At 39.1% G+C, this 288,358-nt stretch overlaps 20 protein-coding genes and 2 long non-coding RNA genes across 51 annotated transcripts; 10 read left to right on the top strand and 12 right to left on the bottom strand.

The window, feature by feature from the left end:
• Window positions 1-19,882: 19,882 nt before the first annotated feature.
• Window positions 19,883-26,264, bottom strand: LOC132797764 (uncharacterized). Its single transcript, XM_060809543.1, has 2 exons — window positions 26,157-26,264; window positions 19,883-20,921 (listed from the first exon to the last, which is right to left on the bottom strand). Exon 2 carries the CDS (start codon window positions 20,901-20,903, stop codon window positions 20,184-20,186), a length of 720 nt encoding a protein of 239 aa, XP_060665526.1. The 5' UTR covers window positions 20,904-20,921; window positions 26,157-26,264; the 3' UTR covers window positions 19,883-20,183.
• Window positions 26,265-29,251: 2,987 nt separating this feature from the next.
• LOC132797737 (zinc finger BED domain-containing protein 4-like) lies at window positions 29,252-31,652 on the bottom strand. Of its 3 annotated transcripts, none has more exons than XM_060809488.1 (6): window positions 31,445-31,652; window positions 31,280-31,346; window positions 31,033-31,180; window positions 30,771-30,971; window positions 29,809-30,633; window positions 29,252-29,653 (listed from the first exon to the last, which is right to left on the bottom strand). In XM_060809488.1, exons 3-6 carry the CDS (start codon window positions 31,048-31,050, stop codon window positions 29,285-29,287), a joined length of 1,413 nt encoding a protein of 470 aa, XP_060665471.1. In that variant the 5' UTR covers window positions 31,051-31,180; window positions 31,280-31,346; window positions 31,445-31,652; the 3' UTR covers window positions 29,252-29,284. The 3 variants fall into 3 exon arrangements, with proteins under 3 accessions (XP_060665471.1, XP_060665472.1, XP_060665473.1); XM_060809489.1 differs by having other exon boundaries at window positions 30,073-30,633; XM_060809490.1 differs by lacking the exon at window positions 29,809-30,633.
• Window positions 31,653-51,857: 20,205 nt separating this feature from the next.
• LOC132797763 (uncharacterized) lies at window positions 51,858-52,685 on the bottom strand. Its single transcript, XR_009633776.1, has 3 exons — window positions 52,565-52,685; window positions 52,351-52,489; window positions 51,858-52,289 (listed from the first exon to the last, which is right to left on the bottom strand). It is a non-coding gene; the product is annotated as an uncharacterized LOC132797763 (long non-coding RNA).
• A 4,965-nt stretch (window positions 52,686-57,650) lies between these two features.
• LOC132797766 (AT-rich binding protein) lies at window positions 57,651-59,805 on the bottom strand. Its single transcript, XM_060809546.1, has 2 exons — window positions 59,527-59,805; window positions 57,651-59,375 (listed from the first exon to the last, which is right to left on the bottom strand). The coding sequence occupies exons 1-2, from the start codon at window positions 59,704-59,706 to the stop codon at window positions 58,320-58,322; spliced, it is 1,236 nt and encodes a 411-aa protein (XP_060665529.1). The 5' UTR covers window positions 59,707-59,805; the 3' UTR covers window positions 57,651-58,319.
• Window positions 59,806-62,767: 2,962 nt separating this feature from the next.
• LOC132797765 (uncharacterized) lies at window positions 62,768-74,542 on the bottom strand. The gene is given in 6 exon segments (XM_060809544.1): window positions 62,768-63,368; window positions 63,859-64,209; window positions 64,211-65,974; window positions 69,356-69,555; window positions 71,888-73,633; window positions 74,150-74,542. Coding segments are annotated over 5 exon segments (4,071 nt in total). The 5' UTR covers window positions 73,490-73,633; window positions 74,150-74,542; the 3' UTR covers window positions 62,768-63,214.
• A 22,276-nt stretch (window positions 74,543-96,818) lies between these two features.
• Window positions 96,819-98,083, bottom strand: LOC132797760 (uncharacterized). The gene is made up of 3 exons (XR_009633775.1): window positions 97,626-98,083; window positions 97,121-97,264; window positions 96,819-97,053 (listed from the first exon to the last, which is right to left on the bottom strand). It is a non-coding gene; the product is annotated as an uncharacterized LOC132797760 (long non-coding RNA).
• An 806-nt stretch (window positions 98,084-98,889) lies between these two features.
• Window positions 98,890-99,757, top strand: LOC132797758 (uncharacterized). Of its 2 annotated transcripts, none has more exons than XM_060809537.1 (2): window positions 98,890-99,038; window positions 99,101-99,757. In XM_060809537.1, exon 2 carries the CDS (start codon window positions 99,110-99,112, stop codon window positions 99,668-99,670), a length of 561 nt encoding a protein of 186 aa, XP_060665520.1. In that variant the 5' UTR covers window positions 98,890-99,038; window positions 99,101-99,109; the 3' UTR covers window positions 99,671-99,757. The 2 variants fall into 2 exon arrangements, with proteins under 2 accessions (XP_060665520.1, XP_060665521.1); XM_060809538.1 differs by having other exon boundaries at window positions 98,937-99,038; window positions 99,097-99,757.
• Window positions 99,758-99,849: 92 nt separating this feature from the next.
• On the bottom strand, window positions 99,850-101,925 carry LOC132797752 (uncharacterized). Its single transcript, XM_060809532.1, has 2 exons — window positions 100,482-101,925; window positions 99,850-100,418 (listed from the first exon to the last, which is right to left on the bottom strand). The coding sequence occupies exons 1-2, from the start codon at window positions 101,629-101,631 to the stop codon at window positions 100,327-100,329; spliced, it is 1,242 nt and encodes a 413-aa protein (XP_060665515.1). The 5' UTR covers window positions 101,632-101,925; the 3' UTR covers window positions 99,850-100,326.
• A 238-nt stretch (window positions 101,926-102,163) lies between these two features.
• On the top strand, window positions 102,164-113,907 carry LOC132797750 (integrin beta-PS). 3 transcript variants are annotated; one of them, XM_060809529.1, is made up of 8 exons: window positions 102,164-102,254; window positions 105,261-106,056; window positions 106,114-106,342; window positions 107,943-108,027; window positions 108,691-109,125; window positions 109,201-109,395; window positions 111,397-112,428; window positions 112,503-113,907. In XM_060809529.1, exons 2-8 carry the CDS (start codon window positions 105,444-105,446, stop codon window positions 112,566-112,568), a joined length of 2,655 nt encoding a protein of 884 aa, XP_060665512.1. In that variant the 5' UTR covers window positions 102,164-102,254; window positions 105,261-105,443; the 3' UTR covers window positions 112,569-113,907. The 3 variants fall into 3 exon arrangements, with proteins under 3 accessions (XP_060665512.1, XP_060665511.1, XP_060665513.1); XM_060809528.1 differs by lacking the exon at window positions 107,943-108,027 and adding an exon at window positions 107,021-107,105 and having other exon boundaries at window positions 102,165-102,254; window positions 112,503-113,905; XM_060809530.1 differs by lacking the exons at window positions 102,164-102,254; window positions 107,943-108,027 and adding exons at window positions 102,345-102,392; window positions 107,021-107,105 and having other exon boundaries at window positions 112,503-113,905.
• On the bottom strand, window positions 113,775-120,428 carry LOC132797747 (regulator of nonsense transcripts 2). The gene is given in 5 exon segments (XM_060809524.1): window positions 113,775-116,025; window positions 116,102-116,350; window positions 116,352-116,394; window positions 117,372-118,534; window positions 118,751-120,428. Coding segments are annotated over 5 exon segments (3,729 nt in total). The 5' UTR covers window positions 120,260-120,428; the 3' UTR covers window positions 113,775-115,260.
• A 3,836-nt stretch (window positions 120,429-124,264) lies between these two features.
• LOC132797751 (tektin-3) lies at window positions 124,265-126,269 on the top strand. The gene is made up of 3 exons (XM_060809531.1): window positions 124,265-124,843; window positions 124,904-125,800; window positions 125,859-126,269. Exons 1-3 carry the CDS (start codon window positions 124,422-124,424, stop codon window positions 126,085-126,087), a joined length of 1,548 nt encoding a protein of 515 aa, XP_060665514.1. The 5' UTR covers window positions 124,265-124,421; the 3' UTR covers window positions 126,088-126,269.
• Window positions 126,270-127,202: 933 nt separating this feature from the next.
• LOC132797757 (tetraspanin-33-like) lies at window positions 127,203-132,883 on the bottom strand. The gene is made up of 2 exons (XM_060809536.1): window positions 132,208-132,883; window positions 127,203-131,925 (listed from the first exon to the last, which is right to left on the bottom strand). The coding sequence occupies exons 1-2, from the start codon at window positions 132,620-132,622 to the stop codon at window positions 131,450-131,452; spliced, it is 891 nt and encodes a 296-aa protein (XP_060665519.1). The 5' UTR covers window positions 132,623-132,883; the 3' UTR covers window positions 127,203-131,449.
• Window positions 127,233-130,756, top strand: LOC132797749 (neutral alpha-glucosidase AB). The gene is made up of 4 exons (XM_060809526.1): window positions 127,233-127,367; window positions 127,447-128,169; window positions 128,698-130,183; window positions 130,247-130,756. Exons 1-4 carry the CDS (start codon window positions 127,261-127,263, stop codon window positions 130,673-130,675), a joined length of 2,745 nt encoding a protein of 914 aa, XP_060665509.1. The 5' UTR covers window positions 127,233-127,260; the 3' UTR covers window positions 130,676-130,756.
• Window positions 132,884-134,572: 1,689 nt separating the features above from the next.
• Window positions 134,573-139,672, bottom strand: LOC132797756 (uncharacterized). The gene is made up of 4 exons (XM_060809535.1): window positions 139,144-139,672; window positions 138,434-138,627; window positions 137,338-137,789; window positions 134,573-137,275 (listed from the first exon to the last, which is right to left on the bottom strand). The coding sequence occupies exons 1-3, from the start codon at window positions 139,543-139,545 to the stop codon at window positions 137,486-137,488; spliced, it is 900 nt and encodes a 299-aa protein (XP_060665518.1). The 5' UTR covers window positions 139,546-139,672; the 3' UTR covers window positions 134,573-137,275; window positions 137,338-137,485.
• LOC132797753 (seipin-like) lies at window positions 135,012-136,587 on the top strand. The gene is made up of 3 exons (XM_060809533.1): window positions 135,012-135,295; window positions 135,363-135,850; window positions 136,013-136,587. Exons 1-3 carry the CDS (start codon window positions 135,012-135,014, stop codon window positions 136,360-136,362), a joined length of 1,122 nt encoding a protein of 373 aa, XP_060665516.1. The 3' UTR covers window positions 136,363-136,587.
• Window positions 139,673-140,621: 949 nt separating the features above from the next.
• Window positions 140,622-142,641, top strand: LOC132797754 (seipin-like). The gene is given in 4 exon segments (XM_060809534.1): window positions 140,622-141,335; window positions 141,403-141,788; window positions 141,791-141,889; window positions 142,052-142,641. Coding segments are annotated over 4 exon segments (1,119 nt in total). The 5' UTR covers window positions 140,622-141,051; the 3' UTR covers window positions 142,402-142,641.
• LOC132797748 (uncharacterized) lies at window positions 142,099-148,304 on the bottom strand. The gene is made up of 7 exons (XM_060809525.1): window positions 147,105-148,304; window positions 146,292-146,530; window positions 145,997-146,220; window positions 145,200-145,929; window positions 144,492-144,685; window positions 143,384-143,846; window positions 142,099-143,321 (listed from the first exon to the last, which is right to left on the bottom strand). The coding sequence occupies exons 1-7, from the start codon at window positions 148,192-148,194 to the stop codon at window positions 143,058-143,060; spliced, it is 3,204 nt and encodes a 1,067-aa protein (XP_060665508.1). The 5' UTR covers window positions 148,195-148,304; the 3' UTR covers window positions 142,099-143,057.
• Window positions 148,305-148,528: 224 nt separating this feature from the next.
• Window positions 148,529-210,696, top strand: LOC132797745 (zinc metalloproteinase-disintegrin-like protein F1). 22 transcript variants are annotated; one of them, XM_060809502.1, is made up of 24 exons: window positions 148,529-148,681; window positions 167,968-169,117; window positions 179,104-179,154; window positions 179,489-179,691; window positions 180,028-180,084; window positions 180,238-180,311; window positions 180,391-180,463; window positions 182,199-182,345; window positions 182,897-183,187; window positions 183,318-183,487; window positions 183,583-183,752; window positions 183,890-184,053; window positions 184,413-184,577; window positions 184,714-184,858; window positions 184,959-185,130; window positions 185,406-185,525; window positions 185,656-185,833; window positions 186,632-186,782; window positions 191,048-191,186; window positions 196,985-197,143; window positions 197,209-197,270; window positions 198,957-199,788; window positions 201,208-201,564; window positions 202,625-204,491. In XM_060809502.1, the coding sequence occupies exons 2-24, from the start codon at window positions 169,048-169,050 to the stop codon at window positions 203,229-203,231; spliced, it is 4,557 nt and encodes a 1,518-aa protein (XP_060665485.1). In that variant the 5' UTR covers window positions 148,529-148,681; window positions 167,968-169,047; the 3' UTR covers window positions 203,232-204,491. The 22 variants fall into 22 exon arrangements, with proteins under 22 accessions (XP_060665485.1, XP_060665488.1, XP_060665490.1 ...); XM_060809505.1 differs by lacking the exon at window positions 148,529-148,681 and adding an exon at window positions 160,278-161,575 and having other exon boundaries at window positions 191,048-191,147; XM_060809507.1 differs by lacking the exon at window positions 148,529-148,681 and adding an exon at window positions 160,278-161,575 and having other exon boundaries at window positions 201,265-201,564.
• On the top strand, window positions 180,585-182,124 carry LOC132797759 (ubiquitin-conjugating enzyme E2-22 kDa-like). The gene has a single exon (XM_060809540.1). The coding sequence runs from the start codon at window positions 180,808-180,810 to the stop codon at window positions 181,402-181,404; it is 597 nt and encodes a 198-aa protein (XP_060665523.1). The 5' UTR covers window positions 180,585-180,807; the 3' UTR covers window positions 181,405-182,124.
• Window positions 210,697-214,164: 3,468 nt separating the features above from the next.
• LOC132797738 (gamma-aminobutyric acid receptor subunit alpha-6) lies at window positions 214,165-222,425 on the top strand. Of its 3 annotated transcripts, none has more exons than XM_060809492.1 (6): window positions 214,165-214,418; window positions 219,544-220,269; window positions 220,620-220,702; window positions 220,787-220,989; window positions 221,049-221,585; window positions 221,643-222,425. In XM_060809492.1, exons 1-6 carry the CDS (start codon window positions 214,381-214,383, stop codon window positions 221,982-221,984), a joined length of 1,929 nt encoding a protein of 642 aa, XP_060665475.1. In that variant the 5' UTR covers window positions 214,165-214,380; the 3' UTR covers window positions 221,985-222,425. The 3 variants fall into 3 exon arrangements, with proteins under 3 accessions (XP_060665475.1, XP_060665476.1, XP_060665474.1); XM_060809493.1 differs by lacking the exon at window positions 214,165-214,418 and adding an exon at window positions 218,055-218,070; XM_060809491.1 differs by lacking the exon at window positions 214,165-214,418 and having other exon boundaries at window positions 219,407-220,269.
• A 150-nt stretch (window positions 222,426-222,575) lies between these two features.
• Window positions 222,576-227,542, bottom strand: LOC132797739 (gamma-aminobutyric acid receptor subunit beta-like). The gene is made up of 8 exons (XM_060809494.1): window positions 227,240-227,542; window positions 226,385-226,663; window positions 225,332-225,503; window positions 225,078-225,262; window positions 224,852-225,009; window positions 223,984-224,487; window positions 223,666-223,887; window positions 222,576-223,583 (listed from the first exon to the last, which is right to left on the bottom strand). Exons 2-8 carry the CDS (start codon window positions 226,459-226,461, stop codon window positions 223,408-223,410), a joined length of 1,494 nt encoding a protein of 497 aa, XP_060665477.1. The 5' UTR covers window positions 226,462-226,663; window positions 227,240-227,542; the 3' UTR covers window positions 222,576-223,407.
• Window positions 227,543-228,930: 1,388 nt separating this feature from the next.
• On the top strand, window positions 228,931-248,833 carry LOC132797736 (low-density lipoprotein receptor-related protein 4). 2 transcript variants are annotated; one of them, XM_060809487.1, is made up of 14 exons: window positions 228,931-229,027; window positions 230,137-230,835; window positions 231,562-233,072; window positions 234,017-234,138; window positions 234,199-234,390; window positions 234,450-235,915; window positions 235,979-236,194; window positions 241,619-242,844; window positions 242,905-243,296; window positions 243,412-243,537; window positions 243,822-243,939; window positions 244,003-244,501; window positions 244,592-244,749; window positions 244,835-248,833. In XM_060809487.1, exons 2-14 carry the CDS (start codon window positions 230,784-230,786, stop codon window positions 244,970-244,972), a joined length of 6,216 nt encoding a protein of 2,071 aa, XP_060665470.1. In that variant the 5' UTR covers window positions 228,931-229,027; window positions 230,137-230,783; the 3' UTR covers window positions 244,973-248,833. The 2 variants fall into 2 exon arrangements, with proteins under 2 accessions (XP_060665470.1, XP_060665469.1); XM_060809486.1 differs by having other exon boundaries at window positions 229,957-230,835.
• Window positions 248,834-288,358: the final 39,525 nt, after the last annotated feature.

The following is a 288,358-nucleotide window of genomic DNA, read 5'->3' as shown; positions in this document are numbered from 1 at the left end:
AACCAAATTTTCAGGAATCATAACTACTATAGTAATTATTGTATATACCAAAAATTCCATAAATTACGCTTGTTATTCGATTTTTTTGATTTGCGGGGGCAGAAGTGGGCGTGGCAAAAATTTGAAACAAACTTGATCTGCGTGCAAACATAACAAATGCTGTCGAAAAAAAATTATAGCTCTATCTTTTATAGTCTCTGAGATCTATGTGTTCAAACGGACGGACGGACAGACACACAGACGGACATGGCTGTTGACGCTGATCAAGAATATATATACTTTATAGGGTCGGAGATGCCTCCTTCTACCTGTTACGTACATTTCTTGTCGGCACAAAGTTATAATACCCTTCTACCCTATGGGTAGCGGGTATAAAAATCCAATTAGTCACGGGCATGAATGGATTAGCGAGATTCCTACTGTCCCTATCTATCACTCAGTCTGGTTTCAACTGTTGAGCTGAACAGACGTGTTGACGGGTGCCCGCATTTTGTTGTGTTTTTACGATAACAGTTATTTGTTATTTTTAGAGTAGCGGTAAAAGTTTCGCGTGTGCGCTTTGTGCTTCTCGTTCGCTATGTGCGTGTGAGTAGCGTGGGAAAAACGTCGCGCGTCGTTGCGAGTGTGTGCGTGTGCTTGTTTTAAGCGCTCTTAAAGCAGCTTTATTTCGTGTGACCTACTTTCTGGTGAGTACAGCTGAGTATTTTTAAGACTTGCACAAAAGTCTTGGATGTCAGCGTGCAAGCCGGCCGTCGGAGCTGGGGGAAGTGGTGCGTCGATGGACGACCTCCCTTCGGTGGCTGACGGAAAGGTTAAGCGGAAGGGGGGATCGGCGTCAGAGAAGAAGCAGAAGAGGGCAGCTTCTTTTGGTGATACTGGGTTAGGGACAGAATGTCTGGGAGCCACTAATGGTGGTGTCAGTACCGCTACTAGCGTGCTTAGCGTGGCTGAGGAGAATCTGGTGTCGGCAGATTCGACCCCGATGTGCTCATTGTGGAGTATGCTTGAGGAATTTAGGGCTGCTGAAAAGGCAGCAGAGGCGTTGGTTGCTCCATTGAGAAATCCAGGGCCAATGATGCGCAAGGGAAGCCCGGTAGATAAGATGAAGGCGATCACCAAGGACGTGCTCACGCTCGTGGTTGCTGATTGCGGAATGCAAGGCAAGGCGCTGGTTAGTGTAGTTGACTACTTAGCGGAAATGGAGACGCTGCTGTTTTCGCAGATGGCGGAAAATGAGCGTCTCCGAGGACGGTTGGAGGAGGCTCACGCTCATTCGAGTAGCGGCCACTCTAATGACCCTTTCCGAGTGCCAGCGACGGTTAGCGGGGGTGCTCCGCTGCGTGCACCAGTTGCCAAAGGTGGTCCAAAGTCGTACCCCGGAGACGCCGAAACCCAAGCCAGTAGAGACATGGTCCCTCGTGGTCCGCAGCAAGACTGCGAAGACCTCAAAGGAAGTGGTTGATCAGGTGGTGAAGGAGGTAGGGCCATCCCTGGGTGTACGGGTGCACGAGGTACATCCTCTTCGGGATGGCGGTGCTATTATTCGGACTCCATCCGTTGCAGAGCGGAAAGTGATCGCAGGAAACGCTAAATTCAAAGAGGTGGGGCTTGAAATGAGTGTGAATGTTAAACTGGGGCCTAGAATTGTGGTGACGGGCGTTCACTTGCAGATTACTCCTGACGAGTTCATGAGTGATCTTTACGAGATGAACCTCAAGGATAGTATGTCTCTTGAGGCCTTAAAGAAGGGCGTCCGTATGGTGAGCAAGCCATGGCCTGTGACTGGTGGGTCAGCATCGGTCAATGTTGTGTTAGAGGGCGATGGCATGGCCATGCAAACTCTGCTCGATGTTGGCCACTGCTATATCAAGTGGTTTTCTTTCCGCTTGAGGAACTTTCACCCGGTTCTGAGCTGCTTCCGTTGCCTGGGCTTTGACCATAAGGTAGCGGACTGCAGGGCCAAGCACGATGTCTGTCGGCGCTGTGATCCAATGGGCCATCGGGTGGCTAAGTTCAGCAATGCACTAAGCTGCCGGAATTGCGCATTTAAAGGGCAGCCTTCGGAGCATCTTATGATGTCTCTGGCTTTCCTGATATAAAGGGGGATTGCGAGGGCCAATGCTAGACATTAATATGGCTACCAAAGTCCTTCATTTGAGCTGCCAGCGTCATATGCAGTTATGTGCGATGTGGGCAATTTAATGTGTTAGAGAGGCAGGGCCAAGGCTGTGATGGTGGTGAATGATGTTGGTATTGATTGCACTCTGATGTGTTCTACCGACTGGGGGGTGTGTGTGTGCCTTAATGGCAATATTGGCAGGGTCTTAGTTGTGAGTGTGTATTGCGCGTTCGGGGAATTCCTCGATCCGTATATCGCGTACATGGATGAGGTGCTACTACTGGCGAGTAGCAATCCAATCATCCTTGGTATTGATGCGAATGCGTCGACCCCCGTATGGTTCAGTAAGATTCCCAGACACTCATCTGGGTATCAGAACCACAGTCGGGGTGAAACGCTAGCCGAGTGGGCCGTGTCCCAAGATGTTCGGGTCGTTAATCAACCCAGCGTGTGGTATACGAGGTGTGTTCAAAAAGTAAGGTGACTTTTCAAATTTCGCGGGCAACATATTTTCGATTATCGATTTTGTTGTTGTCTTATGTTGGTACACTCTTCCCTAACATCTGTACAAAGTTTCAATTGAATCCCCTTTTTTGTTTGGTTGTGAGAGACGTAAAGGTGGCGTGCTCGCGATTTTTTGCTATCGAAAAATATGAATCGAAGGATTTGCATCAAATTTTGTGTAATAAATAAAATTAAGTGCTCCGTAACACTTGAAATCTTGACAGTGACATACGGTGACACTGTTCTGAGTAAAAGAAATGTTTACAAGTGGTAAAAAACTCTTCCAAGATGGCCGGGAAGATGCCAATGACGAGCCTCGATCTGGACGCCCAAGCACGTCAACAACTGATGAAAACGTTCAGCCAAAATTGTTTCGGAAAATCGTCGAATCAATATCAGAGAAGATGCTGAAGATGTCGGTATATCGCTTGGCTTGTGCCATGAAATTTTTTCAAACGTTTTGGGCATGAGTCGTGTGTCAGCGAAGTTTGTTTCGAAAATGTTGAATTTTGACCAAAAGAACCGTCGATTTTTTGGCCAGAAACAACATCACAATATTGCCTCAGCCATCATATTCACCGGAAAGTGCTTTAAGGATTGGAAAAACTGTTGGCATAAGTGTATTGTGTCTGAGGGGATTACTTTGAAGGGGACAATATAACAGGTTGGCTGATAAGTCCCCGGTCTGACACATAGATGGCGTCGTTAGTATTGAATTCAAATTATTTTTATATAGTACTAACTTTCAAATGATTCGTGTCAAAATTTGACGTCTGTCAGTCAATTAGTTTGTGAGATAGAGCGTCTTTTGTGAAGCAACTTTTGTTATTGTGAAAAAAATGAAAAAAAAGGAATTTCGTGTTTAGATAAAATACTGTTTTCTGAAGGGAAAAAATACAGTGGAAGCGAAAACTTGGCTTGATAATAAGTTTCCGTAGTCTCCCTTAGGGAAATCAACAATAATTGATTGGTATGCAAAATTCAAGCGTGGTGAAATGAGCACGGAGGACGGTGAACGCAGTGGACGCGCGAAAGAGGTGGTTACCGTCGAAAACATCAAAAAAAATCCACAAAATGATTTTGAATGACCGTAAAATAAAGTTGATCGAGATAGCAGAGACCTTAAAGATATCAAAGGAACGTGTTGGTCATATCATTCATCAACATTTGGATATGCGGAAGCTCTGTGCAAAATGGGTGCCGCGCGAGCTCACATTTGACCAAAAACCACCGTGCCACAAGTCATTGAGAACGATGGCAAAAATTCATGAATTGGACTTCGAAGTGCTTCCCCACCCACCGTATTCTCCAGATCTGGCCCCCAGCGACTTTTTCTTGTTCTCAGACCTCAAAAGAATGCTCGCAGGGAAAAAATTTGGCTGCAATGAAGAGAGAATGGTATCAAAAAATTAGAAGGTCGTTATAATCGTTGTATCGCTCTTGAAGGGAACTATGTTGAATAATAAAAACGAATTTTGACAAAAAAAGTGTGTTTTTCTTTGTTAGACCGGGGACTTATCAGCCGACCTGTTAAATATTGATAAAAACAAGTAAGAAAGCTACAGTCGAGTGTACTCGACTGTGAGATACCCGCTACCAATTTTAAATAAAAGCAATATACTTTGCGGTATTATTCTCAAAATATACCAAATATACTGCAAAAATACTAAAAATATGCCAAATGGTATATGTGGTATATCGATATAGTACCGCATTCAAAATATACCTTAGACAATATACCAGATTGTCACCCAAAGCAACTCAGACCCCTAGTTAGTAGGCGGTTTGCCCAAGTATTTCTTTAATAACTGCCAAAATTTTTATCTGATCGCAACCAAATTCTCAGGAATCATAACTACTATAGTTATTATTGTATATACCAAAATTCGCAACTCTAGCTTTTAAATAACGCTTGTTATTCGATTTTTTTGATTTGCGGGGGCGGAAGTGGCCGTGGCAAAAATTTGAAACAAACTTGATCTGCGTGCAAACATAACAAATGCTGTCGAAAAAAAATTATAGCTCTATCTTTTATAGTCTCTGAGATCTAGGTGTTCATACGGACGGACGGACGGACAGACACACAGACGGACAGACGGACATGGCTAGATCGTCTCGGCTGTTGACGCTGACCAAGAATATATATACTTTATAGGGTCGGAGATGCCTCCTTCTACCTGTTACATACATTTCATGCCGGCACAAAGTTATAATACCCTTCTACCCTATGGGTAGCGGGTATCAAAATTAATAGTTATTCTTGAAAATACAAAGTCACCTTACTTTTTGAACACCACCTTTGATGGTCCGCACGGGAAAAGTGACATTGACGTCATCCTTGTGAATGAAGCGGCGATGCGTGTGTGTTAGGTTGAGTATTTATAAGTGATCACAATCCAATCGAGATTGTGTTTGCACATACTCCCACAACGAATGAAAGTGTTGGGGGTAATTCGTGGGCCCAATATGGGCTGTTTATATGTGAGGCGGCAACGCAAGTTCCGCTTAGCACCTTCAATGCTATGACTGCGGACGAGCAGATCATGTGTGTGAATAGATAGATGACGAGTGTGAATGATAGCATGCTTCGGAGACACCGCAAGGTGAATCTTAAGCGTGTTAAGTGGTGAACGAGTGAGTTGAGTGCTAAGCGTAGGATACTTCGAACTCTGCTGAAACGTTTCCAAAGAGCGAGAATATCCAATGCCGATAGCCGATAGTGCTGCTCAGCTAATGCGAGAGTATGGTAGGTGTATGAATGAGTACAAGGAAATGCTTGTACGTGTGAAAGGGGCGGAATGGCGTGAGTTTGTAGATCGCAATAAGCATGCTCCCTGGGGTCGTGTTTATCAAATAGCAAGAGGGAAAGGCAGGGAACTTAGTTTAGGCAACTTGCATGTCGGAGGCCCTCAGCTAACGGCATTGAACAATTGTATGAATGCTTTGTGACTCGCGAATTTATTCATGATGTCAACTTTACTGCAGACCGTCCAGACTTCAGATTTAATCTGAGTCTCGGATTCCTGTTGAGTGGCCATGGTTCCCTCAATGCATTCTTGCATTTGAAAAGCATGTGCGATAGTCCGGAATGCCGCTGCGGTTTGGCAGCGGAGACTGCCATGCATGTGCTGTGTGAATGTCCACTGTATAGCGATATACGTGTGATGGATGAGCTAGGGATTAGGCAGACTGGTGGTGGGTTTGACGTATATCAATCACTCGTATATCAACCACTAGTATTAGTGTAGGTAAATTAAATGAGTTTGCCCGCATTGTATTTGCGAGACCGCGGATGAGCGTTCCTGGAGGCATGAATGAATGATTGTGTGAATAGTGTATGCGTGCGTGTGTATATGTGAGGGGAATGGGAATGCTAGGTAGGCAGGCGTGAATCGGAATGTATGAATGTTGGGTTGCAATGAATCGGAGCGTATGTATGTTGTATGCTTGATGTTTCCACCTGGGCCACCAACCCGTAACTGTTTGGAGTTAAAATTGGTAGTACATTTGTGGTACGAAACCTGACCGGAGGTTTTTCCGGTACCACGGGAACCAGGTGCCCACGGACATATGTCCGTCCTGGTATTTGGTTGCGGCCCTTCGGGGAGTATCGTGGTGGCTGTGGTTTACCATCCAAATGCGGATAGAGTAGAGTGCTCGACGTGGAGTTGCGTAATACACACAGGAGGTTGAGCTGATCCAAACAGTTGGCTCTTCAATGTGGCTGGGAAGTGGCGGGGTTAGAAGGAATACCAACCACAGTGGACCCCCACTTATCGTAAAAGGCGATTAAGCAGGTGCGGCACCAACGCTAACTGTTTGGAGTTTAATTGGTAGTACCATTGGCAAGTACGACACCTGATAAGTCCAAAGCGGACAATGAGGTTTATACTCAGCGTGGAGTTGCGGACGAGGTTTTAGATGGGCCTCGCTCCCCACAAAGGAGGAAGTGTCTAGTCCAAACAACTGGCTCTTCAAATGTGTACCTGCGGTGAATTCCAAGGAGGCGCTGATCAACGCTTATTTTGTATCCCTAAGTTCGGGCTTCGTGAGATTAAGCCAACATGTCAGGTGCTCACGTTAAACTCGACTATATAAGTGTCCTTATCAACTGCGAACGAACTTTCGAATTGAAAAAAAAACAGTGCCGACAAAGCAGGAATTTAGTGTCCCCTGTGCGATAACCAAAACGCAATAAGCTGCATAGAAAATAGTGACAATGACACTTATATTTTCCGAGAAATTTAGTTTCTTCTGTGCAAAATTAAAACCACGTGCGTGAAAACTTCCAGAAACTTCTAGAGAAAAGAAAAGAAAAGAAAGAAGAAGAAGAATTGAGAAAAGCTTATAGTTTTTGTCACGGATAAAAGCTTGTTAATTTGGACTTACTTACCCTTACACCGAGTACACTGCTTGTCTTGAGTGTACTGCTTACACTGCTTGGGTTTCGACTGATTAACTGCTTGCAGTGTTTCTATTGCGGTTGTTGTGGTGGACAACATAATGCACGCGATGTCGAGGTCGAGTGCTAGCGTGTGTAGCGAGTCCAAAATGTCCGTTTCGGAGGATCGCCCAAAAGGGTCAAAAAGGCAAAGGAGCAGACGGGCGCGGAGCAGGGCTGTATCGTCGCCCATCTTTGTTGGGAGCGACGATGCAACCTCTGCTAAGCGGTTGGCTTTCTCCTTCCTTGGAGCCAACGCCGATGGAGCAGCTGCGGATGGAGTCGCCGTTGGAGCCGCCGCTGGAGCAGCAGTTGGAGCCGCCGATGGAGTCGCTGACGTTGCTGCTGCTACTGCCGCCCTTGCACCCGCTATGGTGGCCGCTGTCGCCCGACTAAGTGCGCCTGCCCATCCAGCTTCTGCTGGTTGCTTTGTGGCTGCCAGTGTGGTTAAGGATGGGACTGATGCCGTATTGGCTCAGCTTGCGGGTGTGGACCAGACGGTGAGGTCCGCTGTGCTGCGCGCCGGACTGGCGCCGGAAGCGGCCATCGCCGTTTTGGAGGCCCGGTTTAGTGAGGTGGTGACCGCGCTGGCTGTGCGAAATGCCGTTTTGGAGACGAAAGTTGCGTTGTGCCAACTAGCTGCTGCGCCCTTCACGGCCCCCCAGTGCGATTGATGCCGCCACCAGAGCTGTCTCCGGCATTGGCCCGATGGGCGCGCGAGAAAGTGATCCTGCAGCCAAGAAGCCCGTGGACACGTGGTCGGCTGTGGTGACGAGCAAGGACCCGACAGTGTCGGGCAAGGAGATTGCCGAGAAGGTGATGAGCCAAGTTGCTCCAGCTCTGGGCGTTAGAGTTCACGAGGTCCGTGAACTGAAGCGCGCTGGTGCCCTTATTCGTACGCCGTCAAGGAGTGAAATTAAACAAGTAAGAAAGCTACAGTCGAGTGTACTCGACTGTGAGATACCCGCTACCCATTTGGAATAAAAGAAATATATTTTGCGGTATTTTCTCAAAATATACCGAAAATACTGCAAAAATACTAAAAATATACCGAATGGTATATTTGGTATATCGACATAGTACCGCATTCAAAATATACCATAGACGGCACAATATACCAGATTGTCAGCCAAAGCAACTCAGACCCCTAGTAAGTAGGCGCTTTTGCCCATACATAAGTATTTCTTTAATAACTTCGACAATTTTTATCTGATTGCAACCAAATTTTCAGGAATCATAACTACTATAGTTATTATTGTATATACCAAAATTCGGAACTCTAGCTTTAAAATTACGCTTGTCATTCGATTTTTTTGATTTGCGGGGGCGGAAATGGGCGTGGCAAAAATTTGAAACAAACTTGATCTGCGTGCAAACATAACAAATGCTGTCGAAAAAAAAAATTATAGCTCTATCTCTTATAGTCTCTGAGATCCAGTGTTTCATACGGACAGACGGACAGACACACAGACGGACAGACGGACATGGCTATATCGTCTCGGCTGTTGACGCTGATCAAGAATATATATACTTTATAGGGTCGGAGATGCCTCCTTCTACCTGTTACATACATTTCCTGCCGGCACAAAGTTATAATACCCTTCTACCCTATGGGTAGCGGGTATAAAAAGTGGTGGCCAACGCGAAGTTTAACGAGGTCGCGCTGGAAATTGAGCGCAACCCCGGAGTGAGGTCGATGATTACTGTGTTCGACGTGGACACAGGGATTCTCCCGGAAGTTTTCATGGACGAACTCTATGAAAACCACTTTAAGGAGGAGTTCTCGCCGTCGGCGTCGAAGCCGTGGTCGGTCACTGACGGTGTCAGAGTCAATCTGACACTCGAATGTGACGAAAAGGCGCAAGCGGTCGCTCGTCCGTACGTATGAGTGTCATCGCTGTGTGGGACTCGACCACAAGGTTTCGCAATGCCGATTCAAAAGTGAAGTATGCCGCCAATGCGGGCAGACCGGCCATGTTGCGTCGAAATGCGCTAGCCCGGTGGACTGCCGAAACTGCCGTTTCAAGGGGCTTCCCTCCGGGCATTATATGCTGTCGGAGATGTGTCCAATATATGGTGCGGTCTTAGCGAGGGTGCAAGCTCGACATTAAAATGTTTAGCTTCATCCAAGCTAATTGTGGTCGAGGTCGAGCCGCTACTATCGAGTTTGCAACTTTTTTTATTACTGTATGTTTTATATTTTGAATCTTCTCTTACGAGACTAACAAAATGTGTTTAAATCTTAAAAATACTACATTATTCTAACAGTTTCTTAAACTGTATTTATGGTAAGCGGTCCTAGTAATTGTCGCTGGATGGGACGGTCGTTACAACGAAGGCGGGAACGGCTGCATACTAATGTTAGTGCTCTAGCAAGGTGATTTGGATGGTTCGACAGCTTGATGTAGTAATTTTCCATGTGTTGTGCTATTTCATCTCGGACGGGAAGTATATTCAAGTCTCTCTGAATGTTTTCACTCCGAACGTACCACGGTGCCCCGGTGATAGTTCTAAGGATCTTTGCTTGGGCTCTCTGCACGATCTCTACGTTGCTGTTGCTGGCGCTCCCCCACAACTGAGAGCCATAAGTCCAGATTGGTTTCAGAACGGAGTTATAGAGCAGTACCTTGTAATTCAGACTAAGGGGGGAGCGGGAGTTTATAAGCCAATGCAGACTATTTGCCTTCAGCCTTAGGTGAGTTCGTTTAGCTTCAATGTGCGTGCGCCAGGTGAGCCGTCTGTCGAGATGTACGCCAAGATACGTTACTTCATCTGATTGGGGAAGCACGGTGTTGTTTAGTGTAAGGTTGGGGCAATTTCGTCTATTTAAAGTAAAAGTTACGTGTTTACATTTTTGCTTATTTACTTTTATACGCCAGTCTGAGAGCCATTTCTCTACAGCGTCTAGATGGGTCGCAAGTTGCGCTGAAGCTTGTTGTGGAAATTTAGATCGGCTAAGGATCGCGGTGTCGTCGGCAAACGTAGACATAGTCAGTTGTCTACTCGTAGGGATATCAGAAGTGTAGAGTAGATACAAAGTCGGCCCGAGAACGCTGCCTTGAGGAAAACCAGCTTCGATATAATGTTCAGCTGACATGACGGTATTGCATCTCTCTACAAATATCCTGTTGTAAAGATATGACTTCAAGAGTTTATGCGTACTATTAGGGAGCATTATTTTGATTTCGTGCATTAGGCCGTCAAGCCATACTCTGTCGAATGCTTGAGAGACGTATAAAAATACCGCAGTGCAGTACTCCCTATTCTCGAATGCTGTTCGAGTTGCTCTGCTCTATTCTGCATTCGTGTGCTTGGTGTTATGTGTTATATTTTGCCTACGTGGTGTTGCGATTCGAGCCGCTGAAGCCAAAACTGTCTCGATATTGTTTACGGTTCTGTTGATGTCATCTTCGTCGGTTAGCCGTGGTGTAAGTTCAATGTGTGAACTTATGTATTTTTTGAATTTGAGCCAGTTTGTGCTGTTAGAGGTTAGCATGACGGGGTTGTCATTACTAACTGGCTGTTGGTTTAGGCCAAAGAGTACAGGCGAGTGGTCTGATGATAGATCCGGTAGAGAACAGGCGCTAATCAGATTACGTGGGATGTTTTTGTAACTGCGAAGTCAATCAAGTCTGGCAATTTTCTTGGATCACTAGGCCAGTGAGATGGTGAACCAGGGGAAACGCAGTCAAGCTTGTTGCTAGGTTTTATAATTGCTTGATACAGCTGTCTTCCTTTTGGGGACACGAGGCGAGATCCCCAGTGCGTGTACTTAGCGTTATAGTCTCCTGCTGCTATAAAGTAGTTGCCTAGCGAGTTGAAGTAATCAATAAATTGGGCTTCGGATATCGTAAAGCGAGGAGGACAGTATACCGCGGCTAGTGTTATATTGTGACAATCCAACTGTATAATGATAGATGTGGCTTGCAGATAGCTAGTTGCAAACGCATTGTGGAAGTGGTGTTTAATGCGGTTTTTAATCAGTATTCCAGTGCCTCCATGGGCCTTTCCATCAGGATGATTTGTACTGTAGAACAAATACCCTCGGATTTGGAAATTGTATTTGTTGGTAAGGTGGGTTTCTGCTAGTAGCATTACGTCGATTTCATTGTCATTCATGAATTGTGCTAACTCAATTTTGTGCCGTGGAGTTTGCTCGGGTGCGAGACTCCCGCCACATGTTCGCTTTGGTGCAGGAACCGTTCGTCGACAGTTCTCACGTGTAGTATGCGTACATATGTACATATATACATACATATAAATAAGGCTGCAACACTTTGTTATTATGCCAACAATGTTTACATTAGCAGCGACTTTGTCGCTAACACTAAGTGCCCTCTGCTCATAATTAAGTGCATTCGATATATGATCCGCACTTGATAACAGCGACCGCCCAAATGGCTAAGTCAGCGTTCTCACGCTTGACCGTCGCTATGTATACATATGCGCATAGCTCTCTCTCTCTACACACTTACATATTGTTACGTTATATTGCACATAGCGACCGTGACTTCGGTCATTATGCCAGACATTAAGCTTCAAGTGAAAATTAAGCCAACATAACTCACCTGAAGGCGAACGTCAGAGAAGAACAGCAACAACGAAACGCAACCAGCGATGCGCTGACAACAAAAACAATGAACAACAATTTCGTATGAATTCTAAATCATCAGCAACAATAATACAACGGAGAAAACATAATAAAGCTAAAAGACGGGACAACAGCAGCTGAGAAACATTTTCAACACAACTGGCGAGCATCTCACAGAAGCTGGAGGCAAGAATGGGCGGAGCACCAGGAGACAACATTGTAGAAGCTTAACGCAGTGAGTAGAGTGGTATGTGTGGCAGAAGAGGCGGTGTAGCAAAACGCCTAAGAGCCCGAAAGGCTCAACTGCCGTGGAGCACATCTGCAAAGTTACACGCAGAGCTCGAGCATATAAAAGTCTTGCTAGCAGAGAAGAAAAATCAAGAGCCGATGCCCACAACTACCTACACTGCAATTCAAAACTTAAGCAAATCAATAACAAAATCTCAACCACCGCCAGCAAAAAAAGATACTAGCCCTGAGGAAGACATGCCCAAACGACTGCGAGGGACCACTAGGCTCACCGCATTGTGAGTACATCTGTGCAGCCAGTACCGGTGCCCCTACGGAGAAGAACTAGCAGCCTGTGCAGCCAGCACCGGCCACGCTTCTAAGAGCGCCCACCGATAGTTGCGATTTTTTTTTCATTCTTGTACTGCGATGCATAAAATTTAATTATAAAATATAAAATTGTAAAATTGAGCGTAAGAAGATCTGCCCAATTAGAGTGCAGCCTGTAAAGCTACACAAACACTAGGCAGGATATATGTAAAAATAAAAAGAAACAAAAAAAAATATAAGGAATATAAGAAAATGAGGATGTAATGCGGAGTAATTCTATAAGTAAATTTAGTGAGGAAATAGGTGACAATTATAACTATAATTTAATTATACAAGGTGCGTTCCAAAGTAAACAGGACTTTTAACAAAAAGACAGAACAAATAGGTTTTTCGGCAAAATCAATTTATATTATTCAAAATAGTTTCCTTCTGCTTTAATACAGCTTTTTTGCACGGTCCAAAAGCATGTCGAACGAGTGTTTTAGCTCGTTGCCCGGTATGGCCTCCAGTATGCCGGTGCAAGTCGTTTGAATGGCCTCGACGTCTGCATAACGCCTTCCTTTCATCGGCAAATGCATTATTCCGAAAAGGTAGAAGTCGCACGGTGCCATATCAGGTCAATACGGGGAGTGGTTGATGGTTAAAATGTGATTTTTGGTCAAATAGTCGGTCCTTCGAATGTTGAATTCAGAACAATTTTTGGACGTCAGTCAATTTGTGCGGAACAAACCGTGCACACAAATTTTGAAAGCCCAAATGTTCGGTCAAAATGCGATAAATCGATGTTTCGGAGATGTTTCCATAAATTTCAATGATGATTTCGGCTGATTTTTTATGAATTCACGCACAGTTTCGATGGAATTTTCGGTTATCGCGGATTTTGGTTGGCCCACATGTTCATCGTCATTTATGTCCTCACGATCACTTTGAAAACGTTGAAACCACTCGTCCACTCTGCTACGGGATAGGCAACCATCGCCATTCGTTGTTTCGTCAATTGAAACGTTTCGGTAAAAGTTTTAAAACAAAATTTAATGTTGGCTCTTTGTTCGAAGCTCATTTTCGCACCGATGACAAAAACATACTGACACTTAAAACGCAATAACTTCACTTCCAATAGATGAAATGTCATGAAATTTTTACTGGAAGTCGATAAAGGATAGCAGATTCTAACGCACTAGTTGATATATAGATGGCGCCACTAGATGGCGCTAGATTCAAAAAGTCCTGTTTACTTTGGAACGCACCATGTAACACTAACAAAGCAATAATGGGTTTAGTAGACGTTAAGTCAGTGGATTCCACTGCTAACGTAATAAATAAAGTCGAACCAAATAATATTGATCTGGAATTCGTAAATTTAATGCTATTAATAATTGTTGTCATAATGTGTGCCAATTGCTTCTATAAATTGTACAAGCTCCATAATAAATGTTTGAGAAAAAGATACATGAGCCAAGAAAACAACTCAGACAAAATTTAAAAAAAAAAGAGAACTAAGCACACAAACAACAACTATTAATGAGGCAAAACATAATAAAATGTCATTAAATAAGTAACGATAAGAAAATGAAGAAAAATAAAGAAAAATTGGAACAAAATATATATATGTATGTATGTATATTTAAATATGAATACAGAAAGAGCCATAAGAAAAACACATGAAAGGGACCCAGATTTCAGTAGAAGAACTCAGCAGTTAGTATCTGCAACCCCTGTTAGTTTGTACGAGTTAGAAACCCTTTACGTAGACACATTTAACTGTCATGTCTCACCATTATTTCACTGCACCGCAACCCAAAAGGGAATAGTACTAACAACCATTCCGGGTGTGCAAGTGAGATCAAGAATAGATGAACATCCAATTCTAGGTAGAGCTATTGTTATGATGGTATCTAAGAAATAATCAGCATCCATAACATATAATGGAATGGAATGAATTATTAAAAGAACTATTAAACATTAAAGCTGAATTTGACAAATCACATAAGTCACTAACACAAAATAGACCGATACAGAAAACAACGGTCAAGAAACACGTACAAATATTAGTTAAAAGCTTTAATGAAGCTCGAGTACTAATATATGAACACAGAGACAAGTTAAATCAAGATCATTGGTCTCAAGTATCAAAGTTCTTGATCAGACTAAGATCCAATCTAACATCTATTAGAGAAAGGTTCAAGCTTGATATTTCAATACCAAATATTCTTAACAATTAAAGCTAGTGACGAACCAGAGTCAAAAGAAGTTATTGACCAACACGATTTGGAAAAGGAAGAAATAAATAATCTCACTATCCCAGCTATGCTAATGTCTGAATTGGACAATTTTGCAGATTCAGATAATAGCTCGAGCATAGTTATAGAAAAATTTATTACAATAGCACAATCAAATACTGATTTTATCAACACTGCATCAAAGCTTATACCAGTATTTGATGGTAAAGCAGAAGATTTAGCAAGTTTTCTCGATGCATTGGAGATTATAGAATCAATAAAAGACGGACACGAACAATTAGCTATTTCAATATATTAGCTATATAAAAACAAAGCTAAAAGGTGTCGCCACAAATTTAGTCGGGATTGAAACAACTATATCAGAAGTCATTTCCGGACTAAAGAGCAATGTCAAAGGGGAAACTGTAGAAGTATTATCAGCTAAACTGATGAATTTACAGTAACGCAACAAAACTGCTAACCAATATACATCAGAGGTTGAGCAAATGACAAAAGCTTTAGAAAGTGCGTACATAACGGACGCACAGTGGTTGGGCTTGTATGGAGCCACGGCCATAAATACTTTCCGTTGAGATATCAATGTTAAATTTTATCCAAAATTCTAAAAAAATATTTGAAATGCATAGTAAAAACAATTGGCCATATCGTACGTCTATTTCATACAGCTGCCATAGCAAAAATTGTAAACACAAATAAGTAATTGAGCTGTTTCTTTTTCAAATTGGAACCTCATTGGTCTGCAGAAGCCTGTAGATGACGGTCGGGGATTTTTCCAAATTATTTTTTGACCTTTGGGATTACGTATGAGGTATCAAAAAGAGTAGAGTCGTCAAAATTATTGTTAAGCGCTTTCTGTTTATATTCAGACTGTCCAGTGCTACCATCGAATCCCCATTTTCCTATCAAAATTAAGTTTTTAGCGGAATCATCCTTAATGTTCTCAATAACTTCGTGTTGAAGTTTTAAAATCCGTGAGGCTGTATGGTTTAACAAACATTGCAAATGAACTTCAGCTTTTGCTTCAGTAACGCTGATATCTTCTGGGTAGCTGTTTTTTTTTGCTTTCAAAACCTGCTCGTAAATCGGCAATATATCAAATGAAACAAGCGTATTAATAAACTTACGAATAGGTAAATATTAATGTTTCGTTAAATTCGTCGCCACAAAAAGTGATAAAACTTCGTCAATATCGGCTTGGCAACGTTTTGGGCCTGAAGACAAGCTGCACGATCGAAGCAAGGAAGCAGCAGAGTTATCCATTTTCGCTATTTCAGCAATCCTTCGACGTTTTGCTCTATTCGAACAATCTGTAAAATCAATTTTCTGCCGTCCAAGATTGGCACTTTCTTGTTTTGGTTGATACAACTCATGAACACAGGTCAACACAATTGTTTCTATTTCATTAAGCCAACTTGATTGATATTGCATAATTGCAGTTTTCTTCCGCTTGTAGCTATCCCGAAAAGTAGCAATTATTTTGCATATGCAATCAATTCGTTTTGGTAGTTGGCTCAGCTCGGGAATGTAACCGTTGTTTTCAATTTGTTCTTGCATAACTTCAATAATTTTTTTTAATCTTTCAGCGTTGGTGCCACCTTCTGCACACCAAAGATTACAAATATAAAGTCGTGTAAATGTACACTAAAAAGTGAATTTCAATGAAATAAATAAATAAAAATATTTCAAAAAACATTACAAACACGAGCGACGAGAACAAAACAAAAGCACAACAAGGATAAACTTTCCCTTGGCAATCGCTAGATGGCATCAGTATTTTTCCGATTATATTAACCTCTTCAAATTTGTGCAGCTGATTTTAGGCATACCGTACCCTAAAAGTCAGACAAACACATTAACATACATACTATTTGTGGGATTTCGTGGCATCACAACTAAAACTTTAACTAAACATGAAAAAGACGTTGACAAAATAAACAAAAAAGGGTTAATCGATCTAAAATACACAAATAAAATTTAATTAGTCAGATAAATTTCATAAAACCAATTTATTAAAGTTAATACCTTCAACTTTAAAATGCATTTTAAATAATTACATTTGGAGAATTGTTGCGAACGTCCGACCACTTTGAACTTCACTTTTGTTTTGACGAAAAGCTCACTAAACGCAGCTGCAGCAGCAAAATTGAATACGTGTTCACACTTTGCATTCCATTTTTAGAATGTCCCGTTAGAATTCCGGAAAAAACTAGCTTGCAATGACAAAATATGGACAATTTAGAGACAAATTCTTTACATTTTGATGAATTATTTTCAAGTCGATTTTTCGATTTATGGCCTACGGGCGCAACCACTGTGGGACAATCTACCACTTGCGTTAGCTAGAAGTTATTCTACACAGTCTGCAGTTATTACGGGCAGCATTATGGGCATTCCGTTCGGGATGTGTGTGTTTGCTGATCAGCGTTCGAAGGCTGACATCTTTTTGGACGACCCGGATGCCATCTGCATGCCGATTGAGTCGCTCATCACGGACTTTGGCGTATGCGTGAGTGTCACTGGAAGATTTGGCTCAATCTTTCTGAGCTCCGTATTAGACTTCTGCATGAATGCATCCAAAAGGTCAAATGAATCATTTATTCTAAATGTGGGCACACTCTTATTTCTGCACAGCATATTTGGGTGTGAGTGAGTAGGGTAGTATTGTTTGTTTTGATTAACAGTGTTCTCACTCATTCCATAGTTGTACAGCTGTTAATGAGTAGAGTAAAATTGGCAGTCAGCAGTCAACACACTGTACAGTGTTTTGGTGTGCAGTTTACTTACTGTACAGTGAGTGAAACTTCATGACTGGTACATACGCACATATATAGTTCTCGTGTGTATGTATGTTCGTTTAAAAAATAAATTTGTATTTTCGTTTTAAATGTATTTTTTATTAGAAATTTAGAAATTATTAATGTTTAAATGAAAACTAATTCTAATAATTATAATAATAGTTATTATATTAATCATTATTTCTTCTACGTCTTTAAATGTTTGTTCATTTTTTAATTCTGAGAATTTAGCTAATTTATTGGTGGATGGAAACAAAAACAGGGCAATGTTGTGATATTTTTTTTTAAATTCTCTATAACTATTGATTCTATGTACTCTAAAAGCGTTAGTTTGCATTTTTTAACTATTTCAATATCATTTTCATTTGAGCGTCGTTCTTCTTATAATTCATGTTTATGCACTTATTAAAAAATACTTCACTCATCTGCAAAGTTGTACACAGTCAACACACAAGCTGTACAGCGTGTTTAAAAAAGAACAAATGTAGTACTCACTCACTAATGCATGCTGTTCACAAATTTATTTTGTTTTGTCCGTGCGTCAACACTTCACTACTGTACAGATCTGTTATGCCACAAATGAGTATGTTACATTCACGCAAAAGTCTACTCCGTATATTGCCAATACAACACTGCGTTGGAGGCGTACATTGCGTTTTTAGATTCCGTGCTACTTGCCGGTAACAATTCGGTTATCTTTGGCTTGGATGCGAACGCAGTGTCCCCCATGTGGTTCAGCAAAGCGCTCGAGCATGCTAGTGGCGACTTGAACCACCAACGGGGTGAGCTGCTGACTTTTTGGATTCAAGAATCCCGAGCCGGCGTGTTTAATGAGGTCAGCAGTTTGTATACATTCGATAATCACCGCGGACGGAGTGATAAATAAGTTTAGCCGTCTGACGGCTGACGGATCAGTTCCTTATCAACAAACTAGAACCACTTAAGAATTGCAACAGGCAAATAAGTAAAATTTACTGTTTACTATACAATACAAATTTGTAATTGGAGAACAGAATATTGCATACTTTTAAGCTGATCATGCAAAAAACATAAAAAAAAGAAAGAAAGCTACAGTCGAGCTTACTCGACTGTGAGATACCCGCTACCCATTTTGAATAAAACCAAAAAATATACCAACATAATATAATGTAAAAATACTTAAAATATGCCAAATTGTATATTTTGTACATCGATATAGTACCCCAATCAAAATATTGCACAGACGGCACAATATACCAGATTCTCAGCCAAAGTAACTAAGGCGTTTTTGCCCATACAAAAGAATTGTTTATTTTTTTTATTTATTTGGACGTTGACGTACTAACGGCAGTACCATCAAGTGGCCCAGCGATACCAAGCACGGGCTAGTTGACGCGCGCACAAAACAAAATAAATTTGTGAACAACATGCATTAATAGAAAACCGCGAATAAATATTAAAAGAACCTGGACAGCTAATTACGTTAACTTAAAATATGTTAGGATATTTGTATAAGAAGATGAAAAACATTTAAATACTTGATAAATATGCTAATAATAAGGTTTTGAGCAGAGGAATAGATTTACTAGAGCAAACTGCGTTATTAAGATTATTATAATTCACACATCGAATACGGAAGGGATTATGGCAAGCAAAGTTAGTAGTTCTACGAGAAATGAAAAGAGGAAACAAATTCCTAGTGATTCTCATTTGACTTAACAGCTTCAAGGAGTCTATTTCACCATTAATTAGTCTCTGTATGAAGACAGCACCTTGCATAGTTCTACGATCAGAAAGAGAAGAAAGGTTTAGTAATAAAAGTCTACTGCGATAAGGTGGTAATCTAATATTAGGATTCCAATTTAAACTACGAAGAGCAAATAACAAGAATTGTTTCTGCACCGACTCAATCCTATCTTGATAAACCCTATACTGGGGATTCCAGACAAGAGATCCGTACTCAATAATAGGACGAACCAGTGAGACGTACAAAGTTTTGGTAATGAAGCGATCGTTAAACTCATTCGACCAGCGTTTTATAAATCCCAGAACACCCATGGCCCTATTTACAGCAGACAGAATGTGATTATCAAATTTTAGTTTAGCATCAAGCAGAACCCCCCAAGTCATTCACAACTTCAATTCGCACAAGAGAAGTGTTATATAAAACATAGTTATTTACATGGGAAGAACCCCTACAAAAGGTCATAAACTTACATTTATTGCTATTGAGATGTAACATATTTACTCTGCACCATGATTCAAGACGATTAAGGTCACATTGCAACAGTGACATTGCAAGACTATCATTAAATGTCAGGCAAAGCTTGACGTCATCAGCGTACATAAGTACACGGGAATGCTCAATAACAGAAGGAAGATCATTTATAAACAAAGTGAACAATAGAGGACCGAAATGACTACCCTGGGCAGGGTTGCCAATGAAAATTTATACATTTCCCCAAAAATCGGGATAAAATTCCCCAATTTGGGGACAAAAATCCGCTGATTCCCCACAAATTCCCCACATAGGTTTTTTTAAATGAAAGTAGCTGAGTATAACTCATATTAGTATTTTTAATTAATTAAAATAAAAACTCAAACAGTTAACATTCATTGAAAAATTACAAGAGTTTTTGCAATTATTATATTTTCCGCTTTATTCGCGAACAAAGAGACTGGACCTAATTGTTGTTGTTAGACGACGAAAACGAAAACGGAGTAAATGACGCGCTGTAGAGTGTTCGATTTCAACTGTGTTTATAATTCTATGCTAAGTTACATTAAGCCTAACTTAACTAGAGTGGCGAAGCGAGGCGAATTCGCTCAGAGAGCAAAACGAAAGCTTTATTGCGCTCGCTTCGCCCTAATTCTAATAACTTCATTTGACAACTTCATTATCTTAACTAATGTACATCAAATGCGCCAGCACCGGCCCCGATGAACGGCTGTGCCTTCATGCTAATGGCAGAGGCGCCAATTTGTGAATTGGCCGTTTAAACAGCCCTCCTGTGCTGGTTCGCACGTCTGCGACGCGCACCGCCCCGTCCGCTCCCGGGTATACCGCCACGACTCGCCCCACCATCCACTGCATCGGCGGCTGATTGTCCTCTGCGACGACGACGAGCTCTCCGATTCGCAGATTTGGCTGCAACCGGTCCCACTTGGCCCGTGCCTGCAGGCCCAGCACATACTCCCGGGACCATCGCTGCCAGAACGCTCGCTTGAGCGACGAGACAGCTCGCCATCGCCTTAAGCAACTCAGACCCTCCTGGTCCGGGGTCCGCGATGCTGCCGGTGCCACCAGTGGTCCGCCCACCAGTAGATGCCCGGGGTTAGCGCCTCGCCGTCGTTGGGGTCTTGGCTTACGGCTCCTAGCGGGCGGGAGTTGAGCACCGCCTCGACCGCCACGACCACTGTCTGCAGCTCCTCGAGCGTGAGCAGGGCGTTGCCCACCGTCCGTAGGAGTAGGTGCTTTGCAGACTTCACACCTGCCTCCCATAGTCCTCCGAAGTGAGGAGCCCTCGGCGGTATGAACGCAAATTCGCATCCGCTTCTTGATGCGAAGTCGCGAACTGCGTTCTCCTCGGCCTCGACTCGCCTCCTTAGCTCCTCCAGATGGCGACTTGCTCCGACGAAGTTCGTCGCGTTGTCGCAATGGACTCGGCTCGGACATCCTCTTCGACCAACAAACCTTTGGAAAGCCATTAGAAATGCATTAGTTGACAGATCGGATATAATTTCTAAGTGAACCGCTTTTGACGCAAAACAGACGAACAAAGCTATGTACGACTTGTACGGCGGCTTTCCGCGAATCCTATAGGTTGTCTCAACCGGGCCACAAAATCTACGCCACAAATTGAAAATGGGCGGAGCGCTCGGAGTCGATCAGCAGGCAAATTTCCCATTATTTGCTTAAGCAACCGAGGTTTGCATTTAAAGCAACGGATGCATGATCGTACTGTCTGACGACAAAGCTCTTGAGCATTAACTAACCAAAGTCGTTCTCTAAGAATGCTCACGAGCGCTCTTGGGCCAGCGTGACAGTTGGTCAAGTGAAGGTACCTCACATAGCTGCGAGCAAATTGTGAGCGCTTCGACAAGAGGAGTGGAAACTTAGCATCATACGAAATAGGAGCATTTACCAGTCGCCCCCCGACTCGCAACAACGAAAACGAACACCAAGATCCTTCATACTCATGTATGAAAGGATTGAGTCGTTGTAGACTCGAGCTCACACGTGTACTCTTACGAACCCTTTCTATATCGTCTCTGAATTCGAAATCCTGCATTACTTCTATTATTTTACTGAATGCTTCTTTCAGTTCTGATGCCGTTGGAACCAGTTCAAATTGAACTGTTTTCTCTTTGCATCTTCGAATGAAGCGGAACACATAAGCGAACACTCTCAACAGACTTGTGTGCGACGAAAAACTTTCGATCGAGTCCACTAGATCTGACTTTACAACTATAGCTGTCAGTCCAACAGCTGTTTTGCGCACTTCAAATTGCGCGTCTCTTCAGAGACGAAATGGTGGTTAACTGGCCATGCGTCGTGTGGTTCCATCAAGAATGACGGACCACTAAACCACATTGACGCGCACAGTTCAGTCACATCGCAACCTCTCGATACAATGTCTGCGGGGTTCTGCTTAGTTGGAACATGACGCCATTCCACGCTCTCTGACCACTCTTGAATCTCGGCCACTCGATTCGACACGAATGTCGCGAGAGTGGAAGGATGTGACCGGATCAATGAAGAGTGACTTCCGAATCTGACCAAAGAACCGTCCGTTCAATTGGTGATCGGATTAGTCTTCGTATGCGGTGGCAGAGTTCTGCAAGAAGGTGAGCTGCACACAACTCAAGTCTAGGAAGAGTCTTAGTCTTGAGGGGAGCTACTTTTGATTTTGAGGTAATGATACTTTACAACCTTCTGCAGTTTGCGTACGAACGTAAATACACGCCCCATACGCTCTTATTGAGGCGTCGGCGAAGCCATGTATCTCTATCGGTGACGTAGGCTCTGTGAACAAATATCGTGGCACTTTTATGTTTTGCAATTGTGTCAAATTTGACTTCAATTGCTGCCACGATGTATCCAAACTCAATGGTATGGATTCGTCCCACTCCAACTTTTGAAGCCAGAGCTCTTGAAGCAGTATCTTTGCTTTTATAATTAAGGGACTCAATAGGCCAAGCGGATCGAATAACCGCGATGTCACCGAGAGAATGTTCCGTTTTGTCGCTTTAAGACCCATGAATGAATCGTCGATCCGGAATTGGAACACGTCTTCATTTGGCAACCAAATCACACCTAGAGTCTTGGTTGCGTCAGTCTCGGAGATCGTTATCGGCTTTGGTGTACTGTTTGATGCGGAGAACCCAGGAGCATTCGAGAACCACTTCGCAAGTTCAAAACCTGCTCCTAGCAGTATCTGCGACACTTCAGACTTAATTGTCTTCAGGTCCTCGACGCATGCGGCACCAGTCAACATATCGTCAACGTAGAAGTCTTGCCTGATAACTTCAGCTGCCATGGGGTGCGAGGATTTCGCAATCTCGCTCAGCTGGATCAAACACCGTATGGCCAAGAATGGCGCTGGCGCAGTGCCATATGTTACAGTATTTAATCTGAATAATCTCAACGAGTCTGATGGATCTTTCCTCCACACTATGAGCTGATAGTTTCGATCTGCCTCGTGCACCATAACTTGGCGGTACATCTTTTGATGTCGGCCGTTAATGCATATTTATGCAATCGAAAACGAAGCAGAGTCGAAAACAGCTCTTCTTGAATGGTCGGCCCGACCATAAGAATGTCATTCAACGCCTTATGTGTCGAAGTGCGACACGAAGCATCAAATACGACCCTCAGCTTTGTCGAAGTGCTTTGGGGCCGTAGTACACATTGGTGCGGAATAACATAGTGTGGTGTACTTGGAAGGATGTGACTCACTTCGGACATGTGGCCCATCTCTACATATTCTTCCATAAATTCCAAGTACATTCGCTTTAACTCGGGATCTCGAGTTAAACGTTTTTCAAGCGACAAAAACCGCCGTTTAGCAACTTCAAATGAGCACCCAAGCTGGTGCGAATCTGATTTGAACGGCAGTCTTACTTCGAAACGACCAGACGGCAATCTTCTCACATTATTTGTGAAATGATCTTCACAACTTTGTTGTTCAGCGGAAAGGACTTTGGAGGGAGAGCGCACATCTTCGACAGTCCAAAACTTCAGCAAGGTCTTGTCAATCGAGCTCAAACTTTCTTCCTGATAGCTCAGATTGACAGTCATCTTCTGATGAGATTTTTCACCAGGAGTGTACCGCCCCGAGACAATCCACCCAAGGCTTGTCTTTTGGAGGATTGGACACTCTGGACCTTGCTTGATTTGGCCAACGGACAATAGATCAAAGAATGTTTCAGCGCCGATAAGAAGATCAATTTTCTGCGGTTTGTAGAAATAGGGATCCGCTAGCTGAATATTGTCAGGTATCTTCCAGCCACTGACATTTACAGTGTGATCTGGCTGATAACCTGAGATCGATTTGAGGATCCATAAATCGATCGCGTATTCATTGCAGCCAACTCGCGACTTCACCACAGTGTGTATCTTTTCTTAACTTGAGAATTGATTCACCAATGCCAAGCAAGCTGATGCACGAGTCTTCTCTACGCAAATGCAGCCGCTGAGCTAGTTCCTCAGTCACAAAATTAATTTGTGACCCAGAGTCCAGCAAAGCTCGGGCTAAGACGAAATCGCCTGAATTCGTCTTTATTTTGATGACTGCTGTGGCCAGGATCACTTTATCTGACACGGTCGCATGCATCGCATGTGAAGTGGATGGACGATCAGGCTCAACAGCGGAGAGACTCGGGGTGGTAACGCTCTACTATTTGTAGTCGCAGAATATATGTGCAGCAACGTATGATGTGAACGGCTGCACACACGACACTTTTTTGCCTTACATTTGGCGACAGTGTGACCCTTCCGAAGACAATTTATGCATAATGCAGTTGATTTCGCGTAGTCGAATCTCTGTTTAACTGCCAAGGCAGCAAACATCGAGCAACTCACGATGGAATGATCTTCGGAACTGCAATATTCGCATATTTGGGTCTTTTGATCAATCTTATCTTTGAGCGTCGTACACGAAAACGAGCTTTTATTAAGCTGTTTAGTGGAAACGGCTTGACTATAGGACTTTGTCGAATTCTCAGCTGACAAGTGCTGATATCGACGATTAAGCACAGTTTCACACTCACTCCATAATGGAATTTTCGTGTAATCTAGCTGCTCATCCCACTTCTTCTTTGTCATTGCATCAACTTTGTGCATGACCAGGTGAATAAGGATTGCATTTGCAATCTTCTTATCATCACCTATCGACAACAAAGATCCGTATATCGCAGAGACAGTGTCAATCAAGTTTCGCAACGCTGAAGCGGAGGGCTGCGAAATCTTTGGCAAATTGAAAAGAGCAGTGATATTTTCATTAAATATCAGACAATCATTGTCATATACTCTTTTCAAACTTGCCATTGCTTTCTCATAGTTGTCCTCGGTGACTTGAAACGCTCTCACCGTTCCAAGAGCCTCACCAGAGAGACAAGAAATGAGATGATTGAATTTCTCAATGCGCGGAATTGAATGGTCATTGTCAACAAGAGTCTCAAACAAACTTATGAAATTTTTAAATTCGGAATACTTTCCGCTGAACTTTGGCAATGAGAGTTTAGGCAGACGGGTACGAGGAGCGGCAATCGGCTGAATCGATATATTGGCGGATGAAGTATCGGTCAACGATTTCACCATCGCCTTCAGCCTTGCCTTTGCAGTAATGCAAATCTCTTCTAACTCGCACCGGTAATCGTCATATTCGTCAAATGTCTCAATTCTGCTTTGATATTTGAGAGCATTTTCAATATGCGACGACAACATCTCAAGCCTGCACTCTAGCTCTGTCAAATCTCGACCGATCGTGTCATCGAGAATTTGATTATTAACTCTGCAAATGCTCTTCACGCAAATAGCAAGTTTCTTTTTAGAGCCTTCAAGAGTTTCTTTCGAATTCATTTTTTATGTAGGTTATTAGAGGAGACGACAAAAAAATATAAAAATAAAATACAAAATAAATCTTGTTGCTTCCAACAACAACAACGAAAAAGAAAATTAAAAACAAAAAAAAAATTTATTATTTTTTTGAATTATTATTTTGAACTATTTTTTTTATTTTTACTTAATTTTTTTTTTTATTATTATTATTTTTAAATTGTCCTAAGCTAACCACTAAGCTTTCTCGGACAATAATAGGGGAGTACACAATTCGAGGGAGCAAACAAGATATCGCACTGATATGCTCAACCAACGAATGTAGGGGAGCGAGTTCTAAGCGCTGCAAAGCGCGCGACAACGAAAAGTGCAAGCAACAACACAGACTACAGAGCGCAATGCACTGTGCAGATGCTGGCTTGCTAACGTATGTATGTGTGTATGTGCGCTGTTTCTAAGCGCGCGAAACGAAACGAAAATGCAAGCAACAACAACACGGAGCCGAAATGCACCGGTGCAGTGTTGGCTTGCGGGTATATACATATGTATGTATATACGTATGTGCGCTTAGCAACAGCACACAACTTACAGCGGCTACGAATCTGGTGACAAAGAGGGCGACGAAAGCGAAAATTGCAACGAACTAAGAGAAGAAGTTCGATGCAATGGAAATAAGAATTTCCCCTAGTCACTTTCACTTAGAAAACAAAAACAATATTCTGCCTAAGCGGTTCACTTTTTTAAATTAAAATATAAAATTTAAAAACAAATGCTCTACTATTACGTATGTGCCAAGAATTGAAAGCGTCACTAGAATTTTGCAACTTGGCAACCAATTCAGTTTTTCGCTTCCAATTTTTCGCACAGTACCTGGAATTGGCGATCTTTAATGATCCCAGCCACTTTCCTCTGTGTGTTCTGCTTGGTGCAGGGTATCCTCCAGCGATGATGCCGAAAAATCCACCGGTGACAAACACAAGGAGATCACAGCACTGGCACAAGACAATTGTTTGTTTATGTTTTATTTTATTTAGCGACCGGCGCGAATTTGTTTTGTTTTCTGTTTTAGATCAATCACTCGCGTTCAACAACAATTAACGTCCACCCGGGGGCGCCTTGAAAAATTACAAGAGTTTTTGCAATTATTATATTTTCCGCTTTATTCGCGAACAAAGAGACTGGACCTAATTGTTGTTGTTAGACGACGAAAACGAAAACGGAGTAAATGACGCGCTGTAGAGTGTTCGATTTCAACTGTGTTTATAATTCTATGCTAAGTTACATTAAGCCTAACTTAACTAGAGTGGCGAAGCGAGGCGAATTCGCTCAGAGAGCAAAACGAAAGCTTTATTGCGCTCTCGCTTCGCCCTAATTCTAATAACTTCATTTGACAACTTCATTATCTTAACTAATGTACATCAAATGCGCCAACATTCATATTGTTTTCCATATTTTTGTGGATAGAATTTTGTTTGACGGGTTGAACTTGACGCTGCCGCCTAGTTTTTTAATGCCTTCTCTTGCAGCCATAAATGATACAACAGTATCTGTATTCATTCGATTCCGGTTTTCCGGTTTTAAAATTCTTAAGAACACTAAATTTGCGCTCGACCGATGCTGTTGAAAAAGGCAGTATCAGCAACGACGAAATAACAATTTTCATATTTGGAAACAAGTATTCTCCCGCAGCGTTTTTCAGACGAAACACTTTACTCTAGTAACATTCAGCATCAATGTTATTTTGAAGTTCAAGCCCATGTTGACAAAAATCCAGCATTGCGTGAGCTCGCCATTCATCGTCCAATTTTTGTGCTGTCACAAATTTATAAAGGACAGGAAATCAAAAAATGTAAAAATCCCCGCATTTTCCCCACATAATGCCAATCCCCAATAAATCCCCAATCAACTTAAAATTCCCCGGGGAATTCCCCACAAATTGGCAAACCCTGACCCTGGGGCACACATGAAGTGACTTGGACACATTTAGATACAAAGCCATTATAATAAACATTCTGAATTCTGCTGGAAAGGTATGAGTATCCACTGAATTAGGCTATGAGGAAACCCTAAAAGATTAAGTTTATATAATAAGAGGTGATGACTTACTGAGTCAAAAGCCTTACTAAAATCGGTGTAAATGACATCTGTTTGCATTTTATTCTCGAATCCTTTAATTACGATAGAAGAGAACTCCAATAAGTTAGTAGAAGTGGACCTAGATTTCACAAACTCATGTTGGTAAGGTGAAATTATAGATTTACACAGATGTTGCAGTTGAGAAGTTATGATTTTTTAAAATGCTTTCGGAATCGCAGACAATTTACATATTCCGCGATAATTTTGAACTTTAGATTTGTTCCCTTTTTTAGGATAGGTGTAATGCAAGACTTTTTCCAGATTTTTGGAAAAGATCATGAGTTTACGGACAATTCAAACAATTTAAAAAGCGGTTTACAGATACTACTAGCACAGTACCTTAGCACACAACTAGGCACTCCATCAGGACCTGCCGAAAAAACAGGTTTTATAGCCAATAGTTCCGTTAAAATAGAGCTTTCAGTAATTAAAGGACCAAAAATACAATAAGATGAATTTAACTGATAACGATAAGAAGAGAAATTTTGAAAACTTGGAACTGAATATGTCGTTTGGAAAAAGTCCGTAAATAAATCGGCAATACCAGGTTCATTAGATACTGTCATATTCTCCAAAGACATAAATGATGGCGATGACGCGGATCTACGCTTCGAGTTAACGAAGTCGTAAAATCGTTTTGGATCACGCTGAAATCTTTTTCTGTACCTACTCAAATAATTATTTTAACACTCATTGTTATGATTGCGAAAAGCAGCTTGACCAACAGAATAGCGGAGAAAATCAAGAGAAGAACCAGTAAAGTCTCGACTTTCGATTTTTTAAATTCGATAATTTCTTAGTAAACCATAAGGGTTTATCGGATAAATGTGGAATTCTTGATGGAACACAAGGATCAAGTAGCGAGTTCAAAGCAGAATAAAAAAATTCAACCGCTATATCCAAGTTCGTAGACAAAGAAAGTTGGGACCAGTCAATTTGTGATATAAGCAGGGCAAGTTTCTCAAAATCGGTTTTCCGAAAACAACGAGAACGCTCACCACAACGTACACTAGACTCTGACGCAATATATGGGAGCTTCAACGAAATTTCTAAAGTGGGATAGTAATGGTCTTCGGGCGAAGATATGGGAGATGTTCTCGATAGAGAACACGAATCTGCGTCTAAAACAAAAATAAGGTCTAGAGACAATTTAAACAATTTGGAATACTATTGATCTGAGACAATGATACTCCGAAAAGACTATCAATAAAAACATGGGATATAGAGGGGCAAAGTCCATTAAAATTCTTGGCGGAATACCATGATATACCAGCAATATTGAAATCACCAAGGGCTATAAAGTGATCACGATCAGAAAGCATGTTGGAAATATTATTAATTATAGAAAAATGAGCTAAATACAAAGCTTCATCTGAAGCAGGGGGGATATACGAGCAAGAAATAACAAGTAAGAAAGTTACAGTCGAGTGTGCTCGACTGTGAGATACCCGCTACCCACTTTTAATAAAGGCAAAATATTGCGGTATCATTTTCAAAATATACCGAAAATACTAAAAAAAATACTACAAATAAACCAAATGGTATGTTTGGTATATCGATATAGTACACCATTCAAAATATACCATATATGTGCCAGATTGTCGGCCAAAGCAACTAAGACCCCTAGTAAGTAGGGTTGTCGAAAATTTTAAAAAATATCGTATCGATGATATTTTTTTTATCAAATAAGATGATGATAATATTTCTAAATATCACCGAAAAATATCGATATATTTGATATTTTTGATTTTTTTTAATAAAAATGTTTTTTCCTGGATAATATAAAGAAAACAAGTTTTATAAACTTAATTTTTTAATTATATATTTAATCAACATGTCTTATGTCTTATATTTATTTAAATTTAACATAAATCCCAATTATCAGAATTTAAAGATTTTAAGAAAACTCGTTGCTTTATGTGTATGTCCGTCATTCGGCTCCTAGCATCGCAAACAACACATTTTATTGCGGATGCCAACCGCTCTGAAGGCACCGAGCTGCCTGGAGTTATAAGATGTCGCATGGCCATCTTGTAAAGGCCCGGCATGGTCGCCCTATGGGATTTCCAGACCTCCAGCGGGTTACATTCCCACGAAGCTTGGGGCAAGCTAAAGTAAAGTTTGAGCTCCTTATTTTGCTCCGACACACCGCTCAATTCTTTTGTGATTGAGTTATTGTGTGCGCTCATAAAATCGTCAAAAACGTCTTCCGGTTTTGGGACATCGGAAATCTGTACAAAATTTAAATAATTTATTTATTATATATTCAAGTATGTGTTTTTATTATAATTAGCAAAATTTTAAATGTTATAATATTAAGCCTATTAGTTTTACTGATTAGTCAATTAGTTATTCAACTTAACAAAACTTTAACTTCATGACATACCCTTCCCTTAAGAGTAAACTTATTGATTTCATGTGTAATTTCAGCAATGGCATCCTTTACCGCTAAAGGCGCCAAATACATTTTTTTAAACCTAGGGTCTAAAAAAGTTGATTTAACCAAAATTGCATTTGTCTGCAACGCCTGAAACCTCCTTTCAGAAATTCTGATGAGCGCCTCCTTGGCTCGTTTGCCTTCCTTCGTCTCCATTTCCAATGCTTTAATTTTAGCTGCTAACATTGAAATAAGTGGTAATACTAAACTTACAGTTACGTAATTTTCGCCACTTATTTGCTCTGTTGCTTTTTTAAAAGGTTGAAGGAGACTACATAGGTCTCGACATATCGTTAGCTCTGACACATTGAGCATTTCGGGGAGTCCTTTGACACGTTCTGATTTGTTTAGCAAAATAAGAGCCACCTTGTTGGCTAAGCCTAAAAAGGACTCCATCATGTCCAGGCAAGAGTTCCATCTAGTGTCAACATTTTGTATGAGGGTCTTGATTTTTCCCTCGGGAATTCCCTCGTCCGTTTGGGCCTTTCTTAATTGGTCCATCATAGCCGGACTATGCTTAAACTGCATGACCACTCTCTTTATTTTATCCACGATACTAGAAAATGAACATATTTCCTTGATAGTTTCATCTACTACAAGGTTTATGCTGTGGGCGAAACACGGCACATGTTTGTTTAATCCAAGAAATAGTTTGGCAGCGCACTTCATATTGCTTGCGCTGTCTGTCGTGAGAGTTGTCCACTTCATTTTATCTATGTTAAATTCGGCGCACGCCTCTTCCAACAAAGTGTTTACATATTCACTGGTATGCGACTAAATTGAAATCGGAAAATATTACTTAAATTTAAAGAATAAATAACAAATAACACATTGACAGAGGACCAGACAAAAGCGACACACAATTCATAACAAAACAAATTTAAAATAGAAAAAATTATATATCAACATACTTGATTCATTCTTAAAGCTGCAAGGCAGATTGAATTTAGTGAATCCTTTTCAATAAAATGCGCCGTGATGGTAAGGAACGAGCGACTCGAGTTCGATATGGTTACGGCATCGCAGGTAAACGCAACGTCATTTGCATTGCTTAGCATTTTCAACACAGCTCCAACGCACTGGGAGTACTTCTCTTCAATCGTTGTTGTTACCTAAAAAAAGAATATATACTTATGAAGGGTATCAAAATATATTATATTTTCATATACTTGCCGTGGATCTGCAAGGCATTTTAAAATGCGGCACACACTTTTTGAGAAGTCTATTGAGGCCCTCTTTTCCACACAGCGGACTGGCATGTTGTCCTTACAGATCATGAACACAATTGCTTCATTAATCTCCTTTGTCTTATTTCCATTTTCTAAAACGAAAATTATAGTAAGTCAAAGTAATGAACCCCACTTGCTCTTTTCTTCGTTTTATTTTGGCTTAAAGGATAAGCGGTTTTAAAGACACTTACCTTTAAAGGTTTCAGCACTCTTGAAGGATTCCGATATTGTAAGTACTCTTTCCAAGTTCACTGCCAGCTAAAAATTAAAACAAATGAATATACATACATTGTAAACCACGTGTTAAACTTCGATTTCCACACATACTCATACACACATATGCTATACATACATACCTTTTTTTGCGCGCATTTTGCATAAATTGCGTTATGCTTATTGCGCAAGTGGGACGACAAATTTGATGAGTTTCCGCTAGTTTTTATTGTTTTTTCGCAATGAATGCACTTCGCGGTGCCGCCAGTAATATTTGTATAATTAGATTTTACATTCATTTTTATCTGTCGAATTTCAATTTTTGATTTAAGTTTAGATTGAAACTTTCAATTGACGCTTTCAATTTAGAGTGACCAAGGAAAAAATATCAAAAAATATCAAAAAAAATCGTGATTTCGATATTTTGGCAAAAAAAATATCAGGATATAAATATATCATTTTAAGAAAAAAATATCGATATATTGATATTTTGATATATTATCAACAACCCTACTAGTAAGTAGGCGTTTTTGCCCATACAAAAGTATTTCTTTAATAACTTCCACAATTTTTATCTGATCGCAACAAAAAGAATCATAACTACTACAGTAATTATTGTATATACCAAAGTTCGTAACTCTAGCTTTAAAATTACGCTTGTTATTCGATTATTTTGATTTTCGGGGGCGGAAGTGGGCGTGTCAAAAATTTGAAACAAACTTGATCTGCGTGCAAACATAACAAATGCTGTCGAAAAAAAATTATAGCTCTATCTCTTATAGTCTCTGAGATCCAGTCTTTCATACGGATGGACGGACAGACACACAGACGGACATGGCTAGATCGTCTTGGCTGTTGACGCTGATCAAGAATATATATACTTTATAGGGTCGGAGATGCCTCCTTTTACCTGTTACATACATTTCCTGTCGGCACAAAGTTATAATACCCTTCTACCCTATGGGTAGCGGGTATAAATAGCCAACAAAATTACTAAATATTTCTTGAAATTAAAAATAAAAAAACAGGATTTCGTATTTTTATGATTTTGTTAACACTTAGGGGGCAAATATTACATTGGAAATGCAGTTAACTTTTCAAGTCAGTGAACTCAAGTAGCTCATATAATCGAACTACTTGGTTAAATACAAGTCCCGATTTCATTGCAAGCTGTTAATCGCAATTTTTGCAGTGAATGACAAAAGGAATACATAATAAAAAGGATTTAAGTAAAATAGCTAAAATTGCCAAAAGAGAAATAAAAAGTTGCTAAATTTGTAGCTAATAGCATTTTTAAGTTTAAAAATTGCAAATTAACTAAAGCAACTAAATTGCTAAACTGGCAGCACTGCTTCACAGTTTCACAATTTCACAATTTGTATTTAGCTAATGAGTGAACGAACTAAGTTCGCACATGAACTATAAACAGAATCGAACTATAATGCAAATTTTATAAGTAAACCTCAAAATACATCCCATCGGTAAAAGAGCTATCGGAACTTTTTAAAAAGTGCCAAAAGTAGCCGAAGCTTTGAAAAAAAATGCTAGATTTGTAGCTAATAACATTTCACAAAATCTTATAGCTTTTGCAGTTTCAAAATAGCTAGATCTAGCAATAAATTAGCTAAAATGGCAACACTGACAACAAAACCAAGAGAGCGAGAGTTAACTATTGTAACAGCGTTGAGCGCAAAGAATATCAAATGTAAACAAAGAGTGCGAAAGTAGCTAAAAATACAAAAACAAAGTGCAGCGGCAACGAAAACATAATTGTTTTTGTTTTGCTAACAAAGCAAAGCTAAGCTTGACCACACAGTTTGTTGTTATATTTTCGGAAAAATTAAAATAATATTGTTTATACAGGAGAACACAGCGATTTAACAATAAGTAGTTAAACACAAGTAAGTGGTTAAAGACAAGTAATATATGTATGTATGTAGATATGAAATTGTATAAAAATCACAATGTTTAAGAGGGAAGAAAAAAACACGTCCGACTGCGACTGCGAGCGAATTTCTTTAATAACTTCGGCAATTTTTATCTGATCGCTACCAAATTTTCTGGAATCATTTTATTATTGTATGTACCAGAAATCGCAGCTCTAGCTTTAAAATTACGCTTTTTAGTCGATTTTTGTTGATTTGCGGGGGCGGAAGTGGGCGTGGCAAAAATTTGAAACAAACTTGATCTGCGTGCAAACATAATAAATGCTGTCGAAAAATTATAGCTCAATCTCTTATAGTCTCTGAGATACAGTGTTTCATACGGACAGACGGACATGGCTAGATCGACTCGACTGTTGACGCTGATCAAGAATATATATACTTTATAGGGTCGGAGATGCCTCCTTCTACCTGTTACATACCCCCTGGGCATTCAATGTATGCAGATTGCGTAATTAATTAATGTGCATATAACATAAAAAATTAAAGACATGTAAATCATTAAAAATGAATGTCCGCATCAATATGTTATGAGTTTCGATAAATACAATTTGAAAAGCCACTTATGTTAAATTCAATTAAATGGAATTTAAGAGATTTTCATTATGCCAGTAATATGTATGTTCATACATATGTATGTACATATGTATGCATGTGTACATGTGAGAAATATGTAGAAACGTCGGCTGTTGTCCAGCGAAAGCTGTCTGCTGTAACATTCGCATGCAATGTGAAGAGCTGACGCCTCTTAAAATGTAATGAACAGCCGACGTACACACAAACGTACTGTAGATATGAGTGTTTGTTGTTGGTATTGCAATGTATTGGTGTATTCGTATTGATGTTTGTGTTGGAGTTTTTGCATGTGTACCCGAGTGTGTGTGTGAATAGCTGAGTGCAAATATGTTGAAAGCACAGTGAAGTGAAAAAAGCGTAAATGACGCGGAAATTGAAATGAGTACGCCAAACGAATGTTACTCACTGGATTTTTGAAAGGTTTTTTGTGTTGATGTCTGCTCTGCATTGTATGCGCATACACACATACACACAAATATATGTATGTACATATAGTCCAGAGTATGTACATAAGCACGCGCAATTTGTTTACAGGTTTTGGCTCTGTCTCACTTAAGTGGATACATGAATACATACATACATACATACATACATTACGCACAATAGCACCCACGCATACACATAGATAATGAATTTTCAATCTGGCTTGAACTTGAACTGCATGCCTAAAGGAGTTTTCGGGGCAATGGGCAAGCCACACTTACGATGGACGACTCAGCGAAAGTGAGATGGCTAGACGTATGCTAAATTGTTGCAGCTGCTGTTTTAAATGGCACTGCGTACATAATGGTAGATGCGTTGCCTGCCGCCTGCATCTCATTGAAATATAATATTTATTTTAACAGTCTCGCATGGAGAAACTACTACTACAAAACATTGCTTGTGCTTTTTATACCCGCTACCCATAGGGTAGAAGGGTATTATAACTTTGTGCCGGCAGGAAATGTATGTAACAGGTAGAAGGAGGCATCTCCGACCCTATAAAGTATATACAGTATAATCCGGTTATAACGACTCCGCTTATAGTGTCCAACCGGTTATTACGACGAAAACTCGAAGGCTTGGTTGGTCCCCATACAAACATATATGAAAGAGCCTCCGCTTAGAACGTTTCCGCTTTTAGCGACTAACCGCTTATACCGACGAAATTTTTCACAATTCAACCGGATATTGCGACGAAAAAAAAAATCAGCGAAATAATGTCAAAAAAATGTAAGCATCAAACGACGCTGTTAGAAATGTATGTATGTATTTAACAGTGATCGGCACTCTTGCTTGTGTTCGTAGGAGCGACAGGAAGGTTTTTATATTCTCACTACTCTCTGTTAGTTTTAGCTGACGCCTTAGCTTTTGCTAAGGAACATGCAGGTATACGATTTATTATGGAAATTTTAAATTTATGGAAAATTAAATTTATAAATTTTTTTTCTTTTGTTTAAAAATTAATTTGTTTTATCTTAAAACCCTATTACAAACATGGCAACCAAAAAAACAAAAATTTGGTTTGCTTCTTTCGGTTAGTGCGTCTTCCGGGTATAACGACGTAAAATCGTCGGTTCCTTGAAAGTCGCTATAACCGGGATCTACTGTATATTCTTCATCAGCATCAACAGCCGAGACGATCAAGCCATTTCTGTCTGTCCGTCTGTGTGTCTGTCCGTCTGTCCGTATGAACACCTAGATTTCAGAGACTATAAGAGATAGAGCATTTGTGATGTTTGCACGCAGATTAAGTTTATTTCAAATTTTTGCCACGAACACTTCCGCCCCCGCAAATCAAAAAAATCAAATAACAAGCGTATTTTTAAAGCTGCGAATTTTAACTATAGTATTTATGATTTCTAACAATTTGATTGCGATCAGATAAAAATGATGGAAGTTATTAAAGAAATACTTTTCTATGGACACTACTTACTAGGTGTCTTAGCTGCTTTGCCCGACAATCTGGTATATTGTGCCGTCTATGGTATATTTTGAATTTGGTACTATATCGATATAAAAAATATACCGTTTGGTGTATTTTTAGTATATTTGTATTTTTTGGTATATTTTGAAAAAAATACCGTATTATTTTGCTTCTATTCAAAATGGGTAGCGGGTATCTTACAGTCGAGCACACTCGACTTTCTTACTTGTTCTCTGTAATGAGGGGGTGATGAGGGCCCCTATCCCTTTCAGTCTGCTGCTGCAGCTACTGCAGATGCATTCGCTTTTGCTGTCACTGCTGAATGCGCCGACAAATTAAATATTTCACCAAATTGTTGGCTTTCATTTGTCCGCTATTTGTAAAAACGGTAAAAGTGCTAAGGGGCGAGATGGGGCGGACGAGGGCTTGAATAGCTCAGCGCTGAAGCTCTGAAATGATAATGATGCAAGGCCAAGTGAAATAACTCTTCAATTGAAAGAGCTAATTAATGCGAAACAGCACGTGTGAAGCGTAGAACTGCGAGTTTCTCTCTGTGTATGTAACTGTCTGTGTGTGTCTGTAGTTTTACAGTAGACGCCTGTATTTCATTGGTCTAAAGCATATTAGTTGCAGAGCTGAACACAGCGTTTTGCTCATTTTAACTTTCATGATTATATGAGATTGAGAGGATATTTCAATAGTTGGCATGAAAGCTTAATTCGATAAATAATCTTATCGGTACACTCAATCATTTTTTAGAAATCTTAATGAGAGCCGTAAACGTTCGGGGTAACTTAGGCGAATAATTAGAGCGCTAGATTGTGGATTCTTTTCGGTGGCGTAGAGAATGGAGCAGGGAGTATGGAGAAACCAATTAGCAAGAAGCTGCACGTACAGCTGCTACGCTTTGTGGCATGTCCCCAAAAGGATTTGTCCCTTCCAAAAACAAACACCGATTGCAATCAACAGCAACTATTATTATCATAGAGCAAGAACAACACACCGAAAGTTTCGTTAATTTCAAGGGCCTTTTGGGCGCATATTATAACTGGTTAGTTGTACATTTTGCCACTGACGTTACGCATTTAATGGCACTTACTCAGTCACTTACACACACACACATATACATGCATACCTACTCGTATTTGTGCTACTTTTGCAACAACGCAGCTGTTTGGGCATATTGACCAAAGTTGAATGTAAGCGCCTGTCACAAATGACTTTATCTCACAGTGCCCGAGCACAAGAATACAATTCAAGCGTTGATCAGCGCTCCCTTAGAGACTCTCCGCAGTTACACACTGAAGCACCAGCTATTTTGGCTTGGTACTGCCTCCTGTGTGAGGAGCGAGGCCTACCTAAAACCTCTGCCGATCTGTGGTTCACGGCAACCGGTTGTATTACGCAACTCCACGTCGAGCACTCTGCTCTCTCCGCATTTGGATGTAAACCACAGCTACCACGATACTCCCCGAAGGGCCACAACCCGTACCAGGACGGTCAAAGTCCGCGGGTACCTGGTCGGGTTTCGTAACACGGTCAGGTTCCGCTAAAACCGCACCATATATTGGATACATCTCCGATAGCATGTAATGCCCGGAAGCCCCTTGAAACGGCAGTTTCGGCAGTCCACCAGGCTAGCACATCTCGACGCAACAAGGCCGGTCTGCCCGCATTGGCGGCATACTTTCGAAACCTTGTGGTCGAATCCCACACAGCGGTGACACGCGTATGTACGGACGAGCGACCTACAGCGGAACGAGAACCACTTGATGTAGACCCGCCAGGTCTTATCAAGCACCTCTTGCGCCTTTTCATCACATTCAAGTGTCAGATTGACTCTGACAAAGTCAGTGACCGACCACGACTTTTTGACGCCATATGCACCATCTTCATAAAAGCTGACGGCGAGAACTCCTTCTTGAAGTGGTTTTCATAGAGCTCTTCCATGAAAATTTCCGGGAGAATCCCTAAGTCCACTTCGATAACAGTGATCCTCGAACTCACTTCACGGTTGGGCTCAACCTCCACTTTCTTGACCTCGCTCCTCGACGGCATACGAATAACAGCACCACCGCGCTTCAGTTCACGGACCTCGTGAACTCAAACGCCCAGAGCCGGAGCGACTTCGCTCATCACCTTCTCGGCGATCTCCTTGCCCGACACTGTCGGGTCCCTGCTCGTCACCACAACCGACCACGTTTCCACGGGCTTCTTGGCTGCAGGAGCACTTCTGGGCGCGGCCATCGGGCCAATGCTGGAGACAACTCTGGTAGTGGCACCACTCGTTCCTAGGACCGTGAAGGACGCAGCAGTTGGTTAGCACAACGCAACTTTCGTCTCCAGAACAGCATTCCTTACAGTTAGCGCGGCCACCAGCTCGCTGAGTCCAGCAGTAGCCTCCAAGACGGCGATGGCCGCTTCCGGCGCCAGTCCAGCACAGCGGATCTCACCGTTTGGTCCACACCCGCAATCTGAGCCAATGCGGCATCAGTCCCGTGTTTCACCACACTGGCAGCCACAAAGCTACCAACAGGAGCTGGACGGGCAGGCGCACTCAAACGGGTCGACAGCGGCCACCATAACGGGTTCAGGGACGGCAGTAGCAGTGGAAACGTTAGCGACTACATCAGCGGCTCCAACGGCTGCTCCAGCGGCAACTCCAACGGCGGCTTTGCTGGCTGCGACTTCGCTGGCAGCTCCCTCGGCGACTTCACCAGCGGCTACATCGGCGACTTCGCTGGCGGCTCCATCAGCGACTCCACCAGCGGCTACATCGGCTCCTAGAAAGGAGACATCCAACCGCTTAGCCGAGGATGCATTGTCACTACCAACCAAGTTGAGCGACGATACAGAACTGTTTCGCGGTCGTCTGCCTCTTTTCCCTCTTGGGCAATCCTCCGAGACGGACATCTCCCAGGCCTCGCTACACACTCGATCTAGTGTGCATCACCGTACAAGCAGTGCGGATCGACCAAGCAGTGTACGCAGTCCATGTGGTAAAAGCGTGTCGAGCAGTCCAAAACTACCAGCTTTTGTTCGCGACAAAAACTATGAGCTTTTTTCAAAATTCTCCATATAAAGTAATTGCAATTACTGTTAACAATGCACCGCAATTTATGTTGTTTACTAAACGCGACAATAACAAGGTACCTTAATTTCGTAATAAAATCGAAACAGCGCGCAAGTATGCTCTAGTCGGCGGTCGAAAACAAACTCAGTAGATAGGGACATGGAAATTGTAGATTATCGTTCTTGGTTTTCGTTCTCGCTCGCACTGTGTTGTTGTAGCTAGATTTAAGAAAAAAATGCTAAGAATTATAAAGAAAAATTGCAAAAAAAAAAATTACTAAATCTTGTAAATGTTATTTTTCATAGAGTATATATAATACATTTTTAATTAATTTAGGAATTAGATATATTAAAATAAACAGGATTTCGTATTTTATTTTGTTAACACCTATTACAAAATGCTTAGAATAACCTCCAATTTTTCTGATTTATTAATATCCGTGTACTTTTAATTTCCAGTAATTTTTAGTAAGTACTAATAGGGGAAGTACAGAATTATGGCAATATTTTTTAAGTATTTGTAGTCCATACCTATTTATGTACATATGTATATAAAGTTAATATTTTATTTTATTTCTATTAAAATTATTTAAATTCCAAACTAACCTTATAAATGTTATTTCTATACTTTGACACAATGAACTTTTGCTACTTTTACTACAACTCGGCCATCCTGCGAACTAGATCTCCTGATCTTGGCATTACAAAAAACAATCATTTTTAGTCTTATGTCTATATAAATATAAATAAATCTTATTTAATGCATTTACTATTATTTTGTTTATTAATTGCTTAGTTACTTATTACTATATATTTTTACTTATTATTTATTTCTTTTTTTTATATTCTTTTTCTTTTATATTTATCTCCAAGCCATGGTCTTATGTTTTGGATACTCCAAACGCCCTTGTAAGGATTTCGCGAAACTTGAAAATTCTCTACGTCTTTAATTAGGAATCTATCATTTCGTATAACTTTCGCAATCACGTATCAGTTTCCTCGCAGCTCCTACTGTTGCGTCAAAATTTTTTATGCTTGATCTTAAAAATTCGCATTTATCCATCCTTAATTCTAATCTATTTTTAACCAGCCTATGTAACACTTCCCGTAACGTATTTAAATGCTCCTCCATATCTTTGCTCACAATCATGATATCATCCATATATATTATTACTTTATCTTGCCTGATTAAGTCATCAAAAATGTTATTCATAAATCGTTGAAACATTGCTGATGCGTTTTTGACCCCCATGGGCATCCTTTTAAATTCAAATTGTCCTAAAGGAGTGACATTGAAGTTTCTTCCACGTAAACATGGAAGTAGCCATTTTTTAAGTCTAATTTTGTGAATATTGCTTTGTTTACTAATTTGTCTAGCAACTCATCAATTAAAGGTGGTGGATAATTGTCCTTTATTAATACTTTGTTTAGTTTCCGAAAATCTATACATAAACGTAAATCTCCTGTCTTCTTTTTAACTAATACAATTGGCGAGGCAAATTGTGGCCTTTGAGTCTTTACCTCTCCATAATTATAAACTTTTTCTTGATCTTTCACAACCTGAATATTTAACATGTCTTTGTTGAAACTATCTACCAATTCTGAACCATCATTTCGTTTTATATGCAGTCCATCGTAATCTTGTTGCCTAATATGCCTTATTATATTTTGCCTGTTTTCCGTTAATAAATCTTTGTAGCTTTTAACTATTTTCTCATCCGTAGAAACTCCTAGATTCCTTTTTACAATTTCCACTTCAGCTAATAATTCTATTACAGTTTTTTCATTTATTTTATCGCCCTCAATAAATTGATCTTCTAACGGTACCCTGCAGAACTGGAGGTGTCGATTGGCCATGGGTAAGTGCTTACCTCGCCGATCACTACATGGGTACTTACTAAAGTGACCCTATAGTAAACGAACGTCGAACCACCGAGTCGACTTGAGTTTGCGATTGGCCCTGGGTAAGTGCTTACCTCGTCGATCACTACATGGGTACTTACTAGATTAACCCTATAGTAATCGAACGTCGAACCACCTAGTTAATAAATGTATGCGTTTTAAAGCATAAGTACAAAATAACGGCAAGCATCGCTTTTGTTTTTGTTATTTTGTGGAAAGGGCATACACAAGATTAAAGACAAAATTTCGATTACGCTTTACATCGCTGTTTGTTTACGCGTCTTTGTTTTATTTTGTGCTACTCTTTTGCTCAAACGCAGCTGTGTTTCCTAGATGATGAAATTATTGCAAGCATTTGAGTTGAGAAGTGCAAAGCGGATCCGCGATCAATTATTAGGTGAGTTACTTAAAAAATAATTTATGTATGCATTATATGTTTAATGTCTAAAATATTAAAGAAACAGATAATAAAAGAATATCAAGCAGTTAGTATAATGCATAGTTCTACAGTGGAAAGCGACAATGTGCTTAAAGAAGAGGATGTGGAAATTATGACAGAAAATCTACGTTATGGAAATAATGACAGGGGTGTTATGATCGGTGAGTATTTTAAAAGATAATTATTTAAAAATCATTATCCACTTTAATCTATTAAGACTATTTAATCCTTTATTTCCAGATTCAATAACTGAGGACCAATTGAGAAAGGCCTTGCAGCTCCAAAAAAAACGATATTTTAAAACTCAAGTTGCCTTAAAGTAATAAAAGTATCCGACTTATTAAAATAAAGAAAAATTAAAATTAAATAAAAACTGTAATTGTAATTGTAAATTTTTTTTTAATTTATAATGGCCGACCCCTCCATGGGGTCCGATGTAAGCACTTATTTTACCGGCCGTTCCATGGGGTCCCATGTAAGCACTTATTTTACCGGCCGTTCTATGGGGTCCCATGTAAGCACTTATTTTACCGGCCGTTCCATGGAGTCTAATGTAAGTAGTTTCTTTAAAGTCCCTAATATGCTCCACTATTTCACTAGTTCGTGGGTAATCGAGGCGGTGGCGATTGACCCTATTTGCGGACATTTCATACAAAAACTGAAATTAAAAAACGCATGGCTAGACGCCACTTTGTAAGTAGTGGCTGGCTCCTGGTAAGTGCTTATTTCACCAGCAACGAACTAGCGCTCAGAACTGCAGGGTAGTGATTTAGCATAAATATCTCCTAACAGTTCGGTTTCATTGTTCGTTCTGTTGTCGTTAACATTCTGTGTCCCTAACAGTTGTTGCCTAACGGTCTGTGTCCCTAACAGTTGTTGTCTAACAGTCTCCTTAAAGTAATTCACATAGAGCTCATCCATGAAACTTTCCGGGAGGATCCCTGTGTCCACGTCGAACACAGTGATCCTCAACCCCAATCCACGGTTTGGCTCAACCTCCAGACCGACCTCATTGAATTTCGTGTTAGCCACCACTTTCTTGATCTCGCTCCTCGACGGCGTACGAATAACAGCGCCACCGCGCTTGAGCTCACGGACCTCGTGAACTCTAACGCCCAAAGCTGGAGCGACTGCACTCATCACCTTCTCGGCGACCTCCTTGCCCGACACTGTCGGGTCCTTGCTCGTCACCACAGCCGACCACGTTTCCACTGGCTTCTTGTCTACAGGATCCCTTCTGGGCGCGGCCATCGAGCCAATGCGGTAGACAGCTCTGGTGGCGGCACCACTCGTACCTGGACCGTGAAGGGCGCAGCAGGCACAACTCAACTTTTGTCTTCAGAACAGCATTCCTTACAGCCAGCGCGGTCACCAACTCGTTAAGCCGGGCAGTCGCCTCCAAAACGGCGATGGCCGCTTCCGGCGCCAGTCCAGCGCGCAGCACAGCGGCCCTCGCTGCACTGGCATCCACAAAGCTACCAGTACGAGCTGGACGGGCAGGCGCACTCAATCGGGCGACGGCGGCCACCATAGCGGATGCAGGGGCGGCAGTAGCAGCGGCAACATCGGCGTCTCCATCCGCGGCTCTAGTGGCGACTTCGCTGGCGGCTCCATCGGCGGTGACTCCAAGAAAGGAGACAGCCAACAGCTTAGCAGAGGATTCATCGTCGCTACCAAACAAGTTGGGCGACGATACAGCCCTGTTTCGCGGCCGTCTGCATCTTTTCCCTCTTGGGCGATCCTCTGAAACGGACATCTCACTGGACTTGCTGCACAAACTAGCACTCGATCTATTGTGCATCATCGCGTACATGCACGCAGTGCTAACCGCGAAAGCAGTGTAAGCCGTGCGATTTTACCAATCAGTGTAAGCAGTCCAAGTGGTCCTAGCAGGTAAAGCAGTCCAAAATGATGCCGAACATTTGGCAACCGGGTAAAAGAGGACACATCAACAAAAACTAATCCATTGTTATCTTTTATTTTAAAAGAGTAATTGGTGGTGTTGGCAGGCATCGTGGGAGAATTATGGACAAATGTTTAGAAAATAAGTTTAATGAAACTATTGTAAAATTAACATTTGTATGTATGCATGCAGGCATCTACGAACATACATACCATATGTATTGTATGTACATATGGGTAGAAATGTATTTAATTCTACAATGCATTCATCTATACATCTTTATTTGCGTTTATACCCATAGCATTTATATAAACATACATATATACAATTAAATGTTCGCGGTTCACGAACAGTAAAAACAAGTAAGAAAGTTACAGTCGAGTGTGCTCGACTGTGAGATACCCGCTACCCATTTTTAATAAGGCCAAAATATTGCGGTATTATTTTCAAAATATACCGAAAATACTAAAAAAATACTAAAAATATACCAAATGGCATGTATACAGCACACCATTCAAAATATACCATAGACGACACAATGTACCAGATTGCCACCCAAAGCAACTCAGACCCCTAGTAAGTAAGCGTTTTTGCCCATACAAAAGTATTTCTTGAATAACTTCGACAATTTTTATCTGATCGCAACTAAATTTTCAGGAATCATAACTACTATAGTAGTTATTGTATATACCAAAATTCGCAACTCTAGCTTTAAATTTACGCTTGTTATTCGATTTTTTTGATTTGCGGGGGCGGAAGTGGGCGTGGCAAAAATTTGAAACAAACTGATCTGCGTGCAAACATAACAAATGCTGTCGAAAAAAAAAAGTATAGCTCTATCTCTTATAGTCTCTGAGATCCAGTGTTTCATACGGACAGACGGACAGACACACAGACGGACAGACGGACAGACGGACATGGCTATATCGTCTCGGCTGTTGACGCTGATCAAGAATATAAATACTTTATAGGGTCGGAGATGCCTCCTTCTACCTGTTACATACATTTTCTGCCGGCACAAAGTTATAATACCCTTCAACATCAAGCGTTATTTTAAAGCTAGAGCTGCGAATTTTGGTATATACAATAATAACTATAGTAGTTGTGATTCCTGAAAATTTGATTGCGATCAGAAAAATTATGGAAGGTATTAAATAAATACTTTTGTATGGGCAAAAACGCCTTCTTACTGGGGGTCTGAGTTGCTTTATCCGACAATCTGATATATTGTGCCGTCTATGGTATATTTTGAATGTGGTATCATATCGATATACCAAATATACCGCACGGTATATTTTTTTAGTGTTTTTGTAGTATTTTCGGTATATTTACCGCAAATAGTTTGATTTTATTCAAAATGGGTAGCGGGTAACTCACAGTCGAGCATACTCGACTGTAACTTTCTTACTTGTTTTTAATTGGATTTGCTTCGACTCTTTGAGTGTTTACGGTTGTGCAAATAATTGATAATATAAGTAACATCAGCAATTTAGGAATTTTCATAATTTGGGCTGGAATTAACATATTTACTTTTGTTAATTACTTTCTTCTTTTTGAACTTCGATCTTTAGTGTGTAACTTTTCTGCCTCTATTAGTTTCTTCAAAATGTTTTTCATGAAGCTTTTTTATGTTACCTGTCTTTTTGAAAGGATTTGTTGTTTTTGATTTAACCAATGGAGCTTGTCTAAATCGTGTATCTACTTCAAAATCATTTTTGTTTTTATTCAGGTTATTTATTTGATTTATTTTATTCTCTTGTGAGTTATATTCAGGGGTTCCTGCATAAATAAAAATATCTGCTGGGGTTCTATTAGTGGCTTTATGTTTTGTTTTATGATTATAAATGTATAATATTGTTTCAAACTTTGTTATTTTATTTTTTACATTATCGTCGCTTCCTATTATTCTTAACTTTTCATTTATAGTTTTGTGAAACCTTTCTATATCTGATATTCCTGTTTTACTTGTAGTTATGTTAATTTTTATGTTTTCTTCTTGTAACCAAATCTGCAAAGCTGCACTAATAAATGCTGAGTCTTTGTCTGCTTTTATTTCTATGGGCTTTCCCATTTCATTGAAAACTTTTAGTAAAGCTCTTTTAGCTTCTAGACAATCTCTACTTTGGACTTCAACTAATATTGTGAATTTTGAATAAATATCTATACAAGAAAGAAATTGTTTCTTATCTATCACATAAAAATTTATTAACATAACATTAAGTACTTCGGGTGTTATTTCGAACGTGAGTTTTGTATTTCTATGTTCAGTTTTAGCTATGTTGCAAATTTCACATTCATTAATTAAGTTTTGCATTAGTTTCTGATAATCAGGGTATTAATATTTTTCCTTAAACCAATTTATTGTTTTTTCTATTCCTGGATGTAACAACTTTTTATGTGTTTTTAAAATTAATTCTTTAAACTCTGCGAAAGTTTGTAAGTCAATTAATTACAAGCTTGTTTTCATTATTTTAGTTATATTATTCGGACTTATTATTTCTAAATAAGCTCTTTGAATAATTGGAAAATCTATTTCATTGTGAAAATAGACAATACTCTTTTTCAAGCAATGATATTCCTTTATCATATCTTTGGCGTATTGATTAGTCATTTCCTTATAAGAAATTTTAATGTTAAGTTTATGGAAATAGTGAGTTGTTTCAACTTTGTTATCATCACCTTTTTTAAATTCTATTTGTCTGTTAAAGTAATTTAAAGGTCTTTCGGTTATAGGTGTGTGGTGTTGACTGTCCTCTGGAGCGCTATGTATAGTTGCTCCTGTGCTAATTGCATCTTCTAAGAAATTCTCTTCTATTTTTATACGCGAAAGTGCATCTGCTACATTATTTTCTTTTCCGGGTAAATACTTGATTTGATAATCGTACTCATTTAATCGGATTTTCCGTCTTTGTAATTTCATATTTGGTTCTTTAATATTACTGAGCCAAACTAATGGTTTATGATCACTTAGGATTTGGAATTTTCTACCGAATAGGTAAGAACAGAAATACTTAGTTGCCCACACAATAGCTAACAGTTCTTTCTCTATAGCTGAATAGTTTGGTTTTTCTTTAATTTATTTGTCATAGGTTTTGCAATATTTGCGAAATTGGGCATAACTTTGCGGTAAAATCCGCATAGACCTAGGAATGATTTGATTTCCTTTGGTGTCTTAGGTATTGGGAATTCAACAATTGCCTTAATCTTGTTCGGATTTGGTTTTATACCTTGCGTGGTGATTACATGCCCGAGGAAATCAGTTTCCTTCTTCATGAATTCGCATTTGTCCAATTGCAATTTCAAATTTGCTTCCCGAAGTTTTGAGAAGACTTTCGAAATGGATGATATGTGCTCCTCCAATGAAGTGGATTAAATGATGATATCATCTAAGTAAACTAGACAATCCTTGAAGATCAGATCTTCAAGTAGGTTACTCATGCAGCGTTGGAAAATCGCTGGAGCATTTTTAAGCCCAAAGGGCATTAGAGTAAATTCGTAGTGACCATGCTTGGTTGAAAAGACTGTTTTTGCAATTGAATCGGAATCCATTTGGATTTGATGGAAACCCTTTGCAAGATCGATCGTAGTAAAGTATTGGCATTTGCCTAACTTGTCTAAGATCTCATCTATATTTGGTATGGGGAATTTGTCATCAATGGTTATTTCATTAAGATTTCAGTAGTCAATGACTAATTGGAATTTTCGTTTTCCTGAAACGTCCATTTTGTTTGGAACAATCCAGATGGGTGAACAGTAAGGGGATTTAGATTTTGTAATTATGCCCTGCTCTATCATTTCGTTGATTTGTTTATTGACTTCTTGATCGTAAGCCTGTAGATATTTGTAGGGTCTTTTGTATATTGGGTCTTGGTGTTTTGTTTGAATCGAATGCTTAATCGTACTAGTGAAAATCAAATTGTCACTTTCCCGGTACTGAATATCGCAAAATTCATGTAAAACATTTTTTAATTTTTCTACCTCTTCTGTGTTAAGATGTTCTAATCTGAACTCATTACACTCTTTTAGTTCATTTCGATTGCGAAGTTGAAGGGTCTATCTTCGGTTAAAGGTGGATTTGAATGATTTTCTGTATAAGTTTCTTCAGAATTTTCTTCATCATTTTGAAATGTGAATTTATAATTTCCTAATGTAACTGTTCCATTTTCGTAGTCAATTTGAGATGTACTGACTTTTAAATAATCCCTTCCTAATAACATATCATCGTTTTCAGAGAATTTTTGAATGTGAAATTTTTGATTTATAGGGCAAAGTCTACTGGGACCAAAAAGTATATTTTCTGATAATTCAGTAATGCCATTAATTGTTTGAACATTGATCGGGTTTTTATAAGTTGGAAAACTGAAAATATTTTGTTTTATAAGATTTATTGAATCCTGTATCAATGATACATTTTAGGTTTACTTCATTCATTTTAATTTTTATGTATGTTGTGTTTACTCTGCATTTTGTTCCGAGGCTCTTTGATGAAAATTTTCACCTTGTTCCATCTTGAACTGGCCACTTTGGCTTTCCCTTTGTCTTTTCACTGGTGGGTTAGGCCCACGGCTTGTTGAGGTGTCCCTCGAATAATTATAAGGGTTTTGATTTTGAGCTTCTTTTAACTTTTTATTAAATTCTTGGTGGAGGTTTTGATTATTTTGGTTTTGGTTTAAATGGTTGTTTTGTGTTTTAGAGTTGGACGTATCATCTGAATGAAAATTATTTGAATAGTTTGCATAAGATCTATTTTGATTTCTGCGATTATTGTTTTCGCTTTTAGGGTGATTCTGATTCTCATAAGATTCATAAATCCCTTCTGCTTGAGCAATAGCTTTTAACTTGCTTATTGTAGTGATATCATGCCTTGGAAAGGTCATGTATATCCTGTCAGGTAGTTTCCTAGTTATTACATTCTTGGTAGTTATTTTTAATACATTTTTATTTAATATTGCAATATGCTAACTTATTACTAACTATGTAAGATTTGCGTTCAAGTTCTTCTACAAACTTACGTAGACTTCCGTTCCAGTTGGTAGAGTTGTAGAGTCTTCGCAGCAATTCCTCATAAGACGTCTGGGTTTTAAACTCCTCGATTAGTGATGATCTTAGTGATCATTATAAACATAAACTTGTGGCGACGGCGACCAATTGTCACAAACAAAAATATCCTATTGCATTTTTAATCATGCCACATTAAAAAGTCCAAAGTCAATTAAAATTTTCCACTGGCAACTTGAGGACTCAGCATTAAAGTACTAAAACATTACACATATGTTAGCTTTAAATCGCAATAAGAAGTTTCATGTTAAAGCTCAGCATATTGTGAAGTTAAGACGCGTAGCCCGCTTTCTTATATATGCCAATAAAGTTTGTCTACAAGTAAATTAAATAAAATCGTTGTTTTATTTTTTTTTACCATTCGTATTCCGCGAATAATTAATTGTATATATGTATAAACGTTGTAAATATTTATACATACATCTAGTAGAACATGTGTTATAAGTTCATAAATTAACATTTTTTTTTATTACAGTAACATCGAATGTGTAGGGCAACATGGAAAACGAAGAAAACTCCATTTCAAGTCCCAAGCGCAAGGAAAAAATTTCAATAGTTTGGAATTTTTTTAAGAAGGGGAACAAATCAAACCGCGTGTTGTACGCAATGTGGAAAGGTCCTCAAAACATCTGGAAATACCAGTAATTTGATGCAGCATTTGAGGACATTTCAGTTTCACCATACATGAACCAATTTCTTGAAAGTTCTAAGCAATATTCCAATGCCTCTGCTCAAAAAATCAGTACAGATAATGACAATGATAGCATTGGACCCCGTTGGAACTCTGCTCTATATATGATGCAACGCATATTAGCTACTAACACCCACATATCGACAGTGCTTTTAGGTATTCCAAAGGCCCCACAACCATTGAGAGCAGAAGAAGTTCTTATGCTGAAAGACTTCATTAAAATATTGAAGCCTTTTGAGCATGCAATAAAGTCGCCTTCGCATGAGAAGGTGGTGACCATATCAATAGTCATTCCCGTGATTTGTTAGTTAAACAAGAAAATGGCGGACATGGAAAAAAATAATAACGAATGAAGGAAAAACAACGTTTCAATACCTTAAAAACCGTATGTCGCCTGAACGCCTGAACCACTACGAAACAAGGACAGTGACTTGACATGCAACCATTTTGGATCCACGTTTTATAAAGATCGGCTTTCTTTCCCAAACAAATGCGGACGAAGCAGCTAAGGCCCTTGAAATATAACTTTATAATAAAATGTCCAAATTTAACCACGATGCGCCAACACCACCTACACTACAGCCGGACAACCGGCAATTTACCTTTTTGCGTCAAAAAGTTGCTGAAAAAACGAAGTTTGCCAGGGCAGACTCTATTATAGCTCTGCGGCAATACTTAGAGATTTCCAACTCTTCGAAGGATTGCAAACCATTAACATTTTATAAGGTATTTTAAATTTAAATTCTTGATATTTTATATAAAATCCAATGATTTAATTTATAAATGAGCCCTTACGAAATGGAAGCTACGGCAAAGCAGTAACTTTGCGTGCCAGCCACATCAACTGCATCCGAGAGGGCGTTCAGCAAAGCCGGACAACTTATAAGTGACCGCAAAAACTGTCTAAAGCCAAAAATTGTTGATAAACTTTTGTTTTTAAACAAAAATGCTGAAATTACTGATCTCCTATAAATAAATGTTGAAATTAACCAAAAAAAAAAAATTGTTTTTACACTTCGATAATCGATTATAATCTATGTTTTCCCTTTAAAACATCGAAAACATCGATGTCACCGAATATCGATGTTTTTCCATCTCTCTTCCAGCGGTCGAAAACAAACTCTGGATCTCAGATACTATGTATAAGAGATAGAGCTCCTTTCGTCATCATTTGTTATGTTTGCACGCAGATCAAGTTTGTTTCAAATTTTTGCCACGCCCAGTTCCGCTCCTGCAAATCGACAAAAATCGAATAGCAAGCAAAATTTTAAAGCTAGACGATTTATGGTATATATTATACAATAATAATAGTAGTAATTGTAATTGTAATTTCTGAAAATTTGGTTGCGATCAGATAAAAATGGTCGAAGTTATCAAAGTTTGTATGCGCAAAAACGCCTACTTACTAGGGATTTTAGTTGATTTGGTATATTTTGCATTATATAGTATGTCTTGAAGTAGTAGTACCATATAAATATACCATATATATTATTTGGTATATATTTAGTATTTTGTGGTATATTATTTCGGTATGCGAGGGTTGCTATTTATATTTCTGGCCTAATAATGAAAATGCGAATATTTATCAAAAAAAAATGGATTTATTGTTTGTCACAGTATTCTCCAGCAAGATTTATATATAATACTTTTGAATGCACTCAAACTAATTGTCGAAGCACTTTTTCCACTCTGATTGATGCACCTCCAAAACATGGTTTTTGAACGCTTTAACAGCATCATCTGTGTAGTGTGTAACGATACGTAGTGTTCCAAGATCGGAGAGTCTGTTCTAGCGGAGCACGCTATAGGATCCGGCTTCTGCTCGTCGGCTTTGGGGGTGGAGGTCTTGCTTGGACGGACTCTATCACTTACCACACATTATTATTATTAAATCTAGAATTGAGCGTGCTTGCGACAAATAGAAGGAACAGATAGCTAGACCGGAAGAATTCAAAAATAAATTCGGAAAAGAAGAATTGCGGACAGACAGAGAGAAGACTAAAAATTTTAACAAGACACAGATGTTGTTGTGCTTGTGAGTTGCCCACCCTACCTATGATCACCGGCCGCTAGAGCATTGCTCTGGTGATCCCTTCGACACCCTACATCCGGGTAGACATCAGCTTAGTTCAAACAGAAAGATTAGAATTTCATGATTCAGTTTAATTCATACTAAGCGAAAACAAAATTTTGACTAAAATTAATATGATTTTTAACATGATTTCCCGTTTCGGAGTTTCAAGCAAACCGATTGGTTATATAAGCGAAATGTTTAGGTAATTTTCAACCGGACGTATTGGTCAGTGAGCGAAAGTAAGCCAATATTTCAATTAATTCAATATATAATTCTATACTTAAAATTAGCAAAGATTATTATAATAACGAGGCGGGTGAAAATTAAAGTTAATAAAAATTCTAAATTACAAGATTATGGTACATGTGTTTGTGTGTTAATAAAACTTATTTAAATTAACAATTTTTATAATTTGTGAGTTAGTGAAAGCGTGGAACCAAAAAAATCAGCAAGAATATAAAAAAATTAAAAAACTTATGAAATCATACCGTAAACCAAAATGATTGTTAATGAGTTGGATTTTGGGATATTATATATTTGCGTTACGTTAATTATCAAAATTGGCTCTAATAAATTATTTAAATAAAATTCTTGTTAGGTCGGTTTTGATTGGTTCAATTAGTAGAGATGTCGTATAAGATAATGAAAAATGTTATATAAATGTACAAATAAACCACTCACGGCATATCCATCGGCGAAAGATCGATCTCTGCTTAGGTTTGCTGTAAAAGAATTTGTCACCATAGTATTTCATAGAATTTGACCTTTGTACGAGAATGGTAATTTAAATAAATTGATGGCCAAATTGTTTAGAGGAAATTTTCACTCAAAAAAAAAATAGAAGAAAAATAAAAAAAAAATCTTTTATATTCATACCAATTCAGTTTTCTCGTTTCACTTCACTTTTCTTGCATATTTTCTTTTCTTTTTTTTTTTAGGTATACACTTTAGATTATTTAACATTAACAATTTTTTTTTATTTGAAAGGCAATTAAAACTAAAAAATTAAAGGATAAAAATTAAATAACACTATAATTTAAAAATAGATATTTTAATTGGGTTTAATTATTCGACCAGATTGAGGTTAAGAGAATACCAGTTGAAGGGAAAAGCGCCGCAAGCTTGGCAAAAAGAAGGGAAAAAAAACATAAAACTTTTTTTTCGGAAAAATATTCCAACGATGATTTCGGCTCAACAGCCTCAGGCTCTTGTGGCTTCGCAACTTCAGAATTCTATGCCCATGCTTACGGCTCGTCTTCCGGCAGAACAGATTGGATTTCTGCCACCTTTTAGGTTAGGTAGAATAACGAAGCGGCCATCTTGTTTTTCTCGCAATTTACTGAAGGGGACTCGGGGCGATCCTAACCTCCTAGCCTAGCATGGAGGGCTCCTGAGGTACTTGGTGTGGGCCGCCAACGAACTGCCTATTAAAACGGCCACAATAAATACCCTGGACACAAAACAAAAAATTTTTCCCATATTCACCTGCCAACTTCCAGTGGGATCAACACAGAAAAAAATTTGAAAAAAAATAGTTGCGCCGGCGTTCAGCAGCCAGCAAAGGGACTCCACTTAGGCCGTCTCTTTTCGCTATTTTTTTTGCGTACGCACTCGTCGTTTCGCACTAAACAAATTTTTTTGATTTGTGTATAAAAATAAATTCACTAAATCCGTCACATCCGAATATTCGGAAACTTACGAGGATTTTTTTTTTTATAATTTTTTTGAATAACCAACTCGACTCAGCACTTGCCGCCTTTGCCCGCACCAAAAAAACTTTTCCCACGGAACGTGATTATATGCGCGTCTGCACTGTACGATGGTTTCGAACGAAAAGAATGTGAGCCACTTAACGTGCATTCCATCTAGGTTACAGGAAATGCAAAACAGATGATATTACAGCTTTCCTAATCATCTCTGATGCAGCTGACCTTGCAGCTTTTCTAAGCATCCCTGATGCAGCTGTTCTTGTAATTCCTCGAAACATCCCTGATGCAGCTGATCTTGCCATTTCTAAGCAGCCCTGCTGCAGCTGGGATTGCAATTTCTAAAACATCCCTGCAACAGCTGATCTTGCAATATCTAAGCAGCCCTGCTGCAGCTGGGATTGCAATTTCTAAAACATCCCTGCAACAGCTGATCTCGCAATCTCTAAGCAGCCCTGCTACATCTGATATTGCAATTCCTAAGCGTCCCTGAAACAGCTGATCTTGCAATGGTATTTCTTAGTTGTTTTATTTTACCTCTTCAGTCGCCGCTACATCTGACATCGAAAATCGATGACCACGCCTTTTTTCCTTGATGTGCGGGAATAAAATGAAGTCATTGGGTGCCAAGTCAGGGCTGTACGGCGGATGACCCATAAATTCCACATTTTGACCGGAAAAAAAGGCGCGGGTTTGAGCTGGTGTGTGAGAGTTCGCGTTATCATACTGCAGAATTATCCATCTTTTCTTGTCCGTTTTTCGAATTTCTACAAGAACTTCAGGCTAACAAATTGTGGTGTACCACTCAGAATTGACCGTTCTACATTGCTCAAGCGAAACAGTCGCCACATGACCAGTTCTACCGAAGAAACAGGCGACCGTTTGCTGAATAGTGCTTCCTCCACGAACAAGGTTCGTTGGATTTGGCTCGCCTTCAAAGACCCACACAGTCGATTGCTGTTTTGTTTTTGGTTCATAACCATAGATCCATGATTCGTCACCTGTGACGATCTTATAAATGTCTTTTGAAGCACAGGGAATGTATTTTTTCAAAATTTCTTTGAACCAATCCACACAAGCCTTTTTTTGAGCAATTGTTAAATTGTGCGGGATCCAACGAGAACAATCCTTTTTTACGACCAGGTGTTTATGCAATATCGAATGTATTCTGGTGGAAGAAATGTCAAAGGATGCCTGTATCTCACGATATGTCACATGACGATCTAGCATTATCAGTTCACGCACGGCATCAATGTTTTCTGGCACAACGTCTGTTTTTGGATGACCTTCACAACCTTCGTCTTCCAGCGAGCATCGGCCACGATAGAATCCATTAAACCAGTTTTTCACAGGGCTATAGGATGGCACTTCATCGCCTTACAAAGATTTAAGTTCATCGGTCCACTCTTGTCGTAATAATCCAAGTCGAAAGTTGTAAAAAATTTTTGCTCGAAAGTGGTCACGAGTAAATTCGATTTTTCTGCCGAGGTAAGTTTTTGGTTAATCGTTTATCGATATCAAACGTGGTCGCACATGAAAAAGTTGTATGGAGCTTTTATCGATAAAAGTCCAAACTTTTTTTGGGAAATAGCCAATTGGTCCTAAAATGGCTAGAAGTGACCTAGGCCAGAAACTTAAATAGCAACCCTCGTATTTTGAGAATAATACCGCAATATTTTAATTTTATCAAAAATGGGTATCTCACAGTCGAGCACATTCGACTGTAGCTTTCTTACTTGTTTTAAATAAACTAAAAAATTGGAGTTGTTTTACATTAAATTCATGTCAATGAAATATTTTTCACTCCTAAATTGAGGAAACTAAGCATAGCCCTTGGGAAGACAATCTTGCAATCATCTTGGAGCCATGATTCCGCTCTGATCACTAGAGTGAGAAGCTGACGCGCTGCGTAGCAAAAGCCTGGACAAGTGCAAGACAAAATCTGTGAGGTGATTTTTTGAGCTATGTGCGCAATGTCATCCTCTGTCCAACAACGTTTCCGAGTTCACTTCGATCTCTTTAAAAAGGCATTTCTAAGGGCATTTCATAACATTACTCACATGAAGGCTTAGCACAACATCAGCAATATCAAATATACAGCAAAGGTGCGAAAGGGATTTGGATCACCGGATTGGAGCAGTCAACAGCCGCATCCAAGTATAATGTCGAAAGCATCGATATTAAAAACCACTTCAAGTGCTGCCTAACTTTTTTGGGTGAGCCATTGCGGTTTCTTATCCACGTTGATGTTATTTTTCTTATCTTCATAATACAACTCACTCCTTGATCTTCCCCTAAAACTGTAGTATGTGCATATACTGGGAGAACACTGTACCGAATATAAACAGTTATAAGCAGCAACACTTTGTTGCAGCAATGCAAACAATTAAACAGCAACACTTTGTTGCTTTACATAGTATGCGCATATCTCGAGTTAAGCAGCGACACTTCGTTACAGTTAAACAGCAATACTTTGTCGCTTTACATTCTGACTCGAGTGCATGCATACATATATGCACATAAGACTCTCTCTCTCTCTCTCTCTCTCTCGCTAATATGCTTTGTCGCATATTCTTAGAGTATGTAATGTAAAACGTAATACATAGTTATGCAGCCGCTTCGCTGCCGGCATCGACGGCTTCGCCGCGTGCTTTTCTTATTATGTATGTATGTTACTTAGGCTAAGATCATGCTTAGATTTTTTGGAATAAATCATTATCAAAGAGAAAACCAAAAGGCACAGACGTGCCAGTGTTACAATTATTAATTTTTCTCGACACGTGCCAATGAGATAAAGTTGGTACAGTTTCTCAAAGCAAACAATGGGAAGCTGAGTGAAGTCGGGGAAGTGTTATTGATGATGATTTCATGCGTCATTATTCACTTAAATTCGAACCTTATAATAGTTCAAATTAAAGTTCATATCAATACCAAACAGTTTAGTTAAGTATTTTGGTGACTCAAATTTAAAAAATAATCGACAACAAAACTAAACGATTAATATCAATCGATATTGTATAATTGCCTAAATATGACTTTTGGGAAATTATTTCGCAATTCCCACTAATTATTCGTAGAGGTTTTGAAGCGTACTCAACGAATTGTCCGCTAATTTATATTACAAGCTATAAAATTTGTGCAAAGCAGATGGTTCGCATTTATTTTAATTTTTTAGATTCGCCCGAACCACTAACCATACAATACATACAATATAGATGCGTCAAGCACGCTTGCCACTTTTGGTACAAATGTACCAAAACTGGTACATTTTTTATGCGTTGGTACATTGGATAACTTTTTTTCATATTTGTACATTTTCAATATGGTTAGTCTAGTATTTAAATTTTTCATAAAATTTTATGTTCACACATTTTTTTTTAACAAATGGCTTTGTTCCACCAGACATAAATTTTGTATCAGTTAGAAATTGAACCATGACTAGCACTGGAAAATATCGCATACAGTCGATTTGCGATGTTGCGTGTCAATTGAGAAAATATGTATGCGCCAATGTAAGGTCCATCACTACGTAAACAGTTATATATTGTGAATCACAATTTGTGATTCAGCCAAATTTCTAAGCGAAGAAAAACTTGGCATAGTACCTCTAATGAGAACCTTTGAAAATTTATACAATGGTGATCCTGATGATATAATATCCCAATAGAACTAACTTCGACTTTCTTTAAATCAGGGAAAAGAAAATGTTATTCGTAAATTTTAGACGGACATTGAAAGTAAAAAAACGGTGTTGACGAACAGCGCGCTGTTCAGGAACTCATAAACAACTTGACTTCGTTGCCACACAGCTCTGGTGCTGCAGAGCGAAAGTTTTTTGAAATTTCGTTAATGAAAACTAAATTACCAAATAAATTAGTATTTATGACACTAAATAAAAAAATGTATTGCAAGGAATTGATTGATTGTAAAGACCTTCACTATGTTTGGTCTACAAAAGATTGTTCATTTTTAAAAATTAATTAAGATAGTTTAAAATTTGATTTATTAATATTCAAGTGAAAGTTCTGTTTTTGTTTTCTTTATGTTTGAAAAGTATAATTGATTAATTGCTTTTGTTTTCTTTTATATAGTAAATACTATACTAAAAAAAATTAAATATAAAATAATAAAAGATAATTTAAAAAAAGTTAACAAAATATAGTATTAAAAAATACCGAGAAAAAAATTGTGGTACATTTTTGGTAAAATTGGTGCATTTTTTCAAAATTTTTGTACACAAAATTTTTTTGGAATGGCAACCGTGGCGTCAAGTCATACAACCAAAACGTATTTTTTCAAAATTTTTGTACAAAAAATTTTTTTGGAATGGCAACCGTGGCGTCAAGTCATACAACCAAAACGTATCATCACTAACCATCAGTAGTGTCATTTTTTTTTTAAGCAAAAAAAGCTGGATCAGCGAAAACAAAAAGCTAAAAAAAGCGGAATACCAGAGAAAAAAGTTAGGAAATAAGCTTATTTTTATAAAGCAATGTGGTATATGTTTTTCATTTATAAACCCTCAATTCAATACGTAATATAAAATATAATTGGTAATTCTCTGACAGATGTCACGTGCCACCATCTTTACAGTGAAAAAAAACATAAACTGAAAAGGTTGTTCTAAAGGCTTTGGATGAGCACTATATTTAGAGCTAAGATTGATTTTAGGAACTTGTTCTGTTTTAAGATAAAATATATACATATGTAAATTCATTCATTCATTTCATTTTTTGGTTTGCAATTATCAGATAAGAAAATAAAACAGAAAAAAAAATTCCAAAACCATTCGTAGCTTGTAGACTTCCTTTGGAATCGTCAATTTGACGCATCTATGTATTGTATGGTTAGTGGTTAGTGGCTTGACGGTACAGAATCCTTAGCGAAACCACGAACCGTACAATATTATGGCGTCACCTTTTTTTAGACTTGCTTAGATTTTATAGCATTCATTCATGTCGTCATAACTTGGACACAAACCCCTCATTTTATATATAAGGAATTTAATTTCCATGGGAATTTGCAATTTTTCTGTATAAGAGTGGAAAAGAAGAAAAACAAAGCAGGAAATTATTGAACAATCAGAAAGGTATTTATTCTTGTTGTTGGATTGATCGATCGTTTTGTTATATAATTATATATGTTTTTTCTATATGCATTTATGTACTAAGCAATTGCTAACAACTGACTATTGGTTTTAAAACTGGTTATCTTTTGTTTTTCACTTTCAAGATGGCTGCTTAAAGTAGAATGGTGACTTAACTTAACTTTAAATTGCTTCCCCGCAAAAATCATCTTAACTACTACATAAAAATTGAATGTACATCTAGATCGTAACATATGTATGTATATATGTATATATATATTGTATATTGTAGCATAGTCTGAAATCGGCTTAAGTACGTCAAACCAATTCGCAGGCCCAGCTAATTGCCCGTTGAGGTTAACATAACCTCACTTTACATACTGCCTAGCGTCTATTGGGAGAGGGATGGGGGATAAACTTTACACATATCTATAACTATAGACGTACGTGAGTGCTTGTGCAGTACTATCTATATAGTATAGTATAGTTGTATGCTAAACTTAAATCGATATTCATAACTCTGTGGCTTAATTTAGAAATAAACGCGTACAAAAGGAGTCGGGAATTGGGGATTTCAAGATTGAGGATTTGGGGATGCGGGAAGAGATGACAACTACACACTAACCACACTGCACATTGATTGCACTGATAGGAAGCGCTGCCTAGAAGCGCTGCGGCAACAGATCGCTTTTGATGCCCCTAAGCGCGTGCTTCTTTTTGCGATGCGTGGACAAATTACACGACTGCTTGAAGGAGGCGCTGCACATATCACAGTTGAAACGCCGCTCCTTACTATGCACCACGCGATGCAGTTCCATGCGCGACTTGTACTTAAATTTCAAGCCACAGGCACCATAATCGCAGATGTACCAACGCTCGCCGTCATCCGAGGACACCGCACTGCTGGCACTCGCCGTTGTGCTGTTCGAGTCTTTGGGGGCAAGGTCCGTTTGCGTCGTAAGCAGCGGCATGCCCAGCGTGTTGCATGCCTGTTGCATCACGATATTGCTGCTGGCAACGGGAACGGGCAAGGGAACGGGACCAGCAAGTTGAACGGCATGCGGGGGCGTTGAGCAGACAGTGTTGCCGCTACTGCTGTTGTTGTTGATGATGTTGTTGTTGCTGCTGCTGCTGTTGCTGGTGGCATTGGTGGAGGTGCCTACATTGACGAAATTCGGTGTGGGCGGCGGTGGCGGCGGCGCTGGCACCACTTGCGACAGATGGTAGATAGTGGTGCTGTTGGCTGCCGCCGCCGCTGCTGCAGCAGCAGCTGCCTGCATTTCGGTTGTCAGCGTGACCAGACTGCTGGGCTCCACTTTGATATCGATGCCGCTGCTGCCGTTGTTGTTATTATTATTGCTATTGCTGTTGCGCGAGCTGCCATCGCCGCCGGCGGCGGCAGCCGCTGCTGCTGCTGCCACAGCGTGCAGCTCAGCCAAGTCTTTGGCCTCGCGATGCTGCTGCTGCAGATGTTGCTGCTGTTGATGTTGCTGCTGCTGTTGTTGTTGCTGCTGCTGTTGTTGTGCCTCATGCATCTCCACAGCGGCTGCCACCTCACGTTGCTCCTCCTCACTGTATTTGGTGGCACAATGGTACAGCGCCAACGGTACCGACACCGCTGTCACACTGCCCGGCCCCGCCTGCGACGTTGTGGCACCGCTGGTGGCCGCCGCTGCCTCCACTTCCGTCAAGCAATAGCTAGAGGTACGACTGTGCTCCTGTCAAAGACAAATCGACATTAGTTGTTTGGATTTTGGGCGCCAAAACAATTCGCATTTTCAGCCATGGCTGAACATTAGCAATTTTTAACTTGTCGCACCATTCTGGCGCTGCAATTGTGCGCATCGAGTTGGACTGCAGAGGACTTACCTTGGCAACCCCATGCAGAAAGTTGTGCTCATCTTGTATGTGCTTCCAGAAGGCGTCCTGCGTTTGCAACTCTTCCTGGCAAGTGTGGCAGACAATCCAGAAACTGTCGCCCGACAAACAGAACTCGCCCAGTTTCGTATATATCTTGTTATTTTTGCTCAGAATACGCGGAAAACCCATTGCGTTGACGTTGTTTTGGCGACGCCTCAGGGCCGTGCGCTGCGCTTTATTATTATTTATATGAATGTTTTGTTGGCTGCAGTGTGACCGCAAATTTCATTTCAGAATATACCTAAATCAATGTGCTTGGTCGAGCTGCTATTTTATGGTATGACGCCAGTGCACTTCGGTGGTCACACTGTCAAAAACATAATGCAGAGTTGCATGTGACCAGATAAGCACACAAACTTCATTGTGTACACACTGGCCACCATTCAAATGTCAGTCAATATTTAAATGAATCCCGCCATCAGCCTACACACCAAGCGTAAAAATAAAACTTATGTTTAGGATTTTGTTTCTTTTATCTTTAGCGTTTGTTTTCAAATTTATTTTGATTCATTTATTTTTCTGGGATTTGTTTATATCGAGTTTTTCTTTATTTCTGTTAGCTTTTCATATTCAAACATAAATAAACAGAAATAATTAATTACAAATACTTTGACGGCTTCAACTAACAATTAAAATACGTAACATAACATATATGTATACATACTTGAATATCTTAATGTATCTATATATGTCTGTATGCATGTCTATATCTGTATATGGTAAATATAAACTGCTGTGATCTGAAATTGAAATGAAAAAAATGCTTTTAAATCATATCCCATTATCTAATTTAATAACAGCACAAAATAATGTATACATATATAAATATATATTTATATATATATTTAACGTCTAAAATATTGATTGAATTAATATTAATTTTAAGTGTAATAATACAAATAAATATGTTCTATGATCTCCAGCTTGTTCTTTGCCAAAAATAATCCATAAAACGGATATTATTTACGTAAATCATACACATATACAAATACGCATATTTCATGTGTATGTATGCAATTTTTTTTAGATACATACATTTTTTGTTTAACATAAGCATTGTTTTGTTTTTTTTATGTTTTAAACATATTTTGCATTTTGTTAGTCATTTTTCATTTCATTGTTGTGTATGGTTTTTGTGTATTTTTTAGAATAATGCTAAGATTTGAAAACTTTTCTCATTTACAAAGTACATAAGTATTTTTTTTGTTATTTTTTTCTTTGCATTGTTTTGTTTTTTGTTTTTCTTTCTTATATGGAACATGTTCAACGTTGTTGGGGCAAATGCCCATCGTAATCTGAATGAATTGGTTTATACATTTGATTTGATTTAATGAGTAGGAGGATACAAGAAATTTAATTTCTTGCTTACAATTACAAGTTAATGACTTTATATGTATATGTATATGCACATATATATATGTTTGTATATTACTAAAAAAAAAAAAAAGATTTGTTTGCTTTTGTTATAACTAATGCAGTCGAGTTTGACGCCAGCGAACGAGCAATATTTGTTGCTGTTCTTTTGGTTTTTAAGTTTTTTCGAGCGGGCAGCGCGCATTGAAAACAAAATCGAATTTTTAATAATTTAAACTTGCAGATGTGTGAGTGTGTTTGTGGGAGAGCGCAAGTGTGCAAGTGTGCTGAAGTTGAAATTTGTTATTGTTTTAGTTGTTGTGGTTTTCTTTAATGTAATCAGTTCTTTGAGTTCCTTCTCAATAAATGTTTTGGAAAATTAAAAGATTATGAAAAGCGAAAATTATTGATATTTTTAGGCTTAAGTTCTTTGTTTATACTCAGTGTATCACAGCTTATTTCAACCATCACCAGCCGACAAATTTGAATCAGTATACTGGCCAAACTAAAAGAGGTATTAAATTTATTTAAACGCAGGATTTTAATTTAATGTTTTAACATAAAAGATATTCTTCCATTTATCCTTTAACTTTTTGTTTAATATGATCGAAAAACAAGTCCCAAGTATAAAAATAACGGTTCTTCATTGATCTATTGCTTTGTGTATAGTATTTTCAATGTTTAGAAGATAGATTTTGGATATTTTAAGCTTTAGATCTCAAGAGACACGCATACTTTACAAATGGGTCCGAGAACCACAATTGTGAAGCAAAATGACGTCATAGCTTTAAAGAATGGATATACTCGCCCAAAAATTTATGTTTGGACAGTATACTCATTCAAAGTTGTCGGTTGCTGGTAGTTGAAATATGCTGTGATTCACTGTAGTTTTTCGAGCGCTGTCATCGATATTTTTTCACTAGCGACATATGATGCCCAGAAATTAGTTAACCTACTTACGCGCTAAAAAAAAATAATAAAAAAGCGAAATTAATAAATAAACTTAGGCATATACTATAATTTACAATGGAGCATAACATATATATGTATATATACATATATATGATCACGGACAATGGTTGTTTCAGATTCAGAACGCATCGCCTGCATACCAGGGATGCACCCAAGGCGCCGATGGCGGCGGTGTCGGCGGATAAATCGTCGGCGACGGTTGCCCATGGGCATGATGATGTGCGGATGCTGCGACCGCCGCAGCGCTCATATGGTGATATGGCGCTGAGAAGGCGCCATAATACGAGGCAGCTGCCAACGCCGCCGCCGCTGCCGTTGGCGACGCAGCTGCAGATGAGGAGTTCGTTGAGGATGCCGGCGAAAGACTGGCGATGCCAGCTGCAGCTGCAACGCAAATGCTGTGACGTCGATGCATGATGGCATGACGTTGCTGCCGCTCAGCTGCCACAGCTGCTGCTGCTACGGCTGCCACACGTGTTGCTGCTGCTGTTGCAGTTGCGGTTGTTGTCGCTTCTTGTGGCAACGGCAATGGTGGACAGCGACGTGCAGCAGCACGCTGTTGCTGCTCACCACTTGCGCTATTCCAGTCAAAGGCAGCACTGCTGTTGCCACTCTGACGATGATCCTGCAGCGCAACGCCTGCGGTCAATGGAGGACTGAGCATATTTGCGGCTGCCTTCCCATACAGCGTTGACAAATAGGCGTGCTCAGCGTCGGCCATTTGCTGCGCTGCAGTTCTTGCAGCGGCAGAGGCGCTGCTGCTGCTGTTCCTCTTGGTGTTGTTGCTGTCACTGCTGCTGCTGCTGCTTACGGTATTATGTTCCGCATGCTGACGCTTCTTTAGCTGGCGTTGCTGCTCCTGTTGTTGTTGATGTTGCTGGCGTGCAGCTGCTGTTGTTGCTGCTGCCGTTGCTGTTGCTGCTGTTGCACTTGCTGGCTGCAGCTCTTGCAATAGGTGCGATTGCGGGTGAGAGTGTTGCGGGTGTTGGTTGTGGGAGTACAACATTTCGTATGTATTGTTGTGTGCTGACTGTGAATGATAGTGTTGCTGCTGCTGCTGCTGTTGTTGTTGCTGCTGCTGACTATGACTATGATGGCTGTGGAGATGCTGCTGCTGCTGCAGATATTGCTGTGGTGCTGGTGGCGGTGCCAAATGTGCCATATGAGAAGATGCAGACGTCTTTTGTTTGTTGTTGGCATTCGTATCTGTTGATGTTTTTGTGATGCTGTTACTATTGCTGATTTCTGTGGCTGTTGATGTAGTTGATGCTGTTGTAGTATTAGGCAAATGTTGTGCTCCCCAGCTTAATTCCTAGCTCGTGCGCGTACGCTTCGAGGGCGGCTGCTCCGACTGGCGTGTCATGAAAGTCAACTGTGTCATATATTTGATAATGTCGCGCACCTGGACTAGTGGCATATTCTCATTGTAGGAACGATCGTACTCCATGAGTATTTGCACCTGTCGCCTGTGGAGGTTACAATAACATTGAAAAGCTAAATTAGTTTCAATCCAATAATTTATATTGTTATTCTAATCGCATTGAAATGCCGTTCGATAAGCATACAATTATCGATAGACTTGCGTGCTCTGATTTTAAGCCCGATAATTTTTGTACAATCGATAGGTTTGCTTTCTTGGTATATACTTAATTTATATTTTAATTAAATTATTCTAATTTGCAAAAGCTGCTTCTTTTTAATTCGCCATTATGAAATTAGGATGAAGGCAGATTTTATTGGCATTGGCTTTATTGTGCGATTAAGCAAAGTTCAGTTAAATTGAAACTGGGTTCCACTAATGAACGGAAAAACATTAAAAATTTGTGGAAATTAAAATATATCAAATGCATCAGTACTATATATTGAAAACGATTTTATTTTGAACAAGGAAATACTCGAAAGAAAATAGTAAACAAAAAAATAATAATCGTCAATCGTAGGGCGCAATTCACTTACCGATTTGCCTTGTAGAGCTCCACACCTAGCGCCTCGATTAGTCGCTTGCAGTGATCGAGGGCTACAGTGGGAAAGAAGTTCTTTTGGAATTCGGTGAGAGTCATCAGCTGCTCGGAGTCATTGAAAGCCTTCATATTGATGCAGGGCACCAAGTGCTTGTCCACGCATACCCTTTGTACCTTGTAAGGCGTCAGATTCATGCTGCTCGTCGGTATCTCGGGTATGACGCACAATCGCTGTGCCCCACCCTCCCCACCACCCGCTGCACTTGCGGCCGCTGCATGTGCCAATGCCGCATGCCGCTGCAAATGCATGGAGGCGCTGTTGGCATTAGAGCTGCCACCGGATGAGGGAGCCGCTGCCACCACCGCTGGAACCGGAGCCGCCGCCGCTGTTACTGCTGCTGCTACCACCGCCCCGTCCGCCATTCTGTAGATGCTGCGCATGCGCCAAGGCGGCGGACATGCGTTGATGCTGCTGCTGCTGTTGTTGCACGGCCGCGGCAGCCTGTTGCTGCTGCTGCTGATGGTGCTGCTGTTGCTGCTGCTGATGAAAAGCGGAAGCCGCCAACGACCTTCGGGATGAAGACAAATCGATAACGTCAGTGGGCGTGGTGCTGGGTGTAATTGTTGTACTGCCTATGCTGGTGTCCACCAAGTGGCTACCAATAAACTGCTGCTGATGGCTGTGTTGTGACTGACGTCCGTAACCACCACTAATTGATGTTGCAACTTGCTTATGCCTTGACCCTGACGACGAAGAGGAGCCACCACCACCACCAGTGGCACCTCCTCCCCCTCCTCCAGCTCCACTAGAGAGCGAGAGTATCGCCAATGGCAGTGAATTGGATTTGGTCGAGCAGATGACACTCTTTTGACGTGAGCCCGCAGCTGGAGCAGCAGCAGCAGCATTATTGCCACTGCTGCTGCCCAGCGGCGATGCAGCCGTCGTGGATGCACTTGAACTGGAGCATGAGCTCGAGGGCGAATGCAGAAAGTGGCCTGGCAATTGAGGTGTGATGGTCACATTGGGATTGGATGCCAGCGACAATGTGGTCACTACATTTGTGCCAGCAACTGCCGGCGACATGGGCGGCGAGATGTATGAGGGCACGGGAGGATGATGGGAGGCATGATTACTACTACTATTATTGCTACCGTTGTTGTTGGCATTTGCATTCGTTTGTATTGACGTAGAAAGATCTGGATTCGCCAGAACTTTGTGTATGACGGCACGCATCTCGTCTGTCATATTAAATTTCTTTTCGAAATCCTCTAATGCTTGTGTTGAGTTCAATGGTATGGTGGTGATACCACCACCACCACCATTTCCACCACCACCACCTCCACGCAGGCGCTTCCCACTTGACTGATGATGATGCTGCTGCTGTTGTTGTTGTTGCTGTTGCTGCTGCTGTTGATGCTCATCTGGTATCAAGGGCGGCACAGTTGGTTTTGTGAAGGTGCCACTGCTAGATGCCTTCTGGCTTTTATTGCTCGCCTGCTGCTGCTGCTTGTTGGGATTGTTGTAGTCCAACATGGTAATCAGATCCGTGTCCAAGGGCAGCGATGGCAACGGCGGGAAGTTGCTGTGCGATTTTTGTGGGGCACTGGCAATACTGCCGCCAGCTGTCAAACAGTTGGCAACACCGCCGATGCCAGCGCTGCCGCCGCCAGCGTTGCCACCCAAGCTGCCAATGCCAATGCCGGCGCCCTTCATTTGTTGTGTGAACAGCAAACGTTCGGCGGGCGTCAGCTGATTCCACAGCGCCAAATTTGTGTAATCGGCACGTGTGGATGGCAAATTGTAGTTGAAGGGACTGTTAAATAGACTGCCAATATTGGCAGCAACTGCGGCAGCCGCTGCAGCAGCAACTGCTGAGGCACCTTGATTGGCAGAGGACGTGGAGGAGGAGGAGGAAGAGTTGCGCGAATGTGAATTATTATTGTTGCTGTTATTGTTGGCAAGAACATGGCCGTGATGGCTACGTGGACTGTGCGTGTTTGGGGAGTGTTGTGCATGGTTAAATGTGTTATTTTGGTGTTGTTGTCGTTGTTGTTGCTGTTGCTGTTGTGTCTGTTGTTGTTGTTGCATCAGTGATTGCTCGACATTTGACCTAGAAACATTATATATAATACATGAGTGTCGCTTTGAGCTTGGCTGCAAAATTTCCATTTTTTTTGTGTTTGATGTAAAAATTTTGTTATTTTCGTTTTGGTTTTGTGGTGTTTTCGATTTTAAGCATTTTTCAAATTTTGTTGTTTATACTCGCTATAGAACTATGTTCCATTCTTACATATGCATATGTGTAGTATGTGTATTTATTATGCCTATGGCTATTTTTATGAATTGCATATCCAAATCTTAACTGCTCACACGATATATCGCAATAAATGCAACCTGCATTGCTCTCCTGTCTGCTGATGCTATCACTTTTTTGTATTTGTTTTTGCCTGCGTTACCTTAGTGATTTGGTGTTGCCATTGTTGATCAACTACAAGTTTTATATTTCTTTAGTGTATACTATTTGCTCAACCGATTAAAACACTTTGGACTGCCTTTGCTTGTGTTTTACATATTTATTTTTATTACTTAATCTTCGCTAAGCTTCTTATTGTCATTTAATGCCTAACAAGCAAACACACACACGCACACCGGTATGTAAAATGTGTGTGTGTGTGTGCTTGAATGTACTTTTGTATACATCAAAAATGCAATGTTTAATGAATTTGTTTGTTTGTGTGTGAACTTGTGTGAATGTATTCGTGTTTTGTGTGCGTGTGAATGTGATAAATATTATTTTATGGCAACTTGCAAGTTGCCATATATGTATGTGTATATAGTCTACATTTCACAGCGATTATTGTTACTATTTTTTCGTATACTAAAACCAGAGTGACCTTTTTTAACGGTATATTTTTTGAAGCTTAAGTCAGGCAAAAGTACAATATTTTTATTATCCATTTAATGATAAGTAATATGTCAAATGTTATGTATTTATTTAGTATATCTCCGCGAAAATGCTACGGTCACACTGGCCTACTCTTGATTATTTTTCATCTTAAATTTCGTAGGCTTGAATTTTTCTCATTTTTTTAAATATAAATTATGAAAATCTTGCAAAATGCATAAAGCCTGAACAAATTTTGTAATTCTTTTATGCCAATTATCAACTTGTTGTACACGCATTATATATAATGTTATCTTGATCTCTCTCTCTCTCTCTCTCTCTCTCTCTCTCTCTCTCTCTCTCTCTCTCTCTCTCTCTCTCTCTCTCTCTCTCTCACTGTGTGGTGGGATGCTTTCGGTATCTAAAACTGTGGTGCACATAACGGTTCTTGTGATTTCGATTCGTTTCTTGAGGCCGGACACGTGGCCGCGGGGGTTGTGGTGGTGGATTGTGTTGTGGTGGATGGGAGTCTCTGCCATAGAGGGGATACCTGTCACCAGAATTTGGGAAATTCCATATACATATTGTATATATAAATATATATATATATATATATATACATATATATATATACATATATATATATATATATATATATATATATATATATATATATATAACAAAGAAAAATATATATATATATATTGTTGATTTTGTAGATGGTTTGATTTGTTCTTGGTGTTGTTGTTTCGATGTTATTGTAATTGCTCTCGTCTTTGACTTTGAGTCTTGATTGGTTTGTTCATTTTGTTTTTCTTTCTAATTTGAAGTGCAACAAAAATTATTAGGGGTAGTCAGTACACACAGCCATAAATTATATATATAGATACATATATATATGGTTTACAGTATTTTTATATATTTATATTAATCACAATATATATCAAATATAATAGTCATTTATGTATATATATTGTTAATTCTGGTTTTGGGCGAAGTTATGTTTTTCAAAATATATGTTGTAGTTCCTCTATCAGCGCGAGTATCTTTTCAAAAATCTCATTGCAATATTATTATGTAGTAGAATACAAAAACAGAAGAAACATATCCGGAAATAATCAATAATTGAACCACATTATAAGATACATAATCATATGAGAAGGAAAAAGAAATATATGTAAGAATGTACATACATATGTATGTTTATGTACACATGTCATTGTTATTTCATTGCATTACAAGTATACTATGTCCATCAATCAAAATTTTTGGAGGAAACTTGACAAATAGAAATTAATATAAAAACGTCCAAGTTGAGGGCATGCAAACTACATTGAAAAAAAAAAATACAAAATTTAACTACAAAGTGAATATACATATATGGATTTGGTAGATTAAATGCTTCTATATGTGTGTATGTGAAAATGTGTGTGTAAGTGTGGGTGTGTATGTGTATGTATTTGGGTATAGGGAAATGTGCGTCCAATGCTCTCAGGTCATCATTAATCTTCGCTTCTTACCGCTATTGGTGCCGTTATTTAAGGATGTATATGTGTATATATAATTATACATATATCACATATATCGTTTATATTGATTTTTGGCATTTGAACATTTTTCTATTTGCCAAATATATTTTTTATATGTGGGCTGCTTTTTTTTGTCTGAAGTTAGCCAGAATTACTTTGTGTTAGTAACGCGAAAAATGTTGTAAAAGTTGGTAACAATATTTTACTTAGGTGTGTTTGATTTTTTGTATGGATATTTTGAAAAACATAAAATGTAGTGACGCCCTGAATGAATTTCGCTAAGAACTTTGAGGCAGTCTTCCATTTTTTTTATTGTAATATACCGAATGCGATGAGAAAGCTTAGTTTTTGGTTTTGACTACAACAACAATTAGAAAAACATGGAAATAGGTTTTTGGCTTGGAATTAATTATAATTTTTCTTTGTTTAGTGTTAGAAAATTACGAAAAATAATGTAGTAGCGTGACTTTGGGGCAAACGTTTTTGGTAGCAAATAAGTTATGTATGTAACGATTATTTTTCAAAATTTTTTAGCAGATTTATCAAAAAATTGTCAACACAATCAAAATATTTATTAAAATTAAATAAAATGCGTGCACAAACGCCGATTTCGATATGCAATTCTCGATTTGTTTAGTTATAACTAAGACGAAAAAACAATTGGTGGAAAATAGAAGAAAAAAAAAAAATGTAGCTGGTTTTAATTGATTTCTTGTTTTTCGTGTGGCACCCTAATGGCAATAAAAAATGTTCAACTTAGTTTAGAGTGAAAAAGTAATGTACACATAATAAACGAATTACAACAAAATTTGAAAAACACAATTTCTGCACAAAAAAAATCTTTTTATTTTATTTGTACCATTGCTCAATCAATGAATCAATCAATTATCAAATCAACAAATGTTATAAAACATATGTATATCATATAAATTGTGCAAAGAAAAAAGCAAAATCAAAGTAAGTAGCAAAAACGAATTGAAAATATAAATGTAATTGCAAATTTGCTTTGATTTCAACCTCGCGCAGTAACAGATCGATAGCAACACACTCTTCGATTTCGATAGATTGATATACTTACATGTGATTGGCATTCTGCCCGGCCGCTGAACGAACCAACGGCGGCGGCGCATTGCCGCCCCCACTGTGACTGTTCACGGAGGACATGGAAATCGCAGGATTGTTGTACGTATACGCTTGCCGACTGTTGCCACTTAGCATCATGTTGTTTAAGTGTTCACGATAGGGGCCGACGCGGTTTGCATTCGCATGCGTTTGTTGCTGCAACACAGAGGGGTAAATAGAAAAAGAACGGTGAAAAACTGGCATGAATGATATGGTGGGTGTGTGCGTGTGTGTGTGTGTGTGTGGGAGAGTGAGAGTGCGACATAAAAAGCTTCCAACAGGTTGCCGAACACACGTATGTATGTCTATATTCGTGTGTGCATGCATGCGTATGTATTTACAGCTTATATGTTGATATGTATGAGGGAGAGAGTGAGATAGAGAGCATAGCATCAGAGTGTATCTAAACATGACCCAGTTTCTAAGCTGCTGCGGCTACAACTACGTCTTTTGCCAAACTGTGAACAAAAAAAATCAGCTAGAAATACAAACACATACTTATGTGTTCCACTCTATCTCGGTGTGTATTTGTGTAATTACAAACGTGGCTGTTAATATGTTTCTTATGCTTCTTCTGTCCTTAACAAGTGACTTCTCTTTTTCTCTCGCACTCTTTGCATTGTCAATTGGTTTTGAAAATGCAAGCAGATGTGCCGTCACAACAATAAAAACAAATGTAATCTCAAAGACATTTATTAATGAATTTTTTCTGTGATATGAAACGTACACAAATATATACACACAGGCGTACGTATGAAGCCATGCTCGTCTGTTTGCGTTTGTATGTTGACAGAGCGTGAGAAAGAGAGAGAGAGAGAAAGAGCTTGTGCACACACAGCAACACATACCAACGTATTAATTCACGCTTTCCAGCAGCGAAACAAACGTGTGTGATTATTAGACCTGGCAATCAATCACTTGGACTATCGTATATGTACGTATGTACATATATAAAATAGAAGGATACAGTGTATATCAAAATTAAACTTTGAAGCAAGATACCAAGTCGAATTTGATTGTAAATTACAACACTTGTGCTGAAGGTTCGCCATTCAAACAGATGCAAAAATAACATTCGATGAATGCTATTGGAACAGTGAGGTCGTTGTCTTATTTTAATCGCTTCGACTAGCGTAGATTACTATGATATCGATTTGAACTATACTCATTATAAGTCTCTTTGAGTGCACTATGGGCAAAAAGTCCCAAATTTTGGCATTTTTACATTTTTTTTTGTTCCGTTTTAATAAATTGACTTTATTTTCTGAATTAGAATACTTGAAGAATACTGAAACATATTTTTAAAAAATTTTAGACTTCGTTGGTACTTTGTTATTCGTCCATATTTAAAGACTATAATCTGGCAAACTCTAAAAAAAATTGTCACAAAACTTTCGATTGTGATTTTTTCTGTGAGTTTTGTATTCAATTATTAAATCAAACAAAAATGTATCTGTGTTTCTGTGGAGTCTAACTTGTGAGTCTAGGCCAGTCGAGGCAATTTTAAAGCTGATTGTTTGAGGTATGCCCATCAAAACTTAAAGTAGGTAATTGATGTACTTATACGTTAATACTTGTGAGTGGTGTCCAATGTCTCCAACTTTGCATAAAGTACCGGTAAAAATGCGTCAGAAGCGCTCAAAAAATTGTACAAACGCGAATTTGTACAAAACTTTTCTCATGCAAGAAAAAACAGCCGCCTGAATACTATATCAGATGTGTTTAATAGAGAGCATTGGGTTCCTCTTACGCACTGCTTTCAATTATAAATCTAAAGGAACGTCAAAGATTAAATTATAAAAAAAAAAAAACTACCAAGAGATGTTATTAGGGGCATGTGTAGACAATAATGATAATCAGGTAGAAGAAGGCGGAGATAATGAATTCGAAATTTACGGGTAGGATTCCCTGGAGTTGGAGGAAGAAGTTGTGAAGAATAAGTCATCAAGATATGGAGTCACAAAACTTAATATTGGACTCAAACTCATTTCTGATTTAATTTTGCAGGGATCAAAACAAATTTAAAATGCAAATTAGCTGGAAATATATTAATTAAATAGATTTAGTGCACATTTATTAAATATATTACATTAAAATATTTCAAAACAAATTTTTAGAAAAAAATCGAACTTTGTAGCCTTATGGTAAGGTGGGCGGGAAGGAAGACGTGGTCCAATTGAAAAAAAAAAAATCCGAAATTCTATCTTAATTTTTTGAGTATTCGTACACAGTTTCATGTTTCTAATTTTAAAAATGGTAAAAATGAAACAATTTGGGACTTTTTGCCACTCGAGTGGTCCTTTCTTATTTTGTTTCCCCACAGTTTTTATTGCGCTGGGGGCTTATAAAAGTTCAACTTTAAAGTTTAGCAAATATAACTTTAACGAAAAAATGAAATGGAGGTGCTCCAAACTCCCTTCCCCTATTTGCATAAAGGTTATCGATAACAATAAGGATCATGCAAAACATAGCGATAATAATTACTCACCAACATTTGAGCATGAATCTGTGAGACATTATTCGTTGAATTCATCCAGCCTCCGCTGGCTAAGGCCTGCACCGTGGTCAGCATCCGTGTGTTGCCCTGCGACTGTTGCAGCATTGCCGCCGCCGCAGCGGCTGCTGCCTGCGAATTGAACGCCGCCGCGGCGGCCGCTGCTGCAGCGGGCGATGGAAAATTGCCCGAGTTGGTCACACCGTTGGCACTGGCTGCCGCAGCGGCAGCGGCAGCGGCCACAGCACGTTGCTTCATCAAATGCTGTTGCGTAGCAGCGCTGATGGCAGTGGAATGCTGTTGTTGTTGCTGCTGCGACTTTTGGGAACTTGCATTAACGGCGCTGCCACCGCCGCCACTGGCGCTGCCACTATTGCTATTAACGCTGTTGGTCACCTTTGGCGGCGGCGCCGATGGTTGACGTGTCCAGTTGACGGAGTTGTTGACATTGGCTCGATTGCCAATCAGCAGATTGGAATCGACCACTTTACTGGGCCAATAATCCTCGAATTCGGTGCCATTGGGAAAATAGCTTTTGATGTCTGTCAGAGAGATGACAGCAACATTTTCGCTGGAGAAAAGCTCGTTGCGTATGCCTTGCACCTTGCAGCAGAACTTTAAATAGGCCAAATCCCAGCCATTGAGCAGCTCCGCCTTGGTCTTCAAGTTTTCCGTTTCGCCCTCGAAGTAAAACAGCGGCACAACCTGCTGATTGTTGCGCACTGTATAGGGGACAACGGACTCCTTGTTGATGCGTATAAAGCCGCATTTCTCAGAGGGTGTCTTGCTGCCTGAAACCAACTTGCGATAGCAAATGTCCAGGAATTGATAGAACTTGGAGGCATCGCTGAGTCGCACCACCAAATCCTTTTGGGTGAAAATGTCGCGACCAAATTCGCCGTCGCAATGCTTGTGATTGATCTCGATGAAGAGGCGTGCCTCGGCATCCGTTATGTAATAGCTGCGCACGCATGTGCAGCTCGAGTAAATATCCGGATGCAGGCAATTCAGATACTTGCCCAGCAATTTCAATTCGATCATGCGCACCGAGCAATATTTCTCCGATTGACGATAAATGTAGGGTATCGATACTTTACCAAATTGCGCCCAACCAAAGTGGCCCTTTATCGATTCCTCATCACATGGCCCTCCACTCCCTTTTTGCGCTTTCCCGTTGTTATCACTCCCGTTGTTATCGATAACAGCGCCATTGGCACGACCATTGGCTGCTAGCGCTGGCACCACTTGCATTGTACCGTTGGGTAGTTTCTGATGCCGCGACAAATAGCTCATGATATTCGTTTGTCCATTGCCATTGGTCAGCGGCGGTTGCATCGCTCCACCGGCATTGGCTGCATTTCCACCGCCACCGCCGTTGGCATGCTGCATGGCCGCTTGCCGACTCGCTTGTTGGGCGGCCTGTTGCTTCTGTTGTTCCTTCATTTTGGCGGCTAGCTCGCGGATCTCGGCATCGTCGGGTCGCTCTTGTTTGACGGGCGGTCCCAATGCGCCGCCCAAACTGTTGCCATGCAGTGGCAGCGACTGTCCGTTGGCGTCAACGACGCTGGTGATCTGCACGTCGTCGCTGCTCGACATGGCGACTGCTCTCTCTCTCTTTCACTCGTCGACTTGCGCACTCTCTCTGCTCTCTTTTACTTTGCTGTTGCTTTCTTGCTGTTTTCTTTTAATTTAGTTTCGTGCTCCTTGCGTGTTGACAATTTTTAATACATTTTGCATTCTCTGCAATTAGGTGTATAAAAAAAATAAACAAGAACTCGGTTATAAACACAGGAATACAAATCGGAAAATGTAACAAAAAAAAACCAATTGATTGATAGTACACGCACGCACACACATATACACAGCGCTGCCGCCGTTTTTCTCTCACTGTCATTCTCCCGGCATGCGTTAGCTCTCTCAGCTGACACAGATATGGCAACACTGGCGCGCGCACACACACACGCAAACACACACAGCAAAACGTGCAGCGCTGTTGTTGATGTTTTTCTTGTTGTTGTTGTTGTTGTTACTTGTATATCATGCTGTTTCTTTCGCGCGCACTTTTTGTTGTTGTTTAATGTATGCGTTTCAGCTTGCTTGTTGTTGTTTTTGTAGCGGCGGCAGAGTAGCGTGTTTTTTTTGCAAATCTATTTTTTTCTCGTTGCTTTACTGGCTAATATTTTAATCCACACACTCACTCATACATAGGTAATAAATTTGGATTTATTTGTACACATCTTTTTCATTGACACTTACAATAATTATCGGGCATTGTGAAGTTGAAGAGGAAAACATGAAAAAAATGTACACAACATAGTCACTTTTCTCGTATATGACACAATACATTAGGTGCAATATATATGTATACACACTTTCATATATCTATTATAACTTATTATTTTGTGTGCTTTAATTTTATTTTATTTTATTTTTTTTTTTTGGTTTTGCTTTAGATTATACACCGCGGACGCGACGCAACCGCCTACAACGACGAGGCAACGCTAAAAAAAAACGCTGGTTTAGGCTCTGCGGACTGCGACGAGACGTCCTCCCGTCTTCGCAATACACAAACGAGTGTGATCGTTGTTACGAAAATTATTTCAACGAAGTCAACTGAAAAATGTGTGCGCCAACGTGTCTGTGTGTGTGAGTGCGAGTGAGTAACTGTCTGTGCGTGTGTGTATGTGTGTACATAGCGCCGACGCTGACGCAGGCAGCGCAGCATACGCTAACGTACACATACACACATATAATGAGCGAAAAGAAATACAGAATACATAGAGCTGCAGCAGCCGCAGCAACGACAACAACAACAAGTCTGCGACTATGACGTCGGGCAGAGACACGACGCCGAGCATGCAACCGAACATTGTGCCGAATTGCTGTTGTTGTTGCTGCTGCTTTTGTTGTAGAATTTGCTGCTGTCCACCAAGCGCACACCTTGCAACCCCCTTATGCACTTCTTCTATCGACTAGCTAAGCTGCTCTACAACGGCACAGTTACAGTGGAGCAATTGCTGATGAACATTGTTCAACACTTTCTCTATGACTAAGCAGCAAATCAGCTTGATATGTTGAATTCAATGCTACATACATATAAAATTCTTTCGTATTCTGTAATGCGAAAAGTTTGCGCAATTACTCAATTTATACTATATTGGAAAAAGAATATAATATATATATACATATATACATACATACATAAGTAAGTTATTGTTTTCATTTTGAAGAACTTTAGAAAAATTGGTACAAAGTTCTTAACACGCGAAGCTTCATTGAATTGAATTAAAATTGATGTCAAGAATTGCTTACAAAACAATAATGAAAAAATGTGAAATGTAAAATTTTCTTTTCAACGAATGACTACTAAACTATACCATAGACTTCCATTTAATATTCTAATTAAAATGCAAATAAAAATAAAACATTGAGAAAAATGTTTAAATTTCAAAATTCAAAATATTTGAAATGTCGATTGATTGAATCACACATCAAATCGTTCATATACAAATTTTTCTTTTGTAGATTAGCTTTCGTTCTTTGAAGCACAGACTGTACCAGGCTCCAATAGTACTGTCCGACTTATAGAGGTGTTAACTGTTGGAGTTTTCACTGTATCGCAACTTTCTTTTTGCAGCTGAAAGACACCAATTGAAGCATGTGCACTTTGGCCCCGAAATCATCAGTGTGTTAACACTGTAGAAGCGAAGCTTAAGCCATGTACGAAGCGATGCGAGCACATAGAGCTAGAGCTGATGGCGACGTCGGACAACGGACATTGGCTTTGGCTCTGGGTCTCTATGCTCTGCCTTGGCTGCAGCGTGGGTCAAACGTGCCGTTGCTGTGTGTGTGTGAGTCGTGGCAGCAGAGCAAACAGCGAGCGGGGGCGTCTCTATTTTTGGCATCGTCCCTCGCCCTCACCACCCGGCAATAGACAATTTGTGGGGCATGCAGCATGGCGGCAGCACGTTCGCAGGCCCTGGCTCTAGCCACGTTCCCTTTCTCTCTCGCTCTCGCTCTCTCTCTCTCTCTCTCTCTCTCTCTCTCTCTCTCTCTCTCTCTCTCTCTCTCTTTATCTCTCTCCCTCTCTCGCATCGCATTCGCTCCCTCACACATTGCTCTGTGTGTGTGTGTGTGTGTGTGTGTGTGTGTGTATGCAAGAAGTTTTCGTGTTATTCGCGCACTGTGTGTGCTCAAGAAAGGCCCCGCTTCAGTCGACGTCTCAGTGGCTGCGGCAGCAGCAGCAGCGGCGGCAGACAAGACAGCTGCCGTCGACAGAGCGGACACACTTCGTCTATGAGTGTGTGTGTAGCGACGAACACGACGGTAAAAGCAAAACAGCTAAAGCGACAACGCTGCGTTGCGACGTCAGCTGCGCAGCACAGCACAAAAGGTCGCCCTTTGAGTGCATTTCCTAAATAACAACAAAAAGAACAGCTACAACAGCAATGCGAGCGCAAAGAAATAATAAAAATACATTTGGTTTTATGGCCGGAGCACTTACCTGACCCCTCTCACTCTCACTCATCCTCTCCTTCTCACTGACACTCACTCGCGCTCACACCGCTTAGTCGAAATCAGTTTTTTTCTATTTTATTTTTGAGCAGAGCTTTTGCTGATATGTATGTATGTATGTATGTGTGATGTATTTTCCAAGCAACAGCTTTTGGCTTGGCAGCACCATTCTAATTTGTCAGCTCTATGGGTCTTTCAAACTTTACTTTCTATGCATATGTACATATATGTATGTATATGTAGATACATACATATGTATGTACTTTCTATGCATATATGTATGTACATACATACATACATATGTACATACATATATTAAAAAAAGAAATCATAAATCAGACATACAGACAAACACATGTCCATACATACATACATACATATTTATTTATATACATAAGCACGCACAGGCATCGATAAGTGTCGTTTTCGGTCGTCGTCGAGCCCGAAGAGCCCGCAACGCTAAAGCGAGGCCCCGTTTCGTGCGCGCTTTGCTATGTAAACACAGCTAAACACGTACTCTGTCTGTGTGTGTGCGTGTGTGAGAGAGTGCGCCCGCCTTCACCCATTAATGAGAATATTGGTTTGCTTTTGGAGAGGGTGGTGGGGGTGGGAAAGGCTGTGTGAGTTATTGGTAGTTCGCCATGTTGTTGCTAGTTTCACACTGCCAATACTTCGGCTATGATATTTCAGAGAATTGGGGTGTGTGTGTGTGTATGCATGTGTGTTGCCGTTTCGTGAATTTTGCCGAGCACAAATCAAGAGCAAGCACCTGCAAGCCGTGCGAGGAACCCTCTACGAAGCAATTCTAGACTACAACTTTTACAACTAACAAAAGCTCTCCCACTCTCCTGTTTGTGTTTGGAGCACATTTTTGTAATTTCATTATTTGCATTATTACTATAAAAGTTGCGCAATTTCGAGATCACTTTTGAAATTCGCAATTTGTCAGTTTCGAAAAAAGGTCCTCGATCCCGACTAAGGAAATTTACAAATATCTATCAAATTACTCATTAAATATGTTAGTTGATTGTACATACATATTTATGTATGTACATATGTGTACAATACATACATACATATATGGTTGAGCTTGCTTGATAAGTCCACAATTCGATCTGACATTACAAAATACGCAATATTACATATTTTCATAATTATCTTTTGCAAGTCGAAAATCTTTTTTACATTTCTTTAAAATATGTTATATGTATGTCTATTTAATGGCACTAGTTAATCATTTTTAATTGTCATAGTGTTCAATAATACAAATTTTTAATTTTGCTTTACTCAATCCAAAAAGTAAGAAAGCTATAGTCATGGTCTGACAACATTCAGATTACCAATGTACGTATAGTTGTATGTATGTAAGTATATATGTATGCCATTCAGCCATTCATTTGTAGATAGCTTATAGATCTATTCATGTGCTCTCTTTGCTCTCTCTTTGTCGCAAAATCGACGCAACATCGGGACGCATCGCGTTATAGCGAATCATCAAACCCAAAAAAATAAAAACACCCCAAAAATTTCGAACGCATAAATATGCGAGTGCGTAAGTATGAATGCGGCGATCAACGGTCGCTTGATTTGGCATTTGAATATCGCGTTCTCACTTGCACTCGTTTGCAAACTTTCATTTATAACATCATAATCCTCATGAACTTGCGAAATCTGTTAAATTATTATAAAAAAAAAACATAAAGTTATATTAAAAATGGCAATATTGACTTTGTTTGTTCGTATTATTAAATTAAAATTAAAGTCGTAAGGATTAGTGATCTAAAACAACTTACGCGCATTTTAACTTCGACAATTTCATTAGAACTTTTTCAAAAGTGAAGACACCTAAAATGTGTGGTTCTTTTCGTTTGCGACTTGCGATGGAGAGGTGGACATGTTTAAGTCAACCCTGCTATTGTGCTGATCAAGAATTTAAGAATTCCTTGCCCTAAGAAAATACGATTGTGGATTTTTATCTTGTAGGTTTCATTGTCATTTTAGGGTTCGAAGTATAACCACCTGCTTTTTTTTTTAGCTCAGCAGCTGTTTTTCCTCGTGTCCTAGAACTAGAATTATATTTCGTAAAGCTTCCTAAGACATATAAATTTACCTTATCTGCATTTTTTAACATTCACTTACTTTTTATATGGCATTGTAAAATAGTTTTGTAGTTAGCTTAATATAATTAGCTTAAATTAATGAACAAAAAACAACTTATATTCGAAACTTAAGTTATCTTATTACATAATTGAAGAAAAAAATTACATAATTGAAAAAAATAATACTAAATTAAATATATATCTAAATACAATATGTATGTATATATAAATAAAAAAATTATAAACAAAACTATTGTATTGTATTTTGAATTTCTCAGAATATTTAAATTAAATGATTAATACTGTTCATAATTGCTGTAAGTTCCATTTAATAAAATAAGTAATAGTTTTTGGTTTTTTTTACCAAACTCATCTCAAAGGATGAAGTGTAACTAAACGTCTACTGAAGTCTCACTTCAAAATGTAACTGGAGTTTTACTAAGAGAGATAAACTAGCACTTAGCACTTTCGTAAATGGGGGAGTTACTCATCTACATATAATATCTTCATTTGTCCAATTGGGAACAAGGGTCACTAAAAGTACATTTTCGTAATTCATGGTATTCAATATTAAAGATAAATTTGATCTTAAAATTATGCTGACCATTTTTCAATTATGCTGACCATGAATATATACTCTATAGAGACGAAGATAACTCCATCGGCATGTTACATAAGTTTTGGATTTGCTCAAACGGAAAACGGGTTATAAAAATTACAAAATGTAGATATCGAAATGTTCGCACATTAAAGCGCAATTATCTATTGGGGCCTCTGAGTAATTCGTGGCGTGATTAAGGTGAGCTTAGTTGGGTGTGGTGAGATGTGCTGTGGTGTGTTGTGCTGTGATGTGGTAAGTCACAAGTCGTGGCACTTTAAACGAACGGCGTAAAGAAGCGTTACACGTTTGTTTTTTTTTTTTTGTCAACAAGTCAGCTTCATTATCACTGTTCGCATCTCTTCTTATCATTTTTATTTTGTTTTTAACATGGTTGTTGTTGCTGCAGCTGCTGCAATTGCAATCTAAATAAATAAACGCGATTAAACGGCGGAGAAAGACGTACCCACAACACACTTTATTTGCTCGATATCCACTTGCCTTCGCTTGCACACAGTAACACACACATGCTCTGTCTCTGTCTCTGTCTCTCTCTCTCTCTCTCTCTCTCTCTCTCTCTCATGAGAGTGCAACTGACCCCTCTGCCCGACACATGAAAAACCGCACATTTGAGCACATGTGGAGCTGCTGCTCTTCTTCTTCTTATTTTGCGCCTCTCGTTGCTGTTATTTTTATAAGCTCATTCTGTTTACAAATAGAAGAAACCAAAAACAATTATTGTCCTTTGATGGCCATGACTGGCGTTGCCACCTGGCATCAAAGTATACCATTGATATTTTCGCTGTTGTGAACATTCGTCTATTGGATTTCGTGTCATCAGCATCTTCTTTCTTTCTAGCTGCGCATGACGTCTGCGACAGCGTTCTTTTTTTTTTTAGAGTTGGCAATAGCTCTACAGTTGCTTGCGCTTCGCTTTTTTATGTGGGGCATGTTGGCATTGTTGCTCATAAAGCGATTATTCTCACTAATTCAAGCTATGTATCTTAAACATCAATGGTAGAAAGCTGAAAACTGATTAAGCCGAGTATTTATTCAAAGGAAGCTAGAAATAATTTTTGAAATACATATGTATGTATGTGCATATATATAAAAGTACATACATATGTACATATGTACATACATAGGTACAACGAATTATTTTCTGCATTATACTTATTTCAGATGAATTATGATGGATTAAGTAGAAAAAATAATAATATACAAAAAATTAGAGGATAAATGAAAAAATACCTTGTATGTTAAAACATTAAACTAAAATCCTGCGTTTAAATAAAGTTAATACCTCTTTTAGTTTGGCCAGTATACTGACTTAAAGTTGTCGGTTGGTGGTGGTTGAAATAAGCTGTGATGCACTGTCTGTATGTACATATGTATGTACATACATACATATGTACATGTGTATGCCTTACATTCCCCCCTTTTTGACCATCAGGAGATCAGCCTTTTTCTTCTAGAAATGTTAGTAGCTCGTTTCCAATTTTTCGTCACTCCCACTTACAAATGCTTATTTGTGTTGGTGTGTGTTGTATGTGTCCGTTGCAGCCAAAATTTTTAGGCTTACAGCCAGAAATGTACATACAAATGTATGTACATATGTATGTACATAACTCGCAAAGTTCTAAATTCATACAGGTGAGTGAAGCAACTGTTGCTGCTGCTGTTGCAACGTAGCGCATGTCAAATGTCAAGCAAGCCGGCGCAGCGAACTTTTGACCCAAACAACAAGCAATAAGAACAATCGAAGAACGATAAAAAGACGCGAAAAAAGAACACATAAAGAGAATCACGAAGACACGAAAAAAACCAAATACCAGCGAACAACGCGCAAAACGTTTAGCGGGCGCTCTATGTGTGTGCATGTGTATGTGTGTGAGTCTGAGTGGGTGGGGTCGAAGCAACCGAGCGTTGACGACGATGTTAAAACACACACACACACCAATACGTAGGCACTTGCATACAGTTAGACTTTGCTATAGTCGAATTGTTGTCGTCATCAAACTTCGTACCGACACGAATAGCAGCGACTGCATCAGCTGCTACTGCCGCTGCTTCTTCTTTCAATTTACTCGTGCACACAGATTGGCTTACTCACCAATACAGAAAGCATGAAAGCGTCGCTGTCGCAGTCGCTGCTGCTGCTGCCACGCAACGCGCTCCATCATTTTGGGCTATGCGTGTATGTATGTGTATGTGTATTTGTATTTGTTGTTGTTGTGTGTAGCTGTGTGTGTTTTTTTCTTCATTGCTTCTGTTGTTGTTTTTTTGTGTCGTTCGTTCGTTCGCTCGTTTGCCGTCGGCAGCCGTCGATGCGCATATTTAAACGTGTTGCATAGTCTCTTGCCAGGCTCTCGTCAGCCGACCCGCGCCAAGCAAAAAGCAGGCAAGGCGAACGTTCGTCGTCGTCGTCGTTGTTGTCGGCCCGTCAGTTCGTCACTCACTCAAGCACGCCGCTAGCTAGACACACACAGAGCCACAGACACCGACACTCACACACACGCATATACATACATATATACTCACACAGCTACACACAAATTCAATTGGCCTCAATAATGAATTAACGAAAAAAGAAGGCAGCTACAACAACAACCACAGTGGCCGCAGAAACAACGTAGCGTGCGAAAGAAATAAGAAATGTTTTATGATGGTGGAAAGGGCAATTGGTGGGAGGGGGACCTTGGCAAAGTCGAAACATGCTGGCAGAGAGAGAGAGATAGCAAGAGCGAGAGAGAGCGCGCTAGCGAGAGATAAGCCAGTTGTGTAAAGTTGTGTTGTTACTTTTTACATGCAGTATAGAAAAGGCATTTTTGTGATTAAACGAATTTCTTAATATTTTTGATGTAATTGCTGTTTGCTGTTAGGGGATTTTGGTGTTATATTATGTACTGGTATGACCGTGTGTTTGTGTGTGTGTCGATGTCACCGCCATCGCCGTCGGCGCCTCTGCTGAAAAACTTGTTGTGCCCGCTGCTGCCGCTGCCGCATCGAAACGGGGCCTGCCACATCGACTGCGAGTCTTTGGGCTCTGTTGACTCTCGAGATTAAAGAGCAGGCAGCGGCAAAGCGGCAGCATGAGTAAGCGAGCGCGTTGCGCAAGGCCGCCCATTGTACTGGGCTGCTAACGAGCGACAGAGACAGCGATGAAGCTAGAGAGGAGAGGAGAGCAGAGCGTAGCAGCGAAAAATATAGCACGCATACATACATACATATGAAGTTATACATACATACATATGTACATACATATGCATGTGTAAATATGTACATGTGTAGTTAAAAACGCTTATGTGCTTGACAACATTTCTGAATATTTACAAAAATTTGACAACGACATACATATATACATACATATGTATGTAAACATATTCATACATACATTCATAGGTATGTACATATGTATGTATGTACATACATACATACACATGTATGCACGTATTTAGTTATTTACAATATTCTAACCTTAATAGCTACACTTTAAGAACCACCCGCTTTTCTTCCTCTCTCTCTCTCTCTCTTTCACTCTTTGCTGGACAATGATTTTTGGTGATTGATATCTTCATTCGCAAAACGAAGATGATGACGACGCTGCAGCGCTGCCGACGCAGCAACTGCGACAGAGCACGAGTCGTTGCCGACGACGCTGCTGCTGCTGCTGGCTCGGGGCCTTGTGGGTGGCTGGCTGCTGCGGGTGATGGCTGTCTGACGGGTAACGTGAGTGATTGCAAGTGCGTTCGTTCGTTTGCTCCTACTCACTCTCTCTCTCTCTCTCTCTATTTCTCGCTCCCTCACTCATACTCCCGCATTCTATTTCACTTTTGCATGCCAGTGTGCGTGAGGTTGGTGTAATTTTAACTCGTTTTTGTTTAATATTTCCATCTCTTCACTTCTTTTCTTTTCATTTCATTTCGTTTCGCTATGTTTCTTTTGCTTTGCTTCATTGCACGCTACTTTACTTGTGCGTTTCGTGTTCTGACTTCATTTTCCTTTTCGTATTTCACATTGTGTCGATGTTGTTTTGTTGCCTAAACAGCGCAAACCCGTTATGAATTTTAGCGACGCTCTCCACCGCTTTGCTTGCCGCTCTCCTTTGACAACGTCATTGTCATCGTCATCGGTATCTTGCTTCTCGTTTATTTGTATCGTTATCAGTGTGCGCTACACACACACACACACACACAATCAAACTGCATATCGATAATGTGATAAGCTTTATACGACAGACAATGAACAAAAAGCTTGTACCTAAAGTTTTGATAAGCCTAGAAAAAGCTTTGGTGTCGCTTCATGTGACATTTTCGTCGTAATCCTAACAAATGCCGACGACCTTGAGGCGCAGCGCATTCGTGTGTCTGGCTGACCGGCGAATTGATTACAGCACCAGCCACAGTCGAGCTGTCTGCAGTGCTGCCGATGCCGATGACGATAGTGTTGTTGTTGCTGCTTGCGCTGGCGTTGGCATTGACTTGAGCTCAATTGTAAATGCATTCAAACATGTGTGTTTGTGTGTGTCAGCACATGCACACTTAGTCACACACAACACACATAAAAAGTCGCATTGCCGATGCTCGCTTAGATTTACAACATGACGTCGCCATAAGCGTCGGCGAAAATTTTCAAGTGCTACTTCTGCTGTTGGCTGCGTTGGTGCCAGCCGCAAAATTTTCCCATGCAGCTATAGGCAATAATTATAACAACAACAAACTCCACGATGTCGAAGCTTCCGCATATTGGAAGTCAAAAGCACAGTTACATACATATGTATAAGCTTGCTATTGTGCAATTGTCAGTGCATGCGTAATGTGTGTGCATGTGTGTGTGTGTTTAAAGCTCTAATCACGCACATGCATGATACTTGTGCTAGAAATTTGATCGTTGACTGCTACCGCCATCTATTGGGCAAAATGAGAGCTGCTGAGTGGGTGGCTGCCCTTGTAAGTGTGAGCACACATATACAAATGTATTCGCACATGAACATATGTACTTGCTTCATTAATGTGTGTGTGTGTGTTTGTGTGTGTGTGCTGGCTACCCAGCAGCAGCAGAAGGCGACTGCGACGAGATTAGCAACAGCAGAAAATTCCACAACAGATGAACGCTGGCAGAGACGCCGGCTCCGGCTCCGGCGCACCCAACACAGCAAACATTGTTCGTTTTCACATATAGTACATATTTGGTGTTTTTGTCGTTCTTTTTACACCCGCTACCCATAGGGTAGAAGGGTTATATAACTTTGTACTTGCAGGAATTGTATGTAACAGGTAGAACGAGACATCTCCGACCCTATAAAGTATACATATATATTCTTGATCAGTGTCAACAGCCGAGACGATCTAGCCATCTCCGTCTGTCCGTCTGTGTGTCTGTCCGTCAGTCCGTATGAGCACTGGATCTCAGAGACTATAAGAGATAGAGCTATAATTTTTCGACAGCATTTGTTATAACAAACATATATGTTTGCACGCAGATTAAGTTTGTTTCAAATTTTTTGCCACGCACCCTTCCGCCCCCGCAAATAAAATAAATCGAATAACATCATAATTTTAAAGCTAGAGTTGCGTATTTACAATAATTAGTATAGTAGTTATGATTCCTGAAAATTTGGTTGCGATCAGATAAAAATTGTTTAAGTTATTAAAGAAATAGTTTTGTATGGGCAAAAACGCCTACTTACTAGGGGTCTCAGTTGCTTTGGCTGCCAATCTGGTATGTACTGCCGTCTATGGTATATTTTGAATGCGGTACTATATCGATATACCAAATAAACCATTTGGTATATATATTTTTTTTTTAGAATTTTTGCAGTATATTCTGTATATTTTGAGAAAAATACCGCAAAATATATTTATTTTATTCAAAATGGGTAGGGATATCTAACAGTCGAGTACACTCGACTGCACCTTTCTTACTTGTTTTTTTTTTAGCTTTTTCTCGTTCCTCTTCTTTTTGCCAATTCATGTTTTTAAATTAGCAGCATGCTGGATAAAAAGAGAACGAAACATCGAAAGAGGCGAGCGAGAAAGAATGTGAGAAGAGCGGTTGAGGTGATGGTTGTTGAGGGGGTAGGGAAAGGGTGTCCGCGGGCACCCAATTGTGTTTTAGTAGCAGACAACATAGCGGTTGTCCACCAGTCACGTCATGTGTAGACACAGGAACTCCCCAATTGTGTTTTGGTAGCAGACAACATACAAGTTGTCTTTCAGTCAGGTCATGTGTAGACACAAGACGAGAATAGACTTTTCCCCTTCGCTTTGCCGTACACGCGGAACTGATTTTCTACAAGACTCAAGTATGTCAAGTATCAAGTCAGCCAAAGGGAAATTTAAATTTCCCTCGGCTGCGCTGGGGGGAATTTGTACTTGACGTGTCTACCAGACAGTCTGGTGTCCAGGTCATGCAGAAAATCTGTGCTTAGATTCTAGTGCGTAGTTCGGAATATGCAAAATAAAAATATATGCAGTAAATAAAATGTTTATTTTAATTCTAATTAAATTTATTAAAACTAATACAATGAGTACTTAAATTTATTTATTATCTAAACAGTTTTACTTATAACTAAATAAGCTTATAACTGAAAAAAAAAATGTATTTATTTCGCCATTTTTCTGTATTCTTCGCCCTGGACAATGCCTTGTAGTATCTATTTATATCATCCCACACAGCTTTCGTAGTCCTCAAAACTGTAAATATAAATACAAATATATTTCTTAATTTAAATCAGATTAGAATAGTAGTTTAAAAATATTAACAACTTACCTCTGATTGTTTTATAAAAGACGCGTAGGAAAAAAATCCCGAGTCTAGGACCAGACTTCTAGCAGGAACTGGTCATTTATACGTGAATACGCGTTGCGCTAAGCAGCAGTCACGTTAGCGGACACTGTCTGGCATGAAAAGTCATCCAGTCACGGGCATGGCATGACACGAAAAGCAATTGGGAAGGCGAAGTGAGGTCAGCCAACAGCAGAGATTTCAAATATTGAAAGTACAGTTGTTGCGAAAATCACAAATCGAAACGAATTGTCGCCATTTTCTGCGATTCTTTTCCTCTTGCCACCCACAAATTTCGAAACGCAAGATGGAGATCGAAAGCCAAGGCGAAAAGTTGCCAAAGGTTCGACAAATATCGGTATATTAATATCTGCATACGTACATACATACATATACATATACATATACATATCTATTTATAGTCTTCAGGCTGTACGGTTTTTTGATCGATTATTGTTTTTTGTTTTTAGAAGTTTTCGTTGTCACTGTTTTTGCTTACTTATTTTGAACTCTTTTTATGTCATGTATGTATGTACATACATACATATATATGTATATAAAAATACGACACATATATACATACACAAGTTCATTTGTATATGTACATATGTATATGTATGTCTGTAAATTTATTTTCGTTGACAAGACACGCGTTATTTATACCCGGTAAACAAAGGGCACCTAAAGAGAAAAATTCAGTTTTCGATCATTAAAGTTTCCCTTCAATGATTTATGAAAACAAAATATTATATATTTTTCGGCTGTAAGGACCAGGACAACATTTAGATATGCGTATGTATGACTATATGAACAATCCATTTTCTCTACGTCATAACATGGACGCCCTTTATTCCTCTTCGAATTAATATTTTGTCCATATTCAATATTATGAATATTCGTATTTTTTTTATATACATATATTTTATTTTATATTATTTAATTTTGTGGCGATATCTGAGCGCAGCACACAGTTAATTGCAGTTTTCTGACTTGCTTTTTTTTGTTGCTGTTTTTGCTGGTGTTATTATTATTGCTGTTGCTGTTTGGCGTGATTCATCAAATATGAATTTACATGCATATTTCATATATACATATGTATGTACATATGCATGAAGTCAGATACCTGTGATGACAATTGCAACCTTAAGTCGAATCGTTGTTGAAGATTTTGGCCTGTAAATAAAACGTTTTCAGATATGCACATACATATGTATGTATGTACATATAATTTTTTTCATATGCAAATAATTCAAAACGGTGGAAACTAATTTGAATATTGCCTTTGCAAACTTGCAATAAGAATATTAAAAATGCAATACTCAAGTGGGAGAATACCTGTGCTCATTAGTTTGTTATCATAACAATCAAGAGTTTTTACTAAAAAATTTTGTTTACTAAAAATTACATTATTATACCTGGGGTATTATAACTTTGTGCCGGCAGGAAATGTATGTAACAGATAGAACGAGGCATCTCCGACCCTATAAAGTATATATATTCTTGATCAGCGTCAGCAGCCGAGACGATCTAGCCATGTCCGTCTGTGTGTCTGTCCGTCCGTCCGTATGAAACACTGGATCTCAGAGACTATACGAGATAGAGCTATAGCGTAATTTTAAACTTTGGTGTATACAATAATAACTATAGTAGTTATGATTTCTGAGAATTTGATTGCGATCAGATAAAAATTGTGGAAGTTATTAAAGAAAAAATATGGGCAAAAACGGATACTTACTAGGGGTCTCAGTTGCTTTGGCTGACAATCTGGTATATTGTGCCGTCTATGGTATATTTTAAATGTGGTACCATATCGATATATCAAATATACCGTTTGGTATATTTGTATTTTTTTGGTATATTATATTTTGAAAAAATTCCGCAATATTTTGCTTTTATTCAAAATGGGTAGCGGGTATCTCACAGTCCAGCACACTCGACTGTAGCTTTCTAACTTGTTTAGCTTAGCTGAGACCCGTATATCATATTAACTCAATAATTTATAAAGCACTACAAGATTGAAAGAGAGTGAGAGTAAATAGGGAGTACAGCTTACTCATAAAAATTTCTCTATACACTTTACACTGCTTTGCACCCCCTAGTTAGGGTCAAGGGAACCAACCGAACATCTCCCTCTCCCCCTTTGGCTATCGAATAATCGACATGTGGTTCCCACAGTTGTTGCAAAGTCTGAATCATGAGCATATGTATATGTAGAAATCAAACCATAAAAAGAAAATTGGTTTTTCATATGGATTTTCTACTTGTCTTTCGTTTTGCGCCTTTCTTTAGCCGCATTTCACACAGCGGGAAAGAAATATAGATGGGGAGATAGGCAGAAAGAAAGAGAGAGAAAGAGATAGAGATAGAGAGAGCTGTTAGGTGTATTTAAATACATATATGTATGTATATGTTTGTGTGTGTGGCGCGATTATTCAAACATTGTTGAAGTAAATAAATACAAACACACACACACACTTGAACACATTTATAATTTATTTATTTTGCAGCGCGAAAGAAAAGACAAGAAAACGCGAAGTGCAACAATGAAAATCCAAATAGACGACGACGAAAGAATGAAGAATAATACAATGAACACCAGTGCTTAAAAGGGACAGCAAAAGAGATAGAGAGAGTGAGTGTGAGAAAGGGGTGGGGGAAATGGCGTAAGACAGTGTGGGGAAGGGGAGCGTCCAAGCGTTGCCACTTTTTTGGTAAATTGCCCAACAAAAACATAAAGTACAAAAAAAGTCCGTTGAACCGGAACTAAGACGCGGCGTTGGCATTGACAAGGGATGCGAAAGAGCGAGCAAATGAAAGATATAGAGCGAGAGAGTGAGAAAGGTCTCTGGACTGGCAAGAACATTTTGTGTATGCCTCGACACTTGTTGGCAAACCCCCTCCACTGCTCCTTCACCGCCACTTCACCTCTACCCTCACCATACCAACATCAGCACACGACCCAAGCTCAGACATCCATCACTCACACCTCCCAATCTGGAATCCCCGCCTCTTCATTATATACCAGATACAATCGATGCTGGCGACCGCAAGAAATGTATCTCATAAATATGTACATACCTATATACATTCAAATGTATGTGTACATTCGAAAGCGGGCAAAAAATGGAAATGGAAATACAATATTATCGAAACTAAATAATGTCATAATTAAGTTTGTAATGCATTCAAATAGATATAAATACATATGTGTACATTTTTGCAGTATTCATCTAAATAGTAATTTTTTTTTTGTGTTTAAATTAAGTTTCACATACGCAATTTTTAAAGACAAACAAATTTTTCTTATTTTTCAATTTTCAACTATAAAAATTCAAAGATTTTGTAACTAAAATGAATAAACGAAAAGTACACAAATTAGAAAGCTTCAGTAGAGTCTGCTCGACTGTGAGATACCCACTACCCATTTTCAATTAAACCATATTCAAAAAAATTAATATACCAAAAAAAATATTAAAATACACCAAAGACTAATATTAAACTACACAACTTCATTATGATTAAAAAATGTTCACTTAAAAGGCATTGACCATATATCGCTGAGTTACATACATACATACATACACACATACATATGTATGTATATACATATTTTTCAAGATGAAATCCACAATTCACCCATCCAAAACGAAGGCTTTTATACAAAATGCATTTAACACATAAAAATCATTGTGGAGAATGTCTATTTTAGACATAATTTTGTATAGAGACGGACAAATGTCACTTTCGCGTTCTTGGACACGCCCAACTGAATTAGATTTTTCTTTTTCAATTCAAATTACAAACAACAAGTTTGTATATGGGTAATTCTGGTAAATGTCGCGTGCGACCACCTTTACAGTTAAAAAAAAAACCATAAACTAAAACAATTTTAAAAATAAGTGAAGGTTATTTTTAAAGCTTTGGATTAGCACTATTTTTAGAGCTAAGATTGATTTTAGAAACTTGTTCTGTTTTACGATAAAATACATAAATTCTTCAATTTTTGGTTCTGCGTACGAATTTGTTCATTTTTGCAATTATCAGAAAAGAAAATTCCAAAACCATTCTTAGCACTAATTAAAGTACTAATCTAGAGTTTTAAGAGTAACCTTTTCTTATTTTTAAAATTGTTTCAGGTTGTGTTTTTTTTTTGTTCACTGAAAAGATTGTCGCACGCGAAATCCGTCAGAGAATTACCCATATACCAATTTTCATTCAGTGACATTCGAGTCGAATTCATCAAAACCGTTCTCATTTGATTAAACTTATTTAAGATACACTGTATTGATAAAAATTGGATATTGTCCCATCATCGTAAAATTTCTAGTGTCCTTAAAATTGCAATTAACTCTATTCCTAAATATGACTAGTCCTTAAATATTAATTAATAGCTAGCCTATTTAAGTTCCATACATTCAAATATTTCTAAAGACACTCGATGGGCATAGCTAATATAAAATCGATTACAATTTTGAATAACCAAATATCTAGCTTAAAATAATATGTGTTAATGTGATGTTTATGTTTGCAAAAATAACAAGTACGAAAGCTACAGTCGAGTGTACTCGACTGTTAGATATCCCTACCCATTTTGAATAAAATAAATATATTTTGCGGTATTTTTCTCAAAATATACAGAATATACTGCAAAAATTCTAAAAAAAAATATATATACCAAATGGTTTATTTGGTATATCGATATAGTACCACATTCAAAATATACCATAGACGGCACAATATACCAGATTGTAAGCCAAAGCAACTGAGACCCCTAGTAAGTAGGCGTTTTTGCCCATGGGCAATTCCTGAAAATGGTAAACCACGACCGAAAAAAAAAATCTTCACATTCATCGTATTTTTATACCCGCTACCCATAGGGTAGAAGGGTATTATAACTTTGTGCCGGCAGGAAATGTATGTAACAGGTAGAAGGAGGCATCTCCGACCCTATAAAGTATATATATTCTTGATCAGCGTCAACAGCCGAGACGATATAGCCATGTCCGTCTGTCCGTCTGTGTGTCTGTCCGTCTGTCCGTATGAAACACTGGATCTCAGAGACTATAAGAGATAGAGCTATAATTTTTTTTCGACAGCATTTGTTATGTTTGCACGCAGATCAAGTTTGTTTCAAATTTTTGCCACGCCCACTTCCGCCCCCGCAAATCAAAAAAATCGAATGACAAGCGTAATTTTAAAGCTAGAGTTCCGAATTTTGGTATATACAATAATAACTATAGTAGTTATGATTCCTGAAAATTTGGTTGCAATCAGATAAGAAATACTTTTGTATGGGCAAAAGCGCCTACTTACTAGGGGTCTGAGTTGCTTTGGCTGACAATCTGGTATATTGTGCCGTCTATGGTATATTTTGAATGCGGTACTATGTCGATATACCAAATATACCATTCGGTATATTTTTAGTATTTTTGCAGTATTTTCGGTATATTTTGAGAAAATACCGCAAAATATATTTCTTTTATTCCAAATGGGTAGCGGGTATCTCACAGTCGAGTACACTCGACTGTAGCTTTCTTACTTGTTTTGTATAATGTCATAAAGAAATATCAAAATTTTCACAATATAATGAATCCGTAGCATATCTCCGTTGTTTTTATAACAAAAATTTGCCTGCAAACTGAAAAAATTTAATTTTTTCACATTTTGCATTTTTTTGATTAATTATTTCACAAGGAAAACATAATATATGTTTGCATTTTTTCTACCAAATCTCTTAATAGCAATCCAATAAGATAAAAATGCAAAGTAAGCGAAAAAATGTTCAATTAATTGTTAATTTTTATTTTGCTTCTTATCTATGTTCAAATCGTACGTTCGCGACCGAAAACATTATTTTATTGTAATTGCTTCGCATTAGGTGCAAGCAGGTGGATGAAACTTCGCGTGTTAAGTTATTTTTGTATATATATTTTAAATATAAAAAATCGTTGGGTTACTCTAACCAATCTTTTTTTATTGATTGTCAAAGTAGCGTACGTTCGCGACCTTACCTATAAGCATATGTCGATTTTTACTAGTGTCGCATGGATTTAAAAAAAAAAATTTTTTTTGTTTTTGTTTTTGAAAAAACTATGTCGTTTGCAGTTACTTATCACTTGTTAGGTATTACTTATTACATATTTTTCTTGCTATTAATAAATTTCAGTACATATTTCATATATAATAACACATGGGCTGAAAAGTCCCGGGCCTGACAAAGAAAACTTGCTTTTTTTGGATAAAAATTGGCGTTACTCATCAACTTAATCTTTATCAAGAGCATCGCAATCATTCCAGAGCCGCTGCAACATTTCAATATAAATTTTTTAGAACGATTTATTTTTTGCCTCAAAATAGGCTTCAATTTCAGTGATAACCGTGTGAAATTTTTTATCGGCGAGCATTTTCCCAGGACTGCTAACCTCCAGAAGTCGCTGGGAGCCTAATCTGGCGAATTAGTGGATGTGGGAGCAATTCGAAATTAAATTCATGTAGTTTTGTCACTGTCATTGAATCATGAACACATTCTTGTTGTTGGTCAAAAGTGAGCAAACGCGGCAGCCATTTTGAAGAGATTTTCTCATAGTCAAATGCTCATGCAATATTAAGCCAACATGTTCTTTTGATATCTTTACGATGTTAGCTAACTCACGCAAATTTAATTTTCGATCATTCAAAACGATTTTGTGGATTTTTTTGATGTTTTCTGGTGTGACCTCCCCATTTGGACGTCCACTGGGTTCTGCATCATCGGTGTCTCTACGACCATGTTTGAAGTCAGCAAACCAACGTTTTGTTGTTGTTTCTAATGGAGAGGAGTCCCCATAACACTTTTCAAGCCAAAGCTTTGCTTGAACGGTATTTTTTCCCATCAAGAAGCATTGTAAGATTAGAAGACGAAATTGCATTTGATCCATTGTTGTGAAAATAGAAAAAGTAGTGACACTTTTGGCTCAATAACTTACAAACTAATGAATAGAATATCATGAAATTTTAGCAGTTGTCTTCGGAAGGATTGTATTAACTGAAAAAAAGGTGACTGCAATAAAACTAGCACAATCTATGTGTAAGGCCCGGGACTTTTCAGACTGTTATTAGACACATTAAATTGAGTTAAATCCGTTTGTTTTTATGAAATATGAAGTTATTAATCAAAAAAGTTGTGGTATTAATAAAAATTTAATAAATAATACAACATGGAAAAATCGTATGTTCGCGACCCGTACATTCGCGACCGGAACTTAATTAAATTAAAAAGAAATAAATGGAGATATTTTCTTGGGAATAGACTTAATAGAAAGCTATATGAAACTATATTAAAAGTAAAGTTATTTCTTTAAAATATTCCGTCTCAATTCGCAGAGTTTTGCATTTTACTGTATTAAGCCAAAGTCGACTTCCATTTTGCGTACGTTCGCAACCGCATGTTTTTTGAAAATATTATGAAAATTAAAAATCGATAAGCCCCATAATTTACACTTACCAAAGAGCTAAACAAATGCTATCGAAGAGTAAAAAAAAAGTTTCAGGAAACGTTTGTTTTCGATTTTATTTTTTAATTTATCTCGTACGAACGTACGTTCGCGACCCGGGGAAATGCCCCCATACAAAACTATTTCTTTAATAACTTAAACAATTTTTATCTGATCGCAACCAAATTTTCAGAAATCATAGCGACTATACTAATTATTGTAAATAGCTTTAAAATTACGACGAAAATTATTCGATTTTTTTTATTTGCGTGGGCGGAAGGAGGCGTGGCAAAAAATTTGAAACAAACTTGATCTGCGTGCAAACATAACAAATGCTGTCGAAAAATTATAGCTCTATCTCTTATAGTCTCTGAGATGTTCATACGGACTGACGGACAGACACATAGACGGACATGGCTAGATCATCTCGGCTGTTGACACTGATCAAGAATATATATACATACTTTATAGGGTCGGAGATGCCTCGTTCTACCTGTTACATACATTTCCTGCCGGCACAAAATAGCTGGTATAAAAATTGAAATTGGAACCATGTGTAAAGAATGTGGTTTAAAATAATTTATTAAATTAATACAGATTAAATTTGAGTTCTGAATTTTCTGTAAAACTCATACATAAAGCAAATTTTTGTTTTTCATTAAATGATCGCAAAGTTGCACAAACCAAATTTTAATCAAATTTGGAGAGGTGAAGAAACTGGTGTTTGCTTAATTAAATAAATTCTTTTCAGGAGTCTTCGTTAATTGTTGAGCTCACCTCGTTTATATATAAGTATATAAGCTTGTGCATATCTGAGCTATTATGTACATGTTGTATGTAGTAGATAAACGCTTATATACAAGAAACTTTACGTGCCCTCTATAGTCTGCAATGATCTCTCTGCGGCTACGATGGCAGAAGCAGCAGCAGAAACAACAACAGCTCAAAGTCTTCTTAATGGGAAAAAAGGTCAAAGTATCTATCAAACATACAAAACTCTCTCGTACACACACACACTAACACACACATCTACAGTTGCATATACGCAGCTGGGAGCGAATTCGCAGCAGCAACTACAAAAACTTAAAGTCCCAGCTGGCTTCACGTACACTGGTACATAAAATATGTACATATTTGGATGTACATATATATGTATGAGTGCATATACGTATAGCGAGAGGAGAGTTCGTAAGAGTGAGAAAGAGTAAGCGAGAGCGCGAGAGTGAGTAGGAGAGTTAATAAGAAGAGAAGCGAAGGGAGCACATAACAGATACATACACAAAAGGTACCAACCCATACACAAATACAAACACTCACGTGCATAGATAAGTATGTATGTATGTATGCAAGTGTGTGTATGTGTGTGTGAGTTTGTGTGGGCATGGACAATATATTTTATGCCATCGGTAGTGCTGCGGCCACCAAACTGAGGGCCACAACAGCAACATCAAAAAGCGGGAACAGCAACGGCAACAGCAGTAGCAATAACACTACCGCCACCACCGCTACCTCCACAACCAACAACAATAACAACAGTATGAAGATGCAGAAGAAAAACAGCAACGTAATGCAGCGAAGGTCGCCGTCGTCGTTGTTTGCGCCGACTGCGACAGCGGCAGAGGGAACGGAGCATTCCACATAGAAAATCGAGAAAACTGCATTACATTTTCGTATGTTTTGTTTGTATGCATGGAGCTTTGTGGACCTCCACATACACATATGTATGTATGTATGAATGAATGTATGTGCATGCGTGAGTGTGTAGGCAAGTGTGAATGTGTGTTTGTATGCTTGTATACTTACATGCATATGTGTGTATGTACATATGTATGTATGCTGGTTGTTCGGATACGGGTTTTGTATTGTTTGATATCCGTTCACTCGTTCGAAAAAGCTTTAATATATATGTACATATGTATGTACATACATACATAGTATGTACATACATACATATGTACTTATGTACATACATACATATGTTTGTATCTATATAAATTGTGTGTATATGTACATCAATACATGCATACATACATAGTTAATATTAATTATCTATGTATGTATGTAGATACAGTTGAAGAATGAATTTTCAGCGAAAAAAGGAACGCATTTAAAAGCAAGAAGGGGTGATGGGTAGTATTGGTATATGTATGTACATATGTACATACATACATACATATATCGGTAGCTTAGCGACAGTTTGTCTGATAGTGTAGCTGTACTCAAGAAAGCGTTCCGTGGGGAGCTGTAATTACACACGGTGGGTTTGGGGGAGTCGCCGATATCGAGTACAATGATCTTGAATTGAAATCGAACATTCACACAGCCATACACATCCCTACACATGTACATACATACATATGTACATGTGATAAGTGTGTTTTCGCATAAATATTATGATATCGATAATAATAAAGTGGTGGTTGCTAAATATCGATATATTTACATATGTATGTATGCAGTTTATTCTGAAATATGTAAGTAAATTTAGGTCAGATTTCAAACATACATATGTATGTATGTATGTATGTATTTATGTGTATACTATTTTATCAATTCACACATTCTGTATTGAAATGTATGTATGTATGTATGTTTTGACATACTTATGTATGTATGTATGTACGCATGCGTTTGTACTTGCGGGAATCCCAATGTCTTCGTAGAAATTTGCGGGAAGTCATTTCCATTTTTAGTAAACACGCGGCTTTACATATGTATGTAAATATCAAGAAATGCATATATGTATGTACATACATATTTATCTATACATAAGTACATTTATGTACATGTGTGTAGGTGTATGTATGTACATATAATAATAAACTGTTTATATAATCAAGGGTCCCCTATACACCTGTCCGTTTGTGTAACCGATTGAGAAATGTAATGGGTGTGGAAAGGGGTGGGGAGAATGTTGGTGGAAAAAGGGAGATGAAGAGCGAAATGCCAACAAATTAAAAGTAAATTTGTTTTTTGCCATTTCGAACATGCAGGGCAATAAGCAAAGCAGCAACAACGAAATCGAATCGTGCCAGAGCCGAACACATAAAACCGAACATCGAATACCGAGCGACAACGAAAGCCAAATGCCGAAGTCCGAATCACGAAACGAGCGCAAAGCTTTCAAATGGGAAGTTGATGGCAGTCCCAATTGTGTTTTGGTAGCAGACAACATACAAGATGTCTTCCAGTCAAGTGAAGTGTAGACACAAGACGAGAAAAGAGTTTATCCTTTCAGTTTGCCGTATACGCGGAACTGATTTTCTACAAGAAACGTCAAGTATAAATTCTGCCAAAGGGAAATTTAAATTTCCCTCGGCTGCGCTGGCAGAATTTGTACTTGACGTTTCTTATATAAAATATGTGGTCCAGGTCTTGCAGAAAATCAGTGCTTAGATTCTTGTGCGTAGTTCGGAATATGCAAAATAAAAATACGCTCAAAAATATATGCAGTAAATAAAATGTTTATTGCACTTCAAATTAAATTTGTTTAAACTAAAACAATGAGTACTTAAAATTATATATTATCTAAACAGTTTTACTTATAACTAAATAATCTACGAGCTAAAAGACAAAATTAATTTATTTCGCCGTTTTCTATATTCTTCGCCTTGGACAATGCATTGTAGTTTCTATTTTGATCATCCAACATAGCTCTTTCGTGGTCCTCAAAACTGTAAATATATGTAACTATAAATCCAAATATATTTCTTAATTTAAATCAGATTAGAATAGTAGTTAAAAAATATAAACTTACCTCTGGTTGTTTTATAAAAGACGCGCAGGAAAAAATCAACTTTCTTGTACAGCACTCACAAAACAAATGACACATGATACACAAAATTGGACATGTTCGAGAAAAAATCCCAAGTCTAGGAGCAGACTTTTAGCAAGAACTGATCTTGTTTACGTAAATTTGCCAGGGCGAAGAATATAGAAAAATGGCGAAATAAATTAATTTTTTTTCAGCTATAAGATTATTTAGTTATAAGTAAATCTGTTTAGATAATATATAAATTGAATTACTCATTGTATTAATTTTAATAAATTTAAATAGAATTAAAATAACCATTTTATTTACTGCATATATTTTTGAGCGTATTTTAATTTTGCATATTCCGAACTACGCACTAGAATCTAAGCACAGATTTTCTGCATGACCTGGACACCAGAGTGTCTGGTAGACACGTCAAGTATAAATTCCCCCAGCGCAGCCGAGGGAAATTTAAATTTCCTTTTGAGTGACTTGATACTTGACGTACTTGAGTCTTGTAGAAAATCAGTTCCGCGTGTACGGCAAAACGAAGGAGAAAGGTCTATTCTCGTCTTGTGTCTACACATGACCTGACTGGAAGACAACTTGTATGTTGTCTGCTACCAAAACACAATTGGGTTGTTGCGCGGTATTGTCATCATAGCCGCCGCCGTCGCTGCCGCCGTTGTTGTCGTCGTCGAAGTCTCTGCGTCTCCCTCTGCCACCGACCCACCATGTACCATTGCGCGGCACGAAGTGGGGCCTGGCTAGGAGACTATGCAAGTGGTGAGTGTCTATATTTTGTGCTTTGTTGTCGTTGTTTTTTGTCTGTTTTGTTTTGCACTCATAGATGCTTATAAATGTATATACATATGTACATACATATATGTATGTATGTATATATACATACTTATTGTATGTGCATTTGTGTCTCTAAATAGTTTATTTACTCTCTCTTTAAAGTAATTTCTGTAATATTTCTCTTACTGTTAGATGGAAATTTATGTACATGTATGTATGTATATACATACATATGTATGTACATGTTTCTTAGTCAATCAGCGTACATTTTTTTTTACATACGCTTTACATCAATTCCTTTTTAGGCGACAAACTAGAAAGTGCACCCTTTTGATACTACCACATACATATAGTATAGGAAAACAATTAAATGTTAAAGAAAATTCAACATTCTTTTGTGTTTCTATCATAAGCACAAATTGGTCTTTGCATTATGAAATAAAAGTGCATAATAAATATAAGAACGTCTAACTGATGGCTAATTGTCAATAAAAACAACTTTTTTAAATAATGGGCTATGGCGCCAAAATGCCAATAAGATTATATCAACGGTAGTGTTGCCATATCGATAACAAAAAATTCACGTTTTAATATAAATTAGAAAATAGATGACAAACACAAAGCAATACCGATTTTAAGACAACTTTTAAATATGATAACTTTGCGACAAGACATTAAACAATGTTGCCATATTAATGACGAGCCATGACTCAAGGGCGAGTGTTGATATCTAAAACTTACTCAAATAAAAGTAAGCAAATATTATAATTCATTATTAATATATTGCATGTGAAATACACAAATTGTAATTAATTTTTAGTCGACCTGCAACAACCTGTGTACTATCGAAAATTCGCAGCTCTATTGATATCGTTAAGTAAATGGCGCGTATTGCAAAAACGTTGCGGAAAATCAGAATGCATGCTCTAAAATACAAATTAGAAAATCGCATGCCTTGCAGTTTTACTATGCATCCGAAATAATAAAAAAGATACAAGTATAGTTGCCAGTGTGTAGTTCTCTCGTGGTTATCCGCGCGCGTTATCGATATCGATAAGCAAAACGCGCGTGCTTTCAGTAAGAACTTCTGACAAAAAAGCACAGTACACAATTTAAATACGTAAATAAATGAAATTTAAGCATTTGTTATCAGTAAAATATAACAGTAAATATATAAGGCAGATAACCAACATGGGCGACTCAGCTGCGCCTCCAGATCAACGCAATGTTGAAATTAAGGCGCGAATTCCCGGAGGCCCAGAGGAATTTGAACGCCGCTTGGACGTCGCCAAGAAGCTAAGTGGAGCCGCTGGCGAGTTAATTATGCAGCGCGATGTATTCTTCAATTCTCCCCAAGGTGGACGCCTAAAGCTGCGCTACCTGCAAGCTCCAACGCGCTCTCAACTAGTCTACTACGACAGACCCGATGTCGCCGGTCCTAAGCTCTCCAAATTTAATAAGATCGAAGTGGACGAACCATCGGTGCTCGAGAAGATTCTCAGCCAGTCAAATGGAACGCTGGGTGTGCTGGCCAAGCGACGTATGCTCTTTCTGCATGAACAGACTCGCATACACATGGACGATGTACATGATTTGGGACACTATATGGAGTTTGAGGTCTGCCTGGAGCCGGAACAGACGTTGCAGCAGGGTCAAGCGATAGCCGAAGAGCTTTGCAAGACTTTCGGCATTTTAGAGAGCGACCTGATGACTGGCTCATATTTCGATGCTTTGAACAAGGGCGACAAATAGGAAACTAAGCAGATACCCCGCAAATGTATCTATGTATGTATGTTTGGGATAAGATGGAAAGAATAAAATATACAAGTTCTATGCTTAGATCATTCAAGAGTGTTTTTTGCTGCACATAGACGCCGACAATTAGTCGATTATTTCACTAAAGGATTAAAAGCTCGTAATAATTTGATGTTAAATGTAGCTGCAGAATTTATTAATGCATAATTTGGCATATGTAAATGGTTAGATTCATAGATTAAAAAAAGAAACATCGTAAACGTCAAATACCTATTTACAACAATTTGAATACGAAAATCAGCCGAACTTAGATCCAAAAAATAAATGCAAGAAAAACTAAAAATAATGTTCGATGATTTCAATTTTTATAGAACATATAGAAATCATTGTCGTAAAGGTTATTGAAATTCATAAGGATAACGATTGGCTGACTGGCGCTTGACTACGAAAATAAACTTATCAACTATATAAGGACAAATTAAGGACATTATGGGCTAATTATTTAGAGCGGTGCTTATTAAACCATTTTGAATGGTCGACTTTTTGTGATACAAACAAATAACACACATTTATGTTACATTCAATGTTGAGTGTTGTTGAGCCAAAAGAAATTCGTAGCGCGCGGCTCAAATATAGTATTTCTTGCGGGCAGCTTAGCAATAGGAACCAATCAGGCTGATGGACATGGACTCCGCGATGGGATCAGGTGCTGAGATTGGCTTCCAATACAACCTATTGTAATTGACTGGAAAAAAATGAAGCAAACATATGAGATCTGCATAAGTGGATCTGGATGACATGCACTTACGCACAAAGGACTGCGTGAGGCGTATGGACAGCGTGCGACAGCGTTGACGACACTCGCTAGTCGGCCGTAGTATGATGAAACGTGTGCCTAGCGCCTGCTGTACATACACATTATGGCACGCGGTCTCGGGCAGCGTATATGCCGGTGCATGCGACGTATCGATGGCCACAAAGCGTTCGAGGGCAACGCCCATGCTGGGCAAACGCAGCGGCCTGGCAAAGATCGGACGCAGCAGGCGAGCAGGCAGCATGCGATTGCAGCGCCATAGATTATGCGTGGCATCCTGATCCTGACTACTGCTGCCGCTGCTGTTGAACTGACCGAACAAATCCTCCAGATTGTGAACGCCCTGGCTGGTGGAATGCACACGATACGCATCGCGCTGAAAGATCTGCAAATTGTTAGCATAGATGCGTTGAAACTCCAGCAGGTCAAAGCCATGCTGATTGCTGCGAAACGTGTATGGCATGTGTTCCGCGGGCTTGCGACAAAGCTGCAGCTGCTGTGCCAGCTGCTTGTAGCCGAGGCCGCTCGTCAATGTGGCATTGCCCGCCTCCACGTGGACATAGAGTTGAGCGCACTCATCACTTTCGAGCCACACGCTTTCGACATTAGCGCAGGGGCCACAATTGAGATCCTCCAGCTGAAAGAACGGATTGCCCATGAGGCAGGACTCGTCATACAGTTCGGTGAGACGGGGAAACCGTTGGATAAGTGGCATGGTCATTCGACGCCACATTCGCATGCCGGGATACACAAGGGATTGCATCATGCGTCCATTGTTTACACCAGTGGCACTCTCATAACGATAAGCGACGACGCACAACGACATCAGTGTCAGATAGAAGAGCCAACAGAGGATCTTGCGTCGCCGGTCGAGCAAATGATGCAGCACCTCCAGCTTGAGGTAGGCCATCAGCGGTGGCGTTGTGGGCGTGTTGCGCCCCCTCGTCCGAGTCGTTGTTACCTGACTGCGCTGCTGGAAATACTGAAAGATCACATAGTTGTCGAAACTCAACGGACGCACCCCGTAATTCATTTCGGCCAAGCGACGCAGTTGATGCATTGCGTTCGTGTAGCGTTGCAGCAGCTGCTGCCGGCTACTCAGCTGCACAAAGTTCAAATCGATATCGATGTCGTAGTCGTCCATGTTGCAACTGCAACGCAGGCGTCGCCTCCTTTTTGTGCACAGCACACAATTGTTTTTCTGTTATCTTTCTTTGTTTCGATTCGTCGCGTTTCGTTTTCGATGTTCGGTTTTGCCTTCACTAACCGGTCGCTTAAGTCGCTTTTGGCCAGTAGTTATTTATACAATTTTAATATGGTCTGATCTCGTTTATTTACATTTCTCACTATTGTTTTTGTTTATTTATGTGTACTGTGTTGTGTTATTATTTTCCATTTTTCTAGTATATCTCATTATGCAGTTGTGACATCTGGCCACACTAATGTCAGCTCGCCGTTACGCTTGTTATATTATAAAACTTGTTATCGATAGACTGTTATTCGATTCATAGTCAATCCAATGGATTCGTACAAATCCTATAATATTACATTTGTTTGCACTTGCTTATATATACATGATTTTTTTTAAATTTGTAGTTGCAAAACGTCTTTAATTCTTGCGTTTTAAGGGCTTACAGAGATGTATGCGAATGTGAAGCAAACTTGGCCACACTATTCACCCATTTTATAAGTTACTTGCATTTGGTCACACGACGTCAGTTGTTTGATAATCGAGTGGCAGTGCGGAACCGTCGCCAAAATACAATTGTAAGCGTTTTTGCCAACACTGAACTAAATTTTTTTTGTCTTTTTCAAAATTATAAAATATTTTAATGTCGTTTTCGGTGATAAAAAAGAATATTTTGTGAAAAATGGAAGACAAATCAACGTCATAATTGCAATTGTGTATGTTCGTATACATATATGTGAATAAGTGTGTGTGTCGGCAACTCCACAAGTGTGTGAGTGAAATCAAAATAAAAGCAGCAACACAGCAACGAGTGATGTTGCGCCCCTGATGGAAATATTTTATAGAATTACTAATTGATATGGCATCAAATCATTAAATATCATAGCGAATAGTGCTAGATCGTGTGTGAAATAATGAGAATGAAGTTGTATTACGTAAGAAATTTATCAAATTTTAACTGCATTCTTTGGTCAAAGGGAAGAGAGTCGACTTTACTTTGGTCGGGTGTGTTGATGATTTCATTGACGATGACGATGACTACGCGGCCAGCCAACGCACACACACAAGCATGCTCATAAAATTCACATACTCACTCATATACGTGAGACACGAGAGCGCATTGTGTGTGTGAATGTTTGTCATAAGAGTTATTTGCTTAGTGCCAATAATATCCTCTACTTGAAATTACTGGAGTTAAAGAACAAAGTACGGCATGCATTTCTCTCAACAGGGTGGCAACGCTTCTGCTAGTTGACGATCGTTCTGATTACAGTATACAGCAGCGCCCTCTTATGCCGCGATTACTTTGATTTCAAGGAGTTTTGCAGCTCCAATTGGTGTTCTCCCTCTCTCTGTTTCTGCATGTGCATGTGTTTGTGTAGCTGTCTTTATCTCTGCTTTGTGGGCTGCTTGGTTGCTGTGAGGCGAGGAACTTGTACGCCCACATTTTATGTAGCACAGGCACAGATGGTTTGCTTAATGCTTTTGTAGGCGTGCGCGCGAGGCCGAAATGCTGTACATGATTATATCGAGTTTATGAATGTATTAGTAGTGATATATACAAAAATAATAATGTGTGCCGCATTTTATGCTGTGGGTACCCAAAAAAAAATGGTTTTCGCTCTTTGCTCATGCAAATTGCTGCATCGCCTCTGTTCCAAACACAGTTCCCTCCATTTCAGTTGTCGTTATATTTCGACACAAAAAATCATGCATATTTTGATTGTTTGTGGGTCACTCTAACCAGGGCTACCATTGCAAGGCATTTCATTAATTTATTAATCATTCGGACGTGCCCGGAACAGACGTCAGCGCTGCATGCACAGCATGAATGACTAAGCTGTGGAAAGAGTTACGCACACTCCTGAGTGCTTATGAATTTGCAAAAATACATACACATACTTGTATATGAACAGGGACGTGTGTAAGGCGGGCTTGCAATAAATAAGATGGCTTTGTTTTGTCCTGCCAAGAGCTCCCTCTTTTGTTTACATTTGCAATTCGCAGTGGCAACCGTTAACCGAGCGTGTGCGATCGCACTGTCTCGCCAACACTTTTTTTGTACTCCCCCACTCGCAAAACTCTCACTAGCGGCACTTACCTGAGTGAGAGAGCAGTGTGGGTCGTGCAATAATTGACATTTTGTCACTCACTTTTGGCAGCCCTTGTTTATGTGAGAGAGGGATAACCAAATGTGTATGTGTGTGTGTGAGTGTATTTTTGTTTGTTTTTTTGTTATTTCTTCGCACGACAGCAGCCACAATCAACAACAACGTTGAGCATGAGTCATATTCAATTTGATTTTCGATTCGTTCGCTTCGTATTAAATGGCGCTGATTGTACCATCAGAAGCAACAACAACGAGGGCAACAGAAGCAGCGAGAGACATAAAATTAAACATGAGGCAAGACAAAGAAAGTCAAAGCAGATGTTTGTTATACCCTTCTAACGAAAGGTGAACGAGCATAATTATTAAATAGATTTTACATACATAAATACTGTACACACTACGTCATGGAATTGCATATGTATTTGCTACATAATATTATTATGTCATAGGAGCTGCGATTGAATGCAGATGTGTAGTTAACCAGTCATCGAATGGTTGATGATAAACTGTGACTTAACCCATTTTTAGATAGTATACTTGATAATGTTTGTCCTTATAATGGGATAATACCTCTTCATATATCCATTCATAGGGTCGGAAATTCCTCCTGCTTTCTGTCCCACAGTTATAAATTATAACTTATAATACCCCTCTATCATGTGTGTAACGGGTTTAAAAAGGTCGCTCAATCGTGATTCTAAATCCATTAATTCAATTATATTTTGTTAATGTACGTTTCCCATTATACATAATGGAAGCTATATAAAGGTATATACGGTATATGGTATATGTATGTAGTTTATTTCGTGGCGCACTGTTTTGTCAATATAATCATACACAAATTATAAAAAGCTTATCACGTCAATTCCGAGCGTTTAATTTACAATTCACGCTTTGTAAAACTTCGATAGAAATTAGGTAGAAATTTTGCTTTTATATATAGTAATTCTAAAATATTTTGAGCGATTTCTTAACGTAGCCCCGTTTGATCCAAGTCTGGCAGTACGTCAGCTAAGTAAGACTGCTCTGTGTCATCTTGTAAATTTAACATAAATTTACTGAGGAGCTGCAATATTCAACTTTTAGAAACGCGTGTGGCACAAGCTCTTAATTTTACTATACGATCAGTCCGGGGCAAAGAATTTTATTTCTGTGGACATAAGAGAACGATTGCCCCTTAGTATTGTTTTTTTTTTATAGAGTATGTGTAACAAACAAAGTGGTTGTTCATGATTGGCATGTGTATTTAAGAAGTACAAAAATGTTGTGGAAGAAGTGAAAAAAATTGAGTGATTTCCAGACAATTATAGAATAAGATATATTTGTAATCATATACATATAAATGCTTTACAGAAAAAAAAAACATTTTTATTTTCAGTCATCATAGTCTTCTGATTACATTGAAATAAGGAAACTTTTGAATTCTTTGCTACTCATATTCCTCGAAATAATTATGATTTCTTGTCTCTTCCAGCTGCTGCACTAGAAACTTTCTCACCACAAAACCACTAGAGCGAGAGTCGCTGGAAAAAGACACCAAGCGAAACAGAGAAAGAGAGAGAGAGAGAGAGAGAGAGAGAGAGAGAGAGAGAGAGAGAGAGAGAGAGAGAGAGAGAGAGAGAGAAAGGGGAAGAACGTGCGCTTGTTAAGCGGTACGATGATAGAAACACAATCAAAAACAACAAAAGTAACATCTTTCAAAATGATGACAAGAAAAATGCAGCAGCTAATGTACTTGTCTCTGCTGTGCATCCTCGCATCCACTCAACTGAGCCACACTTTGGCAGCACAGCTCGATCAATCACCCGCCAAATTAGAGCAGAATCCATGCATGAACAAAGCCACCTGTCATGAGTGCATACAGACACAGAACTGCGGCTGGTGCATGAAGGCCGACTATGGCGATCGGCCGCGTTGCTTCCTCAACACGCCCAAGCCGGAGATATGTCCGGAGGAGTTCATTTATAACCCGGACACATCGGAGAGCATCAGGATCAACAAGGCGCTGACGTGGGACAGCAGTGGTGCCGCCGCCATGTCGGGTGGTGGCCAGTATATCTCGGGTGGCTCCTACGAGAGCAGCGCCAGTCGTCAGAGCTCGTCGTCTGGTTCGTATAGCGCATCCGGTTCCAGTTCCAGCTATGGCTCCAGCTCCAGCTCGAGTTCAGGCTTCAGTGCCAATTTGGGATCTCAAAGTGCCTTTGCCGCCGCTGCAGCCGGTGAAATTGTGCAGATCAAGCCACAGCGTGTTAGTCTCAAGCTGCGCATCAGTAAGTAGATCTCAAGATTTTATCAATAGAACCATTGATTTATTGCTCGCTCTGTAGATGAGGTGCACAATTTGGATGTGAGCTATTCACAGGCCGTAGATTACCCCGTTGATCTCTACTATTTGATGGATCTGTCCAAGTCCATGGAGGACGATAAGGAAAAACTGTCTGCGCTGGGTGACAAACTATCTGAGACCATGAAAGGCATTACATCCAATTTCCGTCTAGGCTTCGGTTCGTTTGTCGACAAGGTTCTCATGCCATACGTCTCCACCATACCCAAGAAGTGAGTGCAAATACATTTAATATTGAAAGATTCTGGAGTAGCTAGCGTTATAAATCGTAGAGTAGCTTTGTAAGATTTGAGTAATGTTTTCAGCAAACCAATATGAGTGTTCCATGACAAAATATATCTATTGAGTGGATTAGTCACGCCGGATTCGTCGAAAGTTGAATATGATAAGTGCCGTCATATGAGTAATATGTGCTTATTTGTAGCTTAGTTACTAAGCCTTAAGTGAGCAGAGTTTGCAGAATAAAATAAAACACAGTCAAACTAGCATTTATAGCGGTCTCAACATCATTATTTCTAACAAAAATTGTTAAAAACAAATTTTACAACAAAAGCAAAAAGATTTGCTCTTCATCCATTGGCTTTACTGAACAATGAATTAAACTTTCTTTCTGAATTTACATCTAATATTTATACAGACTTTGTTTTAAAATAGATTAACTTGTTCATTGTCACTTTTTTTTGTATGTTCTATCTATTTGACTAATTCATAAAATGTTATTTTTACCTAATTTTTACCTTTATGCGAACAAAAAAAAACACAAAATACAAAACTGACGCCACGATTAAACTTCAACTCCAACAACAACTCGATATATTGAACACGAAACCAACCATCAATCAACGCAAACAACCACCGATAAATCACTTTTGTGTATTATTATTATACAGACTCGAGCATCCATGCGATAACTGCAAGGCCCCCTATGGTTACCGCAATCACATGCCACTGAGCAATAACACCGAAAGCTTTTCTGTAAGAGCCAAATTAATATATTTGCAATCCTCCCACATACAACTATCCATCCAATACTCAATGCTATACACTATATTAATTATATGTATGTTTGCACGTTTCCCCATTCCCCCTTTCTTTTGCTGTCATATCATTGTGTGTTTTGCCTTGGTGCCTAACTATCGATATTTTTGCATCTACTCGTATATACATATGTATGTATATCGTATCGTATCGTATTGTAATGCATTTATCTTACGTATGCCTCGCTCATTATTTATATGTATGTATGTATGTATATTTTAGTTGTAATCAACATACATTTATTTCGTGTGTATGTTAATCATAAGCATTGAAACTCTACATATATCTATAAAAATCGGTGTGTATATTAAGCTTATATTTAAGTTGACGTAGACCGAGCATTTTAATAGTTAAGAACGGTATTTGTTAGCCAAGCGCTGCCAACTTCACATGTATGTATGAGAAATTGATCGAGTTGTCAGATCGATGGCCAAATGCATTGAAATGGTTGTTCAGCGTCTGGTTCAAAATTGGGGGAAGACATAGAAACATATCATTTGCCATTTATCTGCTACATATTTACATATGGGACATTATTATTATATGTATTTACATTTTAATTTGATTTTAGTTTATTTATGTTTGTTTTATTTTTGTGTGTTCTCTCATATAAATGCTCACCATTTTTCTCTCTCTCTCTCTCTCTCTCTCTTTTTCTTTCTTTCGCTCTATAAATTATAAATCTTTTCTTTTATATCTATTTGTGTTCATAAAATTTGTGAAAATCGATTGCTTGTTCTTTCACACTAAAAAAAAAACTATATTAAAATACAGCCTGGAGGAGCCATGTCCCAAATGCGATGCTCCCTACGGCTATCGTAACATCATGGGCTTGAGCACGGACACATATAGATTCTCTGTAAGTTGTCTCCACCCAAAAAGAAAAGAAAAACAAAACGAAACTAAAGCAGAAAAGAAACAGATTCGTTACATTTTGAACTAAATCCATGCTCAAATGACATTTTGTTCAATTAGCCGCTAATACCGAATCTATGATTATTTTCATATATTTTATTCGTTGGAGTTTATAATAATTGTTATTGGTTTTGGGACTATGCTTAATATTTTGTTGTTCTGCTATGTTTGTTGCACTTATCAAGAGATTGTAGTTCATTTATTCGAATGTTTCGTTTGCATGTTATCGCTTTTATATGCCCTATCAAATCACATCCTCTTACCCCGCTGTGGAACGCAATTTTCTAGACCTGACTGAGTCTTGGTAATCTTATCATTGTCGCCAACTATTGGCGTCCTACCTGGACTCCCAGCTAGTTGGAACTGATAAAGATTAAGAGCTTCTTTAGCCATGGCTACTGTTTCCAATTCAACCATCGCGATAATTTGGTGATTTTGGAATTGGGAACATGCCGACGACGGACTCAAAGTGCGCCAAGAAAATTGCATCATTTGTTGCTTGTTGATTGTTGCACTTCGCCGCAACCATTAAACTCGCTCGGCTTGTTATTAAAATCTTTCTTTTTATTACACACCCCGCAAAAAACTACACACAATCCACAAACAGACCGAGGTAAAGCAGGCAGCTGTGTCGGGTAACTTAGATGCCCCCGAAGGCGGTTTCGATGCCATCATGCAGGCCATTGCCTGCCGTCAACAGGTCGGTTGGCGCGAGCAGGCGCGTCGTTTGCTTGTCTTCTCCACGGATGCTGGCTTCCATTATGCGGGCGATGGTAAATTGGGTGGCGTCATTACGCCCAACGATGGTGAATGCCATTTGAATGGTGAGGGCATGTACACGCACTCGATTATTCAGGATTATCCGAGCATCTCGCAAATCAATCAAAAGGTCAAACAGAATGCCATCAACATCATTTTTGCCGTCACACAGAATCAGTATTCCGTCTATCAGAAGCTGTCTGGACATATTGAAGGCTCATCCAGCGCCATTCTCTCTAATGATTCTTCCAACGTCGTTGATCTTGTCCGTGAAGAGTACAGTGTAAGTGTATTTATTTTTATTCAGTGTCGCTTGCATCGCGTATTTTATTTGAAATTTTATTGAACACATTTCTAGAAAATCTCATCAACGGTAGAGATGAAGGATAATGCTACGACTGATGTCAAGATCACGTATTATTCATCCTGCTTGTCAAACGGACCACTTACCAAAACGAACAAGTGCAGCGGTCTTAAGGTTGGCGACAAGGTCACCTTCACCGCGAACATTACCGTCACAAAGTGTCCCACGGATCCAAAACTCTGGAAGCAGGTGCGGTAATTAAATTCAAATCAAATTTCAGTTGTTCAGTTGTCATCTCCGACCCCATAAGATATATAGATATATGATTATGATTCCTGATTTGGTTGTCATCAGATACAAATTGTAGAAGTTGTATATAAAAACAAGTAAGAAAGCTACAGTCGAGTGTGCTCGACTGTGAGATACCCGCTACCCATTTTGAATGAAAGCAATATATTTTGCGGTATTATTCTCAAAACATACCAATTATACTACAAAAATACTAAAAATACATTTTGGGGGTATTATTATAAAAATATACCAAAAATACTAAAAAAATATACCAAATGGTATATTTGGTATATCGATATAGTACCGCATTCAAAATATACCATAGACGGCACAATATACCAGATTGTCGGCCAAAGCAAATTAGACACCTAGTAAGTAGGCGTTTTGCCCATACAAAAGTATTTCTTTAATTACTTCGACAATTTTTATCTGATCGCAACCAAATTCAGGAATCATAACTACTATAGTAGTTATTATATATGTAAAATTCGCAATTCTAGCTTTATAATTACGCTTGTTATTCGATTTTTTTGATTTGCGGGGGCGGAAGTGGGCGTGAAACAAACTTGATCTGCGTGCAAACATAACAAATGCTGTCGAAAAAAATTATAGCTCTATCTCTTATAGTCTCTGAGATCTAGGTGTTCATACGGACGGACGGACAGACACACAGACGGACAGACGGACATGGCTAGATCGTCTCGGCTGTTGACGCTGATCAAGAATATATATACTTTATAGGGTCGGAGATGTCTCCTTCTACCTGTTACATACATTTCCTGCCGGCACCAAGTTATAATACCCTTCTACCCTATGGGTAGCGGGTATAATGATTGTATATGGCAAAAAAAAGGCAATTGCAGTCGGGTCGGTTGCTTTGGGTAATAAACTGGTATACTTACTTTGTACTCGATGGTATATTTTGAATGTACACCTGGCCCTCGCTTAACATGGGGGTTACGATCCTAGAAATCTTCGTGTTAAGCGAAACATGAATTCAGTACAAAATAAGGAGTTACGTTCGGAAAATTCAAAATTGGCAGCAAAAAATTTTTTTAATGTTAAAATTTTATCTGTTTTTATTAAAGGTTCATATATTTGTTCAAAATTAACCAAAAGTTATTACCTTTAATAAATGCATAACGTTTAAATTTTTAAAACTAAAAGCTGGTATTTAGTTAAAAAAGTTGCGTCATATAATAATTTAACAGGCTAATCTTTATAGAAACTTAAATATGTTAAAAAGTAAGGAGATCATATGTTTCTATTCATATCAAGTTTGAAATGCATTTGGTGGCATTTATAGCTTAAGCCAGTTTGCTTCAAAATTTTTTCTCATTTTGGTGGCTCTTTTATCAAAAATCGCGAAAGAACAAGGTTTTTAGCGTGTTAAAAGGGGGATGGGAGCAAATTTGTAACCGTGTAAGACCGAGTTCGTGCTAAAAATGTCCGAGTTAAGCGAGAGTGAGGTGTAATCCTCTATACATAGATGCACAAGTTATAGCCTGTGGAATATATTCAGTATTAATCAGGTATATTTATAGAGTAATACCGCACTGTTTTGCCGATTATATTCTCCCATAGCTTTCTTAAATTATGTTAAATGTTGTTTAGTCACAAGAAACCGATCCTAGGCGTGTTAATTGATGGAACGCCAAACGTTCAAGCTTATTACGAATACTAAAATTATGATAAAGCACATGTTTATTTTTGTGTAGAATCAGGGTGCGCACTTATCTATATTAAAAAGTAATGAGAAATGTTCATATTCATGCTGCTTATTGCTCTAAGACCAAAAAGTTTTTTGAGGCATTTATCATATAACGGTTTTCAATTGAATTATATTTGTCAGTTGGCCACTTGATTATTGCCAACTGATAATTATAATTCAAATGACTTCAATTATGATGTTGACAATAATCCAAATACTTTGTTCACCCAATCCTTTGTTATTTGCAGGTGATCCAAATCTATCCGGTGGGCATCAATGAGAGCATGATCATTGACCTGGAAATGCTCTGCTCGTGTCCCTGCGAGCATCCCGGCTCGATTGGCTATGAGAAGCACTCGACCAGCTGTAGCAAGTCCGGTACTTTGATGTGCGGCATCTGCGAATGCGATGACCTCCACTTTGGCAACACCTGCGAGTGCTCCATGTCCGATGTGCATCTGAACAATGGCAACAACAACATGTGCCGTCAGGGCAACAATACGAATGCCGCCGACTGCAATGGACGCGGTAGCTGTGTATGCGGCGCCTGTGAATGCAAGAAACGGTCCAATCCCGAGGAGATAATTTCCGGAAAATACTGCGAGTGCGAAAACTTCAGCTGCGAGCGCAACAAGAATCTTCTGTGCTCGGGACCCGATCATGGCATTTGCGAGTGCAATCGCTGTGTTTGCAAACCCGGCTGGACGGGCAGCAGTTGCGATTGCCAGACTTCGAAGGACACATGCATGCCACCAAATGGCGGCGAGATTTGCTCGGGACACGGAACCTGCGAGTGTGGCGTTTGCAAATGCAAGTCCACCGACGACGGCCGCTATTCGGGCAAATACTGTGACAAGTGCCCCACATGCTCGGGGCGCTGTCACGAGCTGAAGGACTGTGTGCAATGTCAAATGTATCACACCGGCGAACTGAAGAATGGTGATGATTGTGCCAAAAATTGCACCACATTCACGCCCGTCGGCGTGGAGAAGGTCAAAATCGATGAGGACAAGGATGAACAGTTGTGCGTGTTCTTCGATGAGGACGATTGCAAATTCACGTTCAAATACAGCGAGGTTGGGGAGCTTGTGGTTCATGCCCAAGAGGAGAAAGAATGCCCACCCAAGGTCTTCATGCTGGGCATTGTGCTGGGCGTCATTGCTGCTATTGTGCTCGTCGGCTTAGCCATTTTGCTGCTCTGGAAGCTGCTCACCACTATACACGATCGTCGCGAGTTTGCGCGATTTGAAAAGGAGCGCATGAATGCCAAGTGGGATACGGTAAGACAGTGACATTGGCATTGACTAACCACAACAATTGATAATCACATATGGTATCTATTTTATTTTTACAGGGCGAGAATCCCATTTACAAGCAGGCCACCTCAACTTTCAAGAACCCCATTTATGCAGGCAAATAAGAGATCTGCTATAATTTGTTTTAAATAGTGAAATTTTTGCCATTTTAACAATCAATCAATCGACTGTTTACATATTTCGGATCTGTCCCCATTGTATTGTCTGTACCCAACAACTAATATGTTTACCCTCCAGCCCACTCGATCCGTTCTTTCAAACGTAGCAGCTTCTTCAACTGGTGCGCGTGCAAGAGAAATGCTTGAACAAAAGTCAACTGCCATTGAAACGCGTTCTAAACTAAGTCAAACATGTTTATTAAACAATATATATATAGAGTATACAAAAGCAAAACGATTGTGCCTTGCAATATATATATATATATATTTATATACATATGTTAGATTTTATATTTGTATACCGTATACACAAGAAAGAAAAATGCTTCTATTAATAAGCAGCCAAACTAACCGCAGCAACCAACGACGCACAACATTATTCAAGAAATTACTCAACCAATCAATCGACACTGTAAACGATCTACATACATAAATGATGAACAACCAAATTGTGCCTATGTTACTTACAACAAAAAACTAACCAACGAAACGATCGTTTTAAATATTTATGTGTGCTCCTCCCCAAGAGCGGAGAGAATTCCAAAAACAAACAAATTAAAAAAAAAAATACACGGAGCTGAAGACACGAGTGAGCACATCGTTTTTCTTTTTGTGTTTATTTTTACATCATAAGTGTACTCGTATTTTGTGGCAAAATATTCGATTTGTATTTTCTTTCCCTTTTCCCTGCCTTTCGGATTCGTAACTATTTATTAATGTCCATGCAGCAATACTGCAATTTATTTATTAGCAGAGCAACGATCCACAACCAAACCTGAATTTATGCCAATTAATTAACATGCGAAAATATAATTACTTTTTGTTGTCCCACTTTTATGTTTGCCAATGTCAATTCATTCATGTGTATGTTTTTTTTTGAGATCTATTATTATTCTATATCTAACTTTATAAATAATATTTAAGCGTATTAACATTTAAGCTTGTAACTGTTAATTTTATAATGAGCGACAAATGCAACAAAGAAAAAAAAAGAAAGCAAATCATAGAAACGTGCCCCGATTTTTATTTATGAACAGGAGATCGCTCGTATTGTATTTTTTATATACTATATCGCGATCGCGTCGCGTATTTGCCAGTTTTTTGATTGAACATTAATCTTAAACACGATAATAAACATATGTATTTTTGCGATTTGTACTGATTACTGATTAACAAAAATAGAGTTCATTGTATAATACCAAAAGAAAAACAAAAAGCTAAATAATTGTTTAGAAATTAATATGCAAAAGCAATTTTAACGAAACTTAACATGGAAATTACAAAACAACAAAATTGTTTAATGCTAATGTTTAGTGAAATAAAAATAAAAACAAAAAAAATATAACTGAATTATTCATTCTTCTGTTCCACAACAATCCAACAATAAACACTCTAATACCCAAGAGTACCTTCAGGTACTAATCAAATAATTTATGTTATATACAAAAATTCGATATTTTTGTTGGTAATATTCGAATGGCATAAGAAGTAAAAACACTGTAACCCATGTTTTTGAAGCATTTTTGTGATAGAAGGAATTTAGGTATGTTGTGAAACATATACATATTTAAAAGTAAAAAGTATGAGCCGCGCACTGAGTCGTGTTTGGTTGAAAGGCCTCCGTGGCACACAGCACAAGGGGAAACAAGTGATTTTGAACCTATTGACGGAAAACAAAAAACCTTTAAATCGGCACATTTACATAATGTCTTAGGGATTTTTGTAAATATTGATTTTGGTGAACGTTTGAATTTTGACTTTTCAAAATTTCACAACAAATTTGTCCAGTCTTCTGCAAACTAAAAATCGCCCAATCAATTTAAAACAAATTCCGTACGATCCGTATTTTCTGCGTATTCACGACCTAAGAATATGGTCGAAATTTCAAATGCTGCGTACCAATTTGAAAAACCGTGTTTCGAGTAAAACGAGTAGAACGTTTTGATATGACATTTAATTACATTTGACGGTCTTCCCACTAAATTCGAAATTAAGGTTAAAAGTTTTATTTCGCATATTTTTTTTGCTGTATTCTAGGGTAGTAAAACTATCTTATAAGCAAAATAAATTTGATTTTGTTTTATAATTTTACGTCGTTTTTTTAGATAGGAGCAACATAAATGAATGAGAAAATCGCGATTCGCATTGTATTATTCTTTGTTTTTATTGAATAAAAAACAATCAATATGTTGTTTTGGAAACATGTCCGGGAGCGCTGATATATACATAAATCTAAAAATCTTTATAGCTCTATGTACACATATATATCAATCTATGTATATACATATATATCAATCGATAACGAGATAACACGTATTATATGCTCAACAACACATTCGTATGCGCGCACATCGCCATGGGAAACAACCAAGAGGAGACCAGGGCAAAAGTGGTAAGATCAGGTGAGGCCAGGGAGGTCAGGTCAGGTGAGGTGATGTGAGGTTAGGAAAAGACACTAGTCAGTTAAGTACGTCTCCACACAATAACAAAGATATAGCTAGCCTTTGTAGACAGCACATCATCTACCATGACAGATCTTGAGCTGTTCTCGTCGTTTAACTGCACCTGGAACTGGAGCTGGGACGGCGCGTTTGCTTTATTAACGTGTTTGCAACCAGGTCTCATTTGCGTTTGTTTTTTAGTGGAATATTAAATCCGCATCGGGTGCGCCCTTTTGATGCTTGAACTTGTGCTTGTTGGGCTTCTGGTAATAGCTTTGCGTAAAGCTGCGCTGCTGGAGCGGTTGCAGTGATTCCTGATAGTCTTCCATTTCGATGCGTTCAGTTATGTTGAGCGTCAGCCGCTTGACCTTTTCCTTCTCCTCACGCGTTTTCTGCTCCTGCAGCTTCAGATTGATGGCCAGCTGTGAGTCGGAGGGCGCCACAAATGTTTTAAACTGCTGCTTGCCACCTTTATTGCCGCGCATCATCAGCACAAACGGCACGGCGCCGCTGTTGTTGTTGCTATGGCTGCTGCCACTACTCTTGCCGCCCTCGACGGGAGTTGATTCGCTGCACGAGACGGGTAAACTGTCATCGGCATCGGCAGCTGCTGTGCCAGCTGTGGAAACGACAGCGGTAGCTGCCTTTGAGATCTGTGGCGTTTGATTGCCCTGGATTTGATCGTAGGATTTCTTTTGACGCCGCGCCATCATGGGCACCGGTATGTCCTTGTTGGTGGCCTTTAGCGGCGGCTCCTTGAGGCGCTCCTGATACGAATCGCTCGTCATTTTTTCGTACATTTGCTCAAACTCCAGATCCTCTTTGGACTTCTCAGGTGGTGGCGGAGGCAGCGCTGGTTCAGCTTCATATTCGGTCCAATCGTTTATTTGATCCGCTTCAGAGCCACCAGCTGCTTGACGCTCACGCTGCTGATCATTTGACGAGCCTGAATCGTCGGTCACCTGTGTGGGAGTAAGGAGTCAAGATTGCAAATTAAAGTACACCAAAAAAACCAGCTTGAGAGGATTCATAACTTACACATTCATCTATTTCGCTGATCTCACTAATGGTTGCCAAATTGGCATCCTGCGCATTGTTATTTGCCTTGAGTTGTGGATACAGTTGCTCTTGCAGCTGATCAATTGCCTCTTTGGCCTGTTCCAAGCTCTTGTACAACTTTAGCTTGGGTCGCACACCAGCCAAACAGTCGCGGTAGGTATGATCCACCAGTATGGGAAATAGGTCCGAAGTGTTCTCCGACTGACTGAACACCGGATGCGATTTTTTTAAACCAATAGTAGTGCTGGAAGAACACCAGAAAGTAGTCCAATCTGCGGAGAAGAATCAACACATTAGAAACAAGTAATAAAGCTGTAGTTAAGTGCGCTCGAAATATTCTAAAAGTTCACCAAATTAATGTACCGGAAAAATACTGAAATATACCGAGGGTAATATTTGGTATAACGTACAAACGTTTTACATTCAAAATATAACAGAGAACAAAATATACCAGATTGTCAGACATATCAATTAAGACCGAAGACCCTTTTTGCCATACAAAAGTATTTCTATTAAAACATCTACAATTTCTATCTCATTGCAACCAAATTTTCTGGGAGCATTAATACTATTTTTCCAACAAAATCGAAAAACATTTTCGTTTTGGAGGCGCGGAACTGGGCGTGGTAAAAATTAAAAACAAACTTTATCTGTGTGCAAAAATAACATATATCTTATATTCTCTGAGATCATACATACAGACAGACAAATAGACGGACATGCCTATATCGTCTAAGCTGTTATAGTATATATACATACTTTATGGGATCGGAGATGCCTGTTACATACATATCCGGCAGGTACAAAGTGATAATATACTACTATCCTACGGAAAGCGAGTATGAAAACTAAATACTTGACGAATCACTTTAATGCACAGGAAAGTAGTATAAGTATCCTACATGTATGCATACGACTTTGATCGATTTTATTTTTCCCGTGCCTTCTTCAGCCTAAACTGTCGCAAAAATGGAAGAAGCTATAATAATCGCGCAAATATTGCACTATCAAATGTTCCAAATGCTGTATGTATGTATGTAAATCGATGTGCAAATATCAACATATATATATGTTCATATAGCATACAACTTTTAACATTAATCCTATGTTTACCTATTCTCATGTATTATTGTCTCTATTGTATTATGAGTATGTATATATAATAGACCCATAATTATGTGGGGTATATGCATACACCTTCCGCTTCAGTTGTTTCTCCAAGCTGAAATTTGTACTGCTAAGTACTTACTTTTTGCGAGTCACCTGGCTGGTGAAATAAGGGCCACAGGTGTCGAGTAGCATGCAGGCCAACTTGAGACGGAAGAGACTTTCGGGCGGATCCAACGGGGAGATGATGCTCTGATCCATGCTCGCTCCTAGCGAGATGATCGAATAGAGTGTGTTGAGTATGTGCGTCGACTCAACCAGTTTGTAGTTGTACATCTCGCCCAAATATTTGGCCATTGCAATTCGGCGCTGGGACATTTTTGGTGAATGAATTTCTAAGCCAGCGCGTATATCTTCAAACACATTGTCAATCACAATGGTCACCGCCCGGGGCTGATACGAGCTGAGACCGGACACCAGGTCGGCCAGACATCGAATGAGGGGGAAGCGCAGTAAATATGCTTTACTCAGACATTTGATGGCATAGCTACTGATCTCGGTATCGTGCCAATTGATGCGACGTAGCATTTTAATGCAACGCTCGACATTTTGCTTGCACAGCTCCTCGAAGATCAGGTGACGTATGTACTCGTGAATCGTGGGACGCGGCGTTGCCTCCCGCTTCGCAGACTCGGGCGGCTTCACCAGATAGTAGACGCTCTCAATTTGCGCGGCATGCCGCGAGTCCATCGCTGTGGCGGTCTTCATGCGCAGCATTTGATCGAGAAAGACATTCATCAGCAGCCGCGAGTCGCGGCAATTGTAGAGATAGACGCCGCTCACCTCGACAAAGGCGCACGCCATCTCGATGTGATGATGAATGAAGTCGCGCAACAGCATCTTGAGGCAGCCCAAAGCATCGGACTTGCGGAACAAACCGAACTTCACAAGCTCGCCAATGAAGCGGACAATCTTTAGTTTTGACTCGATGTTCAATTGATTCTTCTTGCGAATGTGCCACTTAAACTCTTTGCGCAGCAGCTCCAGCAGATCGGCGGCCACATCGGTGTTGCACATGTGCACAATGGCCACAAAGCGCGATAGATACGGCAAGATGTCGAGGCGTGTGCGCTGCACATTGAATATGATGCGGGTGAGTTTCTTGCGCTGATGTTTCGTATTGTAGTTGAGCAGGAACTCAATGGCGGCCGAGTCGATAAGTTCCTTGTTGACGCAGTTGAAAAGGTTCTGTAGGAAGACGTCGAATTGTTTGCGCAGCTGCTGCGATTGTGATTGTGCCTGTGCCTGAAATAGACAGAGATAGAGTGAGAGTGAGATGTATATAGTATATATAGAGTGAGAGGGAGATTGTATAAGATAGTCTGAGCCAGATGGAGAAAGGGTGCAGAGCGAGAGAATTAGAGAGAAAGAGCACGACGCATGTAAGAACAACTTGTTGCCAAATGCGAGTAAAAAAAGAGTAGGCACAAGGGGCGTGGTCGAGGAGCATTGTGAGCCTACCGTTTGGTTGTTTGGTTGCTGATCCTGCTGCTGCTGTTGTTGCTGGCGACCCAATTCCATGAGTGCACTGCTCATTTTCTTATCGCTGGGCAGCAATGAACAGCATGCGGGTGCTATCGGGGCTGCCTCCGCATTGGTAGTAGCTGAGGACATGGACTGCTCATCCGTGGGATCCTTGTCGAGCGCCGTATCGCTGGCTGCCGACGGCGGATCATCCATGTCGAGATCTGCATCGATATTGGCATCGATGGCCTCCTCGGTAAGTTCGCTGGGTTCCTCAAGCGTCTCTAGATCCACTTTGGGTGCCGAAAAGTTGGGCAGAAATTGCCGTAAGTCAGGCAAATCGGTGTAGAAGGCACGCGCCTCCTCATCGCCCCATGGATCCAGCGTGCCGAAGGCGGCGCTATCGAGCATGTTGTCGATGACCGTGCCCGGATTACAGCATTCCGATTCTTTAGTCAACTCTGGCAACGGTTCGCCAAGCAGCTCCGATAGCGATTGCGCAGAGGCGAGCAACTTATCGAAGCTGGCCTGCATCAGCTCGCATTTCTCACGCTTCTCCTGGCTAATCTCGCCCTTGCACTCCATGGTGCGTCGAATGTTCTTGGTCATGTTCATCAGCGCCGCCTGCTCGGCAAGCACATGCTTGCACAGCGCCTTGAAGTAGCCCTTGAGCATGGTGCGCAAGTTGAGCTGCTTGTCGGCGCTGAGGAAATCCGACTTAGGCATTTCTAGTGCATATTTGCTGGCCAACTGTTGCATCTTCTGTGGCACGAGGCCTGCATACTCTTCGCCGCAGTGTCGACAGAACGATAATATAATAGAGAAATTGCTGTGATCATCCTTGTCTTGGGCAATCAATTGCACTAACACCATGCCCAGCTGAGCCAATCCCGGTTTCATTTGGATGACACCGGAGCTGACGAGCTCAGCAAAGAGGCGCAAGTCCACACGCAACTTGCTGGGATTGCTGATCTTCTCGCTGGCCTTAACATTAAGCGCCTTTTGCCACGCCTCCAGAAAGTGAGCATCGAAGTCGGCGTAGGTGCAATGCAGTTTAGAGGCCAACGTGACCACGGCAGGCACATCGGTCATTTTGAGTTTGGCCTCGGCGAGAGCAGCGCATATTTCCGAAATATATTTGCTCAAATTGAGGGCAGAGAGTTCACGCAGCAGCGTATCCAGCTGCGTGGCAGTAAACAGTTTCAGTTTCTTCACAAAAGCCGTATTCTTTTTAAGACTGGAGTCAAGGCGAGCGAAATACGTGTCGCCGGGAAGCTCGAAGTTGGAGTTTTGTTGTCGCAGCTGGCGTTTGCATTCGATCTTCTCCTGCAGTTCGCCAATAAATTGCTGCAGCTCGGCGCGTTCTTCGGCCTCTAAGGCAGCGGCGTCTGCTGTAACCGTATCCGCAGCCGCCTCGCCGCCCGCTGTACTTGTCGATGCCGTTATTGTTGACGACGTTGTCGTTGTCGACATCTTTGCCTCCTCGCTTGTTTTAATGCCGCTCATTGCATCAAGATTGCTTGTGCTCGAGTGCTGCGCTAAATTAAGTTGTGTTACACACAATTTAAGCAAAAACGTTAAATACGTTCAACAACACGAGCTCGTTGTTTGATTTTGTTGCTTTCGCCTTCTTTCTATCTTTCTTCCTAGCTGTGTTTCGATTCGTTTTGCAAGTGTTGCCCTACGACTTGCGTTGGTCGTTGGTCATATGTGTGCGCGCACCTATCGATATTTCGGCAATATCGATATTGATCAAATATGCGATTGTATAATAGCTGCTAATTTAAATAAAATTTGTATTTAATTGATTTCCTATTCTTCACACATTGTATTTATTAGCGTAATATGTGTAATGTGTAATTAATCTATTAAGGTAGTAAGTCCCAAAGTCCGATAACATACATTATATCGAAATGGCGCCATTTCCTTTTGGTAAAGTGTATTGAAATTATATATTATTAAAATTCGGTCAGATTTTGAATATTTCGCTAAAGTGAAATCCTCCATCTTTCACCTTCTTTAAGTACCTGATTTGTTAAGTGTGGCCGTATTTCAGCATAAACGATTTCGATTTTAATTAGCTCATTATTACAGTTTCAAATTTTTGCGCATTAAAATTATTTCAAATAATACCGTTTATTGTTTTGCAAATAATGACCGAAAAGCACAGAAAGGGAAATGGATAACAATCCGCACAACATATTAATCGTCATTTGATCAATAAAATGTGATAATGTTGATTTATAAACTATTCAATTATTAATATATTTAAGAAAAACTTGAATATGGGACTAATTTTGAGATGTTGTCAAAGAATGCCACTTATAGAACAGATTTTGTATTATTATTAAGTTCTTAGCTCTTTCATATGTGACTAAATAGCATTTAAACAATTAATTTTTATACCCGCTACCCATAGGGTAAAATAACTTTGTGCCGGCAGGAAATGTATGTAACAGGTAGAAGGAGGCATCTCCGACCCTATAAAGTATATATATTCTTGATCAGGATCAACAGCCGATTCGATCTAGCCATGTCCGTCTGTGTGTCTGTCCGTCTGTCCGTATGAACACATAGATCTCAGAGACTATAAGAGATAGAGCTATAATTTTCGATAGCATTTGTTATGTTTGCACGCATATCAAGTTTGTTTTAAAATTTTGCCACGCCCATTTCTGTCCCTGCAAATCAAAAAAATAATAACAAGCGTAATTTCAAAGGTAGAGCTGCGAATTTTGGCATATACAATAATAACAACAGTAGTTGTTATTCCTGAAAATTTGGTTACGATAAGATAAAAATTGTTATTAAAGAAATGCTTTTGTATGGCAAATACGACTACTTACTAAGGCTCTTAGTTGTTTTGGCCAACAATCTGGTACATTGTACCGTCTATTGTATATTTTGAATGGTGTACTATATCGATATACCAAACACACCATTTTTAGTATTCTTGTAGTATTTTCGGTATATTTTGAAAATGATACCGCAATATTTTGCCTTTATTAAAAATGGGTAGCGGGTATCTCACAGTCGAGCACACTCGACTGTAACTTTCTTACTTGTTTTTCACTGTAAAGATGGTCACATGTGACATCTGTCAGACAATTACCAATTATATTTTATATTACGTATTGAACTGAGGGTTTATAAATGGAAAACATACACCACATTGCTTCATTAAAATAAGCTTTTTTCCTAACTTTTTTCTCTGGTACTCCGCTTTTTTTTAGCTTTTTATTTTCGCTGATCCAGCTTATTTTGCTTAGAAAAAAATGACACCACTGGCTTCAGTGTGCACAGATTTTACATACATAACTCTCTTGAGAGTCAGGCTCATGTTTATCCAGTTCGTTTTATTACTTGATTCTTGCGGTAACGACAAACTTTACAAATTGCGGTTTATTTGCTTTACATACTTGGAAAGTGTGTGAAATTTGCTCAAATCTCATTTAGCATAGAACATGCATCGAAATGTATTAGGCTACTGAATCTCTTGAAATTTATGTTTGGAATGTCAAGTGGGATATTTTAATAGCAAGTGTGTGTCCCGAAGTGCAGCATAAAATCCTAGATGCACCAACTACATCGGCTTCGAAGATTTGGTTCTCTGGAGTAAAACTTAAAGCATTTGAACTGTCGTTTACTTCATTATGATCATCAATTATCTCCAGTGTTTATGATTACCGGGTGCGATCGGTTAAAAAAATTTATAGGAATTCTTTTGTATGAAAAAAAACTCTTACATACTATGGGTCTCTATAGTTTTGGCTGGTAATTTGGTATATTTTTTTCTCTATGACATATTTTGAATGTAGCAACTATTTAAATATAACAATGACAGAATTTGGTATATTTTAAGTATTTTTATGGCATATTACTTCCGTATATTTTCAGAATAATACATCACTGTTTTGCTAGAAAAAAAAGTCGAGTGTGCTTGACTGTGAGATACCCGTTACCCATTTTGAGTAAAATCAAAATATTGCGGTAATATTCTCAAAATTTACAAAATAGTAGTTGTGATTCCTGAAAACTTGGTTGCGATCAGATAAAAATTGTCGAAATTATTAAAGAAATACTTTTGTATGGGCAAAAACGCCTACTGACAAGGGTTCTTTGTTACTTTGGCTGACAATCTGGTACATTGTGCTGTCAATGGTATATTTTGAATGTGGTACTATATCGATATACCAAATTTATCATTCAGAATATTTTTAGAATCTTTGTATATAATATATCATTCAGAATATTTTTAGTATCTTTGTAGCATTTTTAGTATATTTTGAGAATAATACAGCAATATTTTGCTTTTATTCAAAACGGGTAGAGGGCATCTCTCAGTCGAGCACACTCGACTGTAGCTTTCTTACTTGTTTTATATAAAACCGAAAAGGTAATAGATTAGAGTTCTATCAGAAAATTTATATTTTCTTAGGCACGCACATTAAATGGACTATTGAAACACTTGTCAACCGATATTGCAATTGTGTTCCCATTTCGTATAACCCTAAATGGGACATTGAACTTAAACCCCGATTCCCTCGATACTGTCATGGTCATTGATTTCGCAACTATTACAAGGCATCAACATGAACATCAACAGCAAACAGTAAACCTTGGCTACCAAGTAACTACGACAAAGTTAAATCAATAAGTTCACCAAATCAACAAATTCACAAACTAACAACGCAAACGAACTGTCATAATTCAGTAACGGAATTTCCGCGTCAGCTTGCAGAACAATTCACTCGACCTTGTAGCTTCCAGGAAGAAAACCAGTGTTATATAGTGTTTTCTGCTCAAATGCTCTGCTGGGCGATCGAAGATACTGTAGCTCGCCAACGCAATCCAAATCCTCAGAAGGCACCTGAAACTCTTAAGAATCTACTCTTACGCTCCAGTGTGCCCATTGTGAGTGAGCACGAGAATTTGACAAACATAATGGCACCATTAAAGGGTCACGAGGTCACTAAATTCCACAAGCACTCATACATCGAGAATAGCAATTTTGATCACCGCCTAGTCAAGGATAATCTGATGAGCAAATGGCCCACAGCGGACATGAACGAATACACCGAACGCAAGGATCATCGCAATCTAATGGAATCATATGTATCATCAAATCATTCGTTCTCAATCACACTTTAAAATTCACAGCATGTTATTTTATTTTCGAGAAATCAGCACTTTACAGTTATGAAACGCGTAAATTTGAATTAAGAAAAAAATGGCAGGGATGGGAAAATTGTACATACAATTTTAATCATTTTTAAACTCTTGTTTTTGAATTTCATTTGAAAAATCAATGAATTTATTTTAATTTAATAATTATTTCAGAATGATTTTATTGAGAGGAGAAATTAGAGATATAGTACACTTCAATTATAGAAACCATCCAACAACTCTTATTATACACACACCTTGCGAATAATTGAATCTTATGTCTGAAGTAGGCTCTGCTTTTAACAACAAATGGTTCAAGCTGTTTGATCAGGATATTTCATATTTCATTTACACTTGCAATCTCGTACAGTTAGCATCGAGTAAAAAAACTACGTCTATATTTTTTTAGTATCTTCTATTTTTTATACAATTTTTGCAAAGTTTTATTTACAAAATTTCACGTAAAAATTCTTTGTCAAAGTAGCTTAAACAACATTTAACCATGTCGAATCACCATGATACAGCAAACAATGCGCTGCCAACACAAAGTGTGATGTATTCTCAATTGCAGCCATGGAGTCAGGCCGGAGCACCGCCCTGCATGGAGCCCGTTGGTGGACCCGCGGTGTCCACACGTTTGGCCGCCAGCTATGAGACAACGCAACGTCATCCCTGGCGCCCAAAGATGGCTTTCGAAATGATTGAGATTAAACATATGCCCGAGCAGCCGGTGACAAATCAAATGACACAGCCATGCTTTGTGCCCCAAGGAATGAAGACCGAGGGGATGATTTTCCCCAATTTGGTGACGGGTTTCGAGCGGAACCCGCAGCATGCGGCACGTGCTGCACTTTACACGCGCTACACCAACAACGAGTGGCACAGCAACAATCTGGGAATCTACGGCGAGTCGAATACAAATCGGTAAGCATACTTGCTCGAGGGTCTTTCGTTAATCCGTTACCTCTCTATCTCTGTCGATAGTAATTTATCCGAACGTATGCGCAATGATGCAGTGCGTCTAATGCGCGAGACGGACGAAACGGCGACGGCAGGTCAACGTGATGCTGGCCGTCGTTTAGGTGAGCGCATCACGGACTTGACTTTTTGGCGCAATGAACTCAATGCCGAACTGGAAAAGCTCATTGGCGAGATGTCGGACATCAATGAGCTGCAGCGTCAATGCGGTAAAGCCATGTTGGATCTGGAGGTGCCGCTGCATATTGCCCAGGAGTGTCTGTTTCATCGCGAGGCGCGACAGGGTATGGAGAAGGTGCACGATAACGTGGAGAAGGCGCTGCTGTTGGAGATAAATCATTTGCGTAACTCACGCGATCGCCTCAAGGAGCTGCACGAGAAGATCGCCAAGCAGGCGATCGATTGTCGGGGCGCTCAGCATTTGCTTGAGATCGACGTCACACAGAAGGAGTCGACAATGGGCATTGATTCGATGTGTCATCGCTTGAACAACTACAGTCGTGGCATCACTTATTTTGGTGGCATTGAGAAATACGATCCAACTGTCAGCAGTCAGGATTCCTGGGCACTTGCCAGCAGCGAGCATGTGAAGCGTTCACAGGCTGAGCGTGCCAAGCTTTCGCAGTTGCGCAGTGACTCACAAAATGTGGTCAATGCGGTCGCGTCATCCGTCTGGGACTTTTGGAATAACACAAATAATGCGCTCGATCGGCGCTCTCAGGAGATGGCGGGTGCCAAGAATCGCGTGCAATTGCACTTGCAGAAGGTGCAACAGGAGTTGTTCGATATGGAGAAGCATCTATTTCTACTGCAGAAGGCCATACAGGACAAGTCGAATCCACTTAAGGTCGCTCAGACTCGGCTCGAGGCACGCTCACATCGCGAGGGCATGGAGCTCTGCAAGTATGATTCTTCAATTATTATTATACAAAATAAATTATTCATACGTTGTTGCATTTAGGGATACGGCCCACGATCGACTTGTGCAGGAGGTGCAAGACATTCAGGGCACTGTTGACGTGCTGCACCATAAGTTGCAGGAAGCGGAGGCCACTCATCAATCGTTGCTGAAGACACGCTGCATCCTGGAGGAGGATTTGAGGAACAAGGTCAACGCCTTGTTTATTGATCGCGAGAAGTGCATGAGTCTGCGCCGCTCTTTCCCCATCAGCAACTTAATTCGCTATTAATTGCTAAGTACATGCGTTAAATTGTCCCAAATTGCATAACGTATTTAATTATATATTATAATTAATGTGCGTATTTGTTTAAAAAAATAAAAACTTCATAAAATATTTGTGGTAAAGAAACATCGATGGAAAATTCGATACCGTATTTTCTAAGGCAATGATCGATGTTGTTTCAGCCGAACAATACAAATTAAATGTTTATTGAAGAAATCTTCAAGCTTTGTATTAAAAAAAAATTAAATTTCCGCGGTGTGACCGTAAGCAAGTATTTTGAAAATATAATGCAAAAATTCGAATCGAAAGGCAGGTGGTTTCGATAGCTATCGATACCACCTGCACGCGATATCAGTTATGCGATGACGCCGCGGTCACACTGTAAAACATAGCCAAAGCGATATCTTTCAAAGCTTCTCGATAAAAAAAAAAAACAATTTTCTTATATTGACACAATTGTCAACTTGTTTTTTTGTATTTGGGTATGTATTAAAACAATTTATGCAATTAGTGGTGTTTTATTCATGTCATTTTGGTATGTTAATAAAGCAATAGTTATATAGTTTTAAGCAATTGTGTTTGGTGGGAGGTGATGAAGGCAATGCAGTACATGTAAGGGAATTTGCGCCAGGAAAATAAATACGCTGCACTTGATGCATTAATTAGAATGTAGCTGAAAAGTGGCTGCATTAATGCAACATTTGTAGCACATGAAATTAAATATACATAGCATATTTAAGTCAAATTTGATGGTGAATGAAAATGCCGGCTCTATCTATGTCGAACGTGTGACGTGTTCCAAAATTGTTAATTCGACAGTTTGCCGACAATCATATCGTTATGAAAAACAATGGAGACGGTAAAAAAGGAAAAAAAACATGCGAAACATATGTATGTGTAGAATTTACTAAAGCTTTCATATTTATTATTATTTATTTGTTCGAAAGTTGGCTATGTTCTTGTACATAACTGTTTCTGTAAACAAACAGGTCAGATATTTTTAGATATTTTAGAATATATTCTCCGCTTGATACTAACTTATTAGTTTTTTGGGACGAGAGTTTCGAGATAAAATCAAACACTTTTTCATTGGTGAGTTGCTATTTCTATTATATTTTACAGATTTGATTCAACAATAATCAGTAAAAGAAACCTTGCCAAGAAAAGACAAGGGCAAATATGAGGTGTGCAGTGTTCTTTTGCTTCCTAATTGGGGGATGGATCAACTATGGTTCTGGCGTTGATCCAACAAATTTCAAGACCTGCGAGCAGAGCAGTTTTTGCAGGTATGACTTTTATATAAACATGTTTCATAGATAGATGTACCTTTTCGCTTCCTTTCAATCTCTATTTCGTTTTTATTAGGCGATCTCGCAAAGTGCAGAGTTCGGGCAGCAAATATTCTCTTATATCGGGCACATTGAACACGTACAGCGATTCAGTGACTGTTGATTTGTTGAATAAAGAGAACCATCATCAGTTCACATTCAAGTTAGAGGCCTTAGTGGGCAGCACATTCCGCCTGCAGATTGATGAGAAGACACCTTTGCGTCCACGCTATCGTGTTGAGCACGCACTGAAGGCACAACCAAAGACGGTTACCATACGTGTTCAGGAATCAGATGGCGAGTTGACCGTAACGTCTGGCCACTCAAAGGCGGTCATACATGGTGATCCGTTTCGCATTGATTTCTATGAAAACGATGTGCATGTTGTCTCGGTGAACGCTAAGAATTGGCTGTACTTTGAGCACTTGCGGCAGAAGACACAGGAACAAGCTTTGCCAGATAGTGGCGAGCAGCAACAGAATGTAGAGGTCCCGGAGACATTGGATGAACCTGGCTCGTGGGAAGAGAACTTTAAGTCCCATCACGATAGCAAACCCTACGGACCCGAAGCCGTTGCTCTTGATTTCTCATTCCCCGCTGCTGAAGTGCTCTTCGGCATACCAGAACATGCCGATAGCTTTGCTCTTAAGTCCACCTCGGGCACGGATCCGTATCGTCTGTACAATCTCGATGTCTTTGAGTACATTGTGGACAGCAAGATGGCACTTTATGGCTCCGTACCTGTGCTTTACGGTCATGGGTAAGTTGAACTCTTTTTTTTCTAGTTGTAAGCAGGTAATACACAAAATTACTCCCTTCACAAAAATTGTTATTAGCTCGGTAGCCATTCCCCTCAAATGATAAAATATGGAAATGAGTTAATTAACGTATAACACGCAGAAATACTTTCACCAATATATAGAAAAGTATGCGAGTCCTATGTACGTATCGTCTATATTTTTGTTAAACCCGCGAACCGTAAGATAAAAGGGTATTACTACTTTGTGACACCAAGAATTTTATATAACAAGCAGAAGGATGTATCTCCGACCCTATAAAGGAAATGTTTTATTGATCAGGGTCAACAGCCGAGACGACTTTAGTTTTCTCAATTGTTTTTTCCACTTAGTGTCTACATAGACAAAATAGATGTTGCTATTGTTTTTGTTGTGCTTTATCTTGATCATTCGGAGGATCTAAAACTCTTATTGAGTTCTTAATATCATAGCTATTCAATTTTGAATTTAGCTATATACTTATTACGAATCTTGTTTATGGTATATTTCAGCCCTCAGCGCACTGCCGGCGTCTATTGGCAGAATGCTGCCGAGACCTGGGTGGACATATACACCGCAGAAACGAATGTGGTCTCCTCGCTGGTGAACTTTGTGTCGGGCTCACGCAAATCAACTCCACCGGCAGCGCACTTTATTTCAGAGTCAGGAATTGTCGATGCCTTTATAATGCTTGGTCCGCAGCCCATGGATGTGTTCCAGCAGTACACCGCCTTGACGGGCACACATGACCTGCCGCAATTGTTCTCGCTGGCCTACCATCAGAGCCGCTGGAATTACAACGATGAGCGCGATGTGACCACCGTGTCGGCCAAGTATGATGAGTTCAACATGCCCATGGATACTATGTGGTTGGATATTGAGTATACCGATGGCAAGCGTTATTTCACCTGGGACAAATTTAAGTTCCCCGAACCGTTGACTATGATCAAGAATCTTACCGAACTAGGACGTCATTTGGTTGTGATTATCGATCCGCACATTAAGCGCGACAACAGCTACTTCTTCCATTCGGACTGCACGGAGAAGGGCTATTATGTGAAAACACGCGAGGGTAATGACTACGAGGGCTGGTGCTGGCCCGGCTCTGCCAGTTATCCGGACTTTTTCAATCCCGTTGTGCGTGATTATTACGCCAGCCAATATCATCTGTCTAAATTCAAGACTGTCACCGAGGATGTGATGATCTGGAACGATATGAACGAACCGTCTGTTTTTAATGGTCCCGAAATTACCGCACCCAAGGATCTGATACACTATGGAAACTGGGAGCATCGCGATGTTCACAATCTCTACGGTCACATGCATCTCATGGGCACCTTTGATGGCCTGCAAAAGCGTGATCCCAACCAGCGTCCCTTCATCTTGACACGTGCCCATTTCGCGGGCTCGCAGCGTTATGCCGCTATTTGGACAGGCGATAATCTGGCGGATTGGTCCCATTTGCAGCATTCGATCAAGATGTGCCTGACAGAAGCCGTCGCTGGCTTCTCGTTCTGTGGCGCCGATGTTGGTGGCTTTTTTGGAAATCCAGACAGCGAACTGTTAGAGCGGTGGTATCAAACCGGCGCGTTTTTGCCATTCTTCCGTGCCCATGCTCACATCGATACCAAGCGCCGTGAGCCATGGCTCTTCCCAGAGCGCACTCGCCTCATTATCAGGAGTGCATTGCTTAAGCGCTACAGCTATTTGCCGTTATGGTATACAAGTTTCTATGAGCTGGAGCAGACTGGTGCCCCAGTAATACGTCCACTGTTGGCCCATTATCCACAGGACAAGGAAGCGTTCGCCATTGACAGCCAGCTGTTGGTGCAGCAGCGTCTGTTGGTGCGTCCAGTTATGCAGCAGGGCGTTAGCAAAGTGGATGTGTATTTCCCAGCTATTGATGATAAAAAGAATGGTGATTATTGGTATGATGTCGATACATATCAGCGTCAGGAGCGCACCGGCTCCGAGTCAATACCAGTTACCGAATATAAAGTTAGTGCTCTTCCCTCCCATTCAAGCAATTAATTTTCATATTTGTATTTTATATTGAGTTAGATACCAGTTTGGCAACGCGGTGGCAGCATTGTGCCCAAGAAGGAGCGTCTGCGCCGTTCGTCTGCTCTCATGCTGAACGATCCGTACACTCTGGTCATTTGCCTGGATCGTCAGGGCAAGGCTGATGGCACTCTATATCTGGACGATGAGAAATCCTATGCATACCGCGATGGTCAATACATCTATGTGAACTATGAGTTTGCTAACAACCAGTTGACCAATCGTTTCACTGGCAAGCCCAAATATAAATCAGATGCCTGGATCGAGCGCATCGTCATCGCTGGTCTTAATCGTGTGCCCAGCAGCGCCACAATCACTGTGAATGGTGTTGCCCAGCAGCTGGAGGTGGAACAGCGTGATGCAGCTGTCTATATACGCAAACCATCTATCAAAATGGATGTTGATTTTGCCCTCAAGCTCAACTACTAATTTGGTATTATATAAAGTAACGCATAAAAGATATTCACATATTCCACCTGATAACACATAACAGGATATGATTTTTTTTTTTTTAAATATTGTACGATGTAGTTGATAGTTAACTTTGTCATATCCAAATTATAACAATTATGTTGGCTGATCGGCCGATGTGAAATTCAATTTCAATAAATCACATTACGCAAAAGTTCTCGCTAAGCTCTGTCCACTGTGATTCCAAAACTTTCATTGAATATATCAATAAGTGCAAATTCTTTGTACTTTTCCTTTAAAAAATCAAGAATGAATTTATATAGTTTTCTTTTTCAGTTATATATTGTATGCATTATGTATATGGATACGCGTTATATTTATTGTAATTTAACTTTATATGTTTTGTTTATAAGCTGAAGACTTAGAAACTAATATCAGCCTCTAAAAACCGAAACATGTTCATAGTAATACATTTGTAATTTTGCAAAAATGCGTAATTATGCGTTAAGGACAGGTATTTTAATATTTCAAAAGTAATACCCTTTTGTTTATATAACACAACAAATGAGTTGTGCTGTGTTGAAAACACAATTTAATTAAAATTTTGAAAAACGCAAAAATAATATGACGCTGATAACACAATAAGGATGAAAAGAAATCCTAGTTTACAAAAATTATATTGCAAACACAAAGAATCGAATCGATTACGCAAAGTTTAAGGGCATTATAAATATGACACACGATGATTTTTCAAAGTAAGGCATTCCTGTTGTAATCTCCTATAGCGCCCAATTAATTGGTCCAGCGCGACTTCTGCAATTTGATTTGACCCTCTAAAGTTTTGGCTAAATATATAACCAGTAATTGGATGAGAGCAATGCCAAGGGCAACGCCCGCAATCATATAGAGATTGCGTTCAGCCCAGACGCGAACGATTTCAATGCAGCCACTTGTCCAGATCAATTTGCTGGCAGCTGCCACAGATTCCTGCTGCACCGCATATCCGCACATAATATCAGTGGCATTGATGCAGCAACTGTATGGCACGCCGCATTTCTCTACCGATGGCGATGAGCAGTTAAAATATTCGTTTTTGTTCCAGTCATGGTAGCCAGCGTTGCTGAGGCCACAGCACTTAAACTGCTGCTGCGCAAAATCAATGAAATTCTGCAAATCTGGGTCATCGCGATAGTAGTGTATGATCTTATCGGTGAACTGATATTCCACAAACTCGTTCATGTGTTGTGGAAACACAAAACAGATGATGGCTGCAGAAAATTATATGTATATTATATGTACACTATTCAATTTACAAATAACACACCGCCTGATAAATCTCTGATCTAACTAAGGAACCATATAGTATTTTCGACATTATTTTGATTATTGGAATAATATTTTGAGGTCTGCTAATGGGAATTCAAGTAGTTTTCGATGAGTAAACGTTGAGTTAATTGTCGAGTTGATAGTGCAAATAGCAATTATATGTGTTTTGATTTTATCAGGAGACTGATTAGGCAATTTTTTTTGTAAAATAATCCTTGTATTACCTACGACCATTTCCATGAGAAAGAATATTAGCAGGCAACGCGAATAAAATTTCAGCAGAGAGGTATTTTCACGAAGGGCACCCAAGCAGCCAGCTAGGCTAACTATAAAGATGACAATGCCCGTAATAATCATGACCAGCGATATGTTGAGCACTACATCATAAATGTTCTCCAACTTGACCAAGCCATTGGCCTCTATCCATTTGTCCATGAACGCATAGATGCCGATGCCTAGCAGCAGCCCACCGAATAGCCAAAACATGAAATTCAACATAAATATCATGTACTTTACATAGGAGCTAACAAATGTGAAGTGATGTGGGTACGGGATGCGCTGATGATGCACTTCGCGTACTTCAATGCCATAGTAGCCTCCAACTCCTCCGGCCCCGCCATGGTATCTGTAGTTATTCATAGTCCGCGTCTCGTTTTACTTAGCACATTGTGTATGTTTGGCTGAACCACTTGGACGTTGCAAATATCTCCATTGTTTATAAATGGTGCCCATATGTTTTGTCTGGTTGATACACAAAAACTAAACTTCTAGATACTCTCGATACTATCGACGGCTATAATATGGTATGACGCGGTCATTTCAAATTATAATAAATAATCGTTGTGTTGGAAATTTATGCATTAGAATTAAAAAATAAATAATAATATTGATAATGTATTGATTTTGCTGATATTTAAATAATTTTAACGCAATAAGTTGGCATTTTATTAATGAAGACACAATAGTCGAGATGTCGATAAGCGCCAGTCACATGCAATCGATTAATGAATATGTAGTGTTGCAACGATATCAGCAATGGATTACCACAAAATGCAGTGAAATAATTCATTGCTATTAACAAACTTTTTGTATAATTTAAATATCTTTTAATAATCTATATATATGCCATTATAAACCTTGTCTAAATTGTTAATTTTAAATAAAGCTGTTACGGACTGTTTGTCCTCCCTGGATCCTCGCCGGCTGGCTCATCGGCACTCAGGAGGAGTTCCATCCCTGGCCCGCAATCCGCACAATCGATAACTCCACCGATACAAAACAGCTGCTGTAAGACAGAAGAAACGCATCACTAATAGAAAAACAAAACAGCTGCCGCGTAATTGAAAATATATGTATTTATCTAAGTCGCTTAATCATCTACCTTGACCTGCCTAAGAGCTCTCGGGATTGGTGAAGGAGCGATATGGGTTATAATAGAGAAAATGTGTGTATATATATATAAATTAGTAAACATAAACATATAATCCAGCATCAAGTAGATTTTTAAGAATGTATATATGTATGAAGGTGTTCTGTCGTTCCTACTCTGTCATTTCTTTACAAGAAAATAAATTTGAATTTACTTTAATTTGGAATTATAATTTTTGTCTTATTTTTTTCAATACTTCAATACGATTTGTGGATTTCTAATGTTGTGTAGTGTACTTTATATATAAATATGTATATAATCATTTTTTTTTTAATTGTGATCCTCTGTTTCTTCTTGCCGAACGAGAGTGCGCAAAAAAAATTTAGTCGGCGGACAGGCCGAGCCTGGTGACACCGCAGCACGACTCACTCAGACGGGCTTCTCCTCCTGGTCCAGCATTTGCGGCGTCGTCTCGCCCACTATCCCATGTCGTCGATGCTGCTCCATATCGTTAAAGCGCCGTGTGTCGTCTCGCGGCGACGACTGTCCGCACTTGTCCAGCGGTGATGGTAGCAGCTGGTGTCGCGCGCCGTTACACACTCGACGTGGTAATCGGACTTGCGTCTGTCGTTGGTGCTGTGATTCCTCCTCCGGACTGCACTTGCCGGCACTTTGGGCACAGAAAAGCAACGTAATGAGCGAGGAGAGCGGACACACAGGACCAGGGTTTGTGGTTGTTGTTGCTGATCTTGCTCTTGTTGTTGCAGTTGATGTTACTGTTGTTGCTTTTTTCACCGCCCACACACACTCGACTTCTTTCTTGTAACTTTTTTAGTTGCTTTACTGCTTCAACCATCAAACGAATGTATGTAAAGCAGGCAAACAGACACCAACTCTTCGAACATCCGTATTTCTATTTCTTTGGTGGACCGACTCCTACCTTGATCAAAATTCCACTCCGTGTCACCACTCCGAAAAGAAAAGACAGTCAAGATCGTTTTGCTCGATCTTCCGGTCGACTGTCGCCAACCTTCATCAAAATTCAACTCCTTGAATCCGCAAAATCCACATATTCAAAGGTTGGAGCAATTTTCAAATTTCCCTCCCCTGGAGTTGCCATTTCCTAACCACTCTTATCGCCATGCGATATATCGATCGAAACAATCGATGTTTGAGACCATCGATGTTTTTGATAAAACATAAAAATAACATTTAAGAAGTTGTTTGATCAGAGATCATGATTCTTATTTAAGAACCATCGATGTTTAACAAATTTAAGAAACATCGATTGTATCGATAGTGCCGTCGATTGTTTTCCAGGTTTTTTTGGCAAGTTGTTGATAAGAAGTGGAGCAACATCGATGCTTGGCATTTGAAAGACGTGCAAGTGAGTGATTCAGCGCAGCTAGCGAATGATTAGACCTGTTAACACAGCTGATAATGGTTCGGCTTCGGCCGTTCAAAGTTTGAACTTCATACCATGCAAATCTGGCAATTACCCACAGCGCTATATCGCCGATAAGCAGTCAATTATAACAATAAATGTATTTAATAGTCGCCCCCAAACTGTAGTTGGTGAGTTGATACTCGATTCATACGATCGTCGATCGACGTCGCGACGATAGACGACGCAACAACAGCTATAGCGACATAAACAAGATGAACTTCCTGCTGCGTTTCATAATATTCTGCTGCGATCCGCTGGGCCTGGGTCGTCGCTTCTTTGTGCGACCCGCAGTCAATCTTACGCTCAATGTGTACGATCGCCTTCGCAGCAAAGCCGATGAAAAGGTGGACACCTTAAGGGAGCTGGTGTTGCGCCTGGGACTGATCGCATTTGCTGTGGTGCTAATTATTTGGCTGGCCGTATTCATATATGCCGCCTTCTATTATGTCTACATGCCACCAATATCGCATACGCGACCCGTTCACATGCAGTTCAAGTGAGTAGCTAGTTGATCGCTGACCTCTGACCTCTGATCATTGTCATTTCATTCATGCGAATTACAGAACATGCCTTGAGACAAGTACACCGTGTACCTTTCCACACGCTCATGTCTCGCTGACGAAGAAGCAACAACTTCTGATGGTGGGCCAGGCGTACAAGGTGATTGTCAACATCGATATGCCGGAGTCACCGCAAAATTTGGAGCTGGGCATGTTTATGGTGTGCGCTGAGATGCGTGACTATGATTCAATGTTGCGCGGACATTCGTGTCGCTCTGCAATGATGCGATACCGTTCGCCATTGGTACGCCTGTTTTCCACGTGGGCGCTGAGTCCGCTCTATGTGCTTGGTTGGAAGGAGGAGTTCCAGAAGGTGCCCGTCGAGATATTCTCACAGTATTTGGAGGAACGCCAGCATCCCATTACAGACGTCTATGTCGAGATACAATCACAAAAGATACAGTTCTACACGGTGACGTTGCACATCGAGGCGGATTTCTCTGGACTGCGCTACATCATGTTCAATTGGCCGGTGCTCTCGGCCATTGTGGGTAAGTGTTGTTTTTGTGATCTTCTTGTTGTGTGATCGTTTTGGTCTGGATAATGATTGCCTAGTTGATTTAAATTGGTTTACTCTATTAGAGAACTGACTAATTGTTAAAGTCGTTAATTAAACTAAATTGGTATTTCTGTTGTGTGTACTCCCTTTTCAGCCATTAGCACCAATCTATTCTTTATATTGGTCGTTTTTCTGCTCAGCTGGTACCACTGGTCCGATGCCACCTGGCTCCGTAACATGCAGATCCGATACGCCCGCTTCACCAATCAGCTGCAGAGCCAAGCCAGCCGGGTGATTGTCGACAGCACGAGCAGTTTGCGCGATGAGGATGAGTCCAGTTATCACGACTCATCGATGGATAAATTCGACATTTCCGATGTTGGCGAAAGCAGCAGCACCGATGATCTCTTGTTGCTGGACAAGTCCACCAATAGGGCACATCAGGAGAAAACATCAGATGTCCAATCGCTGCGTCAGCGAAAAGTGAAAGATCAAGCGTCATAACACACTCACACACACACTCTCTCTCAGCTTGGAGATAACACACCCACACCTACAAATATACATAATCGCCACCGATAGGCTCTTGTGCCAAAGACTAATAGGTTTAGGATTAATGTAGTTCTTTGCTGCCTCATGCGGCGGGATCAGCATGTACAGCATTTCTATAAAGTATTTGCTTCAGTTTGGCAATTTATACAATAAATATGAAAGGTACTTAATCTTGAATGATCACCGCAATAATCTGAATTTAATTTGCAAACATGTTAACGATTTTAGTGAAGCTTTCTTCGTTTTTAAAACCGTTGGCTTTTTATGGGGGAAAACGTGTTTTGATTAGGAGATAAAAGGTATTTTGTTTAAATTTGAAATATTTGAAGATAAATTTTTTTTCAAAGTAAAATACTTAAAAACTATGATGTCAATTAGGGATGATAGAACTGATTATTTGATGATAATTCATATGCTCCAAATACTTTTCCAAATATTCGAAACTTATTGATCCTGATTCTGAACTAATTATAAGATAAATTATACCGGGAATTTACAAGTCGAATTTTGTCTTTTATTACATTGTTCAACTATCAATTCGCTATGAACTTTAATATGGAAATTATATATGTAAATAGATAATTGTAATTGAAACATTACATTATTCAGAGGATTTCTCATCTTCAGGATCCGATTCCGATGGCCAAATCGAATCGGTTGGCTCTGGCGAGTCCGATTTAAGTTCAGTGCTCTCCTCCATGGATGCGTCATCAGCTGCTCCATCCTTATCCTTTGACTGCGTCAAAAGCGGGCCACTAAAGTTGAAATCTAGTATCAAGAGTCCAATCTCTTGAGCCGGGTAATCAATGAGAAAGGCGACAATCAGTGCGAACAACACAATGCACGCTATCTCCTGCAGATTGATCTATAGAGTAAGTCGAGCAAATTATTAAACGTGCACTCGAATGAATTATCAATGTCTCGTACCAAATCAGACATTAGAAATTGATGCGGCTCCTTGACACTCGCCGTAGTCCAGAGTACCACCACATAGCTGGCCAATTGCAGTGGGATCTCTAGGCGTGACAGAAGCACCACTGGTCGAGCAATATGCGGAAATCGTTGCACAATGCTCTTATCCAATGGAGCAATCAAAATCATCCAGACCAAGTATCAAGGGACTCCAGGCTAAGTATGCAGCCGCATCCGTTGACTTGTACACGTATTTGCTCGTCAAACCGGCGGCCGGTGACCACAAGCACCAGGCGAGTGCTAGCACAGCGAGTGCCCAGCCGGCACGCTTGAAGCGTGTGGGTATCCGAAAGACCCCGGACTCGCTGCGGAACAGGAGAGCCGCTCCAATGCCCAAGAGATAGCTGGTGGCTCGTGTTATGGGCGATGTGTAAATTAGGTTCGCAGTTCGATAGAATTTGTTTACGCTGTAAAAAGTGAAGAGCAAATGAGATTTGCATTCAAGTGTTATCGACTGTGGGATACTCGCTACTCAAATTGACAGACTAACCCTGAATAAGTTAAAATGGTAGCAAATTAAAGAATATGCCAAACAGAAACATCAACTGATACAAACATTTGTATTTGAATTCATTTGGGTAATTCTCTGATGAAAATGTTCCGCGCGCCACTATTTATATGTAGATCTTGATTAACACTTTAATTTGAGTTAAGAATGATTTATGAATTATTTTTCTGTTTTACAATAATTGCAGAAATGAATAAATGGAATCGTACGAAAAATGAACGAATTTATATATTTTATCGTATAACGGAAAACGTTTCTAAAATCAAGCTTAGCTCTAAATATAGTCCTAACCAAAGAATTACCCATATATGTATCTGTTTTAACAGATGTTTCAATGATTCTCACCTTTGTGTCTTCAAAATTTTTCTCAGAGAGAGAGAGAGAGAGAGAGATAGAGAGAGAGAGAGAGATCAAAGTGTTCAAACAAACGAACAGATAGACGAACAGACATAGACGAACAGACATACATGTATGGGATATCTCCTTCTGCCTAACACTTAATACTTGGGGTATAAGGGTGTAGGATAGGATGGGAATACACACTGTAAGCCGTGGAATAGAGATGGTGCCAGGTGCTCGCGTTGGGTGCGAGAATAGCGTGCTGCAACGGACATCGCATGAAAGGCGCCGCATAGAAAGAAACCAGCCTCGGGATCGGTGAAATACAACCAAACAATAAGGGCGCCCAAGAAATACAGTTGCAGATCCAAGCTGAGTTGCACGGTGAATGGCGAGCACTGAAATTATGAAGCATATTGTGTGAATTACACTTCATATTGTTGATGATAGAGACATAAGAGACAAATCAATAAATATTGCAAGTGATCATTAATTTAGGTAATAATTTGTGTTTATGAATATGAAAAATTAGTGAAAATCCTCCACAAGAAATTATCCAATTATCCGCAATGTGTAATTAAAACTAAAATATTTCTTTACAAGAGATGCGATGACCACAACGTTCGTATAATATTGTGCAGATTCAATCAATCGTGCAATTTCATAATTTTGAACATTTATAACTGAATATTCTACAGAGGAAATACTTGAAATTGAAAATATGTACATATGTTTGCAATTACATGTATATGCAGTGCATTTAAGTTCGGTTATATGCAGAAAATAAAGAGATTGATGCAATCAACGGCACGAATTCAATGTACAGTTGCGATTATCGATGTTTCGTTCTCTTTCTTCGTTATTTAAAAAACTGAAAAATAAAAAGACAATCAATGACGCAGCAAACTTCTTACCATGTCCTCCATGTCGGCGGTATTCTGCATACTCAACGCACTGCGCCACATGTTCTCCTCACAGAGACGAGCATTCTCAGCCACCAGCAACTGCCACAGCGGACCGGTGCCCAAATGAGGCAGTATCCAAGTTTGGAAGCCCAGAACCGCGAGAATGGTGGGCACATAGCGACACGCCTTGGTGGCCACATTGCGCACAAAACTCAAGCGGCAGGTGGCCTCCATTTGATGGGACAGCTGGTTGGCGTTGAGGAATCCGCTGAGCAGCAGCAGCAGATCGCTGGGAAGCAGCGGCAGACGATATGGCAAGCTCCAGTAGCGATTTACGGTGCCAACGAATGCATCCCGATTAGTTAGGGGCAGGTGGCCTGCCATGATAAACTTCAGATTCACATAGACCATGAATGTGGCCAGTATTCTGAGCAGATGAATAAGCGGAAAGTCAATGTCCTGGTCTTCAAGGGACAGGTGCGTTGTGGTGAAAACGCCTGTAGAATCCGCAAATGCACAGGCGGAGCACTCTTCTCTTTAGCGTCTTGCTCTGCCTGCTGTTGCTCGTCAGTGACTTCTTCTTCCACCTCCTCTGTGCGCTCATCATCATCAGTTTGAGGAGCTCTTGTGGTTGTAGTAAGACGCGTCAGCTTGCTGCTGAGCCAATCCCAGTGCTGCCAGACGGTGGACAAAACACAAGCGCTTGTCAAGGCACCAATGAAAAATCTGGAAATGAATTCAAGTGTATCGATTGCCATTTGCTGTACTATTGACAGCTGACAGCTACACTCACATGCCCATGGCAAAGTTGTTGTCCTTGGCGAGTAGCTTGCTCAAGGTCATCTTGCGCCTGGTCGTGCAGTGCTCGTCGCGCACGTCGATGTGAAATTCGATGCCCGTATTGTTGTAGGGCCGCAGACTAGTTTCGATGATGCTGTGCACCACGTGGGCGGAGCAGGCATGCGGCAAGCAGATGCCCCAATTGGCGACGCTGTAGCGTGCCACAAAGTGCTTGGGCTGTGGGGTGTGAGAACAAGTGAGTCGCTAGGAAATGCAAGTAGTGTTAATAAAGCGCTTTGCTTACGTTCTTGAGGTGCGCATGCCACAAGCCACGTCCATGCAGTAAATGCAACGCGTCTTTAGTGAAGACACAATAGTCGAGATGTCGATAAGCGCCAGTCACATGCAATCGATTAATGAATATGTAGTGTTGCAACGATATCAGCAATGCATTACCACAAAATGCAGTGAAACAATTAATTGCTATTAACAAACTTTTTGTATTATTTAAATATATTTTAATAATCTACAGATATGCCATTATAAACCAGTTGCGGCTAGTTCACGAGCATTAAGCCTTTTTTCCACTGCCACTCAGTTCTTTTACGTTTCGAACCGACTTTAGTCTAGAGCTGGAAAACAATCGATGTTTGAGACCATCGATGTTTTTCATAAAACATAAAAATAACATTTAAGAAGTTGTTTGATCAGAGATCATGATTCTTATTTAAGAACCATCGATGTTTAACAAATTTAAGAAACATCGATTGTATCGATAGTGCCGTCGATTGTTTTCCAGGTTTTTTGGCAAGTTGTTGATATGAAGTGGAGCAACATCGATGCTTGGCATTTGAAAGACGTGCAAGTGAGTGATTCAGCGCAGCTAGCGAATGATTAGACCTGTTAACACAGCTGATAATGGTTCGGCTTCGGCCGTTCAAAGTTTGAACTTCATACCATGCAAATCTGGCAATTACCCACAGCGCTATATCGCCGATAAGCAGTCCAATTATAACAATAAATGTATTTAATAGTCGCCCCCCAAACTGTAGTTGGTGAGTTGATACTCGATTCATACGATCGTCGATCGACGTCGCGACGATAGACGACAACAACAGCTATAGCGACATAAACAAGATGAACTTCCTGCTGCGTTTCATAATATTCTGCTGCGATCCGCTGGGCCTGGGTCGTCGCTTCTTTGTGCGACCCGCAGTCAATCTTACGCTCAATGTGTACGATCGCCTTCGCAGCAAAGCCGATGAAAAGGTGGACACCTTAAGGGAGCTGGTGTTGCGCCTGGGACTGATCGCATTTGCTGTGGTGCTAATTATTTGGCTGGCCGTATTCATATATGCCGCCTTCTATTATGTCTACATGCCACCAATATCGCATACGCGACCCGTTCACATGCAGTTCAAGTGAGTAGCTAGTTGATCGCTGACCTCTGACCTCTGATCATTGTCATTTCATTCATGCGAATTACAGAACATGCCTTGAGACAAGTACACCGTGTACCTTTCCACACGCTCATGTCTCGCTGACGAAGAAGCAACAACTTCTGATGGTGGGCCAGGCGTACAAGGTGATTGTCAACATCGATATGCCGGAGTCACCGCAAAATTTGGAGCTGGGCATGTTTATGGTGTGCGCTGAGATGCGTGACTATGATTCAATGTTGCGCGGACATTCGTGTCGCTCTGCAATGATGCGATACCGTTCGCCATTGGTACGCCTGTTTTCCACGTGGGCGCTGAGTCCGCTCTATGTGCTTGGTTGGAAGGAGGAGTTCCAGAAGGTGCCCGTCGAGATATTCTCACAGTATTTGGAGGAACGCCAGCATCCCATTACAGACGTCTATGTCGAGATACAATCACAAAGATACAGTTCTACACGGTGACGTTGCACATCGAGGCGGATTTCTCTGGACTGCGCTACATCATGTTCAATTGGCCGGTGCTCTCGGCCATTGTGGGTAAGTGTTGTTTTTGTGATCTTCTTGTTGTGTGATCGTTTTGGTCTGGATAATGATTGCCTAGTTGATTTAAATTGGTTTACTCTATTAGAGAACTGACTAATTGTTAAAGTCGTTAATTAAACTAAATTGGTATTTCTGTTGTGTGTACTCCCTTTTCAGCCATTAGCACCAATCTATTCTTTATATTGGTCGTTTTTCTGCTCAGCTGGTACCACTGGTCCGATGCCACCTGGCTCCGTAACATGCAGATCCGATACGCCCGCTTCACCAATCAGCTGCAGAGCCAAGCCAGCCGGGTGATTGTCGACAGCACGAGCAGTTTGCGCGATGAGGATGAGTCCAGTTATCACGACTCATCGATGGATAAATTCGACATTTCCGATGTTGGCGAAAGCAGCAGCACCGATGATCTCTTGTTGCTGGACAAGTCCACCAATAGGGCACATCAGGAGAAAACATCAGATGTCCAATCGCTGCGTCAGCGAAAAGTGAAAGATCAAGCGTCATAACACACTCACACACATACTCTCTCTCAGCTTGGAGATAACACACCCACACCTACAAATATACATAATCGCCACCGATAGGCTCTTCTGCCAAAGACTAATAGGTTTAGGATTAATGTAGTTCTTTGCTGCCTCATGCGGCGGGATCAGCATGTACAGCATTTCTATAAAGTATTTGCTTCAGTTTGGCAATTTATACAATAAATATGAAAGGTACTTAATCTTGAATGATCACCGCAATAATCTGAATTTAATTTGCAAACATGTTAACGATTTTGAACCTTAGTGAAGCTTTCTTCGTTTTTAAAACCGTTGGCTTTTTATGGGGGAAAACGTGTTTTGATTAGGAGATAAAAGGTATTTTGTTTAAATTTGAAATATTTGAAGATAAATTTTTTTTTAAAGTAAAATACTTAAAAACTATAATGTCAATTAGGGATGATAGAACTGATTATTTGATGATAATTCATATGCTCCAAATACTTTTCCAAATATTCGAAACTTATTGATCCTGATTCTGAACTAATTATAAGATAAATTATACCGGGAATTTACAAGTCGAATTTTGTCTTTTATTACATTGTTCAACTATCAATTCGCTATGAACTTTAATATGGAAATTATATATGTAAATAGATAATTGTAATTGAAACATTACATTATTCAGAGGATTTCTCATCTTCAGGATCCGATTCCGATGGCCAAATCGAATCGGTTGGCTCTGGCGAGTCCGATTTAAGTTCAGTGCTCTCCTCCATGGATGCGTCATCAGCTGCTCCATCCTTATCCTTTGACTGCGTCAAAAGCGGGCCACTAAAGTTGAAATCTAGTATCAAGAGTCCAATCTCTTGAGCCGGGTAATCAATGAGAAAGGCGACAATCAGTGCGAACAACACAATGCACGCTATCTCCTGCAGATTGATCTATAGAGTAAGTCGAGCAAATTATTAAACGTGCACTCGAATGAATTATCAATGTCTCGTACCAAATCAGACATTAGAAATTGATGCGGCTCCTTGACACTCGCCGTAGTCCAGAGTACCACCACATAGCTGGCCAATTGCAGTGGGATCTCTAGGCGTGACAGAAGCACCACTGGTCGAGCAATATGCGGAAATCGTTGCACAATGCTCTTATCCAATGGAGCAATCAAAATCATCCAGCAAATCGCCAGACCAAGTATCAAGGGACTCCAGGCTAAGTATGCAGCCGCATCCGTTGACTTGTACACGTATTTGCTCGTCAAACCGGCGGCCGGTGACCACAAGCACCAGGCGAGTGCTAGCACAGCGAGTGCCCAGCCGGCACGCTTGAAGCGTGTGGGTATCCGAAAGACCCCGGACTCGCTGCGGAACAGGAGAGCCGCTCCAATGCCCAAGAGATAGCTGGTGGCTCGTGTTATGGGCGATGTGTAAATTAGGTTCGCAGTTCGATAGAATTTGTTTACGCTGTAAAAAGTGAAGAGCAAATGAGATTTGCATTCAAGTGTTATCGACTGTGGGATACTCGCTACTCAAATTGACAGACTAACCCTGAATAAGTTAAAAATGGTAGCAAATTAAAGAATATGCCAAACAGAAACATCAACTGATACAAACATTTGTATTTGAATTCATTTGGGTAATTCTCTGATGAAAATGTTCCGCGCGCCACTATTTATATGTAGATCTTGATTAACACTTTAATTTGAGTTAAGAATGATTTATGAATTATTTTTCTGTTTTACAATAATTGCAGAAATGAATAAATGGAATCGTACGAAAAATGAACGAATTTATATATTTTATCGTATAACGGAAAACGTTTCTAAAATCAAGCTTAGCTCTAAATATAGTCCTAACCAAAGAATTACCCATATATGTATCTGTTTTAACAGATGTTTCAATGATTCTCACCTTTGTGTCTTCAAAATTTTTCTCAGAGAGAGAGAGAGAGAGAGAGATAGAGAGAGAGAGAGAGATCAAAGTGTTCAAACAAACGAACAGATAGACGAACAGACATAGACGAACAGACATACATGTATGGGATATCTCCTTCTGCCTAACACTTAATACTTGGGGTATAAGGGTGTAGGATAGGATGGGAATACACACTGTAAGCCGTGGAATAGAGATGGTGCCAGGTGCTCGCGTTGGGTGCGAGAATAGCGTGCTGCAACGGACATCGCATGAAAGGCGCCGCATAGAAAGAAACCAGCCTCGGGATCGGTGAAATACAACCAAACAATAAGGGCGCCCAAGAAATACAGTTGCAGATCCAAGCTGAGTTGCACGGTGAATGGCGAGCACTGAAATTATGAAGCATATTGTGTGAATTACACTTCATATTGTTGATGATAGAGACATAAGAGACAAATCAATAAATATTGCAAGTGATCATTAATTTAGGTAATAATTTGTGTTTATGAATATGAAAAATTAGTGAAAATCCTCCACAAGAAATTATCCAATTATCCGCAATGTGTAATTAAAACTAAAATATTTCTTTACAAGAGATGCGATGACCACAACGTTCGTATAATATTGTGCAGATTCAATCAATCGTGCAATTTCATAATTTTGAACATTTATAACTGAATATTCTACAGAGGAAATACTTGAAATTGAAAATATGTACATATGTTTGCAATTACATGTATATGCAGTGCATTTAAGTTCGGTTATATGCAGAAAATAAAGAGATTGATGCAATCAACGGCACGAATTCAATGTACAGTTGCGATTATCGATGTTTCGTTCTCTTTCTTCGTTATTTAAAAACTGAAAAATAAAAGACAATCAATGACGCAGCAAACTTCTTACCATGTCCTCCATGTCGGCGGTATTCTGCATACTCAACGCACTGCGCCACATGTTCTCCTCACAGAGACGAGCATTCTCAGCCACCAGCAACTGCCACAGCGGACCGGTGCCCAAATGAGGCAGTATCCAAGTTTGGAAGCCCAGAACCGCGAGAATGGTGGGCACATAGCGACACGCCTTGGTGGCCACATTGCGCACAAAACTCAAGCGGCAGGTGGCCTCCATTTGATGGGACAGCTGGTTGGCGTTGAGGAATCCGCTGAGCAGCAGCAGCAGATCGCTGGGAAGCAGCGGCAGACGATATGGCAAGCTCCAGTAGCGATTTACGGTGCCAACGAATGCATCCCGATTAGTTAGGGGCAGGTGGCCTGCCATGATAAACTTCAGATTCACATAGACCATGAATGTGGCCAGTATTCTGAGCAGATGAATAAGCGGAAAGTCAATGTCCTGGTCTTCAAGGGACACTAGCAATCGCCAGGTGCGTTGTGGTGAAAACGCCTGTAGAATCCGCAAATGCACAGGCGGAGCACTCTTCTCTTTAGCGTCTTGCTCTGCCTGCTGTTGCTCGTCAGTGACTTCTTCTTCCACCTCCTCTGTGCGCTCATCATCATCAGTTTGAGGAGCTCTTGTGGTTGTAGTAAGACGCGTCAGCTTGCTGCTGAGCCAATCCCAGTGCTGCCAGACGGTGGACAAAACACAAGCGCTTGTCAAGGCACCAATGAAAAATCTGGAAATGAATTCAAGTGTATCGATTGCCATTTGCTGTACTATTGACAGCTGACAGCTACACTCACATGCCCATGGCAAAGTTGTTGTCCTTGGCGAGTAGCTTGCTCAAGGTCATCTTGCGCCTGGTCGTGCAGTGCTCGTCGCGCACGTCGATGTGAAATTCGATGCCCGTATTGTTGTAGGGCCGCAGACTAGTTTCGATGATGCTGTGCACCACGTGGGCGGAGCAGGCATGCGGCAAGCAGATGCCCCAATTGGCGACGCTGTAGCGTGCCACAAAGTGCTTGGGCTGTGGGGTGTGAGAACAAGTGAGTCGCTAGGAAATGCAAGTAGTGTTAATGAAGGCAGCGCTTTGCTTACGTTCTTGAGGTGCGCATGCCACAAGCCACGTCCATGCAGTAAATGCAACGCGTCCTTCAGCTCTGTGGTCGTGGCATGCATCTCAATCTGGGCCAGACAGTATTTGCCGTGGATGCGCATCGGCTTGCCGGGTGGCATCTTAACGGCCGTCGACACTTGGGTGCACAGATCAAAGTCGCCAAACTGATTGATGTTGCCACGTAACAAACCGGCGCCAATCTTGCCCGTGGCATCGAGCACTGCAAGGTGATTGCATGATCAATTAATAGAACTACAACTACATACAAATGTATGAATATTGGCGGGCAATGAAACATTGAAAATACTTTTAGAACAAAATAAAGGGTATTTAGTTGAGTAAAAAGTCTTTTATGACTTCATGCAAACAGGAAATGTGTGCAATACACAGATAGAGGAACCTCCAACTTTTAGATCTCAGAGACAATAAATGATAGAAAAACCATGTCAGAATGTACGATTCGTCTATGTCCTAGGCGAATCTAAGACTCTTATTTCTCTCCATGTCAAATTGAAAACAAATAATAGTTGGTTAGAGGAATTGATTACGATCGGAATTTGATTATGATCTAATAAACAAAAACTTAAAACCCATTTTATAGGACTAAATTCAGGAGTTCCTTCGGTGGTCTACGGAACATTCAACTGCCGTTCAATTATATTGCCATACTGTTATACCAAATACACTGTGTATTTTTTAGTGTTTTCGAAATATTTCAACGATCAAGTCGATTTCACAGAAGTTTTTTGTGCGTGTTGATGCACTTGTTGCCGCCATATGCATACACAACTTACTCTGCAGCGTCCACAGTTTGTGGGCACGCAGCTGCTGATGCAGCAGCTCTAATTGCTGGTGGCACTCGCCGCTTTTCACCTGCGCCACATTGCCAATGAACGCCGGCAGTGAATGTATCAGCAGCTCCATGTACTCCTCTTGGCTCTTGCTCTGCTCCCGTTCTCGTCTTCGCTCCCTCTCTGGCGTTGTGGTTGTGTCCTTCTCTTTGGCCCGCTTTTGTATGCCTTTGGAGCGTGTCCCTGTTGTTTCCTCTGTCTCGGGGAATATGCTATTGAAGGGCCAACGCTTTAGGTATGTCAGCCAATCAATTTCAACGCTTTTCGGCGCTTTGGCCGTCTTTGCCTGGACGCGTTTTTTGCCTGCTTGCGGTGCTGCATCTGTTGCTCGCTCCGTTAGCCAGTTGAACCAGCTGATAATATTTGGCAGCTGCGACTCGCTTTCTTTCGCCTCGCGCTTGGCGGTTCCTTCATCACTGGCAAATATGGACAGCAATCGACTCATAAGCGAAGGTTCTTCGTCGTTATCGCCGCCGCCGTCGTCTGCATCGTCTTCTTCACCAGCGTCTTCATCGTTTTCGGCTTCGTCGTCTGCTTCATTGTTGTCATCGTCATCGTCATCGTTATAGACATTATCGTCTTCATCGGCCTCATTGCCATCGTCAATTTCTGAATTGCGTTCATCGTTTAACACATTCTCCGAATTATTGTCCTCGCCCCCTTCCCCCTCGTCGTCGTCGTCGTCCTCCTCCTCGCCACCATTGTCTTCATCCAATCGCTCGATTTTGTGAAATTTGAATTTAGCTTTAGCCGCACGTCGTGTGGCTGCTACCGCCTTGCGTGCTTCCAGCGACTTGGCGCAGTCGTTGGCATCGTTTGATCCCCTGCAGAGGTCGCGATCGCTGCCGCGACTTTGTGCCGCATTTGTGCTCAATGGCAACAACAAAATCACGAATATAATTGCTAAGAAAATGATCCGATTCGATGACGTTGTCGATGTTACGAATGTTGTTGTTGTAGCTGTTGCTTCTTTTGTTGTTGTTGTTGTTGCTGTTGTTGTGCTCGTCGATGATGCTCGATGGCAGTGCACCATGTTAATCCTGTGGATGCACCACAAATGGGGCGCAGTGCAGTGTGTAGGCCTAACAAATAGTTGACTCAACCTTTCCACACAGACTAATTGTGGTGAGAAGAAAAAATCCCAGATGAAAATAATTCAGAATGGCATCATGTGCGATTGCGATGCATTCGATGCATGGACCGGACCCTGTGTTGCTCTCAGCTCGGAGCTCGGAGCACGGATGCAGCGGACGCGCTCTGGGCCTCAAACCTATTTATAAATTGTGTAAAAATTAAGTAAAATATCACTCGCATATTGCATTTTTTATGCGCTCCCCAGCCTAGACCCTATCAGTGAATATTCAAAAGCAAAAAAATGCATATGTATATATGTATGTGCTTAACTATTTTTATATCGAAACTGTGAAAAAACAGCAAGCCACAAAGCTGGAGCGTCGCCGTGAAAATACCCTAACATTAACATGTTTGAGGCGATTCAATTAAATAGTGACGAACAAAAGGTAGGAGAGTTTTTTTGTTATTAATTATTTGCTATTAATTATTTGCTATTTACTATTTACTATTTACTATTTGCTATTTACTATTTACTATTTACTATTTACTATTTACTATTTACTATTTACTATTTACTATTTACTATTTACTATTTACTATTTACTATTTACTATTTACTATTTACTATTTACTATTTACTATTTACTATTTACTATTTACTATTTACTATTTACTATTTACTATTTACTATTTACTATTTACTATTTACTATTTACTATTTACTATTTACTATTTACTATTTACTATTTACTATTTACTATTTACTATTTACTATTTACTATTTACTATTTACTATTTACTATTTACTATTTACTATTTACTATTTACTATTTACTATTTACTATTTACTATTTACTATTTACTATTTACTATTTACTATTTACTATTTACTATTTACTATTTACTATTTACTATTTACTATTTACTATTTACTATTTACTATTTACTATTTACTATTTACTATTTACTATTTACTATTTACTATTTACTATTTACTATTTACTATTTACTATTTACTATTTACTATTTACTATTTACTATTTACTATTTACTATTTACTATTTACTATTTACTATTTACTATTTACTATTTACTATTTACTATTTACTATTTACTATTTACTATTTACTATTTACTATTTACTATTTACTATTTACTATTTACTATTTACTATTTACTATTTACTATTTACTATTTACTATTTACTATTTACTATTTACTATTTACTATTTACTATTTACTATTTACTATTTACTATTTACTATTTACTATTTACTATTTACTATTTACTATTTACTATTTACTATTTACTATTTACTATTTACTATTTACTATTTACTATTTACTATTTACTATTTACTATTTACTATTTACTATTTACTATTTACTATTTACTATTTACTATTTACTATTTACTATTTACTATTTACTATTTACTATTTACTATTTACTATTTACTATTTACTATTTACTATTTACTATTTACTATTTACTATTTACTATTTACTATTTACTATTTACTATTTACTATTTACTATTTACTATTTACTATTTACTATTTACTATTTACTATTTACTATTTACTATTTACTATTTACTATTTACTATTTACTATTTACTATTTACTATTTACTATTTACTATTTACTATTTACTATTTACTATTTACTATTTACTATTTACTATTTACTATTTACTATTTACTATTTACTATTTACTATTTACTATTTACTATTTACTATTTACTATTTACTATTTACTATTTACTATTTACTATTTACTATTTACTATTTACTATTTACTATTTACTATTTACTATTTACTATTTACTATTTACTATTTACTATTTACTATTTACTATTTACTATTTACTATTTACTATTTACTATTTACTATTTACTATTTACTATTTACTATTTACTATTTACTATTTACTATTTACTATTTACTATTTACTATTTACTATTTACTATTTACTATTTACTATTTACTATTTACTATTTACTATTTACTATTTACTATTTACTATTTACTATTTACTATTTACTATTTACTATTTACTATTTACTATTTACTATTTACTATTTACTATTTACTATTTACTATTTACTATTTACTATTTACTATTTACTATTTACTATTTACTATTTACTATTTACTATTTACTATTTACTATTTACTATTTACTATTTACTATTTACTATTTACTATTTACTATTTACTATTTACTATTTACTATTTACTATTTACTATTTACTATTTACTATTTACTATTTACTATTTACTATTTACTATTTACAGTGAACAAAATAAAGGTTATTCTTATAACTCTGGATTATCATTATCTTCAGAGCTAAGATTGATTTAAGTAAAGTTTTCTGTTGGTCGATACAATTTCTAAACTCATTAATTTTTTTTTAAACAGAAAAATAATTTTTTGCTCTATTGAAAGTGTTAATCAAGAGCTATAAGATTAGTCTTTATACAAAAGAATATATAATGATAATAAAATATATTTTTGGTATATGTTTTTTCACTTTAAATAGAGTTAGGCACTAGCGAAATTTTCGCTAGAGAATTACCCATATCTAAACTATTATTATTTTAAATTTTAAAATGTTTATTTCTTATTTGTGAATAATATCACTTTTCCAATTAATATTAATTTTGTTGTACGCATGCAATCAACGAAAATCTCAGTAGCATACGAAATTTGTATTTAAACGATATTTGTAAAACGTATTAAAATATTTGATATTTATTCATCGTTAAATTGAACAGTGGTCAGGAAGACACGTAAGCAGGCACCAGAATAGAAAGCCAAATAAAATAATCCATTTGTATGTATATACATACATATGTATATTATATATCAAATTTGAATTACTTGAGGATGACATGGCGTCCTATTGCGAACGAATATAAAAATGAAAAGCAAAACAAGCGAACAAGCAAAAATGCAGTCTGCCTTGCCCACATGGATTGTCAATCCTTCATTCAATCACGCGTCAGTTGGAAATTTTATAGTTGTCTATATTAAGCAAGATATGTCTGTGCATTCTCGTATTTATAGACACATGTACATATAACGAGTGTATTACCATTACCTTAAATATTATTCACTATTACTCATTGTATTCATTCGGTCCAATTGTTGCGTCGTTTGCCTGTTGCTCTTTGTAATTGTTGTTGTTTTCTGTTTTGTTGTTGCTTTTTGCTTTTCGATTTCGCTTTGTGCGCGCCCTGCACAAGGTGGTGGCATATTATTTTTAACTTGATTACTTCTAGGGTGAATTTTGCTCCTCTTGATAGCCAATTGTACGGTCTGTCAGTTTTGATGCTGAAATGAATCGTTTCTTCGTCTGTTCGTTGTTCTCAGTTCGCTTGTTGCTCGTCCCTCGACTTGTTCTTGTTCCTCTTGTTGTTGTTGTTGTTCAGGTAGATCTGCGCTAATATGACAAATGCGCCAGGTAATTTGGAAGCGTCTTTGATATAAATGCACGCGTTTCATTCCCTTTAGCTTCGAAAGCAATAACTATAGTCTCGTACTACATATACTTATATAAACATACAATAAAATACATTACTGGTCTTATAGTTATGTTACTATGTTTATACAGACAGTACTTAGAATAGAAACAGAGTTTTTGGTGTTTGTCAAGTTACCTTTCTATTGATATGGTATTAAAAAACTGTCCAGAAAGGTAGTTAACATATGTAGATAACATACATATGTATGTATAAAGCAATAGTCAAGGCTTGGTATATAGGATTCGACTTCAACTTGAAAAAATTAAGTGTTATTTTGCTCCTTATGCACTTGTTTGATTCAATTGCTCAACTATGCCAACATATTTTTATACTCGCTACCCGAAGGGTTAAATAATTGGTTGTGCCTTGAGAAAATGTATGTAATAGGCGGAAGGACTTATCTCCGACCCCATAAAGTCTATATATTCACGATTAGCATCAACAGCCAAGACGATATTGATATGTCCGCCTTTCTGTTTGTCCGTATAAACTCCTAAGTATGCAGGTACATTCAATTAAAACTACTTGAAACTTGAAATAAAGCACAAATAATTTTCTATGGTTCGATGGATTTTTATAGTTGCTTTAATTGAAAATCTGGTACATATATATTTTGTACTCTAAGGTATAATTTAAATGTATGTTAGTACTATATCTTTATACCAAATATAATCGTTGGTTGGTTAATTTGGTATTTTTTAAGAATAATGCAGCATTGTATGACTTCTATTAAATGTGGGTAGCGGGTATCGATTACACTCGACTATAGCCTTCTTACTCCTTTTTGTATAATAATTTAACGGTGAAGATTTTCGTAAATACGTTATTTTATGTCTTGAGATGATTTAAAATTATTTGAGTTGTATATTATTTAAAACCAATAATCTGTATTAACGTTGGCATATCAAATTGATACAAAACTTGTGCAGCTTTACTTTTATAAATGTGACGATATTCGCTATACTAAGCGTATGCTTAATGTTACGTATACTTAATACTAAATCGTGCTGAGAGACTATGGGCAAAAAGTCCCGAATTGCGGCATTTTTACCATTTTTGAATATAGAAACATGAAACTTTGTACATTTACCTAAAAAATAAAGATCGAATTTCGAATTTTTCCTTTTTTCAAATGGACCACGCCTTTCTTCCCGCCCACCTTACCATGAGGTTATCATTTTCGATTTTTTTCTACAAATTGGTTTTAAAATATTTCAATGTAATATATTTAATAAAATTAAACTAAATTTATTAAAATAATATTTTTTAGCAAATTCGCATTTTAAATTTGATTTCGATCCATGCAAAATTAAATCAAAAAGTAATTAGAGCCCTATATTATGTTTTGTGATTTCATACCTTGGTACCCAGTTAATAATTTATTTTTCACAAAGCTCTACCTGCAACTGCAGGGAACTTTGCCCAAAAATTTCGAGTTCTTTATCTCCGCCTTCTTCTACTTGATTATCATTATTGTCTACACATGCCCATGTTATTGGAGGCTCAATATCAGGAGATTCCAAAAGAACTATAACATCTGTTGGTAGGCTTTTTTATAGTTTAATCTTTGGCGTTCCTTTAGATTTATAGTTGAAAGCACTGGGTCAGAGGAATCGCATGCTCTATTAAACACATCTGATATAGTATTCAGGCGACTGTTTTTCCTTGCATGAGAAAACATATCGAGTTTGTACAATTTTTTGCGCTCTTCTGACGCATTTTCACGGTGAACCCCTAGAAGAAGTACGCAGGTTTCCATAATTTGGTGCCAATGTACCAGTACTTTATGCAAAATTTGAGACATTGTAAGTGGTATAAGTATTAACGTATAAGTACATCAAGTACCTACTCTAAGTTTTTATGGGCATACCTCAAACCCTAAAATTATGTAAACACTTTTCAAAACGGCATGCAACAATAGCATTGAATTTTCTGTTTCATAGACTAGTTCAAATGGTAATTTTCACTTTAACCTTGGTCCTGCCTCAGTATACGTCAAGCGTTTACGACATCATCTTAAGAAACTCAATTACGAACGAGGATGCAAGCCATTGCGCAGGCTTTTCTGTTGCATTTTCGTAAATTAGTATTATTCAATCCGAAAAACTGAATAAACTTATATTTTATTAAGATTTGCTGAACATCACTTAATTCATTTTCATCGATATTTTGCAAAACAAACTGCTTCACAGCAGTTTGTTGGCGGGTGATGTTGCTTCAAAAATCAAGCAACGTTGAATAACAAGACGTAAATACAACTGCAACATTGAGTTTTGCCGTAAATCGGGCAAAAACGGGCAATAAAGTTAACCACTATTTGATTGTTAACAGATTAGTTAATAACATTCAGCTTTAATATTGCCTCGACCGATCTAGACGCACAAGTTACACTCCACAGAAACACAGATACATTTGTTAGCAGCGGCCTAAAAACATACCAACAACACATTGCACGATTGGACAATATATCACATGTACTAAAAATTTAGTGCCAATAATTAATATTACATACCTTGACGATTAAATTTCATATTCAAGCTTTTTTGTTTGATTTAATTTTTGAATATAAAATTGATAGAAAAAATAACAAATTTTCCCGAAAATTTTTTTATTAGAAGGTCGAGACCATAGTCTTTAAATATGGGCGAATAACAAATTACGAACGAAGTCTAAACTTTTTTAAAAATATGTTTTAGTATTCTTGAAGTATTCTAATACAAAAAATAAAGTCAATTTAATGATACCGAACACAAAAAAAAAAAATGTAAAAATGCCGCACTTTGCGACTTTTTGTCCATAGTGCACTGTTGGGTTTGTCATAAGATATTGCCTATCGATCTGCAAGCTGTGTTTGATTAATTTATTTGAGGGGCACTATAAAATACTGAGTAACAAATGTTTGAAAAAAAGAAAGAAATTTTGGTCATAATGTCAAGCGGCATTTCGGAAAACAACCGCGCAATAAACGATTTTTCTTTATTTAACTTAAAATGAGAAAGCAAAAGTCATAGATTACTGCGAAAAGTAAATATAAATAATATACGCCTTTTATTGATTGTATTTTTGTCATAGCTACGGTTATGTTTATTTCTTGAAATGTGCAAGTCTTTAAATAAATGACATTGAGCTTATAGTGTAAATGTTAGAATTGATACATATGTATATGCAAATAAATAGATTTTGATGATAGAAAAAGTTTTATATTTGAGATGCTAAACTTGGTTTTGAATCATACACAACTTTATATGGATAAATAAATAAAATGTATATACATACATATATCATATATAAAATATGTACAAAGAAGTTAATGAATAGAGCATAGCTTTATAAAAAAAGTTTCACTGCAACGTGGAAACGTGGGAAAACAAACTGTCATTGATTCGCTGCAGGAGATTTGAATCGTGTGCTCAAGATGGCGAATAATTATTTATTGTTTTCTTTTCGCTTTTTTTGAAACTTCTTGTTTATGTGCACTTTATTTGCCAACTGCAGTCGCATAGAGCAAAAGAGCTTTTGGGTAATTAAAATGCTGTATAAAGTGCATTCAATGAAACGCAACCTTTTGATTCCGCCTGTGATGTAAGCCTACGGGCTCGCCAGCGTTTTCGATTGGGATTGAGATTGGGGTCGGTGGTTGGGGATGGTGATGGGGATGGGGATGGGGAATGGATTTCATTCGATTCGGTTTCGTTTTCATCGGTTGCTCAGTTAATCAGTGCCTATAGTTTTGCTTTGCTTTTGCCATTTCCATTGATGGAATTGAATTTAAAAAAGTGCTGCATATCGATTGGCTTCGTTCCTTTCTGATGCCGTTTGGGTCAAAATTAAGAGGGCTTGATGAGGTCAGCACATTGCTGTGATATAATGTGATACTACCAGCCACTTCTCGACTCCGGCAGCCGCATCGTTAAGCTAAATAAAGTTTATTTAATAAACTAGCCGTGCTTCCGTTGGTCAGACTTGTTGCCCCATCTCTCTATCTCTATCTCTCTCGCCCTCGCCTTCGCCCTCGCCTTCGCCCTCGCCATTGCTCTCTCGCTCCCACTTTCCCTTTAGCAATTAACCGTTTCCAGCTTTCGAAATGTGTTGCATACTTTCGAGCGAAGTGAATTCTCCGGCTTTTGAAATTTGTTGCATACTTTCGAAACGCTTTTTTCTTACTGTTCTTTTCTTAAAGAAGATCTAATTATTAGCACGCATATTGTACGTATAAAAGAAAAGAAGTGCAAAGGCGTGTACCAAATCAAATTTTTGCGACTCGCATTATTTAAACAAATGAGTGTGCTGGCAGCAGCCACACATCATAGAATTTATGCGCCTGGGAAAACCGCTATAAGCTTTTTGCCAAGACATGTGTCATGTCAAGGCCTCAAAAGAATGCAACAAAAAAACAAAATAAAAAAAACAAAAAAGAACAGCAATAAAAAAACAACGCAACACAATACAAGGGAAGGCAAAAGCAACAATAAATATAACAAAGGCAAAAGACAGCAACCAACAACAAAAAAGTAGCAGCAGCAACTTGAAGATGACAACGCAAGCGCATCTTTGAGTCCTTCACGTCGAGTAGTCGGTTGAGTTCCTGTGCTGCGTGTGTGTGTGTGCGTGTGTGTGTGTGTGTGTGTGTGTGTGTGTGTGTGTGTGTGTGTAGGCATTTTGTGCGTATATGTCGACTACTCCATTTTACTATGCTTGCTACATAAGGAGCGGTTGTATGTGTCCTTGAATATTTGGATAAAATGCCTCGATTCGTTGCGATTGTTTTTTTTGTTTTTTGATTTGATATGATTTGATTTGTTGTCGCTGCGTGCTTTAAAGCCACGACTGATTGTTACATTTCAGTGGATGCTACTGCAAATTTCTCAGTCCACGCTGTGCACGCTGCCAATGCTTATTTACATACAGAAGTGGCAAGTGTCTTCGGCGTGTGTGTGTGTGTCTTGCATCCACATCTTAATTATATTTGCGCGCGACTTTGTATGTAAGTATTTCAGAAACAGATGTCTGCTTGTGTGACAACACACTAAAAATATCTCAAGCATGTGGCATGGTATGCCAGCCAGACAGCCAGCAGTTGCGAGCAGCAACAACGTTACGTGTGACTCTGTGTGTGTGTGTGTGAGTGTGTGTGTGGCACTCAGTAACACCATGCTTCTCACCACCAGAGTGTGCACAACAACAGCATGGACAGCGACAGCGAGAACGACAGCAGCAACAATCCCACCGCAATCTTCAATCCCAAAAAATTCCACAATGCCCATTCCCAATCTCTTTCTGCATAAATAGTAAATGTCAATGCATGCAGCGTGAGAGAGTGAGAATCCGCACTTGTGTGCGTGTGCAAGAGAGAGAGAGAGAGAGAGAGAGAGAGCGGATATTGTCGAGCGTGTGGATGCTCGTGCATAAAAATTTCCCAACTTGTAGTAAGTGAGAGCCACAAAATATCTATGAAAAAATATCCGCGAGAGAGATAGCTAGATTGAGCGTGAGAGAGTGAGAGAGAGAGAGAGAAAGAGAAAGAGGCAGAGAGAGAGAGAGAGAGATATAGAGAGATAGAGAGATAGAGAGAGAGAGAGAGAGAGACGGACGCTGAGTGTGGAATAAAGATAGTTGGCTAGGAAGAGGAGCGGTCGCTGAAGAAAATGCTGCGCAAATACTCCCGCGCAGCGCGAGCAACACATGGACAACGGGACAGCGACGGGACAACGAGAGTGAAGAACGGATGGTGGATGCTGCTGGCTGGCTGCAGCTTCAGCTGCCAGCTGGCCTAGTTATTCAGCGAGGAATAAGGTGTGTGTGTTTACTTAGTGCTCGCGCTCTTTGCCAAAAACCACAGCAGCCGCCCAGATGCCAAGTCCCTGACGTCGTTCCTTGTGTGTGTGTGTGTGTGTTCGCGGGTGTGTGTGTGTGCGACTCTCTCGCTGTTTGTGTGGTCTGATTGTGTCACTATGTCAATAGTTGGCGTTGGTCTTCTTGGCAGGTACTCCAACAGCCACTTGCTGAGAGTAGTGGAAGCGCCCTCTCTCTCTCTCTCTCTTTGCTCTTTGCAGCTTACTCGTATGTGCAGTCACCCCCCCATTTTCCACTTCCCATTTCCATCATCTTCTGCTTCTGTTTCTGCTTCTTATTCCCCTGCTGCTTGTTACAAACAACAGCAACGTAAGGCGCCTCGTTATTATGTTTACAATGTTGTGTAAAGTTGTAAATGAAGCACAAAGACAACACATATGTATTCCGCTCTCACTCTCTCTCTCTCTCTCTCTCTCTCTCTCTTTTTTTTCTCTCGTTCTCTCTCCCCCCTCTGTTACTCTGTCTGTGCATTGTGTACACACACAGGTGTGGAGTGCGTGTGTGGGAACAACGAAAGGCAATGAACGGGCAGCAGCAGCAGCACAAAGTTCACTCTATTCCCATGTCGCATGTCTGTCCCACGTCCCATGTCCCATGTCCCTGCTGTGTTTGTGTGCGCCTTTTGATTTCTGATTTGATTGTCCATCCATTTCAGTACCTGTCCATTTACAATGGATATTAATTATGTATGCCTCAAAGCTACTGCACAGTTAGAGGAGCAACAACTACAACTACAGCTACAACATGCCTATAAAATTGGTTCGCCAACTAAACACAGCAAACACGCAGCCGAAAAGTATTGCATACTTTCGGAGCCCACACCAAAATTGGATACTCCTCGCCTGAGCGCAACTTTGCTCCTCAGCTGTTGTCGTTGTTGTTGCTGCTGTTGTTGAGGGAGAGCAAAGGATGTGGGCGTTGTGGACGGTTGGCGTCGCACCATGATTAGATTGGCAAATCGTACACCATTCAATTTGACAGAATTCAATTCATGGAAATATTCAATTTGTCTGTAATTTTTTATTTATTTTTCCCTCGATTCGTTTACGTTTACGTTTTCATTTTCGTTTTATTTATTTCTTTTTCTCCGTGACTTCTTTTTTTCCACTTGTATTTTGCGCTACTTTAGCCAGCCGGAATTCCGCTATTTATGTACTGAGCATGTGTATGTACACACAGCCGATATGCATATACATATATACGTACATATAGATGTACATACATATGTATATATGTTCACACTAAGTAGAGTTAAGCACGCCAAAAAACAGAGACCAGAGAACCATATTCGTAGTCATAGTGCTATTTGCAGTCACACTCGTAGTTGTGCTTGAGCTGAAATTATTTATTACTATTGCCGAGGTCAGGGTTTTTCTTTCTTCCTCTGTTTTCATTGCTTTTTTTGGCTGGAAACAACATTCAGCTGCTTGAGGTCAACTGAGAGAAACATTTCAGCCTCCCCCTGTCCGTCCTCCCCGCCAAAAAAATAGTTGTCATCATTTTGATAAATACATCATTTTAGTGCCCCGTGATGTTGAGCTGTTGTTTTATGTGCGAACAAGAAACCTAAAAGCAGCGAAGCAGCGGCAGAGAAGTTCTCTAAACTGTAAGCTGCGAGCTCCTCGCATTGTAGCCCAGTGTTAAGTGATGCTTAACCTGAAGAAGGCTGATGCAACCGACACTCGAAACAATAAGAAAAACCAATAAGCAGGCGAGAAGCAACAACAGCAACACAGCAACAGCAGCAGCAGCAGCAAGCAACCAACACCTAACCAATTAAAAGTTTTTAAAAACTTTTCGAATTAACTCTAAAACAACTTAATTTTTTGCTCGAATATATTTCAGCCCGCATTGAGTGCTTGCCTCCCCCGAAAATTGCGTTCCCCTTGTTAAGCAGGATACGAGGGGGCGCCGAGGGGAGTCATGGAAGGTTCTGCTGCTGTGTCTTCTAGTTGAGCAAGTTTACTCTTCTCTTGGGTATCGTTCGTTCTGTTTGCGCTCTCTCTCTCTCTCTGGCTCTCTCTCTCTCTCTCTCTGTCGTGCTCTCTCTCTCCCTTTCTCTTTCTCTTTCGCTTGAGTCTAAATAATATCCCAATTTTTCGCAGATAAATCCATTTTGTCGTGTAAAATAGGGGCGTTGATGCTACGTATTTTTGTCCTACATCTCATCTGAGGGGGGTGGTAATGAGGCGAAAGGACGGAAGAGGGGGTTGCTTCGATTAAAGTCAGCAACACGCTGGCTAAGAGACGACCCACAGACACTTGTCTCTACAGAGCTTTGGCTGAATGCGAACTAAAAAGAGAATCGAGAGAGAGTCTCAGATAACACGCTTAGAGAGCAAACTCAAGAGAGAGAGAGAGAGAGAGAGAGAGAGAGAGAGAGAGAGAGAGAGAGAGAGAGAGAGAGAGAGCGAGATGCTGGCCCAGACTCCCAATCACCGGCTCCAACATGCTCCAATACTCCATTGCCCCATTGTTGTTGCTGAGCGTAATTCTTGCTGTTGCCGTTGTCGGTGTCCGTGCTGGCGTTGGTGCCGTATATCTGCGGCTGCGTCGTCGTTGTTGACGCGATGTTTGCTGGCAAAATGTGGACGTCGGTATTTTGGGCCGCGCGCGGTGACCACGTCGTCGCGTGCCCATGTCCTGCAGACTGCAGACGTATGCGAGCGCTTTAGAACGTTGTTTGCAATCGCGGAAAGTGGCAACGGGAAATCAGCAAAAATATACAAAAAAAAAAAAAAAAAATAACACTGAAACAGAAAAAAAGAAAATAATAAACGGTGACGACAGTAGCTAACAGCAAATAGCGAATAGCGACTAGCAAATAGCACATCAGCAGCGATAGCAATAGCAATAGTGACAACGGGCACAAGAGCATAAGCATATATACTATAGCGATAACATAATACTATACTCTATAGACACAGTATACCGTATATAAACTGCTAACTGCAAACTGTCAGCGGTCGCCGCATTTACAGAAGCTATAGCCGGAGTCGCAATCGGTCGCAGTCAGAGTCAGAGTCGAAGTCGAAGTCAGCGGAATCAGCGAACACGGCAGAGAAAAGAAAGAAACTACCAAGCGATAAAAGCGACATACACAAACATACACAAACACACATACACATACACAAACACACATACACATACACAAACACACATACACATACATATACATATACACATACACATACACATACACATACACATACACAAACACACATACACATACACATACACATACACATACACGCACACACGCGGTGACACAGAGCACACAAGGAGACACCCTGAAAGAAAAAGGGCAGCAGCAAAAAAAGGCACACTGTATTCAATTAAAAACCTCAACTGATGCAGCTGCTCTTTGGATAAAAATCAAATAACCCACGCGCAGGCACCCATCGACATATATATATACGAGAGTGTGTATACGTGTATGTGTATATATATATGTATATCGATATAAAAACGAAAAGTATCAAAAAATGAGAAGCAGACAGAGATAAAGATTGCGATTACACATAATTGCGATTCGGTGAGCAGGCGCATTCAAACAACCAAACGAAACGAAACGAAACGAAACGAAACGAAACCAAGCTGAAATCCAAAAGTTTAAAAGAAATAAAAACAAAAAGTACATAGCAAGCAATCGGGCAAAGCTGCACCTTTAATACGACAACAACAAGAAAATATTTTGCAATATTTTATAAAGATTTTTTGGCATTTTTTTTTTTGTACTGTTTGCTCGCAACAATGACAAACAAAAGTGTGTTCACATAGTTAAGTGTGCTGTTTAATTCGATTAAGAAGCAAGCGCATCAACAACAAAATAATCAACTTCAAGGATATGGATTTAAATCGGCAACAATAAATATTACAACAACAATAGCAGAGCAAGTGGAGGAGGAGCGGCAACAACAGCATCAAGCATTAAAAGCGAATGCCGCTGGCGCATAGGTAAAGTCAATATAATGCTAAATAATATATCTTATTACAAAAGGGCAAAAAGGCATTGCATGCTTACAGGCGCCACAGTTTCACACACACACAAACACACATGCACTTGTATTGTATACTCACACAGAGCGTGTATCTGCTTATGCATGAGCGTATTTGTGTGAGTGTGTGTGTTTGTGTGCGGAAAACATTTGGCAAATTCGTCTCAATTATTTAGATTTATATTGTAGCTAATCACTTAATTGGTTTTTCATCATCCCAAGTGTTTAGCGGCGGAAACAGTTTGGCAACTAGGCAGCTTGGCAACTTGGCAAGATTGCCCCACTTTAAAGCCACTTGATTTCGCTACAGATTCCTATGATAATGGCATTTCGTGATGTTAACAACAGTTCGTGTTGTACACGATGTAGTTATCTATATTGGTTAGTTTCATGTCTGATTTTTGGAGATCGCAGTTTGGCGAACAGTGAAGATCAAGATCATCTGAGATATATCAAGGTGAATGATGAATTCTTTTTGTATGCTCAGGAACGAATATGAATAAATATATACACAAATGTACAACTATGAATCTACATTCAAACCACAAACATATGTACATTACTCGTATGTATATAGATAAGTACATATGCTTCTAATTGCACACTGCTTCAAATATCTGAAAGATTTTCGCATCCATCGCCGCATCACAATCACAGACGGTGGTTGCAGAGTGGAGACGGAAGCGGTGGCGGAGGCAGCCTCCTTCGTCAGCTGCGCATGACTGTCATTCATGATACGAAAATTGTTTTCACCCGTCGGGCCATTTGTTCGTCGTATATTAGATTAGGAGATTTGCCTTGGTCCTTGGTCCAAGGGGCCGGCTGGCCGCTGTGTCGGTCTACCCATCGGTCTGTCGGTCGGTTCCTGGCAGCCAGCAATGAGGCAGCGTTGTGTTGGTTGCCTGGCTTGGGGAAGGGGGCGTTTTAGTTAATTGGATATTGAATGTAGCCTGCTCTGTCCCACAGTCATCATCATCATCTCTCGCCAGCTCTAATTTTTCCTTCGCTTGGACAGTTTTCAGCTTTTGCTAAGGCTTCCCTTCTCCCGGACTCACTCACAAACTCACACACACACACACACACAACTGCAACCACACACTCGTCTTGGGCGCGTTTTCGTTGAGGTCGGCTTGAGCATGCGTCGGCATCAGCTTCGGCATCGGGATTGGCAATCGGCTTTTGGCTCCATCAGCGGCATCCCGTTGTTCGTATCAGCATCAGCTTCGGCATCGCGTTGCTCGGCACATTTTTGTCTACAACTTGCAAAGCAGATGCTGAGAGAGAGAGAGAGAGAGAGAGTGATGCGAAGAGAGCAACTTGTTCGAGAGAGAACTTAATTAGAGAGCGACATACACAGGCGAGATGGCAATAGAGCGAACGAGAGAGCAAGTGTGGAAGAGAGCGCGTTTCTGTCTGGGTTGTCAGCTGCCTGCAGACTGTAAGTGTGGTAGAGTGTGTGAGCACACTCGCCAAACCTTAGATCGACTACATGCGTACACTGTACCCACACATGCGAGTGCGTGTGCTGTGTGTATATGTCTCAATGTAATCGTCAGCAAGCCGCTGTCGGCGGCGCCTGGCGAAAGTCCAATGTCCCATGTCCGGACACCGGAATGATGTAGGGTGTGGGTGATGGGGGAAGGGGACCCCCAGGGCAGGAGCGACGGATTCCACAGGGCAACGTCTGCATGCCAGAGAGAGATTTGTTATGTGTCCCGAATAGTGAACTGCCCAGAAGATTCTTGAGCTCAGTCAGCATGTTTTGTTTTGTTTAGTTTTCAGTTTATTGTTTCTCCTCTACTTCTTGTTCTTCTCCTTTTCCTCCTTAGCCTTCGCCTTCGCCTTCGCTTTCTCCTTCTGAAGCTGCCGATGCTGCTGCTGCTACTTGCAATGCCTCCTATTTATCTACTATGTTCTCCCTCTGCTTTACTGTTGCTTCTTGTTTTGTCGAACTGAATTGCGGAATTTTGTTTTTGTCGGTTTGTTGTAAATTGTACGGTACGCTGCCCGAGTTGTCTGCTCGCTCTTTAAACGTGTCTCTCTCTTCAGGATACCAACAATTTCCAATAGAATTTGTATTACTCGTACGCCCGGTGTTTCAGTCGGTTTTTTACACGATTCACACGATTCACATTCACACCTCAAAATGTATGTATGAAAGATATACATATGTATATACAGCTCTGTGTGTGTGTGTGTGTGTGTGTGTTTGCAGACTTGTAGGGCTTTTGCTATATGCCAAACAATCAGGTCTTCACTTTTGCTTCAGTAGGTAAAGCATACTTTTAGGTGCAAAGCGACTGATTAAATTAATGTGATGCCTTTTCAGCGACCTAATGCTGCTGGTAGCCGGAACAGTTGTGCATCCGAGAAATTGATTTGATAATCGCAAAGGTAAATAACGATTTCGATTTGTGTGTGTGTATGTGTATATATGTGTGAGTTTGCTCAATAAGCCTCCGGTTCTTTGCGCCACTCAAAGCTAGCACACAAAGACCCCAGAGAGTAATGGCAAAAGTAACAGCAACAGCAACAGCAATCGCAGTGGCAATGCCATCTTGGGCTTACGTATAAATCTGACATCCAACCAGCCATAAATGTTCCGAAAATCAGCTTGGAGCCATGTAAGCGAACCCACAAAATTTGTAGTACACTTCGTGGTTGGTATGGAGACACAAGAACAACAGTAACACAACAGTAACAAAAACAATATCATATAAACAACAACAGCAAAACTTACACCAGCAATTCCCTTAACAGCAACAGCAACAGCAACACAATCACAAGCACAACAAGGCGACCCCACGAGTTGGAATTTTGTTCAGTTATTTTGTGTTGTATTTGTTGTTTGCACTCATAGTACGTATATATATGTATGTGTATGTCTATGTATGTTTGTATATTTGTTGTTTCTTTGCGGTTTATTGCGCGTTGAGCCTATGCAAAGCAGATAGATCGCCCCTAGCCGAACCCAAAACAATGATCGCTGTAGTACAATGCTTGCCACAAAAACGAACAGTAAAACGAACAGCCGAAAAAAAAACTAGAAAAGAAAATGGGAAAATACAAAAATGAAAATGAAAATAGAAGCGAATCGAAGCGAGGAAGAGAAGTGCTGGATGATTATGCAGCCGCATGATTGAAGCTGTGGCAAGTTGGTACCCCCATTTCCTATTCCCCAAATGTGGCACCCGTAGCTGACGGGGCTGAAGCTCTACATACTCTATCTGCGACTGCGGTTGCGGCTGTCATTAACAGGGTGGTTCTGCGATGCCAAATTCGGATTATGTGTGTGGCCAGTGGCCAGTGGCCAGTGTGGCACAGGCACAGGCACAATCCACAATCAAACTTTCAAGCAAACCGCTTGCCACAGCCACAGCTATACCCATAGCCTGCCAAAAATTTTCCAATTGTTGTGGACTCTGGTGGAAGGCGAGGAGCGAGGAGCGAGGTGCAAACGGTGGATATGAGGTCAGGGTCAAAATTATAAAAATAAAATAAAACCAAAAAAATAGATAGGAGTGCTGGCTATTAGCATCATTGACTAACCGTGACAGTTATGCATTTTTAAGCTACCCGAACTCTGATCTCGTTGTTTGTAGCTTCTGCTGCCAAGTCTGTGAGTCGAATAATACGAAAAATATATTTATTTGGCCCATTCGATTGTCCAATCATTACGATGTATCAAACTCTTACTGCATATTTTTGCAATCTTACGTTTTTCAATTAGCTCTCTTGCTGTCTTTCTTCCGATGCAAACATCTCTGAGATTAGCATTTCATCCCAATGACTCGCTTAGTGTGCTCGGAGATTTGTTTGACTACTCAGTAAATATTTAAGCATTAAAAAAACATCATGAATGAGATTTTCATCATGAGATTTTCATAAACCGTTCACAATTACATGAATAAAAATGGAGTTATTAATGAGAATAAACACCAATCAATTGAAATATGTTCATTCACTATTTATTTGAAATTATGCAAATAGTTATATTATATGTTAGTTTGTGGAAAATTATTAGTTTAGTTAATGAAGACGCAGATTTTTTTAAAAGTCATCTTTAATTCATTTCTAACAAATTTCCTCAATTTAATAGATTAGACGGAGTATTTTAAAATTATAATTTGTAGTATCTAACAAAAAAAAAATATGCAACAGTGAAGACAAAACATTTAAAAAATTCATCAATATTCAAATTGTTTTCATTTATTAACCTAATTGAAGGCAATTTCTTTATCTTCTATGAATTAATAAACAAGCATATAATTGGTTACACAAAATAATTCGCAATATTAAAAAAAAAAGCGGAAAGTTGCACAATTTTTTTGTCTTTATATTTGTACTTAAAAGTTATTGCTTGAGCTAATGAAGATCACAAATTTTATAATGACATTTATATTCAAGTTTTCGGTTGTTTCAATAGAATTTTTGTGCCTTAATAAACATGGATTCAACTTTAATTCAACTTTACTTTTCGTAATATCATAAGAAAAAAAAAAAATTGAACAATGTTGCTGTCTTTTCAATTACACTTTCGGAAAAAGTTTTCTACATTCAAATTTTATTTTCATTTACTTCTCTTGTAACGAGAAATTGAAACGAAGACCTTCATAAAGTTATTTCTATTATAAATTGAAAACCTTTTCGCTTCTAATTGAATGTATTGCTCAGCTTCTGAGAATCAATAAGCATGCATGGCAAATTACTGCGATATGCATTTTTTGATTTAAATCTATCACAGCCATTGGCCTTCCATTACTTGCATCATAATCAATAAGCTGCTTCGCTTTCGCGACGAGGCTAACACAGTTACTCCCTCGGGATTTCAGATTGAAATGCAATGCGCCGAGTGCAATTAAGCTGATACGGTTAATGGTTGATAATTGTCAATCAAGTTTATTGCCAAATAAAAAATGAAATCGATTTACATGCGGCAACTGAAGCAAACAAAAAAGAGAATACCATACATCAATTGAATTGAGAGTATCGAAAACGGATTTTGTAATTTTATAATTGTTGTAATAAACAAACGGCATCTGTAAAAAACAAAGCGAGAGGGAGAAAAAAAGCACTTTATTCAGGGACATTCGCGTTACATTTTGTTGTTGATGTGTCCAACTATTCACCCTTGACTCGCTGTGGCTGTAGCTGTAGCTGTGGTTGTGGCTATTGCTGTTGCTGTGGATGTGGATGTGCCAGAGTTGAGGCGAGGCGAGGCGAGGCGAGGCGAGTTCGTTCAACGGTACGTATGAGGGTCGTCACAATTAATTATTTAAGCAGTTCAGTTGAGGCATGTCATTGCATTTGCTGCCACTGTCACTGCCTCTGTCTCTGCTGCTACTGCTGCTGATGTTTGCAATTTAACTATGACCCCTTTTATAGCTGCCCTTGACTAATTACGGTTGGCTTTGGGGACTTACAATGGGTGGCATTAACGCATACGCATCGTTGGCTCACTCTTTTAGTTCTACACTGCACAATATAGTGTCCAGAACGAAGCAGATTATATGAAGGAAACAAAATAAAATCTACGATATCTAAAACTCAAAAAAAGGAAAAAAAGGTGGAAAAATCAAGAATCACAAATTTTTGTACAAACCGACTTGTGTTTGAACCTTACTTACTGAACTTACTGAGCTAACAGCAACAGTAATATAAATCACTTTCTAATTTTGGAGGAGGCGAATTAAAATATTAGCTCTGATTTTAAGAAACGAGAAAAAAAATTTTTGAATTTGAGAACTTTTGAATGTTGCAAGATTTGTAATCTCAAAACGACGATTGAAGAACGAAGTCTTATTTTTGTTTTTTAGATATTTTCAATATAAAATTATTGTTTCAAGACTTTTCTTTTAACATGGAAGCGTTCTCAAATAATGATTTGCAATCCACCCTTCAATTTAGATATTGTCTCTCTCCCTCTCTCTCTCTCTCTCTCTCTCTCTCTCTCTCTCTCTCTCTATCTCTCTCTCTATCTTTCTGTGTACCTATAATACTAGTGCTCCAATGTCGTCCAATTTATTGATTGGCCTCGAGCAACGAATTGCGCCACTGTGCGGAAGCTGTCGCCGCTGGTGCCTAGAGCTTCATCAAGTCTCGAGGCGGTAACCAGAGCTTAGTCGTGGTATAGTGATTGGTCGGTACAACACAATTCTAGATGAATGCGACTGTTTCGTGTTGCGACATAATAATATACATAGTATATAAGGTCTCGGTTAAATTGTTTTGCAGTCGAATTCATGCAAAATTGAAGTAAGTGTTGCCTATGCCTTCGAACTTCAACGAAATAATTCAAACTATTCGAAAAATATTTGACTAATTGCATTTACAATTCCGTTTTCGTTTCAGGTCAATTTAGCATGATAGATAATCAATCGTAGGGCGATTTAAGTGAATAAAACTGCAAACAAATTGATTGATTTTTTTGTTGCATTTTTTTTATTGGAAATATTGTGATTATGAGCCGACGTTTTAATGGTGCAATTTTTTGAAACTTATACAAAACAACAACAACAAAGAGCATATAAGTAAGATTGTCAATCCAGTGCTTAGACATAAGTCTATGTGTGTGTGTGTGTGTGACTGTGTGTGTCAACTGTGTGGCCAGAAAACAAAACAGAACAGAAGACAGAGGAAAGCTGAGAGCAGAAAGCAGATCGCGGGGCAGTGTCTGTGAGCGCGAAACGATGCCGCAATCTCGACTCGAACGCAAACGCGAACTCGAACTCGAACTGCACACGAACGTCACTCCAGCCACAGCCACCGCCACCGTCACCGTCACCGCAACAGACAAAGCCAAAGTCACAGCCAGTCACGCCTGCCCGCCACTGCCATACAAGAAATCCTCTGCCTCAGCTTCGGAATCAGCCTCGAGCACAGCATTAATAGCAACAACTTTAAGATCCACTTTCGCATCAGCTTTAACATCAATATCAGTAACATCAACATCTACATCTGACATAATCGCCGCCTGCTGTGGAGCCTCAAGCTAAGGACGAGACAAAGGAAAAAGGAATACACAATTAGAAGAATTTTTTTTCTGTAGGGCCATCATTAATCGAGTGAATAAGCAGCGGCAAGGGTAATTTACTTGTCAGCTTCCTTTAAACATCTTTGAGTTTCTATCCAAAGCAATTGCGACATTCGTATGTGAGTGAGATTACTGCCTGTACCTATCAATCGTGAGTGTGTTTTTGAGTGTATCACTCGTGTTCGAGTTTCGTAACCTACGCGAGCCACTGCCTCATATGCAAGGACACCCAATCGAGTAACGGCAACTTCGAAGTCCTTGAGAGTGGAGCACACGCAGCGCGAACTAAGCCAGGCCACGACACGCTAGGACCCCCCAACACCAACCCAAGCAACGGTTAACGGACAACGGTCAACGTTCAACGTTCAACGCTCATTTCGTATTCGTCAACCGCCGCCATGTGGATAACACTCGCTTCTCTGTTCGTCATCATAGCCCAGCTTTGTGAGTTGGTCCAGTGCGCTGGCGGTAAGTAAACCCAATTCAATCCATATCAATCTCGTTGCACACAAAAACACGTTATTGCCACTGGCACTTGTAGATATGTTCACATCTTATTCATATGCTCTACAAATTGCTTAAAGTGAATACAGTTCTTTTTTTGCGGTATCACAATTTTGATATTTCAAATAGTGAAATATCTGAACACAATTTTATTTGTAATGAAATTTATCAGGCCATATCTTGTGTGCTTAATAAATCTATTTTAAACCTAATCTTTGACAAAGTATCAGTTACAATTTAGAATTCGTTTTTTATGTATGTATAACATATGTATGTATAATACTATGTGTGTATCGGTCAACGGCTAAGTGAACAGACATCACGGAAAGCAAAGAATGTTTCTGTGTCTTTTATGATTTCTCTTAAGTTTTTCAATTAGTGAAAGCGTAAGCATACCAACTATAGTTTAGCTATTTAATTGATAATGCTATACGCATTTAAAGTGATTGGGAATATAATATAAGTTTGTGACATATTTTTATACCCGCTACCCATAGGGTAGAAGGGTATTATAACTTTGTGCCGGCAGGAAATGTATGTAACAGGTAGAAGGAGGCATCTCCGACCCTATAAAGTATATATATTCTTGATCAGCGTCAACAGCCGAGACGATCTAGCCATGTCCGTCTGTGTGTCTGTTCGTCTGTCCGTCTGTCCGTATGAAACACTGGATCTCAGAGACTATAAGAGATTTTTTATTATTATGTGGCCAATACAACCCTTTTATCGGGTCTCAGCCTGAAGCGCGATGTGCCTCCACGCGGCTCTGTCCTGAGCGCGCCTTCGCCAGTTGGTAACACCAAGTGTGGACAGGGTTTCCATCACCTGGTCCTGCCAACGCGTTCGGGGTCGTCCTCTCCTTCGTGTCCCAACAATCATCGCATCAAACACCTTACGAGCCGGAGCATCTTCATCCATACGGGCAACGTGGCCCAGCCAGCGAAGTCTTTGAGATTTCACTCGACTGCCCACGTCAACATCGCCGTATAGCTCATACAGCTCGTGGTTGTATCTGATGCGATAAACATCGTCCACGCAGATTGGACCAAAGATTTTGCGAAGAATTTTCCTCTCGAACACTCCAAGAGCAGCTGCATCTGACTGCGTCACAGTCCAGCACTCCGCACCATATAAGAGTACTGGAAGAATGAGCGTCTTGTAGAGTGTGGTTTTGTGCGTCGAGAGAGCTCTACTATTAAACTGCCTACTGAGCCCAAAGTAACACCTGTTGGCAAGTGTTATTCTCCGCTTAATCTCCAGACTGACATCATTTGTGCTTGTTATAGCAGTGCCTAGGTAAATAAACTCCTTGACGGACCCAAAGCTATAGTTTTCTGCAGTCAGCTGAGAATCAAGACGCCGCGATTATCTGCTAGAGCACACCATAAACTTTGTTTTCTCCATATTAACTGCTAGTCCTACTTTTGCTGATTCCTTTTCAATAGCCCCGAAGGCTCCTGTGACATCACGCTTGGTGCGGCCAATGATATCAATATCATCAGCGTAACCAAGGAGTTGGACACATCTGTTGGTTAATATCGTGCCCGTCCGATGTACACCGGCCTTTCTTATAATACTCTCCATTAAAATATTGAAGAGTATACAAGACAGCGAGTCACCTTGTCTGAGGCCACACTTGGTAGTAAAGGTTTCGGATTGGCCACATCCTACCTTGACAGAGCTGATGGTGTTGCTCAATGTCATTCTGCAAACTCTAGTCAGCTTTGCTGGTATACCAAGCTCAGACATGGCGGCATATAGGCGATCTCGCCGGGGGCTATCAAATGCGGCTTTGTAGTCGACGAAGAGATGGTACGTGTCGATCTGGTTTTCGTAAGACTTCTCCAGGATTTGGCGCAAGGTGAAAATCTGGTCAACAGTGGACTTGCCAGGCCTGAACCCACACTGATAAGGTCCAATCAGTGCTTCAGCATGGGGTTTCAGTCTTTCACACAATACGCTCGTTAGGACCTTGTACGCAACTGGAAGAAGACTAATTCTGCGGTAGTTGGTGCGCACCGTGGCATCACCCTTCTTCAGGATGGGACAGATCATGCTGAGATTCCAATCTTCGGGCATGCTCTCCGTGAGCCATATCTTACTGATTAGTTGGTGCATGCTCCCTACCAACATATCACCAGCTGCCTTAAACAGTTCTGCCGGCAGGCCGTCAGCACCTGCAGACTTGTTGTTCTTAAGCCGCTGGATTGCATCCTTGACTTCGATATGACTTGGGATTGGCACTTCAATATCAGTGCCATAGATTGGGGTTCGTGGATCATAATCTTCAGAGTCTGTGCTTGAGCCAGATAACAGACTCGAAAAGTGATCCCTCCATAACCTCAGCACGACAAGGTTTCCATCATCGTCCCTGCACGCCACTGCACCAGACTTAAATCCTTGGGTCAGACGCTTGACCCTCTAGTAGAAGTTACGTGCTTCATTTCTGCATCTGCTGCTCTCTATGTTCTCACACTCTCGCCTTTCCTGCTCTTTCTTCTTGCGTCTGAAAAGGCGTTTTTCGTATCTTCTTCTCAACCTGTAGACGTCCACAATAGCTCGTATCGCCCCAGCCTGCAGTGTTCTTCTGTAGGCGGCGTCCTTTGCAGCTGTTGCGTCACGACACTCCTGATCGTACCATGGATTCCTTGTTAGAGGACGCTGGAATCCAAGCACCTCTTCTGCCGAAGCTCGCAGGGAGTGAGATATGAGCGCCCACATATCGCTTAAGTCTTGAGGTATTGAAGGTGCTCGGCTTAATAGCCCCGAGACGTGAGTGGAGAATGCATTCTTCGCCTGTTGTGATTGCAGCTTTCCGATGTCCAGCCTTCTTAACGCACTTCGACGTGCAATCTTCGCCACACATAGCCGTGTGCGAATCTTAGCTGCAACAAGATAATGGTCGGAGTCGATGTTGGGACCCCGACAGGATCGTACGTCGAGTATGTTAGATGCGTGCCTTGCATCGATCACAACATGATCGATCTGATTTCTGGTCAGTCGATCGGGAGAGAGCCAAGATGCCTTATGGATGTCCAAATGACGGAATCCGGTACTACGAACTACCATATTATGCGCAGCTGCAAAGCCTATTAATCTGAGACCATTGCTCGAGGTGGTCTCATGTAGACTAAATCGCCCGACGGTGGCACCAAAGATGTCTTCTCGTCCTACCTTGGCATTAAAATCTCCGAGGAGAATTTTAATGTCATGGGAAGGACAGCGGCCATAAGCTCGGTCGAGCTCCGCATAGAAAGCGTCCTTGGTGGCATCGTCCTTTTCCTTCGTTGGGGCATGTGCGCATATCAGGCTGATGTTAAAGAATTTGGCAAAAATTCGGATCGTTGCAATTCTCTCGTTTATTGGCTGAAAGTGAGAGACTCGGCGCCGCAGCCTGGCACCTACAACGAAACCACAACCAAATTCATGCCGTTTTGGATGGCAGCTGTAGTAAATGTCACAAGTTCTTCCTCTTTATGCAGCCTTGTCCTATCCATCGCATCTCCTGGATAGCAGTGATGTCAGCCCTACATTTGTTGAGGGTATCTGCTAGTTGTTGAGCAGCACCAGGTCTGTACAAAGTTCGTACATTCCAGGTGCATACTCTCAAATCATTGTCCTTTTTACGCTTGCTATGGTCGTCAACGTTAGATCGGTTCCTTTCCGACTATAAGAGATAGAGCTATAATTTTTTCGACAGCATTTGTTATGTTTGCACGCAGATCAAGTTTGTTTCAAATTTTTGCCACGCCCACTTCCGCCCCCGCAAATCAAAAAAAATCGAATAACAAGCGTAATTTTAAAGCTAGAGTTGCGAATTTTGGTATATACAATAACTACTATAGTAGTTATGATTCCTAAAAATTTGGTTGCGATCAGATAAAAATTGTCGAAGTTATTAAAAAAATACTTTTGTATGATCAAAAACGCCTACTTACTAGGGGTCTTGGTTGCTTTGGCCGACAATCTGGTATATTATGCCGTCTATGGTATATTTTGAATGTGGTACTATATCGATATAACAAAAATACCATTTGGTATATTTTTAGTATTTTTGCATTTTTGGTATATTTTGAAAAAATACCGCAATATTTTGCTTTTATTCAAAATGGGTAGCGGGTATCTCACAGTCGAGCACACTCAACTGTAACTTTCTCACTTGTTTATTTATCGAGCTAATACGAGTCAATAACAACTACCAATTCAGTATTAAAGGAACAGAATACGTTCACCTTCATCGTTCTTTTTTGTTCAGTTGATTATTTCGTTTTAGTTCACATGTTCCATCTTTGATTAATCATTTGCTATGCGGTTGTTGTTCACTATCGCTCTTTGAACTGATGTGGCAACACTTTAAAAGCACACTTAAAAAATATTGCTTTATTCTATCATTCTAAAAATTATAGCATACTTGATGTAAAACAAAGCGGAATGAAAATAAGGAAGAACGTCAAAAAAGTGCACAAAATATAACTAAGAACAACGTTGGGAACAAAATCAAATGAATCAAATGAGCCACCTAGTTCACTGACCAAAAACTAATGAACAAACTTCTTTAGTATATTAAACGATGTTTACCCAACTATGAACTGCACAGTGCATTTCAGTATATTTGCAATTGACAGATAACAACTTGTTATTAACAGCTTGTTATTAACAAGCAGAGTCCAGAGAGAAGTTGCAAGTTCAACTGGCAACTTCTGAATGCTTCACACACAGTGCATTGCAGTTATCGTACTTCTACTCTATTCATTGGTCAATTGCAACTGTTAAACTTTCCCAGAGATTTTGTTGCCTCGACTTAACCTCACAACAATACAATGGGCGACACAACAAAAGCATCAAGGCAGCGGCATCAGGTATTCATCTATGATTCGTTCTCTTCCATTAGATTTATCAATTGTTCGCCGACAAGCTGGAAATCATTAACAATAGTCATCGTCTTGCTATTGGCTGAATTCGATAGAATTCGATTTAATCCTTGTATTTAGTCCTTCAACATGTGGATGGACTTATGATTCTGCATTCAGATAAACATACGTACATATAATACATATGTATGTGCATTGTTCACTTTTGTGCAACTCTTGCTATTGTTCTAACATACTTAATACTTGGGGCTGGTCAGTTGTCGAATTGGCTGACTAAATGTTTTTCCCTGGTAATAAATTTATTAAAGCATATGAATTGGGCTTTGTTGGGACAGATCTCTTTAAAAAATATTATTTATGATATACATGACGCTTCGTGTTTATGAGTTGTCATTTTAAGTTTTAATTACTTAGAAAATATTGAATTGTAGATTATGGTTGCAAATATAGATTCTTTTGCAAGATAGTGGTAAAGTTACTCAATGCCCAACAAACACATTTGTACATGTCAGAGAGAATGTTCTAAAATCTAGAAAGAAACTCTTAAGTTTAAGATTTCAATTTTAAAGTTTCTTATAGTGTTCAACAATCGTTAGGGGATTAACAAAATCTTATTTGAAGATCAAAAGTTCAAGAATTTTCTCTAAGTGAAACATAAAATTAAAATATGAAATATTATTGCTCTTGGCTCAGTAAATAGAGATATCGCAAAATATCTTGAACGAGCTGGGAGTTCGCGGGTTCAAAAAGAAATGTAACAATTACAAATGCTTTTATTTTTCTATTTATCTTGAACAATCTATGATTAAGAATGTTTTGTATTGATGTATGATTTTTTTCTAGAATTTAGAATGTCCTTTAATCTAACAAATATTCTCACTTTAAGAATGATCAAAGCAGAGTTGTGGTCTTAATTAAATGACTTATCTTCGGCGATATATTTTGATTTAAATTGATTTTAAAATTTATAATGGAATCAAATAAAAAAAAATTTCTTTTGCTTTAGTGCGTCGATAGTATAAAAAATAAGCTGATCGAATTTCTGAAAATGATTATTTGTTTTTTTTTTTGTTAATCTTTAGATAATCTGGTACATATAACGATGGCTTTTATTGCTAAAAGCTAATAGACCACGAGAGCCGTCAATCCCTGTGAAAAAAGGTATATTTGTGTATGTAGTACATACACAAATGCCTTTACATAGAATATCCCTTGGGATCCTTTGCTTACAATGCTGCAGACGCAATTTGCTTTTGATTGATGCTCATTTTGTTGGATTTAACCCAAATATCCGTACTCGACGTGTCCGCATACTATGTATACAATGTACATACATATGTTTGTGATGAGTTGTGCTGAGTTTATGGGGATATACATATGTATGTATGTACGGGTTGGTTGGGCTGGGCACGGGTTGTCAGACTCCCGGACCACTGGGCCACTTGGTGGCTGGTGCTAGAGTGCAACAATGCAGAGCCGCAATATAAACACACTGTGCAAATATAACACAACATTTTTTCTGCGTTGCCAGCACAATTTCGCGATGAGAGCAGAGTGCGAGTAAGATGAAGAATGAGTAGATTGATTGGGGATGCAAATTCGTCCCCTTCGGCGACAATCTTCAACCTGCAGCTGCATGCGAGTAGTATTCAATGTACTCAGTATAATATTTTCAGTCCTGACTGTGCTCGATATTCTTTCGCATTGCGCTTGGTGTCACCGCATGAGACTGTAAATATGAATTGTACTGACCATATCAGCTGCATGTACATATATGCATACATATGTACATACATTCATATGTATGTAGTACTTATGGTATGTTTGTATATACTACATACACTATATGTATATCGGATGCAGATGACTTGACCTTTTTCCCATGACTGACAGCAGATTTCTCCTATTCGTTCTCACTCACTCATCGACAATGATGCCATGCGTGTTCTGGCTTATTGTTCTAAGTACATCAATTTGAAATCTAGTTGCACGAAATAGTTAGCATTAATGAAGTCAACTTTTGACAATAATTTAGTTTGTTGTAATATGTATGGCAAAAAATTCAAATTTAAAATAGGACTGAAGGATAACCGCTATCTACTTTTAATAAACGAACAACAGTCCGGTAATTTTTCTAAAAATATACCAAAGAATACTAATGTATATATATAATATATATTGAGTACATCGGCAATTATTTCCTTAATCGCTTTTACAAGTTTTATCTGACTAACCAAGTTACAATACCCTACGGTAAAAACAACTGGAAATGTACTTAAACTTGCTTTTAGTAGAATGGATAATCTTCTATTGCTGTTGCTGATTGGTTAAGCACCGTTAACAACTCCATCATGCGAATAAATTAAATGACTGCGATCAATATAGGGAATACTTAACTAAAGAGTCTACGCGTGTATAGTAGAAGCGGATTATTAAGTAACTCTGCCGTCGTCTTTGTCTGCACCTGAGTGTTTTTATAGCTCCCCAGTGACTGTAATTTTGGCATAGTTTCGCTTCGCTTGGCTTCGACTTTGCCTCTGCAATCCATCTTTTGGGTAAGCTGTCACTATCTGGCGTAAAGCATCATGGACTTGATGCTCGTTGGCCGCAAATTAGCTTGAAAGTGGATGCTATTTTTAGGACGGCTTCTATTAGCTTCCTGCTATATGCTTTGCAAGCGGATCATTCATTTAAGTTCATTCCACCCCTCTGGGAAATCCTTATTCTTGGACTCGACAAATTTTAAACAAACAGATAACTGCTGTCTGGATTATTGAGTTCTGATATTAATGTTTAATTTATTACAGCTTATGAGCTTTAAAAGCTCGGACTATTAATATTGCTACTTTTGCGAGCACTTTTGCTATCATATTTCTGCTGCCTTGTCCCGTGCCACAAAATGTATCTGGTGGCATCAGGTAAAAGGTAACAGGTTACTCTTGGCTAAATGCAGTTCAGCTCAGTAAATAATATGGTTGTTTAAACAGCGGAATTGTTATAGACTTGCACACATTGAGGCTACTTCATGGGATTTATGTATATAGCTAAGGTTACAGGTGGTCGATGCCTTTAGAGCTTTAAATGTCGTTTATCGTTTTTGTAATCACCGAGGTCGCTTTGCGGGTCGCTCGGTGTTTTTAAGGGGTTACTCCTCTGACTCCGAATTTGACTCTGATTGTAATAGTCTGGCACACGTTTTTATATCGAACGTGTTAAATGGCGAAATGGCAAAAGGGTTTCCGTTTCGCCAGCTCAGCGCTAATATCCTTCAAAATTTCAAGACTTCCTTTCTGAAGCATTTTTAATTGTTTTAATTGCTTTCGACAATAGTAGCAAATTGGATCTTAGCTGATAATTCGTTAATTCGTTTGCTTAAATTTAAGTTCATAATTATTTTAAACAAATAAGAGAAGCTCATGAAATATGTATTATTTGATAATATCATATAATATTATATAATATTATAATATAATTGAATACAAAACTTGAAATCCTATCTTTTCATTTGTTTTTTATTTAAATTCAAATAAATTCGAATATAGAATTTATCGGACAGCGTCGGCAAATTTAATATTTTTCTCAGTGTATATTATATGTATATTGATGTGTCTTTACGTCATTAGATTAAATTGCACGTCACGGCTGCCTTGTCACGTCGCCTCCGGCACAATTGAAAGTCATTTGCGGTAATACTCGCATGTAATATGTCATGCCATCCATCAGCTGGATCAGCTGGATGGAAGAGATGACTCATCTCATCTTATCTCATCGCATCGTATTGCGTGTTATCCAGGCATATATAATGCAAATTCACGAAAGTTGCGAGACTAAATAAAGTGCGCTTACGTTAGGTATTTTGTATCGCATTGAAGTTAATGCAAGCGTCTCCTCGTGGGATTCAACTTGTTGCCCCACGACTAATGAAAGCAACATATCGGCTTATATACTGTAAGGATGAAAACGCAATTACTTTACATACATACATACACCGCTTAAAGTGGGAGTTTATTGTTACTGTTCGGTAAAATTAAGTCAGTTTAGTGAGGTTAAGTGGTCCTCTGCAAATAGTACAACAGTAAAAAAGGAAAGAAACATATAGTTCAGAGCTTATTATTATGTGGAAAATGGTAAATTTTGTGTAAATTGTTAGTGAACTTAATCCGATTACAAAATTCAGGCCATGGTAGTGTTTTAGAATTCCTACGCTTTACCGTTGCATATGAAACTTGGCAAAGCGTTTGGATTCTGAAACGTTATATGGTCGCAAGCAACAGCTGGACAGCCGAGAAAGAGAAAGAGACGGAGAGAGAGAGAGAGAGAGATAGAGAGATGGAAAGAACGCAAAGTACTTTATAAATTAGTTGTCGATTATGCAAAGCGAACATATTCATTATGCATAAGTACTCACTTACGAGTTGCATTTGAAAATGTTTCAATTCCTGAAATAGAAAATGCAACTTCACTTTTATTATTACAACAATATTATTATTATTATTATTATTATTATTATTATTATTATTATTATTATTATTATTATTATTATTATTATTATTATTATTATTATTATTATTATTATTATTATTATTATTATTATGTTGTTTATAATTTTATCACATGTCCAAAGTGGGTGCCTATTTAAACTGCAGCTCTTAAGTAGATAAATTTGCAGCTTTTGTCTTCGGGGTGGATAGTGTGAATATCCTTGAAAGCTTTCCCTTGGAGTCATTCACCGGCTTTCACATTCGCATACTTTGTTGCTGCTTTTGTTCTCAACCCTGAAGCAAATGGTCCTTTTAAATTTTTGAAGAGCTTTTCAGTCCATTTAGTATTTATAATCCAATTTGTGGTAAGATAAAACTGGAAAGGTGCTCGCTCCCGTTCACTTTGGAAAAATATTCAATTATTTACAATGTACATTTTACATTTTTGATGTAAAACATAAATAAGTTTAGTTTAGTTATGCTGGGTCCATTTTCTTGATGTCATTTGCATTCCGTAATCCGTAATCCGTTACCCGTATTCCGCATTCACATGATAATTGCGTTGATTCGCACTAATCAATTTTGTATTCTTTTGCAGAAGCTGATTATACACTCGATGATTCATTTTGGAACGAAGAAAGTCCTGTTGGTGAGTAGCGAAATATATCTTACAAGAGCAGATCAATAATGAAATACCAATTAAGTTCAATTAAATTGATATTGCATTTAGATTTCAACATACATTTTGTGAATTTATTTATTTCATGTTTTTAGGGTTTGTTTTTTATAGTTTTATCCGATTCTAAGGTTCTTAAATCAGCAGGTCGTCTTTCACTATCAACCCTTGACGGACTGTGGGTACTGAGTAAATTGCTAAAGAAATGAGGGGATTTATGCTGAGCACGATTTACAGTTATTTAATTAAAAATTATGGCAGGTCGCTTTACATAATTTTAACATTTATATTCACATCTCCATTGCAGGCGAAGTGGAACGCTTACTCAAAGAGTATAGACAAAATCAGGAGCTTGTGCGTCGTATCGGTGGGCATTATTATCAGATAATCTATCCGGTACAGCTGCGTCATCATGAGAAAATGGGAATCTCAACTCGTGAAGTCAGTGTCCCTAAGGTACGCAAAGATTTGCATAAGAGAAATACTAGAAAAATCGAAACAGACACAATGGTATGTTCACATTTATTTTCATTCATTCGTGCTATCATTTTGTCCCATCATTCAAACGCACACTCACACTCACACTCGGAAACACTCAAGAAACAAATATGTATATATAACATTTAATTCATTCATTTTTTTTGTTATAACACACAACGAATTTAGCCAAAATAGATTGCAAAGAAATTACACATATAACAGTGATTGGTGATGATCAGAAGTCGACTTTCTTCCCCGTCTCAGCCGTTCTATGTGAATCGTATACTATATCTGTATATGTCTTATGCTAGTATTGGTGTTGTCATCACTTATTCGAAATTTCACACTATTTTTGTATGCTTATAGCCAGGACAAAGACCACGCCCACACGATGACAGTGGATTTAGCAGAGGTAGAACAAAGGTAAGTGAAATCAAGTGCTGGACAAACTTATGTATATACATATATATATATATATATATATATATATATATAGTATATATATATATATAGTATATGAATACGATTGGTATTCTTCATTTAGTATTTATATATGTCTGCTTCACTCAATTGCAGAAGCACTTCCACCGCACTTCGTTGCTCATCAAGGCATTTAATCACAAATTTCGATTGGATTTGGAATTAAACTCGTAAGTATGGCAATAACTTGACAAACTATTCATATTTGGGGTAAACGATTTGGTTCGATTCTATCTGATCTGCTTGCAGTCAACTACTTTCGCCCAACATACAGCAGAAACACTATCACGTTGGTGGATATCTCGTTGACGGCAATCGACATGTGAGTACAGAATGCATAATGCAAATTGATGTTAGGGTTTCTACATACATACTTGTATATGTACATATTGTAGTACTTGTAGTCATCAATTATATGTAGATAGCACTAGTCTAAAGCAGTCTAGCAACCCTAGTTTCATTTTCAGACATTTCAACAGTTCAATGAAAAGAAGTAACAAAAAAACAAAAACATATAGATACAGAAGCGTTCCCCTGTATATATTTAAGTAGATAAAAAGCTATTCAATCTTCAAACGTGAACTGGCGAATTGGCAACTGTTAAAACTAGAAACTCAAAACTGGAAGGCCACAAAAAAACACGAGTTGAAAGCGCAAGGGTCAAACATGGCAAACATGTCTGAGGCTCGCATCAAGCGTGAGTTTAAGGAAGGCTTATTGAGCTTCAGCGGCGAATGCCTGGTCAAGGTGGAGCTGGTGAATGACAGCTGGACAGAGCTGCGAGGCGAGATAACTGGACCTCGAGGCACGCCCTATGAGGGCGGCAAGTTTGTGCTGGACATCAAAGTGCCCGATATGTATCCATACACTCCGCCGGAGGTGCGATTCGTGACACGCATTTGGCATCCAAACGTCTCGTCGGTGACCGGCGTTTTTCGCATGGATATCCTCAAGGATCATTGGGCCGCAGCGATGACGTTGCGCACTGTCTTATTATCGCTGCAGGGATTGCTGACCGCCGCCGAGCCAGATGATTGGCAGGACTTTGTAGTTGCGTTTCAGTTCAAGAAGAGGCACGATCTCTTTCTGCTGACGGCTAAGCATTGGACCAGTGCGTATGCTGGCGGACCATGCACGTTTCCCGAACTAGATCTGAAAATAGAACGCCTCAAGGACTTGGGCATCGATGAGCACGAGGCGCGCGTTGTGCTCTCTAAGGAAAATTGGGATCTGGAACGGGCAGCCGAGTGCCTATTTATATAGAGAAGAGAGTCGCACAGCAAGTGGGGCAATAGCAGAACCAACAATAATAACTTAACAACTGCCACAAACCGAAAAACCAAAAACAAAAAAAAACCAAAAAAAAAGTTCAATCTATTCACTAGTTAGAAATAGCAGCACCATCATCAAAATCAATAGGCAAATGAATCAATCACTCAACTAATCAATTAGCCCCAAAATTCAAGTCATGTTTCGAGATACAATGCAACAACAACAACAACAGCAACATGCAAAGTGTAAACTACCACGAGAATTTTCATTGATTTCCTTAGCATTGCGTTCAAACCTGCATCGGTTTTTCTTTATCCCTCGAATTCACAAGATTTCCTTCTGCGTGCCGCAAAATGCAATCGAAATATTGCGAATTCGAATGGTAAATGGACGCCGCAATATGTCGCGTATACTGTGCCTTCTTACACCGAAGACAATAACTATGTCAACAAACAAAACCAAAGATAAATACTTGTACTTTAATAATCACGAAACAAACAAAAACAAAAAAAAACAAACAAACACCCCAATTAACTAACTCGTTTAATTGAAGTTAATCGAAACGAATCGCATAAACGGTAACTTAGGATTGCAACAATAGCTGAGATGAACTCTAATATCATATGATCTTTGATATTTACATAATACATACGTACATACATACATACATATATAAGTCAATAAAGAGCTATGTTCATCCTACGAATCTAATGCACTGTGATTTTTATTTAAAACCCGATTCATACGGCATTATTAATTATCTTTACATCCATTCTTACTTGCAGGACATCGAGCATTGCTACTATCATGGCACAGTGAAGGATTATCCGGGAGCAAGTGCTGCCTTTCACACCTGCAACGGAGTTAGCGGCGTCATTCACATTGGCAACGAGACCTTTGTGATTCATCCCTTTTACGGCGGAGATCTGTCGGTAAGTTTCTTTTACGTCATATGTACATGCATACATATGTACGTATGTATGTACATACATATATACAATCGCATGTGTGCACTTACAGTTTAATTTCCAATTGTACAGATTTAGCTTTCCAAATTTGGATTTGGATTATTATTTTCACTCCATTATTGTTGCCCTCTAATAAATACCGAATTTAACAAGAATATAATAATAATATTTGTTGTTAATTTGCAACTATTCAAATATTACGAGCATAAAATAGGATATGTACATACATATGTACATATGTGAAATTGCGTTTGAGTTAAAATGATGTTTACTCACAAATTGTGCGTTTACATACATACGTGCATATGGATATGTATGTATGTATATAATAATATGGGTACACAAAATAAATTTGGTATATTTTCACTTGATGTGTACACACTTTTCAAAGCGCTTGCCAAAAAGTTTGCGCGTATGTATGAGTACACAGTATCGATGCTATCGTTTTCGATGCCCAAAAGACATGACAAACACAACAAACGCCACTTAATGCTACCGACTTTAATTTGATTTAGAAACATCCGCACGTCATTTTCGAAGCACGCACCAAGGCCAACAAAGGATGCGCAAACTCTGGCAATTTGGACTCTTGGAGACTGTCGCGACGGACCAAACACCTGTCGGCGGGCGTTGTCGATGAAATCCATCCAAATGGGGCGGGGCGTTACAAGCGAGATGTGCGCGAGGCCACCAAATACATTGAGACGGCCATCATAGTGGATAAGGCCATGTTCGAGAAGCGCAATGGGAGCACACGTGCAGAGGTGATACACGATGCCATACAGGTGGCCAATATAGCTGATCTGGTGAGTTTGCATATACCATATATATACATAATATAATATACATAATATGTATATATATGTATTACATATATAAATATATACATATTTATAACAATGAATTGCGAATTTTAATGCTCGGGACTACAAACAGTATTTCCGCACGCTGAACACTCGTGTCTCGGTGGTATACATTGAGACGTGGGGCAAAAATCAGGCGGCCATCGATGGCAGCAAGGACATCAGCAAGGCAATATCCAATTTTAACGATTACACCTCTAGGAATCTCTTTCAAATCGAACGCGATACCACACAGCTGCTAACGTAAGTGGCTCTGCCATTAGAGCGTTCAGTTCATAAATGCATCCATGCATCTACATACATATACATATATCATTTCAAATTTATCTTTTGCACAGTGGAGAGACTTTTGCGGGTGGCGAGGCTGGCATGGCAGTGCCCGAGACAGTTTGCACACCGCGTGCCGTTGGTATCAGCGTCGATGTGAATGTTTACGAGCCGCATCTGTTAGCTGGGACCATGGCCCACATGATTGGACACAACATTGGCATGGGCCACGACGATGGTCGTAAGTATTGTGCAATATTCCACGATCCAATTGTCTACTTATCAAAATTGAAAAGAATTGAAATTTGAATTTGAAATGCTAGCTGTTGAGTTAAGTTATGTATATTATCTTCTCAATTATCTGTTTTCATTTCGCAGGTGAGGAATGCTTCTGTCGGGACTGGCACGGATGCATAATGGCACAGTCAATAGTCGGTCAGGAGAATGTGCAGCCATACAAATTTTCGGAATGCAGTAAAAAGGATTACATTGACGCATTGCGCACGGGTCACGGTCTTTGTTTACTCAACAAGCCCAATGAGGTAAGAGTTAAGCCCCCTTTTCTGCTATGTGTGCCATATGCCATATGTTATATGCAGCCTGTCACATGCAACATGCAGCAGGCAACATGAAACCAGCCCTCTCCAATCGATACAAAACATGCTTCAAATTGCCGCTGCGGTTGGTTGTAATGCGGGCTGAACTTCTCTGGATGGCTAGCAGGAAACTGCATTCAGGACAGATAACAGCAACAGCCAATACGAAATGTCCTTGCTTGACTACCGAATACCCTGCAATCTTTGGCAATTCGAAGATGCATGAATCCTCCAATCGGACTTTTTGTTATACAACTAGGAAATGTGGCATTTATCAAGTAATTTAATTACACTGTCACCTGCAGATCGAGCTGCGGCGCAACTGCGGCAACAAAGTGATCGAGGAGGACGAGGAGTGTGACTGTGGCACATTCGAGGAGTGCGCTTTGGACCCATGCTGTGATGGCATCACATGTAAGCTCAAGTCGGAGGCACAGTGTGCCAGCGGTGCCTGCTGCGACCAATGCCGGGTAAGTTCATATTCCACTTCCTCTTCCTCTTCCTCAATTATTTCTCTGCGAGAGGGGGAAATTAAGTGCATCAAGCGGAAAATTGTGATTGCCCTTAAATTTAACAAAATTTATTTTGCGCTGTGCTTTTGGACAGCTGCGACCCAAAGATTACATCTGCCGCGACTCGCACAACGAATGTGATTTGCCCGAATATTGTGATGGCGAGGTCGGTCAATGTCCCATTGATATCTACAAGAAGAACGGCTCACCTTGCGGTCTCAGTAAATTGGGAGTTTCAGGTGACTACCAGTCTACTATATAGTCTGTAACTCGAACATAACATACATACATATATGTATGTGCATACATCAACTAACTGGCTTCTTTGTTCGATCACAGGCTACTGCTTCCAGGGCTATTGTCCAACGCTGACGCTGCAATGCGAGGCTATCTGGGGCTACGGCGGCTTTGCGGCCGATCGCCAGTGCTACGAGCAGTTCAATTCAAAGGGTTCAATCAACGGTCACTGCGGTCGCGATGCCAACGAGCATTACATCAAATGCGAACCAGAGTGAGTTTATTTTAAGCCCATAGCAAGTATGTAGTGTTCAGGGTTCAGTGTTCAGTGCTCAGTGTTCAGAATAATCACCTTTAACGCTTTATAGCTTTGTGCATGACGTTAAGTCGTGGAAACATGTTTGATTTAGTTGCCTTTATTTTCGGTTTTGTTGGTGCTGCGTTTTTCTTGAGAAAGAGAAAACTCATCAGTATCTTTGCTGCATCTAATATATGGAGTGCGTAAGTAACCTATTGCATTTCTCTCTCTCTCTCATCTCGCTCACATAGGAACGTCCAGTGCGGCACGCTGCAGTGCAAGGAGGGCGAGAGGCAGCCAGTTAACGATGGCATCGACCAGCTTTACTCTCGCACCATAATCTCCATCAAAGGGCAGGAGTATGAATGCAAGTGCGTAACGGGGAAACGGGGAATGGGTGGGGAGGGTAGGCAAAAGGGAATAAAATCCATATGGGGGTGAACGGAATTGTGGTTAGTTATCGATAACGAATTTTCACATTTCTCCATTGACAAATTACAGGGCGACCAGCGGTCAAGTGGGCTCCAATAGCTATCCCGAGCATGGCCTGGTCAAGGATGGGACTCCGTGTGGCGATAATTTGATTTGCCTTAACCAAACGTGCGTCAGTCTTTTCCCTCATGTGGATTCAACCAAGTGCCCAACGAATAAGCAGGGTCAAGAGTGCTCAGAGCATGGTGTAAGTGGCATAGCAAAAAGATCAACAACCATATTTTCACGTTGCAACTACGTAACATGCATAGCTCACTTAACACATACATACATACATATATGTATGAAAACATGAATACGTTCGTACTTAAATACATCAATTTATGCATGCATATATCGATACAAGTATATGTATGCAAGTATATGTAATACGTACAAGAATATTCATACAAAACATGCATAAACATATATGTATGTAGACACTAAAATGTATGCCTCTATGTAGACATACTTATATACATATGTGTATGTATACCTGCCTACATCTACATACTCCTATACACACAAAAATATACATATGTATATGTATGTACTTACATACATATATGCATATATACATATAGACATACATGCATATCTTTATACATACATGAATGTACACATACTTATGTATATCATTACATATGTACATGAAAAATATACATATGTAAGTACATACATACAAGTACATATAAGTGCATGTAAATATGAATATAAAAACATTCATAGATACATACGTATATGTATAAGAAGATATTAACACACATATGTATGTATACATGTACATACATATATGTACATACATTGCTATGTACATCCATATATGAATACATTCATATATAATATATATGCACATAAATTATTACACATTAATACATAGTCACTTACATGTGCATCATTCATAATGTAATTAATGTTGACTTCATATGTATGTACATACATACACATGTACACACATATGTGTCATATGGCTACTTTTATTTGTATGCTCGCATTCTTTTTGCAGTTCTGCACGAATGCGAACCGATGCTTTTGCGATATGGGCTGGGGCGGCACAGACTGCAGCACCGTGGTGCTGTTGACCACACCACTGCCAACGGAAGCATTCCCAACGCCGGAGAATACAATCAAAATGGAGAAGAAAGAAACTCCATATGGTAAGAGAGATTGGTTTGTGTGTCGACAGCCTGAAACAGTTTTCGATATATCTACATACGTATGTACGCTCTATGTGTATGTACATATGTATGTGCATATTGCGAATCTGATGTATCGTAATTAGACTGTAAAACTAACGTCAACTTAATTAACATAGCCAATCGGGCGATTTGGAGGGGCAACAGTTAAGCAACGGTACTAACATTGCTACAACTAATCCCAAGAAAATGAAAGTATAGCGAACTCACACGGTCTCTCAAGCAGATTGATAATTGATTTGATTGCAATTCGATACACAATCGATTAATATACATATACAATTGGTTTCGATTACTCGTATGACAATGGTAATTACACCGTTCACTAGTCGTTAGGCCGAAATCAATGAAGGCGATGAAGCGCCCTTACGAGAGAGTAGTTCAACAAATCCACAAAACTAGAAAATATACAGATACTTTACATATATGTATATATATATATATATATATATACATACTGCATATATAAGATATATATATATATATATATTAGGACCATTTGTAGCTCTTACATCAAATCACTCAGTTCATCAACCGATTCATCAAATCGATTTTTAACCAACAAAAAATTAAAATAATACAAAAGTTAACCTATCTTGACCTTTTCAGTCAGATCATATATGTATTTTTGTATTTATATATATATATATATATATATATTCTTGTGAAGACTCAAACAAATCAGACTCACATAACGTGCATGCTGATTAGTGCAAATCAATGTCACTTTTTTTTTGTATTGTTTTGTGTTCTTCCTATATTTAATTTCAATTTGCCATAATCTTAAAGTATGAAAGCAGGAGTTTTTAATATTTTTATTTTCAATTTCAAAATTGCATGACATTTTATTTTTTAAACTTTGTCGAGGTCATAAAATACTATATATTATATTCTAAAATAATCTCTTTGTACCGAATAGAAAAGGTATTTTTTGGATCAATATAATGTGTTTCTCCTTTAATGCACATCAATTAAATTATACTCTTAAGATTTTGCGCAAAGTTTAAAATAATCGTTTCATTACTTGAATGGGTAACATTTTTTTTTTTCTCGGCATATTATCGTAATACATGAATTTTTATTTCTTTGGGGTATTGATATTTGACAGTACTAATTAAAATGTATAGTCTAACAGTAATCAGAGTTTAGCAGCGAGTTAAGTTGATATTTATTTTAAAAATTTGTTTAATTTGCAATAAAAATGAGATGACAATGAAATAATTTAAATTAACGCAACATAAAATGCAACCACCATTTCCAGACCCCTCTGACCAAAATAGGATCAGCACATTAACCATGGTCATCATTTTAACAGTTATCGTCAAATGTGTCTTCATTAGTTTTGCAACACTGGCCGTTTGCTACAGGTAGAGTACCAAGCAAGTCAACAATCGGTTGCACCGATCCTGCGAGCACGCTACACTCACACGCACGCCCACATGGTTACACAGTTACACTCACACAGACGCACTCACACACACACACACACACTCATACACATATATGTACATGTATACATATGCGTAAAGCAGGAAGGCAGATGGCAGGGTTTGATTAATGATTGACGGCGATGCTTTATGTCAATCGAACTCGTTTGCATCATGCACCCAGGTCAAAGGTCAGACTATTCCAATTTCGATTCTATTCTATCGTTTTCTATCTCTTTCTCTCTCTTTCAACATGGGTGATTTCCCCTCTCTATTATCTGACCTGCGACTCACACACATGCATATGAATACGCGTGTATGTACATATGTATGTGTATGTTGTATGTTGTGACCGAATGCATGTGCTCGTTTGTAAATACATATATGTATGTATGTATGTATGTAAGTCGCCAGCATATTGTTGCACATTACTTGCACTGTACATACGTACATTGCATACATATATACTATGCATGTGCATACATATTGTGAGGAGAAACAGTTTTTTTTTTTCTTTTTGTGTCGTCATTTGTGCCGTTCTAATTTCGTACGCTTTGTTGCCATATCTTCCATATGCTATATTCACTTATGAATGTACATACATATATGTATACATATGATGATGTATGTATATTGGTGTACATAGATGTTTATGGACTTTTATAATTTCACTTTGTTTTGCATACAAGTAAATGTTTGTCCGTATTTACATAGATATCTACGTATATCTGAATGTTGTTGTATTTGATGTACCACTTGATGTACCTACATATGTGCCAATGAGCCCTAGCTCATGAAATATCCGTATCTGTGTTAACCTTTCTATTTTGTAATTTTTGTATATGTATGTCAGCGTATATGTATGTATGTATCTTGTTTCTCTGGGTATGTACATATCGCTAAATGTACGTACTCATTTGCTGAACACGTCTCGTAAGGGAGTGAAGGTACCAACATCTAAGTATATATGTATATGTCCACATGTGTACATACATGCACACACACTGCCACATATACACTCACACACACATACATATGTAGATATACACAATCATATCAACTACGCTCGACTCTTCCTTCATACATACTAAACTTCACATTCCCCCTCCTCCAATCACGATCACTATTCTCAATACTCAGTTCTGCTTACCGACCTATCTACTCACACTCATACTTATACTCAGTGCCATCCCAAGTGCACCCAAATGCCACTTCCTCTTACCCACATTGATTTACGCACGCGCACGCACGCACACACATGCATTGACATGTCTCTATCTCTCTCTCACTCTCTATCTGGTAACCGTAACCGAGCCAAATAATAATGCATACCTTCCAGTCGAACTTCTGTAAAACCAAATACAAATTCCACCCACGATTGTATGTAATAGAAAATATGTAAAGCATACTCTTGGGGGGCAACCTTAAAGATTCCAAAATGAAATCATAAAAGCATACTAAGTATTAAGTAATTGATTCGATAAAATGTAATGCAATTCAATAAACAACTCAATGTGCTATTTATCGATAGCTTGAACGGGCGTCGACTATACGTGAAATCGCACCCATAAACACACACACGCTCGCACACCCAAAAACCTTTAAAATAGTGTCGTAACAATTGGAGAAGAGGCAGGCGGATAAGGATAAGGATGAAGATGAGGTGTGCCTTTTGTTATTTAGTTATTGTCTTGCATAGTTTGGATTACCATTGTCATAGTCTGGGTGTTGCCGAAAATTCAAAATGAAAGCAGAAACTAGAAACGAAAATACGAAAGCAACAAAATGCAAATTAAAAATGAAAATTGTAAAGAAGACTGTAAAGCAATAGAGCTGCTGCTGGCTGGCTAAAGTGTCAAGTCGAGGTGCAACTGTGAGAATCGTTTGATTTCGGCTTCATTCGATGCATTTGCGGCCAGCACCAACAAACATCAAACAACACATATAAACGTACAAACATATGTATATATGAATGTATGGGTGTGTGTGTGTACGTTTGGCATTGTGGTGCAGCGAGAGTTGCTGCAAAGGTTACCCCGTTTGTTGTGTGCTGAGCCGCAAAAACTATTGAGAAATCTCCCCACAAAAACAAAAATATGGAAAGAAACCAAAAATAAAGCTAACCAAAAACTAAACCAAAATGTAACATACATACATTTAAAAACCAAAAAAGAAAAAACCGTACAAAATGTTATTTGTTTGCTTTGTTTTTTTTTCGGCTGACCCCACCCAATCAACTGCAATAATGATATCGACGACAACAAACGCCTTCAACTTTGAACTATAAAACTATGCTATATACATATATATATATTTATGAATCCAACAATATGTATATGTATATATTTATTTATGTGTTGGTAAACATTAAACGATTAAACGAATCGAATGAAACAACATCAATTCCAACAACAACAACAACTACAACTACTACTCAATAACAAACTCAAACTCCAACAACAACAACAATGATATATCACAACGTAACGTAACGATCGTAAAAACTTGCAATAAATGAAAAACTATAAAATAAACCCCAAACAAACTAAAAAACCAAAAAATATATATGCTAAACAAAAAACTGAATATATTGTCGAAACATAATAATTTGTATATATTTACTTTATATATACTATATGCAATGGAATTAAATCCCTCACTCACGCTCATACATATTTACACTTTCCCTCTCTCTCTCGCTCTCGCTCTCTGGATCTATGCCTTATACACATATTCTTATACTCTTATACACACACACATCTGTATCGAAACAAATGGCTAATCAAATATCTCGTATAGAGAACTACCACGGCTCAAATACAGTGTTCCTAGTCGGTGTTCTAATGTCAGTTGTAGGGTTCGTTTTTATAACATTCACCTTGATGGCATTGTGCTACAGGTCAGTTGTAGTACATAGAAACTTCTCCCTGTGTCTGAGGTTAGTTGAAAAGAAGTAATGAAAAAGCCAGCTCTAAATACAAATTATACAAAAAAAAATCTAAGCAAAAAAACAAAATACACACTAAAAGATATAAAAAAAAAAAAAAATGGAAAAAATTCAGAAAAACACTAACAAGAATCGAAAAAAAAAAATGAACTCAATATTTTGTTTATATGTTTCATTAACGATTTTTCAATTATTTTCTTAATCTCGAAAATGTTATCCTCATTATGAGTCGTAGAATTTAGTGCATAACTATGTACACACACGCACGTTTGTATATGTGTGTAAGTCTGTGTGTGTGTGTGTGTGTGTGTGTGTACATATGTATGTAGTAAGAGTCACGCATAGTCATTTATGTTTTGAGTTAGGTTTGGTTTGGTTTCGCTTTGCTTTGCTTTGTTTCCAACTTGGCGTATTTTGTCAATTTGCGCTCACTTGCACCTACATCAACGATTATCGATAACCGATAACGATAACTGAAAACTATAAATAGAGGACTATATGTACGTGCAAGTACGTGCATGTGCAAGTGCGTGCATGCATGTATGGATTTGGTAGGCAAAACTGTAAATAGCTAGGCTAGATCGCAATAGATGCATACATGCGTGCACACCACGGCACAACAACAACCACAGCAAATGAGCACAGAAGCAAAAACAACAACAACGGGTGCTTTATCGCTTCTCGCTATGCATGCGCATAACATATTCCGACTATTTACCGCTTGTTGGCTTCCATTCTTCACTTATTCTGTACTTATTTCACCAGTTCCTCAAAACACACGCACACGCACACACATACACAATTGACATAAAAATGTGCATACATATATTTGTGAACATCAATGTACATACATATGAGTGCTGCATGTATAAGCATATGCACATACATAACTTATACTATATGTATGTACATATGTATGCATTTGTTTAGATCCCACTTGTTGTACATATACAAGCGTTAAGCGTTCCCACAAGCAAGTACATATGTATGTATAACTCATCTGCAAACCAATCACACACACACAGATACACTGCTACTTACGGTTGCACATTTATCATCCATTACAATCAGATGTAGAATCTGAGCAATCCCCAATTCGCTATTGTTGGGGTTGTGCCCCTTACAATGAATGGTCAATATACAATTTAATGTTGATAAAACATTTTAATTTTATACTTTTCCTTCGACAAAATTCGTTCGTAAAGCGAGAAGAAAGAATACGAGATCGAATTAGTAGAAATATACGAAATATAATGCAAGGGTATATACTGCAAATAGACTAGTACATACCAAATTAGAAATATTTTTTATTGGAATTCCATTCAATTGAATAACTAAGAAAAAAATACTAAACAATTGTGATACTAGATTAATTCACTTCATAGACTGCAGACTGCAATTGGCTTAAAATAGATCGAGAGCAGCATTTATTGCAAGCAATAACAAACATGTAGATGTTTTTAAATTTTACTCAATTGTAACCGCAAAAGCACTCAAACTAAAGTCAAACTAGAGAGACTTGCATGATTTTAGATTCCCACTTCAATGCAGTTTGAGAGAAAATAAATAAATGAACAAAGTCAAATTTAATACTTCTCGCATAGGCAGCAATCGTAGTGATTAATTACACCACAAGTACAACATATAATGATAACATATGCATCATTAATAATATTATTTCTAATTTGAGTTCAGCAATTATACATAGCCAATAATTATAACATATGGTTTTGTATCAGCATCAATTATTTTTGATTATTGTTAATGAGTAAAAAATCTCGATAAGATTTGAAACCCAATGGCCAAATGGCTGTCCAAAAAAACCAACAACAAACAACAACAAAAAAAACCAAAAATAAAAGCAAAGAAAATGAAAATAAAAATAAAAAAGAAAAAGAAATGGCGAATGTGGTCAACGTGTCGTGATCGTGATTGTGATTGTGATGATTAATCGTGATCGTGATCATGATCTTGATCTTGATCTTGATCTTGTGGACTATTTTCATTACTACTTTTGTTCAGTTTAGTCTTCCTTGAATTAACCAAATACATATAAAACTGAAAACCCGAAACATGATCGAAATATTACTACTGCCATCTGCCACAACGTACTATCTCCATAATATTATATTAGCAAATGCCACATCATTCTTAAGAAACTTACCTCTAGCTACAATTGTAAGCACACTAACACTCACACATATATAACAAATACATACACACATAGCCCACACATAGTCATACAGTAAACACAACTACGTACGGCCTCGTTTCGTTCCCGGCCCCTCCCCCCTTACTTGCAGCCCAAAGCCACGAAAGTACAAACAAAATATATATATATGACAAAGCGCAAAACAAAAAAAAAAACGAAAAGAAAATAAGTCAAACGATATTGTGTGGAGGTTGGGAAGCAATTGTCTCCAATGACAGCGGCTATGATGATCTATATATATTGCTATGTATACAAACATGTAATTATGCTTAGGGCCCAACATAGACGAAACTGACTTTGAGTTATGGTGGTGCTTTCTGCTGAGAGAGTCAGCGATGTTCCGATGAGCCGCCATCACAGCCAATTTGTACTATATATTTAATTGTACTCTATCAGAATACTATATACACACAGAAAACATTCCTATACGAAACAATCTCTCCTATGTTTTCTTTGTGTACTATCGTATGTGCATCGATATTCGATATTAACACACACACTCACACACATACATAACAACAAACATACAGATTACCTTACAACACATATTCAAGCCCCAACATTGACCGCATACATAACTGCATAGTCCATTGTGATTCCACTATATGTATAAAACATGCCATTGCTCTGGACTAATCTCCCGCCATCGTGTACATATTAAAATATCAATACAAATTGCATAAGTATACAACAACATATGGGCGAGTTCCCCACAGCCACCATTAAATTGTAAGAACTTTCGATACGTTGATAAATATTCATTTTCTCGCGCCGCACAAAAGTATGCAACAAAAAATTTTGAACCGTAAGTCAAGACAATAATTTGCAAGCGCGACACCTGAAAGTATGCAAGAGTTATACACAAAACGTAGTACATTTTAATGCATTGACGATGATCCTCCTGCTGATAAGTGCTGATAACGATTGTGTGTTATGTGATAAGCCTCAGCATTTCTCGAACATATAATTGTGACCCAATCGAACCACCCATATTTACATACAAACTATGTAAGTATGTATGTACGTACACACGCATACTTCGCAATTCGTATGAGGCTGCATACACATTATTACCTACTCGCCACACTTGCATACCATACATACATATATGTGTCATACATACACACATATACATGCATACATACATACATAGACATGCATACATACATATATGTATATATATATATACATACATACATATATACATACATACATACATACATACATACATACATGCATACATACAAGTAAGTCGAATACCGTCCTTATCCACCCAACCCTCCGCCTACCATCCGTCAACCCTCAGCTTCTTAATTTGTGTACATCTGTCTGTCTCTCCACGTCCTTGCTCTTTTTCTCTTTCACTCTCTGAATCTGTCTCTATCTCTCTCTTGTATATCTCATCCATGTTTTTTCTGTCTCTATCTTTTTCACTTACTAACACTCTATGTTCGCTGTCTCTCTGGCTGTTCGTCTCGAGCAAACCAAAAAACAAACAAAAAACTAAAAATAAATACAAAACAATTTAAACTCAATCTTCCCAACTTGTAAAATAACTGAATTCATACCCTCACAGCTCCAATTGTATGTATGTATCTATGTATATATTAATGTTTGTTTGAATATGCAAGTGTGTGTGTGTGTGTTAGTGTGTGTGTATGTATGATGGAATTTATGTATGAGTGAAGCTTTGTTTATATGTAAGTATGTGTGTCTGTTCTGTGATTTCAGGTGAATGCCATCTTTCTCTCTCTCTTCCCGATTCCCTGTTTGTCCTACAAACACACACACAACCACACACATACACAGACACTGAAAATTCCATTAACAGTTAAGCTGTGCCAACTAATTACATGAATTGCGATTATGATCGCCATTATTTATTGTGTTTTGTGTTATGTCGTTGAGTATTTGGCTACAATTTCATTGAATTTGATACTCTTAATGTGCGTGTTGGTCCGAAATTTCTAATCTCTGTCCTCTGTACGAATTCTATCCATCTATCTCTCTCTATCTCTCTTTCTGTCTATTTCATTATTCATTCATTCATACTATCACTTTTACACTGTCTCTGTCTATGTTTCTATTTTGCTAGAATGACTTCATGGTTAATGCATATTTTACATATCTATGTATGTACATAATTCGATTAAGTTTTTTTTGTTTTGGAACGGCACATTCAATGTATTCAGCTCGTACATATAACAAAGGCACACATACATATTCGCGTTGCCCTCTCAATTGAATTGAAACCAAAAGAAAATCCAAAATATTTGATTCGTATTTAATATCTATCTACATACAAGTTGAGAGGAGCAGGCGGAGCGACTATGTTTGCGTTTCCATTTGTAATTATCTTAGCATTCAAACAAAATTCTTTATGTGGCACTTAATTTTACTTTTCACAAAAAACAAAACATAGAGAAAAACCAAAAACAGAACAAAAGAAAACAAAAAAAAGCAAACAAGTAAAACCAATTCTATTGCGAGCATTTTATTAATCAAAGATCTCATCATAACCTTTCGTTTCCCAACAACTACAACTACAACAACAACTACTACTATTAATACTACAACAACAACTCCAACAATAACAATAACTACTACGAACAACAACCATTACAAACAACAAACAAAAACAAAAAAATCAACAAACAACCGAAAATCAAAAATCCAAATTAATCCAAATTAAAATTTAAAATACAAATTCAAAACAAATAAAATCAAACGAAATGCAATGAAATTAAATCCAACAAATTTCTGTATGTAAACAACACACCTTGTGCCTTCTGTACACACACCCACACCTCCTTGTATGTGTGTGTGTGTGTGTGTGTGTGTGTGTGTGTGTGTGTGTGTGTGTGTGTGTGTGTGTGTGTGTGTGTGTGTGTGTGTGTGTGTGTGTGTGTGTGTGTGTGTGTGTGTGTGTGTGTGTGTGTGTGTGTGTGTGTGTGTGTGTGTGTGTGTGTGTGTGTGTGTGTGTGTGTGTGTGTGTGTGTGTGTGTGTGTGTGTATGTGTATTGCCTTTGCCTGTGGGTGTGTGTATATTGGCCCTTTCGTACGCCACATACACTTCGTATAAAAAAAATGCAACACATGTTATATATTTGTATATTATCGTATCTCAAATCAATCAATCAATCAACTAACCAACCAATCAACGACCAATCAACTAATCAATCGATCAAACATGCCTTAAACGTATCGAAAATGATGTTCTGTAAAAATGCAAATATGATTTCACAATCAAAATCATATGCGCACCATTTATAACGCTTCAATCAACTCGTCTCAACTCGACTCAACTCAACTCAACTCAAAATCGATGCAACATACTCGACATATATTTATATATATACGTACATATATGTACATTATGTATATGCCTCCTTTTGTGTGTGTATTATGTCTTAATTGAAAATAAACCTAAAAACCCAAACAAAAAATATCTTAAATCTATTAAAACATAATTACAATATGACGCCGCATATATCAAATATAAACCAAACAATAAACAACAAAACAAATCAAACAACTCTTGACCTCGTCGATATCAACCGATGTATAAATTATATAGACGCAAGACAACCACCCTCAAGTACGATCCGCCCTTCTCAAAAAAACCCATACCAAAGGGGTACGGCGGAGCAGCAACGGCGCCCAATCATCATTCCGTCGAAGAAGTCTCATTAGATGGTTCCAGCAAATTGGTGTACGCCAATCAAGCAGGCTTCAGGTGAGTCCAGCACAGATCTATCTATCGCTGCCGATGATCACAATTTCTCCTTCCATTTGATACAGAGATAAGAACCTACATGGACGTCGCTATACGACTGGTGGTGAGGATGATCAATCACATGCAGGTTAATATCCCAATAAATCATCATTTATTAACAACAGACATTACAACTTGATCTCTCTCTACTACTCTATACTCGATATGTTCATGCGCTAGAGGTCGCTAGAGGTCATCTTCATGTACTACATGCATACAAGACTACACTAAATAATACCAAAACAAAACTATCAATAAACTATCGTATATCGTAATGCTATGTATATTAGGTATAACGAAACAACCAAGTCATTGAGACGTTCTTTTACAATACCACTTCAAATATACATAGACTATACACAATATACAACACATCTAACGCATATTTATCTAGAGTATACTTGACCACCACATGCTTAATCGTTTTCGTACTCAGTGACTTTTGCCGTTACCTGTTTACCATTTAATCGTTACCTGTTTACCCTTTGCAGCTATACACAATACATTTATTAAACTTAACTAATCAAACTCAATTCATTTGTAGTTCTAAGATATGTTAGTTGCCTTTATTCTATACTCTATATTCTATACTCTATACTTTATATATAATCTTGGATTGGCTCCACTCGGGAACCAAGCTTAAAGGTTTTTAACTCAGTAACTAATATAATTATTTAACGTTAGTTTTTATAACAGTAACTTTAAGTATACATATATTTCCTTCGTTGTCTCTTTCATACGAGTCCAGACATTCCTTTTGATTTACACACAAAGTTTATCAAACATTAGCGAACCTATTATGCTGTTTTCTCCGTTTCTCTGTTCGTTATTCCTCCAAGCAAGGAATAGTCGCTTTAGTTAATTTCACAAGTACAGATCGCAGCACAACTGCGTATTTTCTTTTATTCTGTGTTACTGCAGCAGCCTAAGAATGTTTTAAATCAATCAACTACCACCATACTTCACCTTTTTGGAGTTATAATTTCGGAGTAGAGCAAATTAAATTCTAAGATCCTAATTACCCGTACATGAGCACAACTTGGAATGATCATTGGGAAGATATTTATTTTATATTCTCGTTTACTAAGAACATTGAAGCGATCAATCTTACTTTAAGTGGTCTGAAGATATCTAAAATCTAATATTAGAGCATTACTGATGCACTACTGTTATGATATAGTACAGACTACAATTATTCAAAAATTTGACAACGAAAATCTTAAAATTGTCTTTTTTCGAATGCAAGCACTATTGAATCATTCGAATTTTTAAAGTTATGTACTCTAATAACTGAAGATTGAATATACATTTCTAAACAGTCAGTAATTTTCAATTGCTGATTCAAAGATTTCAAAAGGCTTATTCAAATATGATGAAGAAATTAGAGCATAAATATTGAAATGCAGCTGCCCTTAAATTCTATTTAAGACATGCTATTTCTTTTATTTTTCTGATAAAAGTCATTACAAATAACAGCTGCATATGTATCTGTATCTGTAACTGTAAGACGTGCACAAATAATTTATCAATCAAATCTCGAGCGTTTTACGCTCTCTTTCGCTCTCTGTCTCGCGTTTTTTCTTGTTCTTTCTCACTCTTTATGTCTGTCTCTCTTTTGTGCTCTCTCGCTTTCTTACTGTGATTCTCTGTATACGTTGAGCTGCTTGCTCTCTCTACTGTCTGACTGTACCAAATTTGTATGTTTTTTTACATGTACATGGAAACTTGACTTGACCAACAACAATGAATGACACTCCGATTGGATGGGACACAGAGAAGGGCATTCTGAAGAAGCATGGCTACGGACTCGTGCACGGCGAGCAGCTGAAGGACAAGTGGTGCGATGACAGCCAATCGGATGAGGTGATCACACAGGATGGCACTCAGGCGTCCACAATTGGCGGCGCCGCCGTTTCGGAGGTGGAGCGCACGCTCAAGTCGCTCAACGGCTACCACGAGGACATACTGGAGGCGCTGCGCAACGCGGCCTCGCACCGCGGCACTGGCACCGGCAACACGCCCGTCGGCAGCGGCAGCCTCAGCGAGGAGATGCTGCGCAAAACACTGCAGGATTGCACCAGCGCCCAGCTGGGCTACTCCGTTGAACCGTACAAGCGAGCGAGTGGCTCCAAGTCTAGTTCGCGCGAGAACATTTGCGACAGCGCGACGGCGCACGCCATTCTCATGGATGGCAGTGCTTCTGGATTGGGCGGTCTATCACTTGGCGCTGATTTGAGCGGTGTGCGGGGCGTTGGCGGTGGCGGTGCCATTGGCGGTATGCCCGGCGCAGGCGGCGGCGGTATGTCGAATGCCATCGGACATGGCGGTGCGATGATGCATCATCATCGGTCGCAGCATCAGTTGCACCAGACAAGCGCAATATCGTTGCAACAGCAGCAGCAGCAGCAGCCAACTGATGACGATGATGCCCCATCGACTGGGCCGCTGCGTATACGCAATCTGGAGGATCTGATCAGACAGCTGGAGCATCATTCGTCGCGTCACATGAGTCCCAGTGGCTCCGAGGATATACGCATGTCGGAGACGGAGGCCGATCGACACTATAGATTAGATAGTTCCGCCGCTTGTAGTGAGTCCTCGCAAGGGTTAGTTTCGAAGTCAATACCACAATAGATATCGATATCGATATCGAATATAATATCGATTACGATAGCGATAACGATTATGTTTTACCCGAAATATTCCCCAGTCCCTCCCTTTAAAAACCCCTCGATGTCACCTCGAGCAATTTGTTGATCGACGAGTCCGATAATCCCGATAGCAGCTGCTTATCATGCATAGGAGTTACACACATTTATTTTGCATCTCTCCAGCCACACATTCACACACACACATCGATACACACAGAGACATTCGTACGTTGCTTGACTTACTCTTAGCGTAGGATTTGCTGCTATTCTTACTCGTATGCGTATACGTAATGTTGTTCGTCGCGAACTCTGCGTGCGTGAGTCTGTCTGTCTGTGTGTGTGTGTGTGAATTGCGATTCAGCCGACAATTTATTCGCATCGTAGCCAGTACTAAAAAGAAAAACGAAACTTAAAATGCTTGTCTTATAACCGCTATAAGTTTTATTTGTAATCGTATTATCACCCAATATATATATATATAATGTGTACATATATATATCCTGATAACTGTAGCGCAATTGCTTCAATCTGGAATGGATATAGCTTTAATTGTACTCTGGCTTTTAACATTTTTCACAACCAAAACATTTTGCAGTCATTGCAACATTCAATAACCGGAAACACATTCACTCACACACATACACACGCACACGCACACGCACACACACACACACACACACGCACAGCCACAAGCATGTGTGCTGTGGTCTCCCTCCTTTGGGGAGCTGCGGCGATTTGAACCGAACGACTTTAGCCAAAACACAACTTTCTATTCGCATTTCTTGCAGGCTTCAGACTGGAATATCTTGTGTGATAAAGGTTGGTCTCCAATGAGCGTTGCCACGCCCACAAATATTAATGTAGTTCCCCTACCCCCCAAATAAAACAAAGTGAGGGGATGTCCCTAGTTCAGAAGCACTTGAAGAAGGGAAAGCTCTCTTCAACTACAAATATACAAAATATAAACATATATAGTACTGTATTCATGATACTCTCGTATTTTCATCAGTTTTCAGTTTCGCATATCTCCAAAACTAGAAAAGAATAGAAATGAAAAGAAAAGCCAATTTCCCTTGGGCTGGTGTTCGGGATTTCGTCTCGGTTATCTTTTGGTTTCAAAACTCAAAAAATTAAAAACTCGAAATCGAACTCGAACTTCTTGTCCTGTCCCCCACACATTCTTAATATATGCTTTGATTTTGACTTGTTTTCATTTTGTTTCGTTTATATTGTGTTGTGAGTTGGATTTATGATTTCGCTGCTGCGATAACTGAAAGTAAATGCGTGTTTGTTTGTTTGTTTGTTTCGTTTTCGTCCTTTTCTTTGGCCCGCCCGTTTTGCGTTTGCTTTGTGCTCACGTGTTGATGGGTACAGCTCGAATCAGCAAGCAGCTCAATCTCAGAAAACCGCTACAATCCACCCGTCTTACAGCAGCCGTTGTCGGCCCCGCTCTGACGAGGACTCGCGCTTTGCCTACGGCGGACGTTATCGTCAGCCGGCGCCAGCCGCACGCCACACAACGCATCAGTCGCATTCGCCGCATGCATTCGGCCATCATACACACCATTCGCACGCCCATGGACATGCCACACATGGCCCACACTCATCGCACCACTCGTCCCACACGCACCTGCACCAGGATGACGAGGGCATCTATGAGAGCGCCGATCACCATGAGCGCGGCGTCCTCGACACGCGACTAGATCCGCAGGAGACGCCCGAAAGCGAAAGGTAAGTCATCGTCTTTCCGTCTCTCTCTCTCTCTCTCTCTCTCTCTCTCTCGTTCGCGCTCTCTCTCTCTCTCATTCCGCACTTTCAGCCACAAGCAACATGAACCCATACTAGCCTATATATAGATGCCCCCATTTCCATTTCGTTAGCATACCACATGTTTGCGTATCATGCTCTCTCTGTCCCCTGCATCGAATGCATTCCACCTTACAAAAGTTGAACTAGTGCCTGCAGTCCGCTAGCTGCTGGTTCCGGTCACATTCGCACCGTCTTTCTCTTTCTCTCTCTCTCTCTCTTTCTCTCTGCTAGTTCAACTAGTTCTTTTAGTCTGCTTTGAAATCGACCTAGCGCATATACTGGCTCCTAAAACTTTTTCACTGCCTTTCTTCCTTTCGATTAATCAGTAAATCTTCTGATTAGTCACGAAGTAAAATCAAAATGAGAGAAAAAAAGACAAGAAAGCCGCAGTCTGCATTTAATTACTGGGCCAGTAAAATAAAAATACAATAAAATAATATACATACATATATGAAGAATGGCAGCCGTCAAAGATAAATAACTGAATTAGCAATTGGGGTGTACACAATAATTGATCATTGCGGACTTAATCCACTTGCAAGACTGCTGGAACATAACCTCACAATTTATGCTTTCGATCTGAGCTTGCCATCACATCATTTACCATTGCCCATTCACCATTTACCATTGCACAATCATGGGTTATGTAGCATATTTTTTGTCTAAATCTACATCTAAAAATGTAGTTAAAAAATAAAAGTTGTAGTAGAGTTGTGTGGGGTTTGCCTTGAATCCCCAATGTCCGCACAGTTTTGCGAGTGCCTTCGCTTCTGATCTGTAATTTTTTTCTTGTCGACCCGAGGCCAACCAAGCACGAGTCCCACGCCAAGTTATGCTATGTACGTTATGCCACGCCCAGACCACACCCAGACCAGTTCAGTCCAGTCCAGAGCCTAGCTTAGCCTATGGTCCTAAGTCCTGATGAGCCCCCCTTGTGTTCTTACCATGTACCGTTGTTCCTGTTACGATTATTATTTTCTAGTGATGACTTTATTCAAGCTCAACAACAGTTAGCCCGGTGGGCGAGTGAGGATGTGGTATCCGTCGTGGTATTGGAGCAGCCGCAATCCGGCACAATGTCGGATTCCCAACCATCCAGCGGCGTCGGGCCCATGTCAGCGGGGGCTACAACGAACAACGTTATCCACCATCAGCATCCGCACCAGCACCACGGCGATCATCAATCCTCCGCAGCGGCAGCAGCGGCGGCGGCGGTGCAACAAGCAGCAGCCAACAGCAACTCTATAATGGGTATGGGAGTCGTCCCAAATGGTATAAATGTAAGTCAGAGGGACTACTACCCCTCGCCACCCTCAACGGAGACGGAAAGCAGTGGAAGTGTTATCCAACCAGCTACGCGCCGCACGTTGCAGTCACAGTCGCGGGAGGCAGACATAAGCCAACAGCAATTGCAGCTCCATCAGCTGCAGTTGCATCAGCACCAGCATCCGCATCAGCAATATCAGCATCATCATCAGCAGCAGCAACAGCAGCAGCTCCAGCAGCAATCAATCGATACCAGCAGCAGCAACAACAGTCAATCCGGTCAAATAATCGAGAATGGTTGTTACCCGGAATATAAGCATTGACAGTTCCAAAAGCTCTAGCTTAAATCGAAATATTATCGATACTATCAATACTTCTGCTGTCACATCATAAGGAGATGGCAGAGGCAGGCGCAAGCAAATCGTACGATTCGATTTACTCGCAACTATTCACCATATTCAACGTACATCCATGGTCTAACGCTACATACATATATACGTATTTTCTAAACATACATGCATATGGTATACACATACATACATACATACATACATACATACATGTAGATCAATAGGAGATTTATATGTAAAATTCCGATTGACAAAAGTTAACGAACACACTCACTCGTGCACATATGTATGTACATGCATACATAACGGTTCACACTTATTTGAAATTATATGTGAATTAGATTGTAAGCATTTTTATACTTCAAGAAAATGATAATGTAAGAGGAGCATGTGTATATACATACATAAGTACCTCAGACATGATGACGGCGATTCGATTTCGGGGAAGAAAACACACACACACACACTCGCAACACTTGTAAATATACTTACATACATATGAATACAGAGAGAAAGACAGAAAGTTGACTGTCGATCAATTGGTCGATCTTTATCGGAGGAAGAACCATTTGCATTTGTACATAATGAAAAGACACGCGGAGTATTTCGAGTTTTTGCAGTAGATACAAATTGTTAGTCTTAGGCCCATTATGATATTTGTGTATTTATGCGTCATCCAGATGTTATGATATTCGTACGCCCAATGTGTTTCCCCCTGATCGGGCACACTTTTGATAATGACTGATAGATTGTGTGTATATATATATTTTTTTTGTGGCAACAAGTGCTGACAGTTCAGATTGAAGAATAATAACAAAATACCGGCTAATGTTTAAGCTTATTGAATATTACTAGTACATACACCTATCAATAAACGAAACCATAACGATATATAGATAATATTTAGACTAATGATTAACCGGGCAAGCCCTGTAACAATAACAATTATAGACTTACACACAACCTACATACTAAGCAGCATCACAGCATCATAATATTCAGAAGAAACAAAAATAATGATCATGTGCAATAACTCATTCGCCCAGTGTTCAGATGAGGAAAGTTCACTCTCTCCCTCTCCATCTCCCTCTCCATCTCCAACTCCTTTTCCATCTCCATCTTCATCTTCATCTTCATCTGCATCTTCATCTTCATCTTCATCTTCATCTTCATCTTCATCTTCATCTTCATCTTCATCTTCATCTTCATCTTCATCTTCATCTTCATCTTCATCTTCATCTTCATCTTCATCTTCATCTTCATCTTCATCTTCATCTTCATCTTCATCTTCATCTTCATCTTCATCTTCATCTTCATCTTCATCTTCATCTTCATCTTCATCTTCATCTTCATCTTCATCTTCATCTTCATCTTCATCTTCATCTTCATCTTCATCTTCATCTTCATCTTCATCTTCATCTTCATCTTCATCTTCATCTTCATCTTCATCTTCATCTTCATCTTCATCTTCATCTTCATCTTCATCTTCATCTTCATCTTCATCTTCATCTTCATCTTCATCTTCATCTTCATCTTCATCTTCATCTTCATCTTCATCTTCATCTTCATCTTCATCTTCATCTTCATCTTCATCTTCATCTTCATCTTCATCTTCATCTTCATCTTCATCTTCATCTTCATCTTCATCTTCATCTTCATCTTCATCTTCATCTCCATCTCCATCTCCATCTCCCTCTTTCATCTAATTGTAACGCTGCTGGCGTTGATCTTTATTGAGCTGTGAGCACAGTTTCCATATTTCTGAACTAGACCAGCGATCACTGGATCGTGATCGAACGTGAGCGCTGATCTACACTTGGTATGTACACTAGTTAGTTCATTGATGATAAGTGGCATAGTTAGCTTAGGAAGAAACAATTTTGAATGATGAGACAGGATAAGAGAATAGAATTACAGTTTAAAGCAAATACTTACTCTCTTACATACATATATGTATGCATGTATGTATATGGATTAACAAAATGATTCATGTGTTTTTGCAAGCCTATAGAGATATTCACCCGTAGGTCCAGTAACAGCAACAGGAATGGAATGTGGGAATGGAACAATATTTCATTAGTTAGTACGTCAATGATGGATGGATGTTGTAGGAGTTCGACAGAAAGTGCATGTACTTTGAAGAGTGACACACACACACACCCATACACGCGCACACACACGTGTACACACATAGTGAATAGATCCAATTAGTTATAGTCATAAAACCAATAATGATGTAACATAGAAAAAACTTAGCAAATATATGTACATATATACTACTCGTATTGATGAATTCGTACCGAGATATTTGCATGAACCAAAAAATAAGAATAAACAATAACAAAAAAATTGAAGAAAGAAAACCAAACCTATACAAATTTTGTGTGAGAGTGAAGTCTTAACCACGCCCACTTCATTGGTTCTTAGTGTCAATTAGAATGTAGTTTAAACGAGGTGAAGTCTAACGCCACACGTCAAGTTTACAATTCCCAGAGAGAGAGAGAGAGAGAGAGAGAGAGAGAAACTTACTTCCCCTTACTTCGCTACCCGAATAATAATACAACTCGTATCTAAAGAAACTCTTCTATTGCTACTAATCGACTGCAATTGATTGTTAGATTGTCTCATTCATTGATGGATTTGTGTTAATTTCCACTCTGCACTCGGCACGTTTCACACACAAAAAAAAAAGTCAAAAACAAAAAAACCAACATAAAGATATTAAGGAAAAGTTAGAATAATGAACTTGAATTCGAGTTGACCTCAATGCATTTTCTCTTCAGCTTCTGCAGCAATTTCATAGAGTCGGGCGAGAGTGGGCTGGCTTTGCCTGGCTTCCTTTACTGGATGATAATAACTTATGTAGATCGATTCAACGCAATCGGATAGCATTGATATTAGCGACTTTATCAAAGGTGATAAGGAAAGTGCCTTTGATGGTCTTCTCATAGCCATTGTCCACTCTGACTTTTGGCTCGAATGCAGCACAGATAAACGAATAGACAGGCAGACAGACAGACACTTAGACAGATGGACAGGCATATACATACATAAATAATAATATAAATACATATATAGACAAACATATGTATAGACTGAGTCAATAAATTGACTTGATATTTTCAATGTTTTGAAACAATTCCAAATGCCTCCGCCGCGAAGAGAGTTCGACATGTTGTCTCAGTATCATGTAGAAGACAAAGAAGATGAAGAAGATGAAGAGAGTTACCTACACCACAACGAAAAAGTGAAGCAAAACAAATAGAATAGCGATAACGATAACGATAACGATAACGATAAATGAAAATTGACGAATCACTTGGCTTCGATTTCGTTGGCGCTTGCATTTGCCAGACAAGCCTAGATAGATCAATAATCCACATGAATATACGATTCATGATTCATCTATATACATATATATATATTTGTGTATACGTATGTGTTCATGCATGTGCATAAGCATGCATGTGTGTGTGTGTGTGCGTGTGCGTGTGTGTGTGTGTGTGTGTGTGTGTCTGCTACTTTGTGTCCAATGTGTCATTTAGATAAATACGAGGGAGAGTAACATTCGAAACCGTATTCACGACTCAATTGCATGAATGTATGTAACACAAACACCCACACACATTCAGATGCGATGCACACCCTCAGTGATGGTATATAGTATGTACGTATGCATGCCAGACAAATGGACTCGAATGAAAGATCTATTTATTAGGTTCGTATTTCGTATTGAACTAGTCTTAGGCAATATTGGATAAGCAGAATAAAACCGATTGATCCACACATACACAGCTGTGTATATGTATGTATGTATGTAAGCACGTATGTGTGTTACACGTACACAGCACAACACAACAACACACACCCTCAGCATATACTAACAATACTCAGTACTTCTATGTGTACTATAAGTAAGAATGTAGTGCTCTCTAAACTTAAGTCTCTAAATGAATAAGTGAATTTCGAAATGATATTTATTGGTTTTTATTATTGTGAACAAAGTGCAGTGCAATGATGACGTCTGCTGATTATGATATTATCTAAGCTAGATCGATTAAAGCTATTGTTATTTATATATGAATATACACACATACTCACACACACACACATTAGGAAAACCTGCATTGACATTGGAATTGTCTGCATGCAATCGCAAGACAAATGAAAATGGAAATGGAAATAGGTAAAATATTTGGAATATATTAAAAAAAGAAAATAACGCAAAAAAAATCTAGTTAATTAAGTCAACGGTACACAGGAGATTTCTAAAATATGAAAGCAAAACAAAAATGAATATAAAAAAGAGAAAAAGTAAAATTAAGACAAGAAGAAGAACAACAACAACCTTTCAATGTTATCTAGAGATCAAAACTTAAACACGCAAAAATAATAATAATACAGTATTTTGGACAACAATGTAGCATGAATTTATGAATGCTCTACTCACATGCATACACACACACACACACACACACACACACACACACACACACACACACACACACACACACACACACACACACACACACACACACACACACACACACACACACACACACACACACACACACACACACACAAACACCCACACTTGCTTAGAAGAAGCCTCGTTACTCGTCACACTCTTTGCACCAGAACCAAAATGCATCAAACACATTTACAACACAATGCTCGATGATCGTATACTTAAACGTAATCACACACTCAGACACACCCACACACATGCATACTCTTAGTCTAAAGTGAACACAGTAATTAACATTCAAAATCTATCACATATCGTATACCAGCAGGAAGAGCAACAAATACAAAAATACTTCTGATGCTCCTTCTAAGTGTCCCCAGCAATCTTCTGATCCACCATCGCCTGTTCAGATAATACACACATACGTATGCATATGAACAACATGGAACTCACAACAGAACGATCCAATAATTACATTAGATAATCACCAGCAAACGATCGACGCTCGTCTGTCGTTTAGAATATTTGTAATAGCTGTAAAGGGAACAATCACAATCCGAAATAAATACACAGGAGACACACTTGCAAGATCGATCGAATTCAACTCAAATTCCAATATTAATAACAAAGTAAACATAAAAACAGTACAAAATCAATAAGCGAGATGCGACGCGGTGCGTATACTTGATGCGATGTGCGCTCCGCTCGTATATTTAATATTGTTCATGGAACATTTGCTATTCAGATAGAAAGTGAAAGTAAAACGCTCGAAGGCTCCATCAAAAGTTTGGTATGCATATACCACACACACCCACACACATACTTACACTCATATGCAAACACACTCACACACATTAAGCAACCACACCGTATGTTTGTCAAGAATAAAAATTAGATAAGCAAAAATATTGGAGTGAAAGAAAAACCAAATGTTCATTATAATAAACTTTTTTGAAACAATTTCTAAAGAACTGTTAACTGTTAATACAATTAAATAATAACTAAACATAATATAAATATTAATGCGAAAGAAGCTGAAACCAAAGCAAAAAGCAAAAAACCCAAGAAGAGCGACTAACAACTGAGAATTGTATGGGCTTCATAACGATGACATTAATTGATGAATGAAACGGTAAATGTACATAGATACATACACTCATACATACATACGTACGTTCGTATGGATATGTATGTATGTACGTGTATGAATGCGAGTGTAGGCTGAGGAGATTTAAATAATAATAACTTAGCTCTAAGATGCCAATTGGATAATATGGTCTAAAATAATTTAAGTAAAACGTATAAAAATAAAATAAAATTAACGATAAAAATAAAGTGAAACAAAATACAACAAACAGAGCCTAATACAAGCAAGACAAGAAGATACAAAACTCAACAGCCACAACTTTCCAAACTTAAATTGACTACGAAATACAAACTACAAACTAAGAAAGAAGAAAAAAAAAACAAAGAGCTGCTAAGAAAGAGAAATCTTTATGCAGAGGTAGATCTATTTCAACGATCAGCATATACACACAAACACACACACACACACACACACACACACACACACACACACACACACACACACACACACACACACACACACACACACACACACACACACACGCACACACACACACACACACGCACATGCATCATATAGGTTCAGTTCCATCGGAAGATCACTTGCCTCTTCTTCCACTTTCACACTCGCCACTCTCTTGACAGAGATGTCTGTAAGTATGCAACTGAGCAGCACGAGTCGTGCTCACTGATCCTGTGTTACATCCACGAAAACACACACACACCTACACACGCATACACACACCACAAAACAGCCTTGCATGGATCATTTCATTTGCGAGTAAGAACGGGAACTAACAGGTTGTAAGCAACCCTGTAAACAAAGCACAACGAGTATTCACGGGTATTGACAACGTATGAACACACTCGCACACACACACACACACACACTCAGAATAGCGTCACCTTGCGGTTTGAAGAATTTGCAATTTGAAAACCAATTTCTAATCTAAAATATACCCCATCGAAATTGGAAGCAGCTTGATTGAGCCCAACATTGAGTGCTGCACAATTTGTGGTTCTAGGAGTCAGATTATATTTTTGCCTGGCTGAAGAATGCACACCTCAGACACAGTGCTAATTATACTATGTTACATATATATTTATAGAATGTAGAGTTAGGAACGAACTATTAATATCTAAATTTGTCGTGGTTATGTCGTGCTAATCGCCTTTTTTGTTTTACTTGCAGATACTATCGCTAAGAGAGGAACTTTGGACACAGCTTTGTAAAATACACTCACAAAATCGAAAAAAACGAAAACAGAAAACATAACATGAAAGACAACCAAAGCAAAAATGCAAAAATTCATTGAGCATTTTTATTTGGTTTTGATGTGATAAGAATAATAACAAAATAGAGATCGCTATATGAATTGGTTTTCAATTGGTTTCTCGGCTCCATTTTGAGCGATAGTTTATTGTCAAATGTCGAATGTCAAATGCTAAATGCTTGTTGTTCCTTTTGGAAACCAATCCACAAGATGAGCAACAACAGATGGGCATCAACGGCATCGGCAAGAGAGAGTGAATGCAACTCTTGGGCAGTTGGTGCAAGGGAGAAGGACTGAGATCCTTTCTCTCTCCCTCTCTTTTTTTCTGTCTCTCACTCTCTCTTTCTCACTCTCTCTCTGGTTTATGTACATATACCTATAACATTTGTTTCCCTTCAATTATATGATTTGGGACTTTGATGAAACGCCTCCACCACTGACGACGCAAATTCAGAATCAGATTACGCTTCAGCTTCAGCTGGGAATGGAATTACGGACATCCAATTCACAGGCAATGCGATTGATGAATTGATAAATCCTTTTGTGTTGATCACTTAAACGAGTTTATTGAATAAACTAATAAACTATTTATATGCCTAAAATAAAAATACTCAGCAAATGTGTTTTTTCTCTCTTTCTACTACTGTGGGCAAAAAGTAGTAAGACTTTTTAATTTATATTTCGTGCGGAAATCCATTCGCCGAAATATTTTGTTTTTAGGTTGGCAAGACTGTCAGTAACTTCTATGCCAAATATCACATCAAAATAATCATTAGTGTTTAATATATGCTTGTTTTTCTGAAGTACAAAAAGTGCATTCGGCGATTTTTACAATGGGCGGAATCAAATTTCGGGTGCCGAAATGTTCCAAAATGTTGCAAATGGCCTTCGGTGATTCTACCATGTCACAAAAAAATGTTTATAAGTGGTAAAAAGACTTCAAGGAGGGTCAAGAAAGAGCACGTCAAAGTCGTTCAAAAATCAAGGTCATGATGACAGTTTTTTTCGATTTTCGTGGTGTTGCGCACTATGAATTCCTTCCATCCGGCCAAAATGTTAATAAGGACTATTATTTGAACGTTATGCGTCGTTTGCGTGAAGAAATTCTTCTAAAAAGACCAAAATTATAGATCAACAACTGTTGGTTATTGTATCATGATAATGCACCGTCGCATACTGCATTGATTCTTAGTGAGTTTTTTGCCAAAAATTCAACCAATATCGTTCCACAACCACCGTTTCTGCTTGATTTAGCTCCGTGTGACTTCTGGCTATTCAGAAAACCCAAACGATCGCTCCGGGGAAACCGTTTTGAGTCAATTGAAGACATTAAACGAGAATCGCTACGCGCATTGAAGGCTATTCCGGAAATCTACTTTAACAACTATTTCGAGGATTGGAAAAAACGTTTGCGAAAGTGTATTGAGGCCGTGGGGGATTACTTTGAGGGGGACGAAATAGATTTGGCCGAATAAATAAAGAATTTTAAAATTACGAACAAAGTCTTACTACTTTTTGCCCACAGTATTATACTGGCAACCCTTCACAAATGAATTAAGCTTTATTTTCACGGAACTTCTATTAAATTTATGACTAATATAACAATAATATGAATGACAACGTGTTAAGTGTTTTTTATTGCAATCAAAAATAAGAATTTCAATTATTCGTCACATAAGTAAGTATGCCATTATGGTTTATCCATGTATTCTATATACAGTACATAGCAAGTACATATCCAAGGATAAAGCTCAAAGAAACTATGCCATTTCTATAGACTAAGTGTATTCATGAAATCGGTACAAAATTCTTCTAAAGTTACTCAGTCTGCATCTGTTAGGTACAATATAAATACATTAATGTAGACTTCCAACAAAAAGGATCCAATCTTTTAAATAATTGTTTACTGCGAAAACAGTTTGATCGCCATAAAAATAATGATATACAGTATATTACACACACCACACACATATGTTATGTATATTTTGAGGCAAAACAGTTGTGTTGAAAAAATATACTACAAACAATATTTAATACTGTACAACAACTGAATCTGTAGCGTTCGAATGCCTTTATTGTTTTAATATAAATATTTTATGTAGTGTGTTCGTTGAATAATATACTTAGCTCTTATATCTCTTTTTATTTCGTTTACATAAATTTGTCACTTTCTTATAAACATTTAATTTAAGAGCATCTAGAATTTTCGGTGTCAAATCGAAGATTGAAAATCCAGCCAAATTTCTAATTTGCTAAATATAATTTTTGCATTCATAGTTTATAGTTGTGTAGTTAAATTATAATTTAATCTAGAAATCAATCGTACTTATTTCGATCAGAATTAATAATTTTATTTAAATTATTTAAATTAATTTAAAATACTTACAATAATTCTTAATTTATGAATTTTACTTTCATTTTGAAACTTCTAAGCTTCTTTTTTGAAGAACGAGTCTATAATATGGAAATTAGCAATTAACAAACTTATATTAAATTCAATAAAGCCGCATCTGATTTTATCATAATTGTAAAATTGTAATTTCAAAAATAATTTTTATACCCGCTACCCATAGGGTAGAAGGGTATTATAACTTTGTGCTGGCAGGAAATGTATGTAACAGGTAGAAGGAGGCATCTCCGACCCTATAAAGTATATATATTCTTGATCAGCGTCAACAGCCGAGACGATATAGCCATGTCCGTCCGTCCGTCTGTCCGTCTGTCCGTGTGAACACCTAGATCTCAGAGACTATAAGAGATAGAGCTATAATTTTTTTTCGACAGCATTTGTTCTGTTTTTGCACGCAGATCAAGTTTGTTTCAAATTTTTGCCACGCCCACTTCCGCCCCCGCAAATCAAAAAAATCGAATAACAAGCGTAATTTTAAAGCTAAAGTTACGAATTTTGGTATATACAGTAATAACTACGATCAGATAAAAATTGTGGAAGTTATTAAAGAAATGCTTTTGTATGGGCAAAAACGCCTACTTACTAGGGGTCTTAGTTGCTTTGGCTAACAATCTGGTATATTGTGCCGTCTATGGTATATTTTGAATGCGGTACTATATCGATATACCAAATATACCATTTGGTATATTTTTAGTATTTTTACAGTATATTTGGTATATTTTGAGAATAATACCGCAAAATATATTGCTTTTCTTCAAAATGGGTAGGGGTATCTCACAGTCGAGTACACGCGACTGTAGCTTTCTTACTTGTTTAAACTCAATGCGATTTTTGTTTGATTATAATTTAGAATATGAATTGCAAATCCATTTGTTGGTTTCATTTTAAAGAGTGATCGACGTCTTAAGAAACTTTCACGTTTCAATTAAAGCGTTTTGGATACGACGACAATTATTCAATGATCGTCAAATAAGCAGCTATAATACTTATTGTACATGGCGCAATAAAAACACAATATTTGTGAACAAGTAAGAAATCTACAGTTGAGTATGCTCGTTATACCAGATTGTCAGAGATCTCTGAGATTTACACAGGCAGACAGACATTGCAATAATATATATATTTTATGGGGTCGGAGATGGCTGGAGGCACAAAGTTATTGTACGCTATGGTTATCGGGTATAAAAACGAAAAAGAGTTCAGAATGATGAAAAAGATTCTTATATGTATTTTCTTCAGAATTCTTATCAGTGTCAATGGTTTAATTGCGATTTAGGTGCTGTTATTCGGTGTCAGGTGTCGCGTGACCTCTGTGAGATGTCAGCGTTTAAGTAAAATTAAAGATCTGTGCCGGGGTCATGCGGATGCTCAATGACTGACTGACTGCAGCAGGAGGCAATGGCCAGGCATCTGCGAGCAGCCAGATAGAAAGACAACTAGAGACGCACACTATCAAAGTTGCAGCGCACTCACACACACACACACACACACACACACACACACACACACACACACACACACACACACACACACACAGTTGCACTCACTCAATGATGGATTTGCTTTGCGCATGCCAGATTCAGATTTGTAGTCACAAACAGAAGCAAAAGCAAAGGCAGAAGCCAGAACCAGAGCCGACTTAGGCGCTGTCTCAGCCGCCTTGTCGGGATTTAGACGCCAAGCGTGCAACAACGAACGCAACGCAGCTGTGTTTGTGTTTGCCTACTTTATTTGTTTTGTCATTTTATGTTGTTCGAACATAATAGTGATGGATTGAGTCGGGTTCGGAAAAGAGCAAAGCATATATTTCGATTAGTAAATCGAAAATATAATAATATACTATAAATCTGTTCGAAATTCCATTTGAGTTCAGCTAAGCAAATTATGATTTTGTTTCAGCGTCCGTTGGGAATTTTGGCATGGTAAGTGCTCTTCCCCCTCTCTGCTGTCCCAATTCCGCTCCCCCACTTAACCCTATTAGCAGTTGTCGCAGTCCTCATTATGGGGCAGTCAGTATTGAACGCTAAACATGCCAATATGTTGCCCCAATGGCTGTCAGACGCGGTCAAGTGGCCGAAGGAATCATCTAGGCATACACGCTTAGGCTTGGGCACAATAGGGGAACGGACAACGGGGAACGGGGGACATACTTAAGTTGATTGCCTGCTAGTTTATGCATCCTCAATTAAAAGTGCATTCTCGAATTGTCTTCAACTGCAAATTAAACTGAGACAAAACAGCAGACTGAAATTCAAATTTCAATTCAAGACTCAAACTGAAAGATTTTTTGTTTCCATATACTAAAGGGTATATGCTCGGTTCGTTGGATCCGTACTATTTAGTCAAGCTCAAATTAATTTTGAATATGGTATGGGAATGAGGGAAGTTCAAATTAAAAAATCTAAATCAAAAGCGAAACTTAAACTGAAACTGCAACTGAATTTCTCACGAAATCTGTAACACTTTATCATGCCAAACATTTGAATTGCATAGGGTGCAGAGTGTTGGATGCAACGGTTTAAGTGTATGTGCAAACAACCCACACAGAAATGTGCACCGTGCAACGTGCAACGAGCGGTGTGTGGCGTGCTAAACTATTATTTTGCGAATGATGCAATTTTCGTGAAGATTAAGAATGCTGGCAAATGGCTAGCCGACTGTCGGAATACCCTACATTCTACACTCGAAACATTGTCTCTGTTTGCGAATCAAAATGAAATATCGTTAAAGTGAATCAAAAGGAAGTAATCACAAGCAGTGTGAGGGATGGTGATGGGGAAGGGGGCAACTGAAGGGGAAGGCAAGTGGGGGGACGCAACATTTGAAAGGCTTGACGCAGGCCGCAGTTCCATGAGTTTGGCCTGAGGGCGACACATGAGAGAATCAACGGCAGCAGCGTTCTTGTTCTTCCAACATGTCACAAAATATTTTGCACATGCCCAACGTATAAATGCAAAGACTTTCCCAGCAACAGACACAGCACTGAGCACAGCATTTGCAGCAACGGTCGGTATGCAAGGTCGTGAACTGAATAACACTTGCCTCCTCTCTGTTCTTTTTGTTTTTGGTTTCAGTTTTTTTTATATTAAGTAGCTCAAACAGTCCCGAACTAAGGCAAGCACCCGCGGGCAGTAAACAACACAGCACACGCGTTGCACAGTGACACCGTGTGGCAATGTGGCAGCTGCTTCGCCGCTTGATATTAACTGCCGGATAATGGCATACTTTGCTCCTAATAGAGTCAGAGCTCTCTTCTTCTTGAACTCACTCCACTTACTCCATTCAAAAAACAATACAAAAACAAAAACTGATTGACTATTTGCCTAATTTTACAATCAAGTTGTTGAAATAAATATTTATTTCTTCCTTTGTTTCACAAGTAAACATTATGATTATGTCCATAATTTGTGTACCCAATGGGTATAGGCAATGTCAATAACTCTTGAACCAATGATAAACAGATCTGCTAAAGATATAAAATAAAGAGTATACAAATTAATTAAATATTGCGGTATTAATTTAAAAATATACCTAGATACTACAAAATACTAAAAAAAAATATAACGAATTGTATATTTGGTATATCGATATAGTACCACACTCAAAATATACCATAGACGGCAATATATCAGATTGTCAGCCAAAGCAAAACTAAAACCCCTAGTAAGTAGGCGTTTTTGCTCATGCAAAAGTATTTCTTCAATAACTTCCACAATCTGATCGCAATCAAATTTTCAGGAATCATAATGACTATTGTTTTTATTGTACACACCAAAATTCGCAGCTCTAGTTTTAAAATTACACTTGTTTTTCGATTTTATTGATTTGCGGGGAAGGAAGTGGGCGTGGCAAAAATTTGAAACAAACTTGATCTACGTGCAAACATAACAAATGCTGTCGAAAATTATAGCTCTTATAGTCTCTGAGATCCAGTGTTTCATACGGGCGGACGGACAGACGGACATGGCTAGATCGTCTCGGCTGTTGATGCTGATCAAGAATATATATACTTTATAGGGTCGGAGATGCCTCCTTCTATCTGTTACACACATTTCCTGCCGACACAAAGTTACAATACCCTTCTACCCTATGGGTAGCGAATATAAAAAGGCTATATCTTTTTTCCTGAAAATGCCCACATACACTATAGAGTACAAGAACAGACTAACAACTCGTTAATCGCAAATTATCTACTATTTACTGTCTGCCAATCGTAATGCAAATATCAAAGTACATCTGCATACATTCGTTGATTCTGAATACAAGCCAAATATTTGCCAACTTTTTTTCGGCACAAGTGAATTCGCAGTCACACGCACATTTGGAGAGTAGACTCACTCTTATACTCACACACACACAAAGAAAAAAAAACACACACACGCAAACAAACCAGTGATTCCTCCATGAAGCGCATAAGTATACAACGTAGGGATCCTACGGATAGGAAGGAAACAGAGAAGAGAAGCGTGCGTCAGTATACAGAAGGTGGTACTACTTCAAAAAAGTCACCAAGAAGACGCAGAAGGCCGAACGCCATCATTATACAGCCAACGGACGGGATTTCATATAGTGATGAGCTCAAACTGATACTAGAACTTGGCAAAAACTCCAAACATTCTATGCTGAGAATAAGAGATGAATTAAGCGAAGCGCTTGGCCTGAAAGCACTAGCTCAGGAAACCATCCTGGAGATTAGGGATATAGACTGTCTGGTTTCTAAAGAAGACGTGCTGGTAGCCTGTAAAAAACTCAGCCAAGCTAATCTGGAACTAAGTGCCATCAAAGCACTAAGGACTGGTTTTGACGGCATGCAGCTGGCAATTGTTAGTCTGCCGAAGGAGGCTGCAGCACCTATACTGCAGAATGGAAAAATTCGGATAGGCTGGACAAGCTGTAGAGTAAGAGAGTGGTTTGAGAGACCAGAAAAAGAGGTGCTACAAATGTTTGGAGTTTAGACATATTGCCAAGTACTGTAAGAGCATGACCGACCGCTCTGGGTGCTGCCTAAGATGCGGAGCAGCTGGCCATAAAGCGGTGCTTTGCAAAAATGCTGCTAGATGCTTCATTTGTGCAGATGCTGGTAAAGATGATACCAGGCACCACGCAGGAAGTAGTCACTACCCTCTCAAAGGTATCAGCGGGGTCGCGCGGGGCCAAAATGACTCAAAGGCTCCTGCAGCTCAACGTAAACCACTGCTAAGCGGCCCAAGAGCTACTGAACCAAACGGTTCGGGAGTTAAAGGTACACGCGGCTTTGTTGAGCGAGCCATATAGAAGAATACAGAGTCCAAGCTACGTCGAGGACGCGGACGCACACATGCACTTATACGCATAGGCACAGGGCAGAAATTATCCAAGCATTTCTTTTGTTTTGCCTGAAAACACGACGGCGTTTATTTGTGCTTTTTGTGTTGTTGGCTGCCACATGCCACACGCTACATGCCACATGCGACATGCAACATACCGGCATGCCGCTCCGTGTAGCTATTCGGCTTTTGTAGTCCCGCTTAGCACACAGTTGAGTTAATAGAGCACACGCTACATGAAGGTTATATTAGCACAGTGTTAAATTAGGTGAGTAAATAAGGGGAAGGGGGAGAGTACAGAGTCTCAATCACATTCTAAACGCATTTTGAATACAAACATAATAAGAATAATCAAAATAATGCACAATCCCACAACAATTCCCATCGAAGAAAGCCTTGAAATACTCACCTACATTTTGCCAGCAATAACCGGATTGTGAATGCCAGCGAGCAGACCGAGATGGAGACGAAGACGGGATGGGAATGGGGAAGGGGGAGCAGAAGGGGGCGGACCAAATGCCAACCTGCAATTCTTTTCACTCTGCCTGCCGTGCAATTTCCAGCTCAAGTGTTTAATTACTAAAGCCACTTCAAGTGTGAAACAATGAGTGTAAAAAATACCTCCTCGTGCTAAAATTATGTTATAAAACATAAATGGCTTTCATCGACTGCTGCTTCTCTTGGACTGCTATGTTTAAAGCTCAACGAGTGCTTAACATACCACTACGCGTGTCTTTTTTTGCATTTTTTAAGATTATTAAACAATCTCATCGTAATTCATAATCATAATAATAAACGTTTCATTGCGTGCTTGACTTAAAAAAATAGAAAAACGGAGATCGCTATTGTAAAGAGAACTTATATCGATAAAAAACACGTTTTGAAAACGAAAACGAAAAAATTGGTGCTCCCAAGTGAAAGCTTCACAAAACGAGAAATTTTCTCTTTGGCGAAATGAAAAATAAATGCCTTTTTCTACATTAAATCGGATCTTATTTGCAAAAGGAAAAAAATAGTTGACTCATTAGTTTATTGTCGTTCTTTTAAGACCGCCAGAAGGTCAATAGGCTTGTAATTATTTTGAAAACGACTAATTTCTGACCCCACCTCAAATTTGGAAATAAAATTTTGCCGTCGGCAACAAGAAAGCAAGCTTTGTGGAAAAATTGGATTGGAACGTAAATAATACACAACTTGATTGTTGAGCAAATCTGTAAGTTAGCTCAACTATTAAAAATATAGAAACACAATCTCCTTTTTGTATTTGTGTAATAAGTTCATTAGTTGTAATAATCTTATTTTCCACAAACTTCAAGCATTGATTAGGAATTTAAGAATTGATTAGGAATGAAGAAAATAATTTTCAATTTTTAATTAGAATTTAATTTAATTAAGATTAATTATGATCAACAGTTTGTATTAATTTCCCTTTTATTGATTTACATGATTCTTAAATGAGTTACAAATTTTTCAGCAAATTGAATAAAATGCATAAATGTAAAAGTTTTGCCACGTCTGATAAATAAATAAATATGTATGTAGTTGACAAATAAATTGCCAAACCGATTAAATTCAAATCACATTATGTTTATATGTAGTAGCATTTAACCAGCCGACAAATGCGGCAAACTATTCGATATACCGAGTGTGATTGGCGGGGAAGGGGAATTGTGGGTCATTATGCTGCTTGCGGGGTAACGCGAGAATCAAATGCTAAGCTACATACATATTTCGTTGACAGCTTCTTGATTTACATCTGCCTGCCACTCGACCGTCACTGGGTCGAGAGTGTGACCACAGTGAGCAAGACGTCGCCGGAAGTGGAAGTGCCATCGAAAGCGGAAGCGAAAGTATTGCAGATGCCAAAAATGGGAAATATGTCAACGATGCCGACGATAACGAGTGAGTTCAAGGCGAGTCGCATCTACGAATCCTTTCGCGCTGTACCCAGCACTTCGATGTCAACTTCGACGTCTACATCAGCTACTGATGAGGAGAGGAGCCGTCGCTTCATGCGACGCTATGCGAATGAGACAAGCGCCTTCGGGGCAGTAGGCGCAAGCCGCCTGATGCGACCTCGCACTGCATCGGCCGATATGCTGAGCAGGAACATCTCGAGCATACTCGAGAATCTGCTGAAGCGCTACGAGCAGTCACAGCTGCCCACCCACGGCCAGGGGCTGCCGACGGTTGTCCGTACGAACATTCTGATCCGTAGCATGGGGCCGGTGTCGGAGCTGGATATGGACTATTCGATGGACTGCTATTTTCGGCAGTATTGGCGCGACAAGCGACTCAGCTTCCAGGGGCCTATCAAGAGTCTCTCGCTGAGCATCAAGATGCTGGACAAGATCTGGCGACCCGACACCTACTTCTACAATGGCAAGCACTCGCACATACACACGATAACGGTGCCGAACAAGTTGCTGCGCCTCGATCAGGATGGGGGCATTCTCTACTCCATGCGGTAGGTACAAGTCAGTCTCTGGATCTCTCAGTCTGTGTTCATCAGCTTGTTTATGCTGCAAGTTCTTAATAAGCTGCTATTCGAGATATTCTGCAATGTAATCAATTTTCACATGCAGTACTACTTAATCAAATTAAAAATATTATTCTTCTATCAGAAATATTCTTATATAAGACAAATTAATGTGAAGTCAAGAAATGTAATTAAATTATGTTCTTCTATCTGAGATATCCTTATATTTAGAGTAAATCATTCCATTTTATTTAATAACAAAAAATCAAGAAATCAATTTCTCTCATTTATTTTGCTGTCCTCTTTTTCTATCTCCCTCGTCTCTCTGTCTTGAACAGTTTGACCATCAAGGCCACCTGTCCCATGGAGCTGAAGAACTTTCCGATGGACCGCCAGTCGTGTCCACTTATCATTGGCAGCTGTACGTACCCGAGTGACTTGAGGCATTGGACATGTGGCAAGTGGAAAGTGAGTTTAATGTCGCTTACTCTGTTCTTCTTTGTAGATGGCTATACGAACCAGCAGCTGGTTTACGAGTGGCAGAATCACGACGATGCCGTGTCCTTTGTGCCCGGAATGACACTCAACCAGTTCGACCTAATCAGCATGATGCATCGCAATTTCACGTCAACTCGCCGCGAGGGCGATTTCTCCGTGTTGCACGTCGCCTTCAATTTGAAGCGCCACACAGGCTACTTTCTCATCCAGGTACGAGCATGTTCTGGCCTGGCCGTTTCATCTCACTCACTTTGCCGCTCTCTGTTTAGGTTTATGTGCCTTGCATTCTGATTGTGGTACTGTCGTGGGTCTCATTCTGGATACATCGTGAGGCAACCAGCGACCGTGTCGGACTCTGTGTGACAGCAGTGCTCACTCTCTCGACCATCAGCCTGGACTCACGCACTGATTTGCCGAAGGTGAAGTATGCCACAGCTCTGGATTGGTTTCTGCTGATGAGCTTTCTCTACTGCATTGCCACGCTGCTCGAGTTCGCAGGCGTGCATTATTTCACCAAGCTAGGCAGCGGCGAGATTCCGCGCATCGATGACGAGTGGGAAGACATTGGTGCCTTGGGCTTTGGCGCTTCTAGGGATGAGCCTGCCGATGCCGAAGAGGCGACGAGCGACGACAGCGAGCCCCCCAACTCCGACAGCGATGTCTTTGTCTTTGCCGACCACGATGCTGCCACGATGATGCACTGCGACTGCGACTGCGACTGCGAGTTGCCACTGCCCACCGAGCTCAATGCTCCCGCTATCGCTGTCGCTGGCAACCGCAACACCTTCAGCTGTCCCATCTACAATGTAAGTGAGCTCGCACATTCACATCTACAACTTCAGTTCCTCGAATTCCAATTGCAGAACCAGCCACAGAGTGGGGCCAACATCTTTCCCAAGCTGTCGTCCCACGCCTCGACCATGGAGCGCACCACACAAACCGAGCCGCCGGTGGTCTCGCGCATGCATCAGATGTGGCTCTGCCTGAAGGGAGACGACAAGTTCCGTCGGCAGCGAGAGCGGGACGCGGCAGCCGAGAAGAGCAATCAGGGTCGCAGTGGCAGAAGCTATGTGAACAGCATCTCGCTGATCGACCGTGTGGCGCGTGTCGCCTTCCCCATGACCTTTGCCCTCTTCAATCTGCTCTACTGGCTGGCGTATGGCATGTACAAGAAGGAGTTCTCCTGGTCCATGATCAAGGCCTGAGTTGTCCCTCGACACAGCTATGCTTTATTCAATCGTCGTAGTCGTTAGCCAACATGTTACTTGCACCACATTCAAGTTAGTTTCAATTAAATGCGATAAATCGCTCTTCAAACTTAACTGTTTATATTTCTGAATCGAACATAACTGTCTTCAATCCTTTACAAACTTCAATGTAAGAAAAAATAGCTTTTGTCCCCGCCTCGACTGACCGAATTAGACATTTACGCTGCCGCCAAATAACGTAAATAACGGCGTGGAAGCGTTTGACGTCAGGGCACTGTGAAAAATAAATGCTTCAAATAATCTATGAAAATAATTGATATAGTTTTGGCTCTCATCTACCTAAGCCTGCTCATTTTAATTTGTAATAAATACAAATTAATATTTTAATATTTTTATTTCATTTGATAAACAAAATGTTTTAATCTGCGTACGCTTCTAATAAATTTGACGGCTTTGCTGCCGCTGCCGCCGGTTGTTCGTGCCCCCCTACGCCACCGACGACCAAACCTATGGCGTTAATTTTTAGGCACAATAAATAAAGAAATTTGTTTAAAATATGTAAACGAATTTTAATAACATTTCTAAGAATTATACAGTAAATGATATGTGATGCAATGGTGAAGTGACATAGGAAACATAAAGTGTAAAAAAAACCGAATCAATCAAAGGAAGAAACTAATATTGAGAGATTACGATTGACATCGTTCCGATTGGCATTATTTGTTGCGGACTAATTCCAAAGTCGAAGATGTTATCAGGTCAACGGGCTTATCCTGTATTTGGGCTGTGGCAGCAAGTTAATATCAATAAATCATGGCGAACTAACTTGATTTACAGTGAATTTATCGTTTGTATATATGCATATGTATATATGTATATGTATAATATGTATATGTATATGTTGGCTCTTTTTATGAATGTGTATGTGTGGTGTGTGTGACTGTGTCTGTGCGTGTGCGTGTGCTACTTTATTTGCAGCGGGTTTATCATTTATATAAATTGGTCAAATGTCTATATAATGTTTATCATGGTTGTCATCAGTGGGAGGGCAGCATGTTAAGATAGAAATACAGATACAGATACTGATACAGATACAGATACAGATACAGATACAGATACAGATACAGATACAGATACAGATACAGATACAGATACAGATACAGATACAGATACAGATACAGATACAGATACAGATACAGATACAGATACAGATACAGATACAGATACAGATACAGATACAGATACAGATACAGATACAGATACAGATACAGATACAGATACAGATACAGATACAGATACAGATACAGATACAGATACAGATACAGATACAGATAGTGATGCAGTTAAAGAGTAAGACAGAGAGAGAGAGAGAAAGAGCGAGAGGGAGAGAGACTAAGACAGAGCGGAGTGACACCAGACACTACTCGAGTATGTAGAATATCCAATAGCCAAGGTTGAAAGCACAGAAACTTATCGGGAATATCATGCGCGAATATTTGTCGATAATGTTGACATCCTTGATCTTCGGTATGGTCGCCCGAATGGCCGACGCACTCTTTTTGATCGCATGCATCATGCGTGGACGCGCCGAGATTCCTGCACAACGACAGATAGACTCGATAAGAATGGCACAGAATAGCAAATTCATATGTTGTAGCTTCTCTACTCCTCCACTCACCCCGTTGGCCGCGATGTCGCAACTGACTTCGACCGGCGCCATAGTTGCGCGTAATGCGGAAGCTCGGCGGAAACTTGGCCAAGTCCATGGTCTCGGTACCAATGGAGCCAAGGGTCACATTGTAGTTACCTTTGCGCAACGAAGGTATAGGACTCATGCGTACGTCCTGCAGCTCAATTATGTCTTCTGTTGTTGAACACGTTTCGGACTTTTCCAATTTCCCTAAGCAAGATGCAAAGATAAGGCATGGTAAGTAAATCAAATGCATAATTTAATCCCGAGCCTTTCTCAAATTCACCATCAATCAAAGTAGCTTACCTATTTTATGTCGATCACATTCCTTGAGCTTTTTGATCTTCTTCTTGGCCCGCTTGCCCCAGTATGTATAATTGACTGCAGCGTATTCGAGGAGCGCCGCAAACACAAACACAAAGCACATTACCAGATATATATCGATAGCTTTTACATAGGAGATGCGTGGCAATGAGCTGCGAACTCCGGTGCTGATCGTGGTCATGGTCAGCACCGTGGTAATACCGAGAGCCACTCTCGCACTGGTCGCCTCGTGATTTATCCAAAACGAGACCCAAGACAGCATCACAATCAGTATGCTGGGCAAATAAGTTTGGAACACAAAGTATCCAATGTTACGTTGCAGTTTGAATGAGAGCGACAGTCGCTGATAGACTCCAGTGGCCAGACGCTCCTTCCGATCGTTCGTCTCGTAGCCAATGATCGTGAATTGTGGCAGTTCGGCGTCCTCCACGCCACGCACAGGCGTCGGTTTCCAGTACATGACAACATCACTGACCGTGTAACCATCTGCAATCGGAGAAGCCAATTAGATACTAAAACATATAGCAGAGAAGTCTGCGATTTTCATTTATCATATATCACATATGATTTACAACATTTTCCAATAATCACTATTTTATTTCAAAATTTCGCGACTCGATCTTTCAAAATAAGCTATCTACTCGTATTTTTCGATTTGCAGGGGCAGAAGTGGACGCGATAAAAATCTAAAAATTATATCTCTATCTCTTATAGATTGTGAGTCAAGGTGTACATACGAATGTCATGTTTTAGAATTTGCAATACAGGAGAAACATTTATTCTAGGGACTAAACAAATAGAAAACTAATAATATGCTAAGAACTATGTGGTTTTCTGCTACGAAACGTACAACTCTCGATTTCCACGGTGCAATTCTGGGAGTCCAGTGGGTAATAGTGCAAATCCATCATGCAGGCAAGTGTCGTGGTGAACCTCATACCATAGGTAACGGCTCCATCACCGCCCAGACGCACCAGCTTGTTGCGCTCAGTGACGTCGTGTAGGAAGCTGGTGAAGAATCCAAATGCACCAATGAACAAGCCACTATTTCACCATAATAAGCAACCAAAACAGACCTGTTCTTGTCGTTGGCAAAGAATGTGTCTGGCACCCAGATCTTCTCTGCAAAGTCTCCGGACAATGTGAGCACATCGTTGACGCCATCGTCATCGGCATCCGTGTCGTAGTAAGGTCCATAGATATTGAAAGCCAAACGTTCATCCCGCCAGTACTGATTTAAGTACATTGTTATTGTATAGTCCTGTGACAACATATTTAACATACAAAAAATAAAGCTTCAATGTTTCAGAGGGATCTTTACTGCGCTTACCATATTTACTTCTGAGATCGCATCAAAACTTGCTATAGTCAAATCCATGCCCACGTGTAGTGGCTCGCCCCCGAAATTGGGGCGTAACCGGATGTCATATCCTTGCAGTATTTTTGAGATCGTCTGCGTAACATTCTCCAGGCGGCCAGCTAGCATTTCTTTTCGCTTGCATCTAGAGAAAAAGAATTAAATATTCAAAAGATACCTTAAAGTTATCGCAAACCATTCAATGACTCCTCCCTTCCATCCTATGAATTATTAATTAATTAATTAAATAATTTAATCCTACAACCTTACATATTTGTTTATAGTGAATCACAGACTGACTAAACTTTTTAAAAACCTTTTTCCTAAGCCACTCCATATTTTCACATTTGATCTAGGTTTGTTTTTTGGATACCATAGCAAAAATGAGCAACGTAAAACAGTTGCTCAGAATGTAAGCAAATTTGAGAAGATTGATTTATTAAAATCAATAGCTGCATAGTCATTCACGCATTTTTATTATCATTTTTTGTTTGTGTGCTGAGCTCCGTTTCCGAAGAATGTTGGGCAATATTTTGACATTGCTCTCGAAATTGAAAATGTTTTGTTGTTAATGTGACGCTTCATGTATATTAAAATATTCACAAAAGAAAAAAAAAGCCGAGGGGCCTCGTCAACTGACACGACTTAATTCTAAAAACAATGGATGAATTTTGTGCATAAGTAGCATCAAAGGCTTATCGATTATGGAGAGAAAACTTGATCATTTTCATTTTCGTTAGACTTTTAATGCATAAAGAATTTATCGATGACATAATGAGACGAAGTGAATTATATTATAATCAAAGTGTATCAAATATCATTTTTATTTCATATTATTTGTTTTTAATGTTTAAGTTTAAAAAATTTGACGATGGCACAAACAAATATTATTATATATTTTCATAACATTACAAGTTTATCATATATGTAGCTAAATCGATCAATGCACTTCTTAAATGATTTGAGCTGTAGGAATATCTCGAAAAATAAAAATAGCTAACTATGTTAGTAATATTGGTTAGTTACCTTACTAGTGTAAACTGGGCGCTCAGCAGTAGTAGCAGGAGGCTGTAACAGGCGCCCAGTTGCCTTAAATTAATCATATTGGCAGCGTTAACAGTTCGCTGTTGTTGTCGCCTCCTCTCAGTTCTCAACTCGTTGGCATTGTCTCTGCTGGCATTTGCAGTTTCATGCTCGCACCGGATGTAGATACTCTTTTGGCAAAACGGTAGCCGTTTTTGTTCCTGTGCCTTTGCTTGTGTTGATGATGCCCCGTCTCTAATGCGCCATTGTCATTATCACACGCTGAAAAATACACGAGTACTCATGAATACACATGAAATCACACAAATCACTAACCAACAAAACAACAATTATACAATCCATCTAGTATTTGATTCTTGAAGTATGTATGTGTGGAATCAGATAAATCAATCAATCAGTTGATTTGTGATTCGAAGTCTCATTAGAGCCTGCATTGGAAGTGAATTGAGCAGTGTGAAAAGGATGATTGTGTATTCACTTATATTCAATTACGATTCAAATATTCAAACAAACAAGCAATGCGAATTTCTTTATATCGTCAAGTCTCATAATGTCTTCAATCACACAGACACGCACACACACACCCGCACACGAGCTCGTTAATGTGGCACTCGCAACAACAATGACACACACGCAAATACACACACACACATATGCACACACACACACACTCACACGGCCGCACGCACGCGACGCCTTTTGTGTGTTTGACCTATTTTTGGAATTGCAGTAAATGCAAAATGCAAAAAAGTGGCAAGCTGATATTATTTGAGCGAACACATTTATGGCCACACTCCCACACACAAACAAGCATGCATTTTGCGTACTGATACATACGTGCATTTTAAGGTGACATTGTGCTGCCTTTGGTTTGCATTAGTTACGATTTGCAATGCAAATCATTCCTAACACATCGTTCGAATGCACAATTTATTAGCAATTATTTATTTCTTTGTTTTTTTTCTTGGTTTTGTTTTGTTTTTCTGTTTAGCGAGCAAATGTAAAACATACGAGAAATAAACAAAACACAAGTTTGACACAACGCTGAACACACACTGTAACCACGTCGAACGAATAATGAATAACGAGTAAGACGAGCGTCCGCAAAATTCAGTTTCGTTTTCGGTTTCTCATTCACTTTTTCTCGCTCGCCCCAAATCGCGAGATATGTATCTGTATGACATCGGTTTGCTTCGTCTCGTTTCATTTCGTTTCGTTTCTTTTCGTTTCATTTCAACTTGACTAGTCACCTTCGCCTGCACTGCGTGTGGAGCGGGTGCTGCCGTGTCTAGCTAAGGAATGATTACGGTTTTACCACCGTTTCTTAGCGACGTCTTCGGCTTCGACTTTTGCTCTAATTGCTATAATGGACAAACCGGCTGTTGAGTTGGGGGTGGTGGGGATGTTGGTGGACCATTCGATTCGGTTCAAGTCGTGTTATACCCTCTGCCTTGCATTGTCTCAGTCGCTGTCTCTGTCTCTATCACCGTCACAGTCTCTGAGCCTGCGCATATTGCAGCCCACACAGAAAGAAAGCAAGGCAAGGCATCGCAGCGCTTTGACAGCATCCATTCAGAATCACAATGTGCTAATGCTCATTTAGGGTTGTCGCTGTTTTCACTAATGGCACGCACACACAAAATGTACCATTCGTATACATACATACATATGTACGCAAGTGTACATCCATAAATAATACTGTAATGTATGTACATATGTACAATGTGAGTGCTCGTATAATGCGAAAGTGAAGGCATAACGTTAAGTTATTAAGCTCTCTACGCGTTCTCAATATGTAAATTTCATGTTTAGAACCTTTTAAATAACTCTTCACATCAAAACGAGCTGCATACATACTTACACATACTAGTTACATAGTAAATATGTATGTCCATAATACAAACTATATTTACATTTTTATTTTAGTGCAAAGTGCAAAGTGCATTATACACTTAGCGCCATGCATTGGCAAGCCACCAATTGGATGGAGAGGAGGGAGACTGAGGGGGCGGCGGCATGGGCTGCTTGAATGACTTGACCAGTAGCAATTGATTTCGTGCCAGCTGTTTGCATAAGAGTGAGAGAGTGATACGCGCACATAGAACTCAAAGATAAAAGCGCTTTTGCTTCTGTTCTGAGGCCTTAGTGCTTTCTATGCTCAGCATCAGAGCTTTAACGACAGGAGCTTTCGCATGAGAGCAGAGCTTTTCGACCTATGAATATACACAAATGTGTGCATATGAATGTGTGTGTGCGTGAGTTTAGGTGTTCACCAGATTGAAGCTTGTATTGGTGAGCAGCGCTCGCCCATTCAGAAAGCCCATTGAGAAAGGCTCTGAGCTCGCTCAGCATAAACTTTTGCAAGGCACAAGCACGCACACAAAAACACTTGCTGCTCGGGGCCAGCTGCGAATTTGGAGCAGAATGCCGACTTATGTATGCTGATGCCGACGCCGCTGTCGACGTCTCTGCTACTGCTGCTGCTGTTGCGAATCATCTCTGGCTGTATCACATTTTACATAGCACGGAGCACGGAAGCAGACGGTCCGCACTGAGAACTGGCCCACGTACAATTACAAGTCTACAAGTCTTCTTCAGCTCCCAGCCAGGACTTCCACAACAACAGTACAAACTAAATCAAATCGAGAAATAAGAAAATGCGATAAATATTAAATAACATACTTAAAACAGTAAAGCGAAGGCGCAAACGAATAAGTGAATACAAAATGAATTTGAAATTGTCGAAACGGCTTAAAAGTAAAATACATAATATGTATGTATCCACATACATACATTGTATATTGAACGTTGAACGCTCTGCAGTTTTGTAGACGTGAGCAAAAAAATGCGCATGCTCTCAATAATATTCTTAATTCGGTGCGTCCATCTGTACACAAACCTGCAAAAAATAAGAAAAATAAATAAATACAAATTAAATCCACATTAAATACTCCATCACAGTCACACAAATAAGCACAGCAACGACACCAACATCAAATAAGTAGAATGGAAAGAAGTAAAGAAAATTGTATGAACGAATAAACAACGCTATCGATAACGATAACAACATCGACAGTAATATCACGTCGTGGGTGTTCCCCATATACAGTTAGGCAATGAAATATGCAATACAAAATGTAATGCACATACCCTGCAATTAAAATTTTCAATGCATATTCAAACAAAATTTCGCTAAGTTCGTTTGATGGCACCGCAAAGTATGCTACACAATTTCAGCAATGGTCGCAACAGGCATTTTTTCGGCTGTCAACTTGCGAACGCGAAATAGGAATTCCGCAATGGTCCGCTAAAACAAAAGAGATGTGCATATTCAGCATGCGAATGGCAGACAAAGATAGCTAGCGGTAAAGAGAAAGTGCCGAAGTGCGTGAGAGCGAGAGTGAGGTAGGAAAGTAAAATCTGCTAAATTTGTTGCTGTTATTGTTGTTGTTGTTGTTGGTGGTGGTGGCGTTAGTGTTGTGCTACAGAGCGCCATTGAAATTCGTTACAATGTAGCTTCTGAACGAGTCATTGTGTATACTTTTATATGGCAGTGTTCACCTATTAAATTCAAGAAATTAAGGCAATGAACTCAACTCTTACAAAGTCGTCGCGAATTCAAAGTGTCATATGTGCAACGGTGAACTGTATAAGTAGCTTAAAACTATACAGGCACATTAGTGTGTATATATGTGCTCTGATGTAGTATCATAATAAAATGATCGTCAACACAGCAGCAGTAGTTGATATATACGCAATGCATCTCTTTGGAATAAGCAAACGCACTTGAACAAATCATAACTATCAATTGAAAGAAAAGTGTAAAAAAGTTGCAAAATGTGTAACAAGTGAAGGTGATAAGATAACTGCAATTGTGTGCAATTTGCGATTACTGCAAAACGCCCATAAGTCACAACAATAACAATAACAACAACAACATCATCGACAGCAGCAGCTAACACAACAATAACAACGAGAGTAGCAACATACTATGTAGAGAGGGAATTTGCTTGCCAACGTATACTGATGTACATATGTATGTACATACGGTCTTGTGAATGTGACACCTACGCAACACGAAGCGCATTAAAGTGCGAACTGAGCTCAGCATCCCAGCGACAACGACAACAGCATCATCACAAAGATTCACGCAATACGCACGCGCCATAATACAAAGTCCAATAAGACGAAAAGAGTCAGCAATAGCAACAACAGTCGGGGCGCGAGCCGACGACGAAGCAGCTGCGTCGCAGCAGCCGAGCAGCAAACGCAAAGCAGCATCCGCACATTTACGCAGCGTTTAGTGTTGCGTTCGTGTGTGCCTGCTTGCGTGTGTGCGAGTGTGCGAGCACGTGTACGTGTGTGTGCCCTCGCGTTGGCAATGTATTGGCTAGCCTTGCCGTTTTGCCCTTTGGTGTGCATGCTATGCTTGTGTAAGTATTCTCTCTCCTCTGTCACGTACATACAAACATACACGCAAACATATATTGACGTACTTATCAATGAAAATTGGCATTAGCATTACCATTAGAAAACTCTCAAGAGATAAGCACATCAATAAATGAAAATTATCGAACGACACAATAATGACAACAACAAACCTTATCAACAGCAAACTCGACAAATGCCCAAATTTGGCATTGTCTAAAAAGCTTTTAATATTCCCACGATTGCCATAATTCTATGTATTCCTCATTAAATTATGGCATTATTTATTTATATCAAATATACTTCTTATTGCTAAGTAATTAGTATTATGTATTTCCAACGATAAACAACTACAACTTGTGCATCCCAACCGCGAAGGTCAGCCTTGAAAACAGTTTCAAGTGCAATTATATATCCATGTAAAAATGTACATATGTAGATGTATATGCATCCAATTAGATACACATTTGTGGAAAGGGAGTTGGCTATAAGGACCACTTGTGGCATTGCTATTAAAACAGAATTCATAATTAAACATAGCACACTTTTTTGCATTCGTTTCTTTCTCAATTGCCCAACCATTTTAAGTGAATTTCATTAGGAAATTAGAAAACAAGTTTCATTATAATGTATGCACATATGTTTGCTTGTTTGTATGTATGTTTAACATAAAATATGATTATGTGTGTGAAAATATGCTAAATATATCCCGTTGCTTGTCTCTGAAATAGTTTCGGGAATTAGCGACTTGACCTATGGATATGGCGATCTGTATGAGCGCGGCATCAACAACCGCGCCGGTGGCGCAGAGAATACCCAAGAACGTCCACAGAACTGGTATCAGCAGGCCCATGGACGCTCCCTAAATGCCGGCAATGGACACAGTGTGCATGGGGATGAGCCATCCGAAGAGCTGCTGCAGAAGGAGGACGATCATGATTACCTCACTGCTTCCGATTATCCGCCACATCATGAGCATGACGACCATGATCATGACATTGACAACGATCATGATCACGATCACGATCACGATCATGATGACAATCTCGACGAGGGCGACAAATTGTATGGACACGTTTTCACCATGGAGCCCATGATTCCGCTGAAACCGAGCGTCGGGGTCGGTGTCGGCGCTGGCGTCGGCACTACAAACACCGGCGACACTCCTAAGTTCCGTAACGTGGGTGCCCAAGGAGGACGCGGCGATATGTATGTTGTCCGAGAATCAGATCGCCAGACGAGCACACGGGGTCGCGATGGGTTTGTCAGCGGCGCCAACAACAAGCAGAAGGGCTTCCGACCATTCGCCAATCGTGTCGTTGTCCACGACGATCCGCGGCAGCTGGGACAGCCCGGGGATGGATACAGCGCCCCTCCGCCCAGTGGCTGCCACAATAGCTGCGACGATCTGCAGTGGCAGTGCAGCAATTGCCAATGTATTGAGGCGCCGGGTCGCTGCAATCGTGAGGTGCAGTGCACCGATGGTTCCGACGAGCTCGACTGCGACAACATGGACGACATGATGTCCAAGCTACAGAAGGAGTGCGAGCAGAGTGGCTTGCATGTGATGTGCCCAAAGACTTATCGCTGTATCAACAAAGACTGGCTTTGCGACGGCGACGATGACTGCGGTGATTATTCGGATGAAACTCATTGCGGAGCTCGCACCAACTGCACCGAAGATCAGTTTGAGTGCCAGAATGGGTTCTGCATTCCCCGGCAATGGCTGTGCGATGGCGAAAACGATTGCAAGGACTACTCTGATGAGGTACACTGCAATCGCAGCAGTTGCACCGATGAGCACTTCGCCTGTAACGACGGTTACTGCATTTCGCTTGCGTTTCGCTGCGATGGCGAACGCGACTGCGACGATAACTCCGATGAATTGAAGTGCCCGGCTGTTATCAACAGTTGTCCGGAGGGTGAATTTAAGTGCCGCGGTGGCCTCGGTGGCGCTGGCGGCCCCAGCGGCCAATGCATTCTTAATCGTTTCCGGTGCGACGGCGACAACGACTGCGGCGATTGGAGCGACGAGGAGAATTGCCAGCAGAAGCCATCGCAGTGCACGTCGAACGAATACAAGTGCGCCGATGGCACGTGCATCCCGAAGCGGTGGAAGTGCGACAAGGAGCAGGACTGCGATGGCGGTGAGGACGAAAATGATTGCGGCAACATGAGCCCCGAGCATCCGATCACCTGCGGCCCCGACGAATACACTTGCCACAATGGCCGCTGCATTTTGGTAAGCTGCAAGTTGCAAAGAAAACATATCCGACAACATGAGGTAGCGAAAAGAATACCTAAGACCATGTCGGAATTTGTCCCGTGCGAGACTCTTTACAGTGAAAATAACATAAACTGAAACAATTTTAAAAATAAGAAAAAGTTATTTTTATAGCTTTTGTTTTCTGTTCTGATAATTGCAAAAATTAACAAATTCGTACGCAAAACCAAAAAATGAACAAATTTATATATTTTATCGTAAAACAGAACAAGTTCCTAAAAGCTCTAAATATAGTGCTTATCTAAAGCTTTAAGAATAACATTCACTTATTTTTATACCCGCTACCCATAGGGTAGAAGGGTATTATAACTTTGTGCCGGCAGGAAATGTATGTAACAGGTAGAAGGAGGCATCTCCGACCCTATAAAGTATATATATTCTTGATCAGCGTCAACAGCCGAGACGATATAGCCATCTGCGTGCAAACATAACAAATGCTGTCGAAAAAAAATATAGTCCCTGAGATCCAGTGTTTCATACGAACAGACGGACATGGCTAGATCGTCTTGGCTGTTGACGCTGATCAAAAATATATATACTTTATAGAGTCGGAAATGCCTCCATCTATCTGTTACAAAAATTTCCTGCCGGCACAAAGTTATAATACCCTTCTACCCTATGGGTAGCGGGTATAAAAATACAATATTTTGTCCAAAATATAATACATGGCGGGTATCTGACAGCCGAAAACACTTGCCCTTACTTAACTGTAACTTTTCATTAATATATTGCCTTTAAATATCATATCACAAATAAGATCGACTTGCCAATTTGAACTTACAACTCGGATTATCGAACAGTTCAAATAACGAAAAATGAAAGGCTCTCTGTCTGAAAATGAGTATCATGCATATAGTATAAACAATCAATTAATCAAATATGATTTACCTAATTGTAAACAGCGTACCTGGCTTTGCGATGGTTATCCAGACTGCTCCTCGGCCGAGGATGAGGTCGACTGTCTCCTGCAGTGTGACGCCGGTCAATTCCTTTGTCCTGCAAAAAAGAACATCACGAACCTGAAGTGCGTATCATAGATTAAGTTGTTAATGCTACTCCTAATTCATATATTATTCGTGCTTAGAATCTGTGTACATCAGAAGCACGTTTGCGATGGACAAAACGACTGTCCGTTGGGCGAGGATGAGGTCAATTGTCCGGTTGAGCAAAAGTGCCCGGAGCCTAGGCAATGCGAACAGCTGTGTATTAAGACGGCGCGTAGCAAGGACGAATGCGCCTGTCGCCTGGGTTACCTGATGAACGAGAATAAGCGCAAGTAAGTTATGCCCACTTGCCATCTCGAAATAGCTCGACTAATAGTTGATCCTCTTGCAGCTGCACAGATATTGATGAGTGCCAATACCTCACCAGTCCGGTGTGCTCGCAAAAGTGTCACAACACAATGGGCTCGTTTATCTGCTCCTGCGAGAGTGGTTATATCCTGCGACCCGATTTGCGTACCTGCAAGGCTCTGGGTGGAGCAATGACGCTGCTGGTGGCCAATCGCTGGGACATTCGCCGTGTGACGCTCAGCAACAATCGGTACATGGCGATTGTCAAAGGATTGCACAATGCCATTGCACTGGACTTTCACTATCGAAAGGGATTGATCTTCTGGTCGGATGTCTCGACCGATGTAATCAAAATGGTCTACATCAATGGCACACGCGTGCGTGACGTTATCAAATGGGGTTTGGAGTCCCCGGGCGGCATCGCTGTCGACTGGGTGCATGATCTGCTCTTCTGGACCGACTCCGGCACACGGCGCGTCGAAGTCTCAAATTTCCAGGGTAATCTGCGCACGGTGATCGCATCGAGTGACCTGGACAAGCCGCGTGCTATTGTCATTCATCCCGGCGAGGCCCTGGTCTTTTGGAGTGACTGGGGACCCAATCCCAAGATCGAGCGCGCCCATATGGATGGCTCGCAGCGTCAGGTGATCATCTCGAAGGGCGTCACGTGGCCCAATGGCCTGGCCATTGACTATCCGAACAGCAAGATCTACTGGGCCGATGCCAAGCAGCATGCCATAGAGTGCTCCAATCTGGATGGCAGCGAACGCATCAAGGTGCTGAGCACACACCTGCCTCATCCGTTTGCCTTGACCATCTTCGAGGACACCATGTACTGGACAGACTGGAACACTAAGACCGTGTCAGCGGCCAATAAGATAACGGGCAAGGGCTTTCGTTCGGTCCACGAGAACTTTCACTTCCCCATGGACATACACGCGTATCATCCAGCGAGGCAGCCGGACTATCAGGACCGATGCGCCAAGGACAGACGCGGCTTGCGTGGGGGCTGCTCGCATTTATGTCTGCCAAACAGGACATCGCGTCGTTGCGGTTGTCCCATTGGATTGTCGCTGAAGGACGATGGCAAGACGTGCAAGAGTGCACCTGATAAGCTTGTGCTGGTGGCACGACGCAAGGACATACGCTTGCGACAGCTGAACAGCAAGCCAGCTGGACCCAACGAAGTGGACATGATTGTGCCTCTGGACAACTTGAAGCACGCCGTAGCCCTGGATTGGTGCAGTGAGACGGACTTCATCTACTGGACGGATGTGGAGCGCAGCTCGATCAGCAAAGCACATCTTAATGGCAGCTATCAACAGCGTGTTGTCCACTCGAATCTAGAGTCGCCGGTGGGCTTGGCATTGGACTGGATCACCGATAAACTCTACTGGACAGATCCATCGACGAATCGCATTGAGGTGGCCACCACCAATGGCAAAATGCGCACGCTCCTCGTCTGGGAGAAATTGGACAAGCCGCGCGATATTGTCGTCAACCCCATAGGTAATGTAGTGCTGCAGATTAGCGAGATCCTTTGAAACTTAATTTTTTTTGCACTTCGCTCAGATGGACTCATGTTTTGGTCGGATTGGGGCGAAGAGGCAATGATAGAGCGCGCCAACATGGATGGCGCTAGTCGTGTCATCATTGCCTCCAAAAAACTCATCTGGCCCAATGGCCTGGCCATCGATTATGATCAGCACAAGCTCTACTTTGTTGACGGCGGGACCAAGACCCTCGAGAACATGAACTTTGATGGCAGTAATCGCAAGGCCATTATTAGTAAGTAAAGAGAGAAAACAACATATTGCAAAGCTAGAAATTGCTTTATAATTTAACTATATATTTCCTTGCCCCTTTTACGCTCCTTTAAATTCATATTGGAATCAAAATTTCATTCAAACTTTGCTCTCTTTACAATTCTGTGTTTTGATGTCTTTATTGCTATAGTTCTCGGAATGAAATTAGTTAGTAGAAGTGTTAAACTGTTTATTTCAGCATCTGTCAAACTCGAACAACTATTTTAATTCTATTCCTTTAATTTCATTCGTCTTAAGGCAAAGGCTTCTCCTGTGACTTCTCATTATTCTCGTTCGTTCTATGAAGCTATTGCGAATAAACTTTCTTTTATATCATTTGGGTTTTATCTATCTATCTATCCATAGGGCTTTCAATGTTGTTTCGAATTAGGAATGCAAGTTTCCAAAGTACTATTCTTATTTTCGTCAATATTCCTGCAAAAATTTTAATAAACCGATTTACATATCATCCTAATTTTAAATTTAGTATATTAGGAGACAACGAAAGTCGATGAAAAAATTTGTTTTAAAACATTTTCGACCTCAACTTTTAGTTATTTAATATGCAAAACATAAAAAAGTGCTGCTAATAATTAATTTCGTAACTGCACATCTTTATCAAAACATACCAGACAACCCGTCACAAGATGCCGTTCCTTGGCAAATAAAATGATATCTAAATTAACTTCTTCAATTTTTTCTGATTGCAACCAAATTTTCCGGAATTATGAAGACTATAGTTATGACTGTGACTCTAATTTTAAAATTACGCTTGATCACTCCTATTTCTATACCCACTCTTGCGCTGACAAGAAATTTATGTAACTGGTATAAGGACACCGACACGATATAGTCTTGTCCGTCTGCCCGGCTGTCTGTATGTCCGTCAGTCCGTATGAAAACATAGATTTAAGAGACTATAAGAGATAGAGCTATAATTTGTTTCGATCAAGTCCACTTCCGCTACGACAAATTGACAAAACTCGAATAACAAGCTTAATTTTAAAGCTAGAGTTGCGAATTTTTGTATATGGGCATATTCATCAAATGGTCAATCACGACCGAAAAAAAATCTATATAATCGTCGTGCTTTTTTGTATAATTTCATAAAGAAATGTCAAAATGTTCATAACATAAAGCATATCTCAGTTGTTTTTATAAAAAAAAGAATTGTAATGAAAACTGAAAATATTTAATTTTTTCACTTTTAGATACTTTTAAATGCATTTTTATTTTTAATTATTTTGCAAGGAACACATAAGATATGTTTGCACTTTTTCTGCTAAATCTCTTTATTGCAATCTAATAAGAAGAGAAAAATGCAAAGAGAGCGAAAAAATTTTCTATTTACTCCAAATTTTTATTTTGCTTCTTAACTATGTTCTAATTGTACGCTCGCGATTTTATTGTAATTGCTTCGCATTAAGTACAAGCAGGTGGATGAAACTTCACGTGTTAAGTTATTGTGGTATAAATATTTTAAATATAAAAAATTGTTGGGGATATTATATTGATTTTTAAAGTAACGTACGCTCGCGACAGTAAGATATAAGCATATTAATATTCTTAGATGAATAAAACAAATGAAAAAATACACTGAAGTTAAAAGAATTGCGTGAAATAGCAGCTGAGAAAATGAGAAAACGCCGCTAAGCATTGACAAACAACAAAAATCACATTGTTCTGAGACAAATGCAAGAAGAAGAACGTGAAAGGCTGAAAGATTATAGAGAAAATAAGAAACGAGGAGCTCAAAACAAAGTAGAACATAAAGAGTATTATTGTAAATAAACTAAGGGAAAGGCTATAAGAAAGGAAAATTGAGTTTTGCCCAACAAAACGAGTAAGAAAGCTACAGTCGAGAGTGCTCGACTGCGGGATACCCGCTACTTCTTTTGAGTAATTTACCAAATCGATATACCACAAAATATTAAAAATTGAAAAAATATAAATCGCATATAACAAAAAGAAACAAAATGTGTATGTATTCCCGACCGGAACTTGAACCCGCACACCACAATTACTATAGTAATTATTGTATATACCATTAAAAATAAAAGTGACGACCGGGACTCGAACCGGCACATCGCCATATGTTGGGCTTGCACACTACCAGCACAGAGATCGCAGTCTTTACGCACCCGCTATTTAACTCTAAACATCTAAGACACGAGCAAGACAACAGTCTTGTTCATCTTCGTTGCAAATATAGGCGAGCATATAGATACATATGCCCAACTGCCCAACCACCCTTAGTTCCGTAATGGAACTTACTTTACGGGAAGTTAAAGCATGGGCCGAATCAGCCGGGCTCAGCATTAACGCGGACAAAACCTTATCCTCTTCACGAAGAGGTATAAGGTACCTGTGTGGTCCCCCCAAAAAATAGGCTGCACCATGCTAAAGCCGAGCCTAGCAGAAAAATACCTAGGTGTGGACAGCAAACTGTCATGGAAGCTTAATGTGTTAGAAAGGGTGAAGAAGGCCACCGGAGCCTTGTACATGGCGAAAAAGATGCTTAGCTGCACTTGGAGCCTCTCTCTTAATCTAATGCGGTGGATATACATCTCAGTTGTTCGCCCTATCCTCACCTATGGTGTTATAGTGTGGTGGCAGGCCACGGAAAAAAGGACGTACCTATCCATCATGGAAAGGACACAGCGTCAAGCGCTACTGTGCATCACAGGCGCTATCAGGTCGACGCCAACTAAAGCCCTCGAGGTAATAGCTGGCGTCGAACCGTTGAACCTATGTATACGCGCAATCCATAGCCGCAAAATTGTCCCTAAGGATTGCCGCAACAGGCAATCTGGGTCTGCTAGGCTATGGTCACAGCGCCATTGGTAGGGAGACTAGTAGAGACTTGGACTATACTATCCCCCTTACCAGTACTGACCATATTAAAACAATATTCTTGGAACCGGACTACTGGCGGGAAGGGTTATGCATTCCCGAAGCCCTCAACCTCTTCACCGACGGGTCGAAGATGGATGATGGTGTCGGAGCGGCCGTATACTGTCCAGACCCGGTCTCCAAACATTCCTATAAACTCCCACTGCAGCATCTTCCAGGCGGAAGTTTTTGCCATTGGCAAGGCTGCCGAATTGGCTCGGGGTTTACAGCGTAATCATAACTCAATTAACATCTTTGTTGACAGCCAGGCTGCAATAAGATCAATATACTCTGATGTGGTCAAGTCCAAAGTTGTCCTGGACAGCAGAAGAGCAAGAAGAACGCATCTGCGGTCGTGCGTATCTGTTGGATCCCAAGCCACCAGCGCATCGATGGCAACGAGATCGCAGACTCTCTCGCCAAAGAGGGAGTGGGGCTCGATGTTGGTAACATGTGCAATGCTGCGATATCCCTGCGAACTCTAGGCAGTGAAATTGAGGTGCGCTCTAGACTTCAGTGGGACGCTAGCCGGCGCAATGCCAACTCGTGCGAAACTGCAAGGCTGATGTGTGCCTCTACTAACAAAAACTTAACCAATTTCGTCATGCAGCTTTCAAGGAAAGACTGCAGGCTAATGCTAGGCATTTTAACTGGTCACTGTCTGTCGGCTGTCCATGCTGCAAAGCTGGGTATCACGGGGTTAAGGAAACACTCGAGCATCTTTTCTGTAGATGCCCAGCGTTATCCCGACTCCGGTTGAAATACCTTAATTCGCCGTGCCACAACGATCTTCGGGACGTTTCACGGCTACCTCCTAGGATGCTGCTGGCTTTTGCCAAAAAGGCGTCTATACTGCGCGACTTCTGAGACGTAGATAAGCTACCGGTACAGCTACGGACCTCCACTGGTCTATGCTTTGCCCCGTACAGGGGCAGCCGGTCTCACCTATATAGATTCATAGTCGCATACATACAAATGAGAGGATAGCAGGCGTTTTGCCCATACAAAAGTATTTCTTTAAAAACTTGCACAATTTTAATCTGATCGCAACCAAATTTTCAGGAATTACAATTACTATAGTTGCTAGTGTATATATTAAAATTCTCTATCTCTACAATTACGCTTGTTATTCGATATTTATTGATTTGCGGAGGCGGGGGTGGGGGTGTCAAAATTTTGAAACAAACATGATCTGCGTGCAAATATAACAAACGCTGTGGAAAAAAATTAATAGGTTTTTCTTTTATAGTCTCTGAGATCTAAGTGTTCATACGCACAGACGGACATGCCTAGATCTCGGCTGTTGACGCTGATCAAGAATATTTGCATATGGGTAATTCTCTGACGGAATTTTTCGCGTGCGACCTTTACAATGAAAAAAACATAAACTAAAATAATTTTAAAAATATGCAAAGGTTATTCTTAAAGCTTTGGATTAGCACTATATTTAGAGCTAAGATTGATTTTAGGAACTTGTTCTGTTTCACGATAAGATGTATAAATTCGTTCAATTTTTGGTTTGCGTACGATTAATTAATTTTTGGAGTTATCAGAACAGAAAACAAAACATAAACAAAATCCAAAACTATTCTTAGGTCTAATTAAAGTACTAATCAAGAGCTATAAGAATAACATTTTCTTATTTTTATACACGCTACCCATAGGGTAGAAGGGTATTATAACTTTGTGCCGGCAGGAAATGTATGTAACAGGTAGAAGGAGGCATCTCCGACCCTATAAAGTATATATATTCTTGATCAGCGTCAACAGCCGAGACGATATAGCCATGTCCGTCTGTCCGTCCGTCCGTCTGTCCGTATGAACACCTAGATCTCAGAGACTATAAGAGAAAAAGCTGTAATTTTTTTTCGACAGCATTTGTTATGTTTGCACGCAGATCAAGTTTGTTTCAAATTTTTGCTAGAGCTGGTATATAAAATAATTACTGTAGTAGTTATGATTCCTGAAAATTTGATTGCGATCAGATAAAAATTGTGGAAGTTATTAAAGAAATACTTTTGTATGGGCAAAAACGCCTACTTACTAGGGGTCTGAGTTGCTTTGGCCAAAAATCTGGCACATTGTGCCGTTTATGGTATATTTTGAATGGTGTACTATATCGATATACCAAACATACCATTTGGTATATTTTTAGTATTTTTTAGTATTTTCTGTATATTTTGAAAATGATACCGCAATATTTTGCCTTTATTAAAAATGGGGAGCGGGTATCTCACAGTCGAGCACACTCGAGTGTAACTTTCTTACTTGTTAAAATTGTTTCAGTGTAAATTTTGTTTTTGCACTGTAAAGATGGTCGCACGCGACATCCGTCAGAGAATTTCCCATATATATATTCTTAATGGGATCCTTCTGCCTGTTACATACATTTTCTGTTGGCTCAAAATATTAATACCTGGTATAAAAATGCAAAGCAGGTGAAGCTACGGATTTTGTAGCATTTATAATCCTCGAGTCCACTACTAACGGACTTAACTTTCTTTCACTTTTGCAGCTGATCTGGGCCATCCCTTTGGACTGGATGTGAGTGGCGGTCGCGTCTACTGGACAGATTGGGACACCAAGTCAGCCATGAGTGCCGACAAACTAACGGGCAAGAGTGTGGCCACGGTGATTGCCAACAGCAGTGATCTAATGGACATACGGGTCTTCCATCGCACTCGCAGGCGTGTCTACAATGCCTGCGATAAGCACAACGGCGGATGCTCGCACCTCTGCCTTCTGAATCCAACCAATTACACGTGCGCCTGCGCCGTTGGTGTGCAGCTCAAGGAGGATGGACGCACTTGCTCCGAGGGACCTACGAGGTACATTCTCTTTGCGCATCGCATTGATATACGTCAAATCTCGCTGGACTTTGATCATCTGATTGATGTGGTGCTGCCATTGCCACCCATATCAAATGCGGTCGCCTTGGATGTGGATCAGAAGACGGGTTACATTTTCTGGTCCGACACCATCGAGAATGTGATAATGAGCTCTAGTCCGGATGGGTTGCATGTCCACAAAGTGATTGGCGAGAGCTTAGAGAATCCCGATGGTCTCGTCGTCGATTCGATAGGACGCACCATCTACTGGGCCGATGCGGGCAGACATACGATTGAGGTGGCCACACTCGATGGTAATCATCGGCACGTAATTGCTTACAAGGACTTGGAATCGCCGCGAGGCCTATCCCTCGACTATGAGGCGGGTCTGCTCTTCTGGACGGATTGGGGCCATTATCGCAAGATCGAGCGTTCCCACCTCGATGGCAATGAACGTTCACGCATCGTTACCGCTCACCTGGGCTGGCCCAATGGTCTCTCGCTGGATCTAAAGAGCAAACGCATTTATTGGGTCGATGCGCGACTAAAGACAATTGACTCTTGCGATTATACGGGCAACCAGCGTCAGTTAATAATGTCCTCGCTGCATCATCCATATGCACTTGCGCTCACAGAGGACTATATCTATTGGACGGACTGGAAGTCGAAGGCATTGCACATGGCCGATCGACGGAATACAAGCGCCAAGCGTGATGTAATGACAAACATTGATGGACTGATGGACATCAAAGTGATTTTCAAGCATCAATTGATGCCAGAGAATGTCTGTGGCCACAACAACGGCGGTTGCTCCCATCTTTGTCTACGCAATCCTGGCGGTTTCACCTGTCAATGTCCAACGGGTCTCAAGCTGCGCGAGAACAGCACCACCCAATGTCAAAGTCTGCCCGATGTAAGCCATTGCCCCATTGAAAAGTTGAGATTTTGTTGAATCCTTGTGATTTCTTTCTAGGATTACCTGCTGATTGCATTGCGCTCGGGGATTGGCATGATCTCGCTGAATAGCGGAGACTATATGGATGTTGTGCTGCCCATCAGCGGCGTCCATGGTGCCGTCGTTCTCGACTATCACTATCGCAAGAATTGGCTTTTCTTCGCCGATGTTAATCTCGATGTTATTCGCCGGGTCAATCTTCTAAACTTAACCGAGAGCAGAGTGATTGTTAGCACCGAACTGCTGACTCCCAATGGCATTGCTGTTGACTGGATTGCAGAGAATCTCTACTGGTCGGATACCGATCGCAAGTTAATCGAAGTCGCACGCATCGATGGCACCTGTCGGAAGAAACTCATCACCGAGGACTTGGGCGATCCACGCTCCCTTATTGTACATCCGTCCAAAGCGTAAGTTTCAGCTTATTCACATCGATCTCCATTAATGGGTATTTCTCTCTCTCTCTCTCTCTCTCTCTCTCTCTCTCTCTCTTTCTATTTCTCTTTCTCTTTCTCTCTGATCCAGCTACCTCTTCTGGTCGGACTGGAACTCGCCGGCTAAAATCGAACGCAGTTTCCTCGACGGCTCAAATCGCACAGCAATTGTCACTTCGGGAGTAGGATTTCCCACAGGCCTTACCATTGATTTCACGTAAGTTCAAAAGCGGGGCAATAAGGTTTTATATTCAGCAGGGTTTTTAAATCGCTTTTACAACCTGTTTCTGACACCGGAACAAAATTGAGGACAAATTCAAGCTGTTTTTAGAAAATATGAGCTTATGTACATATACATATATACAATTTATAGTCGCTGGGATGGGTTAGTCCGATGACAAACTCACTAGAAAAGCGATACATTTAGCAACAACATGGAAATTGACTGTGATTGCTACAAAAGTTAAAGCAGCAAAGTTACTGAATAAATACGGCTTACAGCAATCGCCGACTTCTTTGGGCCGATGCTTTGGAGGACAACATAGGCCAGGTGGACTTTAATGGTAAACGGCGTCAGACTATCGTGCCTTATGCTCCACATCCTTTCGGCCTGACTATGGTGAGTGTGCACACCATCATCACTGTAGTATCTCTGACTCCAATGTATATAATATTACCACAGTTTGAAAGCAACATCTATTGGACGGACTGGTACAACAAATCCGTATACCGTTCGCAACGGGTGCCCCGCATGGGATACAGTTATCCCTTCGAAGTGCGTGACGCACTCAGCGGGGCACTGGACATTCGTGCCGTGTCGTTGCAGCGACAGGCAAAGGGTTGGAATCAATGTGCCCAAGACAATGGAGGATGCTCGCACTTGTGCTTCTATCGGGGCATCGATTACGTATGCGCTTGTCCCGACCGACTGGAGAGCGATCACCGTCAATGCTCCACGTCACCTAAGGAGTTGGTGCAAGCGCGCCTGGAGAGCGATCAGCAACCGGATTACTCGGATGAGTTGACCGATGACACAACATCAACGGAGAATCAGAATAGCAACGGCAATCAGTTCGACGATGATCTAAAGAGCAAAGAGGACAACGAACGGGAATTCTTTGTATTGATCGCACTCGGTGTTGTCATTGTCATGGTCGTCATCATAATGCTGGTGATGTTCAGTAAGAGCCAAGACTACATTAATCCCAACTATAATTGTTAATATTCTTAATATCTTAATGTTGTTGTTTGTGTTGCTCACAATTTTGCAGTGCTTGCATTAAATACGAATCGCAAGAAAACAAAGCGCAATTCACGTGGCTCCAGTCGCTCAGTGTTGACGTTTTCCAATCCCAACTACAATGTGGATGGTACACCGATGGAGCCCAAGACGAACATCTGGAAGCGCTTCAAATATGATAAATCGCACGTAGGTAGATCGTTAAGCAGTCTCTCAGGCATCTCTTAATCTCATGTATGACATATGATTGTGTGTGTGTGTATTCGATACATAGGAACGCGCCGGGGTTTACGAGGAGAGAAGTCTGACCACAGAGACAGCTTCCTCTAGCCTGTTTGTGCCCACGCCATCGCCAATGGCATCGCCGTCAACAAAGACTATGCAACTGACAACGCTCTCGACTATCACATAAATTCAAAATGACCTCACAACAAATCAGCATAAAAATACAAAACAAAAAAAAAAAAAAAAAAAACAATTAAATAAAAAACGCAAAAAACTGCACAAAAACAAAGAAAAAAACCCAAAAAAAGAAAAGAAAACATTCCGTTAAACATATTACTTAATGAATTAATACAATTTTCCTACGAAGAGAATGAGATATAGATTGAGAATGAGAATGAATATAAAAAATTAGCGAAGATATAGGATGAGTTTAATGATAATGATATTTGATATTGATACGGATTATGATACTGATATTGATAAAGATAATGATAATGACTATGATTATGATTATGATAATGATACTGATATTAATAACGCTATTGATTATGATAATGGTGTTGTATGTATAGTGAAGTCATTTCATAAGTCCCAGCCTGTCAGTGAGTCAGTCTGGGACCTATCAAAGAGGCTTCAAGTTCATTCTTGGGTTAACTGTTATGCCCTGGCAAAAGCATATGTATAAATTCTCTGCCTAACTGGCTGTGTAATTTTATTGAAGCTAAGCAAAGTCTTAGGCCTGTTAATGACGTGAATTTATAAGTAAATATTAATTACAAATTTTATTATTAAATGTACCTTTTTTTGTCGGCCATTTATTTATGCCGTGATCATACTTGCCAAAAACAGCAACAAAAATATTCAAACAAGAAAAAACAGAAAAAGCAAAGCAAAAAAAAGTATGAAACAAAAAATGACGAAGCACCTCAATACCCAATTTGAAGATATTGTATGTATGGTATAGAAGTTCCTTTAACTCAACAAACAGTGTCCATTCACAATCGATATTCCTGTGTGAGCGAGAAGGCCAAAAACGAAATAGAGATAGCCAGAGGGCGAATATGAGAGTTGGAAAGAAAGAGAAAGAGGGGGAGAGGAGAGTTCTACTTCCTAAAAGTAATATTTGCATATTAACACACACATTATGAGCTAAAGGAATCAAATTTTTTTAACTCGTTTTATCTTTCAAAAAGTAAAGAAAAAAACCCAGTGTGTTACTGCTACGCAAAAGTTGCAAAACGGCAACAGAATAGTGCAGCTAATAGTATGCTAGAAGGAGATGATGAAAAACATTTTACAATTTGTAGGAATGTAATTTCTTTTCTTCTTCTTTTACTTGTTGTTGTTGTTACTGTTGATTAAAGTTTTTTGATAAACAATTCGTGTTCCAACGTAAATTGCAACCTTATGAAAAGAGCAAGCGAAACAGCAGATTCGCTGGCTGACATGCTGTTGTTTTGCTCTAACTGATGCAATGTTGTATAACAACAACTGAAGAGCTAGGGCAATAAATTCATCTACATACAGTATGTATGAATCTATCGGTCGATCTATCTATCGTGTATTTCATAGAATTATCCAACTTTTTCTATCATATATTACATCAACAAATCAGCAATATATGTAAAAGTGCATGTGGATGGCAAGTTAAAAATATTTGTGAATAGCAACTAAGTTTTGTGACACTGTGACCGTTTTCGAACGAAGAATTGTAAATGTTAGTAGTAGCTAAGCAAGTATTATCACGTTGTAAATGTGGCTTCAACTCGTTCACCAAACACAATATGTATGTAAACGTAAAAACGCTGAAAGTCTGGGCCATAAACAAAATCTAAAAAAAAAAATGATTGTAATATATACATATATAATTCACAATTTGTTTCTTCGTTTATATTTACTTAGATGTGTGAAAACGAATTGTAGATATATGTACTATATATGTCATTGAGTGAATTGGATGTTTGATTTCATTTTTATTTCATGTTTATACCCGCTACCCATAGGGTAGAAGGGTATTATAACTTTGTGCCGGCAGGAAATGTATGTAACAGGTAGAAGGAGTCATCTCCGACCCTATAAAGTATATATATTCTTGATCAGCGTCAACAGCCGAGACGATATATCCTTGTCCGTCTGTCCGTCTGTCCGTCCGTCCGTCCGTCCGTCTGTCCGTATGAACACCTAGATCTCAGAGATTATAAGAGAAAAAGCTGTAATTTTTTTCGACAGCATTTGTTATGTTTGCACGCAGATCAAGTTTGTTTCAAATTTTTGCCACGCCCACTTCCGCCCCCGCAAATCAAAAAAATCTAATAACAAGTGTAATTTTAAAGCTAGAGCTGGTATATAAAATAATTACTGTAGTAGTTATGATTCCTGAAAATTTGGTTGCGATCAGATAAAAATTGTGGAAGTAATTAAAGAAATACTTTTGTATGGGCAAAAACGCCTACGTACTAGGGCTCTGAGTTGCTTTGGCCGACAATCTGGCACATTGTGCCGTTTATGGTATATTTTGAATGGTGTACTATATCGATATACCAAACATACCATTTGGTATATTTTTAGTATTTTTTAGTATTTTCTGTATATTTTGAAAATGATACCGCAATATTTTGTCTTTATCAAAAATGGGTAGCGGGTATCTCACAGTCGAGCACACTCGAGTGTAACTTTCTTACTTGTTTTGTTTTTAAAAAGAATTTCATTCGCGTTCAGCGTTGGAAAACGCTTTGTGAATACGAGTTCGAATCGTTCAAAAATAATAAATTCGCCCAAAGCAAAAAACTATAGAAAAAAGAATAATAAAAATTAAACAACTGATTTTTGACAAAACAATAATACCAAGTACAGGTACGTACTTTAAATAGTCAGTGTTGTCCAATTAAGTGTAATGAATGTGTTTTAAACAAAACTATTGCCTTTAAACATAAACTACCAAACAAAATCAAAATTACAACTGATTTTAAAAACATTTCGACAAAAACTGTTTTTTTTTTTATTTTCGTTTCTTTCAACTAAACTGACGATTTATTGTATTTGATTAATAAAAAATGCAAGTGAATAATAAATTAAAACGTCAAAAATTTATAGAATGTAGTCCGATATTTATGTAAATGTAAACAGCAGCACTGAAATATAAACACAAGGATAATGTGAAAAAAAAATGTAAAATTTAAAAAAACATCGATAAAAAAACTGGTTTTAATCTTCCATACGATACAGGCTATGAATACACTTATATTCAATACTAGCAATCGCGATTTTAATCAAATTCTGAGAATGTGGAATTGATTGGTGTTTCGGAAATCAAAAATTCAACCTCCAAAAAATCTAAATAAAGAAAAAAAAAAAAAAAAAATTATATGACGAAAAAAAATAACATTTTTCAATTTGCACAGCTTTGATTGTTAGTCTTAGTAATTACTCGTTTAAAAAGTCTTACGTATGCGTAAATTATTAAGATATGTACATAAATAAAAAGTGAAAACAGAAAGCGATAGGGTCTATGATATAATATAATTTATGATTTATGTTGCTTATTTTAACGTTGCGTTTGAGAAGCACTAAAATCTTAAAAAAGAAACCTAAAACAAAAAATAAATAAATATGTATGTATTGTATTGTATGTACTTATTTTAAAATAAAAAAAACTAAAACAAGACTAAGAAAGTGTCATTGCAAATAAATCTGTCGCAATTGTTTTTTCAGTTAAAATGGTATTTGTATTATTGAAAGATATAACAAGCAAAACGAATATATATATACTATATATGTATGTAGAAACAGGAACATATAATGTATGTATGTAAATCGACGAATGTGTCAATTTGTAAAACAATTTAATCAAACCTTATCGCACATTTGGGACAGGTCAAGGTGCTCAATAAAATAAAAGCATCAAATGGAGTTCATATTGTTAAATATAATCATTTATTAAAACCGTTTCTGAAATTCATATACTTATTTCCTATATGTGGGTCGCTTCACTATTCAAATTTCCGTGCGGCCTCTTTTTATTTAATAATAAGGACAGTTAACTTTCCGCCTTTCTCAGAGATTTGCGATAATTCAACTTTGATGTAGACCACTTTTAATAAAACCTAAATGCAATATTATTATTGTATTTGGTAAGACAAGAACCACATTTGTTTGTTATTTTTCATTGTATTATAACGGTATTATAACTTTGTATGTAACAGACAGAAACAAGCATCTCCGACCCTATAAAGTATATTCTTCTTGTTACAGATTTTTTTTGATAAGCTCACTTCTAATTCCTGACAATTTGTAGAATTCAAGAATTCGTTTTATTTGACAAAAAAACAGCTATTGCCATCGGCCCTTAAATGATTTGTTTTATAATATAAAATATTGAGTGGGATTTTATTTAAAAAAATATAAACCGCTTTTATTCCGAGTTTGTTTAGAACTAAAACTTAAACAATCTACGTTACGCTAAGAAGCCGCTGCTGCTGCTGTCGCTGCTGTCGCCGCTGCTGCCGTTGTCGCTTCCGTTGTCGCTGTGGCTGTTAATTCTTCCTTAAAAATTTTGAGCTTGTATTTTAAGATTTCTGTTTCTACGTTATTTAATGCTTCGCTTTCTTTGGTTATTTTTAAAATTGCATTAGTACGTTCTTTGATTTCTTTAATTTTTTCGCCAAATATTCTATTTATTATAACTTGCTTATTATTATTTTCTAGTTGTTCGTTAATTTTGCTTATAATTATTTCGTGGTCATGTTGGTCTGGATTTCCAGCATTGGTTTCCATTTCCATGCTGTTCCGAGCATTGCTATTGCTCTTTTTTCTCTCGTATTTCTCGGTTTTAATCTGTTTCAGTCATCTTTAATTTGTGAAAGCTCAAAGTTCATGAATGGGGTGAGGTGATTTAGTAATGAAGAGTTGATGGATTGTTCAAAAGGTTCTAAGGCATCCTCATATTTTTTGATGTTAAATACGTGGAATATTTTGAAGGTGCTGTTTTGGATAGCTGCGGGACCGATTTTAATCGTTATCATTTGTGAGTTGGAATAATCTAGAATTGTTGCCGTTCCAAGGCATGATGGTATGAAAAGTAATCTACAAAGGTAATTCAGGTTTTTAAATTATTTTTGTGTACTATTTTTCCTGATTTTGTTCTTATTGTAGAGTTTCTATTTTCGGCTACTATTTCTTTTTTATATCTGAGTGTAGTTTTAGATCCTAGTCTCTTGTTGATTTTTACGTAGACTTCTTCACTTGGGCGTTTCTTTATTTTTGTTGTGGTAATTTAAATCTGCTGTTTGTTTTTTTCTGAATTTTGGCTCTAATTTCTTCTCTCTTTTTTTCTAATGATTCTGGGCTATCCGGGATGTTACTTCTAAAAAATATTTCAATGGGTTTTTCTTTTACAACTGAGTGAATGGTTTGATTGTATTCCTGAACTGCTTTGAATAATAAGTCTGAAAATATAAGTTCCTCGAAGTCTTTTTTGAGACATCTCATAATTTCTGTTAACGTGGAGTGAAATCGTTCTACTTGTCCATTGCTGGTTGAAGAGTATGGGGGTGTCGTGTAGACTGAAATATTGAGTTGATTCTCTAACATAAACTTTATGGCTGCTGAATTTAGAGCTCTTTCATTATCCGTTACTACTCCTTTAGGAATTCCGAAAGCTATTAGCATTTCTCTTAATGGAATCATTATGTCTTCAGATGCTCTAGATTTCAGTATTTTTACTTGGGCATATTTGGAAAATTTGTCGAGACCTGTCAAAATACTCTGTTTTTCTGTAATGTAAATATCGATATGAATTAGCTGTCCAGGATATTGTGGGATAGGAGATGCTTGAATTTCTCCTTTAGGTGGGTGTCTATCGTATTTAGCCTCTTTACATGTTAAGCATGTTTTAACTATTGCGTTAACTTTTTTCTGCATTTGTGGGAAAAAATATTTCTTTAAAATTTGTTCTTTATTTTCTTTAGCATTGCGATGTGCTCTTTTGTGTTCTGAAGCTATCAAATTATTTTGTTTGGATTCAGAGGTTTCGTCTAGTTCTTGGTTTTGGGTGAATCTAATTTTGTATGAGCTGAAGTGTAATGAGTAGATATTTTGAATTTTCCCCATTATATTTTCGGAAGTGAATATTCCGTTTAATAATTTCGGGTCTAACCTGGCCTTAATGATTTCTATCAAATCAGCTTCGGTGTATTCAGGTCTTGATACAATGTGCTTATGGAAACCGGGAAATGGAACTTCAAATTTGTACGAGGGTGTATCATTGGTATGGAGAATTAGTTGATTTTTAAAAACGTTAATCGGACTTTCTACTGAGTAGATGAGATTGTGGGGCGAGCTTTCGTCGCTATGAATTGTTGATGAAGACGGTAGGGTGTTGACTTCATTTCTTACGGGGATTCTATATAATGCGTCTGCTACCACATTAGATGTACCTGGTTTATATTTTAACTCGTAGTTAAATTCTTCCAAATAGCTTTTCCAACGTTTAAGCTTTCCGTTATGATTCTTGTTGCCCAATGCGGAAGTAAGGGGTTGGTGGTCTGTGTAAACTATTACTTTTGCGGAACCGTAGAGATATGTTCTTAAACTTTGTAAAGCCCATACGATAGCCAACATTTCCTTTTCGTTTGTTGCATAGTTCTCTTCTGTCTTTGACAGGGTGCGAGATATGAACGTAATTGGTCTACTTTCTTGCTCAAGCACTGCTCCAATTGCAAAATTTGACGCATCTGTGATCAGATGGAAGTCTTTCGCAAAGTTTGGATAGCTTAACATAACGCCAGCTGAGCTAAGTGTATTTTTGAGCTTACTGAAAGCTTGGACCGCTTCGTTATCTAAGTGAATCTTTACTTTTTCTGATGATTTCGTCGACGCTCTACGGGGTTCTCCCCTAAGTAATCGTGTGAGTGGTTTTGCCAATTTAGCATAATCCCTTATGAATCGTCGATAGTAACCTGAAAGGCCTAAGAATGATCTGAGTTCTTTGAGAGAAGTAGGAGTAGGGAATTCGGAAATTGCTTTTACTTTTTCTGAATTAGTTTTTACGCCTTTGTCTGAAATTGTAAAGCCTAAGAAATTGACTTCTTTCTTGAAAAATTCGCATTTGTCTATTTGAACCTTCATGTTAGCGCTCTGAAGTGTTGCAAACACTTGTTCTAGATGATGAGCATGTTCGTTTTCGGTTTTACTAAACACGATAATGTCATCAATGTAGACGTAACAGATTTTTCCAACATGATCTCTCAGAATGTCGTCTAGAGCTCTTTGGAATATTGAAGGTGAGTTTTTCAAGCCAAAAGGGAGTCTAGTAAATTCGTACTTTCCTCCATTAACGGCGAATGCTGTCTTCTCTATATCCTCTTTCTTTAGCAAGATTTGATGGAATCCGCTTTTTAGATCGAGAACAGAAAAAAAACTTATTGTTTCCCAACTGAGCGATGATTTCTCCAATCTCAGGCATAGGGTATCGGTCAGAGATTGTTACCATATTCAATTTTCGGTAATCTATGCCGATTCGATATTTTCTTTGCCCTGATGCGTCTAATTTCTTTGGTACAACCCAAACTGGTGCATTGTACGGAGAACGAGAGGGTCTGATGATCCCATCGTCTAACATGTCCTTAAGTTGTTTTTCGACTTCTTGCTTTAAAGACACAGGGTATGGATAATGTTTTGTATAAATTGGGATGTCTGAAGATGTTCTTATTTCTCCTATTACGTTAGTGGTGTAGGTCAGTTTTTGGTCTGGCTCAGCAAAAAGTGATTTGAAAGTATGCGACAGAGTGTTTATAATTGTTTTCTGGCTCTCGGACATGTGATCCGTTCGTACTTTTATGTTGTTGACGGACTGAGTTTGTAATTGCTTTATACGAATTTGTCTGCCGCCATTTACTTTTAAGATGTCATTTCTTACATCAATAACGACGTTGAGTTGTTTCATGGTATCATTACCTAAAATGCCATGGAAAGTTTTGAGAGTAGGTAAAATGAAAAATCTTATTGGGATATAATTAAGATGGGATTATCTACTAATGAAGGTTGTATGTAATTCTGATTTGAACCTGTATCGATTAAAAAGTTGAGCTGATTTCCGTTCCTCGTCCTACATTGAAAATATGGTAGAGAGGAACGATTTAAGCTAAAAAATTCACATCTGACAATTCTGTTATTTCAATTTCTGGATTATATTGCGGATATTCTGCTGAGTCATACAATTCTTAGTCTATGACGGCGAAGTAATTTTGTTCATCTGTATACTGTGCATATGGGGCTGCCTCTTCTTCAACCTGGTTATAAGAGTCGTTTTGCTCTTCGAAAATTTGTTCGATTGGTTCACCTGTATTAATATGGAATTGTCGTTGTATTTTTGGTGGTGGACCAGAAAGTGGGGGTGGACGTTTGCCAACAAAGTTGTTTGCTTGTGGGCGATTCATGTAGTTGATCTTGGCTGATCGAATGGAACTGTCAACTTCCATTGGTTCTGGTCTTGGTTGTGGTTTTGCAGCTAAGGGGCGCGGAGGCGCTGCATAAGTTTGTCTGGGTGCATAAAATTGTTGTGGTACGTATTGTTGGGGTTGATAAACGATTGGTTTTGGTGCATAATGGAATTTTTGGTCGAAATTTTTGAATTGGCCTTGATTGAATTGGCCTTGATTGTTGTTGTACGTTCTCACTGGCTGTTGTCTGGCGAACGTTTGATTCGGGAACTGTTTAGGTGGAATAGAAGGTGGTCTTACTTTGGTTGAGAATTTATTTCTATGTTCTTGATTATGAAGTAGATTACACAGATAAAGTGCATGGCTAAGGTCCCTAGGCTCTTTGATAGCCAGTAAGCGTGGCAGGTCTCCATTAAGACCTCGAACGAACTTGTCAAGAGCTTTGCCTCTATAACTAGTAGTCAAAGCTCGAACGGCATCGGGAGTGTTTTCTTGAACAGCTACCTTGTTGAGAATCAGAGATAGTTGGTTATAGACCTCTTTGTAGAATTCCGCAATCGACATACGATCTTATCTTAGCGAGAACAGCTCGTATTCCAGAGTTTTAAGATCTCGTTCATCACCATATTCTGCAGTCAGACATTTGGACATAGCCTTCCAATTTAGTGGTGTATTATGAGCGTCTAGTACTGTTTCTGCCTCACCTATTCTTTCTCGTATGGCTAGAGTCATTACATAGAACTTGTGTGTATTTTCGTGACCTGTAAATAGTTCCATTACTCTGTCTACACTATTCTTCCAGGAGGCAAATTTGGTTTGTTCCCCTGAAAAGTTTTTGATTAGTTTGGCTACTTCTCGAACTCCTGACCCTTTGGTGGTGGAACATATGGGATATCGGTGAATTGTTCTTCAACTTCTGCTCCTATTAATTCGTCCCTTCTAACATCGATCATAGATGCTATTACTCGTTCAAGCTCCGGTGTTATAATCGGGGTACTAGCTAAAGGTTGGGAGGTTCTAGGACGACTAGGTCCTGCACTACCTAAACCCATTGCTGCCATTGCGTCAGATAATTCGTCTTGCATGTTATTAGTGTTAGATGTTTTATGAAAGATGGGAGGACAAGCACTATTGTGACAGTTTAGAGTTTGTATGCAGTAATGAAATGATTTAAATGGATTAAAGATTCTTTTTATGTTTTTTATTGTGCTTAACCCAGTAGCTGGGTTGCTCCTTCTATCCTGGAGGGTCCCGTAGGAATCGCAGAATTGGAGAACGTTATACTGTGATTAGCAGTGCGTTTATTGTTTTAATTTTTTACGTTGTTTCACTTTTATTTTTGTGTTATGATTTGAACGATCTTCGTTCAGTTTGTATTGTGAATAAAAAATTGTAAATTGTATGGTGTAAATTGTAATATGCACATATGTCATACATATCAGGTGTACACTGTGATTACCATTTGTATCGAGTGTACACTGTGTTTGGCACTTATGTGGCGGCAACACTTTGTGCAGCCACATACAAATCATAATAAACAATAACAAACTCAAGTGAGCGCGTAACATGATCCGCCGCTTGTGCGAATTCGGCTAAGTCAGCATATGCACGCTGACCGCCAGTGCCCTATGCATAAGTGCATAATACACTCTCTCACTCTAAAGAATTTATGTAAGACAAAAGCATGCTTGTCCATTGACATATAAGTATATACATATAAGTAATATATAATGCAGCCGCGCCGCTGCCGGCTGAACCGGCAGCGCAGTGCGCGCTGAACTTATGTACTTAGGGTAAGAGAATATTTTACTCAGAATAAATGAACATCATGAAAACAAAACCTAAACTGCACTGACGTGCACGTGTTGATTCAATTGAACTTCAAAAGCTAAAAGATTGAACTACCAACAGCGACGTTGATATAACATGGCGACCGTGACAGCGGTCTTGGATTAAGACACAACAGCGACATCTGCAACAACAACAGAGGCATCTGCAACAGGAACAGCAATTCGGCAAACAACATTGGCAAAGAAACTGAAAAGAAAACTGATGAACAACAAAGGAAATAAAATCTGAGTGAGTAAGAGTTGAGTAATGGACAAGCAGCGCGGTGGTTTAAACCACAAGATTAATAAAAGAATAGCCAAGCTAAAGTGGCTAATCTATAAACAATCGCCACCGCCTGCATGGTCAACAGCACAGAAATTACAAACTGAGCTGGACCACCTCTTAGAGAACCTAAGGGTTAAAAAAGCCTCTCACTCTAACTCTCACTCTGACAATAACAATCAAATAAGGAATTTACTAAAATCAGTTCCCGCCCACATACCAGCAGTTGTGCCAAAAGTACAAAAAAGATGTCCTGTTGACTGCGAGGGACCGCTCTACTCCCCACATTGCGTTGCGACGTGCAACCAACAACAACAACAACAACAACAATAGCCTGTGCCATAGCCCAGCACCGGCAACGCCACGCGTATCACGCTGGCCAACAACAATCAAATAGAAGAAGCAAAACGCAAATGAAGGAATCAACAAGCAAATAGAAGAAACAAAAAGCCTGTGCCAACCCAGCACCGGCAACGCCACGCGCATCAAGCTGGCCAAGGAACCGACAGTGCCACAGAGGGCACAGAAGCTGGCAGCACTACAAAGAGTGCAGGAATCAACGAATGCTGAATATAGAATATAGTATAATATAATTAATTAATATAAAACAATTGTATAATCGTGCGAAACACCTTTTTGCTCGATAGTAGTGCAGCCCGTATAGCTGTACGAAAAATTAGGTAGGAAACTGTTAAAGAAAACGTAACTAAATGAGAATTTTCAATTAAAATGTAGGAATAACAATAACATGAAGAAACAGAATTCTTATTAAAGACAAAATTCTTAAGAAAAAATTAATGTCTATAGACACAAATAGAATAAGTAAATATTCTGAAGAAGACCCATATAAAAACATAGTTGAATTAAGAGAAATTAATCCAACTAATATGGGGTTAGTAGACGTTAAGACAGTGGATTCCACTGCTAACGTAATAAATAAAGTCGAACCAAATAACATAGATTTGGAATTCGTCAATATCATGCTATTAATAATTGTAATAATAATTGCTTTTATAGATTGTATAAATTGCATAATAAATGTTGAAAAAAAAGATATGCGAGCCAAGCAAACGACTTGGACAGAATTTAAAAAAAAAGCAAGGCACATATTATAACTATAAATGAAGTTAAATATAATGAAATATAATTAAGCGAACGAACAAAAATGAAGAAAATCGTAGAATGATTAATGATTATTAATAAAGAAAAATGAATTGAAAAATTGAATTATATATATATATATATGATCAAGAAAAATAATCTCACCACTAGAGTGAAACACACAATCTTAATAGGTAGTATTTTGAAATATGAGCCGGAGTTTTTAAGAGACTCTCGGCCATATGTACAGACACTCTCGTGTCAATTAATGAAGTAAAATAAAAATACTCCAAAAAAAAGCTATGAGTAAATTAGCAAAGAGAAGTTTAAAGAAAGTCTTGTTAAGAGACCCAGACCTAGTCAAAAGAGTTAATTTCATCGTGTCATATAGTCCCACGTATATATGTAATTTCGAAAGTATATATATGAGGACATATGACCTAGATTTCTCCCCATTTATTGGCCTATCTAATAAAGAAAAGGCTCAATTATTAAAGTTAATACCTGGCATAGAAATTATGACGGTATTTAACGAGAAATCTGAGGAAATTAACTACGAGGTATTCAAGTACTAAACCTCGTATAGGAACAACTTACTAGCCCATATTATGGAATGGTCAGAACTTTCTGAACGAATCCATAATATAAAAATCAGATTTGAAAAAGCATACAAATGCTTGACTCAGAATAGACCAACTCACAGAGACACAGTAGATAGACACGCAATAACCCTAATCGACTGCTTCAATGAAGCACGAATATTAATCTATAATCATAAAGACGTATTAACCGATCAACATTGGTCAGAAACGTCAAGGTTATTGACAAGATTAAGAAATAATCTCCAAAGTATAAAGGAGAAACATAATCTTAATCTAACTGTGCCGTCTATTCTGAATACACCAGTAAAATTTGAGGCTAGTACAGAGGAAGATATACAAGTCCAAGAACAAGACTTGGCAAATCTTACCATCCCGGCCATTCTAATGTCAACTGTAGATTCTGATTCTGATACACATTCAAGTGTAATAGAAATCAAAACAGTCACAATGGCACAATCCAATATCGAATTCATAAATACAGCATCAAAGCTTATACCATTTTTCGATGCGTTTTAACAAGTTTTCTTGATGCGTTAAACATTGTCGATGCAATAAAAGGCGAACACGAACAATTAGCTGTGTCAATGATAAAGACCAAGCTAAAAGGTGTTGCCAGAAATTTAGTCGGAAATGAAACAACTATATCAGAAATCATTTCCGGACTACAGAGCAATGTCAAAGGCGAAACTGTAGAAGTATTATCAGCTAAACTGATGAATCTACAGCAACGCAACAAAACTGCTTACCAATACACAGCAGAGGTTGAGCAGATGACAAAAGCTTTAGAACAGGGGTGCTCAAATTCGTCTTATGGCAGTGCGTCTACTAACACAGACACAAGAAAACGTGTACATATGTAGCGTCGCTTTTGTGTTGAGGCGCAGCTGTGCACTGAGAGAAATGACGATTGTATTTTGTGTTTACATCCAGAACTACGAAGCATATTACGCATTTTAATAAATCAAAAGCCAACGCAGACAGAAGAATAAGTTCCAGTGCATGTGTTCGCGGAAAAAACAAAAACAAAATACATTGCGGTCAACGAAGCGTGACGACGGAAAGAGATGTAAAGGAGAAACAAGCAAAATTGTTTTTGTTTCGCATGCAAATCGAAGCCCATATGCACGGTGCGTATGGGCGCACTAGCCATAAGCACAGAGCATCTACAAAAACAAAAGTGCACTCAGTGTATAGGCGTTGAGCACCCCTGCTTTAGAAAGTGCGTACATAACGGACGGCCTACCACTTGCGTTAGCCAGAAGTTATTCTACACAGTCTGCAGTTAAGGCAATGACAAAGAATTGCGCAATTGATAAGGTAAAACTTATCATGCAGGCTGGCACCTTCAACACCATGAATGAAGCTGTATCGAAATTTGTAAACAGTTGCACAGAAGCAACTGGGCAGCAAAATACAGTCCTTTATTTTAGAAATTCTTCACAGCGTGGTGGAAACCGCGGACGTGGAGGTTTCAGAGGAAACTCGCGTAGTCGTAATTACAATTACAACAACTACAACGGTTCCAATTATAACAATAATGGACGAGGCCAAAATAGAGGAAACTCTAGAGGCCGTGGCAACTCGAATAGAGGCCACAATAATAACAATTCAAACTCTAATGTGAGGGTTGCTCAGAGTAATTCGGGAAACCCTCACCCTTCAGATATTCAAAGCCAATAAATGGCACCATAAAAAGCATCAACCTAGATCTGAGTATTTTTGTAAAAATTAATAATCAAAAAACAGGTAAAAAACTTACGCTGTTAATAGACACTGGTGCAGATATATCTATATTGAAAGAAAATATAGATATATTCGATAATGTAAACAAAGAGGTCACTACCCATATATCGGGAATAGGCGAAGGAACAATAATTTCAAAAGACTTAGCCTTCGTAGAACTCCAAACATCAAATTACATAGTTCCTCATGACTTTCATTTAGTCGATAAAAATTTCCCAATACCTAGTGATGGCATACTAGGCATAGATTTTATAAAAGAATACAATTGCCAAATAGATTTCAACGAAAGTGGCGACTCCCTATTTCTTCGTCCAAATAACTTAAATTATCCGATTAGACTGGAAATATTCCATACTTGTGTCAATAATGCCACAGTACTTCCAGCTCGGTCCGAAGTCGTCCGTAAAATACAAATTCCTTCAATTACTAATCACATCTTGATACCAAATCAAGAAATTGAAGAAGGAATTTATATCGCAAACACCTTGTCCGATCATAATCATACTTATGTCCGAATTTTAAACACGACAAACACCAATAGAATCGTTAATTTAAATAAAATCACATATGAAAAATTAAACGATTACGAAATATTAAAGAACTCTAACGAAGATAGAAGCAGTTTAGTCATGAAACAGTTAATCAAAAATTTTCCACCATTGTTCAAAAGCCAATTAAAAGACCTTTGCACCAGATATACAGATATATTCGGACTAGAAACCGAATCAATTACTACAAATAATTTTATAAACAGAGACTTAGATTAAAGGATGATGAGCCCATATATATTAAGAATTATAGAAGTCCTCATAGCCAAGTACAAGAAATACAAGCCCAAGTACAAAAATTAATAAATGATAAAATAGTTGAACCTTCAGTGTCAGAATACAATAGCCCTCTACTTTTAGTCCCGAAGAAATCTCTTCCGGGCTCAGAAAATAAAAAATGGCGATTAGTAATTGACTATCGTCAAATAAATAAAAAGCTATTGTCTGATAAATTTCCACTACCTAGGATAGATGATATTCTAGATCAACTAGGTAAAGCAAAGTACTTTTCATGTCTTGACTTAATGTCAGGATTTCATCAAATTGAACTTGAAAAAAGTTCAAGAAACATAACGTCATTTTCAACGAGCAATGGCTCATATCGCTTCACGCGATTACCTTTCGGTTAAAAAATAGCCCCAAACTCATTCCAAAGAATGATGACAATAGCATTCTCTGGTTTACAACCATCCCAAGCATTCCTTTATATGGATGATCTAATAGTAATAGGTTGTTCTGAGAAACATATGGTCAAAAATTTAACTGATGTTTTTGACAAATGTAGAGAATACAATCTAAAGCTACATCCAGAAAAATGTTAATTTTTCATGCATGAAGTCACATTTTTGGGACACAAGTGCACTGATAAAGGAATCTTGCCAGATGATAAAAAATATGAAGCCATTAAAAACTATCCTGTCCCACATGATGCGGATAGTGCAAGACGCTTCGTTGCATTTTGCAACTATTATCGACGTTTTATTAAAAACTTTGCTGATTATTCACGTCACATAACAAGATTATGTAAAAAAGGCGTACAATTTGAATGGACATCAGAATGTCAGAATGTTTTCGATCATTTAAAAAAGGCATTGATGCATCCAACCTTGTTACAATATCCAGATCTAAGGAATTCTGTATAATAACAGATGCAAGTAAGCAAGCGTATGGAGCGGTTTTAACTCAAAACCAAAACGGACTCCAACTTCCCATTGCATACGCATCAAGATCCTTTACCAAGGGAGAAAGTAACAAGAGTACTACTGAACAGGAACTAGCAGCTATTCACTGGGCGATAACTCATTTTCGACCATATATTTATTGGTAATCATTTCACAGTAAGAACGGATCATAGACCTCTTACGTACCTATTCTCAATGATCAATCCGAGTTCTAAACTCACTCGTATGAGGCTTGAATTAGAGGAATATAATTTTACGGTTGAATATCTGAAGGGCAAAGACAATCATGTAGCGGATGCGTTATCAAGAATAACCATCCAGGACTTTAAAGACATACAAAATAAAATCCTGAAAGTCACTACCAGGTACCAAAGTAGACAGAATTTCTGCGCAGAAATTGCCAAGGCAATCTACAGAAAAAGCTTCTCAGCCCAACGTATACAACGTCATAAACAATGACGAAATACGAAAAGTAGTGACCTTGCATATAAAAGATTCGCTATGTTTCTTTAAACATGGTAAGAAAATTATTGCAAGAATAGATATTGGTGACATATATACAAATATTGATTTAGGTCAACTATTTCCAAGGCTCGAGAAAGAAGCCGGTATATTACAAATAAGCCAATTAAAAATAGCACCGTGGGAAAATATCTTTGAGAAAATTTCAATAGATAATTTCAAAATAATGGGCAATGAAAAATTGAATAAATTAAGAGTAGCGCTACTCAACCCGGTGACTACAATAAATACAAATAAAGAGAAAGAAGCTATACTGTCTACACTACATGACGATCCAATACAAGGAGGTCACACAGGCATTACAAAAACCTTGGCCAAGGTCAAAAGACATTATTACTGGAAAGGTATGACTCGTGATATAACACAGCACATCCAGAAATGTCAAAAATGCCAAAAATCAAAAACAGTTAAACATAATAAGACCCCGCTAACAATTACTGAAACACCAGTACAAGCTTTTGACAGAGTTATAGTGGATACAATTGGTCCATTACCAAAGTCAGAGCATGGAAATGAATATGCAGTCACGCTTATATGTGACTTGACTAAATATTTAGTAGCTATACCAGTTGCAAACAAAAGTGCAACAACAATAGCAAAAGCAATATTTGAATCTTTTATTCTCAAGTACGGTCCAATGAAGACGTTCATTTCGGACATGGGAACGGAATATAAGAATTCAATTATAAATGACTTGTGCAAATATTTAAAGATTAATAATATAACATCTACTGCACACCACCACCAGACCGTTGGAACAGTCGAAAGAAGTCACAGAACTTTCAATGAATATATACGATCTTATATATCAGCTGATAAAACTGATTGGGACGTATGGATTCAATATTTCGTATACTGTTTCAACACGACCCCCTCTATGGCACACAACTATTGTCCATATGAGTTAGTTTTTGGAAAATTGCATAATTTACCAAACGATTTTAGTACTATAAATAGAATAGATCCTTTATATAACATAGACGATTACGCTAAAGAAGTTAAGTTTAGGTTAGAATCAGCCTATAAGAGAGCAAGAATAATGCTCGACAAATACTAAACTAAGAATAAAGAAATATATGATAAAAATGCTATAGATTTCGAATTACAAATAGGAGATAAAGTTATATTAAAAAACGAAACTGGCCATAAATTGGACCCAGTATATTTAGGACCCTATACAGTAGTTAAAATAGAAGACAGAGATAACGTAGTAATTAAAGGCAAGAAAAACAAAACCCAAAAAGTCCATAAGGATAGGTTAAAAATTTTCAATTAAAAAAAAATTTAAAAAAAAAGAACTTGGCTTGATCAACCAAAACACAAAAAAATATATATATATAATTACTTTATTATTTACATTAAAAATATATATAATCGCGTTTTAAACTAAAAAATCAAATTTTATATTTCAATTTCAATAAAAAAAAACGATAAAGTATAATCCTTTTCAAAATTTCAATTTTAAATTTATAAACATTTTAAAACAATAAATTAAAATAACTTTATTATATTATGTTATTTTCAAAAGGAGGGAGATGTAATATGCACATATGTCATACATATCAGGTGTACACTGTGATTACCATTTGTATCGAGTGTACACTGTGTTTGGCACTTATGTGGCGGCAACACTTTGTGCAGCCACATACAAATCATAATAAACAATAACAAACTCAAGTGAGCGCGTAACATGATCCGCCGCTTGTGCGAATTCGGCTAAGTCAGCATATGCACGCTGACCGCCAGTGCCCTATGCATAAGTGCATAATACACTCTCTCACTCTAAAGAATTTATGTAAGACAAAAGCATGCTTGTCCATTGACATATAAGTATATACATATAAGTAATATATAATGCAGCCGCGCCGCTGCCGGCTGAACTGGCAGCGCAGTGCGCGCTGACCTTATGTACTTAGGGTAAGAGAATATTTTACTCAGAATAAATGAATATCATGAAAACCAAACCTAAACTGCACTGATGTGCACGTGTTGATTCAAAAGCTAAAAGACTGAACTACCAACAGCGACGTTGATATAACAAAATAATGAAATGTAAATTGTAAAGTGTAAATTATAAATTGAGAGCTTATATTATTTTCATATCTTTTGTGCTTAAACTTGTATTATGTTTCTTTTCTTTTTTTTTTCTTTAAATTGGTAGAATATGTTTTTGTTTTGTTTGTTTTAAATTTGTTCACTTTGTTTGTGTTTGTTTTCTTTTAATATTTGATCTTAATTTTCTATGCTTACAAATAAAAAATCATTCCGGCGAGTCTCCCGCGCTGGCACGGTTGAGTATTCCTTTTTATCCTGCGGCGGTGCGGCGGTGCGTAGGTGACTTGGGATCCACTTGGTGCACTAAGGTTAACGCGGTAGTCTGCGAACGGGTACAACAGACTTGTCGGCGGTAGTGTTTGGGACCGGCAATTTTCTATTCTATTGATCAAACGCGGGTGAAGTCTTAATTCACTATTTTGCACTTCGCGTTGTAGCTCTTGTAGAGGTACTTTTTAAGCGATGCAAAAGTCCTTGGCGGTTTAAGGCACTTAGGTATTCGCGGGTTTTTTTTCGAAGGATACTAATCGCGGGTCCCTGCTCGGGCGCCAAATAGAATATTGAGTGGGATTTATTTAAAAAAATATAAACCGCTTTTATTCCGAGTTTGTTTAGAACTAAAACATAAACAATATACGTTACGCTAAGAAGCCGCTGCTGCTGCTACCGCTGCTGCTGTCGCTGCTGCCGCCGTTGCTGCTGCCGCCGTTGCTGCTGCTGTTGTCACTTCCGTTGTCGCTGTGGCTGTTGTTGTAGCCGCTGGTGTCGGGTGTCCCTTGGAGTTGCGCGTGGTGCGCGCAATGCACCTTGGTTGAAGTGCTGATCCGGCGATCCCACGGATGGGCGGAAAAGTCTGGGCATTGCACTTGTGGAGTTGCGCAAGTGTTCCTTAGTGGTGCGCGTGATACGCGCAATGTACTTTACTCGAATTGCTTATCCGGTAATCCCACGGGTTGGCGGAAAGGCCTGGTCAGTGCACTCGTGGATTTGCGTAAATGTTGTTGGAGTAAAAGTGCCGACGCAGCGCACGTGTCGTTGGGCATGGCAAACTCGTAGAATGTCTGGCCTTAACGTATATGTTAACATAGTTTGTACTCTACGGTATATTTTGCATATATTAATTTGGTATATTTTTAAGAACAACACCACTTGTATTGAAAATCGATACGGTTATCTCACAGTCGAGCACACACGAGTGTGGCTTTCATACTTGTTTAGCTCAGTTGAATCAGATTATGAATTACGACAAGTGATTGCGATTGCACGAGAGTATACGACATATGTTAAGTAACATTTGATGGTCATAACCGTAAAACAAAACAAGTAAGAAAGTTACAGTCGAGTGTGCTCGACTGTGAGATACCCGCTACCCATTTTTAATAAGGGCAAAATATTGCGGTATTATTTTAAAAATATACCGAAAATACCACAAAATACTAAAAATATACCAAATGGTATATGTGGTATATACATATAGTACCACATTCAAAATATACAATTGACGGCACAATATACCAGATTGTCAGCCAAAGCAACTGAGACCCCTAGTAAGTAGGCGTTTTAGCCCACATAAAAGCATTTCTTTAATAACTTCCAGTATTTTTATCTGATCGCAACCAAATTTTCAGGAATCGTTAATACTATTGTTATTATTGTTTACAACAAAATTGGCAGCTCTTTAAAACTACGTTTGTTATTCGATTTTTTTGATTTGTGGGGGCGGAAATGGGCGTGGCAAAAATTTAAAACAAACTTGATCTGCGTGCATACATAACAAATACTGTCGGAAAAAAATATAGTTCCTGAGATCCAGTGTTTCATACGGACAGACGGACATGGCTAGATCGTCTCGGCTGTTGATGCTGAATCAGAGAACGGCACGGGTATACACACTCAACCGGTGCACCGGTTACTCGTGTGCCTTTTCGATATATGTACTTGCACTCATAAGTGTAAGTAGCCAAAAATACACACACTCATGAGCCTTATACTCATGAGCAATAAGTGTATCGAAAGGCTTATACTCATGAGTGTGAGTATCAAGAAAGGCCCGACACTTATTGTGCAAGTGCCGAGGCATACTCGGCAATTTGCGATCGGTGATTCTATGTACTCGGGTAAAGCCGGTGCCGGTGGTTATGGGTAAGTGTATCCGATACACTTGGTAAAAAATTATGAGTGGACCGGCACGATTGTATGTATGTACATACATATGTATGTTTGTATGTATGTATATTGAGATGCAAGAAATGCCGTCGGCTTTTTGTATTGTTCTTGTTATTGCTGGTGCGCTGTTCTTGCACTCATTTTATTTCCTGAATATTTAAATTCGAAAACTATTTTTTGGCTTTGTTGAGTGTATTTTTTTGATGACATATATAATTAAAAAAATTAAATTTAAAGAAGTTTTATATGTTGGAAAGGAACAAAAACAAGTAAAAATACAACTAATCAGTTATATTTAAATTTTACCTGTTTTACGAGATTTTTGGTTTTTTATATTCATCAATAAACCGAAAATCAGAAATTGTATTACCTGTTTATAACACTATTGTAAATGCCTATATAATTAAAAAGGATATTTTGCAAATTTGTGCAATTTCCATAAATTTCAGGAAAAATCACCTGATATTTTATTTGACCATTTGTCAAAGTAAAAAAACACCCAAAAATCGTTCAAAGAAGTCAAAAGTCATAAAATCTACCCGCGAGCCACGACACACAAGCATCAATAGGGGTGGGGGAAAAACACCCGAGTATTTGCTCAGACACCCGAGTGTCTGATCAAACACTCAAGTGTCTGAGCAAGACACTCAAGTGTCTGATCAAGACACTTGGGTGTTTTTTCAGAATTTGAACAGATACTCATAAGACACACGCCATTTCGTCATGAGTGCAAAAATGATCGGTTGCACGAAGAACAACCACCGGCAAGACACAAGTGTCAACAACAACTCAAAAATTTATGGGTGTGAGTTGAGTGTCGAAATTTGCCACCTTTGACGATGTCTGATGCTGATTAAGAATATGTCGGAGAGTGAGTAAAGCATCATTTAGTGGCGGCACATTGACACTGCGTAGTTGCTTGTGCGTTTCGACACATTGGCACTGCGTAATTAAGAGTGTGCATATTAGATTGCATCATTCTTTATTTCTGCTTTGTTGGTTGTCCGCATTTTGTCGCTTTGACAAGTACAGTTATTGCGGGGCGACAGCGACGAGACGCTGTCTCGTCGCTGTCGCTGAGTGTGGTTCGATGGCTATGGCGTAGGCAGTAAAAGGATCGAGCGGGCAGTGTGCTCGTGGAATCGCCTGTGAGAGCATCGAAACTCGCTTCGCGATAATGAATAAATAGACTTCGGTAGAACAGACTCCGACATCAGAAGTGGGATTCGGCCCTGGCCAAACTACTTTAAGGGATGTCTTCGCGTTAATAGAGCAACAAAATCTGAATTTTTTGGCACTGATTAAGATGCCGGCGAGCGAGTTGTAAAAGAATAGCGAGATCTGTTTGCCGAAATATAATCCAGACATTGCTGGTGTGGATACCACGCACTGGTCTGCTACGGTCGAAATAACTTTGCGAGAAAAATTATTAAGTGACAGGGCTCTTATAATAGTGTTGAGTAAAGCTTTGCTTCCAAAGTCATGGTTATGGAAGGCAGGACTGTAAAACTGGAATGGGTGTCCAGGTGCCGGCAACTGGAAGGGTGTGGCGTTCGGAGCGGCCTCGTCGTGGAAGGGTAAATGTGGCTTGCTACAGATGTCGGGAGCTGATTGTCCAGACGAGGTGGCAGTACGATCGGAGGATAGAGTGGAGCTGTGAGCTATGGTGTAGCCTCAATCGAGTATGCGGGTGAGAGATTTCCAATAACATTTCATTTGGAGCTGAGCGCTTATTATTTGAAGAAAGCGTTTCTGATAAGTATTTTGGTAAGCGGCGTTATTCCTTGAAAGGGAATAGGTAATGCCAATACGTACAGTACCGCACAAGCGGAATTAATATCATGATTGAAGGTAACTCTTTGGTTGTTTTGTTTCATATAGTAGCAGTCGAAAGTATGGAAAATAATATTGTAATTGGTAGAGAAATATTGGATCAAGGATTATTGGTGGAAGTTTCTTATGATAATTTTAAGATTGTTAAAATTAAAGTTGTGAACGTGTGTGAACCGTTCTACATGCTAATTCTGATAAGATTGAAACAGAAATGTTCGGAAATTAAAAAAATAAAAAGAAGTTTCAATATTACTAAAGCAATAGTCAATATTTTATATCAAAGGACGACGCATATTAGCGGTTGCAACTTGTATTAGACATTCTAGTCAAAGCAGATTCTCATTTAGCATTCAAAATGTTTTTTTCTTGAGATTGCATTGGTTATGGGATGATGGCGAAGGAGACGCATCCAAATTTAAGGAAAATGGAATTGCTAGTGTCGTTGCTCCTAAGAACATGGAAGAGGTCGCTAGATATGAGAAAAGAATATTTGATAAAAGTAAGACTAAGGTAATAAGGTTCTGTGTGGGTGACTTTGTGTTGCTTAAAAACAGTGAGCTAGAATTTTGGAGTCTACAATAATAACAATAGTAGTTATTTCCTGAAAATTTGGTTGCGACCAGATAAAAATTGTTTAAGTTATTAAAGAAATAGTTTTTATGGGCAAAAACGCCTTCTATGTATGTGTTGTATGTATGGGTATACGTATATACACACTCGCCGATATTAGTATCTGTTTGCATAGAGAGTTCATAAGAACTGCGATGGCTCTAGTGACAGAGTGCAAGCCGAACATGTTTTGGTGCTCGGGTTCGAGCCCGCTCCGGGGTACAAACTTTTTTCTTAATGGTATATACAATAATTACTATAGTAATTGTGGTGTGCGAGTTCGAATCCCGGTCGGTGGTGCTCGAGTTCAAAGGCCGATCGAGAATACATGCATATTATTTTTTTAATAATTTAAGATTATTACCGCAATATTTTGCTTTTATTCAAAATGGGTAGCGGGTATCTCTTAGTCGAGCACTGTAACTTTCTTATTTGATTTTTTTTTTTAATATTTTGAGATTGTTTCCGCAATCTCACATCTCACATGCGAGCACACTCGACTGTAGCTTTCTTACTTGTTAATATTGAACACTTACCGAATATATTGAAGACATGTAATTAGGATAAAAATTAACCCGCTTAGGTATCTTCAATCCGAAACTACTTAAATATGATCAACAGATCATATCGAGTTTGTACCCCAAGCGCGCTCGAACCCGAGCACCACAACACGCTCTGCTGGCACTCTACCACCAGAGCTATCGCATTGATTATGAACCCTCTATGCATACAGATACTAATATAGGTGAGAATGTAAGTTAAATTCCAATACGTTGTGAGAAAGAACTTATTTATTGAAACTTCAAAATTGAACTAACTTTACAAAACTTAAGAATAATCTAATCTGGCTGTAGGATAGCGGCAGCGGCGTTGGCGTACTTGGCGGCGACGTCGGCGTAGTTAATAGCGACGTTGGCGTAGGCGGATGCATTGTTGCTGACGGCGACAATTTTGTAGATTCAGCATTTAATGTTGTTTTCTTGGGACTAATCGGCGGATGCTTAATTTATTGAACTCGAGTGGTCAACAATTGTGCAACAATTTGGTTACAAAGTTGCACAATTGTTTATGTCAGTGAATGTAATAACTGTCCCACCGTTGTTGGGCCAAATTCCAATTTCTTGTAATATCAGCCGCCGAGCGGGGACCCTTTGAACACTTAGCTCTTCCGGGATGTGGGGGGGGGTTGTTGCTGTCACTGATGATCGCTATGCTAGCGGTGAATTATTATAGAGTCCCTCATCAAAAATGCATGAAACGATCCTCATGCGAATACAACAAAAGGCATACATGCCTAAAACAAAACCAAGCAAACTATGGCCAATTAAACAAACTAATTTGAAACTGAAAAGAAAACTCACAAGAATAGTAGTGTACCTAAATGGAGAGGACGAAGGTGTTGATGTCACTCTCCTTGTTCGCTACTCACCCAGCCATAGTCTTCTAATGTATTTTTGAGGGAAGACCCCAAACGCAGTTTATTATTTACCCATTCTTATGCTCCCATGTCATCAGAAAAGAAAACTTAGTATTCCATCATCATTATAAAGTTTAATTAATCAAGTAAAAATAAACGGAAATTCAGTATATGCATAATAATGAATAGTTATTTTAACACAATTTATCCATATTTTCCAAATAAACTAGAGTATAACTTAGTATTAGAGTATGTGTACAAGTATAAGTATCAGTATGAGTGGCCGTACATATGTATAAGAAAATCATTCAAGGATTTAGAATTTTAATGTGTTTGGGCTACTGCATTCTCAATAGTATCTACAATTTTAAGTTATACATTTTATAATATTTTATTTTAGTTGTAATTATTTAATCATTTCATGTTTCATATTTCATGTTTTTGCTCTCAGCAACGAGGTTTGAGAACAACTAGGTTAAAGCAAGTAGGTTTGAGAACAATTTCATTTGGTAGAGCAAGTACGTATGAGAGCAAGTAGGTTTTAGAACAACTTCATTCGTACAGTTTTGTATTATTTTATTTCACTGAGCAGTTTAATATCATTGTGCGGTTTTATTGTTAATTTTCACTGAATGTTTTATATCTTGTATTCGTTTTGTTTTAATTTAAATAATATGAAAAATACACTTGACAAAACATTTATTCTTATTTTCTTTCTCCGTGTCTAAAAAAGAAATCGCAATAGCGATACATGGCAATAAAATATACGAATATCAATGAAAAGGCAATCAGTTAACTCATTTCTCCTTTTTTCTTTGTGTTTGTCTTTATTAATCTCTGGACTAGGCAGATGAATTAACTGATACACTTGTCATCGCAAATCAAGGCAAATACATAACAAGGGATAGAATATTAAACGAAAAGAAAAGTGCGCAAGCCGCCGGCAATCACAGCGCGGCTACACTGGCCAACACAAAAGTGTTACCGAGGTGGTAGCTAACGCCTTGCGACTTCCTTTTTTTCACTCACCCAATTTTCCTCGATGAAGGCCTTCTCGACGATGTGGTGTTGTTGGTTATGCTTAAATTTTGTTTATTTTAAATTCTTTGACCAATTCATGATTTGCACTTGATTATTTTACGACACTTTGGTTTTTTACGTTATTAGGCACAGAAAGAAAAACAACAAAAAATGTTCTGTCGAGTGTAGTTTTTTAATTTTTTTCACTTAATATTTTTACACACATACACAATGTCTATTTCACTGCTTCAGTGTTTTTTTTTTCTGGTCTTTTGCTCACTTTGTTCACTAACTTATTTATGCTTTTAATTACGATTTTTTTCACATCATCTGAACATATGATTTTTGGCGTTCAGTATTTTACTGATTTTAACTGATATTCAGCCGCAATTGTTGTTCGATTTTTTGAGCGATTTGCACTCGCTATTCATGCACTTGCACTTCTTGTTTTTAAATTTGTTATTTAATTATTTATTTATTTAATTTGTTGTTTAATTTGTTTCCTCCCCCGTGTCGTTGTCTGCTGTAATTTTATAATAATTACCTTGCCTGGACGGCACTTTGAAGTATTCTGTTAATGCCAGCTTTTTGTGGCAAAAGCGGCGGGGATGGACAAGATTATCCAAGTGTGAAGGGATGGCTTTGTGTAGGCTTGTAGTATTTTGGTATGGATATTTATTTTAATATTGAAATACGATGAAATTCTAATTAAGGTACACTTGTTAAAATAGATCTTGCTTTCACGTGCTTTCCCTTCTTCGCTCCTTTTTTAGAGTGTGGCCACATAGCGTATGATATCGATAAAACGATAAATGATACCGTAGCACTCACTGCAGGGCTCATGTGGCACTGTAACAGTTATGTTGGTAACAGCTTCTGTTACCCGAGCTTTACAGACGGCCTCTCCTGACAAATCGCAGCGTCCTCGCAAGAGTCGATTGCTGTGATCTCGCCATTGTCTTCTTTGTCGTCTGATTCATGCGGCGGCAGCTGACACCAATGTTTTATTTTATCGGAAGTATTGTATTATCCGTATTTAGTTCCCAAGTAAAAGTCAGTTTAAGTTGATTCACTTTGATTTATATTATTTGTTTTATATGCGCGCACAACCAGCCTTGTCAGTAGAAAGAAAAACAGTGAAGAAGAAACTTAATATCGATAACAATTCATAAATCGGGCAGTGTGACCGCATTTGTGATGTTGGTTTTGATAACATATTCCAACAGGAAGAGTAGACCGATTTGTAGTGTCTCTGCTTTCGCTGTGCATGGGGGATATCTTCCACTAGATATCTATCCTTGGGCAGCACTTTGGTGACTATAAACGGTCCTTTATAACGTGGCTCCAATTTACGTGGGGTACCGGTACTGGAATGCTCATTCTCGACCAAAACAATATCTCCGCTATTGTATGTAGTTGGCTTGGAATGCTTGGCGTCATAGCGTTTCTTAGCTGCGGCTCTATGGTCGTTGATATGCGTTGCAGCGTCTGCTCGAAGGTTTTCCAGCTCAGCATCCGTAAGCATCTGTCGATCTTCTCCTTGGATCATACTCGTCAGAGTGTTCTTAAGTACATCTCTGGGTTCATAACCATACAGCAGCTGGAAAAGAGAACATTTAGTAGTGGTGTTTGTCATGGTATTAACACTCCATTGGATGGTGTTCATCTTCTCGTCCCAACGCTTGTCAGTTTCATTCGACGGGAGCAGCATTGACAGTATAGTCCTATTTGTTCGCTCTGCATGACCATTTGCTCTCGGAGTCCTGTAACAACTGTCCCACCGTTGTTGGGCCAAATTCCAATTTCTTGTAATATCAGCCCCTTGTTGGGTGCCAGAATTACTTGCAGCATGCCGCGCCGCCACACTGCTTTTTTTCCTACTTGCGTGTGCGGCTCCTTGATCATCATCACCAGCCGAGCGGGACCCTTTGAACCCTTAGCTCTTCCGGGATGTGGGGGGGTTGTTGCTGTCACTGATGATCGCTATGCTTGCGGTGAATTATTATAGAGTCCCTCATCAAATATGCATGGAACGATCCTCATGCGAATACAATAAAAGACATACATGCCTAAAACAAAATCAAGGAAACTATGGCCAATTAAACAAACTAATTTGAAACTGAAAAGAAAACTCACAAGAAAAGTAGTGTACCTAAATGGAGAGGACGAAGGTGTTGATGTCCCTCTCCTTGTTCGCTACCCACCCAGCCATAGGCTTCTAATGTATTTTTAAGTGAAGACCCCAAACGCAGCTTTTTATTTACCCCTTCTTATGCTCCCATGTCATCAGAAAAGAAAACTTAGTATTTCATCATCATTATAAAATTTAATTATTCAAGCAGAAATAAACGGAAATGTAGTATATTCATAATAATGAATAGTTATTTTAACAAAATGTATCCATTTGCCAAATAAACTAGGTTATAACTTAATATTATGCGAGAATGTGTACAAGTATATCGTATAAGTATGAGTGGCCGTAAATATGGATAAGAAAATCATTCAAGAATTTTTAATTTTTAATGTGTTTGGGCTACTGCATGCGAAATAGTATCTAAAATTTTATACATTTTATACTACTTTATTTTAGTTGTAATTAATTGTTCATTTCATTTTCATATTTCATGTTTCATATTTTAGGTTTTTGCTCTCAGCAACGAGGTTTTAGAACAATTGAATTTGGTAGAGCAAATACGTATGAGAGCAGTAGGTTTTAGAACAACTTCATTCGGTAGCGCACGTAAGTATGTATGAGAGCAAGTAGGTTTTAGAACAACTTCATTTGGTAGCGCAAGTAAGTATGTATGAGAGCAAGTAGGTTTTAGAACAACTTCATTCGTACAGTTTTGTATTATTTTATTTCACTGAGCAGTTTAATATTCTTGTGTGGTTTTATTTTTTTAATGTTCACTGAGTGTTATATATTTTGTATTTGTTTTGTTGTCATTTAAATACTATTGCAAAATACACTTGACAAAACATTTATTCTTATTTCTTTTCTCCGCGCCTGAAAAAGAAATCGCAATAGCGATACATGGCAATAAAATACGAATATTAATGAAAAGGCAATCAGTTAACTCATTTCTGCTTTTTCTTTATTTTCGTCTTTATTATTCTGGACTAGGCAGATGAGTTACCTGATGCACTTGTCATTGCAAATCAAGGCAAATACATAACAAGAGATAGAATAATAAATGAAAAGAAAAGTGCGCAAGCCGTCGGCAATCACAGCGCGACTACACTGGCCAACACAAAGGTGTTAACGATGTGGTAGCTAACGCCTTGCGACTTTCCTTTCTCACTCACCCAATTTTCCTCGATGAAGGCCTTCTCGACGATGTTGGTGTTGTTGGTTTTGTTTAAATTTTTTTTTATTTTAAATTATTTTACCAGTTCACGATTTGCACTTGATTGTTTTACGACACTTTGGTTTTTACATTATTAGGCACAGAAAAAACAACAAAAATGTTCTGTCGAGTGTAGTTTTTTAATTTTTCTTTTAATATTTTTACACACACACAATGTATATTTCACTGCTTCAGCGCCTTTTTTTCTTGTTTTCTGCTCACGTTGTTCACCAACTTATTTAAGCTTTTAATTACTCTTTTTCTCACTATGCTCATATGATATTGGGCTTTCAGTATTTAAATGATTTTAACTGAGATTCAGCCGCAATGTTGTTTGAGTTTTGAAAGCGATCTGCACTCGCTATGCACACACTTGCACTTCTATTTCTGTTACATTTATTATTTTATTAATTATTTAATTTATTATTTATTGGTTATCTGCTCCCTGCTGCTGCTGTCGGTCGTCGCCTTAGCCAGTTGGCTGGTAGCAAAGATTATTTTTTCCTCTGTATATATAAGTGGACACCTGATTTAAACAATTTTTTATGAAATTTTTGCAACTAATTATTTTTTTCCTATTTTTATAATATTTACCTTGCCTGGACGGCACTTTGAAGTATTCTGCTAATGCCAGCTTTTTGGGGCAAAAGCGGCGGGGATGGACAAAATTATTTAAGATTAAATAATTTTTTTTCTTCTCTTGGCCACGAGGCCTTAATACTTTGATATTCTGGGTGGATATACAGAATTTCTAGGGCGTCTGCTTCCTTAGAGATCTTGATAGAAAAAGATCTAACCTTGCTAGTGCAGATCTTAACCAGCCCAAGTGAGAGCGAAATTCACCACATGGTGAATTTACATCTGTCACTTACAACGCTGTAACTCTCCACTGTCACCCACATATCTACGTACGCCTATGCGCGCCTAACTATTTAAATTCAAATCCTAACGTATTATTTATTTTTGGGGTTATTTTAAGTTTTTTAAATTTTATTGTTGTTTTTTTTATGTATGTATGTACTGTATGGGTCCATTACAAAACCAGATAATCTAACGAGGCTACGAGGCACGATTAGATGGAATTAGCTGCGTAAATCCTTGGCGTGATATGTGCCGATTTCTTTGCCTTGCAATGTTTCCAAGATATAGTATGCAGTACCTACTTTCTTCTTTATTCTACACTTGGTAAACTGCGAACCTAACTTTTTGTTGAAATTGTTCGAGAAATTGCTCAAATAAAAGTTTCTTTTAAACACCTCTTGGCCTTCTTTAAAAGCAACTGGCTTTGCTCGCAAATTGTATTGCGTAGCGTTACGCTCATAAGCAGCACGACTATTTTGCTTAATATCCTCTCGCAACAATTGTATCTGATCCCTTGGATTCAGCAGGGGTGACTCTTCTAATACAGATAATTTTTTCAGTAACTTGTAATCACCAGCATGGTTGATCATATTAAATCCGAATAAAGCTTTATACGGCGAACAGCCAATCGCTTGATGTAAAGAGGATCGTAGAGCTGAAGAAATATGGGTCAAGTTTTTATCCCACTCTGTCTGATCAGTTCGAAGATACGAACGAACAGCTGCTAGCAAAGAGCGATTAACCCTCTCGGCAGCATTGCTTTGAGGCGAATATAAAGCAGTGCAAGTATGAATTATTCCAAACTTTGTTAAAAATGATTTAAATTCATTCGATTTGAATTGAGATCCATTGTCACTTACAATGATCTCAGGAACACCAAACTCTGCAAAGATTCGTTTTCCAAGAAATTCGTTAACAGCTGCTGTTGTGAATTTTTAACGGACATAGCCAATGATATCGGCTGAAATGATCAAGGACGATGAGCAGCCCAATATGACCCTTCTTGCTTCGTGGATAAGGACCAAGTATGTCAATATATAACTTTTGAAAAGGCCTACACGATATACTTTGCTGACCCATTGAGGTCGTAACGTCATATTTGGCGCTTTCGTTTCTTTGCAAACATCACATTCACGCACATATTCCCGTACTTGTTTAGATAGCCCTGGCCAATACAAGTGTCTTCGCAATCGTTCAATAGTTTTCTGCATTCCACCGTGAGAAGATACTACGCAATCATGCGCTTGCCGAATAGCTGCAACTCGTAATGACTCCGGCACCCATAACTTCCAAACATCCATATCTTGAACTGCGTTTCCCGATGGGTGTTCGGTGCGAATGTAGACATATTTATCTACAGCCTTCAAATCAGGAATTTCTCAGTATTCGCGTCCACTAAGTCTTTGAGTTCTACGTACTCAGCCTCAAGAAATGCTGGAGAATCTAAATCAATTTCTGGACCTATCCATTCGACGCTATCAATCTCTGCTTCACTAATTCTTGACAATGCATCTGGAACAACGTGATCCTTGCCTTTTCGATGCGAAATGGTAAACTTAAACGCTTATAAACGAAGTATCCATCTAGCCAATCTGCCAGATACATTCTGCTGTCGCATTAGCCATAAGAGACTCGAATGATCCGTCACTACTTCGAATGGTTGTAGTTCGAGATAGCATCTAAATTTTTCAACGGCTAAAATTACTGCAAGACACTCTCTTTCTGTAACGCTGTAATTTCTTTGAGCTTTCGACAATTTTTTTGACATAAATGCCAGTGGCCGTTCCTCTCCTGTATCTGACAGTTGCACTAATACAGCACCAATACCATGATCGCTGGCATCGCAGTGTAGGAAAAATTTTCGAGAAAAATCTGCATTTTGCAGCACTGGAGCGGTAGTTAACAATATCTTTAACTTATCCATTGCTTCCTGGGCTTCTAACGACCATTTAAAGCATTTTTTTGTTTTCAACACTTCGGTAATGGGACACGAAATTTCAGCAAAATCTTTAATGAATCTTCGGTACCAACCACAAACTCGAGGAAACCTCGAACTTGCTTCAAGTTCTTGGGAGTAGGCCAGTTTAGTACACAAGATATTTTCTCTGGATCGGTTGCTACTCCCCCATTACTTATCACATATCCCAAGTAATTAACCTTTGTGACACAAAAGTGACTTTTAGAAACGTTCAACGTAAGGTTTGCCTTTCGAAATTGATCTGCTATGCGAATTAACACAGCAAGGTGAGATGAAAAATCTTCGGAAACGATAACGAGATCATCCAGATATCCGAAAACGCAATGGCGTAAATCGGGCGGGATTAAATCATCCATTAATCTCGACATTGTAGAAGGAGCATTGCAAAGACCAAAGGGCATGACGGTAAAGTGGTATAAAGATCGACCTGGAACAGTGAAAGCAGTCAACGGTTTCGCTTCTTCGGTAAGCTCTATCTGCCAATATGCATCTTTGAGATCTAACTTAGAAATCAAATTAGCCTTTGGAAGTCGAGCGAAGATACCTTCAATGCTTTGCAACGGATAAGCATCCTTTCGGGTGGCCTCATTTAGCTTTCTAGCATCCAAGCATAATCGAACCTTGTTTGGCTTTACAACCATGCGCATTGGAGAGCTCCAAGCACTTTGCGATGGTTCAATTACCCCAAGCCGAAGCATGCGATCAATTTCTGAGAACATCAACTTTTCAACTGCAGGACTCACTGGATAGTGACGCTGCTTCACTGGCTTACTATCACCAATTTCAATGTTATGTTTAATCAACGCCGTTCGACCCAATCCCTGTCTTTCAAAATTTGGAAATAACTCCTTTACTGCCTCCAATTGCTGTCGTTCTTGCATGGATAATGGATATGTATCATCAGCTTGATCCTGTTCTATCTCTTCCGACAAAATTGAGCTAATTACTCCTGGTGCGAGTTCAAATTCTTGCCAGAAATCTATTCCTAGTATTAATTTCTGAGCTATCGATGGAATAATGTAAAGATCTATCTGTCTTTCCTTGTCTTTATATTTCATTTGTACTTTCAAAATTCCATACACCTGGTGCACTTTAGCATCAGCTGTTCGAACTTGCGACTTTATTGGCTTAAAATTGGGATGATTTGAAAAATCCAACGCAGCCCAAGAATCACCAAGACAACTGATGTTTGCTCCAGTATCAAGCAAGCCAAGTTCGGAAAACTCTAAGAAAGAAACACTTGCATAACTACGACGGTCAATATTATTCTGAAAAATGGTTGACACCATCATAGCTTTCTTGTTTTTAAGAACCTTAAAATATTTTCGTTGACGAATAGTGTTTCGACGACTCTTCTTCCCCTGTCCAGCAAAAATTCTCTCTCTAGCTATATAATAATCTCTTAATCCCTCATGATAAGGCTTAAAACTATTTTGTATTTCAGAACGAGTTAATGGATCTGCTTTTCGCTTTAAAATTCTAACCGTATTACTTTCTATATTCAACTTATCTCCTATTTCTTGGACATCCTTCCTGCATTGGATGCCCCCCTTTGCCGGTTTTCCTGCTTTTGTTTGCAGTTCTGGCAATTTGGCTTATATACTTGCGGAGCCCCGCATCCATAACAAAAAACTCTTCTTTCAGCCAAACAATTCTCCCAAATGTGGCCAGCAATATCGCAATTCCAGCATACTACTGGTGTTTTATGTTGTATGGCTGCTATCTCAACCTGTTTGTCACTCTCAGGATCTTCTTCGGGTTGCTCGTCATCCAGGGCGTATACTCGATATGCACTAGCTTTGACTTGCGGCTTACGTGCTCTACCTATATCCTGCAGAAAATGTTCACGTTTATGTACCAAACGACGAAGCTCGGAAATCGAAGAGATATCTTCAAACAGAAGTCTTTCTTTCAAGTCAATCTGTAAGTTTCCCTGAATCATCTCTACCAGTTCGTCTTCTGCAAAACTAACAGATAATCTGTCCATCAGTTTGCAAACACTTTCATAAAACGCGTCGAAGGATTCACCTGGCTTTTGTTTACGTGATCGAATCTGTTCCCGTAATTCAGTTACTGATCTGCTCTCGCGATATTGATTTCTGAACGCTATGCAAAATTCTCGCCAGTTGAAAGTTTGGACACTCTTATGGTATCTCCAAAACCAACTAATTGCCTTTCCTATCAACAGCTGATGGATATTTCGACTTATTATTTCCAAGTCACCCTCAAAATGCTCGCGCGTTAGATTTGTACTCTGTATAAGAATTCCTTAACAGATAATCCTTCTGCGGTACCATCAAATCGGACACCCCATTTCTGTAGAATGTCTGAGATTCTATGTGGCCCTAAATTCTGGATAAGATTAGTGGATCGGCTACTTCGTGGAGTAATCGGCGTTTCACGATGAGCTACGTGGCCATTTGGAGCACCTAGACTTCCCGAACCTGACATAGAGGACAAAACGCGAGTAACCGTTTCTCGGACAATGGACTCTACATCTATCTGAAAATTGGGTGGCGCTTGAGAATGAGTTGATCTTCGTTGTCTTGTTGGACGACCTCTTCTAGCGGGTGCATTCGGATTCCGATTTGCCTGTAATCTCACATTCGCTGGAGTACTACCAGGCGGAGGACAAATATCGTGAGATGGAGCGTCAATGGTGATCAGCGCTTCGGCTCCTTTTGGTGCCTGTGAATTCAAAGATTCCAACTGATGTGCTAACGATCGAGTAACCGGGCGATATCCAGTTGCAACCACTCGTTGCGTTGGATTTGCATCGTCACTTTTGGAGTTTGGAGAATGATTGCCAACAACTACTCTCCATTCTTTTGGTTGAACTGCTACTAAGCAGCTGGGACACTCTCTATGGACAACTTTTATGGAATACGTGGTGACAATTTGTAACAGCACACGGCTGTGTATTCAACATGATTTCCCCGCAAATAATACAGATATTTGCAGCCGTACTATCATGTTGCTGATTCCGGTTGGACTCAAAACTATGTTCAAGTGGCATGTTTTTATTTTAAATAGTTATTTCTGATGACTTTCTTTGGGAGACATAAGTAAGGGTAAATATATTGGCTTTCACTACTTATTCTTGTAACATATCTATCTTGTGAATGGGCTATTTCAACTACCAAAGGCTTCCTTTTCAAATGAACAACAACATCAAACTCGGCCAAAAGGACTTTTACGGACAATGAGACACACTTGCATCTAAAAACATTGTATTCCAGTAAAATACCTTTACAGCGAATCTTACGTAATTGTTCACAGAGAAAACCCTTGCTTATGAAAAAGGCTATATAATTCGTATTGCTACACAAACTGAATAAATAAATTCAACCATTCTCTTGGTCGATGTATTCAAATGCTCAAATACTCGAGTTCCAAAGAGTAAGCAAAATTTAAATTCATCTTGAATGCAATTATAAAGCACAAATTCAATCGAAGACAAAGAGCTAATTAATTAATTTCAATTGTACGTGACCAATAAAGTTCGATAAGTTAATGAAGAATTGAAACTAAAACTGAAACAATTTTTTTCCAATTCTCCACAACCTATGAAATCTTATTATAGTTCTTTGGTCAAGCTATCATCTGTATCACAAAAAAAAATTTTATGAAACGGAAAGAGGAAAAAGAATTTGCTACGGTCGAGTTCAATCAGCATGTGCTAATACAGAATCGAATTCCAGTAGATTTCCAAATCCTTCAAGCTTCGTACAACTGCTATTAATCTGGGACCAGTGCTAATACTAGCAAATTAATGCCATAATAGCACCTGCCCCACGTGTTGGGCGCCAAAATTCCTGTAACAACTGTCCCACCGTTGTTGGGCCAAATTCCAATTTCTTGTAATATCAGCCCCTTGTTGGGTGCCAGAATTACTTGCAGCATGCCGCGCCGCCACACTGCTTTTTCCTACTTGCGTGTGCGGCTCCTTGATCATCATCACCAGCCGAGCGGGACCCTTTGAACCCTTAGCTCTTCCGGGATGTGGGGGGGTTGTTGCTGTCACTGATGATCGCTATGCTTGCGGTGAATTATTATAGAGTCCCTCATCAAATATGCATGGAACGATCCTCATGCGAATACAATAAAAGGCATACATGCCTAAAACAAAATCAAGGAAACTATGGCCAATTAAACAAACTAATTTGAAACTGAAAAGAAAACTCACAAGAAAAGTAGTGTACCTAAATGGAGAGGACGAAGGTGTTGATGTCCCTCTCCTTGTTCGCTACCCACCCAGCCATAGGCTTCTAATGTATTTTTAAGTGAAGACCCCAAACGCAGCTTTTATTTACCCCTTCTTATGCTCCCATGTCATCAGAAAAGAAAACTTAGTATTTCATCATCATTATAAAATTTAATTATTCAAGCAGAAATAAACGGAAATGTAGTATATTCATAATAATGAATAGTTATTTTAACAAAATGTATCCATTTGCCAAATAAACTAGGTTATAACTTAATATTATGCGAGAATGTGTACAAGTATATCGTATAAGTATGAGTGGCCGTAAATATGGATAAGAAAATCATTCAAGAATTTTTAATTTTAATGTGTTTGGGCTAATGCATGCGAAATAGTATCTAAAATTTTATACATTTTATACTATTTTATTTTAGTTGTAATTAATTGTTCATTTCATTTTCATATTTCATGTTTCATGTTTTAGGTTTTTGCTCTCAGCAACGAGGTTTTAGAACAATTGAATTTGGTAGAGCAAATACGTATGAGAGCAGTAGGTTTTAGAACAACTTCATTCGGTAGCGCACGTAAGTATGTATGAGAGCAAGTAGGTTTTAGAACAACTTCATTTGGTAGCGCAAGTAAGTATGTATGAGAGCAAGTAGGTTTTAGAACAACTTCATTCGTACAGTTTTGTATTATTTTATTTCACTGAGCAGTTTAATATTCTTGTGTGGTTTTATTTTTTAATGTTCACTGACTGTTATATATTTTGTATTTGTTTTGTTGTCATTTAAATACTATTGCAAAATACACTTGACAAAACATTTATTCTTATTTCTTTTCTCCGCGCCTGAAAAGAAATCGCAATAGCGATACATGGCAATAAAATACGAATATTAATGAAAAGGCAATCAGTTAACTCATTTCTGCTTTTTCTTTATTTTCGTCTTTATTATTCTGGACTAGGCAGATGAGTTACCTGATGCACTTGTCATTGCAAATCAAGGCAAATACATAACAAGAGATAGAATAATAAATGAAAAGAAAAGTGCGCAAGCCGTCGGCAATCACAGCGCGACTACACTGGCCAACACAAAGGTGTTAACGATGTGGTAGCTAACGCCTTGCGACTTTCCTTTCTCACTCACCCAATTTTCCTCGATGAAGGCCTTCTCGACGATGTTGGTGTTGTTGGTTTTGTTTAAATTTTTTTTATTTTAAATTATTTTACCAATTCACGATTTGCACTTGATTGTTTTACGACACTTTGGTTTTTTACATTATTAGGCACAGAAAAAAAAACAACAAAAAATGTTCTGTCGAGTGTAGTTTTTTTTTAATTTTTTCTTTTAATATTTTTACACACACACAATGTATATTTCACTGCTTCAGCGCCTTTTTTTTCTTGTTTTCTGCTCACGTTGTTCACCAACTTATTTAAGCTTTTAATTACTCTTTTTCTCACTATGCTCATATGATATTGGGCTTTCAGTATTTAAATGATTTTAACTGATATTCAGCCGCAATGTTGTTTGAGTTTTGAAAGCGATCTGCACTCGCTATGCACACACTTGCACTTCTATTTCTGTTACATTTATTATTTTATTAATTATTTAATTTATTATTTATTGGTTATCTGCTCCCTGCTGCTGCTGTCGGTCGTCGCCTTAGCCAGTTGGCTGGTAGCAAAGATTATTTTTTCCTCTGTATATATAAGTGGACACCTGATTTAAACAATTTTTTATGAAATTTTTGCAACTAATTATTTTTTTCCTATTTTTATAATATTTACCTTGCCTGGACGGCACTTTGAAGTATTCTGCTAATGCCAGCTTTTGGGGCAAAAGCGGCGGGGATGGACAAAATTATTTAAGATTAAATAATTTTTTTTCTTCTCTTGGCCACGAGGCCTTAATACTTTGATATTCTGGGTGGATATACAGAATTTCTAGGGCGTCTGCTTCCTTAGAGATCTTGATAGAAAAAGATCTAACCTTGCTAGTGCAGATCTTAACCAGCCCAAGTGAGAGCGAAATTCACCACATGGTGAATTTACATCTGTCACTTACAACGCTGTAACTCTCCACTGTCACCCACATATCTACGTACGCCTATGCGCGCCTAACTATTTAAATTCAAATCCTAACGTATTATTTATTTTTGGGGTTATTTTAAGTTTTTTAAATTTTATTGTTGTTTTTTTTATGTATGTATGTACTGTATGGGTCCATTACAGTCCGTACGGCATTTAAAATATGCTTTACATGATTTGCTTTGTAAAACTTCTCAAAGTCTTTGGTAGTGAAAGCTGTTCCTCTGTCAGTAACAATTTGATGCGGCATTCCAACGTAGTCTGTTATTTCCTGAAGAACATCTATGACATGTTTCGTTGCAGTACTTTTAACAGCTCTCAGTACAGTAAATTTCGTGAATGCATCGAGTATCACGAGAATATGCTCATTCCGCTTCGAGCTCTTTGGAAATGGTCCTAGGTGGTCCATGTGAACTGTGAAGAACGGTATTGGTCTGATGTCATCGAAGTGATATTGGCCCTCCTGGCGGCCTCCTAGTATCTTATAAAATGCGCAGCCCACACAGGACTGGACATACGTTTTCACAAAGTTACGCATGCGAGGAAACCAAAATAAGTTCAGAATCCGTGACAAAGTTTTATTGGTGCTCATGTGTCCAGCCTTGTCATGACATTCATGAAGGACATGGAACCTCAACTGTTTTGGGACTACCCACAGGAGCTTGTTATCGTGGTTGCGAAACAGTCTGTCTTGTTCGATCACATAGTCGTCGTTCTCAGATTTCTTGTCGTTTTTCATCTCGGTGACAATGCTTTTTATTTTATCGTCTTATAGTTGTATGGCGGATAGCCAATCGGTCTCGTCCAAAAGAGTCTTTGCTATCTTTAGGCTGGCTGTGTCCATATCATGCGCCTCTTCAAACGGAGTACGGCTCAGTGCATCTACGTGATCCATTTGACGTCCAGCTCGATGTACAATTTCGATATTATCGCATGGAAGCTCTGCTGACATCGGTACTGCTCGGTTGACACTAGACTGGATCTTCTCAAAATCGAATGACAGTTTAGCACTTACGATGACGTCTTGGCCCAACAGAAAATCTTCTGGGAGTATCTCATCTTCGACAATGTAAACTTTCGCGGAAACACTTTTTCCATCGATGACTATTTCCAGCTGTATAGCTTCGGTTAACATACATGTACCTCCACAAATGCTTCTGATTTGCATAGCACACTTGCTGTGAACGGCTTTAATTTCTTTGGCTACTGACCTGCGCACAATACTAGCCTCACTTCCGGAATCAATGAACGCGACGTAACAGTGCGAGCTGACAACAATATTCTTTAGGAAGAGCATGTTTGGTTGCAAGGTGCCCACGCGCATTACAGTTGCAGACTGACAATTCTTATTCCGTGCATGAAACTTATTGCACTTGGAACATCTTGTTTTTGTTGGTGGCTTTGGACAAGAATTGGCAAAGTGTCCCGACTCTCCGCAATTATAGCATTTCAAAGCTTCCTTCTGCTCTGCTGACTTAGCATTGACCTCGCTTTTTTGATTGTCGCTGTAATCTTTTGGTGGCATACTCCTCTTATTCTCGCTGAAACGGCTTCGGTTCATGAAGAAGTTTTCAGTTGCATCCCGTAGCTGCTTCATAATATAAAACTGAATCGCTGCAATGCTATTTTGCAACTCTCGATGCTGTAGACCGGCTCTGACGTACCTGATGACCGCTGCTTCACTAAGCTTATACCGAACACCAAGGGCTGACATACGAAAACAATATTCTTTAACAGTTTCGTTCGACTTTTTCGTTGCATTAGTGAAGTGGATCTCTGCTTCGTCTGGTTCGATACCAAACTCGTCGTTTAAAGCTTCGGCAAAGTTACTCTATCGGGTATGCACCACTGGTGATGAGTCGAGCCACATCTTGGCAGGACCCTTGAGGCGAGTGTAGATGGCGAGCAGCAAAAATTTCTGATCCCAATTGTAGGCATCAACTACTTTGTTTACCCGATCAATGAATTGTTTGGCAGTGATGGCGTTTTTGTCACTGGGGTCGAACTCTGGCAAGGTATTCGCTATTTCTTTCACTGACGCTTGCCTCGCTGTGTTAATTACTTGCTGACCTTGACTGCATACATTGTTTGAATCTGGTGCTTGAATTTCACTATTCATTGCTAGCGGCTGCTGGCTGGGAACTGTCGATGTATTCTGTCTTTGAACGCTCATAAACTGGGACATCATCTCCATTAGCTGTCTCATTTCGCCTTCTAGTTTCGAAATAGCTGTTGCCTGTGACGCAATTGCATCTTCTTGTTGACTGGCAAGACTAGCTACTTGCGGTATCTCAATCTCTGTCGAACCCTCATGCTCGATCAGTCTCTGGATTAATTCAGCACGCGTTCCTGATGTTGGCAAATCCACACCGCGAAGAAGGAATTTCAACTGATCCACCTTAAGATCAGTTATTTTGTGCATATTTTGTCTTTTCTGTTTAGTTCTCTTATTGTGTTTGAATAATTCTGCACACACTCACACACATACACTGCTGCTACGTATTTCACAATGTCTTGTATTTCGCAAATACACACACGCACACTGCTGCTATGTATTTCACAATGTCTTGTATTTCGCACATACACACACGCATGTACTTCTAGTATGTTCTCTAAGACTCCACCATCTCTTGGTGTAACCACGACTTTGAATCCGTCCGCCACGAAGAAAAGGAACTAATCCGTTATTTGCAGTTTTCTTTATCACACAGACCTTGAGAACACATCTCACTGCAAACTTTCAACGCCGACTATTCTTGCTGGTTTCTCTGTCTCAATTTTGTCTTTTCCTATTTCATCATCCTCAATTTTCACGCTTTCAAATCCATACAACTTATAAGATCCCACTTCTGAACTGTGAAGGGATGGCTTTGTGTAGGCTTGTAGTATTTTGGTATGGATATTTATTTTAATATTGAAATACGATGAAATTATAATTAAGGTACACTTGTTAAAATAGATCTTGCTTTCACGTGCTTTCCCTTTTTCGCTCCTTTTAGAGTGTGGCCACATAGCGTATGATATCGATAAGACGATAAATGATACCGTAGCACCACTAATTTCTTTATTTTCTCAAATTTTCTGAAATGTTATTGTTATCTTAAAATGTAAAAAACAAAATTTTAAAGTTAAAACTTTTTTAAATAGTTTTAAAAAGTGTTTGCAAAAAGGAATTTGTAAAGCATCAAAAATCAATGCGTTATTAAATTTTACTACTAACTTGAAAGGGAATGAAAAAAGTTAAATCGCATTAAAAAAAAAAAAACAAAACATGCATACAGTAGGTCACAGCTTATTTCAACCACCACCAACCGACAACTTTGAGTTAGTGTACTGGCTAAACTAAAAGAGGTATTAACTTTATTTAAACGCAAGATTTTAGTTTAATGTTTTAAGATACAAAATACTTTTTCATTTATCCTCTAATTTTTTGTTTACTATATAAAATTATTGAAAACCAAAAAAATGCCAAAAAAAAAGTACCACAGCTTATTTCAACCAGCTGAAAATAACTAAATATAAATATGTTAAACTGTGTATTTAGAATTTCGTATGACCTCCTTCTTTGTTAATAGCTCCTTCCAGACAGTTTGGAATAGATTCCTCCAATTTTTTTGTGATATAGGGGCTAATTTTGTCCCATTCTTCCACTAAAGCCGTTTTAAGGTTAGATTTGTTGGAAATTGGCCTTTTTCCGATGTTCTGGTCCAAAATGACCACCAGCAGAGCCAACGCGGTCCTTGTGCAAGTGCCATTTAACTGCAAACATATAGAACGCGAGCAATTGTTGTTGTCCTCTTCTGCGAGACTTTCGTCGCGGCAAATCAAAATTGACGTGCGCTAGCTGCTCGTCAGCGAGGCAACTGCACGTTGCAAAACTTCATATGCATACACATATTAATATAGGCGAGCATGTAGATACATACACGCATACATAGAAACGAAAGCAGAGCGCAACGAAATACGCCCGTGCTCATCGCTCCGCATTTGATCTGCGACTGAACTCAACGCTGCGCGCTGCGTTAGAACTTTGAATTTTCGAATGAGCCGAATAGGCTCGGTGTTCGAATCGCAGCGCACGGCCCGACTGGGGTTGCAATAATACTGTTTTTGATGATACAAAAAATTGTTCTGGCTGGAGCATCTATGTATTGTATGGTTAGTGGTAGCACTCACTGCAGGGCTCATGTGGCACTGTAACAGTTATGTTGGTAACAGCTTCTGTTACCCGAGCTTTACACAAGATTAAATAATTTTTTTTTCTTCTTGGCCACGAGGCCTTAATACTTTTGGTGTTCTGGGTGGATATACAGAATATTCAAGGGCGTCTGCTCCCGTTGATAGAAAAAGATCTAACCTTGATAGTGTAGATCTTAACCAGCCCATTGAGAACGAAATTCACCACATGGTGAATTTACATCTGTCACTTACAACGCTGTACCTCTCCACTGTCACCCACATATCTACGTACGCCTATGCGCGCCTAAATATTTAAATTCAAATTTTAACGTCTTATTTATTTTTTGGGGTTATTTTAAGATTTTAAATTGTATTGTTGTTTTTGTTTACTGTATGGGTCCATTACATGAATTGTAACAATGTTGCTGTTAACTCATCCTCCTTAAAATCCTACTTGTCCTCAAGTAGGTACTTGAAGTATGGAACGTTGTTAAATTCTAGTGGAATTGGTTTATCATAGTTTATTTTGATGTTATTTAATTTAATCTTATTATTTGGGACTGGTGCAATTTCCTTGATGATTATGTTGTCTCTTGGTTTTGTGAAACATTTTGTGATAATGATGCCAAGCAGGCAGAATATAGCGATACTGTTATTTAAGGAGTGGGTTTTAATGAAGTTTAAATGTTAAGTATTTTTTATGTTTACAGCTTGGAGGGATTTCTGTGAAAGGTTTTGCAACCTTTTTACTTCTGTTGGGGTCATCTGAATGAGTGTGACTCCAGGTTTCATCATTGCCTTTTCTTTATTGTTGAATTCTTTATTATTTATTATGATTGACTCATTCCAAAAATGTACCAAATATGTTCCTTTAATTTGATGTGTGTTATTGCCTTGGATTATGCTTCCATTAAAGTTGTTTAGTAGAAGAAGACTATTGTCAATTTCTTCAATTGTTTTCCTTTCCCTGAACTAACTTAGCAATACATTTTGAGGTCTGAAGGTTTACAATTTTTGTCTTATCGCAAATTTTTAATTATTTTGTTGTTTTAAATTTTATTGGTACTTTTAATATATTATTGTCGGATAGGAATATTTCATTTGTTTCTAAGTTAACTATTAAATTGTTTTTTATTATAGGTTTTATTATAAGATTATGGTAATTTGTGGAATCTAGTTCAGGTATTTTAACAATATAAATGATTGTAGACTTATTACTACTTAGACTTATTAGTACTTATAGTACGGAAATATCCGTAAGCTCTAACATGTCCTACTTAACGCTGACAAAGCTTGGACTATTTCATGTGTTAGAGTGTGAAATAGATAACTTATATTTAAATCCTTTAAAGTAAGGTCTTGGATGGTTAGGAGTTCTGATTTTATATGCTCTAAATCGATGATGTGAATTAACCTTACTGAAGAAGTCTGCAACTTTCCGATTCCCTTATGAATGGAAATCGTGTGAGCCCCGGTGTAATTGGTTATCTCCATGTAGGGCGCTACCATGGCACTATAGGCAAAAAGTCCCGAATTGCGGCATTTTTACCATTTTTGAAGATAGA

This window comes from Drosophila nasuta, unplaced genomic scaffold (genome assembly GCF_023558535.2).
Source record: "Drosophila nasuta strain 15112-1781.00 unplaced genomic scaffold, ASM2355853v1 ctg18_pilon, whole genome shotgun sequence".
In the NCBI taxonomy this organism is placed as follows: domain Eukaryota; kingdom Metazoa; phylum Arthropoda; class Insecta; order Diptera; family Drosophilidae; genus Drosophila; species Drosophila nasuta.
This window is presented reverse-complemented; position numbering and strand designations above follow the sequence as displayed.

Coding starts and splice junctions, on each gene's coding strand:
- LOC132797757 (XM_060809536.1), bottom strand. CDS start 132,622: ATGAATAACTACAGATACCATGGCGGGGCCGGAGGAGTTGGAGGCTAC. Junction 131,926..132,207: donor TCTCATGGAAATGGTCGTAG/GTAATACAAGGA, acceptor AATTTTCTGCAG/CCATCATCTGTTTTGTGTTT.
- LOC132797752 (XM_060809532.1), bottom strand. CDS start 101,631: ATGGACGACTACGACATCGATATCGATTTGAACTTTGTGCAGCTGAGT. Junction 100,419..100,481: donor CCTCACGCAGTCCTTTGTGC/GTAAGTGCATGT, acceptor ATTTTTTTCCAG/TCAATTACAATAGGTTGTAT.
- LOC132797745 (XM_060809502.1), top strand. CDS start 169,048: ATGTGGATAACACTCGCTTCTCTGTTCGTCATCATAGCCCAGCTTTGT. Junction 184,859..184,958: donor CAGTAAATTGGGAGTTTCAG/GTGACTACCAGT, acceptor GTTCGATCACAG/GCTACTGCTTCCAGGGCTAT. Junction 191,187..196,984: donor AACTTCTCCCTGTGTCTGAG/GTTAGTTGAAAA, acceptor TAAATTATATAG/ACGCAAGACAACCACCCTCA.
- LOC132797739 (XM_060809494.1), bottom strand. CDS start 226,461: ATGATTAATTTAAGGCAACTGGGCGCCTGTTACAGCCTCCTGCTACTA. Junction 225,504..226,384: donor GCCCAGTTTACACTAGTAAG/GTAACTAACCAA, acceptor CTTTTTCTCTAG/ATGCAAGCGAAAAGAAATGC. Junction 225,010..225,077: donor TTTGCCAACGACAAGAACAG/GTCTGTTTTGGT, acceptor ATTCTTCACCAG/CTTCCTACACGACGTCACTG.
- LOC132797748 (XM_060809525.1), bottom strand. CDS start 148,194: ATGGTGCACTGCCATCGAGCATCATCGACGAGCACAACAACAGCAACA. Junction 146,531..147,104: donor CAAACTGTGGACGCTGCAGA/GTAAGTTGTGTA, acceptor ATCACCTTGCAG/TGCTCGATGCCACGGGCAAG. Junction 145,930..145,996: donor AACAACTTTGCCATGGGCAT/GTGAGTGTAGCT, acceptor ATTCATTTCCAG/ATTTTTCATTGGTGCCTTGA.
- LOC132797753 (XM_060809533.1), top strand. CDS start 135,012: ATGAACTTCCTGCTGCGTTTCATAATATTCTGCTGCGATCCGCTGGGC. Junction 135,296..135,362: donor CCCGTTCACATGCAGTTCAA/GTGAGTAGCTAG, acceptor TGCGAATTACAG/AACATGCCTTGAGACAAGTA. Junction 135,851..136,012: donor GGTGCTCTCGGCCATTGTGG/GTAAGTGTTGTT, acceptor CTCCCTTTTCAG/CCATTAGCACCAATCTATTC.
- LOC132797751 (XM_060809531.1), top strand. CDS start 124,422: ATGTCGAATCACCATGATACAGCAAACAATGCGCTGCCAACACAAAGT. Junction 124,844..124,903: donor GGCGAGTCGAATACAAATCG/GTAAGCATACTT, acceptor CTCTGTCGATAG/TAATTTATCCGAACGTATGC. Junction 125,801..125,858: donor GAGGGCATGGAGCTCTGCAA/GTATGATTCTTC, acceptor TGTTGCATTTAG/GGATACGGCCCACGATCGAC.
- LOC132797737 (XM_060809488.1), bottom strand. Junction 30,634..30,770: donor CAGCTTTAAGAATGAATCAA/GTATGTTGATAT, acceptor ATTTCAATTTAG/TCGCATACCAGTGAATATGT. Junction 29,654..29,808: donor AGTTTACTCTTAAGGGAAGG/GTATGTCATGAA, acceptor AATTTTGTACAG/ATTTCCGATGTCCCAAAACC.
- LOC132797756 (XM_060809535.1), bottom strand. CDS start 139,545: ATGGTCTATGTGAATCTGAAGTTTATCATGGCAGGCCACCTGCCCCTA. Junction 138,628..139,143: donor CCGCCGACATGGAGGACATG/GTAAGAAGTTTG, acceptor TCATAATTTCAG/TGCTCGCCATTCACCGTGCA. Junction 137,790..138,433: donor TCTCTATTCCACGGCTTACA/GTGTGTATTCCC, acceptor CACTTTTTACAG/CGTAAACAAATTCTATCGAA.
- LOC132797759 (XM_060809540.1), top strand. CDS start 180,808: ATGGCAAACATGTCTGAGGCTCGCATCAAGCGTGAGTTTAAGGAAGGC.
- LOC132797750 (XM_060809529.1), top strand. CDS start 105,444: ATGATAGAAACACAATCAAAAACAACAAAAGTAACATCTTTCAAAATG. Junction 109,126..109,200: donor TTGTCCGTGAAGAGTACAGT/GTAAGTGTATTT, acceptor ACACATTTCTAG/AAAATCTCATCAACGGTAGA. Junction 109,396..111,396: donor ATCCAAAACTCTGGAAGCAG/GTGCGGTAATTA, acceptor TGTTATTTGCAG/GTGATCCAAATCTATCCGGT.
- LOC132797758 (XM_060809537.1), top strand. CDS start 99,110: ATGGGCGACTCAGCTGCGCCTCCAGATCAACGCAATGTTGAAATTAAG.
- LOC132797749 (XM_060809526.1), top strand. CDS start 127,261: ATGAGGTGTGCAGTGTTCTTTTGCTTCCTAATTGGGGGATGGATCAAC. Junction 127,368..127,446: donor GAGCAGAGCAGTTTTTGCAG/GTATGACTTTTA, acceptor CGTTTTTATTAG/GCGATCTCGCAAAGTGCAGA. Junction 128,170..128,697: donor CCTGTGCTTTACGGTCATGG/GTAAGTTGAACT, acceptor GGTATATTTCAG/CCCTCAGCGCACTGCCGGCG.
- LOC132797764 (XM_060809543.1), bottom strand. CDS start 20,903: ATGTCCGAGCCGAGTCCATTGCGACAACGCGACGAACTTCGTCGGAGC.
- LOC132797738 (XM_060809491.1), top strand. CDS start 219,422: ATGCGGCAAACTATTCGATATACCGAGTGTGATTGGCGGGGAAGGGGA. Junction 220,703..220,786: donor TCCACTTATCATTGGCAGCT/GTACGTACCCGA, acceptor TCTTCTTTGTAG/ATGGCTATACGAACCAGCAG. Junction 220,990..221,048: donor CAGGCTACTTTCTCATCCAG/GTACGAGCATGT, acceptor CTCTCTGTTTAG/GTTTATGTGCCTTGCATTCT.
- LOC132797766 (XM_060809546.1), bottom strand. CDS start 59,706: ATGGGTTTTCCGCGTATTCTGAGCAAAAATAACAAGATATATACGAAA. Junction 59,376..59,526: donor TTCTGCATGGGGTTGCCAAG/GTAAGTCCTCTG, acceptor TGTCTTTGACAG/GAGCACAGTCGTACCTCTAG.
- LOC132797736 (XM_060809487.1), top strand. CDS start 230,784: ATGTATTGGCTAGCCTTGCCGTTTTGCCCTTTGGTGTGCATGCTATGC. Junction 234,391..234,449: donor ATGAACGAGAATAAGCGCAA/GTAAGTTATGCC, acceptor ATCCTCTTGCAG/CTGCACAGATATTGATGAGT. Junction 243,940..244,002: donor ATCCTTTCGGCCTGACTATG/GTGAGTGTGCAC, acceptor ATATTACCACAG/TTTGAAAGCAACATCTATTG.